The sequence below is a fragment of the Mirounga angustirostris genome, unplaced genomic scaffold, assembly GCF_029215605.1.
Source record: "Mirounga angustirostris isolate CCGP_5_RB_7025 unplaced genomic scaffold, mMirAng1.0.hap1 SCAF_2, whole genome shotgun sequence".
Classification (NCBI taxonomy): Eukaryota; Metazoa; Chordata; class Mammalia; order Carnivora; family Phocidae; genus Mirounga; species Mirounga angustirostris.
In genome coordinates, this window is record NW_026991710.1 from 176278882 (window position 1) to 176563045 (window position 284164).

General features: G+C 42.3%; 3 protein-coding genes, 1 long non-coding RNA gene and 1 pseudogene across 8 annotated transcripts; 3 read left to right on the plus strand and 2 right to left on the minus strand.

Annotated features, from left to right (window-relative positions):
• Positions 1-5038: 5038 nt before the first annotated feature.
• On the minus strand, positions 5039-39573 carry ERI1 (exoribonuclease 1). 3 transcript variants are annotated; one of them, XM_045879763.3, is made up of 8 exons: positions 39296-39573; positions 36234-36412; positions 32148-32358; positions 27961-28044; positions 26528-26637; positions 24444-24558; positions 18391-18515; positions 14636-14808 (listed from the first exon to the last, which is right to left on the minus strand). In XM_045879763.3, exons 1-8 carry the CDS (start codon positions 39401-39403, stop codon positions 14784-14786), a joined length of 957 nt encoding a protein of 318 aa, XP_045735719.1. In that variant the 5' UTR covers positions 39404-39573; the 3' UTR covers positions 14636-14783. The 3 variants fall into 3 exon arrangements, with proteins under 3 accessions (XP_045735718.1, XP_064441669.1, XP_045735719.1); XM_045879762.3 differs by lacking the exon at positions 18391-18515 and having other exon boundaries at positions 5039-14808; positions 39296-39572; XM_064585599.1 differs by lacking the exons at positions 18391-18515; positions 36234-36412 and having other exon boundaries at positions 5039-14808; positions 39296-39569.
• Positions 39574-78472: 38899 nt separating this feature from the next.
• On the plus strand, positions 78473-79013 carry LOC123847394 (small ribosomal subunit protein uS15-like). Its single transcript, XM_064583901.1, is given in 2 exon segments — positions 78473-78934; positions 78937-79013. Coding segments are annotated over 2 exon segments (456 nt in total). The 5' UTR covers positions 78473-78523; the 3' UTR covers positions 78982-79013.
• Positions 79014-96445: 17432 nt separating this feature from the next.
• LOC135363700 (uncharacterized) lies at positions 96446-118025 on the minus strand. Its single transcript, XR_010409709.1, has 3 exons — positions 117886-118025; positions 111980-112153; positions 96446-96818 (listed from the first exon to the last, which is right to left on the minus strand). It is a non-coding gene; the product is annotated as an uncharacterized LOC135363700 (long non-coding RNA).
• MFHAS1 (multifunctional ROCO family signaling regulator 1) lies at positions 116784-217992 on the plus strand. 3 transcript variants are annotated; one of them, XR_006791633.3, is made up of 4 exons: positions 116784-120406; positions 205351-205477; positions 210898-211007; positions 215238-217992. XR_006791633.3 is itself a non-coding variant. In XM_064585600.1 (3 exons), the coding sequence occupies exons 1-3, from the start codon at positions 117409-117411 to the stop codon at positions 208112-208114; spliced, it is 3150 nt and encodes a 1049-aa protein (XP_064441670.1). In that variant the 5' UTR covers positions 116784-117408; the 3' UTR covers positions 208115-208848. The 3 variants fall into 3 exon arrangements, 2 of the variants coding, with proteins under 2 accessions (XP_064441670.1, XP_045735717.1); XM_064585600.1 differs by lacking the exons at positions 210898-211007; positions 215238-217992 and adding an exon at positions 208090-208848; XM_045879761.3 differs by lacking the exon at positions 210898-211007 and having other exon boundaries at positions 116786-120406.
• A 47056-nt stretch (positions 217993-265048) lies between these two features.
• On the plus strand, positions 265049-265502 carry LOC123847393 (ubiquitin-conjugating enzyme E2 N-like; annotated as a pseudogene).
• Positions 265503-284164: the final 18662 nt, after the last annotated feature.

The following is a 284164-nucleotide window of genomic DNA, read 5'->3' on the forward strand; positions in this document are numbered from 1 at the left end:
CCTCTTCTACTGAACATGGTTGAGGAAAAGATTTCTTCACTGTTGTCCATGGAACAACTGAACTCCAAGGAAGCCCTACCTCCACGAGCTCTTTGTTCTTTAGGTGTGGCCCCTACATGGTAGGGTCTGAGGATGTGCAGGTGCTGTATGAGGACAGTATGACGGGGCCAGTCATAGCTCTCAGAATATTCATAACTGAGTCATCCGAGTCACACAAGCCAAGCCTGAAACTGGGCAGTTAGGGGAGAGCACTGTATACACAGGTCCCCCAGACACACCATCTACATATCTGACAGCCCACACAAGAACACATTCATCATTTGCCTTAAAGGAGGGATTTTTAAGAAGACACAAGAGTTCTAGGGGATATCAGAAATAGTTTGCATTGGGCGCCTGGGTGGCTCAGTTGGTTAAGCGACTGCCTTCGGCTCAGGTCATGATCCTGGAGTCCCGGGATCGAGTCCCACATCGGGCTCCCTGCTCGGCGGGGAGTCTGCTTCTCCCTCTGACCCTCCCCCCTCTCATGTGCTCTCTGTCTCTCTCATTCTCTCTGTCTCAGATAAATAAATAAAATCTTTAAAAAAAAAAAAAAAGAAAAAGAAATAGTTTGCATTAATTATACATGGGGAAGTAGAAAGAAAATTTAATCAGAATTATGTACCCCCTCCATGCTCAAGTATGGTTCAAAGGCTAGAAACCTAAAGAGATGCACTTAGACATAGAGCACACCTGAAACTAGTATTACACTGTATGTTAACCAACTGGAATTTTTTTTTAAAAAGATCTTATTTTAGAGAGAGAATGCACAAGCTGGGGGAGGGACAGAGGGAAAGGGAGAGGGAGAGAATCTCAAGCAGACTCCCCGCTAAGCACGAAGCCTGAGGCAGAGTTCTATCCTGCAACCAGCCCCCACCTCCCCGAGATCATGACCAGAGCCCAAATCAAGAGTCTGACACTCAACCAACTGAGCCACCCAGGCACCTCTAACTTAGAATTTAAACAAAAACTTAAAAAAAAAAGAGTAGAGGCAAAGCCCATCTATTCCAACAAATGAGATGAAACAGATGGCAAGGAGGCAGTAGCCAAACCTTTTCCCTCCAGAGGCTACAGCAAACTAGTCCAGAGCCTTGTAGAGGTGACAGATGCACCAGGCAGATATATGACCCTATACTTGGGAGCAAGAGAGGGAAGGGCTGATTCAAGCAGGCTCAGGTGTCACCTCCTGAAAGTGTAACATTTTCCTCCAGCTTCGTTAGCAAACTTTTCATTCCAGATGCAAAGGGTAATCACGTCTAGGCTTCCTCCAAGGGCAGAAAGCCAAAGCACACTGCAGTGTGACAAATGAAGCATCCCCACAAGCATAAAGAACAGGGAACCGGCAGCTTTGCCACAGATTTGGAATGTGAGTGATGAGCACGTGACAGAAGTAGAGGCTGGAGACCAGAGATGGGGGGATAACCACGTTTTATTTCTTAATGTATTAAATTTAAGATGCTGGTGACACTCATGAAATACCCAGCAAGCTGGTAAAGAACTTCTGGAACTCAAATTAGGGGTCAGGGCAATAGATTTTAGGAACTTTTTGCAGGGAGGTGATAAAATCTTGTGCATCTCAGGGAGACAGTAAAGCAAGATGAGGACCAAGGACACAAGCTTAGGGAAATATACACTGGCTGACGCATTCTGGTTATACAGTCCCCAAGTTTTTCCTCTTCTTTGCATAGAGATTCCTCTTAACCTTGACAAATTCCTAATGCTTATCTTATTCTCTTCCCTTCTACCTTGAGCAGTAGTAAATTTTCCCCCCAAACCTGACAGTCAAATAGAGACTTGGAATAAATGACTTTACTCAGCAAGGCCATAAAAAACGTTGTAGTAGGGCGCCTGAGTGGCTCAGTTGGTTAAGCGACTGCCTTCGGCTCAGGTCATGATCCTGGAGTCCCGGGATCGAGTCCCGCATCGGGCTCCCTGCTCGGCAGGGAGTCTGCTTCTCCCTCTGACCCTCCTCCCTCTCATGCTCTCTGTCTCTCTCTCATTGTCTCTCTCGCAAATAAATAAAATCTTAAAAAAAAAAAAGTTGTAGTAGAGTGCAGTGTTAGAATGGATTAATAACCCTTCACAAGAAAAGAACTATGGTATCTGAGATAACATAAGATTCTAATTGCATTGATCTGTATAATTTGAGCAAAAAAAATCACTTATGTTTTCAATTGCAAGCTGGAACTTTACATCTAATTTTCAAAAGCTCCCCTCCCATACTTCTCCCCCAACATTGACAGAACACACGGAAGTTGCCTGTATAAGGAATGCAGGATTTAACACAAATGTTAGGACTTAAGGTTTAATTTATTATATTTTACCTGTCTTTCCTGAATTTCTTGAACCATTAAGTGACTGTTTGTAGTTCCCATATTTTTCTCACTATATACACAGAATGAACAAAAGTCGTGGTCATTGTTCCCTGAGGGGCCCCTTACACGTTTTAAGCAAGCTAGCAGAAGTACAGTGTAATCGCTCCAACACTCAACAGAGAAAGTGACTGGGTTTCAGCTGTCTGCACTGAAAACTGTTTCATAACATTCAACCTAGTGTATGTGCAGTTTCAACACAGCTCAGCACTGAATAAGCACTAGACTGAGGTGGGAAGAACGCTAACCCAGGTGTTCTTGACATTATCTGATAAAGGGAACTCAAAAGGCTTGGTGTTGGCTGGTTGATGGATAAGCTTTATGACATTAATGAGGCAGGAGCAGGTTAGTTTGTTTTACACCCCCCTGCAAAAGATTAACCCAGTTTTCTCAGTGCTCACTAAGGAAGTCCTAAATAAGAACTTTTATCAAATGTGGACTCAAAAAAACCCACAGTATCATTGATGGAAACATTTTACAAACACACAGTAATAAGGGTAGAACTTTTCAACCCTCTGGACCAGAGGCCTTCGTATGGGATACGTTTAACCCTATGAGGGGTACCCTAAAACTTTTCAAGGGGTCCTTGAGCAAGAGTAATTTAAAGGATCTTCTTCCACATTCTCTCCTCTCATACATACCCTTCCCTCAAACTGAGCAGTCTGAAAAACAACAAAACACTGTATTCACAGTATTTCCTCCATTCAGAGGCACACCGCTCCCCTTCCCAACTTACACCAGGCTGTACGGCCCAGAGGCATTAAGGTCTAAGGTGCACAGAGTGTTAGTCCTTGGGGCTTCCTGAGTTTCCCTATTCTGTATTTCTGTTGAGGGAGATTTAGAGACAGAGCATTTGGGGAATTATTACAATGTGTTCAAAATTCAGATATGTGGTAACAAGCGGGGTACAGCGGAAGTAAGGAGGATTTTTATTTAACAAACTGGTCACTGTCTATCTTCAGATTCCTGCCAAGGAAGAAACAGATCCTTCTAGATGGAAGCCCCACCAGCAAAGCAGGAAGTACCTGTAAGAAATGCTGAATGCTACAGATTTTCACGTAAGTAATTTTTCCTGCTACTTAAAATACTCTTCTTTAGAACAATCACTGACTGGAAAGTAAAGTACCTTTGAGCAGTCAAAACAAGAACAGTTTGGTGATGCTGATCTTAAAACGATAACTTGAACTTGTAACATGAAATATTTTTAAGGACGACTAGAATTTTCAAGATGCACTGAATAAAAACTGCAAAGAAAACTTTTCATGATCATATCATGAAATATTTACTCCAAATACAGCCAAATCTCAATTTATTTAATCTCATGAGATGATTACCATTTCCTACCACCATTAACAGAAAATAAATTAGATTCTAGCTGCCACATCAGTTAGTTTTTAGCAGCCTATAACATTTTATAGGAAAAGTCTGATCATATCTAATAAATTTAATGTTATATTTTGATTCCTAATTCTACCAAAAGCCAAACACCTACCTTCGTTCAATATACACACAAAGGTTTATTGAAAGACTATCTTATCACCCTACTTGCTATAAGTTACTATGAATAACTTTTAATTTTAGCTTACAGATAACTCATTGTTACAAGTTAAATAATGAGAAATAGTGTATTTATCTTGTTTCTTAAAAAATTGTTAAATCTATGTGATTTTAAGTCTTGACTACTTTTAGTAATCTCTTACAAGAAGTGTTTGGTGATGTTCTTGATGATTTTTATATTCTTCAAAATTCATTAACACATTTGAGTTTTCAAGTCAGACTTTTCCTGACAGAAAGGAAGTCTGGTTTGGTTATTTGATTTAATGATGAGATGGTAGATCTTTCACTTTCATATATGGTGGACATTTACCATAAACCGATTAAATCTGCAGCCCCAAGGTTTTCATGAATTACATATTTATGAAACATTTATTATGATGAAAATATATTTAAAGCACTAATTCTATCAAAAGAATGTATCTGAAAGGTGTTTTGAAAGTAACAGACTGGATTTCCCAACTGGGTTAAATATATTGAATTAAATAAAGCTTTTCTAAATTAAAGAGTAACAATTACAATTAACAATCATTTGATAGTCTTGGTAAAGCCCTCGGGGTTTATATCCCCAAATTTGAGAATGAATAATTCTAAGTAACAAACTCTTCTAAATGTTAGGCAGCTACCAATTTTCTGTTCTCAACAAAAAATGAACAATAAACTAATCATGATGTCAGCTGAAGGATGATTAAAACCACAATGTGATTTTTAGCATGGAATTTTAAAAATTGAGTAACATTGTTTTAATAAAGCTACTTCCATTCCCATCTCTTTATTTAGGGGCTGTTTTCAGCATTTACATAGACAGAAATGAAAGACAGATACATAATTAATGGTGAACCTTCCTTCATTCGATCAATGCCATTTATCCAAGGATATATAAACTAATCAGAAAAATAATCTCATTAAAAGAGGACTTTCAAAAACTTCGCATTTAATAAGTATCAAATTTTTAAATATATTTATATTTTGATCAATTACATAAATTAATTTAATCTCAATACAGAAGAAATTTAGCACAGCTTTAAGATCACAAGAAAATAAAATTTTACATGTACTTATTTTTGTTGCAAAGATGTATATGACAGTGTGATTGATATGACTTTCAAGCATAAAAATATATAGAAAAATTCTAAGGCAACCAACTGCAGGAATATGAAAATTTGATCTAATGGAATTGACCCCTGTCCCTCAAACCAGCCTCCTATTCCCAAACATTCTAAGCTTCTCTGGGGAAGGCACTTGCTGCTGGTGGTGGTGGTGGTTAGAAAGTGATCGCCAGCTTGTCTAAGTTTCATTATTTTTACTTTTGTCCTGTGTGACAGTACAGACTAAAACATACACTCCCCCCGCTTTATTATTGCAATAATATGATTTCAGATTTTCACAATTCAATTTTTGGGGGTCCCATCTAGGTATTATGGTAGAGTTTTGCTGTGTTACATTAGGATAAAATCTTGTGAGGAAATTGCAATGAAAATACAACTTCAAGAAAAAAGAAAGATCTAAATTTTAAATATTTGTGTATTTTTCTTTGTGTATTATCTATACTGGTTGATGGTACTGAATTTCTACGATATCTCGACTCTACTGGGTATATCTGAAAGAGTAATGAACATTTTGTTTTAAAATATCAATATTTATACTATGCTGGAAATTATACCCCTTTGCCAATTTATTTAAACTTAGGGTCAGCTTTAAATATACAGTGTTAATATTTTCCTTTTAAAACTAGTTTTTAAAAAAGTATTAGGGAGTACTTGTGCATAAAAGTTTGAAAAATCACGGCTCCAAACAAAGGAAAAGTAAGCAATGACCTTTTCAAAGCCAAAGATAGTTGGAGCAGATTTTTTTTTTATCAGCAGTGCAGAGTCTGAACTAGGAAGGAGAGCTTAACATTTGTTTGCTTTTCCTGGCACCTAGAGGGAAAGCCAAGTATAGACGGGGATTAACCATCACTGCTACTGAGTCAAAGTCTCTAAAAATGTATTTATGGTGCATAGTAACAGAGAACAGCCCAGCCCGTATCTGTAAGTCTGCCCACGAGGCAACCCCTTTCTCAGAGAGTAGTCAACACTTAAGCTCTCCACCCTTTGCAATTTCAGAAAAAGGTACTGATCTTATGGAACACATTTTACCACCATTAATTATTTTTAACTGAGCATCCCTTATGTGTTAGGTTCTGGGGATACAATATGTAAGAACCTGCACTTGAAGAATTTACAATCTCGTTGGAGGAACAGAAAAAACATGGAGATAAATATGAATCTGTGCAATGAGGGAATAAATAGATGAACTTATTGCCAAAGGTCTGGGTAGTTGCGGAAGGAGAAGGCTGGAATCAAAGCAGGTCTTAAAAAAAACCAGAAGCGAGAGCACAAGATTGATAGGCTAATTTGCTGGGGCCTGAAGCAGGTATGATGGTGAGTAGAATAGCGATTCGACCACAGCAGATGGCTGCCATAAAGTTGGAAGGACCCCCAGCAAGCCTCACCGCTGTGGACGCCTTGGCTACTGAGGACCCCCCAGTCTTGAGGAACGCGGATTCCAGCTGCTGCCTCTCCTCTCCCTCGGGGCTGGTGGTGTGGCCCAGTGAGCCCGGTCCCCAGGACCCCAGCTGCGGCTACGCCCCACTCCGAGCTCGGGATGCCACAGCGCCCCGCCACATACAGGACCAGAGCTGCTACCGCTCTGTGCCCCCTCCCCCAGGGGGCAACTCTGTCCCACCATCATGGGACACCTGTTGCTGCTCGGAGCCCTGCCCTCAAGGTCGCGCGTCCTGCTTGCACGGCCATCCCTGGGGCCCTGCTGCCACTACTCTGAGACCTGCACCCACCGGTCCCAGCTCACGGCTCTGCTGTCACTGTAGTCACCGAGCTCGCACCCTTCCGCAACCCTCCCCCTGGGTCCCGACACGTGGCTTCAGCGGGCCTCCCCAGGAACATGCCGCTGCTGCTGCCATCCTGAGACTGCACCCGGACCCACTGTCCCCCGGCTGTGCCGCGACCGCACACTACCCCTTGGGCCCAAACCACCGCTGCACCCTGTCATCCCCGGGCCTGCGCTGCTGCAGCCCCCTCCCCGCCACCCCACCCGAGTCACTGGGAGGAGCCCGGGACCCAAACCCTCGTTTCACAGATCAGCCCGCGCCTGGACCCCCTGGACGCCAGACACCCGCGGCCACGGACCCCAGGCGCCGTGGTAGCTCCACGCGCACGTGATCCCAGGACCCCACCCCACCACCGCTCTGAGGGCCAGGACGCCAGGCCAAGTGCCAGGAGGCAGCCCTCGGCTAGAAACTTCTCCCAGGGGCAAAAAAGGAGAACTGAGGGACCCCAGCAGCCTCTGCCTCCGAGGATCCCACCAGCCCTCGCCACCACTGCCACGCACAGGACCTCTGCAGGACGACCAGCGGGAGCTCGGCCCCTCCAATGACGGGGGATCCCTTAAGGGACATGAAGCCATTTACTGCAGATAACGGATGATTATCACAGATTCAAGAAAAGGTTTAGATTAAAAAATACATAAATTACTGGAGAGGCTGTGACTACCAATGAAGAAGCTGCTGCTACAGTTTTGGCAGAGTTGAAGAAGCTGATTAAAGAGAAAGGATACTCGGGGCGCATGGATGGTTCAGTCAGTTAAGCATCCAACTCTTGATTTTGACTTAGGTCATGAGATTGAGCCCGCATCGGGTTCCATACTGGGTGTGGAACCTTCTTAAGATTCTCTCTCCCTCTCCCATCCCCCCCCCCAAAAAGAGAAAGGATGCCGCCCAAACCAAGTCTTTAACTGCAATGAAATCAGTCTTTTCTGGAAGAAGATGCCCTATAGAATGTACCCTCTTAAAAGCGCAAGAGGGGTCCCAGGGCATAAAACATAGAAGGACAGGCTAACTCTACTATGTGGCAACACTTATGCAAGGTATATGATACACCAGGCAGAGGGTACAGAGCAAAGAACCCATGCGCTGTCAAAAACGAAAACAAAAATTATCTGCCCATGTTCTGGCAACATAATCAGAAAGCATGGGTGAGAGCCATCTTTTTTCTGGAATGGTTCCACCAGTGCTTCATCCTGAAAGAGAAAAAATACTTGGAAGAGGAAGGGTTGGAATTTAAAGTCCTATTAATAACAGTGCCACTACCTGGCCATCCTGAATCTGTTTGCAATGAAAATGAAAATGCTGAAGTTTCATTTTAACCTCTAAATACCTCATGGCTTCAGCCCCGTGGCCAGGGCATCATTTGCTTTGTGAAAGCCACAAACACCTGCCTCGTATTTGATTGCATTCAACCATCAATTGGTGCAGACTCTAATCTGGACATAATGCAGGGCTGGAAATCATTCATTACTGCTCATGCAGTAACATTCATCAAAGCTGCAATGGATGAATTAAAACCAGAAACTGTATATGCCTCCTAAAACTTATCAAGTGAAGTCGTGGATAATTTTAAAGACTTCCCAAGGGATTGATGGAGAAGTTAGGAGAATCATTCACACAGCAAGATAAGCTATTGGAGAGGAATTGCCAACATTCTTGAGAAAGTGAAGAACATATTGAAGGCCATCAAGAAGTGTTAACAAATGAGGAATTAGAAGAACTTCTGGAATCATGTATAGAAGAGGAAGATGAAGAAGAAACTGAAGCACAACCAGCAATGTAGACATTCCCAAAATTTGCTGACATATATTGAATTGCACAAAGGACAAAATCATGGAATACAATCCTCAGATGGAACGCAGCATTAAAGTCACCCATATGATCACCAAAGGATTACAACCTCTACAACAATACTTTGATGAGTTACAAAGACAATCATTTCTGATTATAACGTTCTTCTATAAGATTTCAGCAAAAAAAAACCCTTCACCTATGGAGGATCCCCAACCATCAACACTGTCTGCTCCTGACATCCAACCACCGACACTGTCATGGCTCAATGATTCAGGATCACCCAAATCAGACGATCCTCCTTCTGACGTATTGTCAGAAAGCCAACAGTGGCTTAACACTACATCACAGTGCTTACGTCATTCACCTCACTTCAGCTCATCATGTAGGCATTGTATCATCTCACATCATCACAAGAAGAAACATGAGTACAGTACAATATTTTGAGAGAGACCACATTCACATAACTTTTATTATACTGTTGTACCTATTCTACTTCATTATAAGTGACTTGTTAATCTCTTACTGTGCCTAACTTACAAATTAAACTTCATCATAAGCAAGTGTGCATAAGAAAAAACATAGCATATATAGGGTTCAGGACTATCTGTGGTTTCAGGTATTCACTGGAGGTCTTAAAATGTATCCCCAATGGACAAAGGGAGCACTACTCCACAGATGAATAAAATGAAAAATGCAACAGAGAACTTCAACAGCAGGCTCAATAAGGCAGAAGAAAAAAATCTGAGAACTTAAAGGCAGATCTCTTGATATTATCCAGAGGATAAAAAAATTAGAGTAAAAAAGAGTGGAGAGAGGACAGCACAGCTCAGCCCAGTGGAGGGATGGTGACAGAACCTATGGGCTGGGTGGCAGGCTCAACCACAGGGAGGAAGATAGCAAGGACCACCACTGCTGGGGAGAGAGAAGATGCTTGGGGGTTTAGGCAACTTACACCTCCTCCTACAGTGGAGATGGCACTGCCCACGGGGGACCGGCTGTCTCAGCAATCCTGTACCCAGGTGGGCAGCCCAGAGCACAGTGCTCTGCCACTTCTCAGACCACCATTGGCCAGATGTCCACCCTTCTAGGCCCCTGAGCTCAGGACAAGGGCCTGCTGGGTTGGGCTGCGGGGGGGCGGGGGGGGTACAGAACCCTTTGGTGTGCAGACTGGTGTGCACACTGTGCTAGATAGGGACTAGGTGCAGAAAGCTGCCTCACTGGGGATTCTCTCATTGGGGTCTCACTATCCCACCCCCACCTCCTTTGCTAGAGCTGGGCACCAAGGGCTTCGGAGGACCGGTACCCTCTTCTCCACCCTCAATCTTGGTGTGTGCAGGTCACACTTCTCTTTGCAATCCACACCCAGCAACCACTGGATGCCCCTGCTCTGGGCCCACAGGACTGAAGGGCAGAACTTTTATGTTCTTATAAGCCCTAAGACCTGGAAAAGGGGACCTGGATTTTTTTTTTTTTTTTTTTTTTTTTTGAGACAGAGAGAATGAGACAGACAGAGAGCACATGAGAGGGGGGAGGGTCAGAGGGAGAAGCAGGCTCCCTGCCGAGCAGGGAGCCCGATGTGGGACTCGATCCCGGGACTCCAGGATCATGACCTGAGCCGAAGGCAGTCGCTTAACCAACTGAGCCACCCAGGCGCCCGGGGACCTGGATTTTATTCCTACCAAACAGTAGAATGTCTTTGTTTCAGCCACTGAATTTAGCTTCACAATTCAGCAAGTAGGATTGTTAATGCTTGCCTCACCAGGTTTAAATGGTGCCCCCCGCCACACCTTTAAAAAAAATATCATTCATAGGGGCGCCTGGGTGGCTCAGGAGGTTAGGTGGCTGACTCTTCATTTTGGCTTAGGTCATGATCCCAGGGTCCTAGCATTAGGCCCTGCACTGGGCTCCATGCTTGGTGGGGAGTCTGCTTGAGATTCTCTCCCCCTGTTCCTCCCCCTAATCGTACTCTCTCTCAAATAAATAAATCCTTAAAAACTATTATTCATGTAAATACATTAAAAAAAAAAAAGAGTAAAGAAAGCTTACTTGAACTATGGATCATCAAGTGAAACAATATTTGCTTTATGGGAGTCCCAGAGGGAGAGAAAAAGAGAAAGAGATAGAAAATTGACTTAAAGAAATAACGGCTGAAAATCTCCCAAATCTGGGGACATATAGTCATCCAACTCAAAGATCCCCAAATAGATTCAACCCAAAGAAATCTTTACTGAGACACATATAATAAAAAAAAAAAAAATCTCAAAAATCAGAGAAAAAGAGAATTTTGAACACAGCAAAAGAAAAAAGTTTGATTTCTCAGCAGAAACCTTGTAGGCCAGGAGAGTATAGGATGATATATTCTAAGTGCTCAAAGAAAAAACTGTCAACTGTCAACCAAGAATACTTTACCTAGCAAAGTTGTCCTTCAGAAATGAAGGAGAGATACAGACTTTCCCAGACTACCAAAAACTGAGGGAATTTGTCACTAGACCTGCCTTACAAGAAATGCTAAAGAAATGCTTAACTTTTGAGTTCAGCTGTTGTCAGCTTACTTACACAAGACTGTTGTTGTAACTATGAGATATACTATGAAAGCCTCATGGTAATCACAAAGCAAAAGCCTATAATAGATACACAAATGATAAAAAGAAAGCATACCACTACAAAAAACCATCAACGCACAAAGAAAGGAAGAAAGGAAAAAAGGAACTACAAAACAATCAAAAGTAATTAACAAAATGGAGATACTAAGTCCCTATCTATCAATAATTACTCTAAAGGTAAATGGTTTAAATTCTCCAATTAAAAGAAATAGAGTGGCTAAATGCATATAAAAACAAGACCTAACTATATGCTGCCATTAAGAGACTCACTTAAGCTTTCAGGGCACTCATAAGCTAAAAGTAAAGGCATAGGAAAAGATATTCTATGCAAATGGAAAACAAAAGAGAATAAAGTAGCTATACTTGCATTGGACAAAACAGACTTTACCTCAAAAACTGCAACAAATGAGGGCCACTTCATCAAGAGGATATAACAATTATTTATGTACCCAATACTGAGCACCTAAATATATTAAACAATTATTAACAGTTCTGAAGGCAAAAATAGAAAGCAATGCAATAATGGTAGAGGATTTCAATAGCCCACTTTTAACAATGGACAGATCATCCAGACAGAAAATCAATAAGGAAATAATAGACTTGAGTGATACTTTAGACCAAATGAACCTAACAGACATATATAGTATATTTCAACCAACAGCAGCAGAATACATGTTCTTCTCAAGCACACACGTAACACTCTCCAAGACAGATCATATCTTAGGTCACAAAATAAGTCTCAAAAAATTTAAGACGACTGAAATCATATCAACTATCTTTCTGACCACAATGGTATAAAACTACAAGTCAATGATAGGAAGAAAGCTGGAAAAGTTCACAAATATGTGGAAATTAAACAAAACACTTCTGAGAAACCAATGGATCAAAGAAGAAATCAAGAGAACTCAAAAAATATCTTGAAACAAATAGTACATAAACAATGGATTATTATTCAGCCATAAAGAAAAAGGAAATCCTGTCATTTGCAGCAGTGTGAATGAACCTGGAGAGCTAAGTGAAATAAGGCTGATGGGCAAAGACAAATACTGCATGGTGTCACTTATATGCAGAATCTTAAAAAAAAAAAAAAAAAAAAGCTAATATCATAGAAACATAACAGAATGGTGGTTGCCAAGGGCTGGGGATGGAAGAGATGGGCTAATATAGGTCAAAGGGTACAAATTTTCAGTCATAAGAAGAGTAAGTTCTTAGGCTCTAATGTACAGCAGTGCCGACTATGGTTTCGTATACTTGAAAGCTGCTGAGAGTAGACCTTAAGCATTCTCCTCACCACAAAAGAAAAAGTTAACTATATGAAGTGATGTGATCTTGGTAATCATTCCACAACATACACCAAATCATCACATTTACACTTTAAATATATACACCGACATTTGTCAATTATTCCTCAACAGTTTTTAAAAAAATGAGAACAGTAAAACATCACCAAATAAAATATCTGACTGAGCCAAAAGGATACTGACAACCTGTAATGCTGAAAGCCTTAAAAAGAAATACAAGAGGAGTTTGTCAGTACTTGGGCTATTTTGCAAAAAGGAAAAATCGGCCCAGAAATTAGAAGTCTGACTTAAAAACAAACAAAACAAGAGGGAATATTTCCTTGCCCAAATCAGATTTCCCCACTGCAATTTTAGCTACTGACAAGCAACTACAGAAGCTGGCAACAGACAATTACGATTTTGCTGTGGCATGAATTTGATTTCTAAGGTTAAGGTGGCTACGTGGAAAAAAATCACCTAAAAAGTGTGCCAGTGGACCTCCTGGCATCCACATCTCAACAGTGATGTGCTGTTCTCTACTACTCTGCCCTGGCCCAACTCAGTAAGGATTTGAAGGAAATTCTCTGAAATTTTCAGCAATACTTTATGGTATATTATATGGTGCTATTTAGGATTCACAAAAATTTCAACATATATCCATTTCACCCCCAAAGTTTACTACATAAATGTAAAACACCTAGATTTCCTTGTTTTACTATAATCCATATCGGTTTGTCTAAGGGCATCACATTCCCTTGTGCCTTCTGTTATCTACTTGTTAGTCTTTATTCTTATTCTACAACTACCGCTCAAAGGCAAAATTCATTCTTTCTACAGCACTGTGGAAAGAATTCTCAGACCAAGAAAAATGCCTCCTTTTTTCCTATGCATCAGGGCTGGAAGCTTCTATAAAATTCATTTAGTTAATATATAAATCATTAAAATAAAGTAGCAGCACAACTACTAATAGAAAGGAAAAGAGAAGAAGCAAATTGTTCATGAAAACTATAGGGAGAAATTCAGTATTTTTACCTTCTAGATAACAGTTTTGCTTTTTCAACGCCATAAACTCACTTATGTTTTTAGAATTAGTTAAGAATTAACTATTCAACATTTAGTGGTCACTATGTAAAATCAACTTGTAATAAAAACATAAGATATGTTAAAAAGCATTACTTGATTTTATTACCTACTCATAATGTTGAATACAAATGCAAAATTAAGTGGTGACCCTTATTTTTAGTCTATTTCAAAGCATGGTTTCTTAGATTTAAGAATTAGGGCAGATTTGTGTCACAAGAGGGAGGGGAACCAAAAAAATGAAGTCCAAAAAACCCCACGGATATGTTTATGTGTTATAAAGTTTGAGCTACAGCCCTTATATTCCTTCAAATGGAATTTTCTTCTGACTTTCTATTAACCTCACCAGTAACTGAATTCTTAACAAGACCCTATAATCCACCACAAGTCTTCCAACTACAAATTGAAAAGAAATGTAGGCAGATATGTGTACCAAGTACTTTATGAAATTCACCATGCACAGCTGAACTTCACATACAGAATTCAAAAACCAAAAGGACTGTGATATTCTTAAAACCCAAAGGCTAGACAAGGCCTTCCAATCTTTCCTGCACTGTAAGAAATGACTCGATCTAATGATGTTAATGTAGAAATACATTATGTATTTTAATATCAATAAGATATGACATTCAAGGGGAGTGCCAATAAGCCTTTGCATTTTAAAACCAAAAGGGACATATCTTGGACACCTTAAATTATAAAAGTCAATTCTAAGCAGGAACTGTTACTGTGTAACAAGTACTGCTCATATCAAAAGTGCTGGTGACAAAAAATTCAATATGCCCTCCCCACAGAATCTGTTCACACACATTTATATATAACTGTAACTGTAGTAAGATTGTAAATGTTTAAGGTGCTTAAATTTTGCACCGCAGGACTAATTCAATAAGTATTCATCTGCTAACTCTTTGTAGCAACTCCAGTTAGAGTGAATGATCCATGGGCAAAGGGCAAAAATGCTGTTATTTTCTAGAATGTGGCATTTGTGGAGCTGGAGTGCCCTCTATTGGTAATGAAGAAGATACACTCATCAGCTGTCCTGCATGCATTTTCTCATTAATTCGGAGTTCACATCCATCTTGAAGCATTCGAACTGCTATTCGGGCAATGTTCTTAGAGTCGTCAAGACCGCTGTGAGGCCGCCCATCATAATCCATTCCTAGCTTTTCAAGCATTATTGTCAATTTGGTTTGGCTTCTAGGAACCTGGAAAATAAACAGCTTAGTAAATAATTCTTTAGTATTCTGTAAGTCACTATGAAAAATAAAATGAAAATTAACAGTAATAGCTAAAGTTAGGCAAAAGACAAATACTCTTATAACTCAAACCTTCAGAGCTTTAAAAAAATTATCTTAAGTTAGAGATGAAAATACATACAAATAGGTAGAATCCTCAAGACATCTAAAGAGTCTGCAGTTTTGTAATTTGACAAATCATTTATGAAAGGAAATGTATTGCTCTGGACATCTAAGTTGAAGATCTACTATTTTTTTTTTTTAAGTAGGCTTCCTTCCCAGCATGGAGCCTAACACAGGACTTGAACTCACAACCCTGAGATCAAGACCTGAGCCAAGATCAAGAGTCAGACACTTAGCCAACTGAGCCACCCAGGCACCCCAAAGCTCTACCATTTTAACCCGAACATTCTTTTCCATGGTATTTTACTATGATGTATTATTTTATTTGACAGACTCCTTAGACAGATACACCAAAAAAAAAAAAAAAAAAAAAAAAGATCTAGCCTTTCTATGACTAAAGATAATTAAGATCCAGCATGAAAGAAATTATCATGTGGTATTTTTCAACCTATTTATATTTAAATACCTGCTCCAATTTAATAAATGTAAAAATCTCACTCCCCAGATTCCAATATGCCCCTCCACTTTTGAGAACCACTATTCTATCTTCTGCGTATATGTTAAGTTTTATATTCTGTAGTTTGTATAGCTATGTCACCTATACATCTTGGGGCCTCAAGTTCTTCGTCTGTAAAATAAGACTAATAGTTACACTCCTTACTCACTGGGTTATCGAGAGAATCACAAAGCAAATGATATAAAAGCACCATGATAAACATCAATAATTATCCTATTGTAATACCGCAATGCATTCTGGTCCTTTTGCTAAGTATCACCTAGAAAAATGTGCTTGCAAAAATAACTTTTCCAACACATTGAACAACTTAGGTGAAATGGACTATTCCTAGACCCACACAACCTACCAAGGCTGAATCATGAAGAAAACAGAAAATATGAACAGACCTACAATAAGTAAGGAGGACTGAACTGGTAATCAAAAACCACCCAACAAAGAGAAGCCCAGGACAGGAATTCTACAAAACATTTAAATAAGTCTTAACACCAACCCTTCTCAAACTCTTGCAAAAAACTGAAGAGGAAGGAACACTTCCTAAATCATTTGATGAGCTTAGCATTATCCTGATAGCAAGGCCAAAGACACTATAAGAAAACTACAGACCATTATCCCTTATAAATACTGATGCAAAAATCCTCAACAATACTAGCAAACCAAATTCAGTGGCATACTAAATGTATTATATGCCACAACCAAGTGAAATTTATTCTTGGAAAGCAAGGATGGTTCAACATACAAAAAATAATATAACAAACCACATTAACAGAATGAAGGGAAAAAACACATCACCTCAATTGATGCAAAAAAGTCATCTGACAATAAACACCCTTTCATGATAAAAATACTCAACAAATTAGGAACAGAAGAAAACTACCTCAAAATAATAAAGTCTATATAAAAAAATTTAGAGTGAACATCATATTCAATGGTGAGAAGGCTGAAAGCTTTTCCTCTAGGATCAGGAACAAGATAGGGATGCTCACTTTCACCACCTCCATTCAAAATAGTATCAGAAATTCTAACCAGAACAAGTAGGCATGAAAAAGAAATAAAAGGGATCTGAACTGGAAAGGAAGAAGTAAAGTGATCTTTGTTTGCAGGTGTCATGATCTTATACGCAGAAAGTCCTGAAGATTCCACCAAAAAACTGCCAGAACTAATAAGCAAAGATAGCAAAATCACAGGATACAAAATCAACACACAAAAATCAGGTGCATTTCTATACACTAACAATGAAGAATCCAAAAAGGAAATTAAGAAAACAATTCCTTTTCAGTAGCAAAAAAAAAAAAATTTTTTTTTTTTTAAAGATTTTATTTATTTGAGAGAGAGAGAATGAGAGAGAGCACATGACAGGGGGGAGGGTCAGAGGGAGAAGCAGACTCCCTGCCGAGCAGGGAGCCCAATGCGGGACTCGATCCAGGGACTCCAGGATCATGACCTGAGCCGAAGGCAGTCGCTTAACCAACTGAGCCACCCAGGCGCCCAAAAAAAAAAAAAATTTAACCAAAGAGGTGAAGGACTTGTACATCAAAAACTACAAAATGTTGCTGAAAGAAATTAAAGATAACATAAATGGGAAGATACCTGTGTTCATAAATTGAAAGATTTAATATTGTTCAGCTATCAATAATTATCCAACATGATCTATAAATTCAAAGCAATCACTAATAAAACATTAGCTCAAGGGCGCCTAGGTGGCTCAGTTGGTTAAGCGACTGCCTTCGGCTCAGGTCATGATCCCAGGGTCCTGGGATCGAGTCCCGCATCAGGCTCCCTGCTCGGTGGGGGGCCTGCTTCTCCCTCTCCCACTCCCCCTGCTTGTATTTCTGCTCTCGCTGTCTCTGTCTCTGTCAAATAAATAAATAAAATCTTTAAAAAAAAATAAAATAAAACATTAGCTCAAAATGGATCAAAGACCTAAACCTAACAGTCAAAACTATAAAATTCTTAGAAGAAAACTTAAGGGAGAAGTTTCATGACACTGGATTTGGCAACGGTTTCTTGGATACAACACCAAAAGAGACAACAAAAGAAAAACTAGATAAACTGGACTTCCTAAAAATTTAAAACTTTTGTATATCAAAGGGCACACTATCAACAGAGAAAAGCAGCCCAAAGAATGGAAGAAAATATTTGGAAATCATAGATCTGAAAAAGGATTAACATCCAGAATATATAAAGAACTCCTGGGCACCTGAATAGCTCAGTCGGTTAAGCTTAAGCGTCTGTCTGCAGCTCAGGTCATGATCCCCTGCTCAGTGGGGAGTCTGCTTCTCCCTCTCCCTCTACACCTCCCTCCTGCTCTTGCTCTCTCTCTCTCAAATAAATAAATAAAATCTTAAAAAAAAAAAAAAAAGAGGGGGCGCCTGGGTGGCTCAGTCGGTTAAGCGACTGCCTTCGGCTCAGGTCATGATCCTGGAGTCCCGGGATCGAGTCCCGCATCGGGCTCCCTGCTCAGCGGGGAGTCTGCTTCTCCCTCTGACCCTCCCCCATCTCATGCTCTCCGTCTTTCATTCTCTCTCTCTCAAATAAATAAATAAAATCTTTAAAAAAAAAAAAAAATTCCTAAAACTCAACAGTAATTAAAAAAAAAAAAAAAACAGACTTGATTTCAAAATGGTCAAAGGACTTGAACAGACATATCTCCAAACACATACAACTGGCCAATAAGCACACAACAAGCTGCTCAACATTACTAATCATTCTGGAAGTACAAATCAGTAACACAATGAGATGCCACTCCATACCCATTAGATGGTCATTATTTTTTAAAAAAGGGCAAGAAAATGGAAAATAAGTGTTGGCAAGGATGCAGAGAAACTGGAACCCTTGTGCATTGCTGGTGAGAATGTAAAATGGTGCCGCTGCTGTGACATGGAAGTTTCTCAAAAAATGAAACACAGAATTACCGTATGATCCAATTCCACTTCTGGGTATATACCCACAGAACTGAAAGCAGGGACTCAGTTATTTGCACATCCACATTCACTGGAGCAGTATTTACAACCGCCAAAAGGTGGAAGAACCCAAGTATCTACCAACAGATGAATGGATAAACAAAATGTGATATAAATATAATGAAATATTATTCCACCTTCAAAAGGAAGGAACTTCTCAAGCAATGGAATTATTATTTAGCTTTACAAAGGAAGGAAATTCTGACACATGCTACCACACGTATGAATCTTGAAGACATTATGCTAAGTGAAATATGCCAGTAACAAAAGGACCAATACTGTATAATTCCAGTTATATGAAATACCTAGAGTGGTACAATTCACAGACAGAAAGCAGAATGGTGGTTACCAGGGGCCAAAGGAAGGGGGAATAGAGTCACTCTTTAAAAGGTATATTTTCAGTTTTGGAAGATGAAAAAGGTCTGGAAATGAATGGTGGTGATGGTTCCACGACAGTATGAACGTTCCTATTGACACTAAACTGTGTACTTAATGGTTAAAATGGTAAAATTTGTTATGCATATTTTGCAAATGAATCAGAGATAACATGAAAAGTCCTGGATAGTGCCAGAAAAATGATTAACTCTGTTAAACAAAGGCCAATTCACTCAATCATGTCTAAAACTTAATAGCTGTGTGAAAACCTGGATAAAGAACACATAAACCTCACACTTCCTCTGGCCTGGCGAGGAAAAGTTCTCAGCAAGATGACTGACTTGAAAAGTGAATGGTAGGAAAACAGTAGGCCAAAATTTGCTGAGTGGTTTGAAGAAAAGCTACAAAAATTAGCCTAGACATTTCATTACATAAACCGATTGAAGAAATCTCTGTAAGACCCTGTAAAAAACATTTAATTTCCAGTGACAAGATTCTTGGATTTTGAAGAAAACTGAATCTTCGGAAAAATCATATTGCAAAAAAAATCTTAGAAGTTCACACTTTTGCTTGGGCTTGACAGTGAGAAAAGTTATTTGCAAGTCTCCAGACCTACTGAAAGCCATCTGGAAAAAAATGTAGAAAATTAGACAGTATTTTTCTTCCCTTTGAACACAGAGTACGACCAGGTTAAAAAAAACAAAAAAACCCAAAAACCCTGTTTCTCAGAATCTTCTGCTCAGCCACAGAACCTGACTCTGAAAAGAGCTTTGTAATGTACAGTCTGATCATACTCTAGGGATGAGATTTACTGATCTGCCTTTAGAATAGCTGCAGATTTCTGCAAAAGAAGACAGTCCAGTCATTCACAGAAAAGCAATGAACATTTTGCCACGGATTTCAACCTTTTATATGCGTAAGTAAGCCTCTTCTTATTTAACAAGATGAAGAGCAAGGGTAGAAGGTGTCCATTTTCAGTGGAAAACGAAATCCATGAGAACTTATCTCAAATCCAACCCAGAACTGAGTATTTGTACAGGAAAAAAAAAAGACAAAAAAGACAAAAACAAACATAGCTTTTGCCTTCCCAAAGTATATTTCATTCTTCACTTTTACTTCAAAAATGACATTTTAATGCATATACAGAACTACTAAAGAACTAAACATGTTTGTATAATTTTATAAATGCTGAACCTACACTGGAGTATGATACCATACATAAGTTTATTTTCTAAAATCTAGTATAAAATTGTGTCTATAGCCTGTATTTTTATTCATATTGTTTCAGCCTACTTACAGAAAAATCAAACCCACTTTAAGTTTAAGCCAGCTATTAAACAGAAAAGTATTATGCTTGCCCTATAAGTTTCTTAAACGTATGAAAAGGAAAGAGGTAATTTCAAATTTAATGATCTCCACTCCCAAGAAAGGTTGGTTAAAAAGTCATTTTTAGTTTTAAAAAGGAGAAAAGAATACTTTGTACATGCCAAAGACTATACATTGTTAGCATCCTATATAGTAAAAATTTGTGTCAAGACTTTTAGGCCTACTTGAGTAAGGAAAACAAAACAAAAGAAGAAAACATTTTAAAAAGAAAAAATGTTACATTTACTCAACTTCCACTAATTGGCATTAGAGTTGATTAACTATTAGGAGCAGGGGAAAACCACATAGAAAAGAGCAGCCTATCCTTTCTGAACAGGGAATCTGCTTCTCCCTCTGCCTGCCGCTCCCCTGCTTGGGCGCGCGCTCTCTCTCTGGCGAATAAATAAATATAATCTCTAAAAAAGAAAAAAGAAAAGAGCAGCCTAACAAATTGGTCAACATAAACAGATCCACAAAAAAAATACTATTCTCAAAAAAAAATAAAAAATACTACTCTCTACTTAAAAGAGCACTGGCAATGTTATTGCCTTACTGTATCTACAACTTTCTGAACACTCTAATGTATTGTGAGCTGTGCATGTTTTTATGCAGACTTGAAAATTATTTTATGGCTTTATTAATTATTAATAATTATCCTTAGAATAAATAGAGTTAAAGGTTTGAGAAAGACACCCTAATGTAAGAATGCATTGTCACCTGGGAGGTATAGGAAAAAAAAAAGCAAACCTAAAGATGACTGAGCCCCTACAAATTTACATGAAACACAGAGGATAGAGGCACATTTGAATTAATATCACAGGACACAATTAGCAAAAGCCAGACAGTGGGAAAATGGAAAAATGGCTCCATTTCTTTCTTTCCTTTTTTTTTTTTTAAAGATTTTATTTATTTAGGGCGCCTGGGTGGCTCAGTCGTTGGGCGTCTGCCTTCGGCTCAGGTCATGATCCTGGAGTCCCGGGATCGAGTCCCACATCAAGCTCCCTGCTCAGCAGGGGGTCTGCTTCTCCCTCTGCCCTCTTCCCTCTCGTGCTCTCTGTCTCTCATTCTCTCTCTCTCAAATAAATAAATAAAAAATCTTTAAAAAAAAAAAAGATTTTATTTATTTGTCAGAGAGAAAGAGCACAAGCAGGGGGTGTGGCAGGCAGAGGGAGAAGCAGGCGCCCCCTGAGCAAGGACCCCTTTGCGGGACTCGATCCCAGGACCTTGGGATCATGACCCAAGCTGAAGGCAGACGCCTAACCGACTGAGCTACCCAGGCGTCCCAAAATGGTTCCATTTCTTAAAATAATAACAATAAATCACTAGAGAAAAAAAAGGAGGTGGAAAAGGAATTTAGAGATTAAAAAACTTAAAAGAGACATGTCAACCAACTTTAAATGTATGGACCTTATTCTGATCCTGATTCAAATCACAAAAGGTAAAAGGAAAAAAAAGAGGTGAAGGGGATTAAGAGGTATAAACTCCCAGTGATAAAAAAAAGTCACAGGGATGAAAAGTACAGCACAGGGATATAGTCAATAATACTGTAATAACGCTGCATGCCAGCAGATGGTAACACATATCGTGGTGAGCATGGCATAATGTACAGAACTGTCCAATCACTATGTTGTACGCCTGAAACTAGTAAACGTCAACTACACTTCAATTTTAAAAATTACCTAATTAAATTAAATTTAAAAAGAAAACTACGACCATTTGATAATATTAAGGGATTACTATTGATTTTTTTCTAAGTGTGATGATGGTATGATAGTTATGTTTTTTAAAACAGTTCCTTATTTTTTGGAGCTATATAATGACATGTTTACAGATCAAATGAAATAACATTTGAGATCTGCTTCAAAAGAGTAAGGAAAGGGGAAAATGGGTAGAGATACAGATGAAACAAGGTTGGCTATGAGCTTATACCTATTAAAACTGGGTCATGAAGGTTCATCTTACCTGTCAACTTTTGTATATGTTTGTAATCTTCTGTAACAGAAATTGTTTTGAAAAATCACAAAATGAGTGAAAAGATAAATTCACAAAAAAGGAAAAAAAATTTACTAAATATAATCAAAGGACTAGTATCCAAGATAAATATCTATAAACAATCACAAATTATAATCTACAATTACAAAAGGACAGACCACCCAATTTTTACAAATGGGATGATTTAAACAGGGACTTCACAAAATAAATTCGAATGGAAAACAAGCTCAAGCTCCACCTCATGAGTAATTAGGCAAATACAAATTAGAACCTTAATGAGAAGGCATCCCACATCCACCAGATTTATAAACATTTAAAATGTCTGGCAATACCTGATGCTGGCAAAGACGTGGAGCAATTATAAATTCACCCACTCTTCTGGGGAGAGTGCAAATTGGTATACCCCCCTCAGAAAACTACTTTTGCATTACCTAACGTCAATGATGCACGTACCCTATGAACCAGCAATTCTACTCGTAGGTTTATACCCTGGAGCAATGCGTGCACAAAGGCACCAGAAGACATGTGCAAGAATGTTTATAGCACCACTGCTCCTAAAAGCTCCCAAAATGGCCAGGACAGATACACTCTTACATATTCACACAATGAAATTCTCCACAGCAATAAAATAAACTAACTACAGCTATATACACAACCTCAATAAATCTCAAACACAATCTTGAGGAAAAAAGCAAAATGAACAATACAGCCAGTACGATGCTAATTATACCATGTTCAAAAAGAGGCAAAAGTAAACTATATGGTATAAGGATACACACACAAATATTAAAACTATAAGGAAAAACAAGAAAATGATTTCCATGAAAGTATGAACTATGGGGGGGGGGCCTCTGGGAGAAAGGAAAGGAGCTAAGTGAGTGGAAGTTACAAGGGATTTCACTTTAAAACAATCAAACTCCACTTTTCTGTATGTACATTTCTCAGCTTTAAAAAATGTTAAAACTAGGGGCGCCTGGGTGGCTCAGTTGTTAAGCATCTGCCTTCGGCTCAGGTCATGATCCCAGGGTCCTGGGGTCGAGCCCCACATCGGGCTCCCTGCTCAGCAGAAGGCCTGCTTCTCCCTCTCCCATTCCCCCTGCTTGTGTTCCCTCTCTCTCTGTGTCCCTCTCTGTCAAATAAATAAATAAAATCTTTAAAAAAATAAAAAATAAAAAAATAAAATAAATAAAAAATGTTAAAACTACAAAAAATGTTTTTAAAGGAAAGCACCTTTTCTCACAAAACTACTTTAGGATTTGCTTCACCAAAATGAGGTTGTAAAGGAAAGAAGATGGCACAAAGTCTAACACATGATAGAGAAGCAAGATAAGAATCTCCTGGGATGATTTTAGAAGAAGCCTGATGAACAAATAGTTCAGATTAGAACAGGATTAAAGGCTATAGGAAGGTAGTCTCCAAGGAAAAAGGAAAAGAAAGAAAAGAAACGGAAAGAAAGAAAGAAAACGGACCACTGAGTGTTTTGAATACAGAGAATGATTTACGGAATACAGAGTTTGAACGGAAAGTGACAGGATAAGAAAACAACTGAAGGCACTTGTAAAAATCTGGGGAGAAGTTGTGAACACTCTCCACTGCTACAAGAACGGAAGCACTGAATAATGATTTGATTATAAAGATAATGTAACTAATTAAGAAGACATGCAGAGGGGAAGGACATGCAGGTATGGGGGCTTTCTCATAGAGCTAAATCTTCATCTTCCACTGCAGGAACTCCATACATATCTCATACTGAAAATTTAAGAAATAGGATAAACATATCATTTAGAAGTATAATGGTAAATACTGGAAGAAACAGCTACAAAAAGTTGAAAGTGTTTGCCTCAGGAGAGTAAGGACAGTAAGAACCAGTGCTGGTGAGGGCCACCGTGGATGAATGCCATTTTTCATAAGCCTTGTAGTACTACTCAAATTTACACTACACGTATGTATTAACTTTGATAAAATTAAAATTCAGTGGGGAACATTTGTTCCACAAACAATTCACATATTGAATACCTCCCCCAGTTTCAAACCCCTCCTGAAGATCATGTATTTACAGTTAACCTATTCAAATAATGGTAACAGATTGAAAGAAAAATAGCTCAACTTCCTAAACTCGTATGATCATCCTCATGTTTGGATTATAAAAACTTACAACTAAAGTATATGGCCTTTTCCTGTGAAAAGCACCTATAGTAAATCACAACATACATGCAAAATGTAATAAATTTATCATTAAGAGCAGTATAATCAATAAAATGGAGAAATTTTACCTTGTAAAAGTTTCCATATGACTTTCGAATATTGATCCACTTTTTAGCAAAAGGAGGATATTTGAGCCTGCTCAGCCGGCACTGAATGTTCAGGAACTTACTCATATCCCACGAACTTGTAAAATCAAAAACAGGGGTAGAAAAATGATAAAATAAATGCTCTACTGTTCTTACTAGTATTTTAAGTCATTCTAATTTGTTTATTTACATGTCACCTTTCTTTCTGATATTCACACATATCATCAAGGTTAGAAAATTAACCTACTTCCAAAATACTAATCCAAAAATAAACAACAAAGAAAAGTATAAGTCAGGTATATCGAATTTTTTTCATAAACAAATCTTACTAGGCTAATCATGATCACTTTCATGGTTCTGATTACTTGGGGCAGACCTCTATCTTGTTAATTATTTTTTCATAATCCTAAAATAACTCTGCTAAGCTTACTTTTAATGCCAGGTTTATTTTATTAGGAAGTTCTTTGAGGGTATGCTTAGAAACAAAATAAAAAACAAATGAACAAAATATTTGAAAGATGAAAGTAGTTGGTAGTAGGTGGTGAATTTGAATACAATTTGTTCTGTTACAGCATATGTTTCTACAACACTGATCAACTTATGTAATTAAGTAGGAAAATACTGATTGTATAGTATGGAAATCATGTTGGTTCATACACGGTTTTCCCCAGGGAAGGGAGTGATACAACAGTCACACAAATTATGACCTTCAGCAGGAAAGGAAAAAAGCTCTCAATTCAGCTGTAGTGCCAGTGGGAGTACTTTCAGGTGTATTTTTAAAAAAAATTAAAAACGAGTGCCTGTCCCCAGGATCCTACTGCCTCTGAGGCAACTTCCACTAACTCTGAGCTGCCTGCGTGAGCTGTCCAAACTTTCTGGAGGTATGAGCTATGTCCCAGAACGTGAGGTTTTTACAGAATCACACATACTGTGTTAGGACAGAAACACCTATATACTTGAGCAAGAACATTGCTCATTCATGTTTAAAATCAACAGATTTCTAAAGAGGTCCACCAACATTTTCCCAAATTTCTATTTTTAAATTATAACGTGACTACACTCAATGCTTTTTTCCTATGTAAGGGTCACTAAACCCTTTATGTAAGTGACATCTCAGTTTTAGCGTACAATCTGTTCCTAGTTTGAAAGAGAAGTTGATTAGGAGACTTCCTTCTTCAATCTTAATAGCATTAGGGTATAGGAGCTGCCTTGGCACAAGGCCTATAATCCTTGTTTCAATCCTTCTGATCTTCCCTCTAACCTTTCCATCTAACGAATGCTTTTGAGCACACATTCTGAGTTCAGACTACAGGAAGCATTAGGGAAAATGATCAAGTAGCAGAAGTCCTTACTTTGAAAGGACTTTTAATCTCCCTGCAAACAAATCTTACATAAATAAAGTTTAGATATCAGAATAGTCAGATGGCAGCACAAATGGTACATATATAAAGACTATGAGACGTCAAAAAAAAAAAAAAAAAGATCAGTGTGAGTTGTAGTATGTGGAGTAAAACAAAAGAAGGCTTTGAATAATAATAATAAAGCAGTAAAGGAAGAGAGCCTTCCAGTAGAGAGGAGAGCATGACTATGTGCACAGAGAAAGAACACACCAGGTGATTCATGGCCAACATGCACAGAGTGGACAAGAATGGCAGGTGGATCAGGCTACACAGGTGCGGTGGGTTAGATAAGAGAACCTTGAAAGCCAGACTGAAGAGTTTGGATTTCTCTGAGCAAGGAAGTATCACGATAAAAACTGACTTTAGTAAAGTCATTTTAGTTTTACATGTTAATATTTATCTTTCCCTAGTTCTCTAATTCTGGATTAAAGCATTATCATTCTTTCCCTCCTTATTTTTTGATCCTTAAGATGCAAAGCTTAAGTAGAACAAAACAAAACAAGTTTAAATAGAAATAAGAATGTGAAAGGAAAAATATGATCTCTTATAGGAGACCCCAGAACTATCAGAAAATACTTTTTTGTGGTTATTCTAAAAGTTAAATGGATATGAACATCTTTCATCTTAAAAAAGTAGATAAAAAAGATAATTTTCCTAAATACTCACCCATCTGTCAATATGCAATATTTATACTTTGTTCCTAATTCCTTCAATTTCATCCAGTCAATTACTTTTTTTAGTACCTGAGGGAAGGTATCAGCTCTGTCTACCTGATCCTGAGGATATAAAAGTAAAATTTATAAAAATAAGAGTAGCTACATGTAGTCCTGCAAATACCCAGACACAAAAGTCAAAACGAAACGAACAGTAAGAGAAAGTCTCATCTATGATATTTTAAACTCTACATGATTTCCTTAGCTGAGATCCACCTAACATTTCATTTTTAAGATAATTAAAAATTGTTCATAACCAGGCATTACGGACGCTTTCAACTGAAGTATATAATCCTCTCAAAATTAAGATTTATGATCATCCCCACTGTTTTTGTTTTTTTTTTTTAAGACCTCAACCCAGTGGCTTACTATTTATCCAGAGTGGAGAAGAGCGAACTCTCCTCCCAGCTGAAAGCCATGGCCCTCTAATGTGGTCTCCCTATCTCAAAGCTCAGATCTTTCCACAACAGACGACACACCACTGCCAGACTGATCTTCCTAAATTGATCCATCACATCACTTCCACACTTAAAATCCTCCAAACATTCCCCAAGGCTTTCAGGATAAGACACACAGGCTCTTCATGATGTGGCCTCCCTCCGCCTACCACTTTAGCTTTATTTTCAACCACTTTCTTACCAGCCCATACACACTTGAACTGTCCCAAACTACTCACAGTTCTGCTGTGCACACCTGAAATGCCCATTCTTTCCTTCCTATTGACCTATCATGATTCAGCCCAAGGTCACTAACTTGAAGAAGTCTGACACTGGCCAGCTCTCCATTCTCTCGTCGTAAGATGCCCATAATACCCAGATAAAACACTGACTTGTCAGTCTTCCTAACCATACTGTCACTACCGGTTTAGTCTGTCTGTCCTCCTGATTATAAGTTGTTGAGTGAGCTGAGGAGATTGACTTGACCATCTCTGTATCCCCAGTACCCTGGCAAATACTGTAGTAGGCACTCAAATACTCGTTGAGTGAATGAGTAAATGAATAAAGGAACCAAATTAATGAACAAAGAGCAATTAGAATACAATAAAAAATCAGAGATCTAAAAAAACATTAAGCTATGTTCAAGTCAGGTTATAAACAGATACATTTCAATCTTCCTCTAAGTCCACCATGGTAACACTTACTTTACTAATGATCTAAACAAATTAAACCTTTGGTTTCATCATTACAAGTCCTTAAGAGGAAAGGCTGAGAAAAATTTTACCAGGTATAAAATTTGCTTTTCTACTTTTTTAATATTATAATATGAAAAATCTTTACCAAGTAAAGTACATTAACTTGTTTACAATAATAATTTTTTAAACTATAAAATAAAACCTAATTTCAGAACCTCTTTCAAACTCCAGAAAAAGGAATATAGATTTAGAACCTGAGTAATTCCAGTTAGGTTGATGCAGAAATCAGAAAGTTGTGTGTTAATCTCTGGTCTCACATACTGCTGGAATGTATCTTCCTACAAGTGAAAGAGAGCAAGTTAAAGTATTTTCTATGACTTCAGATATTAGGACACAAAATACATAAAACATTAAGCCACAGGAGACTTTAATTTTATAGGTGCTCATGGTATAGCCCTTTCTAGAATTTTAACAATTTAAAGATAATTCTCCACTCCCAAAGCACTCTAATTTTAATTATGTTTCATAGTTTAAAAAATTTTAAAGAGTGGCACCTGGCTGGCTCAGTCAGTCAAGCGTCCAACTCTTGGTTTCAGCTCAGGCTGTGATCTCATGGGTCATGAGATCCAGCCCCAAGTGGGCTCCCCACTCAGTGGGGAGTTGGCTTGAGATTCTCTCCCTCTGTCCTTCCCCTGACTCATGCTCTCTAATAAATAAATATATCTTCAAAAAAAAAAAATTTTAAGATGGGGTGCCTGGGTGGCTCAGTTGTTAAGCAACTGACTCGTGATTTTGACTCAGGTCATGATTTCATGGGTCATGGGACTGAGCCCCCGTCGGGCTCCGCGTTGAACATGGAGCCTGTTGGAGAATTCTCTCCCTTTGCCCCACCACCCCCCCGCCACTTGCGTGTACACACAGGAGTGCACTCTCTCTCTCTAAAATAAGTAAATAAATCTCAAAAAAAATTTTTTTAAGATAAAGCAAGTATCTGAAAGCAAGCCTTCAAACCAAAGGTTATTTTCTTGAGGAGCAAAATGTTGATAATTTTGTTTGTAATATTTGAAACGTAAAGCTTAATAATGCAACCTCAACTTCAAGTTACTAACAGTTTTTTAAATAATAATAAATTCTTTGAAGAAATGCCAATCTTTGGTTATAATAAACTAGCTCTAGATTACTACTCTCTCATTTACTCTTAACTAGTCCTTATTTTTATACTGATTCCAGTAAACTGAATTCTGAACAGTCAAAACTGAACTACATGAACTACATGCAGTAGTTTAAAGGGAGATAATACTATATTTTGGTAGCAATTTTAACCTCTTCAAGAAGCTTTCACACTTGCCTTCTCATAATCACGACAACTGTTATCATCAAACCTCAGATCTCAAAGTGCTTTTTCCTCTATCCTAATAATGCCTCCCTAAACTAGAACATGCTAAGTCACTTGTTAAAACTTAAGGACAATTTCAAAGCCTAAAGTCAGCAATCATTAATACCAGGTAGATACAGAGAAAAAGACAAAGAATATTTTTTGTGACAGAAGATTCAAAAATTAAGAAAGGTAAATGTTTCATTTCCTAAGAATAAATTCTTTCTTCACACTAGTGTATGAAGCCAATGAGTTATAAAGGTTACTATTATAAAAGAGCAAAATTAAAAGAACAGCAAAGAATGTTTGAACTTCAAAAGTTAGATGCTCTTTATACCAGACACACTGAAGAAGGAAAAATTCCACTAAATTGAATTTCACAGATAAATGAAGGCTTTATCTTTTTAAGTATCAATATTTTTATAATTTTCAATGAAAATCTTTCTCTTTTTTTTTTAAGATTTTATTTATTTGACAGAGAGAGAGAGACAGCGAGAGCAGGAACAGAAGCAGGGTGAGTGGGAGAGGGAGAAGCAGGTTTCCCGGCGAGAAGGGAGCCCGATGCAGGGCTCGATCCCAGGACCCTGAGATCATGACCTGAGCCGAAGGCAGATGCTTAACGACTGAGACACCCAGGCACCCCGAAAATCTTTCAAAAATAAGCTGCAACTTCCCTTACCAATACAGGCAGGTAATATCAAACATACTATTAATAAAACTTTATTCACTATTTAACACGTTTATCAGAATGATGCTATAGAGAATAACTATGCACTTGTTGACCAAATATTTAGTAATCACTTAAGTAAATTACATAGTAAGCTAACAGGTGATAAGGGTTAGTAAACATTTAAGTAGACCAGGTAAGTGGGATCAGAAAAATGGGGGGGGACTCAGCTACCATAGTAAATAGGTCATCACCTTTATGCAGAAGATGAGAACTAAGGAAGGCCTGGAAGGAAGAGAGGCAGGGAGGAATTAGCAGCAAGACCTCTGAAGGAAAGGAATTAGAACTAAAGCCCTGGAAGGTGAGGGGGTAGAACATGCCTGGCGTTTCTAAGAAACAGCAAGCAGGTCAATAAGGCATAATCAGAGGTAATAAGAGGCTAGCTCATGTTAAGGAATTTTACTGAGTTAAATGGGGAACCACTAAAGGGTTTTAAGCAGAGAAGGAAAATGATTTGACTTATATTTTATAAGGCTCACTCTGACCACTATGTTGAGAATTGGCTGTAGGAGACAAGGAAGGAAACAGAGACCGGTTAATGGTGAATGCAGTAAATCCAGACAAGAAATTATGGGGCTCAGACTAGAGTCGTAGCACTGCAAGTAAGTGGCTGGGTTCTGGATGTATTCTGAAGGCAGAGCAAACAGGAGTTGCTGTTGGTCTGGATATATGATAGGAGAGAAACAGGAGTCAAGGATGACTCCAAGGTTTTGAACTGAGTAATTAGAAAGACAGAGTTGCCATCACTCAAGCTAGGGAAGACTGAACATACAATGGGTTGAGGATAAATTCAGTTTGGGACATGTTAAGAGGTCTGTTTAAATATCCAAGTAGAGACGTTAAATAAGCAGACTGGATTTGGTATAGAGGTCCAGGTTGGAAATATAGATTTGGAAGTCATTAGCATACAGTTTCTAAAAGCTTGGAAGTAGATGAGATTAAGAGATCTATATAGAGAAGAGGACCTAGGAATGAACCCTGGGGCATCCAGTATTAAGAGTTGTGAAGAAAAGGAACCAGCAAAGGAAATTATAAAGGGGAACCCAATGACGATGGAGACAAATCGAGAGAATGAGGTGTACTGATAGTCACTTGCAAAAAATGTTTCAAGGAGAGAGTGGTCTTTTATACCAGGATTTAGGTAAAGGTCCAAGATGACACTAATGAGTGATTTTAGTGGAGTGATGGGATTGCAGACAGTGTGAATTTAAGAGAGAATTCGAGGAAACAGCAGTATGTACCTTTTTCAAAGAACAAACAAATAGGGTAGTTGGCGGGGAAGTGGGACAGAGTGAAAGCTTTATATGTATGAAAAGTAACATGTCTGTATGTGATGGGAACAACACAGTGAAAGCAGTAAATCATTACTGTCTCAACAAGGGAAAAGAATTGCTAGAGCAATGTCCTTGAATAAGAAAGAGAAAGTAGAATCTAGTGAGTTATGCAAGATTATTACCTTCATAGCTGTCATTTTTCCTTTTAATTTACTGACTATAATCTTCTTTGGACAAAGAAATTATATAAATAGTGTGATTATAACTAAGAGGCTCTGAACAACACTAAGAAAAAAATCTATGCATTTTAATACACAAGGCTTTTTATACTTGCTCCCAATGTGTTGGCAGCAACTGAGGATAGCACAGAAGTAACTTCTGGATAGATGAGATGTTGATATACCCTTGCTCAGATTTTACAAGGCAAACAGTACTATTTGGAGAATTCCTGCTAAGTTCCTGAACTAATGATGCAGTGACAGCAAGTATCTAAAGCATATACATTATAGGTCTCGAAGCCAAGGTTAGGAGTGTCATTTCCGCACTAAACTTTTCACCAGAAAGATGGCCAGTTCTAAGCTGAAAGGCGATTTCTGTAATTTGCCATTTTTAGAGATCACAACATATAGTAGTCTACAGCAGTGGTTCTCAACCCCCAACTGCATGTCAACTGAGAAGCTTTAAAAACATGCTGATGTCAGGGGCTCCACCACAGAACAACTAAATCAGAATCTCTGGGATGTGGGCCAGGCATTTTTCCACCCTCCCTAGGAGATTCTGATGTCCAGCCAGATATGTGTTCCAAGCAAACAGAAAAAAAAAAAAAAAAAACACCAAAAAACAAAACCCTCTAATTTTAGCTGTTGGAAAAGGAGAGAAGTAGCCTCTGAAATTATTTCATTACAGCTTTTCTATTAATCAAGCTGATACAAAGTACACAAGAGAAAACAGCCCACTTCAGAGTTCTCATTCTAGCTTTAAAACAGCAAATGAGATCCCTGGTCTACTGAGAACACCAGAATAGTTGCTGCTAAAAATAAAATTGAAATACAACAACTTACTTACTATTTCTAAGGTATGGGTATTCAGTAAAACCACAGGAAATTCAATTATCTCATGTATAAATTCAGGTGGGTTACCCTCTTCACAAGTGGCTTCGAAATCAATGACACAAATGTAGTCGTAGTAACTGTCAGCAAAACTGCCCTCTTTCAACATGAGCTTCTGCTTCTTGTAATAGTTTTTCAGCCTTTTCTTTAGCACATCCTTTACTCCTCTAAGGAAAGAAGAAGAAAATGAACTCTGAGGTGAATTCTACAACCAAGAATCTGAAGTCTTACCTGCTGGCACTGGGTTGAACACTGGCAGTCGCAGTATAATTTAGCAAATATTAGCTAAAATAAATGTAAAGAAAACAAGACTTAAAGCTAAGTTAGCAAAGAATTAAAATCAAATGTCACACAGCATCAATATTTTCCTTCCCAAGCACATAAGGGCGTTTCTCCTATACTAGTATTTCAAACCATAAGCCTTGTTAGCATGTACCACCTACAAAGCCATACTGCCTTATATACCAAGGTGATATATGTATTACAAAAACTGAAATTAATGTTGAACTCTTCTACAGGCCAAACACAAATTTCAGAGTATGAAAATTTAGATAAATGGCACATTTATGCTGTCTCTTTCCTTTCTTTTGGTTTTTATAGGTTAAACAACTACAATATCCATATGAGTACGAAAGTGCTATGAGCCTAGCATGTAAAGTTGAATGTCTATTAGCTACTTAACTAGGAAAACTCATTTAGAAGATATCCTAGTGTAAACCATGTCCAGAAGAACACTGTCATACTCAGTAGGTTCTTAATTGGAAGTAGGTTTCTTCATTTACCATGGGTAGAATCTAATTAAGGAGATTATAGGTATTTTCAAAATATATGTTCCACAAATGGTGGGTGGAAAAAGGGTTGTTCTAAAATAGATAACAATGGGGGTGCCTGGGTGGCTCAGTCGTTAAGCGTCTGCCTTCGGCTCAGGTCATGATCCCAGGGTCCTGGGATCGAGCCCCGCATCGGGCTCCCTGCTCTGCAGGGAGCCTTCTTCTCTCTCTCCCACTCCCCCTTCTGTGTTCCCTCTCTCACTGTGTCTCTCTTTGTCAAATAAATAAATAAAAATCTTTAAAAAATAAAAATAAAATAAAATAGATAACAACGGTTGGTAATGGTGGTCACATTCTTCAAACTGTAAATACTTCTAAAAATTTTTTAAAAGTCCTGACCAGCGCTGACTTCCTTCAGGTTACTTGTATGAGTCCTATTAACAGTTTATAAATACAAAATGGCAGTAAAAATAAGAGGATCTAAATTGTAATTAGTGTGTAGTAACAACTCAGGTATTTTGGTCAGTGACTATTAAAAAAAATTTTTAACCTTTTATTTTCCTTTCTAAACTACCAATGAAAAGAAATCCTATTCATGAGAATATTAAAATGAGTGGTTTTAAGACAAAATGTTTTAATATGTTTATTTGCTTGAGATTTTCTAAGTTACCAAAATCTAAGAAGGAAATCCCTTATCCCCTTCATATTAAGGTACTGTGAGTGACCTCTGTGTCATGGGACAGCTCTGATTCCTTTGTCTTAATTTCTCTTTCTTTCTTGGAGAAACTATGCTTACTTAAAGGGGTGCCTGCAAACCTAGTGGCAACAGGAACAATAACCAGGTGCTCCAGAGAGAGACCTGTCATCTTTAACGTCTTCTTTGCCATCCACATCCAAATCACCACCACATTTGCCAATTCTAACTCAGAAACAGATTCAGAATCTGGTTCTCCTGAACTGTCTCTGGTATGGCTCCCATGAGCTCCTCGGACTCTCGCAAATGCCTCTAATGCCACAACCCTCCTTTTCATCCTTTACCCCACTTGAGAACTACCCACCAATGCCAACTTCCTGCTAAAATACCTGCAGTGACTCCCTTATGCTTATACGTTAAACAGACTTCAGCATACAGTTCCTTCACAACTTGGCTACGACCTATCATTTCAGTATCATCTTCAGATGCTCCCACTGCCCATGGTACATCGAACACTGCAGGGAAAACACTATATGAGCCACTGCCTAATATGTGATACGCTTTCTTGTTTTGTAACTTTGGTTGTACAACAGCTGATGAGAAAGCAAGATTATTTAAGAGAAAACATACCTACAGAAATTAGTTTTGAGTTCTTTCTGTCTCAATTACTCTCCGTCCCTTTTCTCTTTGGCTTGTCAATTCAATCATCACTCCTGAACTCCTAAGCCAGACTCTCTTCTTTATTTGCATGCTGTGCTTGGCCAGACCTCCAACACATCACTGGTCACACTGTATTGTGATTGTCCGTATATATTCCCAAAATACTGGCTGCTTTCCAAAGTGGGGAATATACATGTCTATCTTACTTGTGTAACTTTAATGCCCAGTGTAGTGCTTAGAAATCAGTAAGTGCTTACTGAATAAATGTGCAAGCATATAATTAGATCTCTAACTGCCATGCAAGTCTCCAGTAAGCAACTGATCTTCACTCCTGGGAAGGACAAAAATTTTGCTCAGAAAATCTTCACAGGGGGCGCCTGGGTGGCTCAGTCGTTAAGCGTCTGCCTTTGGCTCAGGTCATGATCCCAGGGTCCTGGGATCGAGTCCTGCATCGGGCTCCCTGCTCAGTGGGGAGCCTGCTTCTCCCTCTCCCACTCCCCCTGCTTGTGTTCCTGCTCTTGCTATCTCTCTCTGTGAAATAAATAAAATAAAATCTTTAAAAAAAAAAGAAAAGAAAAGAAAAGAAAATCTTCACAGGTTGTATCTTCATAATAGAGTCAGGAGGGGGCGCCTGAGTGGCTCAGTCGGTTAAGCGTCTGCCTTGGGCTCAGGTCATGATCCCAGGGTCCTGGGATCGAGTCCCACATTGGGCTCCCTGCTCAGCGGGAAGCCTGCTTCTCTCTCTCTCCCACTCCCCCTGCTTGTGTTCCCTCTCTCACTGTGTCTCTGTCAAAAAAATAAATAAAATCTTTAAAAAAAAAAAAAAACAGAGTCAGGAGGAAATGAGGTAAAATTTTTTGTCACAAGTTATCATGCAGACAATCTAAAAGGGAAAAAAGTACATGTATGCTCTTTTGAAAGCAGTGAAACTCTATTTTAAAGCAAAGAGAAGGAATTTTGCCTAAAGAGAAAAAGGATACAGGGGGACCCAGAAACAATAACAGTTTTCATCTATTGCATGCAGTCAATTTTTTTCTTAATGCCTGGCAATTGAACTGTCCATCAAAAATATGCATGCTTGGGGCGCCTGGGTGGCTCAGTTGGTTAAGCCACTGCCTTTGGCTCAGGTCATGATCCTGGAGTCCTGGGATCGAGTCGGGCTCCCTGCTCAGCGGGGGTTCTGCTTCTCCCTCTGACCCTCCCCCTTCTCATGCTCTCTCTCTCTCTCTCTCTCATTCTCTCTCTCAAATAAATAAATAAAATCTTTGAAAAAAAAATATGCATGCTTTTCTGGATTGAAAGGTCATTCTTACCCCATGCCCCAAGTCGAAATAAAGTGATTTGTTTTGCAAAAAATTACTAAAAACTGAGTATGTATACATCTCATTGAAGACAGACACACACACACACAGAGTTGCCTAAGCTGCATTGTTTTCTCATTCAATATACAGTTAAACATCACACATACTATCATTCTGCATACCTTTAGAAACTAAAACCGAAAAAAATATTTCCTGGTAGGTGATTTTTTTAAATTACCTGGTTTCAAAGAAACCCTCTTTATAAAAATAACACAGAATAATATATATCTCCAATCTCATTAATAAGATATAATTAAGCATCAACTAAATGATCAACTAAAAAAATTTAAAACATATTTAGTATAAGATAGCTGCTCCTATACATTGTTGGTAGCTTGTCAAAACATTCAGACTTCAACTCAGCAATCTTAGTTTATCATCTAAGAGACTCTCAGAAATAATCAGAGTTGCACATATTCACTTTAAGAATGTAAATTATAGCTTTTATCTGAGTATATGGTAGGATTACAGACGACTGTTAATTTTTCAGTGTTTTCAAGACTTTCTGGGATGAACGTGTACTACTTTTAAATTTTTAAAAAGTTATTTTTATTTACCTGGTTTCAAGCTTGAATTCTGAAAGTTTAGCTCTGAGTTCTTCCTTACTCATTCTATTAATGCATCCGTTTGTAATAGCAATCTCTTTGTAAACTGGGTCACTGAAATCACTTGCACTGGAGGTAATGAACTTAGATCCTTTTGTTTCTTGGCCATCGAATCTACATCGTTGCTTTTTCTACCAAAAAAAGATATAGCTTATAATTAATACAAACATCTTAAAGATTCAAACTCCTGAGGCCTACTCATGCTACATGTTCAGTGAAAAGTACATAGAAAGAAGAAAGACGTGTTTCCAATATAATTTACCCTGCTGTTCTGAGTCATGAAATTTCTTAAAGGAAATGAAGCTAAGTAAAAATTGTACTGGTGTTGGGAGCACTTCAAAACAGAGCCCCTGCTGACCATTTACTAGCAGCATGACCTTGGATAGTTACTTATTAATGCCTCTGATCTTCAGTTTCCTTATCTATAAAATAAAGAATAATAACTGTTCCAAGTGGCATTTAGTATTTGGTAATGGTAAATAGTATTTAAACAAGGTTATTATAGGGGTGCCTGCGTGGCTCAGTTGGCTAAGCATCTGGCTTCAGCTCAGGTCATGATCTCAGGGTCCTGGGATGCAGCCCTGTGTCCTGCTCCCTGCTCAGTGGGGAGTCTGCTTGTCCCTCTCACTCTGCCCCACCCCTGCACACTCAAGCTCTCTTTCTCTATAATAAATAAAATCTTAAAAAAAGTTTTTTTAAATAAACAGGTTATTTTAAGGATTAAATGAGATTATGTGTATCCGCTCCCAACACCATACCCCACTGTGGCAATTAATGGGATCTTTATTACCATCATAGACTATAGAACCAACCTTTTCACAAATGACATTCTGAAATTTACAAACTCATTTTTAAATGACCTTTTACAACATTATGCATGTAAAAGTCAGTGACTTCCTGAGAATTTTTTTTTTTAAGATTTTATTTATTTGAGAGAGAGAGAGAAATCGCAAGCATGTGTGAGAAGGGTAGGGGTAGAAAGAGAGAGAATCTCAGGCAAAGTCCCCGCAGAGCACAGAGCCTGACTTGGGGCTTGATCCCATGACCATGAGATCACGACCTGAGCCAAAATCAAGAGTCGGACACTTGACCGACTGAGCCACATAGGTGTCCCCTGAGAATTTTTTAACCTGACTTCATTTCACTAAGTTAACAGAAACTGCCCAATATAAAAACAAAATGGACTACTAGATAGAAATCTAGTTCAAAACTTCCTAGAACCCAAAGCAAAGGAAATGTATTCAGTTTTAAAACACACAATTTCTAAAACTCACATTTGTAACAATTATTCAGAAGAACTACAGTTACTGTATTATAAATCTTTATTCTTTCCTTAAAATCTATGTTGAGAAAAAACATGACTCAACTGTAATCAGTCCACAGGTAGTCCAAAATTATTAATATGCTAAATATCAGAGTTCCATTTATAAGTTAATTATTTTCCAAATGCAATGTCACAAACATTAGGTATGTTCCAGAATTTTCTTTTCTTTTTAAGATTTATTTATTTATTTATTTATTTATTTGACAGAGAGAGAGAGACAGCGAGAGAGGGAATACAAGCCTGGGGAGTGGGAGAGGGAGAAGCAGGTTTCCCACCGAGCAGGGAGCCTGATGCAGGGCCCAATCCCAGGACCCTGCAATCATGACCTGAGCCGAAGTGCAGGCGCTTAACGACTGAGCCACCCAGGCGCCCCATTCCAGAATTTTCAAAAAGACTTTGGAACTTACCATCAATCCACATTAAAATTTGTTAACTTAAGTCATAATTTACCACACTGTCCCCATGTGAACTTTAATGACAGATTAAGAAGGAATAACCATGGACAGGCCAAAGTCCCTGACTTTACACTAATCCTAATGGTTCAGCAACTGTTTCTCATTCAAAGCTCAATTTAATACAACACACATTTACTAGAAATGCAATGCTAGGTATTGTGCTAGAGTACTCAAGAATTACTCCTATCTCCTCAGAGGAAGAGATCAGCAATCCCAATGTGTGAACTGTCCATAAACTGAAGAGTAACTGTATTATAAAGATCCTTGCTGACAAATGTTTTAAAAAGTTTATTACGCTGATCTTTGACTAAAGCTAAGGAAATAACTACCTTTCAATAATACTTTCAATTTATAATGCCTTAAAAAGAAAAACCATCCACCATAAAAAATAATGAAGCCAGGGGCTCTGAGAGCAAAAGGGAAGAATAGTGTAAGGTGAATTCAGCAATGGAGGCAGGAGCCAGGTCCTGCAGGACGGCAAACTGAAGACTAGGAAGGGGAGAAACCCAGTCAGGTTTATGTTATTAAGATTATTCTAGCTGCTATGTGGAGCCCTAACTGTAGATGCAAGAACAAGAGCAAGGTACCCATTCTATGAAGTGCTCAGAATACGTTACTGAAATGAAATGATCAATTTTTACAATCTGCAGCGCTAGGCAACAATAATTTGTATCTGCCAAATAAAATGAATAAATAAGTTTTAAGACCGTCTTCACAATTTTGCTCTGTGACTCGGATCTACCAATAGGTGTCAAAATCATTACGGAAAATAAGTCATACGATAGGTCTGTATGAAATAGTAGCAAATGGGCAAAAAGCTCCAACTAACAGGCACAACCACCTTCTGTTAAGGCTGGGAGGTAATGGGCTTCGGGTCTTAAGAAATGACATACCTAGAGCATAATGGTGCGCTTTTTAAAACATAACCTACCAATCACCTATAAGGGCTAGACAGAATGACTAGAGCAACAGTGTGCACAGAATATTTGGAGCAGAATTCCCACCAGAACTTGTAAAACCACAGTTCACACACTTCTCTTCTTGACTATTTCCTCACATCCAGAGGGTAATTAGGGCGAGAGGGGGCTGCGTGACAACCAAGGCACCGGAGCTGGGGACAGGGGAAGCGGCCGGGGCTGGGGTCCAGGGGCACGCAGGCTGAGGTTTGTGCGGAACACCCTAAGAGACAGGTCTGGAAGGGCTGGGCACCGACGGCCGGGCGCGGGCGGACTCACCTCGGGATTCGGATGCTGCGGCTCCTCCCCACACTCCGACCCGGGAGACTCCAGCCGCGCGGCAGCCACGGCCTCGCTGCCAGGCTGTTCGCTCCGCTCGTGCTCCATGCCGGCTGCCACGTAAGAAGACAGTTGCTGGAGCCCGACCCTCGCTCACTCTCACTCGGCCAAGACCGAAAGCCTCGCCTTTCTCCGTTGAAAAATTACCGGGCTCGCGTTCCCGCGGCGGCGGCCACACAAACTCGAGCGGACACCTCCCACTTCCGGGAGCGTGTGGCGTCCACACGCCGCGCAGGCGCAGTGAGCGGGCGCGGGCGGAACGCTATCGCGTCTGGCGACCCCGGAGGGAGGAAGGAGGTGAGGAAGGCGCGCGCGGGAGAAGATGGGTGTTGGCGTCTCCGCGCGGTGAGCGCGCGAGCGTCCTGTTGCCCTTACGCAAGGGTCTAGCCTCGTCCCTGGAAGATACCACCAGAGCACACGATCTCATCACCATATTTTCTAAGGAGAAAAACGAGGCGTACCGTGGAGAGAGGTGAACTTCAACCGTGACGAATAACATCTGTAAAACAGTCTGCATTTTCCATGAGGAGTTTAACGTCTGCTTCTGGAGGAAAGAAAATGGGACTGGACTTACTAAAAACTAAGCAAAATACATGAAGACAGCTGTTTTCAGACATTGGGCTACAGGCAGTTCTGGACTGTTGGGCCTGAAAGAGAACAAGCAAACAAGATGAGCCTTACATGGCTTTCTGCCCAAAGTCACTTTCCAGTTTGAGGTGCAGGGAAGGGGAACTCCGAAAGAGACCTAGAGTTTCACTAGGAAGACAGAGGTCTTACTGAGTTGAAAAGACATGGCGTGGAGTTTAGGGAATTTGGGGAGGCCAAGCTGGTCGGAATTTATGAGTTGGAGTTCATGGAGAAAGAGCTTCAGGATCTACGTAGGAATACCCTTGAATCTTTAGCTGAATGAAAATCCGTGGACAGGTCACGTGAAATTCCACAAGGCCCAGAAGGAGCAATTATGAGGAGCAGTGAGCCAAGCAATTCTCAAAGCTCACACAGGACTAGGACTCGTTCGAGTTCCCCACAGCCAGGGTGGAGAAACTGGAATATGCGGAATATGCTATAGAGACCCCAGAAGTGTCATGCCTTAGTTGTGAGGTAAACTAGCCTTAGACTCTGGAGTCTAGAGTAAAAGCTGTTGTAGACCCTTCAAGACCTTAAAGCCCCCAAAGGATCGAACTGGTCAGTAACTCACCTGACTGCCTACCAGAACAAGAGACTACAACAAAACTCAGGACTCAACAACATCAAGTTGAAAATACCAGGCATCCACCAGTTAAAAATGAATAGACATGCCAAGTAAGTAGGAAAATATATCAAAATAGATCAGACAGGCAACAGAGACATATTCAGAGATGACACAAATGGTGGCATTAACAGGCAAAGACTTTAAGCATCTACTCTAAATGTACTCAATATGCTCAATGATTTAAAGGGGGAAAATGATGGGCGAGGAAAGAGATTTTTTCTTTAAAGCAAATAGAATTTCTGGAGATGAAAATTATATTATCTGAAATTTTAAGCTTCTGTGACCTTTGGGACAATATAAAAAAAATTTTTTTTTGTAAGAGGACTTCAGCTGCCTCCATTTTGACCTCAAACTTTCTAATTAAGTTCTTCTTTCCTGCTTATCTCTTAACTTTGGCAGAAAACCCTGAGGGCAAATTATTCCCTGGTGGGAACTGAAACTACCCCCTCAAGCAATAAGGACTGCCTTGAGCCAGCAAGACCCCACCCATGATTGACCCGAGACTACGGTTGACTTGACTTTCGTTGCCCACCTGTGTATACTCACCCACCTTTGTCCCACATTTTCCCTACATAAACCTAGAAGTATTTTCAGCACTTTGAAGCATCTTTGAGATGCTAGTCCACTATCTTCCCAGTGTTGGCCTCACTGAAATAAATTTCCTTCTTGTTTTACCACCACTAGTTTCTCTGCCTTTGGATTTTGTCAGTGGTGAGTGGCCTGACCTGGTCTCTTTGGGACTACCCCTTAGAGCCAGGTGCTGATAAATATAAAGAATACACCAGGCCACATCATAATCACACTGGTAAAAACAGTAATAAAGAGAAAATACTTAAAAGCAGCTAGAGGGAAAAAGGCATAGAGCATAATAAGAATTTTTATAAACTTCTCATTAGAAACTGCAAACCAAAAGTAATGAAATGGTAACTTTAAAGTGCAAAAACAAAACCAACCAAACTTTTTCTGACAAGCCAGGAAAGCCACATCCTGAAGTAGTCATCCCAGCTGACTTGCAGACCTGTGAGGAAGAAAAACAAATGCTTTTTGTAAGCCACTGGGGTGGTTTGTTATTAAGCATTATTATAAAAATAGTTAAAGTACAGGATCATTTCAAGTCACATGGCCTTGGGTGAAGACAAAATTCCCTAACAGAGAAAGGGACACAATTGGAAGTCTACCAGAAATGTTTTACTTCTGATATCACTGGCTTCCTCCATAGTGGACTGTATGTTTTCCCTCATAACTATAGATTTACCTTTGTGTTTACAAGCTGAGGTTTATAGACTCAGAAACTATAAAGATTTCTAAGATACAACTGAACCAATACTCTCTTTTTGCCAGATTTAGTCATTTTCTCTTTAGATTATGACTTTGAGTCCTGACACACAACTGCAGAAATTGATGAAAATTACTAATCCCATCTCTCTGTCACCTAGAAAATGCTTTTTCTCTCAAAGGAGAAGAAAATGATCTAGTAAACACATGTCAGGATCCACATTACATTAACATTAATAAGCACTAGTTAACTGTTCCACTTGAACTTTTTGGTATATCACTGTCAACTGTTAAGTAAAGAAGATTCACCATCAAGGAGTAATAATTTATCTACATTGCAAATTAGGTGCTTATACCTTAAAAAAATTGCCTGTATGTATGGGAAGAGGATACAATAACCATTCATTTATTCAACAAATATTTATTGAGAACCTTTTATATGCTAGGAATGAGCATTGAACAAAATAACAAAAACTCTTTGCCCTAGTGGAGTTTACATTCAAGAAGTGGAATTAGACAATAAACAAAAGAAATGAGTACAATGTTTACACTATGGAGAAAAATTAAGCAGGTAAGTGGAATGGGGGGTGTCCTTGGGGTGGGGGGCAGGAGGTGGTTGCAATTTTAAATAGAGTGGTTATGGGAGGTTTCTCTGATGATGTACTATTTGAGCAAAGACCTGAAGAAGGTGAGGAGTGACGGAGTGAACTGTGAGGATATCGAGTAAGAGAATTTCAGGCAGAACAAGTAACAAGAGGCCTGAGCTGAGAATGTGCCTGGAATGATCAAGAAATATCACAGTGTCCCATACTTTTCTTTGATTGTATGATATCCACATGTAGGAGACACAGATGTTTTATTTTTTTTTTTAAAGATTTTATTTATTCATGAGAGACAGAGAGAGAGGTAGAGGGAGAAGCAGGCTCTCCACAGAGCAGGGAGCCCGATGCGGGACTCAATCCCAGGACCCTGGGATCATGACCTGAGCCGAAGGCAGATGCTTAACCAACTGAGCCACCCAGGCATCCCACACCGATGTTTTTAAATGTTGACTTTGCTGTTACTTTCCACATGACACTGAGGGAGAAATGTCAATGACCCTAGTGCCTTCTGCCTAAGAAGATATGTGCCCTAGTTAGCTAAGGAAGAAAGCCTCCCTGAATGTTTGAGGTATGGCACAAGCCTGAAAGAGAGGTTTAGAGTTGCTTATTCTCTTATTAACCCCAGGAAAAAAATGTACCTGCTCCTGGATTAACCCACTGTCAGTGATAGATAGGTATTGATAGATAGTGGAGTTTGTAAATTGTTCTAGGCTGAACTAAATATGTGAGCTTTGCAGAATTAAATCTGTTTCTAAGTCATTTACCCACTGCTGCTACAAGTTGTTTCTTGTTCTGTGTTTAGGTTTGTATCTGAGCACACTTCTGTTCTATTGGTCTGTGGTGTCTGTTCTTGTATCTTTCCCATGTTGTTTTTATTGCTTGGCTCTGCAATGTCTTAATATCTTCTTAAAAAATTCCTCCTTTTTACTCTTCTTTTTCAACACGGACAGCTATTTATAGATTTTTGATGTTTCACATACATCTTAGGACAAGTTTACTGCTCCTTAAAAATTCATCAAAAATTTTTATTAAAATTGAATTCACTAGATTAATTTGAGGAGAACTGACATATTAAGTCACCCTATTCAGGAGTATAACTATTTATTCAGGTAATTTTATATGTCTTTAAAATTTTATGATTTTGTCCATAAAAGTCTTGTACATTCTTGGTTAAATTAATTCCTAGATACGTTATGATTTTTGTTGCTATTATGAATGGTGTTTTCTTTTTACTTTAGGTTGGTTACTTGTGGTGAAAGAAATACTACTGATTTTTTATAATTCCTAAACTTTTCTTATGAATATTAATAGTTTTTTAAAATTCTGTCGGTTTTTTCTAAGTTGGATGACTATTTCTGCAAATAATGTTTTACCTTTATTTGTCCTACACTTGGACCGCTTTTCTCTTTTTCTTTCTTATCCATTGGCCAGGAGCCTTGATAATTTGTTAACGGTAATAGTGCTATTGCTGGTCTCATGGGAATTGCATATAAATAAATCTTCTCTATTTAGTATAATGTTTTCTGCAGGTTCAAAGGTCTTTTCCTTCACTATTTTAAATATAATACTTTATTTTCTTCTTGCATCTAATGTTGCCTTGAAAATCTGATATCAACATGATTCTTGCTCTTTTTTAAATGATCTGTTCTTTCTCTCTGGAAACTTCCATATTTTATTTTTGTCATCAATGTTCTTAAATTTCTCCACAATGGGGGCACTTGGGTGGCTCAGTTGGTTAAGTTTCCAATTCTTGATTTTGGCTCAGGTCATGAGATCGAACCCCCCCCTCCTCGGGTTGGGGTCCATGCTGGGTATAGAGCCTGCTTAAGTTTCTCTCTCTCCAGATGGTGGACTCTGAAAAACAAACGGGGTTCTAGAGGGGAGGGGGGTGGGAGGATGGGTTAGCCTGGTGGTGGGTATTGAGGAGGGCACGTTCTGCATGGAGCACTGGGTGTTGTGCACAAACAATGAATCATGGAACACTTCATCTAAAACTAATGATGTAATGTATGGGGATTAACATAAGAATAAAAAAATGTATTTAAAAAAAAAAAAAAGTTTCTCTCTCTCCAGCTTCCCCTACCCCTTGCCACCCACCACTCACTGGAGCTCTCTTTAAAAAAAAAAAAAAAAAAATCCCCACAATGAATCTAGGTAAGGATTTTCTTTTTTTGTCTGTTTCATTTTCTGGAGGCCTTTCATTTTTCTTTAATTTAGAAAAACTAGCCTCCATTATTTCTTTAAATGTATCTTCTTATCCAATTTTTTTCTCCTTTCTGGGACTCATAATATCTGGATATTGGCATTCTGCTTCTACCTTCCATGCCCTCCATATTTCTTATCTTTCTTTTTACATTTTCCATATCTATATTTTTGCTCTGCCTTCTGGAAAAGCTCCTCAATCTGATTTTACAAATCTCCAACTTATTTTCCAGCGGCATCCACCCTGCCATTTTTCTTGTTTTTGTTTTTTCCCTCCTACTATTTTATTTAGTCAAAGATTAACGCAGGGACCTTCAGTTAATTTGCTTCAGGAATTTAGTTATATGAGGAAGGCAGTCATTAGACTATTATTAAGAAACAAAGACAAAAACTGAACTTAAAAGACTGCAGAGAGGGAAACGGCCACAGACATTCTGGAAACAGTGATTGGTATACACATTTCAGGTATATGGTTAGCCAGGAGGTTGAATAAGACAATAGAGGAGGATCAAAGAGAACAATTTTAGTGGCTTGTGGAGTTTTAGAAAACCTTGAGAATTTTAGTTGGGAGCCTGTGTACCAAGCTGTCATGCCTGCCAGCGTCTTTCCAGCAGCACCCCCACCTTGTCAAGGCTAGATCTGTACCATCGCCCTCTTCAGAATGTCTCCTTTTTCATAACTCGTATTTCCACTTTTAAATGATTTCTTATTCTTATTCCTATTGCTAATATCTTCCGTCACCTCCTTAAGTATATTCATCGTGCATGTTTTAAATTTTTGGTTCGTCTGTTCTAGTAATTCTGATTCAGTTGGTATGTGTGATTCAATTTGTTATCTTCATTTTATGGTCTCTTTGCTCCTCCACAGGTGCCAAGTTATTTTGGCTTGTGAGCTCATGTGCCCATGGAAACTTCTGGTAATGTGAAATTGGGGAATAGGCATGTGTGACCCTCCAGGTGAATTTAAGAAGTCACTGAGCTCCAATCACCATAAAATTAGTGCTAATCACTTCCACTTATTGCCATCCACCAGGCAACTACTCTTTGAGAGTTTCACCTTTAATCCATTGGGAAGAAATATCTTTGAGAGACTAACTCCCCAGTTCATAATCCATCAACTCTGGAACTTGGGGTGCCAGAAAAGGGTGAAGAAGTCAATGTCTCAAGTGAGCTGGACAACATGTTTTATTTTCATCAAGTCTTCTCCCCTGCCAGGTGCCCTAATGCTTCTACCCTGATGTAAGACATGGGCAGGATTAGGATGTTGCTGCTGGTGTCCTCCAAGCCTTCCATGGCTGCTCCCAGTTGCCTGCTACCCCAGGCTGAGCCCACCCCACTCCCCAAATAAACACACGTACCTCCCACACTATTTCAAAACTACCTTCAGACTCCCAAGGAGTTTCTCCTTTTGTTGTGGTTGTGATTGTTCATTTCTCAGATCCATGCATTTTTCTTAATTCTAGAATTTTTCTAGGGTTCATGGGAAAAGAAGGAAGCTAATGAGTTATGAAACTACTTCCTTATTTCTATAATATTAAGATGTACAGTGTATTAGTTTCCTAGGGCTACCATAGTAAAGTATCCCAGATTGGGTGTCTTAAACAACAGCAATTTATCTTCTTATTATTCTGAAGGCTAGAAGTCCAAGATCAAGGTATGTGCCAAGTTTGGTTTCTTCTGAGGCCTCTCTTCTTGCTTGTAGATGCCATCTTCTCTTCTCTCTATGTTTTCACATGGTCTTTCCTCTGTAACTGTCTATGTCCACGTTTCCTCTTCTTCTAAGGACATCAGACATACTGGATTAGGGCCCACCTTAATGACCTTCTTTTAACTTAATTACCTCTTTAAAGACCCCTGTCTTCTAAAACAGTTACATTTTGAAATACAGCAGTTAGGACTTCAGTATATGAATTTTGGGGATACACAATTCAGCCCGTATGGCATTTACATTCTATTTTGGAGCTATAATTTCACATTTGATTTAGCTTATTTCTCATGTTTTGACTTTCTCCCTCACCACCTAAGATTTTATGGTCCATTATTGTAACTAAATCTCTTTGCAACATCTTAAATTCATTTCCCTAAAAAAAAAAAAACCCATGATGATAAATCTGTCTACCTTCTGCATACTTGCTCTGAGTTCTGAGAGATACCTTAGAGATCACACAACAGGTCACCATATCATCTGGGTGTTAATACTCCCTGGCAACCCTAGCATGTTTCTCTCTCATTTTGCCTTTCCTCTTCACAACTCCTACTGTAAACCTCTGCTCTCACCTCCAACCTCCAATCTACGTCCTGCTTATGCTTACCTCCTGCTTCACAAAGTAAGGCAGAAAGAAACTATTTTAGCTTTCCACCTCCAAATCTTCACCTACCCATATCTGATCCTATCTTTATTTAAAACTTTGATATTTTGTTCATCATAGATTTTTTTGCATTAATTTTTATATATTACACTGGAATAATGTTTATCTTAATTACTGAGTTTTTGGTGCTTAAATTTTGCAAGTGAGTGTCTCATTTGCTTTACCCTAGTCCCAGCCCTGATCCATCCATCCATTCTTCCCTTCTTCAATTTCTGAGTGAATACCACTATATGTTCTCTGAATTCCCATCCACTCCTACATTCTTAGGAAGTTTGAATTTTGTGTAATCCATTCTCTCTTCTGTATTTTCCATCTTTTCCTTGCAAGTGGACCTTTCCCTTCTGTATTTAAATGGGCTCAACTCAAAATTTTCCAACTTAAAAAGACAAACCAAACAAACACTTTCCTCAACCTCAGAAGCCCTACAGCTGCTGCCCTTTCTCTCTCTTTTCCTCTTTGGAGCTAAACCTCTTGAAAGAAGTGTCTCTCTTTCCATACCATCCACTCACTATATAATATTCCAGAGTTTGGATTCCACCCTTATAGTCCAGGGCCTTTACTTCTCCATTGAGGTCACCAGTCACCTCCCTGTGGTTAAATTAAACCCAGTAGGCTCTTCTCAGAGCTCATCCTACATGAGCTTTCAACAGCATCCAACATTGTTGGCCACTATTTATTTACTGAAACACTTTCTTACTTTGTTTCTCTGACAACACACTTGCCTGGCTTCCTTCCTTTCTCTCCGTCCATTCCTTCTCAATCTCCCTGGTCAGTCTCCTCTCTTGTATTCAGTTGTTTAAAGCAGAAATCCTGGGGCGCCTGGGTGGCTCAGTTGGTTAAGCGACTGCCTTCGGCTCAGGTCATGATCCCAGGGTCCTGGGATCGAGCCCCGCAGCGGAATCCCTGCTCCGTGGGAAGCCTGCTTCTCCCTCTCCCACTCCCCCTGCTTGTGTTCCCTCTCTCGCTGTGTCTCTCTCTGTCAAATAAATAAATAAAATCTTTTAAAAAATAATAATAAAATAAAATAAAGCAGAAATCCTGGGGTGCTTGGGTGGCTCAGTTGGGTAAGTGCCTTCAGCTCAGGTTTTGATCCCAGAGTCCTGGGATCAAGCCCCATGTAGGGCTCCCTGCTCAGCAGGAAGTCTACTTCTCTCTCTCCCTCTGCCTCTCCCCCTGTTCCTTCTCTCTCTCTCTCTCTCAAATAAATAAATAAAATCTTTAAAAAATAAAGCAGGAATTCTGTCAGGGCTGGATCTTAGGCCCTCTTCTTTTCTCTTACATTCCTTTCTCAGTACAGATTCTCACCCTAAGTGTTCTTAGCATTCCTCTAGCTTTATTTACTATCCACTTGCCAATGATTCTCAAACTTACACTTCTACACAGTTCTTACTTCTGAGCTCCAGATCCACATAACTAATTACCTACTCACAAACACCTCAAACTCAACATTTCAAAAAGTGAATTCATCATCTTCCAACCAAAACCTGCCACTTCTCTGTCATTTCTTTTTTCAATAAATGGTTCAACAATGCACAAAGTTATTCAGACCAGAAATATAGGATTTACTTTTGACTTTTCATCTTCTTCACCTTCCTTAATCAAGATGGCTACAAAGCTCAGAATGACCTGGTTATCTCTCCAGGTTTAGCATGAAATATCTTCTCTGTCCCATAATTAATTTCTTTCAGTACCTCAGCATTCTATGCTAGTTCCCATCGCAGGGATTTTCCAGCCAATTTCTCTTATTCTTTAGGTTAGAGATTAAATTTCACTTCTCCAGAATGTTTCTCACAAGTTCCCAGTTTTAAGATTCTACCCTTGATGAGCTCTGCTTCCTTCCTTGGCATGTTTGTTAGAATAAAGATTTGACTGTGTAAGGAAAAGACCTTAAATAGCAGTAGCTAAAATGACATAGAATTTCATTTCTCTCAGAAGTTCAAAGGGGTGCCTGGGTGGCTCAGTCAGAGGAGCGCCTGCCTTTGGCCCAGATCATGATCCTGGGGTCCTGGGATTGAGCCCCACGGCAGGCTCCCTGCTCACAGGGAGTCTGCTTCTCCCTCTGCCACTGCCCCTCGCCCCCCCACTCATGCTCTCTTGCTTTCTCGCTCTCTCAAATAAATAAATAAAATCTTAAAAAAAAAAAAAAAAAAAGAAGATGATGTCCAAGCTTGGCTCTGTAATGCAAAGATGTCAAGGGCCCAGAGTCCCTCTATCTTGTTACTCCATCATTCATAGTATGTTGACCTCATCCTCATGTTCCAGGCAGCTTAGCATTCTGTATGCATTCCAGCCAGGGGAAAAGGAGAAATTGAAAGGGAGAATGTGCATTTCCTTTTAAAGTCACACCCAAAAGTTATGCATATTGTTTATGCTTAGATCCCATCTGTTGAAACTTAGTCACATAACCACACACTAGTCACAGAAGAGGCTAGCAAAAATATTGTCTTGGTTCTATGGACAGTTAAGTATGAAAGTCTATTGTTGAAAAAGGAGAGATCAAATATTTGGTCAGTTGATAGTTTCTGCCACAATCCTGGTGAACACACATATCCATGTACACCCTTCTTTGCACATAAAGCACACTCATCTTTTTTTCAGTGGAGACAACCCCCAGATCCTATTCAGCTAATGCATCTGGCTCAAAGGTTACAATCTCTGGGTGATGTGCAGTCTTTTCCATCAGGCTCAGATGGGGCACTTCTTGGTTCAACCACTTAAAAACCAAAAGAAAAGTTATCTGCCCTGACCATTCCCAATATAAAACAGTAGGAGCAAGACCAGGATAACTGGAATAAGAATGCTTCTTTGGAAAAATAAGAAGAATAGAAAACATACAAAGTCACTGGGCTATAAAAATACCAATTCTTGGGGCACCTCGGTGGCTCAGTCGTTAAGCGTCTGCCTTCGGCTCAGGTCCTGATCCCAGTGTCCTGGGATTGAGCCCCACATCGGGCTCTCTGCTCAGCGGGAAGCCTACTTCTCCTTCTCCCCCTCCCTCTGCTTGTGTTCCTTCTCTCGCTGTGTCTCTCTCTGTCAAATAAATAAAATCTTAAAAAAAAAAAAAAAAGACCAATTCTAACTGAGCAGGAACTGAAAAGACTGGGCCCAGATTGATTAAACTCGTGGCAAATGTTTCTGCTCTTAGGGGGACTGGGGATGGGGGAGTTGTCTCTCTCATCTTTATCTTCTGTGACTCCCATCTGATAATATCCATTTTCCTTATATTTGCTTGACAGAACTCCTTTGCTATGTAAAACATTGAAAAGTTTAAATAATTTTATTCAGCTTCAATATATATGTATGCATATATATTATATATAAATTATATTTTACCTATAAATTATTTATATGCAATATATAATTGCATATAGTTATATAATTTATTAGACAAATAATTATTATTTTTTTAAGATTTTCTTTTTAAGTAATCTCTACACCCAACATGGGACTTGAACTGACAAACCTTAGATCAAGAGTTGCATGCTCTACCAACTCAGCCAGCTAGGTGCCCCAAATTATAATTACTTTATATATTATGTAAACAACATATAATTTTATACATACATATATTTTATATTTATATATGAATGCACATATATAATTTATAGTTTAATTCCTTGTTCTAATTCCTTGTTCCTTTTTCTTCTTGCACAGTCTCATGTAATTGCTTAGAAATATTTGTGTGACCTGGTATAAATCATGTCCTGTCTCATCTTGAGGACAAAACAATTAGGGTCTTCTGCTCTACCCACAGAATGGGGATGTGTAGCCTTGCCGACAAGCACTCACCTGCATGGCAACTCAGTGACAGGGGAGGTATGTACATATTTTGCCACCTTTGTTAAACAGATCCAAGAAAGTTTATTATGCACATTTTATATGTCTCTGTTTATTTTTTAAAGATTTTATTTATTTATTTGTTTATTTGAGAGAGAGAGAGCATGGAGAGGGGAAGAGGGAGAGGGGGAAGGAGTCTCCAGCAGACTCTGTGCAGAGCCCAACGTGGGGCTAGATCTCAAGACCCTAAGACTACAGCCTGACCCGAAATCAAGAGTTGGACACTCAACTGACTGAGCCACCCAGGTGCTCCTATATGTCTTTGTTTAAATAAATAAATAAACATGCCTAAACATACATATTAAAGATTTCAGATTTATTTTGAAATTGAGCAGAAGGAAATCAATTTGGGTGTTTGGTATATAAAATAAAATAGATTTCCTATTACAAAGTACTTCACATATTTATTTACCGTTTGAATTATAAATAATTCATTTGAGGGTTATCAAAATTCAACAGAGTCAGATTGAGAAATAAGAAAAATATAGTAAACATTAGAGATTATATTCTAAAAACACATATAATTTATATTTATACTTTTGTTAACTTCCTAATAACCTTATATTGTATCAGAAACTCATCATATTATTTTGAAACTTATAGCTTTTCTCTGATTACAAAAGTCATGTATGTTCAGTTGGGAAAATTAAGAATATAGAGTCATGCATCCCTTTGAGATGTTAATAGCAATAGCACCAAACATCCTCCCTCTTTCTTTTTCTTTTTTTTCTTTTTTTTTAAATTTTATTTTCTTTCTTGATGATGACCCACAGGCTGTACAGTAAGTTAGTTTCTTGAAATGCCACCAGAGGGCGATCAATCCAAAAATTACTCTATCCTGTATAAACAGGCTTCTATGCTGTGGAGATGCTAATGGATGTTCAGTTTTAGTTTGGGAAGACATCAAAAAAAGAGGAATTGGAATAGGTTTGGTAGAAAATGTATCTGAATAAGTGTTTAATTTTTTAAGAAGTTTCATCACTACCCTTTCTGAAATCTAATTATACATTCCTGAATATAGCAAACATGTATTGAGTGCTTACTGTTGTGATAGGTGCAGTTAAAAAACAGGGTCCTAACATTTTACAATTTATACTTTCTCTGGGGAAAGAGGCATACATAAACAAATGGATTAGGATCCAATTTGTTTTGTACCACACTAATTATTTGAATGCAGTGAAGGACAGGATTAATTCTGCTAAAGACAAATAAGTGAGAAGAATATTTCACAGAAGAACTGAACCTTAGAAAATGAGTAGGCACATTGAATTTCCAGGTTAAAGTGGTGGATTGAACATGTGAATTTAATTTTCTTCCCTCTTGAGCAAACATTAAAAATAGGAAGTATTTTGTTTTAAGACCTAACCCACAAGGATTAAGCAAATAGGAGAGGAAACAATAGCAACAAATTTTGGAAGCTGAAGAACTGACGGATTACTGGTAAGTGACTTAACAGACCTGAGAAAACAAAATCCCAAGCTGTCAATGGGAAAGCTGAGAAACCAACTATATTTACACAGTAAAATCTGCAAAGAGCACAATTCCTAGGCCCGTTAAGTTACAACCACAAATCTAGGACTGGAGGTAAAAGGGAGAGAAGACCTAATATCAGGAGGGCCAAGATGAAAGCTGTTTGAGAAGAAATTAGAGCGCTAGACCCTCCTTCACCCTGGCAAATGTCTGGATGTTTATTTTCATTGATGGGGATTAAGAGATCTCTTCTCCAACTTCGTCCCCAGAAGGCAGCAATTAGACCTTTATCCTGTAGGTGGGAGATTAGTAGACTCTTTCCTGGAGGAATCTGACCATCCAAAAAGAAAATATTTAAAGATACTGACATCAATATTTCCCCAGTAGCCTCCCCACCAACATCTCCCTATAGTGAAACTCATAAGCTCACTTTACTTTTGACTAGACCATCAAAGATTATCAGACATCTGACGAAAGTCTGTTATATAAAAGATAGAGATCAAAACAAATAAGCTCAAGCAGAAGAAACATCTTGGAGGAAACAAATTATTCAAGACTTAAAAGCAACAGTTATAATCAAATCCTCAGAGAGATAAGAAGGGATATTGCATCCATTGAACAAGAATCAAGGCTATGGAAATGGACAATTTAGGAAAATAAAAAACTAAAAAGAGCTCTTGGAAATTAAAAACACAATAGCAGAAGACAAATACTTGTGCTGTCCAGTGTGGTAACTACTGGCCACTAGATTAAAATTCAAATTACTTTAATAAAATTAAAAATTCAACTCCTCATTTGTAATAGTTGCATTTCAGATGCTCGAAAGCCATATGTGGCTAGTTGCTAAATATTGGACATTTCCCATCAGGGCAGAAAGTTCTGTTGATACCACTCGAGAAAGTAAGTTTGAGGACTTCTCTCAAAAAGTGGAAGAAGATGACAAAGAAAAGATGAAAAAAATCACAGGACCATCCAGGAGATCAAAAAAATTGAATAATAGAAGTACCAGAAGGAAAGAAGAAAGAAACTCAAGGGAAGAAAATAATCAAAGAGAAATTTCAAGAAAATTTCTTGGGACTGAATGATATAAGTCGCCAGATTAAAAGAGCCCAATAAGTGTTTAGCTCAACAGATATACTCTGAGGCATATTCTTGTGAAATATTAGAATATTGGGCATTAAAAAGAAGATATTACACATTTCCAGACAGGAAAAGTTAGTATCATTTCTAGTATTAGGAAGCAGAAGGGCTTCTGACTTCCTAAGACCAACAGTGGAAGCAAGAAAACAATGTAATATATCTCAGACTCTGAAAGAAAATTATTTGCAATTTAGAATTCTATACCTAATCAACTATTTATAGAGCATGAGAGTAGGACATAGCTGTATTCAGACATATAAGGTCTCAAAATCTTATCTTCTGTGCATCCTTTCTCTACTGAGGATATGCTCCACAAAATGTGAGCATAAGCAAAGAAAGAAGGCAGAGGATTCAGAAAACCGAAGATCTAACAGGACTAGGCAAAGGGAATCCCCAGGAGGATGGAGAAAGAAGATCCGAGGATAGCAGTGTGAGTAAAGATGAAGAAGACTGAAGGTATCTGGTATGTACGCACCAGACTTATAGTCAGAGATGCAGTGGAAGGAAATTATCCTATACTGAAAAATTCTTAGTATTATAGTATATTAGCATTATATATTCTTAATAGTACAACAGGCAAGACCAATGGCACATCATTTTAAATTAAAATAATAAAAGATTATGGAAACATCCAGGCAGAAAAATACTAGCGCTCTAAAAACAGAACAAAAATTAGGCCATCCTCAGTTTTCTCTGAAATATTAAATTCCATCAGTCAGTTGACAATATCTATAGCATTTTGAAGGGAAAGGTTTATGCCCCAAGAATTTTTCACTCAGGGGCGCCTGGGTGGCTCAGTCGTTAGGCGTCTGCCTTCGGCTCAGGTCATGATCCCAGGGTCCTGGGATCGAGCCCCGCATCGGGCTCTCTGCTTGGCCAGGAGTCTGCTTCTCCCTCTCCCACTCCCCCTGCTTGTGTTCCCTCTCTAGCTGTCTCTCTCTCTCTCTGTCAAATAAATAAAATAAAATCTTTAAAAAAAAAAAGAATTTTTCACTCAATCAAGTTTCCTGTCATGTGTGATGTAAGGTATGCAAGGGCCCATAAAAAAATACTTGAATAAGTATTCCAAACAAATGAAAAATAATTAGATTTAAAATGAGCATTTCATGATATAATTTTGTCTGTCTTGAAGGCATTTCTCTAGTCATCATTAAAATTACTAAACTCAACACCATGGAAATCATGTAACAGAGCTCTTAAATCTTAGTGTGCATAAGATAACCCAAGGAGCCTGGGAATAATGTAGATTTCTGGTCCTTATTTCAGTTTTTTTACTTCAACAATCTGGGCAGCCTCAGAGTCTTCATTTTTACCTAACATTTCAAAGATCCTGAGTAGGTATTAACACTGACCATACGTTGTAATGGAAATAAGACAAGATAAACTACTCATTTTCAGACTTGGTTACAAAACAACTAGTATTAAGATAAGGAATAGAAATTTAAATTATATTTAAACTCTGTAATCAGAGGAGTACTGTGGTTCTAGAACACTGTTAAGAGATTAGATAGATGCTAAAATTAATTTTTAAATAATTCCAAATGTATAGAAAAGTTGCAAAAACAGTTTAAAGAATTCCCATATCCACTTCACCTAGATTCCCCAGTTTCACCTCCTTTGCTCTCACTTTCTTCATCCCCCCCCTTTATTTTTTTAAAGATTTATATTTATTTATAAGAGAGAGAGCACACGAGCACATAAGCAGGGAGAGGGGCAGAAGGAGAGAGAGAAGTAGACGGCCTGCTGAGCAGAGAGTCCAACTTGGGGCTCAATCCAGGACCCCTGGATCATGACCTGAGCTGAAGGCAGACACTTAACCGACTGAGCCACCGAGGCACCCCCAGCACCCCCTTTAATCTTTAGTCTGTGTTTGAACCAGCGAGTACAAGCTTCAGATGAGCTGCTCCAGCACTTCTACATGAATAAATGTGTACCCAAACAAGGACACTCTCAGAACTCGCCTTAAAATAGTGATTTCTTTTCTTTTGGATATATACCCAGGAATGGGATTGCTTGGTGATATGGTAATCCTATTTTTAATTTCTTGAGGAACACCCATACCCTGTTACTATTTTCCATGACTGTACCAAACCAATGTATCTGTTTGTTTACATCAGGCTTCCTATTTTATTTAAGGAGTTGTAATCCATTCCTATCAATTTTTTAATGTCCAAATCAACCCACATTTGCCCAAAGGATTCTCTTTAAGCCAGTTCTGTGTCCTTTTTGGCATGTTTCCATTGTTTTTCCCAACTTTCTGTGCAACAAAATGTTTCAAGTGTTCCATGTATTTCCCTGCCCTGGCCCTGGAATCAGCCATTTCTCTAAGGGGTCCTGGTTCATTTTAATGAAGAATAATATTTGGAAACCATGTACTCATTTCTACTGGGATTCCATTGCATATGAGTCCTGTCATGAACAGAGCTAGAAGATATATACATAACTATATAACTATTTCTGTATTTACCTATCTCTATTTATATAAACTATGAGTTCACATCAATACCACCAGTTTTACCCAGCACTTCAGATTTCACCTTCCCCTCTCATATATGTTATTTCTTACTCCCACAGTAAAAATTCGGTTCCCATTATTCTCAGTATAGTTGTTTGCTTATTCCTGTATCCCTACCATGCTGTCTCAATTTCCATGAGCCCTACTGTCTCCTCACTCAGCTATCTTATTTAAGTTTATATCTATGCAGGATCTATCACTTGTATTTATTGAGAAGAAACAAGCTTCTCAAAATAATCCATGGGATACTTAACTTTTAAAACCTTAGTTCTCATTCAATCTCCTAGAAATGTGATTTTCAGTCACAAAATAAGTGATGACCACACTGTTACAAAAACATTGAATTAATTTTTGTCCTGTAGATTATATTGATTGAAGAAACTGGAATTTGCTTACTAAGGCAAATGAACTCACCAGGCACATGGTAACTGATTATATTCTTATGTAGGTTCTTTTATTAGTTAGAAAACTCCAGGCTCTCTGGGGCTTTGCTTTCTATTTCAGCATATTCAATATAAAATGTATCTTTAGCAGATCTCAATCCAAACACAAGAGGAAAACTGGTTCCTTTGATGTACTTATGAAATACTTTCATTAATGATGAAATAGTACTGTTAGTATTTTTATACATATGCCAATCAAATCCTTTAAAACAGCTCTGTGAGTTAGGGCAGGTCTGTGGTCCCACTTGATGGAGAAGGAAAGTAAGTGCCAAGAGATTCAGAGAGCATTCATTCAGGCTCTTATAGCTAGGAGTTGACTGGTGCAATTAGAACTACATTTCCTACTCCAAATCCAGTAAACTTTTCATTATTCTTTGGGAAAGAAAATATAAAAAAGAAACTGCACTTATATAACACACACAAAAGATCATGTCTTTCCTAATCTATGAAAATATTTCCATTTTAAAAAGCAGTAAGCCTTGGGCGCCTGGGTGGCTCAGTTGGTTAAGCAACTGCCTTCAGCTCAGGTCATGATCCTGGAGTCCCGGGATCGAGTCCCGCATCAGGCTCCCTGCTCAGCGAGGAGCCTGCTTCTCCCTCTGACCCTCCCCCCTCTCAAGTACTCTCTCTCTCATTCTCGCTCTCTCAAATAAATAAATAAATCTTAAAAAAAAAAAAAAAAAGCAGTAAGCCTTTTTCCCTAGAAAAGTCAACCATGAGGGAATCATTCCAAGAGTGTGGACAGCATCATCCAATTTCCTTCCTATACTGGCTGAAGTAATAATCACTGTATTGCCAAAGGAGATCGACGCCAATCTTTCCACCGTCTTCATTGCATGACATACCATAGCCCTATACACTTGCTTATCCCATACTGGCCACAGTTTCTGCCACACACACCTTTGCTTAGTGTGGTTCAGTTTCAAAGCATCACTGACTAGAAGTAAAAGGTCACAAGTCCATTGTTCTGCTTAAGTTAAACTGTAGTTAATTCATTCCAGATAGAGAAAATTTTCTTCTACTCTGAAAATAAACTGGAAAAGATACTCCACAACATCAAATTGATTATGCAAGGCTATTTGTTAGAGAAAGATAATATGATTAATTATTTTATTTTGGTTCTACTTACTTATTTTAAACTACCCACATGTCTTGTTTTTCATCCAGGAGAGTAGTAATAGCTAATATTTATTAAGCATGGTTATAAATGCTCATCATGTACACATAAAGGATATAAAAATCGGTTTCTTCCTTTCCTGGTTTTGGCTAAGGCATGAAGACCATAGATATTAAATATCAAAGTGAGTTGTAAGGCAGACCACCCCAGAAGGCTTTCAAAACAGGATTCAGTTGAAAATTAGTTATACAACTCTTGACTACTTCAGCCAAGTCAAATATATAAAAAAGTTGAGATTGAGAGAAAAATTTTGAAGAAAATATATTTGGAGAGAGGTACTTTCTGGATCCTTTCCCATATGCACCAAAGGAGTGTGGTGAGGATGCTTCCTTCTTCATCTCAAGTCAAGAAGGGTTTTCCCTGGGAACATCCAAAGCTTCATATGTGTTTCATACAATGAGGAAGCACAGTGGATGGTTGTCTGACTGGTATCTGGAGCATCTAGAAGGTAAGAGAGAAGGGTGGATTAGAAGCATGATTAACAGAACAGAGTTGCTGCTGTATTAAAATCAGCTTGCCCTCCCAGAATGTCAGGACAAAGAGTCCATGAGTGGACCAGGAGGGATGGAAGGCTGGCCTAGAGTCTTCTTGAATTCTGGCTAAGGGAGTGCCTGCAGGAATAATTGGTCTCCAGCAGAGATTCTGTGTGGAGTGAGCAACTGAAAACACACACACACACACACACACACACACACACGTGCGTGGCCGAGCGGGGAGCAACCAGGAGAAGATACATTTCCTTCAACGTGGGAAGTGCAGTTGAATTGTCATGGTGGGGCACTCTGAAACACCAGGAAAAAAAATTACCTTTAACATTTCCCAAGCCAGAAAGTGGAAAATCATCTTCCAAAAATACCAGTTAAATAAGAACTTTTCTGTCCACCCCCTGGTTATCAAACTGGGAGAGCAGGATTGGAGGGGTAAGGTGAAGAAGTAGAGGAGACTTGTGCCCCGTATCTGGTTTCTCAGTAGAGGACCCCAGCTAGGGGGAACTTGGAGGAAACCGGAACCATGTTAGTATATGGAGCATGACTTCCTAAGCATCAAAACAAGATTGTGTTTTGCAACTTAATGGGGGTATAAAACTTTTTATTATCCAAGGATAGTTAGAAACATTAGGGAGGGGGCACCTGGGTGGCTCAGTTGGTAAAGCGACTGCCTTCGGCTCAGGTCATGATCCTGGAGTCCCTGGATCGAGTCCCTCATCAGGTTCCCTGCTGGGCGGGGAGTCTGCTTCTCCCTCTCCCACTCCCTGTTTGTGTTCCCTCTCTCGCTGTGTCTTTCTCTGTCAAATAAATAAATAAAATCTTTAAAAAAAAAAAAAAAAGAAAGAAACATTAGGGAACTACCTGATTTTTCATTCAAGAAAGACCTCCCACCGAATAAATTTTAAATAGACACTGAGAAACAAAATAAAGGTTCTTTCTGATTACATCACATGAATCTTAATCACCCAACATCTTTTTTTTTTTTTAAGATTTTATTTATTTATTTGACAGAGAGAGACACAGCGAGAGCGGGAACACAAGCAGGGGGAGTGGGAGAGGGAGAAGCAGGCTTCTCGCAGAGCAGGGAGCCCAATGCAGGGCTCGATCCCAGAACCCTGGGATCATGACCTGAGCCGAAGGCAGACACTTAACGACTAAGCCACCCAGGCGCCCCTTAATTATCCAACATCTTGGTCACACATGAATCATTACATTGAGTTCTCACAGCAACCCAGTGAGATAAATCTGTTGTTCTCATTTTACAGATGTGGAAATAAGGCACAGAGAAGTAACTTGCCTAAGGCAATACAGCAATATAGGGTGGAGCTGGGATTTGACTATAAAGATTAACCCCCCCTTTTCTTTTGAAGATTTATTTATTTATTGGAGAGAGAGCATGAGCCAGAGGGCAAACAGAGATGGAGAGAGAATTTCAAGCAGACTCCGAGCCAAGCAGAGCCTGACACGGGGCTCAGTTCACCACTCTGAGATCATGACCTGAACCGAAACCAGGAGTCAGACACCTAACCATCTGCGCCACCCAGGCTTCCATCTGGGGGGCCCTTCAAGAAGCAGGGTGGTGGTGAAACCATCTCTAGGTGGATGGTGGCAGCTGAGGGAGCAAGGTCAGGTTCCCGGTGGTAGTAATGCCTTAGCAGTGTGCACCGTCTTGTGCCTGCATCAGACTGGGCGATGGGCGACAGTAGCAGCCGTGTCCTCATTCTACTGGCTTTCCCAGATAGCCCTCCAGTAATGTGCCTCCTTCCTAAATTACTGAGGTTCCCTTCTGTTGCTTGCAAACAAGATCCTTGCTGATGCAAGTGAGGGAAGTGAAGGGGATTAGAGGCACTCTGAGCTAGTTCTCATGAGGGAAGACATTCCTCTTTTTTACCCCTTAGATTTGCCTCATCACATCAGGCTGCTCAGGAGGCTGCAACTTGGACTGGGCTTAGAGAAAAGGGGGTCCAAGAGGCTGCTCATCCCACTCTTAGGGGCAGCCCCTGGAACTTGTCTCTGGCGCAGGCCAAAGGAATCCTTCACATCATTTAGCCTAGCTCACAGCTTGAGAGGCTTAGAGTAAAAGCCTCTCCCCATCACCTTCCCTCTCCCTCCCTCCTTCTCCCTTTCTTCTCCGCTGCCCACCAACCCCTCTATCTGTCTGTCTATCATCCATCTATATATCTCCTTCTCTCTCTCTCTCTCTCTTTTCCTGGTAGTAAGAAAGGACAGAAGTGATTAGGAGCCTGACTCTCCCACGCTGTTCTTTCCATCTCAATACCACAGATCATCTTAACCCCTTACACCAACCCAGTAAGCTATGCATTATACAGGAAGGTCCTAGTCTATGTTGTAGAACCCTTAGGGCCAGAAAAGTGCTGGCTATGCACATCTGGGATTGGCATTTACAGAGCATAAATGGACAGAAATGAGAGGTTCAAGGCTGAGAAAGCCAAAGAAGACAGGAACAGATTCATTTATGGACACTGAAAATCTATTAAATCCCCCTCCATCTATATTCAAAGGAAATGATTTAAAGATTTTTTTTTTTTTTTTTTTTTTGCTTACATCTTGGAATGTCCACTTCCTCACGGAGGCAAATATGTTGTATATGAATCTTCAATCTAATATATTTTATTCCATTAAATAATAAGATGATGATATAGCAGTTATTTATTGAGCACTCTCTATCAATCATGGTACTGTATTATTTACACATCTTTTTTTTTTTTAAAGATTTATTTATTTGAGAGAGCGAGAATGAGAGGGGGAGAGAGAGAGAGTGTACATGACGGGGGGAGGGTTAGAGGGAGAAGCAGGCTCCTTGCTGAGCAGGGAGCCCGATGCGGGACTTGATCCAGGGACTCCAGGATCATGACCCGAGCCGAAGGCAGTCGCTTAACCAACTGAGCCACCCAGGCGCCCCTACACATATCTTATTTAAGCCTCATACTTGCATCAGGCAGGTGCTATAACCTTCTTTGACAGAGGACATTGAGTCTTAGAGAAATTAACCCACCCAAGGTCATACCACTAGATGATATTTCAGGATGCATACTACATGGCCCAAATCTCCTTTGTAGAAGCATCCATATGTATTTAATTACTAGGTAAAAACTCCAGACTGGCAAAAGAGATAAATGTTCACTCTTTTGTTTCCAATTGCCAGATTTGTATTCTCCACATGACTGCACATTAGAATTACCTGATGAGTTTGTGAATTGACCTGTGGTCCTTCCTCCAGCCATTGAAGTCAGAATGCTGTGGGTAGATATTCATGGTAGAACAAGTTAAGCTAACCACATGGATTCAGATGGAAAAAACAAAGGAGACCACCACTGCATTGAAAATATGATGGTAAATTTAAATTCATGGTTAGAAGAATGTGAACTAGAGAGGGGGTGCCTGGGTGGCTCAGTTGGCTGAGCATCTGCCTTCGACTCGGGTCATGATCCCAGGGTCCTGGGATTAAGCCCCGTACTGGGCTCCCTGCTCAGTGGGGAGTGTGCTTCTCCCTCTCACTCTCCTTCTGTGTGCTCTCTCTCTCTCAAATAAATAAAATCTTAAGAAAAAAAAAGAAGAATGTAAAATAGAGAAAGGGATAGGACTACACAGTTTTTAGCTTCAGTGAGTGGGAGGTTAAGTTGATGGGGTAGCAGATAATGAAACAAATGTAGAGTCACTGGTTTTCATTTTTTTTTTAATTTTTAAATTTAGATTTTATTAAGTAATCTCTACACCCAACATTGGGTTCAAACTTACAACCCCAAGATCAACAGTTGCATGCTCCACCAACTGAGCCAGCCAGGCACCCCTGATTTTTGATTTTATAACAAAATGTGTTACAAGTATTCTAAGCCATGAATTCAGAAGGAGAAAACTGTTGCAATGATAGTAATTCTCAGAAATAATCTCATTGGGGATAAACAGTATACAAAATAAAGACATAAGACCAATACCATTTGCTAGCATTTACTGAAAAAGAGGCCCACAATGACGAATGCCCAAATCTCTTCCGAGGGGATCCCAATGGGCAGCCAGAATTGAAAATGACTGCCTTGCCTCCTTCCTCTCAATCACTCTTCCTACCCTGCACATCCTCACTTGCTATATGGTATATGGCATATAGGACCTGCCTGTGATTTATGTTATTTCCAGATAAGCAAAAGGGACTTCGCCCTGTAGAAGGGATGCTGTGCTCAAGGCAGCTTGACCTGGTTTCTACAGAAGGCAGCTGTTTGGAGATGGAAAGACTGAGAATAGTGCATCTCATTCCCATTTCATTCAGCTCATCCCTGGTCACGTACTTGCTACAGCGTTATTCCCCATGACTGAGCCTCAAAGGCATCACCTGGCCTTGGGGCCAGCTGCATTTATAAAATGCTTAGAAAAGCTTTTGGAGAGACCTAGCTTTTTTTGTTTATGAATAAGCTAGTCATTTCAGTCCCCACCAGAAGTGGCAAGCATCTTCCATTGTGATCAATTTACCACGTGTGATTTTAAAACAGTCTGGTTTTCGGCAACTTTGCCTTCCATTCTTTGACTCACATCTCAAGTCAATGAAGAAAATACACTGTGTTCCTGTTGGAGTCAGAGGCCTGTCTTTTAGAACAGTAGTTTAAAAGGTAGAGTGTTTTCAAGTTACCCTAGGGGATGTTTTGGAAATCCATGTGGGAGGGAGGATTACTTACCACATTATTTGGGTAGCATTGCTGGCATGGGACAATTCTGTCAATTTCTGAATATCCCATCAGATATTTGTCTAAGAAAATCCAACAACCCAACACCCTATATTTATAATTATCTGAGCCCAGAACCCAACTCCATTTTACATATAAATACAACATATCTTTCGTGTGGTTTTATTTATTTATTTATTTATTATTTATTTATTTATTTATTCATTAAGATTTTGTTTATTTAAGAGAGAGAATGAGAGAGAGCACATGAGAGGGGGGGAGGGTCAGAGGGAGAAGCAGACTCCCCGCCGAGCAGGGAGCCCGATGCGGGACTCGATCCGGGGACTCAAGGATCATGACCTGAGCCGAAGGCAGTCGCTTTAACCAACTGAGCCACCCAGGCGCCCTTTTGTGTGGTTTTAATACACACCGAATTCCATGAATGCAACTACAGTGTAAAAAGAGGGAAGATCATACTCACTTTGTTTGCTTTACTAAGAGTTGCTTGCCATTTCGGAAAATCCTGTCACTGATTTGGGATCTTTTCCTTGCCAATATGAAACACCTGCATTAGCCTTCATTTGAATAGCTGTCACTTTCATGTGGGACTTTATGTCTACTTCATTATGTCTTCCCCTTTTGTGCCTTTGTATTATATTATTATTACTTTCTTTTTATTTCTCCTTTATATTTTAGAGTATTGTGTTTTTTTTAAAAAAATATGTGATAGGTAATTGATATTAACTATGAATGCATTTTAGAATACTTAAGAAGGTGTCACAAAATATTTGTTGTAAAAAGTGAGTATGGGGTCTAATAGGGTTGAGAACTCTTCCTTTAGAAAACAATGAAGCCTTGCTTTTTAGGGGCTGGATTCAGAGGAATCTTGAACCTCAATATAAGAACTTAAGATAAACTTCAAGGTATAAAATGTGCAAGTTGTTTTCCAAACACTATCTGCTGGGAAGTACCAAGTTTCAGAAAGTTTCAAAAATAAATATAATTACATCATATACTGCATGTTAAATATAACCATATATGTAATATATAGTATGCATTGGATGTGCATAATATGTATGTATGTTTGTATATAAAATATCAAGAATAGGGGCGCCTGGGTGGCTCAGTCGTTAAGCGTCTGCCTTCGGCTCAGGTCATGATCCCAGGGTCCTGGGATCGAGCCCTGCATTGGGCTCCCTGCTCTGTGGGAGGCCTATTTCTCCCTCTCCCACTCCCCCTGCTTGTGTTCCCTCTCTCGCTGTGTCTCTCTCTGTCAAATAAATAAATAAAATCTTTAAAAAAAATAAAAATAAAATAATAAAATAAAGTATCAAGAATAATGCAGGCAATTGTATGAATATGAGCTAAGGTGTAACACTTTCCCTTCGTGTAACTGTTTGAAATAAGCATTAACTCTGAATTCCAATAGTTCTAACTCAAAAGCATAGGACATAATTTAAAAATTTTTCAGCTGAATTAATACAGTACAGGACTTCATCATGAAAACATCTTTGCATACTGGCTTTTCTTCAATGCCTGCTCACCAGGACTTAAAAGAGAGATCCACACCCATGACAGCAGCGCCTGGCTTTCTTGGGAGGTTTCCTTTCCCGATTCTGGTGGAAGCCTGATCTTGTTTTGTTGCAGTTGCTATAGGAGCAAGCCCTGTTGCAGGGGTGACTCCATACTAAAACAAATACATGCAAAAAGCTGAAAAGCAGATTTCAGCCTTCAAGACTTCAAACACGGAGGAATGAAAACAATCTGTGCAATTTAAATAGAATAAATCCCAATGCCCCCAGGGGAAGTGGGTGTTTATTTTTAGGCTGTAAGCACCACCAGCCAGGCTTTACTAATGACAGACTGAACGTCCAGAACGGTGTCTAAGTGCGTGTGTTGTACTGCAGGTTTATGGCCCCGAGCTGGATGGGAGGAGGGGGAAAAACAAACCAGCACCGTGTAGGGCTTCCTTCCCAGCTGTCCAACCCACCATGGTCGCCGAGCATCCGTGCTGCCTGCTCTCTTGTTAGTCACGACAGCCCTTGGCAGAGAGGGACTGATTGCAGAGAGGCTAGCTCAGCGTCCTGGCCATCGTGGGTGCGGGGGCGTAGCTCCTGGCTCGTAGGCGACTCGCAGGGCTGGGCGGGCAGGTTGCACCCAGAGGGATTCTGGCGGTTAGGACGCACAAGGCGAGCACCTGCCAAGGCCGTGCAGGCAGAGGAGGGCGCACTATGCCCGCGCCAGCACAGCGCGAGGGAGAACCCGTCCCAAGACGGCTGTGCAAAGTAGACGGGGAAGAAAAGCATTCCCGCGCCTTCCCTTGTAAAACGTGGCTCAGAGCATCATAGTCCTGCCTTGGTTTCGAAATGCTACTTTTTAATTGTGTTATTACTGGCCTTTTATTATTATATATTGGAAGACAGAATTAAGTTATTAAAATTAAGTTCTTAAAAATTGTAGCTATGGTTTTACAAAAAAAAATGAGCAGAAAGTACAAAGAATTCCAATGTGCTCCTTCTTCCCTCCCAACAGTTTCCCGATTATGAACATCTTGCATTAGGGTAGTACATTTGTTACAATTGACCAATCAGTATAGATACATTATTATTAACTGGAGTTCAGAGTTTACATTAGGGTTCACTCTTTGTACTGCACTATTCTATGGGTTTTGACAACTGCGTATCGTATATGGATTATAGTATCATACAGAATAGTTCCACTGCCCTAAAAATCCCCTGTGCTCCACCTACATCACTCCCTCTTTCTCCTCTCCCCCATTGATCTTTTTACTGTGGGCCTATTTTTGCCTTTTCTGGAATGTCACATAGTTGGAATTACATAGTATGTAGCCTTTTCAGATGGGCTTCTTTCATTTAGCAATATGCAAAGTCTCCTCCATGCCTTTTTATGGCTCGATAGATTGTTTTTTAATCACTGAATAATATTGGGGCCCCTGGGTGTCTCAGTTGGTTAAGCATCTGCTTTTGGCTCAGGTCATGATCCCAGGGTCCTGGGATAGAGCCCCCGAGTTTGGCTTTCTGCTCAGGGGAGAGAGTCTGCTTCTCCCTCTCCCTCTGCCTTTCCTCCCCCACCCCCACCCTGCCCCACCCCCACTCTCTCCATCTCTCAAACAAATAAATAAAATCTTAAAAAAAAAAAAAAGATTTGGGGCGCCTCAGCAGCTCAGTCGGTTAAGCGTCTGCCTTCAGCTCAGGTCATGATCCCAGGGTCCTGGGATAGAATCGAGCTCTGTGTCAGGCTCCCTGCTCAGCAGGGAATCTGCTTCTCCCTCTCCCTCTGCCCCTCCACCCCACTCATTCTCTCTCTCTCTCTCTCTCTCTCTCTCTCTCAAATAAATAAATAAATAAAAAGATTTATCAATGAATAATATTCTTTTGTATGGATGTTGTGCAGTTTATTTATCCATTCATCTATTGAAGGACATCATGGTTGCTTCCAATTTTTGACAGTTACTGGCTTTTTTAATGTAACTGTAATTAAGAGATTACAAATCAAAAGTAATCTTGATACCAGTATTTATTAACTGAACATGATTTTTCATGACTGTCTGTATCCAAACACATTTGGGCACTCTGATGTTGTTCACACATTGGTCTAATGCCTCTTTGGCACACTCTCCTTGTGCAGATCAGGTACACAGTGATATATTTTAAGTTTAATTATTATAAAAATGATACCCACTTCAGGTGAACATTTTCCAAACATGAAATATAGAAAGTGAGAAGTAAAACCCCACTTTCACACCAGTCCCCAGTCCCCAGTCCCATTCCCACTGCTCAGAGGCAACCACTCTTTTTATTTTTTTATTAACATATAATGTATTATTTGTTTCAGAGTTACAGGTCTGTGATTCATCAGTCTTACACAAGTCACAGCGCTCACCATAGCACATACCCTCCCCAGTGTCTATCACCCAGCCACCCCATCCCTCCCACCCCCCTCCACTCCAGCAAGCCTCAGTTTGTTTCCTGAGATTAAGAGGCTCTCCTATGGTTTGTCTCCCTCTCTGGTTTCATCTCGTTTCATTTTTCCCTCCCTTGCCCTATGATCCTCTGCCTTGTTTGTCAAATTCCACATATCAGTGAAGAGGCAACCACTCTTAACATTTTTATAGGTATCCTACTAGCCATTTACTCTTCATATACAAGCATATGTATATATTATCTTCTTTTGGGGGATAACAAAATATGCCTTTTGGAATATATGTGTGAAAATAATTTCTAAAGAAGGTGTCCTGCTTTTGCTTTAACAAAGTGCATTTGAAAATGAAGTCAAATGGAGCACTTATTTTAAATCCACTTTTTGGCATCTTCAACGAGAGAGACTGTTGGTTCCTTTTCTCCAATATGTTACCCAGTTCCCTGGTCCCTAGAGCTACACCAAATGTGCAAGACATTGTATCACTCCTGAGCAGTACAAGAGTTTGGAAAGTGCCTTCCTCTGTCTAATCTCCACATGAAAATTCTTAGATCAGCCATTACTTTATCCTCTTATTCTCATGAGATTCTTGGTGATGACACTGCTACCCCAGGAAATGGCTTGTCTCTTCCCTGCTAACCGAAGTTCCACTCAGCAGTTCTCATATAGTTCTAGCAGAATAAACTCCTGAGGTGCGGGAGCGTTCCCCTTTAATTTTCCCAAGTATTCATACACAAAGGTGTTTTGTAAAAAGCATAACTCTTCCCTCAGATATCTGCCAAGCTCTTCCCTCAGTGTTCTGCCAAGCACATCTGAAATTCTTTGGAAAGTGAAAATAGGAAATAATACAAGTTCCTAAAACTCTATTAGGGGAAATAATAACCACAGTAGAGGTTCAAAAGTTAACCAAATATTCATCATTTCCATATAAAAGTCCCGGTCACAAAAACCACTCCCTCTTGCCCTTGCCTTCGCAATTGGAAAATCTTTTTATAGAATAAAATATTAGTGATTTTACATCGGATCTTTTAACCTCTAGGAGGATTTTTTTTTTTCTTTCTTTTAGAAGTGTCTCGAGCAGTGCTTGGGTGGATCAGTCGGTTAAGTGGATGCCTTCAGTTCAGGTCATGATCCCAAGGTCCTGGGATCCAGCCCCATGTTGGGCTTCCTGCTCAGCAGGGGGTCTGATTTTCCTTCTCCTTCTGCTCCCTGCCCCCCACACCCTCTCTCTCATTCTCTCTCTCAAATAAGTGTCTGATTACTCAGGTTTGAATATCACTGTATTATTAAACTATGTTGAGAAAGGTATCTCATCTCAATATGTGCTGTAACTGAATGAATGAGGACACTCATTGGCACTTGGGTTGGTTCCATTGACAGACCCCTTTCACAGAGAGGGTTTTGCTCTTTTTAAGTTCGGTATATGAGCAAAACCATAGGTCAGTGAGAGAGTGCTATAACTGAAATTTTATTCAGTTCTTGTTAGTCTATTTCAGTAGGCTCTTGAGCATCAACCAAATAGAAAAGTAGAAATGAGTTGAAAGAAGCCAAACAATGGGCATCAAGAAATACAAACTATCCAGGGATTTAATAGTAAGAGACGAATAATGGGTTTCATCTGATGCATATGGAATATTAATATTTCATTTATCTAAATTGTACAGATAAATGTGTGTAGATAGGAGAGATTGGGGTAATCCATTTTTCCAGTTACGTGGCACTGTTATGAGCAAGTGGTCACATCTGTTCTATTTCTGACCAGTAAATGTGTAATATAAGGAAACTAGAGTGGGAGAAAATGGCTCATCTTCTCTCTGTAAAATCCCTAAATCTACATGTGCCACAAAGATTAGGGTGTATGGAAGTGGTGGGGTGAGAGAGGAATAAAGCCAACCCAATACATTATCACATGGTCTTCTTGGGGTCCTAAATTCCTAAAATTGGGTAGGTTAGAGGGTACCATTTCCTGGGGAGAGGTTTTCCTTAGGGAAGTTGCTGAACACAATGAATCACTTAGCTGAATGTTGTATCACTGCTTAGATTATGCTTTGAAACAATAACTAAACAACTTGGTCACTGAACAGCTTATTTATAAGTACATGCAGGCTATTCATTGGCATAGAAGGCATTCTCCAGCCATGAGAATCAATGATACTCTTGAGTTTTCCCATGATTCCCCCTACTTGGTACAGGCTGTCTGAGGAGAACAACTAGCCAACTGGTCTGCCAGTGAGCTCAGAGTATCACAGCAATTCAGTCTAACAAGCATGAGTGACCTGAAGATTTGCAGCTACTTCTTACTTTGAAGTATCTTCAAGTTCAAGAACTCTAGCACTCCTGCATTCGCACAAGGTCATAGAAACAAAATCAAAACTCCTCCCCGTAGTTAAACAGGTCCATGGGCTGCTACAACCAACTGCATGTTAAATTTTTTTGTGCCCATCAGAAGGACACAGACTAGTAGGTAGAGAAAATTTCTTTTTTTTTTTTTAAAGATTTTTATTTATTTATTTGACACAGAGTGAGCACAAGCAGGGGGAGTGGCAGGCAGAGGGAGAGGGAGAAGCAGGCTCCCCAAAGAGCAGGGGGAGCCTGATGTGGGGCTTGATCCCAGCACCCCAGGATCATGACCTGAGCCGAAGTCAGTCACTTAACCAACTGAGGCACCCAGGCGCCTGAAAATTTCTAATTTTGTTTTATTTTTAAATTTTATTTTTCCTAGGCTTTTTTTTTTTTTTTTTTTCCGGTCAGGAGAGAAAATTGGTAAAAAGGAGTTTTGCTTTGAGGTTTTTCTTTTGCTGTTTGTATCTGTCAAGTCCACTTTGCATACCTTGTTATGACAATCAGCTGTTATTCATAAAAAGTCATTTGTATTTTCTATGTGGTTCTTTCTTTATTTATTTTGGTATTTGACATTCCACTGGGCATCAGAGATGTGACACATACCATCCTAATTGAATTCAGATATCATTTCTGATGATCCTATTTCAACCACTTAATTGTTTTATTGAGCAATTTTAAAGACCCATTTGTTCACTTTAAGATTCTATACACTAATCTGATAATTTTCCTTTCAATTTGACTAATAATGCAGGGAGGGGTTAGATATTTACAGAAAATATTTCAAGTAATTGGGAACAATTGGTGCTTTAACATTTGCACACTTTCCATTTGCAGAGAGGGTAATAAAACCCTAAGTAATTACAGTCAAAGAGACCTCCAGCTGTGCCATTCTGAGCACATAAATCACATCTTGTCAATATCCCATCAGTCAGATGGGCCAAATAGCAGTAATATATTTATGAATTCTGTATAACTATTAATAGAATATGAACAAGCAAATCTGAAAGGGTTCTATCTAGAATAGGACCTATTTTCATAAAAGGAAGGGAGAATTCCTATTTGAGATAAAATGAGTTTATTTCTTGCCATCCACCCTGTAGATAGTAGAGAGGAGAGATTCATTTCTGTTTCTTTCTGACTGGGTAGGAAGACACTCCCCCACCCACCCTACCCCCATGCCGCTGGTACTATATTTCCTTCTGTGGCTTAAGGAAGAGGGTTCATGGTTCGTTCTTGGCAGAATCTGAGCCTGTATCCAGTCATCAGGGCACAGGCAAAGCAAGAGAACAGACCACCCACTACCAGTCTGGGGGGCTTTAGTCAGGTTGGCTTTCATTGCCTCAGCTGTAAATTAAGATATATGCCAAAAGAAAAAAGTTATACATTTCAGTAACCTGAATGTCCACAGGTATGATAGGTCTATGGGAGCAAGCAAGTTCCTGTTGGAATTAGTGTCTGAACTCTGTTAACTTGTTAGTTCCAACCTACATGGCTGTGAGCCTCAGTCTCCACAATTATAATTCTCCTATTTGTCAACAGATGAATGGATAAACAAAATGTGGCTTACACATACAGATGGAGTTTTATTCAGCTTTAAAACGGAAGGCAGGGGCGCCTGGGTGGCTCAGTTGGTTAAGCGACTGCCTTCGGCTCAGGTCATGATCCTGGAGTCACAGGATCGAGTCCCGCATCGGGCTCCCTGCTCGGCAGGGAGTCTGCTTCTCCCTCTGACCCTCCCCCCTCTCGTGCTCTCTCTCTCTCTCATTCTCTCTCTCAAATAAATAAATACTATCTTTAAAAAAAAAATGTAAAACGGAAGGCAATTCTGATGCTTGCTACATGGATGAACCTTCAAGATATATGCTAAGTGAGATAAGCCAAACATAGAAGGACAAATACTGTGTAATTCCACTTATATGAGGTACCTAAAGTAGTCAAATCCATAGAGACAGAAAGTAGGGTTGAGGTTACCAGGGGCTGGGGGACGGGAGGAACGGGGAGGTAGTGTTTAATGGTTTTAGTGGGTACAGAGTTTCAATTTAGGATAATGAACAAGTTCTGGAGATAGATGGTAGTGATGGTTCCTCCATAGTGTAAACATACTTAGTGCCACTGAACTGTATACTTAAAAATGATAAAAATGTTAAGTTTTATATTATGTATGTTTTACATAGTAAAAAACAGATGGCATTGAAAAAAAATTTTAAAATAGATAGTTCTGGGGGCGCCTGGGCGGCTCAGTCGGTTAAGCTCTGCCTTCGCGGCTCAGGTCATGATCCCTGCGTCCTGGGATCGAGTCCTGCATCGGGCTCCCTGCTCAGCGGGGAGCCTGCTTCTCCATCTCCCTCTGCTGCTCCCCCTGCTTGCGCGCACTCTCTCTGTGTCAAATAAATAAATAAAATCTTAAAAAAAAAATAGTTCTGTTACTTGTTCCTGAGACACCCCAGAATTGTCTCACATTTACTCAGAAGCAAACTGGGTCTCGTTCATCATTTTGGTTTCCTTATATAAGTCCTCTGCTCAGATGTTTTTGAGGAAGGGATCACTTATTCACTGCCACCACTACCAGTGTCTCCCACAAAAGGGGGGGGAAAAAGGCTACTTCCCTTCTGGCTAAATTGCCTACGCTACATAGCCTCTCACACCCTGAGTGGCACACGTTCACCTTTCAGTCCTCCCTGAGGGCTGAACACCGCTGAGCTGTGTTCCACAGAGAAATGGAGAAAGCACCCCTCTCCCTGGTGCTCTGAGCCACATCCCGGGCCTCAGAGCAAAATGCGTGTGCCTTGAGGTTCCCCAGATCATTCTAGAACAGCTTCTGTCTCTAACCCATTTAACCACAGGGGCTCAAAACTGGCCCAAGACCTGTGAAGAGAAGCATACCAGGCCAGCCCCTCTGTCGTCCTAACTTCTTCCCCAGGCTTCTGCACAAAAACACTGCCTAACTACTTACTTTAGCTAAAACTGAGAAGCAAACGTGGCTATTTACTTGAATAGTAACCCAAAGTGAGGAAGGAGATGGCTAGGTCCTTCCCCCAAATCCTGCTTAGACTCAGCCAGAATGATCTGGTCACAATTCTGAAAACCAGGTAGTCTTCCAGGGAGCTGCGGCTCTCACTAAGCATTCATCGTATTTTTTCTATCTCTTGTACAAAGAACTGGTTGATCCAATGACTATTATTGGTTAATACTCCTCTAAGTAGTCCAGAACAATTGGTCAGAATGTGACAGACATCCCAGCAGTCAGGGAGTCAGCATGGGCCAGTGGGCTACAGAGGAGTGGGACGTGGGAGGGACTGGGTGTTCAAAGCAGAGCACCTGCAGGAGGGACAAATGCTTCCTCTACATCGTCAAGGTTTGAGAGACAGAGAGGGAGACACAGAGAGAGAGTGTGAGAGACCTATACTGAGTTGAGGTGTGTTCTCCAAAAGGATATGCTCAAGATATAAGGCCTGGTACCTGTGAATGTGACCTTATTTGAAAATAGGGTCTTTGCAGATGGAATCAAGTTAAGATGAGGTCATATTGGATCAGGGTGGGCCCTGAATCCAGTAACTGGTATCTTTATAAAAGAAAGGAGAAGGCAATTTGGATACAGAGACACACACACACACAGAGGAGAAGGCCATGTGATGACAGGCAGAGACTTTGGAGTGGTAACAGCTACAAGGCAAGGAACAGCAAGGACTGCCAGCAGCTACCAAAGGCTAGGAGAGAGGCAGGCAACTGATTCTCTTCAGAGTCCCCAGAAAGAACCATCTCGGCCAAGACCTTGATTTCATACTTCCATCCTCTTGAATTGTGGAAGAACACATCTGTATTGTTCTAAACCCCCCAGTTTGTAGTAATCTTATTATGGAAGCCCTAGGAAACGAATATGAGACCCATGGGAGAAGGTTTTCTCAGAGAAAGTTTGTAGAGAAGGCTTTACTTCGGTTTGCTATTGTCTTAGGAGCAATGTGAGTTTAGTAACTAATGAAGTTTTCCTTTCTGCTTGGGCCACCAGAAAGTTCTGCATAGACTTCGTGATCCAACTATAGGACGTTATGGGATAAATTCGTGTGTGTTCATCTCTTTTCTCTTCCTCTGATTCCGAAATCTCAGTGTATGTTCTGTTATTGATTTATTTAGTACAAACTCTTTTTTATTTTTTGGATGAAGGGGAGAAAAAAGGTAGTAACTGGATAAACCTGTCTTTCTCCTCCTTCCCCAGGGAAAAGAGCTATTATTAGCCCAGATTATTAGCTCTGAAAGAAGCTTAGACTACTTTTTAACTGAAATGACCTTCTCATTTCAGAGTTCAGAGTTCAACCTTCTCATTTCAGACCTGAGAAAATGGAAGCCGAGGGTTATATGAGTACACACACGAGTAGACGTTACCATCTGTGTCTCTGATTATTCAAAACACTTTGCCAATTGGGTATCGGGTGTCTGATAGGGAGACAGCAGTAACTGGAATTGCATACAGTGTTACAGACTAATGATGCCAACTGAAATTATTATTATTATTATTTTTTAAAGATTTTATTTATTTATTTGAGAGAGAGAGAGCACATGAGAGGGAGGAGGGTCAGAGGGAGAAGCAGACTCCCCGCTGAGCAGGGAGCCCGATGTGGGACTCGATCCCGGGACTCCAGGATCATGACCTGAGCCGAAGGCAGTCGCTTAACCAACTGAGCCACCCAGGCGCCCCCAACTGAAATGATTTATGTTGTTGACTATTAATAGGAAACATTTTATCCTTTAGTAAAATCAAGTGGCTACTCACCTACATCTTTACTGTCAGATTCTCAAAGCAAAAAACAAAAACAAAAACAAAAAAACCTCTTGAGTTATTCAACTTTTTGTTAATTACAAAATTAAAAACTTCTAGCAGAAGACATGTTCCTAGAAACAGAGGGCTGGATTATTTGGATCACCTTAAAACAATTGGAAAGTTGAAAAGTATTGACGAGTGGTGACTGGCTAGTTTTTTAAAAGGCTGTTTTCAAAAAAAATAAATAAAAGGCTGTTTTCAGAATAATATATAAAATGGGGGAGGGGAGGGAAAGGAGGGGCTATCAAAGCTGCGTATGCCCTGAGGGTACTGAAGGCAACACCCAGTCGGCTAAATTGGTTTGCCCTGTGGGGTAAGGGGGACAGAAGTCCAAGTCCATCATAGTTCTAGAAGACTGTCCCTCTAACACTTAACTACGAAGTACAACACCCTCAGTGTTAAGAGTTAAACAGAATTAGGGGTACCTGGCTGGCTCAGTCAGAAGAGCATGCGACTCTTGATCTCGGGGTTGTGAGTTCGAGCCCCACATTGGGTGTAGAGATTACTTAATCTTAAATTAAAAAAAAAAAAGGAGGCGCCTGGCTGGCTCATTCGGTTAAGCATCTGCCTTCCTCTCAGGTCATGATCCCAGGGTCCTGGGATCCAGCCCCACGTCAGGCTCGCTGCTCAGCGGGGAGCCTGCTTCTCCCTCTTCTCCCCACCTGTGCTCTCTCTCTCACTATCTCTGTCTCTCTCTCTCTCAAATAAATAAAATCTTTTTTAAAAAAGAGTTAAACAGAATGAAACAGGCCCTTCTGCCTCACAACCACAAGAGACTAAAAAATGTTACCTTGGAGCTGAACAGACAGGAGAAAACAAGGAAAAGAAAAAACAGATCCCATGGAAAATTGGCCACAGATCAGTCCTCACATGCATTTTCATTCTGGGTTCATATAGTCTGAGGGACCCGCACACCTTAAGTGTGATTTAAGGTTGTTCCCAAGTAGTAGTTGGTGAAGAGAACAAAGGCAAAAGAAATGTAAATAAAACTAAATTTCCTTACAACTTGCAGCCCAATGACTAGTACTTGAAACAGGCAGAGTGACCTTCCTCAAGGAACTCAACGGCCTTAATGTTAATGCTTTGCTAGAGGCAAAGAGCAACCTTAGCTTAACATTAGCCTGACAACTAGGATCTGTAAATCTTCTTTAACACATGAAAATCCCTTTGGAAATCCTTTATCCCACCCCCCCACCCCAAGATGTGTGTTAGCAATCATCCTTCAAACATATGGCCCACTGATACACGTCTGAAGGGTCTCATGACTAAGGTTTTACTAGACAGTAGTAAATAAGCTTATCTTAGCAGCAGCTAGCCCCTCAAGGTTCTGGAAGGCTTGCTTCCAAATTCCTAATTTGGCTTGCTTCCAAATTTATGCTATCTCTAACCCCCACCAGCTAAAAAGTGTATAATCAGCCGCTCCTCACAATCCTAGTGCAACTCTTTGTGCCCAGGGGTCCTGCCCCATGCTTTACTAAAACCACCCTTTTGGCACCAAAGAAACCTCAAGAATTCTTTCTCGTGGTTTGCACCCGGGCCTCACGTCACCCCAACATCACACCAGAAGTGTTCTTTTCTGGGACTCTGATGGCAGTAAATGCAAAGCCTCGCAGGAGGAGACACACTCAGCCTTGGCGTTAGGAACACCTCACAAGCAGTTGTCAAGGGCGATGGCAAACACGCAGTTACAGGTAACCAGTTGCACAAGACAGCGAGACTACATGAGGGAGAACCAGCAGAAATAGCAGCAGAAACGGGCTGCAAAGACTTAAGGCATCAGAATTCTCAGACTCATTATAAAACTACTTCACTTACCCAGTTTAAATAAATAAATGATAAAATTGAAAATATTTGCAGGAGACTATAAAAATAACATGGATCGGTTAAGGAAACAAACAATGTATATACATTATAAAATCTCTATATATTATAAATCATATTCATAAATGTCTAGATGAGCATCTTTGACAGTAGGTTGGATACAACAGAAAATTAGTGAACGGAAAGTAGCTCAGGATATATTATCAAGAATTTAGAACAGAGAGTCAAAAATATGGACAACACAAAGCAGAGCAAAGAGACCTGGAAGAGACAGAGAGAAGAACTAACACACATTTGAAAATTGTATGTCTTGGGGGCGCCTGGGTGGCTCAGTCAGTTAAGCAGCTGCCTTTGGCCCAGGTCATGATTCCAGGGTCCTGGGATCGAGTCCCTTCTCAGGCTTCCTGCTGAGCGGGGAGTCTGCTTCTCCCTCTCCCTCTACCTGCTGCTCCCCCTGCTTGTACTCTTCTCTCTCTCATATAAAAAATAAAAAATCTTAAATAAAAAAAAAAAAAGAAAAAGAAAATTGTATGTCTTGGGGCACCTGGGTGGTTCAATCGATTAAGCCTCTGGCTCTTGATCTCAGCTCTGGTCTTGATCTCAGGGTTGTGAGTTCAAGCCCCACCACTGAACTCCACACTAGCCGTGGAAACTACTTAAAAAAAAAAAAAATTGTATGTCTTCCCTTTCCTGAAGATGGCGCCGAAAGCAAAGAAAGCCCCTGCCCCTCCCAAAACCAAAGCAAAAGCAAAAGCCTTGAAGACAAGAAAGGCGTGCTGAACGATGTCCATAGTCACAAAAAGAAAAAAAAAATAGGAAAAAGTTCAGCACATCACTTACCTTCCAAAAGCCCAAGACACTGTGTCTCCAAAGGCAGCCCAAAAATCCTTGAAAGAGCACCCCCAGGAGAAACAAGTTGATTTCTATGCCATCATCAAATTCCCCCTGACTATTGAGTCAGCCATGAAGAAAATAGAAGACAACACACTTGTGTTCATTGTGGGCCTCAAGGCTAACAAGCCTGTGAAGAAGCTCAATGACGTTGATGTGGCCAAGGTCAACACCCTGATCAAGCCCGATGGAGAGAAGTCATATGTTGGACTGCCTCCTGACGATGATGCTTTGGATGTTGCCAACAAAGTTGGGATCATCTAAATTGAGTTCAGCTGGCTATATCTAAATATAAATTTTTTCACCAAAAAAATAATTATGTCTTTTAACCATAAGGACTCTTAAAATAACCACAACGTCATTATTAGACCTAAAAACGTATACCTTAATATTATCAAACATCTAGCGACCATACATTCGATCAAAATCCTAGAAGGAGAGCAAAGAGAGAATAGGGAAGATGCAATACTTAAAGAAATAATGATTTACTTTTCCAGAGTTAATAAAAGACGCTGTTTCCAGACTCACTAGTCCCGTTAATACCAAGAAGGATAATTTAAAAATCCATACCTAGATACGGCAGAGTGAAACTGAAGAAAACTAAAGACATAGTGGTGATTGGAGAAAAGGAGAACAGCCAGAGGAAAAGTCAGATTACCTTTGTAGAAAGTGCAGTTGGACTTTGAGTTGATTTCTGAGCAGCCAGAGAGGTAGCCAGAAACCAGTGGTATATTTTCAATATGCTAACCAAAAACAGCTGCCAACTGACGATCTTACATCCATGACCTCCGAGATGCAGTCTGCACGTGCATTTTGTGATTCTAAAGTTTTGTATTTTATAAAATCACACACAAAATTATGCACAAATGCATGTGACCTGTTGGTTTATATTACCATCAACAGGACTAAGAATCAATTTAAAAGAATCATGTGGCTAAAATGGTCCCATTCATACTTTCTCATCTATGTGCTTTGAAAAACAAAAAAATAACTAGATCTGTGTTTACAAGCGTGTTGTGAAGGGGTGCTCTCAGAATTACTAATTGCTAGAACCTTTTGGGAAAGCAATTGGCCTATGTATTGAGAACCTCACAGTGCTCACTTCCTTTGGTCTGGTGACTCCACTTTCGGGGCACACATCTGAGAGAAGATAGAGCGCACGGTATACATACAGTACATAGCAGCACAATACGAAAATGTCTTTATGCAAAAGATGTGCATCAGAGTATGTCTATAATAATGAAAAACTGGAAGTAACTTACAAGTCCAACAGTTTAAGGGATAGTTTAGGAGACAGTTTAAAAATTTATGATTCAGGGGGGCGCCTGGGTGGCTCAGTCATTATGCGTCTGCTTTTGGCTCAGGTCATGATCCCGGGGTCCTGGGATCGAGCCCTGCATCGGGCTCCCTGCTCTGCAGGAAGCCTGCTTCTCCTTCTCCCACTCCCCCTGCTTGTGTTCCCTCTCTCGCTGTGTCTCTCTCTGTCAAATAAATAAAATATTAAAAAAAAATTTATCATTCAGGGGCGCCTGGGTGGCTCAGTCCATTCAGCGTCTGCCTTCAGCTCAGGTCATGATCCCAGGGTCCTGGGATCGAGCCTTGTGTTGGGCTCTCTGCTCAGTGGGGATCCTGCTTCTCCCTCCCTGTCTGCCCCTCCCCCGTGCTTGTGCTCTCTCTCTCTCTCCTGCTCTCTCAAATAAATAAATAAAATCTTTTAAAAAACTAGAAAATTCATGAAAAAAATAAAAATAAAAGTTATGACTCAGTCATACAGTGGGATATTTTGCAGCTATTAAAATAGATGTCTACAATAGAAGTAATAGAAGAAAATACCTGTGATCCAATATTAAGAAGAAAAAGCAAGATACAGGTTCCTACCCTCGCTCTCTTTTTCGCGCCTGACCGCCGCCATCATGGGTCGCATGCACACTCCCGGGAAGGGCCTGTCCCGGTGGGCTCGGCCTTCCCGCCGCAGAGTCCCCACCTGGCTGAAACTGACGTCTGACGTCGTGAAGGAGCAGATCCACAAACTGGCCAAGAAGGGCCTGTCTCCCTCACAAACCGGTGTGATCTTGAGAGACTCCCATGGTGTTGCACAAGTACGTTTTGTGACAGGCAATAAAATCTTGAGAATTCTTAAGTCCAAAGGACTTGCTCCTGATCTTCCTGAGGATCTTTACCATTTGATTAAGAAAGCTGTTGCTGTTCGAAAGCATCTTGAGGGGAAAAGAAACAACAAGGATGCTAAATTTCGACTGATTCTGATCGAGAGCTGTATTCACCAGTTGGCTCGATATTGTAAGACTAAACGAGTCCTCCCCCCACCAATTGGAAATAAGAGTCATCCACAGCCTCTGCGCTGGTCGCATAAATTTGACTATGTACTCAAGCAATAAAATCATTGTCTAACTAGAAAAAAAAAGAAAAAGAAAAAGAAAAGGCAAGATACAAAGTTGTTTCTATAATATGATTTCCTGCATAAAAATATTTGATGGAAGCATATAAAAATGCTATATTGGTTGCTGTAGGGTAATAATATCATAGATGATTTTTCTTCCTCTTCCTCATTCTTTCCTGTACTTTCTGAAATATCTGCCACAAATATGTATTATATGATATTCAAAAATTACTTTTGAATCTAATTGGCATTTCTTAAGTTGGATGGGGAGAATCAGATAGTCATTTTATCATTTATTTTTATTCCTACATTTGTCTATCATATTTATGTGATATAACAATTAATAAAAATATAAATAGATGACTAGTGGAGTTAGGTTTTAACCATATATAATGCTACTTAGAAGTCAAGAATCAAAAGATGCGAGGCGCCTGGGTGCTCAGTCGGTTAAGTGGCTGCCTTCAGCTCAGGTCATGATCCTGGAGTCCTGGAATCAAGCCCCTTGTGTCCTGTCGTGTTCCCTGCTCAGCAGGGAGTCTGCTTCTCCCTCCCCTTCCTCCTCCCCCCCGCACTCCCTGTCATGTTTTCGTGTTCTCTTGCACACACTCTCCCTCTCTCTCAAATAAATAAATAAAATCTTAAAAAAAAAAAGAATCAAAAGAAGCTGTGTCTCTAATTTTGATCATTCACAGAGGCTATAACTCAATACTAAAAACTAAAGAAAGTAAAATGGAGGAGAAAGAAATGTGTCATTTGTAAATTAAATATTAATTTAATAAATAAAAACTCATATGTCAGATTAAGAATACATCTAAATTATCTATTTAAATAAAAATAATCTCATGCTACATTCTAATGATAAACAATAGACTTAATAAAAGAAAAAGTTTATCTCCTTTCGTGGTTAGGGAAATAGTATCTTCTCTGAAATAAAATCACTTTCATAGATTATAATTTCAATATTATTGCAATTATACACACACACAAACACACATATATACATACATATATTTATCAAGAATTTCAGGGAGCCAAAAATATAAAAAATATAAAGCAGAGAGAAAAAACTTGGAAGATACAGTAAGAAGGTCTAACATACATTTTTAAATAACATATTACTTAAAATATATACATGTATTCTAACTTAGAATCTTATATATTATATAATTTCAAAATTATGCAAATGTGCCTTGAATGAATATGACAGTATGGATGTGACTTGAACCTGTCTGGGTGGTCCCAAAGAGGGTCAAGTGTGATTAATGAGATGGCAGTGGGAGAAAGATTTTATTAAAAGCCAATTCCTAGCCACGTGGGTGTCTTCTGTTTTATCCTCTCCATCAAACCTGCTTCTGCTCTGTATTCTTTATCACTAAGAGTAACCCTAGTCTCTGTTTCATCTCCTCCATCCAATTACCAAGTCCTGCTGATTTTACCTTATAAACATTTCTCAAATATGTCCCCTCTGCCTTATCCTGCTCTCATTTGTCATATTGAGGTCTCATTCCCTACCTGGAATATTGCATGAGCCTCCTGACTGGTTTCCCCTACCAGGTCCCACACAGCTGCCAAAGTGATTTATATGACATCCATTTCTGATGACATTATTGCCAAGCATTCCTTCTGTTCCACAAATATTTATTTAGCATCGCTTAGGTACCAGATACTATATTAGGTACTGAAGATATATCAGTGAAAAAGACAGATTAGGTTCCTACACTCTAGGAACTTATATCCTAATAAGAATAAATAATTCAAGGGTGCCTCGGTGGCTCAGTTGGTTGAGCGACTGCCTTCGGCTCAGGTCATGATCCTGGAGTCCCTGGATCGAGTCCCGCATCGGGCTCCCTGCTCGGCGAGGAGCCTGCTTCTCCCTCTAACCCTCCACCCTCTCATGTACTCTCTCTCTCTCATTCTCGCTCTCTCAAATAAATAAATAAATCTTTAAAAAAAAAAAAAAAGGGGGCGCCTGGGTGGCTCAGTTGATTAAGCGACTGCCTTCGGCTCAGGTCATGATCTTGGAGTCCCTGGATCGAGTCCCGCATCGGGCTCCCTGCTCAGCAGGGAGTCTGCTTCTCCCTCTGACCCTTCTCCCTCTCATGCTCTCTGTCTCATTCTCTCTCAAATAAATAAAAATAAAATCTTTAAAAAAAATAAAAATAAAAATAAAAAATAAAAAATTAAAAAAAAGAATAAATAATTCAAAGACATGCTTGGATGCCCCTTCTAGGCCCTGATTGCCCATACCTTCCACCATCCTACTTGCATATGGCTGACCCTTAAACATCACAGGTTTGAACTGTGTGTGTCTGCTTACATCAGATTTTTTTCAATAAATACAGTATATACTATAAATGTATGTTCTCTTCCTTATTGATTTTCTTAATAACATTTCCTTTTGTGTAGCTCACTTTTTTTTTCTTTCTTTATTGTAAGAATACAGTATATCATACATCACATACTCTTGGTCCCTGTGAAAATTGTGGGAACAGGGAATGTGGATGCTTTGATCTGGTCATAGAGAAATATAAGCCCTATGCAAGCATGGATGAGGTGCTCCTGTCCAAATTTTCATTTTTTTCTTACCTTGTGCTATTCTTTAAACTATCTGGCTGCTAAGTTCTTCAGTAAGTGATTAGGAAGCATTAAGTAATTAACCAGGAGCAGCAGAGAACCTGTGGTGATTACCCCCAATCCCTAAATGGAGAGAAAATTGCAGTAAAAAAAATAAATAAATAAAAAGACCTATTTTAGTCACAAATGAACAAAGAAAATAGGCAGAGCACCTAACCATAATTGCTAGTTAAGCTATTAACCAAACAAGATCCACTCTCCTTAGGCTGGGTAACATTGAACACCAGGAATAAATAAGCAACAACAGCAAAACAAAAAGCCACGGAGCCATCATAAGATGGGGTGCAAGGCAGGATCAGTATCAGCGACCATGTTTAAGCAGTAATAGAAAAACCCAACCTAAACATGTTTAATCAACAACAAGGATTCATGGGATAATAAAACGGAAGATGTAGAGGTAAGGAAGAGAACCAATCGGGGAAGGTCAACACCGTCTTTGATAACTTCAAAATTCTGGTGACTTAACTCAGTATAAATTTGTTTCTCCATGCAAGTGTTCAGTCCAGTGTTCCTCAGCAAACAATCGTCCTGGGAAGCTATCCTCCAAGTGCTTACTCAGGCTGCTTCCATTGTGGTTCTCCACTCAGTGAGAACACTGGAAAAGAAAATGGAAGATCACTTATGAGGAGTCAGGCTTGAAAGGTGAGATGTCAATCTGCCACATTCCATTGGCTAGAACTCAGTCACATGGCCACACGTGACTGTTAAGGGAGCCAGGAAATGTCGTTGAGCTGTATGTCCAGAAAAAGTGGTGAATGTTTAACTAGTTTTTGCCAGCTGCAGTGGGAGCTAAATGTTCTCTAGCTTGGATCCAGTAAGAAGCAGAGCACCTCAGCCTCTGCCTTACAAGCATGAGACTGAGATTCCCCTTGAATGGATTGCTGAGTCCACAGGCACATCCCTGAACAGATGAACTGACCGAAGAATTGCCATGGGCTGGTGGCCTTCAGCCCACCTCTTGAGCTGAAGGTCGGGTCCGCTTTCCTGAAATGTCAGGACTCCATAGGAAAGAGGTAAATATCAGAAAAACAATGTAAGTACTATTAGGAAATGAGAGTAAGTCCTGCATTGGGCTCCCTGCTCAGGGATCCTCCTGAGCCTGGGGATATGACTGAATCCATAGAGAAGAGTGATCCCAGTTTATATTAGAAGACCACATGGCTTGGGCGCCTGGGTGGCTCAGTCGTTAAGCGTCTGCCTTCGGCTCAGGTCAGGATCCCAGGGTCCTGGGATCGAGTCCCACATCGGGCTCCCTGCTCCGCGGGAGACCTGCTTCTCCCTCTCCCACTCCCCCTGCTTGTGTTCCCTCTCTCGCTATCTCTCTCTCTGTCAAATAAATAAATAAAATCTTTAAAAAAAAAGAAGACCACATGGCTGGATATAAGAGAAATTAATAGTGGAAAATATTCCACTATCTTCCATAAATCACATAGGGATTTATTCAAGGAAATGGGCATATAATTTTTTTTGTATTAACAACATCAAAACTCTATGCATTATTTGGGGATGATAGATTTTAAACCTATTGTTTCTTCTGCTGGTACTTTCAGTCTGCTTATTATTTCTAGAGAATGTCTCTAAAAATAAATGAACTGATTATGCCCTTTGACCCAGCTAAAGGCAACATATTCATTACCCATTCTATCACATAAGAATAGAAACAGAACCTTATTTCTAGAGTTCCATGCTCCTTGATCTTGTGAAATTTTTATTCACTTTTAATATTCTTTGTTTTTCAAATTCACAACAGCTTTAATGTACGCAAGACCCTCAGATTGCCACTGTCTTTCAGGTTTTAGGTTTGGGACTTCGCTGCCCTTGATTCAGAGGATGAATGTCCAGGAAACTTCCCCCTATAAAGTTAAAAGTGCTTTGAAACATAGAGCATATTCCTGAAAGACCAACTTACATTCTGGCCAAACCTGTTCAGTGAGGTTTGCCATCCTTCACTAAGAGCTAGGCTGGGTGTTGACAGCCAGGGGAAGTGGGAGGAAGGAAGGCTACACAGAAGAAGGACAGGGGAGGAACTGAAGAGTGGGGCTTTGTTCTCTCTGTCACAACTCCAGCCAGGGTAGAGATCACCATCTTTTAACTCTGTCACACCCGGAGACTACATACCTCAGGACAGTGCACCAATTTGACAAACATTTCTTTAGGGATTATCATACTCTAGGCTCTGCTATATAACGCAACCCCCAGTGAGAGGATCAAAGTGTGGAAATAATTTAAATATCATTCAGTGAGTATATAATGAATATTGGGACAACCACAAAATTACAAGATGAACTAGAATCATATGTATTGATAGGGAAGGGTACCCAAGATACATAGCTGAGTGGAAACAAGTTTACAGAAGAGTATGTATATTATGGTCCCTGTTTTTATTGTTTTTAAGAATATAAATAATGACCAGAGTTGTATTTACAGTGAAGCTAACCAAGTTTATGGCTCAGGAGCTCTTGCTTACATGACTCTCTTTCAAGACCCTGAAATTAATTTTGTATTTTTTGTAAAGAGGTTCTCCAAAACAGCATTAAGTGTGAGGTACAAAACCTGGATCATTCCCTGATATTTATATATGACAAACATTATGGCCAATCATGGTTATCTTGGACTGTTTGAGTGTGGAGACTTTATATTGTTCTATTACCCAAAAGAACTGCCTCCTACTTTATAGTCATCCCTTCCCTCACCCATAACCAGGGCAACCCTCCCTGTGTTTCTACACCTATTCTCTGACTGAGGTCATTCGTGGCCTTGGTAAACAGAAATCCATTATTCAAGTAGAGATTTTATGCCAGCCAGCCAATAGGACACACTCTCTCATTATCTTCCTCCAAGTTCTACTTTTCCCACTTTTCCTACTGACTGGCCTCATGATCTTCCACTTCTTTCTCTTTAGGTTATATTCCCTTAGTCTCCATGCTCTGTTTCTCTCCTACTCTGCTCATTTTCCAACAACAAGCAAAGACAAAAAATGTGTGTTTCTAGGATGAGACTTTATTTCTTACTAGTGATGAAAATTGTCTAGCACAATAAATGTGTCTAAAATCTGTTTAAAACTTAAGAGAAATAAAAATAGCTCCTAAAATCTACAAAACCAATAGTGATGCTTTTATCTTAAATAGATTATGGTGCTTTTTTGTCTATCTTTTCCTTAAGGAGTAATCTTCGGTGCCCAGAGAAGCTTAGGGCTATTGACTGCTATCTAAAATTGACTTTGGGTCAGCTACTCTCTCTTTTTTTTTTTTAAGATTTTATTTATTTATTCATGAGAGACAGAGAGAGAGAGAGAGAGGCAGAGGGAGAAGCAGGCTCCCCAAGGAGCAGGGAGCCTGATGCAGGACTCGATCCCAGGACCTCGGGATCATGACCTGAGCCGAAGGCAGATGCTTAACCATCTGAGCCACCCAGGCAACCTTAGCTACTCTTTCTTAAGCATCTTAACCTTTCTTTTTATTTTTCACTATAAATCAAAAGACAACACTCAGTCAGCAGTTCAGTATAATTAGTAGACAATAAATTATTTGATCATAATGGAATCAGTGCATTAATTATCTGTGATTAAATCTCATGCGTGTGAACTGAATATGAAAGAAGCATAATTTGGGACACCTGGGTGGCATAATCGGTTAAGCATCCAACTCCTGGTTTCAGTGTCCTGAGATAGAGCCTGCATTGACCTCCGTGCTCGGCATGGAGTCTGCTTGAGATTCTCTCTCCCTCTCCCTCTGCCCCACCCGCTCATGCTCACGCTCTCTCTCTCTCTCTTTAATATAAATAAATCTTAAAAAAAAAAAAAACAGAAAGAAGCATGATTTAACAATATCTTGTATCAGTTCAAATTAGGTTCAGCTAGGGGGTGCCTGGGTAGCATAGTTGGTTAAGCATCCGTCTCTTGATTTTGGCTCAGGTCATGACCTCAGGTTTGTGAGATCAAGCCCCACACTGGGCTCATGTGCTGAGCGTGGAGCCTGCTTAAGATTCTCTCTCTCGGGCGCCTGGGTGGCTCAGTCGGTTAAGCGACTGCCTTCGGCTCAGGTCATGATCCTGGAGTCCCGGGATCGAGTCCCGCATCGGGCTCCCTGCTCAGCAGGGAGTCTGCTTCTCCCTCTGACCCTCCTCCCTCTCATGCTGTCTCTCATTCTCTCTCGCAAATAAATAAAATCTTAAAAAAAAAAAAGTTAAATCAAAAGCTAGGAAGAAAATATTATGGACTGTAAAAAAAATGATGTTAATGGGCGCCTGGGTGGCTCAGTCGGTTAAGCGACTGACTTCGGCTCAGGTCATGATCCTGGAGTCCCGGGATCGAGTCCCGCATCAGGCTCCCTGCTCGGCGGGGGGTCTGCTTCTCCCTCTGACCCTCCCCACTCTCATGTTCTCTCTGTCTCATTCTCTCTCTCTCTCTCCCTACCTCTCCTCTGCCCCTCCCCCTAAAAATGTTTTAAAAAATTAGGTTCAGCTAATATAACAGTTTATACTTTGCATATAACAGTTGGCCACTTTCTCTTGCAAAGGGATCTTACAAGTAGGCCGTTTGGGGTTGGCGAAGTGCTCCAAATTCGCGAAGGACTCGGTCTCCTTCTGGCCGTCAGGTCTACTATCTCTAAGGTGTGGCGTCTGCATAATGGTCTAAGGAAGTAGCTGCTGCTCCAGCCTTCTCATCCACATTCCAGGCTGGCAACCGATGAGGACAAATAAGCCCATAACACTTTATTTATTTATTTATTTATTTATTTATTTATTTATTTATTTATTTATTTTTTAAAGATTTTATTTATTTATTCATGAGAGACAGAGAGAGAGAGAGGCAGAGGGAGAAGCAGACCCCCCGCTGAGCAGGGAGCCCGATGTGGGACTCGATCCCGGGACTCTGGGATCATGACCTGAGCCGAAGGCAGTCGCTTAACCAACTGAGCCACCCAGGTGCCCCATAACACTTTATTTATAAGGAGATTCCCTCAGAAGTACTACATAGTACTCTTACTTGCATCTCTATGGCAACCACCTAGTCTTCTGACCCAGTCAACTGCAAATGGGACTGGAAAATCTCATTTTTTAACTGGACTTCAATGCATCAACTGAAAACTTGGGATCTGTTAGTAAAAGAAAAGGGGAGATTCAACGGGGCGGGGGATTTATATTCTCTGCCATTTGTTAATATAAATAACATCATGATGATGTAAAGATGCTCCATCTCTTTTCATAATACTTTGAATTCTTTTTTTTTTTTAAAGATTTATTTATTTATTTATTTGAGAGAGAGAATGAGAGAGAGAGAGCAGGAGACGGGGGAGGGTCAGAGGGAGAAGCAGACTCCCTGCTGAGCAGGGAGCCCGATGTGGGACTCGATCCCGGGACTCCAGGATCACGACCTGAGCCGAAGGCAGTCGCTTAACCAACTGAGCCACCCAGGCGCCCATAATACTTTGAATTCTATTAAGAGTTAAAGCACATAAAAATCTGATGAACAAAAGAGTAAAACCTGTTTCAGGGGCGCCTGGGTGGCTCAGTTGGTTAAGCGACTGCCTTCGGCTCAGGTCATGATCCTGGAGTCCCGGGATCGAGTCCCACATCGGGCTCCCTGCTCAGCAGGGAGCCTGCTTCTCCCTCTAACCCTCCCCCCTCTCATGTACTCTCTCTCTCTCTCATTCTCGCTCTCTCAAATAAATAAATAAATCTTAAAAAAAAAAAAAGAGTAAAACCTGTTTCAATCAGTACGGTATATCATAAGAGCTTAAATGGATTTGCAGTGTCAGCAGTACACGAATGGGCCATATTTGTGGAGAGGTTGATTGGAAGGATGCAGAAGCTTCAAGGAGCAACCACTGTTCCCTGTCTGAACCATTTTGTTTACTGAGAACTCAAAAGTGCGTATCAGCTCTGTGTCTGACTGCAGAATTCAGTGCCGGAGGACAGAAAGAACAGAAGGTTCTCGTCCCAAAAGTCATTTCCATTTGGCCTTAGAAATAAGTTAAATAGATCCTTCAACTTTCCATGTATTCACTATATACAAAAACTCTCAACATAATGCTAGAACACCATCGACAAGTCAGTGTGTGATTTTTTTTTCCCAACCACTGGCACGGAACGGAAGTGCCGTAAGTGATTGCCTGTGGTTCTAGTAATGGGCAGTAAGAGTGTAACTAAAGGAAGAAAGGGTTTAAAAAAGAATGGGTAAGGAAATCCGGGTCACAGATTGGGGAGTTAACATTTATTGAGTGCTGCTATGTGTCAGGCACTTTACGGAGTGCTTCCCATAAACTATAGGGTAAATATTGCTATTCCCATTTTCAGATGAGGAAGCTAAAGTTCAGATAAGTACTTTCCCATGGTTGAACAGGCAGCCCTGAGAGGGAGCAGAATTTGAATGCAGGTCTGTTCCAAAATCTATGCCCATTTCAGTACAGAATTCTCCAAGAAGGGTGGCATCACTGTATTGTAATCCAAGCCTCCCCAGCTGGGAGGTTCTGGGTGAGGTCACATTGATACGTTGAGGTTTCACTAGCTCTAAGTCCCTACTGCCCACCTAAGAATTCTACCCGGTGAATCAGTCTGTACTGCTCCCTTCACTGGCCTCTTCCACCTGGGAAAACTCACCACCACTGACCTTGACAGCTTTATGCAGAACCCCCTTGCCCCCCCCACCGTGATCCTCTCGGTCCTGACAGTTCAGTAGTCTCTTTCACTGTCCGAAGACTGCTCCGCTCTTTCTATATCGTGCTCTGTTGCTCTAGGGCCACAGATTTGGGAAGCGATTTGGTGGCATGGCAGGATTGATTGGTATTTGTGTTTCATTAGCTCAAGCATTTCTCGAAGGCCTCTGTAAGAGGGAGAGGTAGGTGAGCAGGAGCTCATGAACCTGGCTCTTCCCGAGATGAAGCTATCGCTTTAGTGAGAGGAGGCAGACAATAAGCATGATAATTGCTAATTGTAGCAAATGCTATTAAGAAAATAAACAGAGCAAAATAATAACAAGTAATGGGAGAGGAGGTGGCAGGGATTTTTGCATTAAAGTGTTAGAGCTTCTAATAAGATAGCTATTTTTTTTTTTTTTTCACAAACACAGCTTTTTTTTTTTTTTTAAGCTCCCCAGAGCAATCACTCCTATCAGGGTAGCTGGGCAGCTATAAAATGGAAAAGCAGTCATGATGCCTTCCCTGATACCATCATTCCCCTCTAATGGCCACACACTGTTGTGGAGTCCACTTTATCCTATTCGCCTCTTTCATCCCTCCAGATTGGTGGCTCTGAAACCGATGTTACCAGAATCACCGGCAGAGTTTAAGAATGCGGATGCCTGGGCCCTGCCTCTAGAGTGAGTTGATTTGGGCTGGGTCTCAGTCATGGGTTTTTAAAGTTCTCAGATGATTCCAGTATGTGGGCAGGGCTGCATCTCAGTGCTCTACGGCAGTGGGTCTCAAACGTGAGCGCGCACCAGAACTGTCTAGAGGAACTGATCATTGCTCCGCAGGCTGCTCTCCATTGCCTCACCCAAGTAGGGGGCCTGGTTGCTTCAGTAAACTCACGGTGGCTCCTGATTTTATTGCCTCTGGTTCTCATATGTAGGGCCACGCTGCCCGAACTTTAATGGGCATATGAATCACATGGGGATCCCGTGGAAATGCAGGTTCGGGGTGACTGCCAGAGGGAAATAGGGAGATGTTGTTTTAATAGGTGTAGAGTTTTAGTTTTGCAAGAGGAAGAGAGTTCTGGAGATGGGTTGCGTAACAACCTGAAGGCACTTAACACTACTGGAAGGCACACTTAAAAATAGTGAAGACAGTAAAAAAAAAAAAAAATAGCAAAGATGGTAAATTTTGTGCTGTGAATATTTTAGCACCCTTTTTAAAAAAATGCGGATTCAGTAGATCTGGGGCAGGGCCTGAAGTTCTGCATTTCTTTTTTTTTTTTTTTTAAGATTTTATTTATTTATTTGAGAGAGAGAATGAGAGGGGGGAGGGTCAGAGGGAGAAGCAGACTCCCTGCTGAGCAGGGAGCCCGATGTGGGACTCGATCCCGGGACTGCAGGATCATGACCTGAGCCGAAGGCAGTCGCTTAACCAACTGAGCCACCCAGGTGCCCTGAAGTTCTGCATTTCTTATACGCTCCCGAGTAATGTGGACACTGCTGCCCAGGGACTGCACCAGAAGAAGCAAGGGTTCAAGGTGCATCGGGGTTACCTGGATGACTTGATTTAAGGTCAGTTCTCCACGCCCATTTCAGAGATCTTGATTCAACATGTCTGAGATGGGGCTCAAGGGTAGCTGCTCAGAATTCCCCACGTTAAGAGATAATGTGAGGGGCGCCTGGGTGGCTCAGTTGGTTAAGCGACTGCCTTCGGCTCAGGTCATGATCCTGGAGTCCCGGGATCGAGTCCCACATCGGGCTCCCTGCTCAGCGGGGGGTCTGCTTCTCCCTCGACCCTCTTCCCTCTCGTGCTCTCTGTCTCTCATTCTCTCTCTCAAATAAATAAATAAAATCTTTAAAAAAAAAAGATAATATGAGAGATAACCCTCCATGGGCTTCACTTCTGAAAAGGAGAAAGATTATTTGCAGGTACAAAACTGATTCTGGTATTTTATTTCATGTCCAAATAAAAGTTTCTGTGTGTTTTACAGCTCTATAAAATTCAGTGTCCTTCCTAGTTCAGAGAGTTGGGAATGGAAAAGATTTTCCTCTTCCACTGGAAGAGGGAGTAGAGCCCCCCCGAATCTAATCAGCCAGCACCCACTTTGGCCGACTGTGGGTCATGGTTGTTCTGGAGCTCTTGGAAAATGGCAGCCCTAGCAGATCACAGCTCAGGATCCCATGTTGGGCCATACCTGACCGAGTATACTCCCCAGACCTCCTGTCCCATGCCCAGAACCACCCCCCAGTCCACACCATCTCCGGTTCAGAGCCAGACCCAGTAACCCACCAATCCACACCCACTCCCGGGAAGTCTAAGGACCCTGGAGGCAGGCACACATATAATAGTTACTACTTCTGTGCACCTGCTATATGACAACCTTTGCCCCATCATTTCATTTAATCCTCTTACCAATTTATGAGGACTCTATTGCTGTTATCACCATTTTATGGGTGAGAAAATAGAAGCTCGAGTAGTTAAACAACTTACCCAAAATCATAGAGCCAGGATGTGACAGAGCCAAGATTTAAAACTAGCTTTGTCTGGCAAGGATGCCCCGGCTCTTTACACTATGGAGACTGGCTTTGCCTGGGCCAGGAATTTGGGCCAAGAGTGGCTTGAAGTTCAGGAGCACTAATTAGCACTGGAGCTGTGACTCAGATGCCAGGAAAGAGCCTTCGCATCCAAAGTGTGCTTCACCACTGCTCACCCTCCCCACTTCATAGCTCTCTCTAGGAGGATTCTTATTTACAGTAAATTGCACTTAGCCTTCCTAGCAAGTAATAAAGATTTTAAAGAGTAACTGGTTAATCTAAATGAGTCCATGGTTGATAGAAAGTATAAGAGAAATTCGTGGGGCAGGGTGTCGGGTGAGGTGTTGAGGGAATTTTCTCTTAGATAAGATTTTTGCAACTAAAAGGGCTTCTGGGTCATCTGGTCCCATTTTACAAACATGGCTTACTATAAATTCCCCCCCCAACTTTTTTTGTCATTTAAACCCCTCCCCCCCCACCTTGTTCTAAACAGGAATTGAAGATGAGGTTATTGAAACACAGGTCTAAATATGTATTCGGCATTTTATTGAGTACCCCTTTCCCTGATTCTGCGCTCAAAATATAAAACCCAAAATAAAATGCATGACCCTGAGACACTCAGTGTCCTGTGTGTATATTATTTTCTTGGGTGCTGAGGCAGCTCCGCGGAAGGAGAAAGCAGTACAGTGCCTAGAAGAGACATTGTAGTTGAGTCTTGAAGGATGGCAGGTGTACGCATTTACTATGCCAACGAACAGGGCAAGAACCTTCTAGGCAGAGAGAGCCAGGGAAGGTCAACCGGCAGCCCATGGCAAATCATCTTCCAGGAGCCAAGGGCTTGCGGGGAGAAGAAGCAGGGTATACACCAAGGGTCAGAGAGGTTTTAGGCATGGATGAAAGAGTGAGGGCCTTTAGCAGAGGTGTGCAGGCCAGGCTAGCCAAGCTGCTAGGAGGGCCGGCACCAACGCCCCGGGGCTGGGCAGAGGAAGTGGGACTGGAAGGGAAGGAGACCTGGTGCTTGCTTTCACTCAGCTCTCACAACGGTACTTTGTAGGAGTTGGTCCAACCAGCCTGGGTCCGAGATTCAACAGCAAGGCCGGAGAAACATGGAAGGAAGACCTAAAGAAGCCACTGCCAGAATTTGAATCTGAAAGGAATCTTAATGCCTTAACAACAAGTAGAAGTATTGCAGTTAACTTTTTTCAAGTATGAATGAACCTGAAGTGAAGTTCGCTTAAGTTAAAGGGATTTTTTCCCCTCCCTAGGTAATTCTATTGGCTCATCCAGGGATTTCTTTTTTTTAACTTTATTATGTTATGTTAATCACCATACATGACATCATTAGTTTTTGATGTAGTGTTCCATGATTCATTGTTTGCGTATAACACCCAGTGCTCCATGCAGAGCATGCCCTCTTTAATACTCATCACCAGGCCAACCCATCCCCCCACCCCCTCCCCTCTAGAACCCTCAGTTTGTTTTTCAGAGTCCATCATCTCTCATATCGTCTCCGCCTCGGATTTCCCCCCCCCTTCATTTTTCTCTTCCTGCTATCTTCTTTTTTTTTTAAACATATAATGTATTATTTGTTTCGAGCGCTGTGAATTGTGTCATCAAGAGATTTCTGAAAGCGCTAATAATGACCAGTGAGGCAGGTGTTATTTCGGTACTTAGTCCGCGCCCCACACTCGCCCCTTTACAGCATTACCTTGCTGCCCTGCTCCTTCCAGCTTCCTCTCGGCCCTGCCAAACCTGCTGTCTCAGCAGCACTGGACGGACTTTGCAGGCTTCCTGGCAGTGTCTGTGGGACCATGAGGTCAGGGTGACCTGATTCCTGTTGGCCCAAACACAGGAGAGCGCAGTGTTTTTTTCAATCTGTTTTTCAACTGCTGATACGTAGCAAAGTGGAAATCTCTCTTCTCACCCACCCCGTCACCCACACCTGCACAAATGAAACGCGCTAGCAGTAACACAACAGTGAGAAGACTTTTCTTGGTTATTTGGCCCCCGAAAGATGACTTCGTTGGGAGGTGGCGGGGGAGGACTCTGCTCCATACGGAGCCACAGAATGTTTGTTAGATTCAACTTTGTAGTTGAAGAAACTAAAGCTCAAACAGGTACGTAACTTAGATCTGGTCATAGAGCTAGTTAGTGGCAAAGCTGAAACCATAAATCAATTCTACCTCTTAGCCAGTACTTGTCTACTATACCTTTTCTTAACTCCCTCTCAAGTCATTTAAAAAAAGAAGTATCTAGAGAAACAAAATGAGCCCTGGAGAGCTAATCATTTAATGATCAATCACATTGGCCCCTTAATTAACGATGTTAAGTATTCCCCTGCAACATCTCATAGGGAACGTTTTTACTGAACCATATTAGTTTCTCAGATATTTCTCCTTTGACTCCTGCAGCCATCCCTAAAGAAATGGCCCAGAGGAAAGCAGAATTTCAATTCAAAAAAGAATCTTTTGGGCAGAGAGAACTCTTGCCAATTTGAGCATTTAAGCCTCCAAAAATGTATTAGATAATAGGGAGTAAAAGCATTTATATTCAGGAGTCTAGGAATCTGCATATACTTTATAAATATTAAGATCGTATTTCCAGAAAATTGGAACAGAACATGAAGAATATATTTTCATATTTTATATATGTGCAGCACAGAATTCATCTCCCCAACTTTAACCTAAAATCTATGTAGCAAATCATCCTTTACCAAAATTACTTTGCTCTGAATCTAAATCAACTGAAAAAAAAAAAAAGTGCCTGAAACCTTGATGGGAAGAAATTTATCCTCTAAAAACGAGGTCTCTTGTAAACAGAGGCTGCTAAAACTGGACAAGAAGGTTACCAGGTCACGGTCTTGGCATTTCATGCTCTATCCTGCCACATTCCAAAAAGGATTTTTAGCCATTGGAAGACATGTTCCAGGATCGAAGGAAATGTAATTATTTGAAAATTATGCTGATGTGGTTTTATATGTGCTGAGTTGTTATCACCGCCAGGATTAGATTTAGTTTTTCAATTCATCTGAATTGCAGTGCATCATAATTAACTTGTTTTTTTGGTTTTGAAGTTTTTGGTTTTTTTTTTCTGGACTAAGAAGATGTACATCATTTAAAGAAGAATGTTCCAACTACTTGGACCCACTTATTCCACTTCTAGGAATTCATCCTAAGGAATTATTTCAGTAGGGAAAAATGCTAATCATGCAGAGATGTTTATAATCAACTTTATTTATGATGGCCAAGAAGCAAGAATGAGTAACAACTGGACAACGGTTAAATAAACTATGGCAGTAATTCAGTTAGAATAATATGTGACCATTAAAACTGATATATAGGAAAGCATATAAGAAACTATCACACGTATTATACCTCGTAATTTTATACTTCTGAGTTCACAAATTGTGTTTATGTTACATTACCTCATTTATTCTTCACAACAACCTTGTGAAATAGAAGCAATTCTCTCCATTTGCTGATAAGAAAACAGACGAGTGAAACTGAAGTGGTTTGTCTGAGGTCACTCATGAAATATTCAACACATTGACCACAAAGGTTTAAAAACTATACATACATAGAGCAAGATTGGAAAGACCGTAACAAGTTGCAAAGAGTTGCTCTCTTCAAAGTGTTCTATTTTTTACATACACTACATTTGTTTATCCATCATCTGCTAATGGACACTTGGGTTGTCCCACTTTTTGGTTATTGTGAATAATGCTGCAATGAACATTAGTATACAAATAACTATTTGAATCCCTGTGAATTATTTTAATTTTTTAAAAAAGATTTTATTTATTTATTTATTTATTTATTTATTTATTTGGGTGGGGGAGTGAGCACGTATGAGCAGGGGGAGTAGTGGAGGGAGAGGGAGGGGAAAGAATCTTAGACAGACTTCCCTGCTGAGCAGGGAGACTGAGTAGGGGGGCTCGATCCCACGACCCTGAGATCATGACCTGAGCCAAAACCAAGAGTCAGACGCTCAACCGACTGAGCCACCCAGGCGCCCCCAATTTTATTTTATTTTATTTTATTTTATTTTATTTTATTTTATTTTATTTTTTATTTTTTAAAGATTTTATTTATTTATTTGAGAGAGAGAATGAGAGAGAGAGAGAGCACATGAGAGGGGGGAGGATCAGAGGGAGAAGCAGACCCCCTGCCGAGCAGGGAGCCCGATGCGGGACTCGATCCCGGGACTCCAGGATCATGACCTGAGCCGAAGGCAGTCGCTTAACCAACTGAGCCACCCAGGCGCCCCCCCAATTTTATTTTTAATAGTAATTTCATTTCTTGCCTATATAGCATGTGTGATGTGTATTTAAACTCTATTGAGAGGCTTTCTCTTTGAGAGGTTAGAGCCCCAACGACTTCACAAAGTAATCATACAGATGAAATATTTTTACGATTTTGAAATACAGATAGAAAATAGGTATAAACAAGGAGAGAGGCTTAACACAAAGGAAATAGAGGTGCAGCTTAATGATAGAATCTAAATATGAAATACCACAACTCCTGCAATACAGCCTGCATTTCTCTCTTTACAGGTATTTGTCTTAGTTTCCTGGAAGTGAACACAAATAGATGAAAACTTGAGAGGCTAGGTTAGAGTATTCTTAGAATACTTAAAAAATTTTTAAATTTAATACTGTTTTAAACTCTTCAACCTTATTCTGTGAGTTTAAGGAAAATTAATTTTGTTAAAAGCAGACTTTTTTTTTTTTTTAAATCTGTGTCTTGACAGAGGGGCCATCCCCGGCATCTAGGAACTTTAAAAGAGATTTTGTTTTGGCTTCAAATGCTGTCAGATGTTATTCACACCGTGAGTGGGTTTTCTACAAACACAGCGAGCACGCTGACCTTGTCAGAAGGTGAGATAGGACAAACAAAACAGATGGTCAGTTGCGCATCAGCCCACATAACCCCAAAAGCTGATTCTTATTTTGAAAACCACGCAGGGGTGCCTGGGTGGCTCAGTCGTTAAACGTCTGCCTTCAGCTCAGGTCATGGTCCCAGGGTCCTGGGATCGAGCCCCGCATCGGGCTCCCTGCTTAGCGGGAAGCCTGCTTCTCCCTCTCCCTCTCCCCCTGCTTGTGTTCCCTCTCTCGCTGTGTCTCTCTCTGTCGTAAATAAATAAAATCTTAAAAAAAAGAAAGAAAGAAAGAAAACCACACAGACACAGTGTTTAATGGAGTCAGTTTGTAGCTCAGGTGAGCTTTTCCATCCTAAGCCCCTGGCACTGCTCCTTGTAACCTCCAAATCCAGCGGTCGCTGGGTAACCAATTTGAAATGGACACTTAGTAACTCTTAACTGCCGTCTTCCTTTTCTGCTCCATGATTTTTTGAACAGACTTATAAATCCCAAGTCCAGTGGAACGTCAAAGTCCAGGAGGGAGGGGAGAGAGAGATCTTCGACTCTTACTACCTAAGCTTTACATTTTTAAAGGCTACACTTCTTGGCATTTCTCCCCAAATTCATTAAGTATGTACTTTTGATATAAAGGAGACAAAAGCTAAAGGTATACTGTTTGGCCATTTAAGTAACTCTTTTGTGAGGATGATGAGTTAATACAAATTATGCTCCTGACAATTGTTATTATCCCATGCAAGGGCACATCTTTTTGTGAGCAAGAGTCCACTTTACGCATCCCTTTCGTTGGTCGGAATAGGTGCTTAAGGATACCACAGAACGACTTACGAGGGAGTTATATCATGAAAAGTTGTGCACCCTCATTTTGTTTGAGGGATCCAGGAATTGAAGGGTTAAAAGGTAGGGCGGAAAGGGTACAAGTAAAATCTGTATTAGTTGGGATTAGATTCATCTGTGACAGGAAATTCAAATTAAGAGTGAGTTAAACAAGGCGGAAGTTTCTTTTTCATTCTATGTCAATTCAGCTGGCTTGGTGGCTCCGTAATCATGAAAAAAAGATAAGCTTCTTCTATCTTCTTGTCCCCAGCCTCCTCAACCCTTGTCTTCCACCTCACGTCCAAGATGGTTGTTCCACCTGGGCAACAAGGAAAGAAAAAAAGTGAGGAGAAGGGCAGCCCCTCTCATTTTTAGGATGGTTACAGGAAGCTTCATATTCCACTTCCAACTAAAGCACAGTGTGAACGTACACTTTCTTTTTTTTTTAAAGCAGCTTTTTTTTTTTTTAAGATTTTATTTATTTATTTGACAGAGAGAGACACAGCAGAGAGAGGGAACACAAGCAGGGGGAGTGGGAGAGGAGAAGCAGGCTTCCCGCGGAGGAGGGAGCCCGACGCGGGGCTCGATCCCAGAACTCTGGGATCATGACCTGAGCCGAAGGCAGACACCTAACGACTGAGCCACCCAGGCGCCCCGAACGTACACTTTCTTTTGCCTGTAGTCTGCCACACTCCACACATTTCCAAAGTTACTTCCTTTGACACCTTTTCCCCTCACCTCCCACCCCGGGCGTGAGGTTGTTTCATACAAGTGTGATTCAGACAGTTTTGTCACATTCTGCATTCCATCCTGGGATCCCTCGACTTCCTAAAGGATTTGTAAATTTGCATGCATTAAGGTTCTCTCTTTGTGCCATAAGATTCTACAGGTTTTGTCAGGTATAATTTTAAATATTAATAAAATATACCATTTTGATATTATTTTAAGGAATTACATTTAATATTTTATTATCAATTTAATATATATGGCAGCAAATGATTTATTTAGGGTTGCACAGCTATTCAGCAGCAGAGCTAGGATTCAAACCCAGATGAGTGAATCTCCAAAGCCCCCTTTCCTACCGTGTCATTTTCTTTTTTCAAGAATCTTAGTCTCGAATCTTCTCATGTGGTAGGGAAAACTTTAGATTTCCCTGTGCAGAGTTGCTTGTTCTTTCCCAAATATTGGCATAACAGTCCCTAGGTATCAGGTCAGGTCTGGAGAGTGGGTATGGAAGGGTTTGTTTTTAGAATTGCCAACTGCCACTGGATGAAAAATAGCACAGTGACAACTGATTTGATAATAGATCAATGAAGGGGCACAGATTAGTCGAAGTTGTGGAAGGAGCCTCACTAACGGTCATTTGGAAAAGCCATCCCCTCATCTATGTTTCTTGTCCTTGTCATATTAGTATCTTAGGTCAGTCAGCGCCCAGGTGCAATCTCTGCTACCTTCGCCGCCCAACAACCAGTGGATACTTCCATTTATCCATCCCTCGCCATCTCATTGCTCCGCTGTGCCCTCTCATGTCTCAGTTTGTAATGTGCTCAATAGGGTTGCTCCCCTTACTGCTATTAGTGATGGCTGATGGCTGTGGAAGCCGAAAGAAGATGAAACTGGTGTTGTGGCCAAGGGAGGAAATGAGCATTGTGTCAAAAGGTTGTAGTCTGAGGAAGAAAACTGCTAACTTTCTCATAGAAACTCAGCTAAAATTCAAAATAAGGCCACTGGATTTTTCTCTTTTGTGACCTGTCACTTCAATGCAGTCTGTGGTGGAGACCATTAACTGTGTTCCCTTATTGATTCTCCCATTCTTCCTTAGTAACAGAATTGTTGTATGATACCAGGTCCATGGCCATCCAGAAAAATGTCTTCCAGACTCTCTGGAAAAGTAGTTGATACAGTTGCCTCCACAGGGGTACATGTTACCAACAATTTGGGCACTGTTATACATGTATACTGAAATTGAACAATTAAATACAGGGATGGGGGATGGTAGGAGCCCAGGATCTCACTGTTGGAGCAAAGGGAGGAGACTAGAATGATCCACGTGGTAATGGACTGAAGTTGGAGACATCTCTATGAACTCATGTTTGGCTTAATATAGATACAAATAGTTACATATAGAAATATTCATGCATATGTGCAAATATCTGGTTTAGTATATGCACATATAGTCCCTTTCCCTTTCAGCTGAGAAGCAAAGACACTCCAGTAACAATGATCATATCCATCATCCAGAACCTGATTCCTAATACCATTCTCCAATAAAAGGAACCAGGTTCCTTAGAGAAATAGGAGGTTCTAGGACTGGGACATGAAATATACAAGATGAACCTGGAACATCTTGTAGACCCAGAAATTAAGGAGGTGTTTCAAAAGACACACACACACACACACACACACAATGAAGGAGCATGTTAAAGGGACAAGGAGCGAAATAAAAGAGCTCTCCATGGCCAAAGCTGGAAAAATTTGAGCAAGAAAATAAATAAAGAAGGATTTGGGGGATTATAACTCAAAGTATTATTTTAAAAATCCTTGAATCCCTTCTGATATAAATAAATGACTGAATTAATAGGAAGTTCAAATAATTTATGCAGATACTCTGCCCTCAAAGAGGTGGACCATAACTTTCTACTCTTTATGTATAAGCTGTGCATATTTTGACTTCCTTCCGAAGAATATAGAATAAAAAGGGGGAAAAAGAGGACAAAGTTACTTGAAAGGTATGGTAGAGAAATCTGACAAATACTACCTCAGCCACTTGATCAAAGTTAGCATCAACAATATAAGTCATGTTGATAGTATACACCCTTGACATTATGTTTTGCAAATGTCATTCTACCTCTGTGGTCTTCCTCTCAAAAACATTTAACCCCATTCTGATGAGAAAAAGATGAGACAAATCACAATTATGGGGTGTTCAGCAAAATACCTGACCAGTACTCCTCAAAAGTTGAGAATCTCTCATAGTCAAGAAGAGCCTGAGAAGATATGATCATTAAATGTAATGTTGCATTTGGGTTGGGATCTTGGAACAGAAAAAGGGCAATAGGTAAAAACGAAGGAAATATGGATAAAGCATGAATATTAGTTATTAATAATGCATCAGTTTATGAAACATTAATACACTATCATCATATATTATTATATAAATTGTAACAAATATATCATACCTATGTAAGATGCTAATAATAGGGAAGACTAGGTATGGGATATATGGAAATTTACTGTCCGTAATTTTTCTGCAAACTGCTGTTTTTCTAGAACTGCTCTAAAAGAAACCTTATTTTATTTTATTTTATTTTAAAGATTTTATTTATTTATTTGACAGAGAGAGAGATAGTGAGAGAGGGAACACAAGCAGGGGGAGTGGGAGAGGGAGAAGCAGGCTCCCAAGGAGCAGGGAGCCCGATGTGGGGCTCGATCCCAGGACCCTGGGATCATGACCTGAGCCGAAGGCAGTCGCTTAACCAACTGAGCCACCCAGGCGCCCTAAAAGAAACCTTATTTTAAAACAATGATATGTGAAAAGTGCTTTGCACATGGTAAACATTCATTATGTGTGTGTTGACTTGCACTAGTTGTATTAATCAGTAGAATTTCCCCAAATGAGGGAACAAACAGCTTCCCTGCCCTGGAAATTCTCTGTCGTGAGCTAGCACTCTGGGAATTTCTCCAAATTCCTGTGGGGTTAGTTCCACTCCCGAGAGGGAGTATAGAACATGTTTTAAGAATGAAAACAAACAGCCTCCTTTTTTTTTTTTTTTTTAAACATCTAGAGTCTGGAACAAATATAGACTTGAACATTAGAGAGTAGGGAGTGCCATGAGAGCACAAAGCTAATGTTGAAACTGACTCACTTCACAGAAGATAGAGATGCAGCGAACAGACTGATTAGTCACATCACCCTGCTCTAATTGTGATTATAGAAGCCAAACTTTTTATGGGCAACACCCAATGAGCCAGACTAAACAGGAGGAATTAAGAGAGTATTTAAATCAGAGTGCTGAATGATAACACCAGCCTCATTGCTTCAGAGAACCTACACCAAATGCAAGCCCAACAGCCTGGAGCAAAGTAGGGAAAAACAACTCTTTCAAAGAGCTTAAGTAATCCAGTGACAGAAAACCGAGCCCCACAGCCTGTGAAGGGAGGGGGGTACTCAGGGGAACCGCGTTCTAGGAGCACCCAACAAGATGAGCCACTGATCAAGACAGGGTTTCTACTTCTTGCTCTTACAGAGCTGAGTTCATGAGCTTTTTCCTGCTGATTTTTTTGCACCCCTCCCCCCCCCCCCCGCCTTTTTTAAGTAGGCTCCACACCCAGCATTGGAGCCCAACGTGGGGCTTGAACTCACAACCCTAAGATCAAGACCTGAGCTGAGACCAAGAGTCAGATGCTTAACCTGCTGACCTGCCCAGGCACCCCTCTTGCTGATTTTTGTGATCATGGTATCTCCCCTGCCAGGTAAGTATCCTCTTGCTGATTTTTAAAAAAGCATTTCTTTTTCAGTAATTCTTTCCTCATTTGTTGCTATTTTTCTATGGCACCTTTGTTACCATTCACAATTAAGCAAGCAAGCAAACCAAAGAATTTCCAAGTATGAGAACTTGATAGAAAACAAATAAACACCGTCTGTGGGTCTGACTCTTCATAATGGTTCTGTCATGGAGGCATCTGAATTGGTTACTGTAAACTAGTGGGTTACAATAGGGTTCTATATTCCTTTAAGCTGTAGGTATTAGAATTGGTAAAACTTTAAGGCAGGCATGAAAAACTAAATTCACTGTCTTGCAAGTGAGAGTAATTGATGATGAATGTACAAAGTCTCCCAAATAAATGTGGACATATTTTGAGTGAATTTTGTTTATTACTAAGAATTATTTTGAAGGCACTTCATAATATACACATTTATAACATACAAATGGCCTTTGGTTCTATATAGCTCATGTAATGTGTCAGCATTTGGAAGAACATTAATTGTTTCTTACATTTGTATAGCTTGCTACATTTTAAGGAGTGTTTTTGATACACTTTATCCCAGTTGTTGTCATCTTGTTGACATCCTTTTCATCTTAGCCCAATTTAACTTAAGTCTTAGATAGTTGGGGCGCCGGGGTGGCGCGGTCAGTTAAGCAACCAACTCTTGATTTCGGCTCAGGTCATGATCTCAGTGTTGTGTGACTGAGGCCCATGTGCGTCTCTGTGCTCAGGGTGGAGTCTGCTTGAAATTCTCTCTCCTTCTCCCTCAGCCCCTCCCACACATGCGCTCGCTCTCTAAAATACATAAATCTTAAAAAAATTATATCTTAGATAGTAAAACCAGATCCTTCCAAGAAATAACCCCAGAGTGAAAAACGCAGTAAGATACTAAAGATACTGAAATAGTTTAAAATATCTGGCGTTACAGAGAAATCTAGAAACCATTATATCCACGGTCCTCTAGCTTTGCTTCTTTCCTGGATTTCATTCTTGGGTCATGTCAGGAAATCCACAGAAGTTTCCATCTTGGCTACACTTCAGAAGCTTTTAAGAATCGTAATGCCCAGACCACACCCCAGATCGAATAAATCAGTATCTCTGGGGGTGGGATTCAGGAATCAGTATTTGTAAATTTTTCAGGTGATTTCAAAATGCAGTCAAATTTGGGAGCCACTGTCCCTACTTAAAAAGGGACTTCTCAATAAAAAACAAAGTGTGTGATCCACCTGGCACACTGAATTTTGGGGTCAAATCATCTGTAGTAATGTTTGAGGAATCAAAAGTAAAATTAGACTTGAGAAAATCTCTTACTGATACCACATAAAGGATTTCCCTCATGTTTGCAATAGATTTAGGGTGGTAGAATTCATTTTAAATTAAATGGGAGACAAGCATGATGAAACTAATTGGTAAATTACTTACAAACCATGTATTTCTGCTAAGACAGCAACTTACTTTGTGAATTACTGGATATGGATTAAAGAACAAGTTCTTGAAAGAACATTTACAGTAACTGAGTCACCTGCTGTCACAACAAATCAGTTTCTTACTTGAGAGACTTTCAAATTCAGGAATAGTAAATGCTTTTAAATGAATTATAATAAGCACAAGCTAAAATTAAATGATGTCGGGAGTCAGTTGTTCAAGACGAAATATCCAAAATTCTCTAAATCTAGCTCTAAGATTGACTCATGCATTGATCTTTAGGGATTTAGTTTTTCCATGCTTTAGTCTTCCCATCTGTAAAATGGAGTATATTCTCATCTATTTCATGGAGGAATTAAAAGAATTAATTCTTTACAAGGCACATGGAAGGTGAAAAATACATTTAATTAAATTCCATGAGAGTTCCTGTGGAGGTTGCTGAAGATATGACTGAAGTTCATTGTTCTACCTAGACGTTAGTCTCCTTAACCATATGTTCATTTTCAACCCTTTCTTTGTCCATTCATTGATTCAACAAATAGTCAATTGTGACTTACTATGTGTCACCACCTAGGTGGTAAAAAAAAATTCCCTGTCCTCATGAAATTATATTCTTGCATGGGAAAGAGACAACAAACACACACACAAACAAACATATACCAGGTAGTGATAAGTGCTTAGGGAACAGATAGGAGGGGATATGTAGAGGGATAGAGAATTAAGCAGAGTCGTAGAGGGGAACCAATTTAATGGGGGTGGTTATAGATGGTCTCTAGGAAAGACTATAAGAAAAAGGGGAGAAGTTGTTCATGCAAACATCTTAAGAGAGAGATTTTCTTTTTCTTCTTTTTCTTTCTTTTTTTTTTAAAGATTTTATTTATTCATTTGAGACACAGAGAGAGAGAGAGAGAGAGAGAAAGCATGAGCAGGGAGAGAGGCAGAGGGAGAGGGAGAAGCAGGCTCCTCGCTGAGCCGGAGCCTGATGTGGGGCTTGATCCCAGGACCCTGGGATCATGACCTGAGCCGAAGGCAGACGCTTAACCATCTGAGCCACCTAGGCGCCCCTCTTCCTTCCTTCCTTCCTTCCTTCCTTCCTTCCTTCCTTCCTTCCTTCCTTCCTTCCTTCCTTCCTTTCTTCCTTTCATTCTAGGAGATTTCTAAACAGAGGGAACCATAAGTGGAATGTGCTCAGGATCTTCAAGAATAATACAAAGGCTATTGTATCTAGGTCAGAGTGAGTGAGGAGGGTTATTTTAAATTAATATATTAATATTAACCCATGCATCATAAGACCAAAGTACCTAGATAAGATCAAAGTGACTACTGTTCCAAGTAGATGGTGATGGCTTATAGGTCAGCATAGGAATTCCAAAAAGGGAGCCTTGGGCATTCTTAGTTAAATATTTATTAGTACCCATTATATTCTAGATTTTAAAAACCTGCAAATGTTGTTCTTTGGAAGTATATATTTTTGAGAATATATACGTAGGTTCACCCTCAGTTTGGATGAGCAAACTCAACTACATTAATATTAAGTTTGCGTTAGGGGTTAGGCAGATTCTATGGTGATGCTACATCAATTATTTTTAGCCTAGTAAAGTTGCAAAGAAAAAAGTGACTCCTAAAAAGTAATGACACTGAAATGAGACTCCAAAGGAATAATTTGTATTTTCTCTATGCTCTCAAACACATCACTAGATTTATTGATTAAGTTGAAAGATCATTCAAAATAACACAGTGAATTCTTTCTAGTTTATATCTTACAGACTATAGTACTGAAAAAGGAAAACGTATTAAGATATTCACAATCAAAATAGGAAGGAAAGTTTTTAAAAATAGTAAATATGGACAGCAAACCAAAAAGTAAAGAAAATAATATAGTGGATAATGCACTTTGGTAAAAAATATAATCTATATTTTTATTTCATTTAGCAGGTTAACAGCAATACCTGCTTATAGTTTTGCTCTTTTCTCTCTCTTTTTAAATTTAATCAGTGCATGGCCAAAATTGTTTCATCTATGCCCAAATGACAGGTGTCATACCATTTTATCTATAAATATTTTATTATATATCTTTAAAAGGTTGTCTTTAGGGGTGCTTGGGTGGCTCAGTTGTTAAGCGTCTGCCTTCAGCTCAGGTCATGATCCCAGGGTCCTAGGATCCAGCCCCGCATCTGGCTCCCTGTTCAGTGGGAAGCCTGCTTCTCCCTCTCCCACTCCCCACTGCTTGTGTTCTTTCTCTCATTTAGTCTCTCTCTGTCAAATAAATAAATAAAATCTTAAAAAAAAAAAAGGTTGTCTTTAAAAAAAAGAACAATACTTCCTTTATGCAGTCAGGGTTCAAATATACAAAACATAAAATTTACCATTTTTTTTATTTTTATTTTTTTTAAGATTTTATTCATTTATATGAGACAGAGAGAATGAGAGACAGAGAGCATGAGAGGGAGGAGGGTCAGAAGGAGAAGCAGACTCCCTGCTGAGCAGGGAGCCCTATGCGGGACTCGATCCAGGGACTCCAGGATCATGACCTGAGCCAAAGGCAGTTGCTTAACCAACTGAGCCACCCAGGCGCCCTAAAATTTACCATTTTAATTATTTTCAAGTGGACAGCTCAGTGGCACATTCACATTGTAGTGCAACCATCTCCAGAACTTTCTCATTTTCCCAAAAGGAAATTTCACACTCATTAAACAATAACTCCCAATTCCTCTCCCTGTTCTTCCCCAGGAGTATGACAACCCCCATTCTACTTCCTGTCTCTATGAACGTAACTACTCTAGACACCTCCTAGAAGTAGAACCAGGCAATATCTGTCTTTTGTGACTGGCTTGTTTCACTTAGCATATCTTCAAGCTTCATCCATGTTGTAGCATGTGTCAGAATCTCCTTTCTTTTTAAAGGCTGGAGAATATTTCATTGTATGTATATGCCACATTTTGTGTATTCAGTTGTCTCATAATTCTTAACTGTTTTATTCCGGTCTTTATTTGCAAATTCACTAAATTCTTTAGGGACAGCGCTGCACAAAAAACATGTGGTAGTGATATTTTTTGAAATCCAAAGAGACAAGGAATCTAAGAATCAAATGACAGAATTTAAACCTTTATAAGACTTTCATAGGAGGGGCACCTGGGTGGCTCAGTGGGTTGGGCATCTGCCTTCGGCTCAGGTCATGATCCCAGGGTCCTGGGATGGAGCCCCACATCAGGCTCCCTGCTCGGTGGGAAGCCTGCTTCTCCCTCTCCCTCTGCCTGCCACTCCCCCTGCTTGTGCTGTCTTTCTCTCTTTGTCAAATAAATAAATAAAATCGGGCACCTGGGTGGCTCAGTTGGTTAAGCAACTGCCTTCGGCTCAGGTCATGATTCTGGAGTCCCGGGATCGAGTCCCGCATCGGGCTCCCTGCTTGGCAGGGAGTCTGCTTCTCCCTCTGACCCTCCCCACCTCATGCTCTCTCTATCTCATTCTCTCTCTCAAATAAATAAATAAATAAATCTTTAAAATAAATAAATAAAATCTTTTTTTTTAAGACCTTCATAGGAGTTCAGACAATCTGAATTTAACTACTTCGAAAATAAAAACAAACCGCTCTCCACAGTTTGTGAAGCCAGCTGCTTTTTTGTTTGGTGGGTGTGATATCTGTCACATGATGAGACAGCATTGCAGAGAGTCCAGAACCAGCAAGGCTGGCTCTGTCTGCCCAGTTTGGTGGGTCGGGAAAGAGAACTGTGCCCTGGCGTGTTGATTCAACACCCCTGGCAAAGACACGGCCCGTGTTCAATCCCAGACAGAATTTCCCAATACATCTGCAAGTTGGCTTGCGGAGCAACAAGATGCCATGTACCTGCATCATCATCAAGTCACTTCCAGTGTGGGCTCTTGAAAGAATAGGGAACGTCAGGGAGACCGATGTGAATAGGTATTTTGCATTATTGATGTCAAGCAGGAAATGAAAATCTAAAGATCGGAATTCATTAAGGTTAACTATATATTGGTGGGCTTAGGGTCTTAGAAATACAGTTCTATGACTTCTCCCAACTTTTTTCCAACCTATTGTTTAAAAATATTATATTAAGTTTAGCATCAGGATTATATAGAGATAATACGATGTAAAATTGCTCTTAATATATATTAATTTTAAAATATTTTAATTGGTCAAACTAAATTAGCAAATTGTGTCCAATTTCACATAATTGTAAAGTTTCCATCATTTATGTGAAATATAATTGGTTAACTATTTTAATAAGTTTTTAGCATTTTGAAGCTCTGTGTACATAAACAAACCTCTCCTGTAGCAAAACTCCATGTACATGAGAGAGGAAATAATAAAAAATAAAACTTCACATTCCAATATGATAGTTGGAAGACATAATAATATTCACCAACTTTAAGTGTGAGTAAACTGAACATATTATAAAATACAGTTCTCTAATCACTAGTTAGTTCTTTAATACCACTAAGTAAAAGTGCTATCCAAAATATGCATAAATGGAGTATCATAGAATATTAATATTAAATGGAATTTAAAGGTTATATAACTCAGGGGGCCATAATCGCTTTGGATTCATGAATTGAGAATCTGAAAAAAATATGCATCTTCTCTCTCAAAAAAAAAATGCATATAGTTTGGCTTATAATTTCATATGTTCCTAGACTGTCTGATACCTTAATTAAGCATCTTAGTAATTCAACTCCTTCTTTTTACGGTTAATGGAGTTGAGAGTAATTTTGGCTATGTGGCCCACCCACAGCTACAGAGTGAGGTAGGGTAGAGAGTTCACTCTAGTTACAAAGCGATTTTTGCTATCACTTGGTTATGAAATGTCTAAGCAAGAGTTCATCTAAACTTATGCAATTGATAGGAGAAGCCCCATTGGCCTAAATGTCCCAAGCTAGCCTCTGACAGTGCCTCAGATTCTCACATGTGGGGTCTTCAGGTAGTATATTTGCATTACCTTGGACATTAGGCACTGTCCTCTGTTGAAATGCTGGCCGAAGGCAAATCTGATACGGGTCACTAGCCCAGACTCTCTTTCTCTCATGCTGAATTCATGCTTTGAGACTCTTGGCTTCCTTACCTGCTGTTGACCTTGCACCTTTACATATTTGCCCACTTGTCTGTAGAACAAGGAGGAGGGGCTAGAGAATGTGGTGTCAGAGGAGGGGGGTGAGGCAGAAAACTCTCTTTACCAGGATTAAAGCTAAGCAAAGGCAGCATTTTCAGAGCTTCATGTGCTTCAGATATTTTTCTGTAGCTGGAAGTGAGAGTTCTGGACATGTATTGTATTATAATACTAGGCAACCCTATTCCTGATACTGCTGAAAAGTATTTAAAAATGCCCAGTTCTAAGAGTCTCATGCAATTAACTTGGAGAAACTGCACATGTTGGATCATGGTTGTGTTAAGGCCAAGAAGGAAGCTTGGATTGACATTCCAGATCAGAGAGGGATTTCTTTATGAACATCTTTGCTCTCAAACAAATCATAAATTGAAATGTGGAAATATAACATAAATCCAACAAGTGCTTTTTCTGATCGCTTGAACAAAATATATGTACTTTTTTGCATGACTTTTTTATTTTTATTTTTTATTTTATTTTTTTCAAAGATTTTATTTATTTATTTGAGAGACAGCATGGGGTGGGGGGTAGGGAGGAGCAGAGTCTGAACCGGGAGTCTGCTGGGCTGATCCCAGGACCCTGAGATCATGACCTGATCCAAAGTCAGATGCCTAATGGACTGAGCCACCCAGGCGCCTCTGCATGACTTTCTTTTAAAATATAACTTAAGGGCGCCTGGGTGGCTCAGTTGGTTAAGCGACTGCCTTCGGCTCAGGTCACGATCCTGGAGTCCCGGGATCGAGTCCCGCATCGGGGTCCCTGCTCAGCAGGGAGTCTGCTTCTCCCTCTGACCCTCCTCCCTCTCATGCTCTCTGTCTCTCATTCGCTCTCTCAAATAAATAAATAAAATCTTTTATATATATATATATATATATATATATATATATATATATAACTTACTCGTTATATGTATTGGAAATATTTCCTGTATTTCACTTTCTTTAGCTTATGATGGCACTTTTTTCCTCTAATGTGTCATGAAATGGCACCCATATCTGCAGATTTATTTGAGCTGAACTACTTTACAGTGGGGACAGCCCTCATTGTATTTATCTGAGAGGATGAATGGAGGGGACACACGGAGCGTTTGGGGAGTTACAGCTAAAGTTTTGGAAGTCTTCAGCACCTCTGGTTTCTCATGGATATTTCCATTCTAATTGCTGGTACATTTTCTCGATCAACCCACCAATTTTATTTTATTATTTTTTTTATTTTTTTAAAGATTTTATTTATTTATTTGACAGAGAGAGACACAGCGAGAGAGGGAACACAAGCAGGGGGAGTGGGAGAGGGAGAGAAGCAGGCTTCCCACTGAGCAGGGAGCCCGATGCGGGGCTCAACCCCAGGACCCTGGGACCATGACCCGAGCCGAAGGCAGACGCTTAATGACTGAGCCACCCAGGCGCCCCCCAATTTTAGTTTCAAAAGCAGTCTTAACCCAGAATCCGGTTGTACTGATCCATACGTTGTCTTTGTAAATGCTGTTCAGACTGACTGAACAGTCTGAGATGGCTGGCTACAGTCAGAAGGCCTTCTGGTTCACAACTGTATTCTTACTCTGCTTTTCTCCAGCAGCCCTGGCCCAAAGCCTATCTCCTTCTTGCTCTCATTGCACTTCCTTGAAAGGCTGCAAGAACTGAACACACTTTAACATATACTCCTTTGTTTCCAGGACTATTCACTTCTCACCCCTTCTGCTTTGACGTGACTATTTCCTTCAGTGGTCTGTAACTTGCCAACTCACTTCCAGATACAAATTTCTAGGCTAAGATTCTGTTGGTTTCAAAGAGAAACCAATTGAAGGTGCTCTAGCAAAAGCAGGGGATTTATTATAAGCCTTTAGGGCAGGGAATGTAGCTAAGACTCATGAATACCAGGCAAGAAACCAAAATGTTGGAAATTCAAGAAATTTTATGTTCTCTCTTATATCTGCTATCGTTTCACATCAGCCTTTTTCTTTCTTGGTGGACTGGCTTTCTTCTCCTCCCAAGTCCCTCCGATAGTCTAGGGATAGCTGCTCATGGTTTCCAGTTTAACATCTGGGCCCATAAAAAGACTGACTTTCTTACTCTCAGTCCTGAAGGGGAGCAGAATATGCCACTTCAGCACAAGAATTATTTTGAGCTGAAGGCAACTGAGAAGCAGATACAAGAAAAGCTTGTATCTTCCCCCATTTGCCTAAAAAGCAAGACATATATTTACAAAGGTATCCCTCTCTACCAGGCAGGATAAAGGTTAATCCCTGAGGACAACTTTAGACCCTCATCAATAGAGAAAGCGCTGATTTAAATGTGCATTATCAATCCCGCTGCCCCTCACTGGCCTTCCCCCACCTCTTTCTTTGTCTTCAGCTGAAGATGCTATATAAGCCATAGTTCTAAGCCACCCTTTTGAGTTACTCGTTTTCCCCTGGGTATCTCCCATTTATATATATACATTAATAAACTTCTGTTAGTTTTTCTCCTGTCAGTCTGTCTTTTATTAGAGACCTCAGCCAAAAACTCAAAATATTATAGGGAAAATTATTTTTCCTCCCTTACAAACTTAAACTCCTATGATAAAGCTCCTCTAATTTTTCTAGTTAATCTTGAAGCATATTTTTATTTAATTTGTACATCACGTTAAACTTGTTTTTAAAAGGCTTATTTTAGAAAGCCAATGTAAAAAAAAGAATAATAAATTTAATATTCTGTACTAGAACAAAACCCAAACTTCTGACACATGAACTTCATACTCTTAGTTTTGAAAATGTAAATTAAATGTCAATATAATTGTACTCAAGAACCACAAAGACCATGGAACAGTATTATCTTACAGAGGAAGGGAAAAGCTTCCTCAAATTGTTCTTTAACATCTGAAGAGCCACTGCAGTTTGGGAACAAAGGAACAAAACTTAGGAGTCCTCTAGACTTCCCTCAAATATGCTCTGAGAGTTTTGAAAAGGACACTAGCTTTTTAACTTCTCAGAGGACCACACTTTTGAAGACTGTCTTAATCAACAGTAGACAATACTTTATTTGTCCACCTTGATGAAGACAAGAGAGACAGAAGTCTTCTTAGGTTATCTTGTATTCAGGCACCCTGCACAGAGCCTTATGGAAATATTTGTTGGGTGAATAACGAAGCCACGACCAACTGCTTATATTTCAACACACCATAGTTCCTTATATTTACATAGCATTATTCCAAGACATTTCACCATTTCATAGGATGAGGTAGGGTAGGTAGGGAATCGGGTTTTATTGTTCTGTATTTTGGAAGAGGAAACAGAAACTCCTTTTTGCTACAGGAGTAATAAAATTTCAGGAAGAACATAAATGATAACTTTGGCTTCCCTGTTTTTTAATAAACACATGGCTTTATTATAATAATAATCAGAACTATAGTTCTTTGGGAAGACTTCCCATTTTTGATGGTATGCTGTACTTTATGATACGTATTCTACTGTGTCATTGTAGATGTCACCGTGGACTGTATTTATTTTAGAAATAGAATGTTTCACAAGGAGGATGCAATATTTCCATGTCATTTATTGAAAAGCTAGCAGTTAACTAAATTTGCTTTTATTTATTTTAATTATTTATTTATTTATTTATTTGAGAAAGAGAGAGACAGAGATAGCAACAGAGATAGCAAGAAGAGAGCATGATTGGGGAGAGAGGGAGAAGCAGGCTCTTGCCAAGCAGGGGCTCAATCCCAGGACCCTGGGATCATGACCTGAGCTGAAGGCAGATGCTTAACCGACTGAGCCACCCAGATGCCCCAATTAAATTTGCTTTTAAAAATGAAAAATATTCGAAAATAATGGATCGTGGATCACCACATCAAAAATCGATGATGTATTGTATGGTGACTAACATAACATAATAAAATTTAAAAAAAAATGAAAAATGTTTTTCAAAACTATGCAGACAGAGGCAAAGTCTCAAACCATTTGTCTCACTGTTGCCAAATCCCGTGAGGAAACTTCTTGCATTTCAGCCTAGTAACTGAAACTCCACTGCCAAGGCTGCACGCACCACCCTTGGAGGGAGGGCCCAGAAGCTGAAACCATCTGTCACTCAGCACGCCAGGGAGCTGCTAGGTCTGCGGGAGTGCTGCCTTGTTCTACCATTCACAAAGGCACCCAGAGGCACCTTTCACAAAGATGCACCATATAGCAGCTCCCCGTTCATGGCTAAACTTCAGCATTAGGCACAAAAGGGGTGGGGGACATCCTCTCTGCTCCACATGCTCCCTATTCCCTCCTCCTGGACATGCTTCATCTCAAAGGGCCAAGTGTGCTATAGTTAAGCACCATTTGTCATGACTATTTCACAGATGTTTTCCATTTATCTTTTTCTGGAATGATTTTCCTTCTTTTTCTCTGAAAGAGGATGTTTGCAACAGGATTGGCATTGAGAATGATGGGGGGTGGGGTGAGGGGTTCAGGGGCACTGCTACTTACAGACCCCCAGGGCAAGTTCTAGAATTCTAGGTGACATTGTGGCCAATCCTTTGGCCTTCAGTGAAATTGTCTGGATCCTGCAGAATCTCTTCAGCTGAAAGTACTTCCAACGGATGCTAAAAATACATTGCAGTTTATTTTCCTCAGTAGGGAGCATATGTGTTCCCGCTTGACCTGGAAACACAAAGAGAGCCAATGTTAAATTGAATGCTGCCCATTCCAAGATAAATTTGTTTTCTGTAGTGCAGGGGAAAGAAAAAACAACAGACATATTGGTACAATTTTGCCTTTGCTCTCTGGGGGAGTCAGGGTCTTGAACACATTTTTTATGCTCTGTTGGTAGTTAAGTGACCACTCAGCCTTCTTAGCCAATGCTGATATAAACTGGCTTGCATTCAGATCAGATGGTGAATCTAAAGTGGATAAGGAAAACTTCAATTTTGGGTTTTTTTTTTCCCCTAAACAAAAGACAAAGGATGTCAGATTCTTTGTACCTAATCTTAGCTTGACAATTTCATTTTTTTACTTTTTTTTTTTTTTGCTTAATGTTCTTCCCAAAAGACAGACTCTGAAATGCCTTCTATTTGAAGTATAGGTTTTTATGGACACTTGTATTAAATCCTTTCTCTCCAAATAGACAAACAAATCAAACACAACTTATCTACAAATGGCAGAGAAATTCTGTTTCCTGCTGTAACATTTAACAACAGATGTTAAACCCATTTCTTGTAGTTTGGAGATACTGTTTGTTTCAAGCATTCGGTATTCCAATATGACATTCTTCAATATTGTAAGAGCAAAGTTCAATTTCTCCAGCTGGTACCACTTCTCTATAGCTTAAAATACACAGTCTGCTGACAGTGAACAAGACCCATTCCCCTCCCAAGAAATAGCACAGTGATTAAAACATGAGTTTTGGACTCTGCCTTCCTTGGAGTCTGGATTGCACCACTCAATAGTTCTGTCTTCATTTTTCTCCATCTGTAAAACGAGGAGAAAAATGGAACCCACCGTTCAAGGCTATTGTGAAGATCAAATGAGAGCCTGCATGAAAAGCTTATGGCACAGTGCCTGAGCACATAGACAACCTTTAATACACATTAGCTACTGATACGGGTGATTATTCTTTGATATCTTGGTTAGTCATGCCCCGTAGCAAAGAGATGGCATGACTTCCAAGATCCTTTGTGGCTAAACTCTCCTATGTCAATTCTCAAGGTTTCTTTCTTTCTTTCTTTCTTTCTTTCTTTCTTTCTTTCTTTCTTTCTTTCTTTCTTTCTTTCTTTTTTTATTTATTCATTTGAGACACAGAGATACAGAGAGAGAGAGAACATGAGCAGGGGGAGAAGTAGAAGGAGGGGGAGAAGCAGGCTCCCCGCTGAGCAGGGAGCCCGATGTGGGGCTTGATCCCAGGATCCTGGGATCATGACCTGAGCCGAAGGCAGACGCTTAACCATCTGAGCCACCCAGGCGCCCCTCAAGGTTTATTTCTAATCCTCTTCTTCAGGACAAGCCTAAAACCTACTTTGCCTCTTTCTGTTCTTCTCTTGATTTCCTCCACTTCTATCTCCAACAAAATCAAGCGAAGAATATGGCTTGATTAAAATCGTGGAGGTGAGATTTTTCTCTTACTTACCTTTATCCAGGCACAAAGGAGCATTTTTGCTGTTATTGGTTTTTTAAAGCCAAACATTAGCTGGATCTAAAATTATAAGAAAGGAGAATGTGGGAAGCCCTTCCCTCTTTTCATGATAAAGGCAGCATATACAGGCCTCTCCAGACTTCAGGGAGAGAACTAAGTAAATGCTGTAACCCACTTCTCTAGGTCTCATTTGCGCTGAAGGCTTAAGGGATAGCCAAATTAACTTTCAAGACTAGACAGGTAGTTTCCAAAGTTAGTTAGAACCTCAAGCTCATGACTGTCCTCGCTGATAAGTCAATAAGCATTTATTTACTAAGTAAATCAGAACTATTTTGAAAATCTAAAGTGGCTGAAGCAAGGAAAATGCTGCATTTCTGGGAAGCTGTACTTTTTGAACTCCTGAAAGGTAAAAAGAAAGCAAGAAAAAGGGCTCTTTTGAAAGACCAAGTAAGTTAACTAATTGTGCTGGCTTCTTAGGATTGCCTTGGATTTAGGTGTAGAATGTCTCCTACCCTGGGAAACCCCCTCAGGCTTGGGCACACTGGGACATTTGGTTATCCTAAAATACTTGATTAAGCTGTGGTCGATAAAACTAAAATTCAGTGGAAAAGGGTACTTAGATGATTTTCCAAATTAAGCATTTTTAATATAAATAGAATCATATAAATACAAACAGGAAGAGCATAATGACTAAATATTTTCATAAAAAGCTATCCGTATCTCAGCAAGTCCTAGCAGGTTTGTCCAAGTACTTGTCATAGTGGGTCATTTCATAGCACTTACTCTAATTGCAAACTTGATTCCTACTAGGAAATAATTAGCCTTTATAAGGCTCTTTTTGAAAACCCCAAACTTAACGTGACACCAAATATCCTATGGGCCAAGAAGGGAGAAAGTTTCCTAAGGGAGTTGCTTACCGTTTTTCACAATGGGAGGTCAAGGAAGGAGAAAGGGTAAGTTCCCCTTTAGGGAGCAATGCTGTTGGCACGGTGGGGATGCAAGCCAGATTATGGGGCCCAAGGAGGGAACCAGTGGAGAGGAGCCTGACCACTGGCCCCAGACCACTTATGTAAGATATTTGACAGGGCAAAGAAGCAGTGAGACAATAGCTAGGGGGTTAGCAAGGTCAAGAGAAAAATCCGTCAAGCTGGAGGAGGGGCGCCTGGGTGGCTCAGTCGTTAAGCGTCCGCCTTTGGCTCAGGTCATGGTCCCAGGGTCCTGGGATTGAGCCCCCCCCCCCCCGCCCCGCCCCGCATGGGGCTCCCTGCTCCGCGGGAAGCCTGCTTCTCCCTCTCCCACTCCCCTTGCTTGTGTTCCCTCTCTCACTGTGTCTCTGTCAAATAAATAAATAAAATCTTAAAAAAAAAAAAAAAAGATGGAGGAAAATTGAGTTTGTTGAAGACACAGTGAAAGAAACCAGAGCTTACTTGGAGCTTAGCTAGTTGATAGGCTTAGCAGGGGGGAAGAGAGGGGTACCACTGCCCCCAGGGCCATTTAGACTGTTACTGACAGACATTTAAGTAGAAGACTCTTGCCTGAGTGCTCAGGATCCTCTCCTCTAGCAAGCCACCTCTTTAACGCCTTGCTTAAGACCCAGCCTCCTCAAGTGTGCTCTCCCATTCCCCAAAATGACTGAAAAGACTGGTGCCCAAGCAGAGTCTGCACTCTGGGAGGAAGCCCATCTGCATGGAATGTTATTATAATCATGGCAGCCCCCCAAATGAAAACAACCTCAGAGTAAGAAAAATAGGGTCAATGAAAAGATTTGCAAAGTTTATAGATTAGGTCCATGACATTAAACATCGAAGGCAAGAAAATTTTGAATAATCAGAATCCCTCTACTCCAGACTGAGATGATTTGCCCTTTGCTTTTAGGAAAACCCTGACGTGAGGGGCCATCCCTAACTTCTGCAGGGCCTGGTGTGAATGGGGGTGGGAGGCTGGGGGAATCCTTGAGCAATTTGATCTCCCAAGAAGTTCCTTCAGGACCCAGCTCAGCTCTCCTCGTTCACTACCCACATTTCACCTGTGGTGTGGGAGCTTCTGGGACCAGCCTGGCCCCAGGAGCATCCTCCAGTTACAAGGTGTGGGACCAAGGCTGGATAACCATCCCTGGGGCAGATTTCCAGACGGAGATGTCCGGCAGCTCTCTTTGAAGAGACGAACTACTACTACTGAAATAACCGCACCAAATATGGGTCCCCGAATGACAACAAGCTCACGTGAAGGGAAAGCAACAGTGTGCTCGGTGGTGCAGTTAACCAATCACATTTAGTCTTGCGTCTCTGAAAACTGTTTGCTTCAGCATTAACCAGTTTAGAAGCAGTGATGGAGACGACATCCAGACACCTAATAGGTTTCCGGGTTCTGGTAAATTCTGAAGAAATTATGTATTTAGCGTAGATGTGATCTGAAGGAAACGTCCTCACGGAGGAAAAATAAACCTTAAAATTGAGCATCATTTTCTTGAACTAACAGCAAAAGAACTGTACAATGGGGATATGGGATTCGTTTCACGGCGTTGCTGTGAGGATAAATGGGCTACCCCACATCAAAAGCCCTGGCGCTGCGAGCCCCCCGGCCCCAACCCCCACAGCGAAGCCGGCCAGAAGCCTGCTCAAAGCCTTCCCAGCGGAGCTGAGGACGACCGTCGGTCTCGGTCGGTCTGGCACAAAATAGAGCCTCAGTAAAGATTTGCCAAATGAATGAATGGTTGCCTGCTCTAGTCCTTCTTTTGTTTGGTCACACTCTCGTTCTAAGCTCCTACAGCGAAACCCAGGCCCCCGAATTCTGCCCGTTCCATTACGGCGTGGACGCAGGGCCAGTGGAACGAGAAGGGCTGTAAAGAATGAGTAAGGGAAGCCAGCGGCTCGGACACAGGAGGCAAGAGAAAGAAACCCTCAGGGGCGGACGGCCAACAAAGAGCCAGAAGCAGGCGCACCCCGGCGGGACAACGCCGAAGCTCCGCGGCGTAGCCGGCGCCGGGCTCCCCGCGCGCGTCCCGCCAAGCGCACGGCACGGTCCGGGCCCGCACCCGCCCGGGGCGCCCTCAGCCCCGCGGCCGGCGCTCGCCAGCGGCTCCCGCCCCTGGGGCGGTGCCGGGAACACGCGGCGCCTCCGCCGGTCACGTGGGGGCCGCTTCGCCGGGCGGCGCTGCCGCTTCCCGATCGCGCCCTCCCAGTGCCGGGGACGCGGCGCTCGCGCTCCCGCCCGAGCCCGGGGAAGCGGAGACAAGGAGGCGCCGCCGCCGCCGCCCCCCACCCCCCCTCCCGGCTGCGCCCCCGGCCCTGCGCCCACAGCATGCCGGCCGCCGAGCCGCGCGCCGCCCTCGTCCAGGGGCTCACGGAGGCGACGACGGTGCCGGCCGCGCGGCCGCGGCGGCGGGGGTAGCGGGGCCGGAGGGGGCACCGAGGCGCCGCCGCGAGGCGGGCAGAGCGGGAGGAGGAGCAGCAGGCATCCTCCGCGGCGCGGCGGGCGGCGGCCCTGCCGCCCCGGCGCGCCCATGGCCGGGGAGCAAGGAGAATGCGAGCTGCACTGCCCGCCGGCCGCCGCCGCCGCCGCCTCCCCCCGCGCCGCGCGCCCGGCGCCCCCCGGAGCTGCTCGCGTCGCCGCCGCCCCCCAGCTGCGGGCGCCCGGCCGCTGGCTGCGCTAGGAGCCTCGGCCGCCGCTCGCCGAGGGCTGGTGGGAAGGCAGGAGCGAGAGGGCCCGGGAGGCTGGCGCCCGCGCGGGCGCAGCGCGGCATGTAGCTGCGGGCGCCCGCGTGTGGGTGTCGGCCCGGGGCCCCGCCATGGCTGGGAAGGACAGTGGGCACCTGAAGACGGTGAGGCTGTGGCGGGACGCCGCCCTGCGCGCCCGGAAGCTGCGGACCAACCTGCGCCAGCTCACGCTCAGCGCGGCCGGGGGCTGCCCGGGGGCGGGCGCCGCGCAGCGCGACTGCCCCGAAGCCCCCCAGCTCGTGCTGCCGGCCAACATCGGGGACATTGAGGTGCTGAACCTGGGGAACAACGGCCTGGAGGAGGTGCCCGACGGGCTGGGCTCGGCGCTGGGCAGCCTGCGCGTCCTGGTCCTGCGCAGGAACCGCTTCGCCCGGCTGCCCCCGGCCGTGGCCGAGTTGGGCCAGCACCTCACCGAGCTGGACGTGAGCCACAACCGGCTGACCGCCCTGGGCGCGGAGGTGGTGAGTGCCCTGCGGGAGCTGCGCAAGCTCAACCTCAGCCACAACCAGCTGCCCGCCCTGCCCGCCCAGCTGGGTGCCCTGGCCCACCTGGAGGAGCTGGATGTCAGCTTTAACCGGCTGGCCCACCTGCCCGACTCCCTCTCCTGCCTCTTCCGCCTGCGCACGCTCGACGTGGACCACAACCGGCTCACGGCTTTTCCCCGGCAGCTGCTGCAGCTGGCGGCCCTGGAGGAGCTGGACGTGTCCGGCAACCGGCTGCGGGGCCTGCCTGAGGATATCAGTGCCCTGCGCGCCGTCAAGATCCTCTGGCTGAGTGGCGCCGAGCTTGGCACCCTGCCCAGTGGCTTCTGCGAGCTGGCCAGCCTCGAGAGCCTCATGCTAGACAACAACGGGCTGCAGGCGCTGCCCGCCCAGTTCAGCCGCCTGCAGCGACTGAAAATGCTCAACCTCTCCTCCAACCTGTTTGAGGAGTTCCCTGCCGCGCTGCTGCCCCTGGCTGGTCTGGAGGAGCTCTACCTTAGTCGCAACCAGCTCACCTCGGTGCCATCTCTGATCTCGGGCCTGGGCCGGCTGCTCACCCTCTGGCTGGATAACAACCGGATCCGCTACCTGCCCGACTCCATCGTGGAGCTGACCGGCCTGGAGGAGCTGGTGCTGCAAGGGAACCAGATCGCCGTGCTGCCCGACAACTTTGGCCAGCTCTCCAGGGTGGGCCTGTGGAAGATCAAGGACAACCCGCTGATCCAGCCCCCCTACGAGGTCTGCATGAAGGGGATCCCCTACATCGCTGCCTACCAGAAGGAGTTGGCCCATTCCCAGCCTGCCGTGCAGCCCCGCCTCAAGCTGCTCCTGATGGGCCACAAGGCTGCTGGGAAGACCTTGCTCCGTCACTGCCTCACTGAGGAGAGAGTGGAGGGACACCAAGGAGGAGGGGACAAGGAAAAGAGCTACCCCCCTTCCGCTCCTCCCGTGAGCAAAGGCATCGAGGTGACCAGCTGGACGGCTGATGCTTCCCGGGGACTGCGGTTCATCGTGTATGATTTAGCTGGTGATGAGAGTTACGAGGTGATCCAGCCCTTCTTCCTCTCCCCAGGAGCCCTCTACGTGCTGGTGGTGAACCTGGCCACCTATGAGCCAGCCCGCTTTCCCACCACCGTGGGCTCCTTCTTGCATCGGGTGGGGGCCCGCGTGCCCCATGCCGTGGTGTGCATCGTGGGCACGCACGCAGACCTGTGTGGGGAGCGGGAGCTGGAGGAGAAGTGCCTGGACATCCACCGCCAGATCGCCCTGCAGGAGAAGCATGACGCAGAGGGGCTGAGCCGGTTGGCCCGGGTGGTGGACGAGGCACTGGCCCGGGACTTTGAGCTGCGCTCCGCCAGCCCCCATGCAGCCTACTATGGGGTTTCAGACAAGAACCTTCGGCGGCGCAAGGCCCATTTTCAGTACCTGCTCAACCACCGGCTGCAGATCCTCTCCCCGGTGTTGCCTGTTAGCTGTAGGGACCCTCGCCAGTTACAGCGGCTTCGGGACAAACTGCTCTCGGTAGCGGAGCACAGGGAGATCTTCCCCAATTTACACAGAGTACTGCCTCGATCCTGGCAGGTGCTGGAGGAACTGCACTTCCAGCCGCCTCAGGCACAGCGACTGTGGCTCAGCTGGTGGGACTCGGCCCGCCTGGGCCTGCAGGCGGGTCTGACCGAGGACCGGCTGCAGAGTGCCCTTTCTTACCTGCACGAGAGCGGCAAGCTGCTCTACTTTGAGGACAGCCCCGCCCTCAAGGAGCACGTCTTCCACAACCTCACCCGCCTCATCGACATCCTCAATGTCTTTTTCCAGAGGGATCCTTCCTTGCTGCTGCACAAGCTGCTGCTAGGGACCAGCGGCGAGGGCGAGGGCGAGGGCGAAAGCGCCCCAGCGATGGCGACGCCCACCCCGGGCCAGGAACTGCTCCGGGCCACCCAGCTCCATCATTACGTGGAGGGCTTTCTGCTTCACGGGCTCTTGCCAGCCCACGTCATTCGGTTGCTGCTGAAGCCTCACGTCCAGGCCCCGCAGGACTTGCAGCTGTTGCTGGAGCTGCTGGAGAAGATGGGACTCTGTTACTGCCTCAATAAACCCAAGGGCAAGCCCTTGAATGGGTCCACGGCTTGGTACAAGTTCCCGTGCTACGTGCAGAACGAGGTGCCCCATGCAGAGGCCTGGATTAATGGGACCAACCTGGCCGGGCAGTCTTTCGTGGCTGAGCAGTTGCAGATCGAATATAGTTTCCCCTTTACCTTTCCACCCGGCCTGTTCGCACGCTACAGCGTCCAGATCAACAGCCATGTGGTGCACAGGTCGGATGGGAAACTTCAGATCTTTGCATATCGAGGGAAGGTTCCCGTGGTGGTCAGTTACAGACCTGCCAAGGGGGTCCTGCAGCCAGACACTCTGTCCATTGCCAGCCACGCATCCTTACCAAATATTTGGACGGCATGGCAAGCCATAACCCCCTTGGTAGAGGAACTGAATGTCCTACTTCAGGAATGGCCTGGACTGCACTACACCGTGCACATTCTCTGTTCTAAGTGCCTTAAGAGAGGGTCGCCCAATCCACACGCTTTCCCAGGTAAGTGGGGAGAGGGATGTGGTTCTTCTGTGGCAATGGTTTAAGATGCATTCTTTGAAGATACTTGTTTTTCATTTATTTGATTATGTGCTTAACCTCGCAGGTTCCCCAGGAAAGTTTTCCAGGGTAAATACAAGGCAGGTGGGGGGATAAGCAAAAGACAGTAAATACATGAGCAAAATGAAATGGTCCCCAGTATCGTACTCTCCTAATAAAAAGACCTAGACTTCAAACGTGGTTTCCAGTCCCACTTTTGGATTTTGGATCTCCTTTCCCTCTTCCAGCTGAGCCTACCTTTCATGGAAGGAATTTCAGCCGGTTGAACAGAAGATGGGTCGCATCTGACGCGAGCCTCACGCTGAGCACTGGGTTATTGCACATCTTAGACACATCTCTGGGGGGTGCTCTCAGCTTGGGATGTCATTGTCACCATCTTTTGTTTGAATTCAGTGTAATCATGATGTAAACATTATTGCTCAATTTTCTTAGGAAATTCTAGAGAAGAATGTTTTGCAACCAGGATGAATGATGGATTAGTAAAGACAAAAATTTCAGTCTGAAATGCATGACTGAGTGCTGGGATCAGGGTTACCCAGCACACTGGAAGGCAGGGAGGATGGATTACTGAAATCTCTCCGGGGAGTTTCCTGGGTATTTCCTGCCAATTTCGTGCTTTATAGAGGTCTAAAGGTTTGATTTTTGCTAAGTGTTAGAGAGTGGAGCTTTTTGGTAATATTTTTCAAGAGATGGAAGGGACAAGAAGCTGACGAGAGTTTTGTGTGTGTGTGTGTGTGTGTGTTTTCCTTTTTCTCTTTTGGGGAATGTTTTGCAACAGACTTTTTTCTGTTTCACTTTTTTAAACCATTATAGGTGAGTGGGTGAATTCCAGGACTAGTAGTCTGGGATTTTCTGAGCTAGGTTAATTGATATCCTAAGTCTTTAGTTGGGAATGTGTCCATTTCTCACACTGGAGCATTCTTTAAAGAACTCTGATTTTGGGGGTGCAGGCATGGTTAACAACATTCCAAGTGACCTGAGGACAAGCCCCAGTGATAGCATCATGGCCAGTTTTTCCCCTTGGTCCCCACCCCCAGGGTGCATTGAGCAGTGCTGAAATGAAAGACTGCAGGGCACTCTGATCTTTGTCCTAGTCTGAATGCAGCTCGTAATAGTATCAGGAAGCAACTGGACACCAGTATTTCCAAGGGTAACATCTCCCTGTTGCCCTAGATCTAGACTGAGTTTAATTCTCCAGCTTGAAAAAAGCCGCCATATTCAGTTACCAGCCAATTGAGCTGTCCGTTGTGAGTGATTATCCGGTGTCGTGTCATTGTCTGTGACTTGGTAGACTCTTTAGTTTGTTTTATATTTGCCTTTGTACCTTATTCACGAAAGCAAATACTTCTTTATTATGTTACTAGATTGAATAAAGTGGTTAAGAGTTACATAGTCACAGAGTCACTTAGTGAAGGAGCTACCTACAGCTGATTCATAATCTAAAGATGGAGCATTAATACATCTGTTATTATTGACAAAGGGAAAGACCCAGATTATTGCACAAGTAGAGATCTGTGTAGGGGAATTCCAAGAACTTTGAGGAGTAAACATAAGGCCAGAATTTTTTTTCCTAACCTCAGCTCTTTATTTTTTATTTTTAACAGTCATGAATTCCACCAACAAGCATGTGCCACGCTATATGAGAGCCCATTCTCTTGCTTTTGTTTTGTCTGTTTGTCTTTCAAAGGAGGCACACCTGGTTTGCAATCTAGGCTGTAAGGAAAAGATGATTTTCTGAGTGTAAAAAACAGATAAATGGTGAAAACGTCAAATTATCTTATATATCGAGTAGGAATAAGTCATTAGTTGTTCTTGTAACAGAGATTGTGCATTTTTGTCTTATTTATGGTCAGAGTACTAATTTATCTTTTTTGCTTCATTTAGGATTATATTTCTTTGACAAGTACCAAAGGGCACAGGGTAGTGGAAAAAAGATGATTGAGGTACACTCATGACATTAAGAAGACAGGGAAGTAACTGGATGGTGACAGATGTTAACTAAATTTAGCATCACAATCATTTTGCAGTGTCCACAGATATTGAATCCTTATGTTATTTATCTGAAACTGATATTATATGTTAAATACATCTCAGTAAAAAAAATAAGTAACAGAAGATGGGAAAAAACACATTTTCCTCTTTCAGATGTTTCTGTAACAACCATCATTTGATAGTATTTATCACAATTCTGAAAGATTTGGAAGAGCTAAAATAGTAAATAACTAGAAGGCAGTGTAGGAACAGAATTACAATGTTGAGTGTTCCGTTAGTTAGGGCATACATTTAAAAATATGTTTGAGTCCCTAGGTTATTATTTTTTTAGTATTTTATTTATTTATTTGACAGAGAGAGAGAGCGCACAAGCAAGGGGAACAGCAGAGGGAGAGGGAGAAGCAGGCTTCATGCTGAGCAGGGAGCCCGATGTGGGGCTCGATCCCAGGACCCTGGGATCATGACCTGAGCCAAAGGCAGGCACTTAACGGACTGAGCCACCCAGGCGTCCCTGAGTACCTAGGTTATTAAAATGTATTTTCAGCCAGCAGAAACCTTTGAGTCTATTGGTAGCCTTTTTGTCTTTTTAAGAGGTCATTTTGTATTTTAGAGACATTGAAACAATTTGTTACTTACTTTTACATGCAATTAAAGTATCAAGTTCCCTCGCAAACTATTTTTTTTTTAAAGATTTTATTTATTTATTTGAGAGAGTGTGCACCAGTGGGGGAGGGGCAGAGGGAGAGGTAGATTCCCCCCTGAGCAAGGATCCGATGTGGGGCTCTATCCCAGGATCCTGAGATTATGACCTGAGCCGAAGGCAGATGCTTAGCTGACTGAGCCACCCAGGTGCCCCCAAATTGGTACTTTTTAATAGAAATGACTTGAGCAAAAAACTCAGAGAAATTTGACACCCATTAAAATAAAGTTTACTGGGGGAAAAAAAGTTCATTTATTTTTTTCAGTGGTAAAAAAGTGGATTTTTAATTTTTTCAACTTTAGGACATTAAAATAAGAATAATTATCAAATTCCTATCTCCCTTGATTTTATACAGAAGAAATGTAAAGTTGCATTACTATCTTTAAAGGTGTTTTGGGGGGTGGGAGGGTGAGGAGCCTGATTGGTCCTGTTCAATGTCAAAAGGACACTGCGTTTTCTGGCCTGAGTTGCACTCATGCAGTTGGCCTAGAGAGATATAATGCTGGATTTCTCTTCTGACTTTGTTTACAAGAGGAATGTGATGTTTTGGAAACCCCTCAGCTAACGACCACTTGGTTTTCAAAGTTCTAGTGAGGGGCGCCTGGGTGGCTCAGTCGGTTAAGCGGCTGCCTTCGGCTCACGTCATGATCCCGGGGTCCTGGGATCAAGCCCCGCATTGGGCTCCCTGCTCAGCAGGGAGTCTGCTTCTCCCTCTCCCTCTGCCCCTCCCCCCTGCTCCTGCTCCCTCTCTCAAATAAATAAAAATCTTAAAAAAAAATTCTAGTAAAAAAAGATCTTCTCATGTTGTTAGATTATCTATTTATCTGATTTAAGCCGAAAAGGTTGTGTGACAAAGAGATGCTTTTGGAAACTCAGAAGAGGTTAGACAGAGCCTGAGTGCCACGTGTGTTTGCCTGCTTTCTCCAGGTACTGACCTCCTGCCAGTTTCTGCCAGCCAGGCATCCTCCTCCTTACTTGGTGGGATGTCCTTGTCCTAGAGTAAGTTTCTTCCGGTGGAATATTTATTTATGCTTTTGTTCTTTTCTACCAATAGGGCATCTAGACCAGAGGAGCTGAACACTCCTGAGGTTGGATGATGTGGCATATTGAGTCAGATGTGGAAGCTTGGATATAGGTCCGAGCAAGACACCGGTCCATTCAAGGGATGGAATGAGGGAGGTGGGTTTTTAAATTGGAAGAGTGGGTCTTAGTGAGTTGAACTTGGCTTGCATGTGATTTTTCACTAAATGTCCTACTCTCCAAATCATTAAAGGTTGTTTTTTTGGGGGGGGGGGAATAATTAGGAAGCAATCCAAAGCAGTAGACAGAATTAGCATATGGTCGCCGTCATATTTGGTCTCTTTCCTTCACTCGGTGACTCGATGCCTTTCTCTGTCTCCCGGGTGCCTTTTGCCCTTGTTCCATTTCTTGTACACTGTGTACTTCTGAGGCAGTCAGCATATTCTGCCTCGCTCTGTTGGTGTTTCTGGATGTCATACTATCTCTTTGATTAGGTTGTTCACTCGCTTCGTCTGAGCAGGAGACCTGCCTGAGGCTTTGTGGCTTTTGTAAGAGCTCAGATGTTTGCTGAATGATTGTTTGGTCTTTTGTGAGAAATACCTTTTTTTTTTCTTTGTTATTCACATACTCTGTCAAAATCCCAGGTGGCCCAGTAGTGATCATCTTGCTTTGTCCTGTGTCCCAACTTCTCTCTTCCACCCCACAAATGTCCCTCTGGTGTTGCCATTGTGTTTGTATTACTGGTCTTTCCCTTGAATGGGCCCTTCATTTTGACCACTGAAGCAAAGGAGAATTCTTGCCTTATTATAGCTCAGTTTTAGAGTTACTGGAATTTGAACATGACCTAGTTGTTTGGATTGAATTAGTCATTGTTTTTAATTTCACAAAGGCTATTAAATGTCTTTTTTAGTTTAGCTTTATTAACATTGATGCCTCTTGGCTTTTATTTTGTGAACAGCCCTCTTTGAACTCTCGTGGGCTTTGTTTCATATAAAAATCAAAACCTTAATCATGCCGTGGGAGAAAGAAATACCATGCATAATAGAATTCAAAGACTTGAAAGGCCTTTGGAGTATTTAAATTATTTTAAGTATTAGGTGCCTCTTCTTTAAACTCTAGACTAGAATCTCAAGCCCATCTCTGCACAAGTAGTTTAGCATTATCCTCGGAGAAAGTATTTATTTGTTAGCAGATGTTTTATGTCATGCTCTGCCGCCTGCTCATCTACTCCCCAGTAAACCTCACTTGTTTTTGTTCTTAATCATTTACTTCATTTTACCACCTAAAATGTCGTTTGGGGGATTAGGTGAGAAGATGTGTTGAGGAAAAGTTGTTTTCTGTGTCTCTGAAGAGGTGAGGGGGTGGGGCTTCTGGTCTGTAATACAGGAGAGGGGTGCAGGCTGGTATTGTTGTGAACATTTCTGGTTGCTTTCTCCATTCACCCATTAACTTGCTTCTCTCCGTGGGAGCCTGTTTTGATTAAGGACCTGGCCATCCAACTATTAGGGTGCTTTTTACAAAAAAAAAAAAAAAAAAACAAACCCAGGGCAGGTGCTGACCTCTCTTGCCCTCCGTTGGCTCCTGCATCTTTACACTCCTGTGCCCTGGGGTGGAGAGTTGCTTCGTGGTTCCAGGCTCTGTGGAGAGGACACCAGGTAGGGTCTGCTGGTGGCGGGCCCAGCTAGCTTTCTGCTGTCCCTGGTTCAGCCGCTCGGATGGCAAAACCAGTGGCTGGGTGGCTGTCAGGCTGACATTCCTCTGGGGGCTGGCTACCTTTGCTTTAGTAGCTTGGGAGGATGAGGCCCCATTTGGGCCTGCATTCCCCAGTTCTGCTCTAGCATTAAAGAAGCTGCCCTCTGATCCCCGATTGGCTTCTCAGGTCTGCACAGCCTGTAGAACCCAGAGTGATCGGCAGGCATGCCAGACAGCCCCAGAACACGTATGATGACATTTTCCGCAGACTCTCTCCCATGTAAGGTATGGCCGTATGACTCTGTGGTTACATCCTTTCCTCCGAGTTCTGATGTTCCCTGTGATGGCCCAGCACTTCTGGACAGTGCCTGGCGCAGGGCTGAGAAGATTGAAGCGGGGGGGATGTTTCCGTAGAGCTTGGTTATTTTTAAAGAACTCAAGAAATTCTAGTGTTTCTTAATTGATTCCTTGGCAAAGTGCTTTGTTTGGGTTGTTTATGATGTTCTTTACCTTCAAGCGTAAACGTATATGATTTGCCCATGCGATTTTTCTGGTGCTTTTATTCCTGTCTCCTATATACAGACATCTCCGAGCTCGGACAGAAATGGTGGAGGGGTGGGCAAAGGAGGGGCTCCCTGGGAAGTCAAGGTGAATGAAGTGCAGGAGCTGGGTTCAGAAAACCCTCTTCCCCCTGATCTCGCATTTGCTTTCCTTGAGTCAGTCAGTGAGCTCTGCCACCGCCCCCTGGGCCCCCCTACTGTTCCATAGCCTGCTCCTTTTAGCTCATCCCCAACCCTCCCTTGACTTTGTCCCCTAGACGGGCAGAGTGTAGGTGAGGAGAGGGCAGGTGTGGTGGTGGGGGTCCAGGGAAGAGGTTTTCCGTGGTTTGTACCAGCTGTTTGCCTTCTTCCCCATGCTGTTGCTTCCCGGAAGCTCTGCACAGAGTTGGGGTTGCGGGATGGAGTTCCCGGGAGCCTGGAAGAGTTGCGGGCTGTCCCGGATGCGGACGTGCTCCCGTGTGCACGCTGGGCTACGGATGGATGACAGCTCGCAAGCACCAGGGCCAGCAGGCCCGACTTCTTTGTAGAGAGGGAGGAGGAACACTTCGTAGTTATTTTTATTTTTGGCACTGGAAGCTTGAAAACATTTTCTCCCTTTTCCTTTCTCAACATAATCGCTTAGCTGACAGTTCTGGTGCTTGGTTTCTTAAAGAGTAAATGAGTGAAAAACCGGCAGCAGACCTTTGTTCCTCTTTAGCCTTGTCATTTACAGAAGGCAAAGAACACGAAAGGAGAAGGAAAGTGGGAGTGGCGGGAGAACAAGCAGGACGGAGGTCGTGGGGCACTGCTGGGCACTGGCCGTGGCTTCCAGAGGGCATTGGGAGCCCGGAGGCTGTCTCACTCCCTTCAGGGAGGAACTTCTTGCCCCAGACAGCAGCCCCGGGCACCCGGGCTGTTCTGCCTCTTTCCGTAACTCTTGCAACTCTGTGCACAAGGACACTTGGGAGAAGCGCAAGGAGGAGAAAGCTGGGGTTGTTCAGACTGCTCTTCGGAGGTTCCTGTTTCGTGGGGATCTTTCTGTCTTTTGAGTGGAGTGGCTTACTGCTCCTTCGTTCTCCTCCTCTACGCCTCCTCCTTTTTTTTCCTTAATCAAAATCCATATAACATGAAATTAATTCTTTTTATCATCTGTTTATTTATTATTGTTTTAAAAAATATTTATTTATTTATTTGCCAGAGAGAGAGAGGTAGACCAAGCATAAGCAGGGGGAACAGCAGAGGGAGAGGGAGAAGCAGACTCCCCGCTGAGCAGGGAGCCCGATGTGGGACTCGATCCCAGGACTCTGGGATCATGACCTGAGCCGAAGGCAGATGCTTAACTGACTGAGCCACCCAGCGCCTCTAAGTAAACAATTCCATGGAATTTAGTGCATTCACGTTGTCGTGGCCCTCACACCTTAAGTCAAGTGCTTCTGGAGGCAAGGAGCAGAGGAGGCTGGTGGCTTCCTTTCTGGGGCAAATGGACTGGAAAATTCTCTCACCAGGCTCTTTGTGGCAAACTTTCCTTCTGAGGCATGACTTGAGAAGAGTAGGGCTTCTTTTTACGGTGGGCCTTGAGATGCTGTGTTGATGAACATCTCTTATTTTATTTATTTATTTATTTTTAAAGATTTTCTTTATTTATTGACAGAGACACAGCGAGAGAGGGAACACAAGCAGGGGTAGTGGGAGAGGGAGAAGCAGGCTTCCTGCGGAGCAGGGAGCCTGAGGCAGGGCTCAATCCCAGGACCCTGAGATCATGACCTAAGCCGAAGCCATACGCCTAACGACTGAGCCACCCAGGCACCCCGATGAGCATCTTTTAATATGGCTGCAGAGAGAATCCTCTTACTTGGTGTTGATGAGAGGATAGAAAGTAGCTCATGGGCCTTCTGGTCTTTTCTGTGGCATTTGTGATTTAATGGAGGGCTGACCGTAAAGAATACAAAGAAGAGAAGCACATATAAGTACTGTGTAATCACTTGTCGTCTTCCGTGCAGTGCTGGTTTTTTTTTTTTTAAGATTTTATTTATTTATTTGTGAGACAGCGTGAGTGCGGAGGAGGGGCAGAGGGAGAGGGGGAAGCAGACTCCCTGCTGAGCAGGGAGCCTGATGCAGGGCTCCATCCCAGGACCCTGGGAACATGACTGAGCCGAAGGCAGGTGCTTAACCGACTGAGCCACCCAGGCGCCCCGCAGTGCTGTTTTTCTACAGAAATTTTGAGTAGAGCTCTGAAATGATTGGCAAGACCATAGGCAGGAGAGTTAAGGGGATGGACTTGCATTGAAGCAAAATTAGGTTATTACCAGATTAGACAGACAAGTGTACCATAAGTTTATTAGCCGGATTCTGTCATTAATCACTTGAATGCCTGCTGTATACAGAAGTCTGTACTGAACTAGGAGTTGGAGGAGAATAAAATAAAATATATGGCCTGGGGAGCTGAGTTGGGATTTTGGTTGATTTAATTTTTGATTCTTGTATATATGGAATCTGACTACATACGGAGAAATTCATTTGCAGGTTTGACTAATTACTGAAAAAGAAAACCTGGCTTTTGATTTTTCCTGAAAAAAAAAAATGTGATTGTACTGAGAAAAGTCAGCTACCACTTTGAATTTGCTTGACATGGAGAAGTAGGTGGAAAGTGGTGCCCAAGCCATTCTCTTCCGTTGATTTTCAGTTTGGATCATTTGCAAGAAATCTCAGGCAGATCTTGGAGAGAGATATTGAAGAAAATGCATTGTAGGTGAGGCTTTCTAAACACTTTGAAAACAAATCCGCTTTCCTGAGCGCGTTCTGTTCAGGAGCCTTCACGTTTCTCAGAACCATTTATGGATTTGCTTCCTTTTGAGAGGGATTGAAGTGATCAGTCATTTCTGACAGCAAAGATTTACGAACACTGCCTCCAAAGATGGTACAAATTAAATTGGATACTGTTATAATAAAAATACATGGCTGCTACTTACAGGTTTCTTTGTTGAAGGCAGCTTTGGGGAGGTGGCTTTCTGTTCTCAGCATGTTAAAGGTTGAGAGAATTAAAGAATTAATTTTCTTAGATCCTCCCACCCTGAAAATGAAGTGTTTGTATTAGTATTGCGTTACAGTAGTCATGAAATTGGGCGGAGCAGAACAAGCCTCTTTTTTTACTTACTTTCTTTTTTTTTCCTTCCTTTTTTTTGAAAAGAAAGTTTTTTTAAAAAAAAAGTATTGGAGAAAATAATAAAATCAGAAAAAAATGATATTTTCCCAGGGACTCTTGTTTGACTTAGCAACTTTTTTGTTGTTTCAGTAAGATTTTTATTTTTCATGCCATAAAGGCTGTTACTGTACTAATCATCACGCCAGGCTTTCTGAGGGTGTCGGCTTGGGAAGACTGTGGGAGTCAGGGATACTGTTGTGTTCCCACCATGGTGGAGAGACAGTGCTAAGTGCTTCTTATGGATGATCTCGTTTAATCCTGCCAGCAACGCTGGGAGGTAGGTATTATCATTGTCCTCATGTGCAGGTGGAGAAATTGAGCTTTAGAAAGTTAAGGGACTGCCCCCAGAGTGACAGTGCTCTGGGATATCAGCCCTGCCCCTCTGCTCCTACCCACTGTCCTGCTCTGCCCCTCAGGGTTAGGCTGCCCACTGCTTCCTACATGCACCACCTCCCCTCTTCGCTCCTCCTCTTTCCTCCATGTCCAGTCTGTAGCACTGAGTGCTGGGCCTGTGGGGTCTGCTAATGCATGGGACCCGCCCATGTGGAGATCAGCGGGGTCACAGTTAGGTGCTGGGGAGAAATGGGATCTCAGAGAGGTTCCTGGAAGGACCACAGTGCAGCTGAGCATTAAAGGGTGATTTCCAGTTAACCGCATGAAGGAGGTGGGGAGGGTATTTCAAATTAGAATGGGATTTAAAAAGTCTGGGGTTGGAGGCTGATACAGATGGTTCAGCGAGCCGTGCCTGGGGGTGGGCGTGTGCATGAAAGCATTTAGCAATCGTATGATGGAAGAGGCTTCTTCATTCAAGTTACACTTAGGAACTGATACAAGTTTGCCAGGGACCGCCGCCGGCCCATACCCTAGAGTTGGAAGCATCATCCTAGCCCGTTCCTCTTCCATCAGACAATGCTGTCTTGAGACCATGGAAGAGATTTATGGCTGGGAGAATGGGAGGGCAGTTTCCAATGATTTGCTCAGACTTACAATAAAGTTGTTGCCGGGCCGACAGAACACCTGTCCGGTAGATCCTCATCTGAGCCTGCCGCTGGCCACTTTTCTCCAGTTCTGAGAACGGGGAGAAAAGGAGAGTTGGTTATTCTAACAGCCAGATGGCCACATGCCTCCGTAATCCCTGGGAATGTGTCCGAGAACATCGATTTTCCTTCCTCTAAATCTTACCATAACAGATCTTGCACTGGAGGCCAGTTTGGCCCTCACACAATTAGCATTTGATTGTGGACTAAATTTCAGTGTCTTATCTTTGTGCTTTTTTGTGACACCACTGACTGAATATACTGTGTTTTTTGTTTTTTGTTTTTAATTTTGCAGTAATGGAATACCATATTTCATGCATCTCATTTGTTTGGACATCACTTCCCACACTCGGACAGAGTTTCTCAGATTGTTAGTTGTAGCATTCTACTTTGTCTTTCCTTGCCTCTTACTTGATCAAAATATACCTCAGTTACATTTTCCTTGAAATCCTAGGACACGCAAGATATTTTAAATGTTTACTTTGTATTTTGTTTGTATTTACTTTCTATTTTGAGTTGAAACACTTGGAATTTCGTGTGGCATTTTAAAAGCATTATAATAGGGTGGTTAGATGCGAGGGCTCTTGAGTGGAGGGCTGGGTTGGATTCCCCGTTCCCCCCGCTTGTTAGGGGTTTGACTTGGGACATCATAATAGTTTCCATGTCATAGGGTGGTCCCGAGGCTCGGGTTCATACGTATAAACTGCTTAGGACAATGCTTGAGGTATTGCAGGAGCTCAGTAGATGTTAGCTGCCGTAACTCTTACTATAGTTATTCCAGAAAGCACAAGTCTAAACGTATATTTGAAAATTTGATAAGCTTATGGATAAAACCCCTCTTATTTTTGTGGAAGGAGTGTAAGTACAGTGTGATTCCTAGTCATAAATACCTGATGCTCTTTTGAAAGTGCTTTTTTCCCCCTTTATTAAAACATACACAAATTTGAAGGGTGAAAGGAAAAGAATTACTCATGACTGATGTCTAATGTCATTACTTAATACAAATTACTCTTTTTTTTTTTTTCAGTTTTTTTCCCCCTTAATCTTAAATTTATTAAAACAGGTAGGTAGGGACAATCCCATTGAATAAATATTTGAAATAGTTTTTTTTTTTTTTTTAAGATTTATTTATTAGAGAGAGAGAACGCAAGCAGGGAAGCGGCAGGCAGAGGGGAGAGGGAGAAGTAGGCTCCCCATGGAGCAGGGAGCCCGATGCGGGGCCGATCCCAGGGCCCTGGGATCATGACCTGAGCTGAAGGCAGATGCTTAACTGACTGAGCCACCTAGGCGCCCCTAAATAGTTTTTTTTTTAACCTAAGTAAGCTATCATGAATATGGTTTCATGTTATTGGTATCTACACAGCAATTATAAATGCTTGCACAACAATACATCAAAGGGATTTTTACCTTTATTTATTTAACCACTGGACTCTTAAGTTGTTTCAAGTTTTTTGTTGTTATGTATAATTCTCTGACGGTGGTATTTCTTCACAAAAGCTCTTTCTTATTTGGGCAGTAATCCCCAAAGTGGAATCATTCAGTCAAAGGCAAGGAATGTCTAAGGTCCAGTACATGTCTCCACTGCTTTCCATGAAGGGTCACAATTCATATTCGTACCTGCTGAGGACACCAGATTGATTTCACTGTACTTCCTCACTATTGGGTATCATCTCAAAAATGCACTAATATTTGGGGCACCTGGGTGGCTCAGTCGTTAAGCGTCTGCCTTCGGCTTGGGTCATGATCCCAGGGTCCTGGGATCGAGCCCCGCATCAGGCTCCCTGCTCGGCGGGAAGCCTGCATCTCCCTCTCCCACTCCCCCTGTTTGTGTTCCTGCTCTCGCTGTGTCTCTCTCTGTCAAATAAATAAATAAAATCTTTTTAAAAAAATGCACTAACATTTGATGGAAAACAGTGTATCACTGATGGTTAAAACTTTTAATTAATGAAACGTGAGTGTTTTCCTCTATGAATGTTGCCTACTTTGTTGTTTCTTTTGTGAATTGCTTAATAACATCTTTTGGCATCATCTTTGTGGTACTTTTCTTTTTCTGTTTTTAATCACAGTGATTTCTTATTTCTTACAACCACAGACTTCAATTTATATTAACTCTTTGCCAATATTCAAGATAATAACCTTTTGTCTCTTGCACATAAGGTATTTATTTTCTAGTGTACTTCCCCTTTCAGGGTTAAAAAACTTTTGATGTTTTAAATTTTATCCAATACAGTATGTTGATCATTTCCTCAAGATCAAATGAAATACCATTATTATTTTTCTAAATACAGAGAAGTAACAGAAGGACTCACAGGGAACCATCATCTCTCCACCCATACAACCTCTGCCGATAACAAAAAACTAGTATCTGTATGTGGATGGTATGTTCAAAAGCAAAATCCCATCTCTCATAACCTCTCACCCTGAGTTTTCGTTCTCCTCTGTAAAATGTTTCTTGTGATTTCTTCCAAGGAAGAGAAAGCATATATTTGCATATATTTTAAACTGAAAGAGATAATGCTACACTCATTGTTTTGCACTTTGCATTTGGCCACTTAAAAATATACTTTGGAGATGCTCTCATATGAGTCGTTACAGACGTATGTCTGTATATCAATTCTATTCTACCAATGGCTGTCCTGTTTGGTTGGGTCGTATACTGAAAAACCTTTGATTCTCTCAAGGTTGTTTTATAAATTTTACACTAAGTAAATTCTCCAGTTTCCAGAATTTTGAGAAATATTCAATTTTTTAAAAAAGATTTATTTATTTATTTGAGAGAGAGCAGGGGAGGGGCATAAGGAGGAGAGAGAATCCTCAAGCAGACTCCCTGCTGAGCTCAGAGCCCGATGCAGGGCTCTATCCCAGGACTTTGAGATCATGACCTGAGCTGAAACCAGGAGTCCAACGCTCAACTGACTGAGCCACCCGGTGTCCCAAGAGATACTCAACTTTATTTCCTTCAGGGTTAGTAATCCAGGTTTGTGCTTAGAACACTGTTGAGATGCAATTAGAAAAAGACAAATATGTGAGTCAAAATGTTAGGACTTGAAAAGGAGCCTGGGAGTTATAAAAATTTAACTCTGTGATTTAAAATAAGGATAATCTTTTAAATTGGCTTTTGTGATGCCTACTGGAATAGGCAGTCAGCATGATTATGCATTTCACAGCCTAATTCATCCATTTTATTATTTTTTTTTAAGATTTTATTTTTGGGGCGCCTGGGTGGCTCAGTCGTTAAGCGTCTGCCTTCGGCTCAGGTCATGATCCCAGGGTCCTGGGATCGAGCCCCACATCGGGCTCCCTGCGCTGCGGGGGAGCCTGCTTCTCCCTCTCCTGCTCCCCCTGCTTGTGTTCCTTCTCTCGCTATCTCTCTGTCAAATAAATAAATCTTTAAAAAAAAAAAAAAGATTTTATTTTTTAAATAATCTCTCCATGTAACACGGGGCTCGAACTTACAACTGCAAGATCAAGAGTCACGTGCTCTACCAACTGGGCCAGCCAGGTGCCCCTAATTCATCCATTTTAATGTGATGTCATGTTTAGACATAGCAATACTGACAAACCTTGCATGTCCACAAATAAATGTGCCACGGATCAAAGTAAGATATTGGCAGCAAGAATAATGCTGTGTCCTGGAGCACTGGGTGTTATGCACAATGAGTCATGGAACACTACATCTAAAACTAATGATGCAATGTATGGGGATAATATAAGAATAAAAAAATTAAAAAAAAAATAAAAAGAATAATGCTGTGTCCATGTGGGGAATTAAAAAAAAGTGGATTATGAACTGTATCTCATTAATCCAAAACATTGCTTCTCTTTTTACCCCAATTGTCACCTAAAGAAAAGTCTGCCCATGCTAGCGGGACGGTTTTCATTTCTGTCCTGTCCCCTTGTCCTAGAGTTCTGTAACATATTTTTTTTTTTAAAGATTTTATTTATTTATTTGAGAGAGAGAATGAGAGACAGCACGAGAGGGAAGAGGGTCAGAGGGAGAAGCAGACCCCCCGCTGAGCAGGGAGCCCGATGTGGGACTCGATCCCGGGACTCCAGGATCATGACCTGAGCCGAAGGCAGTCGCTTAACCAACTGAGCCACCCAGGTGCCCCTGTAACGTATTTTCTAGACCTCAGCTTGGTTGTTACGCACAGGAGATGTGCCTGGATGTTTTATCCTGAGACCAGTAGGGGTTCAGAATTTAAGAGACAATATGAACTGTTTGCTCTTCTGTGTGTGTAATGAATAAAGAATGGGTCTAGCCCAGCATACGTAAATGTTTGACCTGTAAAAACAGTAAAGAATTCAATCCTGTTAGAGTTGCTTTTGTGTTTATTATTATTTTTTAAAGATTTATTTATTTATTTTAGGGGGGAGGGGCCGAGGGAGAGGGAGAGAGAATCTCCAGCAGGTGCCCCACTGAGCACAGAACTGGATGAGGGGCTTGATCTCAGGACCCTGAGATCATGATCTGAGCTGAAGTCAAGAGTCAGAGGCTTCCACCAACCGAGCCATCCAGGCACCTGGTGTGTTTAAGAGATACTTAATTGTATATTTTGTTTAATGCTAACAAAATCTCCATTTTCTTAGAGAAAGATTTTTTAACACGGCTCCTTGAAAGGTTTGGTCTTTAAAATTTTCCATCTCACATTAAATGTCCAAATCAATGCAGGCAGTATGAGGGAAAGCGTATGCCACGTTTTCTGAACATGTTATTAAATATATATATTCATTGGGATGCTCCTGATATACCTTTGCTGCACATTGGCCTGGCATTGCTCTGGTACTTTTCATTAGCGGGGCTTGCTGCTCATGAATTGCATAGGGAAGAACTGAAAAGAGAGATACGAATTATCCAGAAGATCACTCCAATGCTTAAACAGCTCACTGGTCTGCTGAGAGCTGGGCTATTTTGTGCCCAGGCCACAGTAACAGCAAATGGGATGCAGAGCCTTTCTAGGAAGCGTCTGTCCCTGTTGCTGATATTGCTCACCCCCAGCTGGCTGGTGAGTGGCCCAACCCTCTCCAGATTAGGGCAGGTGTTCTTTTGAGTTTATTTCTTTTATTAAGCCTCTTGGACTATGTATGCCTTTTCCCTTCCTCAAGAAAAACATAGGCATGTCCTCTGGTTACTATGTAACATAATGTGCATTCTCTCTGATTACTACATTGTTTCCATCTCTTTCCTTGGCATAGAGAAAAGGAAAATTCACTTGTTTTCTGTTTGGTCATTTCAGGAATTTGCCTTGGAGGCTGTGGGGCCAGGCTTTACTGCAGGCAGACAGAGCTTATCAGATCTGTTAGCCTCTCAGCTACTTCTTGAAAACTTTTCTTTCCTCTGAGCCTTGTCTGTGTGACTTAGTGCAGCATTACAAGCTTACCCAAATAGCAGGGATGACGATAGCTTGTTGATGACCAGAGCTATGCAAATTCTCTCACCGAGCCAAATGAACAAACAAAACAACAACCAGGTGACTGTCGCCAATCCAGATACACTGCTGGATACCTGGCCCCAGGTAGTCCATGTGCAGATTGGAATACTCAGGCCATCCCTATTCACGGTCTGTAAATCTTCTGATTTATTGTGCCCTTTGTGATTCGAGCCACGTTTATTCATGGGGGGATTTCCATTGAAATCAGAGCCCACTGTAAACTAGGGGCAAGAATCAGGAATTAGAATGGCGCACATTGTTCTTTGTTAGAAAAGAATCCTGGTTCTGCGATTGTAGACAAATATTTGCTTTTGAAGAATCTGGTGGTGTGTTGATGGCTTTGTTCACATCCAGAGAACACATGCTCTCTGGCCTTGCAAGGAGGCAGGCACATGCATCACGCAGATGATATTATAATGCTTGGAATCTCGGTGCTTGCTACTTAAAGTATGAATAGCTCCTCACCTCTTGCTCCCCCCCGCCCAACATAGCTTGTTTCCGTAATGGGACAGGTCTTTACCCCAAGGAGTCTACAGTGTCCTGTGGGGGGTGACACAGGACAAGGGTCCCATTAACTCTAGCTAGAGATGAATACTGCCATGCAGCTTTCTTGCATTATGCTAAGGCAGCATCAGAGAGAGAGAGAGAGGCCTCATATCTTTTATCTTTCAAAGCCAGCGGATTAAGGAGTAAAGAAGCCTGCACCTCTGGGGCGCTGCCCTGAGCCTCAGTTTCTTCCTGGGTCTAGGAGGAGAAATCATTCTAACCTTTCCTTAGCACTTGTTCCTGCTCTCACAGCCTCCTTAGATGTCATGAGGATTAAATGAATTAATGGATGCCAACTATCCAGAGAAGTTTTTTATCATACAGTAAGTGCTTAATACATGTTGGCTCATGATCCCCGTTTCTGGGTGAGGAACACTGAGGTGTAGGTTGGCTGAGTAACTTAGCCAGGTGTACGCAGTAGGTGCCAGGGCCCAGGCTCCCCTCCGCCATAGCATATGGCCTCTGTCACCACCCTGAACTGCCTTTCAGGAAGATGCTAGCTTTCCACCTGTCAAACGTGGGTGGTTGGTTGAATGGAACATGGAATAACGTGTGGGAAAAGCATGAGCGTTCAACCCTATGGTGCTGGCCCAGAAACATGAGCTGGCCGTCTGCAATGATGAGGCATCGGGCAGGTGATGGGGAGTCCGAGGTGAAGAAGGCCCCGATCCCAGGCAGCTGCAGTCCAGGCGGGCAAAGCAAGTACGAACGTACAATGTAGGTTCTGTGTGGTAAGGGCCAAGATGAACACATCTCCTGGGGCCAGGAGGGGGCTGAGGAGGCGACCCGTCAGGAGCCAGGTGGGTGGGGTTGGATGCCTGAGGACTGGTCTCCGGCTGAGCAGAGGTGGTGCTAGGGCACTTTCTGCCAACCACCAGGGCCACGGAAGTGTCCTAGAGTCGGGGTGGGGGGAAGAAGGTGGGACAGATTATTGGGGGTCAGTTCTTTCACTGCATAGTGCACATGCCTGTCTACCTGATTAGCTAAGATTCTTGGCAGCTCAATATAAAGCTAAAATTTTTTTTTTAATATTTTATTTATTTGACAGAGAGGGAGAGAGAGAGCACAAGCAGGGGGAGTGGGAGAGGGAGAAGCAGGCTTCCCACTGAGCAGGGAGCCCGATGTGGGGCTCGATCCCAGGACCCCGGGATCATGACCTGAGCCGAAGGCAGACGCTTAACCGACTGAGCCACCCAGGCGCCCCTAAAGCTAAAATATTTTGATTTATTTGATTATTCCCCTCTCCTCCCCCCAGGGTGAGAGGGAAATATTGAAGGGCCAAATGGGGAAGGGTCACGGTCACCTTTTGTAAGACTGCTCCAGGCTACATGGAAGATGGGCTTGAATGGAGTAAGAACGCAGTCAGTGGAGGGGGTGGGCTCTGAGGTAAATCCCACAGTAAGTGATGCAGGTCTTGGGGAGCCTCGGGAACTGTCCAGGCTGTTAATGAGGTTGAGTTCTAGGCCTCTCTGCCTGGCCCTGAGGGCTCAGGTGTGTCAGGTAACCTTCCTGGGCTTGTGTTTCCTGTCTGTGAGGTATACAGCATTTCCCTTCGACTTGGGTGAATGGGATGGGATGAACTGGAACCACACTGAGGTGTTTGTGAAACAGAGAGCTGAAGTGATTTGAGAAGATGAATTTCAACAGGACTGATATATGTTGCTTGCTGACTTAATTGGCTTATTAGGGTTGTTTACCCACCCTCTTGTGATGGATACCAAGTGAACCCTAGAAGAATTTATAGTCTTTGGTTCTTAAGTAATGGCATTTGCAGAAAAAATAAAGTTCCCCATTTGTTCATGAATTTGGAAGGGTCTTGCAGAAATAAGAGACTTTATAAATATCTAGTAACCTCTCACCACTTTAAAATATTGAGAGGACAAATGATGCTGATGGCAGCTTGCTTTGCATCATGAATTATGTATGCAGCATGCCCTGGAGTTCCTTATGGCCACGCATAACGAATCATCTTTTGTTCTAGCTTATTTTCGGTGGTGGTGCTTGCAAAAGAAGAGGTCAAAGCAAATGCATTACGGAGATCTGTTTGGTGCAGGCTGATTGCCTTTTGCCATCCTCTTCTCTTAGTTGCTTTTGTTTGTGCTTTGTTTATTCTTTATCGACTGGGTCTGCAGTAGGGTGGGATGTGGGGCGAGTGGGAGGAGAAACCCCCGGTGTTGACAGCTGTAGGTCGGGCTAAAGGCAGAACATGGTGCAGGCACACCTCTCCCTGCGCTTCTAAAGCGGTTATCCTCTTGCCCCCTTCTTCCTCCTCGCTGTGCCCTCTTTAAATTCATCAGGGCAGTGAGTCCCACCAAGGTCTTTATGCTCTGTGTAAGAGCAGGTTGGGCCCTAACTGCTTTTGAACCTAATAATAAATAAATAAAATGGAATAAATTATTAAGAACACGCCCGTGATCTGTTCCCCCACTAATTTTCTCCAGACTCTTGCAATTAGAGAGGATTAAACACCATGAAACACAGCAGAGAGTTAGATTGTGCTTTTTCTCCCCCCTACCCCTCCCCTAGCAAAGATTTCTTCAGGATCGGAGAAGGATATCAAAGGTACTGTTTAAATCTCACACATGAAGTACTGATGACTGAAAGCAGAAGCCAGTTGTAACATTGCTTGTTTTCGTCATCCGTACCTGCTTTCTGTAGGGAAAGCGGCTCTCTACCTTATGAGGGTGGAGCCTCTCGGACACAGGTGTCACAGCTGGCTCACCTGGAATTCATTAGAAAGGGCCTACCCTGGTATTTCATTGTGGGTTGGTGAGCTGTCTCCTCTTCCCTAAGATGATCACTCGCGGGGATGATCCGAGGCGAAGTTCTGAATCATTTCAAGTGGCTCCACATCAAGGCAAGCCTGAGGCCTGTGGTCACCCCGTGAAGTTCACGTCTACTGAAGGCTGGTTCCGATGTATTAGTCAGTTCCAATTTACTGTCAGTTGAAGAAGGTTGAGGCTGGTCATCTCCATGGTTAATTATGGTTTTAGCTCATACTAAATTAAAAGAAAATCTTTCCAAGAAAAGTCATTTTTTGAAAAGGATTTTATTTATTTATTTGACAGAGAGAGAGAGAGTGTGTGTGTGCACACGAGTCGGGGGGGCAGCAGGCAGAGGGAGAGGGAGAAGCAGGCTCCCCTCTGAGCAGGGAGCCCAATGTGGGGCTTGATCCCAGGAACCCAGGATCATGACCCAAGCCGAAGGCAGACACTTAACTGACTGAGCCACCCAGGCGCCCCTCCAAGAAAAATCATTTAACTCTTCATCAACATTAACCAAAAGCGACAACACCGTGCTCATGCAATACAGAGAAATGAGATAACATCTAGAGTTAACATGTAGGTCGGCATTTGTCAGGATATTCGTTCACTTCACCCCACATTCACTCAGCAGAAATTCACTGTGGCCTTCCAACAACATAGGGGCGCTGGGAAGATCTGGCAGGAATCCCACTAAGAGACGTCCTTCAGGACCTTGGGCTGGAAAGGGAGATGAGGTTCGTGTACAACTGCAGTAGATCAGGGAGTGAATCTAGACAAAGTACCATGGGAATCCAGAGGAGGAAGAGACTCCTTCCAGCTGAGTGGGGTCATGGAGAAACTAGAATTCCACTTAGTAGTGAGAAAGGTGTGCTGTGAATAAGGAAGTTGTAAATGGTCTTTTTCTTCTAGAGAGAGCATCCAATCCCTGGGCTTCACCTCATAATTTTTGAATGACTATTAGCTCATTCTCATGTAATCATAGTTTGCATTGCTTGTAAAATCCTGGGGTTAAACTAATAATAAAAGAGGAGAAACACTGGTTTTCTAAAATTTTTTTCTATGTGATGCATGTAAGGTACATATGTACCTCCTTTTATTTTTATGCCATTTTAGGAACCTCTGGGGTTTTGTTTGTTTGTTTTTTGCTATCTTAGGAACAGCTAAAGGCATACTTTCAGTAGTGTGAGATTAATTTTTAATTTGTGCCATAAAAATGTAACAAAGCTTACATGGTGAAGAATTCAGTGGGTCTATCTACATTATTAACCATTGTGATTTTAATAAAAGCATAGCCTTTGTTTAATTGCATTTTCTGCTAGTACAGGCTTGAAGAGCTCCATCCATCTGCTTTATTATCTTGTTTTCTTCAATCTGAAGTCCTGTTTTGTTTCCCCTTCTCTATTATACTAATGCATCTTAGCAATATAGAACATAGTGTGACTGTATGATGTGTAGCTTAACTGTATGCTAAGAAGAGTCCTCTCTCTCCTTTGGCTCGGTGTCACCTTCAAAATTTTTAGTTATTTGCAAATGATGGGATTATAGTTTTAAAATTGTCTGGTGTCAGATAAATACCTTCCCATTCTCTACAGAATGCTAATTACGCAAGTAAATTCTTATCGAATTTCATGTCATGATTTTATTTTAGGCTTCCCCGAGGTAGTTGCTTAGTAGGGTAGTTCACAAGACCAGAGAGATCCAACTAGTAACATGAACATTTTCCATCACATTCAGGCAGTTCTGTTTTCTGCAGAAAACAAATGAAGCAGTTATTATGTGTGAGACCATGTAGGGGATTGGAGAAGAGAATCAGTGGCCTCTTTTATCACCGATCCTTCTTACCAGCTCTGAGAATGATCTCTACTAGGTAACCATACATAGATTCCTCTTCTAAATCCCCATTTAAACATCGGAGTTTTATCTTCTGCAAAAACAGTGTTCAGTTAGGGAGAGCACTTGGGGCAGGTAAAGTGGCTAGGTAAGCGCAGTTTGTAAATGCAGGTAAAGAGGCTGGTACTCAGTGGGTAAGCTTTCCCAAAATTGTCCAGCCAAGTCCCAAGAGACCCAGCCTTGGAGCCTCTTTGTCATCACCTCCTTTTGAGATTGGTTTGGTGCTTTTGTGTGCCTGCATTATCAGGAGGGCAGCCCGAGCAAAGGCTCGGAAAAAGTGAGGAACGGTGTAGACGGAGGGCCTCTAGTCTGTCATAGGAAGAACTCCTGTCCTTGTTCTGTCTTCCCAAGTGAAATAATAGGACACCCAACTGTTTTTTTTTTTTTTTTTTAAGATTTTATTTATTTATTTGAGAGAGAGAGAATGAGAGACAGAGAGCATGAGAAGGAGGAAGGTCAGAGGGAGACGCAGACTCCCTGCTGAGCAGGGAGCCCGATGCGGGACTCGATCCCGGGACTCCAGGATCATGACCTGAGCCGAAGGCAGTCGCTTAACCAACTGAGCCACCCCGGCACCCACCCAACTGTTTTATACACACCAGGCTTCTGGCCTTTTTGGACTCTGGAAATTAAATCCTTTGAGGTACTGAATGTCCAGTTTGGGAACAAAAAGTAATGGGGCAAAGGGGCTGTATGGTTTAATATTGGCAAGTCGATTTTTATAACAATTACTGGCAATTCCAGAGAAGTCCTAGGCCGCTTACCCCGAGTAGCCTAAGATTTGACAGTTGAATGCTACAAACTTGTATTCATCAGCCACGTTCTGAAATGAAGAGACGTCATCCAGTGAGGAATGAATGTCATGTGTCATGTGCTGTTTTTCAGCCTGACCCACCCCAGGGTTTTCCTGGGCTGGGTCTGGTGAGTTAGTATGCCACCTGAGTTTGGATAACTCGTAATCTCCCTGTCTCCCTACCCGTCGTTAACCACTGTACCCAGGAGCTTTCCAGGTTTTGCCTTTTGAGTTTTGTTAAACAAATGGTGCTAGGTCTTTATGAGGAAACAGTGTCTAATCTTCTAATTTTGAGGGTGAAACTTTTTTTTTTTTTTTTAACCTTAGGTGGAACCCTCATTGATTAGTTTGGAAACTAGATATCCTTTTTTAGTAGCTAATCTGCGATTCATACGTAAGCCAAAAGAAATCTCAAGTAATCTTTAGGATGAGAAAACTTCAGTGCTATGTTATATAACTTTATAACTCACTTCCTACTTTTCTTTCTTTTCCTTCTTTCCTTCATTGTGTCTGTCTGTCTGCCTGTCTTTCTTCTTTTAAGCAGTACCTAGAGCACATAGGTGAATTTAAAGGTAAAATGACTGCCAAGTGACTCCAGATCCTATGGGTTTTATCCTGCGATGCAGCTGGGAAAATTCATTTTACATGATAAAGAAAATAAATTTCAAAACCATCTGGTAGAGAGCTGGTATAAATCACAGGAAGGGAATAGCTAATTTCATGCTTATTGTGGTTCTTATGAGATAATGTAAATATATATTTGAGTATTTTAGGAAGAAGAGATTTGAAAGTGATTTACCAAACCAGTTATTTGAATGGTTCTGCATTTTGACCTGCCCGAAACACATCAAAGTTAACATGAGGGTAACTTTTCATATTTACGGTATGAATTTGGCCCAAGGAACATTAAATATATTTTCACTTGGCAGTTTTTAATATGAAGACATTGTATCTACCAATGTGTGAGTGGGGGAGGGGAGCAGAGGTGGCGGAGTGGGGTCAGGGCCGTTTTGTTGCACAATTCCATTGCGTCAGTGGAAACCGTGCACCTGGAGTTGGGCAGTGAATACCCCTCAGGACCATTAGGAGCAGGCCTATTGGGAATACAAATGGAAGGACTTTATTCATTGATTTATTCATCTGTAGTTATGGCTGGTTAAAAGTAAAGTCCAAATTCACAGTGAACCAGGTCACAGTCCAGATTTAGGACCAGCACCCAGGGAAATGAGTCTCTGAGACGGGCCAAAGGTGTAGGAATCAGATGATCAAGATAGAGGTCAGGAACTTTTTGGTAATGTGGTCTGGAAAAATCTAAGGAGTAGAAACCAAGAGTCCAGGAGGTCATGGTTGGTGGAACAAGAAAAGAGCTTTAGCCCATTCTTGGTAAGGTCAACTGGGTAGGAATTCATTATGCCCCATCTATGTAGGAAGTAGATGAAGGGCTTTGAAGTCCCACTGATATGAATGGAGGGAGCTACCTGATTTAAATACTTCCTTTGAAGCTAGTAATCAAGATAGCGTGGTATTTGTGTAAGGATAGGCAAATCTATGCAACACGGTAGACCGACATATATGGTTAATTGATTTTTGATTGACAAAAGTACAAAGAGAGGGAAGGGTAATATTTTCGAAAAATGGTGCTGAACAATTAGACATCTGTATTCATAAAAATGAACCTTGACCCATACCTCACACCATACACACAGATTACCTTGAAATAAATCATGGATCTAAACGTAAGGGCCAAAACTATAAAATCTTACAAGGAAAACATAGGAGAAACTCTTTTTTTTTTTTTTTTAAAGATTTTATTTATTTATTTGACAGAGAGAGACACAGCGAGACAGGGAACACAAGCAGGGGGAGTGGGAGAGGGAGAAGCAGGCTTCCCACAGAACAGGGAGCCCGATGCGGGGCTCGATCCCAGGACCCTGGGATCCTGACCTGAGCTGAAGGCAGTCGCTTAACCAACTGAGCCACCCAGGTGCCCCATAGGAGAAACTCTTTGTAAACTTTGGATAGGCTAAGATTTTTTTTTTTTTAGCACAAAAACTATATAAGAAAAATTTTGATGTATCAGACTTAAAATGAAAAACTTTTGGTCTTCAGAAGAACTGTTAAGAAAATGAAGAGGCAATCCATAGTTCAGGAGAAAATATTTGCAAAACATATATCTGATTCAAAACAAAACTCTTACAACTCACTAACAGTAATAAAATCCAATTGAGAACTGGGCAAAATATTTGAATAGACACTCTCCAAAATAGGATATATGAATGGCAAATAAGCAGATTAAAAGGTAGCAATATTATTAGTCATTAGGGAAATAAACTTGAAACCACTAGGAGATACCACTACATACCCCTAGAATGGCTAAGATTAAAAAGACGGACTATACCAAGTGTTGGTGAGGATGTGTAATAGGTCAGGCTCTCCTGTATTGCTGTTGGGAAGGCAAAATGGTATAATCACTTTGTGAAACTGTGGTTGTTTCTTTTTTTTTATTGCCATGAATTTTTGTTTCATTTTTTTTTATTATTATGTTATGTTAATCACCATACATTACATCATTAGTTTTTGATGTAGTGTTCCATGATTCATTGTTTGCGTATAACACCCAATGCTCTGTTCAATATGTGCCCTATTTAATACCCATCACCAGGCTAACCCATCCCCCCATCCCCTCCCTTCTAGAACCCTCAGTCTGTTTTTCAGGGTCCATAGTCTCTCATGGTTCGTCTCCCCCTCTGATTTCCCCCCCCTTCATTCTTCCCCTCCTGCTATCTTCTTCTTCTTCTTTTTTTTTAACATATAATGTATTATTTGTTTCAGAGGTACAGGTCTGTGATTCAACGGTCTTACACAATTCACAGCGCTCACCATAGCACATACCCTCCCCAGTGTCTATCACCCAGCCAGCCCATCCCTCCCACCCCCCACCACTCCAGCAACCCTCAGTTTGTTTCCTGAGATTAAGAATTCCTCATATCAGTGAGATCATATGATACATGTCTTTCTCTGATTGACTTATTTCGCTCAGCATACTACCCTGCAGTTCCATCCACATTGTTGCAAATGGGAAGATTTCATTCCTTTTGATGGCTGCATAATATTCCATTGTATATATATAGAAACTGTGTTTGTTTCTTAAAAAAACTATTTACCCATACAATACAGCAATTACATTCCTGTGTATTCACTCTAAGGGAAATGAAAATCTATGTTTAAAAAAAGATTTATATGCAAATGTTCATAACCTTTTTTTCATTAGGGCCCAATACTGGAAACAGCTTGTTTGGTGAATGAATAAACAAATTGTGGGGTATTACTTAGCAATAAAAAGAAATGAACTACTAGTAAAACAACGTAGATGAATCTCAAAAGCTTTGTGCTAAGTGAAGGGAGCCAAACACAAAAGATCACATACTGGGGGCACGTGGGTGGCTCAGTTGGTTATGCGTCTGACTCGGCTGGGGTCATGATCTCAGGGTCATGGGGTAGGGCTCCACGCTCAGCAGGGAGTTTGCTTGAGATTCTCTCTCTCCCTCCGCCCACCCCCCATCATGTGTGCACTCTCTCTCAAATAAATAAAATCTTAAAAAAAAAGCACATATGGTATGAGTCCATTTATAGGAAATTGTAGAAAAGGCAGAATGCTACATTGACAGGAAGCTAGTGGTGTGGGGAGGGGATGTGCTACAAGGGAACCTTTGTTGGGTGATAGAAATATTCCACACCATGATTGTGGTGATCACAAAAGTGGATACATTTGTCAAAACACATCAAATCCTACACTCAAAATCAACGAATTTTATTTTATGGAAATTAGACCTCATTAAAGCTTTAACTTACAAAAGTAAGTTCTTTTTTTTTTTTTTAAAGATTATTTATTTATTTGACAGAGAGAGACACAGCGAGAGAGGGAACACAAGCAGGGGGAGTGGGAGAGGGAGAAGCAGGCTCCCCGCAGAGCAGGGAGCCCGATGTGGGACTCGATCCCAGGACCCTGGGATCATGACCTGAGCCGAAGGCAGACGCTTAACGGACTGAGCCACCCAGGCGCCCAAAAGTAAGTTCTGATTAAAATGATTTCCTTAGGTCTCCAGAAACAACACTGTTTTTTCACATGAACGCAGTTATATGCCTTGTGATCATATCCTTTATATGTGAATATTTTGGTCAGGGAAACATGTTACTGAAGATATATCCAGGTTTTCTACCTTAACTTGTGTGGTTGATTATACTTTATTAGGTTGAACCGCAGGAAACTGTTGATATCTAGTGTTTTTGACCTGCAAAAAAGCAGCAATTTCATACAGTTCAACTAATAGGAGACATTTTGTTTGCTTTCTGATTCATTAGAAAGACTTTTGGCAATGGCTACAGCTTAAGACTATGTTGCAGTGGTTAAATTCCAAGGGTTTTGTAAGACAAGCCTCAGTTTTTCGTTCTAAGTTATGCGTTTTTATTTTACCTCATTGTGCTTTAATTCAGTTCAGTAGATACTTTATATATCTCTGCCACTTTGAGGGCTTTGACCTTGGACTTACAGTGGATGGATATACAGATGAATTTGTTGCTCCTGCCCAAAGGAATTTAGGTGACGAAATTAAGTCAGGTGTAGACTTTGTCATAGTCACAGACGAGACTAAAATACAGCTCTTGGTTGTCATTGTCTCCGTTGTAGCAATTATAAAAAGGTATTTGGGCTTTCTTACTGAAGAAATAAGGGGCTGTGGACTTGTATACATAAACATATATACATATGAACCTGAAGAAAAAAATGGAAACAAGACCAGCAGTTCGGTTTGCCTGAAAACTAGAGCATTCTGTCAAGAGCAAGCTTCCCTTAACAGTTTTCAAGAGGAATCAGTACAGTTTGCCCTTACTTAGTGCATGACCTCCTACTGACTCATTAGTTATTGGTTGAATGTATTGAGCCATTGTCTTAAGTGAGATGATGAGTGCTTAAGGAGATTTGCTTCTGGGTGTCTTCCTAGTCTTTCATTTGGAGTGCAGAAGACGTTGGACAAGTGGCTGTCATTTCATTCTATGACTAAACTTCATTGTTTGCTAAGATGGTGACAGGGGCCACACTCAGCATCCATGAAGAACCCTGGGAAACTCCAAAAGACATATTTTAGAGGACTCAATACAACAGTGACCAGTGTCTGGTCACCTCGATGCCCTGTTTTCTTAGGTTTCTAAGAGGAGACCCATTCAAGCAAAATGGAAGAGAAGAGCGGAATGTATGCTTTATGTTTCCTAACTGGGATGTTTTCTCCTCTTTCTAATAATTGAGTGCAGAGGACGGGGAGGGCAGGTGGTTCTTCCTATGTGGAATGGTTATCCTAGCAACTGAGGTGAGATTGTTGACACCTAGCACCTAGGCTGTTGTTTTTGGACATCTGCCACAGAAGAGAGTGTACCCAAGAAACGATGTTATGGAAGTAGGATGGGTTTCCATGTTTTGTTCTGTGCTCTCTTTATGGAATCTCAGGTCTGTGTGTGTGTGTGTGTGTGTGTGTTCGTTCCCTCTGACAATAGCCTTTTGATCAAGGATTTGCAGCTACGAGAAGGGGCAGGCATATCCAAATGAAGTCCTTCAGTGGTTTTTTTGGTGGTATTTTGGAACAGTAGAAGAGAGTAGAAGCTTTGGAGCCAGACAAATATGGTTTCAGATCCTGCATCCTGGGACGCCTGGGTGGCTCAGTCGGTTAAGCGCCTGCCTTCGGCTCAGGTCATGATCCCAGGGTCCTGGGATCGAGTCCCGCATCGGGCTCCCTGCTCCGTGGGGAGCCTGCTTCTCCCTCTGCCTCTGCCTCTCTCTCTCTCTCTCATGAATAAATAAATTAAAAAAAAAATCTTAAAAAAAAAAAAATCCTGCATCCTCCATGTAAGGTGTTTTAATTCTGAGCAAGTTATTTAACTTCAAGCTGCCATTTTCCTTATCTGAAAAAATGGGCTTAATATCAGATGTCACTTAAAATTGTTGAAAAATAGACACCAGGTTCTAATATTCCTTTTATTTTTTTTAAGATTTATTTATCTGAGAGAGAGAGGGGGAAAGAGAGTGCTTGAGCAGGGGGAGGGACAGAGGGAGAGGCAGAGAGAGAGTCCTAAGCAGACTCCATGCTGAACACGGAGCTGCACCCTGGGCTCGATCTCAAAACCCTGAGATCATGACCTGAGCCGAAACCAAGAGTTGTCCACACAACCAACTGTACCGCCCAAGCACCTCATTAAATATTCTTTTTAAAATTATCATACAGTAAAATTAACTCTTCTGGGTATACAGTTCTGTGAATTATAACTCATGTATAGATTCATATGATCACCACCACTAGCAAGATACAGAAAAATTCCATTACTCCCCAGAAAACTTCTCCCGCTGCCCCTTTATAATCATGCCCTCCCTCTGTCCCAAAGGCTTCTTCTTGAAAAGGGCCTTGGGGTACAAATTATGCTTAATTTATATTTTGTATCGCCCCAAATTTAGGAAAATCTTCAGCTTATGATAAAAAAAGACATCTATATGTTAGGAATTACTTTTCTAGGTTGTGGCAGGAGCGTGGGGGGTGCAATATGGAATTTTTTCTTTTTTCTTCTTCTCCCCTTCCTCCTTTCTCAGGATACTATCACTTACATATTCTTGCGCATTGGAAACGCCAGAATGCAGAAAGTCTAATTCCAAAACTACTTCCTTTGCTTTGAGAGATTCTTTCTTTTTTTTTTTTTTAAGATTTTATTTATTTATTTGACAGAGAGAGAGACAGCGAGAGCAGGAACACAAGCAGGGGGAGTGGGAGAGGGAGAAGCAGGCTTCCTGCTGAGCAGTGAGCCCAATGTGGGGCTCGATTCCGGGGGCCGAAGGCAGACGCTTAACGACTCAGCCACCCAGGGGCCCCTATTTCTAAAAATTTTAATCCAGCCTTTTTATTACTTAATGATAGAGTTCATCAGTTTAATTTTTTTTTAATATTTTTTTTATTTATTTGACAGAGATGACAGCAAGGACAGGAACACAAGCAGGGGGAGTGGGAGAGGGAGAAGCAGGCTTCCCACTGAGCAGGAAGCCCGATGTGGGACTCGATCCCAGGACCCTGGGATCATGACCTGAGCCGAAGGCAGACGCTTAACGACTGAGCCACCCAGGCACCCCGAGATTCTTTCTAATGTAATCATACATTGACATAAAATTTAACAAAACTGTGTTTTGTTCCACATTTAACATTAGTCCCTACCAAATTTGTAAAATATGTACTTTGTGTATAAAATCCCTCCATCTTTGGAGGCAATTCTTTGAAAACGGATATCTGCCCTTAGGTTATCGGCATTCTAACTAGCCTTGCTGTCTGTTATGGCTTAAATTGTGCCCCCCCCCAAGATAAGTTGGCATTAACCCCCAGTACCTCAGAATGTGGAGGTCCTGGAGATAGGGTCATTACAGAGGGACATCAGTCAAAATGAGAACGTTATGGTGGGTCCTAATCCACTGTGACTCGTGTCCTTAGAAACAGGGGCAATGTCGACTCAGACATGCGCACAGGGAGAACGCTGTGTGGATACGAAGTTGGGTATCAGTCAGGGTGGGGCAGCAGAAGCCAGGGCACACCCGGGATTGCCAGCAACCACCAGAAGCTTGAGGGGACCTGGGTCGGCCCTCAGAGTCGGGACCATCCTGCCAGCACCTAGGTCTCAGCCTTCCAGCCCCCAGAAATGAGACAGTTCATTTGTGTTGTGAAAGCCACCCAGTTTGTGGTATTTTGTGTGGCCACCTTGGGAAACTAACACACTGTCTTTAATAAAAATGATGTTTAAAAATGACAGTTAGTGTGTTGGAAGAAGGGGCAGCTGGTGTTTGATGAGTTTGGAGCCCGAGTGCTGATGACTTCTCTGTCATACGGAGGATGAACAGTGTTGGATACCACCGTGTGTAGAACTCATCACTTCTTTTATTCCCCTCCGCTTTTTTTAAGTGGTTTTAATCGTTACTGTCACCATCTCCTCCCTTCCTTCTTTCTCACCTCATCTCCCTCCCTTTCTCCTCCGGATTCTCCCTTCTCTCCCACTTGGGCTGAGCCCCTCTAATGAATTCATTTGAACTGGATTACCTCTTTTCAAGAGTGTTTCCTTCCTCCCCAGAGCCTGCTCCCTTCCTCCCACTTTGCTTTGCTCACGTGTCTCATCACTCATGGCTTCACAGAGAAGATGCGAAGTGAATGATATTGGACCTTCGCAGAGTCCTTTCCCCTGACCGGAGAAAATGATTGATTGGTAGGTGCTTAGGGGTGACCGCTTCTTTGAGATATCATATTTTTGTTCGAGAAAACTCCCACCAGATCCCAGTTTGCATTCTAGACGAGACTCTGCTGTGGGCTTTTGAAAAATGTAATATTTGAAGACCTACATGTATAGGGCATATTGAGTTAATTATTTGCATAATCTACTTAAACATTCTTTGATCCCCCTGGGACTTGCAGTGTGTGTGGATCTGACCGCCTTGACACTCTCTTCCACTTCCTCACCCCACCTGTTCACCTCAGTTCCCTCAGCCCCGCTTCCTTGTTGCACGATCTTTTTGCTGTTCAGTATTGGAACGTAGCTGAAGGCCAGCAACCACGCTGCACCGTTTCCCCTTAAATGTATGACATCACCTCTCTCAAGTGTCCCCTGAGAATGTGAGACAGTCCTGCTACCCAACCCTCGTCGGTTTACCTTCTCCCTCTCAGGGGTGACAGTTTCTTATTTCTCTTCTCTGTGAGTGTCCAGCAGCCTTTGTCCCCCTGTCCGCTAATGTCTTTGTTTCTTATTTTACTGGGAAAAAAGGAGTAGGATGAGAACTTCCTCATCTTCCTGGCACTGTATCTGCCAGCTTAGTGTATCTGTCCCCATATCCTGTCTTGGCCTTGCCTGTCCCATAGACGAGCCACCCGTGTCCCAGCCACTTACTCAGGGACGCCTTCTACGCTTGTCTCCTCTGAAGCCTTCGGTTCTTACAGTGAGTGCTCCCCGCTCTCCTGAGCTTCACTTTCCCCTCCACCTGATCATTCCTGTGCGCCTGTAATACCTCCTTTCTTTCTTTTTTTTTTTTTTTAAGATTTTATTTATTTATTTGAGAGAGAGAGAATGAGAGACAGAGAGCACGAGAGGGAAGAGGGCGGAGGGAGAAGCAGACCCCCTGCTGAGCAGGGAGCCTGATGTGGGACTCGATCCCGGGACTCCAGGATCATGACCTGAGCCGAAGGCAGTCGCTTAACCAACTGAGCCACCCAGGCGCCCTGTAATACCTCCTTTCTTGAACAACCAAAGCATGTTTTTTACCTGATGGTCCTCTCTTGCTGTCTCCACCCTGTTTATAGTAAAGTTCCTCAGAAACATTGTTCATCCTCCGTATTTACTTCCTCGCTTCCCATTCTTTCTCTGAAGCCCCCCCTTTCCTTCTTTTAACAAAAAAAGGATTTTATTTATTTATTTGAGAGGGAGAGTGCACACGCAAGTGATAGAGCACAAGCAAGGGGAGCGGCAGAGGGAGAGGGAGAAGCAGGCTTCCCGCTGAGTGGGGAGCCCGACGCGGGGCTCGATCCCAGGACCCTTGGTTGATGACCTGAGCCGAAGGCAGACGCTTAACCGACTGAGCCACCCAGGTGCCCCCCTCTGAAGCTCTTTCAGTCAGACTTTGTCCCCACCATTTCTCCAGAGCTGCTCTTGTCTTGGTCTTCAGTGATGCCCATGTGATAGTGGCCTTGTCCTCTTCCCACTGGACCCCACTGTCATTCCCTCCATCCTTCTGGAGACACTGCCTTGCCCTGGCTTCCTGTTTCTTTGCTGCTTTGGGGATCATCCTACGCGCGGTGGTCTTCTCGCCTCACTATCTGCTTTGCCCAGTCGCCTTTGCTGGGCGTGCTTCCTCGCCCCAGTGTCCTCGTGTTGCAGGCCACCAGGGATATGTCTTGCCTTAGGCTTCTCTTCTCTCTCTGGGGAAATCAAACTTTGCTGTGAAGGGCCCCATAATAAGTCTTGTGGGCTTTGCGGACCATCTCGTGTGGTCGCAGCTACTCAGTTCGGACGCTGTGGCACAAAAGCAGTTGTTGGTGTCCCATAAATTTGAGGGAGTGTAGCTGTGTTCCAGGGAGACTATTATGGACTCTGATATTTTAATTTCAGACAGTTTTTACGTGTTGAAATATTTTTCATTTTTCGAAACATTTCAAAAATGTGCAAACGTCTCTGAGCTCACAGATCATACAAAAGAAGAGGTGGCTTGTTTGCACGTAGTTTGCGGACAAGTGCCCAGTATCAGGAAGCGATGTCATCCACTCCTTGGTCTTCATGTACCATACATATGCAGATGAATGAGAAACTTGGATCTCCAGCTCCAACTACCCCTTGAATTTCAGGCAAGCATATTTAGCTTCCTATTTTGTACCTCCATTTGAATATCTAATAGGCATCTCGTGTCTGAAATAGAGCTCTTGATTTCCCCCTCCTCTCAAGACTACTTCTTTCCCTGCTGAGTGAATTAAACCTCAGTAAAAGTGTGGAGGTAATGCAGCCATCCCGGATTTAGAACTGGAGTGTGGTGGGGAGGAAAGGGGGGAACTCCGGAGCCAGACTTGGATGCACATCCCAACATTTGGCTTCTTGCTAGTGGTGTGACTTCGGGTAAGTTACCCGACCCACCCCCCTTCTCTTTAAATATGAAAAAATACTGACTTTAATGGGATGTGAGGTTGATGAATAATGTGCCCGACATAGGGTGGGCTCAGTAGATCATTAACAGAAACAGGGTAAAAGTTACCCATATGCAGATATCAGATGAAGGAAACATTTTTTATAATCTATTTCTATAACAGAATAAAGATAGCTTACCAAACCATAGTATCAATGAAAGCGTCAGAGAATACAGAAGGATATTCAGATAGATAACAAAATCTGGCAGGTTACAACTTCCATAGGTAGGGTATATCTGTAAACTGAAAGTCTCACAAATCTCTTGCCAGTTGGGCACTATATTGAAGGGTGGTATGGTTTGCATTGTGTCCCCTTAGATTCCTATGTTGAGGTCCTAAGTCCTGGTACCTCAGAATATGACCTTGTTTGGAGACACTCTTGAAAAGAGGTAATCCAGTTCAAATGAATTCATTAGAGGGGCTCAGCCCACCATGGCTGGTGTCCTCATAAAGAGTGGGAACTTGGAGACAGACAAGCACACAGGGAGAACACAGCCATCTACAAGCCAAGGAGAGAGAGGCTTGGGGCAGGGTTTGCCCTGCCAGCCCTCAGAGGGAACCAGCTTTGTACACACTTGGATTGGGGGCTTCTGGCTTCCAGAAGGGTCAGACGGTACATTCCTGTTCACATGTGTGGTACTTTGTTACAGCAGCCCTAGTACACGAATTTAGAAGGGATCAGGAGGACTTCTGCAGCAGGACCTGACTTAGGGATCTCTGCTCACACCCTCCTTGTTCTCTATTGCCTAAGTTGTGCTCACTGTCCCCCGTTGTTGTGAAGGAGGAGGGGACTCGTGAGCGAGCGACAGCTGCAGTTACGCTTGGGGCTGAGATCAGAGAAGCCCAGCCTCACTGCTCTCAAAACTCTCAGCCAGTCCAGATCCCACGAGCCTGTGAATTCGAGCAGCATTTCCCAAAGTGCACTGTGTGGATTAGCAATCCCAGGAGATCTTCTGGAAAAAAAAAAAAAGTTTTCTGGTCAAATTAGTTTCAGAAAAGCTATATTTTTATAGAGCTGTTTTTGAAAAGCACCAAGTATCTCAGCATAGGAGAAAGCCTCTGAGAAGTTCCACAGTTAAGAAACATGGTGAGCATTTCTCAAACTTAGGTGACCCCAGAACCTCTGTGTGTGTGTGTGTGCGTGTAACACTTGTTAACATCCCTTAGAGCTGGTGTTATATAGGATATACTTTGAGAAATGCTGATAGAGAATCTTGCTTGTATTCATTGTATAGCTTTTTTGACTCAAAATACCTTACCAGTTATGGATATTTTCACTTTCCTTATATCTATTTAGCTCTTATGCATGGCATAAACTTTCTTTTTATAGTTTTATTGAAGTGCAGTTGACCTACGATAAACTGCACATATTTCAAGTGTACAATTTGATAAGTTTTTTTCAAGTAATCTCTATACTCAACGTGGGGCTCGAACTTAACATCGCCAAGATCAACAGTTGCATGCTCTACCAACTGAGCCAGCCAGGTGCCCCAATATAAGTTTTGATGTATGTATATACCCATGAAACCATCACCACAATCAAGATAATGAACATATTTATCACCCCAAAAGGCATAATCATTTTAATATAGTAATCGTGGTATCACATAATCATTTTTTTTTAAAGATTTTATTTATTTATTTATTTGACAGAGAGAGACACAGTGAGAGAGGGAACACAAGCAGGGAGGGTGGGAGAGGGAGAAGCAGGCTTCCCGCGGAGCAGGGAGCCCGATGCGGGGCTCGATCCCAGGACCCTGGGATCATGACCTGAGCCGAAGGCAGACGCTTAACGACTGAGCCACCCAGGCGCCCCCATAATCATTTTAAGTAGTATAGACCTAGTTTGTAGCTCTAGGTCCCAATAAACAGTTCAATATTGAATCTGTAAATGGATGGGCCATTTAGAATTTTCTTACGTATCAAAGGGTAATAAAAAGAGGGTGAACAAAAGCACTTTGACTTATTTATGTTAAAATGACGTGGAGACATCTGAGTCTGTTTCCTTCAGTATATACAAGCTACATCTCTTTCATAGAGCTGTTGTAAAGAGTAAGTAAGAGAATGTGTGTAAAAGTGCGTAACAATGCCTGGCGCATTGTAAGCACTTACTAGACCATTTCCTTCTTTTCCTTCCTGGTTCCTTAGTCACCCCCCGACCCCCTTCCAGTTTGTGTCCAGGTATTAGACAGATGGCTATCGCTCTGGGTCGGATCAAAGGTGGTCGGACTTGGAGGGAGGGATTGACCCAGAGTAGTATACACTGGTCATAGTATTAGAGCATTTTGCTTGGTGCCGCTCAGGTATTTGAATCATCTTAGTTTTTCTCAGTTTGTTTAAAGAATGTTTTACCAAAAGTTGGTGTTGATAGATTATTGGTAACTTTGTGTACATATCAGTAAGTGGGGCAGATGAGCAGATGGTACCAGCTAACTAGAGAGGAAAAGTGGCTTTAGGTTTTAGGCAACTTTTAAAATTAGTTTGTAAATGTCACCTTTTGTTAGGTTAACAGAGAGTTAAAAGTCATATAGTTTTATTGAAGTGCAGTTGACCTACGATAAACTGCACATATTTCAAGTGTACAATTTGATAAGTTTTTTTAAAATAATCTCTATACTCAACGTGGGGCTCGAACAGAAGCTCACAAAACAGAAGACTGATTAATTTTGAACTCATTTTTTTAAAAGATTTTATTTTTAAATAATCTCTACAACTCGTGTGGGACTCGAACCCACAACCCCGAGATCCAGAGTCACATGCTCCACCAACTGAGCCAGCCAGGTGCCCCTGAACTCATTTTTTAAAGTTTTATTTATTTATTTGACAGAGACAGCAAGAGAGGGAACACAAGCAGGGGGAGTGGGAGAGGGAGAAGCAGGCTTCCCGCCGAGCAGGGACCCGATGCGGGGCTCAATTCCAGGACCCTGGGATCACGACCTGCGCCGAAGGCAGACAGACGCTTAACGACTGAGCACCCAAGCGCCCCCTGAACTCATTTTTAATTAAAATTATTCTTAAAATTAATTTCATTATTTTAATTAATTTCACTTGTCAGTTATTTGTACTCACTTTTGTTTTTAATTTATATGCATATTATGTTATATATATACTACTTATGTGTATATATTATATACAAATATGTGTATGTTTTTATTTGTACATTGCTTATTGAATGTGGCTGAGATGACTAGATTATTTGTAGCTAAATAAGAGGAAAAAGAAAGTACCTAAGTCCAGAAAGTTCACATGTTTATTTCAAGTCAGAAAAAGTTGGCATATTTTGGCTTGCACAGAATCTCATTATGGAGTCAGAGATCTGAAAGGGATATTAAATTAGAAGCAAACCTATCCCAACCAATGAAAGTTAAGTTGACTGTTTAATAGTTAACTAGTGGGGCCACATCTGGAATTAAATCTTTCACAAACTTTATGTTTAAATCTTTATTGCCTTGAATTAATGCAGTCCCCGCCCCCCTTTTTGTTTAATGGCCTGAATTTGTTTTTGGCTTTTTTACAATTTTTTTTTTCTTTTTAGATTTTGGCAGTGCTTTCCAAAATGTTTCCTTCTGTACTGCCTCCAAAACAAAATTATAAACAGGTTGACTTTCTTTTTTTTTTTGATGCATTATGAAATCGCGTTTTTGCTTTTCTGACTTGTAAATGTGTCTGGTTTTGAGTAAGTTCTAATTTCGGGCCTTGAAAGATGAGAACTTGAATATACTTATTTCTCTTCATCACCTAAAGAATGATGTTGGCTGTTAGGAAAGCGTATCAACAGAACCCTGGAGCTGCAGAGTTTCCTGTGTGCAGTACCCAGTGGGTGCCCGTGATGGGGACCCTGGCTGCTAGGGCTGAAACCTCACGGGTACCATCCCTGAGCTCATCGGTTTATCAGACATCATGGCTCATGTGCTGTCTGCCGTGACACTGTTAAGTGCTGGGGATGCACAGATGAATGGGCTGGGAATAAAAGGGAATTTTATTTTTTAAAGTGTTAGTATTTTTAACACCGAGACGTGAAACCTTGTAAGTAAAATAATGTTAAGCTAATTACCCAATTTTAAGTCTTTGAACTATTGTCTTTGATATGTTCTGGGTTTTCTACCAGTGGACCCCAAAGCCTTACCTAATGCACCTGACAGCCCTCATGTCCTCTTTACCATAGTCTAAGGCAATTCCAGCAGGAAATAGGTACATACCACCTATTTCTTTTTTTTGCTTCTTTTTCTTTTTACCTTCCTTTCTGCTTTTACTCCTGTGATCTGGATATCAAGGGGGAAATGAAGTAGCCCTTCATAAGGGAGTTCAGGTGACTTGTAGGCTGGAGGCATATCTGTGCCAGGCTGGGCAGATGACACCTGCCAGAGCGCCTAGCACCATCAAGAGAGAATCACGTGGGACTGGGGCAGGTCACTCCAGCACTGTCCTTGCTTGGCCCCACCTGACCCGTCCACTCTGTGCCTTGCCCAACTCCCTTGGTTGCTGGCACAAAAAAAAAAAAAAAAAAAAAGACCTCAGGATATAAAAGGGAGAGTTAGTTTTCCAAATATGGGCCCAAAATCTTACTTTCAGAGCTGTGTACATGAGTAGTATGTGGGGAATCCCTCATTTCAACAGAGATGGTGAAGACCGTCCTCTAAGTTGTATCTGAAAGAGGCAAACTCTCTCTTTTTTTAAAGATTTTATTTATTTATTTGACAGAGAGAGACACAGCGAGAGAGGGAACACAAGCAGGGGGAGCGGGAAAGGGAGAAGCAGGCTTCCTGCCGAGCAGGGAGCCCAATGCGGGGCTTGATCCCAGGACCCTGGGATCATGACCTGAGCTGAAGGCAGACACTTAACGACTGAGCCACCCAGGTGCCCCTGAAAGAGGCAAACTCTCAAACCATGCTAACTCTCAAAGCACACAAGTCATCAAGATTATTTGGCATTGTAAATAACTCGGTTTATTTGCTCATCTGTCTTTTTAAAATCTGTTTTATAGCCAGTATTCTCGAACTCCTTTTAGATTAGCTCAACACTAACCTGCTTCAGACGCAAGGAATGGCAGAAAGCATAATGAATGTTCTTCACAATGGTTGAAATTTTTGGTTTACACGTCAAGATGGTGTGGCATTGGTAGAGTTCAGTTTCCTTATCCAGATGACCCTTACTGAGCACCTGCTACATGCAAGCCACATTGCCCTGTGCTTTCATGTGGCTTCCTTTGAAGTTACTGACACAGCTCTCTGAGTTAAGCAATCCCTGGAAGTGTCTGAAACTTCAACCAGCTTGGGGATTACTTCTTAACGCTGTAGATAATACTCCTGAAGGAGGAATGATGGGTGACGTCCCACTGGTGGGGAAGAACACTTGGAACACTTAAGCAAGTTCATGAATCAGGATTATAGAAGCTGTAGGATAGAGAATTCTAGAATAAAAAATTCCATAGTATTTCTTTTTACTACAAAAGGTAGAGAATTTATTGGTGTGCTAAATTAGGATTTAGTGGCTCCTTTGCCTGTGTTTTTCAAAGTACCTGGTAAGTGCCTCTAATCCTCTATTGTAACCTGTATTGTTCTTGTTCAGGTCTGGTTCTCACCAGACAGTGAGCTCCTGGGGGTGAGATACCATATCTTACTCTCCAGGGCCTAGTGCAATGTTAGGGCTGCCAGATAGAATACAGGATGCTCAGTTAAATTTGAATTTCAGATAAGCAACAACTAGTTTTATTCTAAGTAAGTCCAATATATACATATATTGATAAACTTGAGTTTTATATAAACAACAAATAATTTTTTCAGGTAAGTATGTCCCATGCCATATTCAGATTTAATTGGTAATCCTGTGTTTTTATTTGCTACATCTGGCAACCCTCTATAATGTCCATTACTTAGAAACTATTTTTTTGAACCGAAATGGTATAATTCTACGATGACCACAACTAAGGCAAATCAAGGTGTTTAGGGGGCTTGGTCACGTCCATGAACTGTAGGATGGAAATTGCAAATAAGAGTAATTACCCTCCTTCACAAGTAGTATTAGTGAAGATGGACCATTTCACCTGCAACAACTAGATAGCCTTGATTATAGAAATAATGTAGCGAGGACCTGAATTATTGGGTTTGCTGGTGTTCCTTGTCTTCCGTGAGCCAGGCACTCCTAATCCAAGTTTTTTATGTTCCTGAGCCACCATCTTGGAAGATCATGCATATTGCCAAATGAAATAGTTGTCTGGGATTATGGAACTGTGGTTGAGTCAGGTACTGGCCCCCTTCACCCTTTTTCCTTTTCTGTTCCTCTCATTGCAGCTCTCCAGCACCCTGCTTCCTTCCTGAGAGGTGAGCAGGGACAGGCAGGAACGGAGATTGTCATCTGTTGAGCTAGAGGGGATCAGAGCAGGATATGACAATGCTAGGTATTTTAAATCTCCAGATTTTTGCGGGGTGTGTGAGTATGTATATGTGGGTCAGTGTATATACAGAGTATAACTACATAAGCATGAGTGATCTCCCCGTTTTCCTGGTAGGAGAAAGTGGAGCATGTAGGGATAAAATCAGGGGCTTCAGAGCAGAGACACAGGCTGATTCAGGCAGTGGTTGCTGCTGAGAATAGAATCAGGAGCTCCTGCCTCCTTTGGGTAATATCGGTTTTTTAGGCCATCTTCCCATCCACAAAGTAAGACTCTGAAATAGGTCTGGGTATAAATGTTTTTGTGGAAACATAAACAGTCCTGACCTTAAGTATTTGGAAGTGAGGACTCATGCCCTTCTCCCAGAATATAAATTTGACTCAGTAGGGCTAAAAACAATTACAGCCTAATATAAGAAGCCATTTAGCGGACTTTGTTCGGCTGTCAGCCAAATTAGAGCTTTGCATGGTGGGGTGTGTTCTGTTGGCTGTACTCTATTAGGGAAAGCAAAAATAGAAAGCTTTTTTCTCTAGACTTGAGAACCAAATCAATGTATGGTCATTAAGAGCATCAGTGGCAAATGGCCACAGAAGTGGCAATCTCAGCCTTAATGAGGGTATGCTGGTGTTCTGAAAACACAGAATTTGCAAGGAAACAAAATGCTCCCATTGGTTCTGAAGCCACTGAAAGCAGCAGACACTAGATAGAAAACCTCGCGTAGCATGTTTTCGGTAGTCATGCTAATCACATGTGTGCGGGCCAGGCACTCCGGCCGCCTCAACTCTCTGGAAGAGAATCTCTGGTAGGGGGGTGGCTTGCATGATGCTGGAGCTGGCTCCCTTGAGAGGAAGCCGGCGTCCCACCCCCACTTTCTGGGCCCCTCAGGAGGGTTTCTGAGGAGCAGTCAGGCCTTTGTAGGGATGCACTTGGTGGCCGGGCATTTACATTGCAGCTTCAGCTGTGCCCAGAGAAAATATTTATTCTCCGCCTCCGTGGTCTTACTGAGAATGGAGGACACGGTGATTGTTCTTGAAGTCACCAGTGCCAGAAAACCTTGTTCACGGGAGGCATCGAAACTTCCTATTTTCCATGCACCTTAGTTTAACATTATTGCGAGTGTTTTGCTCAAATTAACTTCCCGTGTTTGTTTTTATTTTAAGTCCATTCTTTAGTTGGAGTGTTACTTGGCGAATGGAAGGAGAAAAATAAAGCAAGGGGAAGGGGTATAATATGGAAGAATAGAGTTTTGTTTCTAGTCCCGTTTTGCAACAGTAGATAAGTACTTTAAACTTGTTATTCCCTGGTTGTTGAACAACACACTGAAATTCCATTTTATAGTACTACGTGGTGTATTGAATTTGGTTAAACGGCCAAGCAAATCCATCACCTTGTCTAGACTGCAACTCCACATGCAGAGTTTGAGAGGCTGTTTTGTGGCATCCAGACCTTACTTCTAAGAGCAGTCTGCACTGATCTGTGAATTCACGGAGCAGGAGTTTTGCTAACTGCTCATCGTGTGTCTGTCTGAGGCCCAGTGTCCTCCTCACTTGCCAGTGTACTTCTCATTCAAATGACAGAAACTTTGCAAATATTAAGGACCAGAAATATTAAGGATACTAAGCATCAGTATTTGGGATCCGACAGTAAATCCAGTGCCTAGGAATCAGACACCCAAATCTAAATCATAGCACAAATGCAAAGGGCAGCTTCTTTTTGAGAGAGTGGGGAATCCTGAAAACAAGCAAAGCTTAATAAAAAGGGAAAACAAACTTTGAACTGGTAATTTTTGTAATTCACCAGGCTCTGGAATTTTCTCCTAAGTCCTTGAGGCAAATTTCCATTCATAGCCCGAGGCAACATTCTGGATTATGAAGCAGAGGAGGTTTACTTTAAGGAGAAGCCAATGGGCTGTAGGCGATGAGTTCCCAGAGCAGTAAAACCATCCACGGAGCTGTTGGAGTGTATCCGGGACTTGCTAGAAGAGGGAGTGGCTGCGTGGGAGATGGGGGCAAAGAAAAGTTCTGCTGAGGGGTGCCTGGGTGGTGCAGTCAGTTAATCACCTGACTCTTGATTTCAGCTCAGGTCATGATTGCAGGGTCATGAGATCGAGCCCTGCGCTGTGTTGGGCTCCTCACTCAGTGGGGAGTCTGCTTGTGATTCTGTCTCCCTCTGCCCTTCCCGCTCATGCTTGCTCTCTCTCGCTCTCAAATGAATAAATAAATCTTTAAAAAATAATAATAAAAAAAAGTTCTGTTGAGATTACACTAGTGGTAAAAGGTTAGGTGGGTTGATGGATAGTGTGGTGGTCTGGGAATTCAGGGTCCTCGGATATTATTTCTACATATTAACTCTGTGACTTTGGACACTTCAACGCTCTGGTCCTATCAGCTAATCTTTAATATGAGGTGCTGGATTAAGTAACCCCTGAAGTCTCTTCCGGTTTAAAATTCTGCTATCATTTGGAAATACACTGTCAGGAAAATATCAGTGCCAAAGTCTCCAATACGGCAAGTATTTTCACATTACTCAGTGAGAATTACTTTTCCTATTAACATTTTATAAAAAGTGGGAAATTATTAGTGTGTGTTGTCATACCCATGTTAAAGTTGTTTGTGTTTCAGTTAATGAAAGAGAACTTTAGGTGACTATTAACATTTAACAAGGGGTGTAGCTGAGAGTTGATAGTTTATAAGGGCAAACTAGTTTAATAGCAAGCAGTTGCCACTGGATTGAAAAGTTTACAATTTGATTTTTCATTTTTATAGCCTCAAATCTGGTCAAAGTGGATGATTCATATAAAATTATCTTCATTAGAACAGGCATAGTATTAGCCTTCAGTGTTGCTCAGGGTAAAGATTTCAAAGTGTTGGCTTTACGTATTTTAATTTTCCTTGATTTTCTAAAAGTTTCTACCTAATCCTGAGAAAGTCTAGTTGCTTCATCAGAGACCTGACTGCTTTCTGTCTCAGAGTATTTAAGGAAAGTACATTTTCTCAAAATGGAATTTTCCCTGGGTCATACCAGTCAACTAGGGCTCTGAGCCATAAATTATCTCCCAGGGTTTGGTTTCCTTTGAGAGAAAGGGAAAGGAGATAACTTTTGCTCTTGCTAGAAAGTAAAGCTTATCTACCCCTACCTATTTGCAGTTTAAAGAAAGGATGAGTGTATATTTATACAAATCCCTTGACCGCAGTAAAGCAGCTACTTAGGCTGCTCGTTTTGCGTCCAGGAGACGCAATGTATTTTCAGGCCACAGGAGGCTCTTTTGGTGCCAGACACCGGGCTGAGTTCTGAGGGAAGGTACAAATGTGCAACTGAGTAAATACCTTTATGATAACCCCATGTTCTTCTCGCTGACATAGTGTGTGTGTGTGTATAATATATACATATATATGTATACATAATATACATATTAACATACATATATACACAGAATGCATACTGCTAATATATAATAATATATACAATATATATGATGTTACTATGTAGTTATATATGTTACTATATATTATATTGCTATTTAGTAACGTATCTTACTATTTTTATATTACTTTGTCATTTATTTTTTTTAAGATTTTTTATTTATTCGAGAGAGAGAGACAGAGAGAGCACAAGCAGGGGGAGAGGCAGAGGGAGAGGGAGCCTGATGTGGGGCTCCATCCAGGACCTGGAGATCATGACCTGAGCCGAAGGCAGATGCTTTACCATCCGAGCCACCTGGGCGCCCCTATATTACTTCGTCATTATAGTAGTATATATTACCAACATAGAATATATCTACATATCTGTATGTATAGATACATGCCTACACACATACATACATGTCTGGGTAGGTGAAGGAATGAAAGTCTGTGACCTGTTCACTTTCAGAATTGCTTCAGATTGTTCTACTTTGCTATGTACTCTTACCCATGATGCGTGGGGCGAAATGGTAAGTGTAAAAAGCAATTTAAGAGGAAAGTAGGTTTAATGGATGTTTGGAATCAGAAGTAAACCTCCTTCCCACCTTCAGGGAAAAAAAAGAAGTTGTTTGATTTAACCACTTTTTTCCAAACCAGTCTTGTGTGTGGAAGCCGATATCGCACTGAGTTTGATAAAAGGAGCTGTGTGGACATTTAATTCTTTGTGTTAAGTAGCCTGTGGGCTAGTGGCTTGCCATATAGTAGTCTGTGTTTTTCAGTTGTTTGGGGTTTTGTTGTTGGTGGTGGTGGGTTTTTTTTTTTTTAACCTAAAAAAAAGGTCCTCATATAAGGACAGAGAAAGCCTTTTCAGTTTTCTCCTGAATGTTTTACTTACTGTTTAAAAATGATTATCCAGCTCTGCTGCTAACCAGACGGCTGGCCTTGATCTCATGAAGTATTCTAATATTTCAGTTTCAAGTTCAATGATGAGGGGATCTTGAGTTCCCCATGAGTTCTGTTTGCTGATACATTTGTGTCTCTTTATATTAACAGTGTTCCCTTTTATCTTTTGCTCGAAATGGAGAAGCAAGGGAAATTGGATGACTCTTATTTTTAAGCCTGACTGGCTCTTCAGAAAATGACAGGAGAGTCACTCCCTCAAAATGGCTAACATGTTCAGCTGTGTGTAAATTGGGGTTATAATCCTTTCTTTGAAGACTAGGAGGAATGCTATTATGATAAATGGGCTGGAAATCATTAAAGACGAGAGTACAGTGGGACACAAGTGGCCATCCCAAGCCGTTTGCTGTCAGCGGGACACCCTCTGCGTCCCGTGCAAAGACTGAGAAGCGCGAACGGATTAGCCATCGCCGCGCGGGGCGGCCCGTGTGCGGCCCGGCAGACCCGGGTGAGTTTCCGAGCAGTGCAGTTCTGCCGGCGTCTAGGTGGTGCTTTGGCTTTTCTCACCTCTTATCCCAGCAGGGAGGAAGACAGGCCAAAATCGGAGGGGGTATTTGTGTACCTGTTTGTGCCTACTTATGAGATACCAAATATGCTCCCCCTCACATTGTCTGCAGATTTTTTTTTTTCTTAAGCATGAATGTGGTGGGAAATGGAGGTTGTTCAGCCATATGGGCAGTACCGAGTATCGGTTATACTAAGCAGAACAATCTGACTTTAGATGACTGCTATTTGAAGTAGTTGAGAATGGAAATATTCCTTTCACCACTATGATAAAGGCAGAATTTTAGTCAATTTTTATGTTTTCTGAAGGTCTGGGATGTGCAGGGAATTTACTGCAACATTGTCTTCATTTAGGTAGTTAATACGTGACGATTTTAAATATGGGTTGTTTTTGGGCGCCTGGGTGGCTCAGTCGTTAAGCGTCTGCCTTCAGCTCAGGTCATGGTCCCAGGGTCCTGGGATCGAGCCCCACATCGGGCTCCCCGCTCCGCAGGAAGCCTGCTTCTCCCTCTCCCACTCCCCCTGCTTGTGTTCCCTCTCTCGCTGTATCTCTCTCTGTCAAATAAATAAAATCTTTAAATAAATAAATAAATAAATAAATAAATAAATATGGGTTGTTTTTATTTCTTAGTATATAACTGCTTGCTTTCTTAACAATGAATTTATATTCTATTTCATATTTCTACATTTTAAGTAAATCTTTCTACTTCGGAGAATCTTCATCTCTCAAGACTTTTCTAACTAGTTTACTGGAAGCAGAAACTAAAAATCCTGTGGCTGTACCTTCTAGGGACAATAAAATATGTTTATTGTCCATGCATTAAAGCAGGAAGGAGAAAATAAAAGATGCTTGTAATCTCACCAACTCCATGAGAGTTGAGGGGTGGGTTTTGAGCTGAGGAAATTTTAAATTAAATGTTTTTTAAAAACCCCAGAGGTTTTATGGGGATAGGCAAGGGTAAATGCAAGGAGGTGAGGTAGGACTCTTGCAGTAGTCCAGGCAAGAAATGTGGTGCCTTGGTCTATATACTAGCTGAGGAGCTGGTAAAATGTAGTCATATTCTAGCTCTGTTTGGAAGGTAGAGCAAAAGGGTTTGTTGATGGTTTGGCTTGGGCTTATGAGAGAAAGCAGTCAAGAGAGACAAAGGTTTTTGGCCTGAGAAACCAGAATGATGGAGTTGCCGTTTATCAAGTGGGAAAGACAGGGAGAAGAGGAATTTCTGAGGGGAAAAAATAAAAAGTTGGGTGTGGAACCTATTTAGTTTTTTTATTATGATAGTTATTAAAAGCTATTATTGGCTCATTTAATCTTCCCAATGCTTTTCCATAGACATAAGTGTGCTTTTATTAATAAATCTCAGGGCAACGCTAAGCTTAAGCTATGTAAACACAGGATCAAGGAGAGAAAAATTTAGGATAAAGATCAGAAAAGGCCAGTTAGGAGAAAGCACCCCCAGGAGCATGATACAAGCCCCAGCAAGAGAGTCTTATAAAAAGCAATTTAATTAAACTGTAGGCTTCTAATTGAGAACCTTTTTCCAGAAGGAAAAGTGTTCCTTTGTCTGGCTCTAAGTGGGTGTGCACCAGGTTTAGACTTTGCTACCCAATGTGCTGTGTGATGGGGCTAATACTACTAAAAAGGAATATGGATTTTCTGATACATCATAGATGGATCAGTTGCAATCTTGCCAGTATTGGTTTTCACTGTGAAAATAGCTCTGCCCTTCCCCCCACTTCCTCCCTCCCTTTCTTCCTTCCTTTCAGAACTATTTCTGATTTTTATGCGAACTAACCTAGAAAAGTCCATTATTTGTTTAGCTGATTATACCTGACAAAGAATCACAATATTGAGTAGAGTGTTAAAAAAAAAACAAAAAACAACTACTTTATTGTCTTTGTACATGGATGAGAGCAGGCCAGTTTAAATCTCTGTCCCTAGCTTTAAGGGAAAAAGAACATAACTGCATTTACTTATTTATTTTTTTTAAAGATTTTACTTATTTATTTGACAGAGAGAGAGAGAGAGAGAACACAAGCAGGGAGAATGGGAGAGGGAGAAGGAGACTCCCTGCTGAGCAGGGAGCCCGATGCGGGGCTCAATCCCAGGACCCCAGGATCATGACCTGAGCCAAAGGCAGTTGCTCAACCAACTAAGCCACGCAGGCGCCCCAGCTTAGTCCATTTTGAATGTCCTCTTATTCCTCCTCTTATTGCAACTGAAATCAGTTCTCATTTTCTTCCTTTTTCATCTTTTGTTGTTGTTCATAACTTCATTCAAGAGTCGCTTTGTGATGCTGACAATATTTGGGCCTTCTTTAAAAAATAAAGCAACAGCCTAAGTGCCCAGTATTAGAACCTTATTTTGCTGATTTAGCAGTGTTCATGGAGCACCCCTATGTGCTAGGCACTGTTTGATGCCTGGGGATGCATCAGTGACAACCAGTACCCCTGCACCCAGGAGTTGAAAATCTAATTGGGGGTGGGGGAACAGTAGTCCAGTATGCAAATATGTGACTTTGTTTGGAGTATATAAACAGAGAGCCCGGGCATAGAGAGGGACGGCAGTGCATGGGATGATCTGAGAAGGGAGCATCTGAAATCAAGATCTAACCTTGCATGGCCTCCTGGCTTATGGTCAGCTGGGGGATGGAAGCCAGCTTGCCTCTGCAAAACTCAAGCATCTCAGGGCACCCAGGTGGCTCAGTCAGTTAAGCATCTGCCTTCAGCTCAGGTCATGATCCCAGGGTCCTGGGATTGAGCCCCGTGTCAGGCTCCCTGCTCGGGGGAGCCTGCTTCTCCCTCTCCCTCTGCCCTTCCCCCTGCTTGTGTTCTCTCTCTGTCAAATAAAGAAATAAAATCTTTAAAAAAAACCCAAAAAACAAAAAACCTCAAGCATCTTAACTGTGTAGTTTGAGATCTTCTCAGATAAGAAATTAATGCAAGAGTCATGCTAATTTTTTTTTTTAAGATTTTATTTATTTATTTGAGACAGAGAGAATGAGAGAGAGCAAGCACAAGAGAGGGGGGAGGGTCAGAGGGAGAAGCAGACTCCCCGCCGAGCAGGGAGCCCGATACGGGGCTCGATCCCAGGACCCCGGGATCATGACCTGAGCCAAAGGCAGGCGCTCAACCATCTGAGCCACCCAGGGGCCCCAAGAGTCATGCTAATTTTAAACAATGACAGGATTGATGTATTGGCCCATGCATATTTTATTTGTATTTTTGTAAAGAAACCTGCGTAAGTGTGAATAGAGTCGTATTTTGAAGAAGGCTTTGCTGTTTTCCAAAGTGAACAAATAACGCATTTGAAGCCTGCATCTGGTGAGAACAACTGTGGGTTGTTTGTCCTAGTTTTACGAGACGTAGAAATGTTGGGACCATGATTATATAAGTTAGAATCTTAACGGTTTTTGGGCTGAAAGGGAAGAACTTTTGGGGACTGTCTACTTTGATTTCTCCCATTTCTTGGAATGACTAAGCTGATGGCAGCTGGACCCTCTGCCCGAGGCTCTCCCCCCTCGTGAGTGAAAGGGCTAGACTGGAGGGAGGGCTCTCCTCTCCATCTGTCACACTCTTCTAAGTGATTAGAATTTGTGTCCCCATGTCTTTCAGCATGACATCCATACAGTCAGAGTCCCAGAGAAGAGCAGATTTTTAATCCTATTAAATTGATCCTACAATCATACATAAAATAGGCTTCTGCTATTTATAGTTTGTCCATTTAGGCGGGTAATTCTGCCCTAGATAATGATAAAAAGAGAGATAATTCCTCAGTTTCTAACTTTCCATTTTTTTTTATTTTTTTTTAAAGATTTTATTTATTTATTTGAGACAGAGCGAATGAGAGACAGAGAGCATGAGAGGGAGGAGGGTCAGAGGGAGAAGCAGACTCCCTGCTGAGCAGGGAGCCCGATGCGGGACTCGATTCAGGGACTCCAGGATCATGACCTGAGCCGAAGGCAGTCGCTTAACCAACTGAGCCACTCAGGCACCCCTAACTTTCCATTTTTGATTCATTATCACTGACATTAGGGTAAAAGCTAAATTTAAGATTAATGCCAGTCTTCTGTTTCTAGCCTGTAAGATGTGGCTGAATTTCCTAGTGCTTGTGGGGAGGGGGCCCAAGGTGAAGTGCAGGGCAGAAATAATCACATTTGTGCCCTCCCTTCTCTCCTCTTCCTGTTCCTGGCCTCGGCACCCACCCTGAACCTGTCCGCCTTTCGCTCTCTTTCTTTCTCTCTCTCACACAGATCCCTCTCTTTCTCTCTCATTTTCTTGCATGCAAACCAGGTGCCTACTTTCTTGTTTTCGTATTGGCTAAAGCCAGACCAGTGTGCAAATCAAAATTGCCAGAACATAAGATAGAAAACTAAGAGATAATATGGAATGCCGTGAACATTCTTAGGTCTTTTTTTTTTTTTTTTTTTAAGATTTTTATTTATTTATTCATGAGAGACAGAGAGAGAGAGGCAGAGGGAGAAGCAGGCTCCCCAATGAGCAGGGAGCCCGATGCAGGACTCGATCCCAGGACCCTGGGATCATGACCTGAGCCGAAGGCAGACGCTTAACCATCTGAGCCACCCAGGCGCCCCATCCTTAGGTCTTAAAGTGCCAGTTGGGAAGAAATTCGAGGTAGCATCCCGGGATTTCCTTGGGACAGTGCAGGTGGTTGCCAGGATTAAGGCAGTGCTTCTCAAGCTTGAACATGCACACAAGTCACCTGGGCATCTCTTTCGAATGGATGCTAGTGATCCAGAGGGCCTGGGGCAAGGCTGGAGGTCCTGCATTCCTAACCAGCCCCCAGGTGCTGCTGGTGCTGCTGGGCCAGACCACACTTGTCAGCCTGCTGTCAGGGATGGACTTCTTAGCAGGGTTTGTACGTTCCTTGCAGATCATTTAAAAGTGGAGTGATAGACTGTGTACTGAGGTAGTGTTAGTGTGTAAATTAGTCATCTGAAATTACAGTCTCTCAAAAACGTGTGGAGGAGTGGCTGTGCTCCTTCCTGGGCTTCCCTTTCAGATCTACATCAGGAAGTGGATGACTTAGATCAGGTTATTAAAAAGGAAAAGCCTGTTTACTCTCCACCTCTCACATTGCTTTCTTTCCCTGTGGAATCAGACCCTGGTTATTTTTAACTGCATGCCTTGCCGAGACTGAGGAGGCATTTTTGTTTCTAGTACCAAGACAGAACACAGACCCCTCTTTCTTTAAATTCAGAACATCTTACATCAAGTTGCCAAAATAGGATGGCGTATTTCCCAAAATTATGCAGCAACATAAGGGGTGACATATTCTGGGGTTGGAGTAGTAAGATCAAGGCTTTTGTATGATCAACACATAACAAATACAGGGTGGTGTTGTGTCACTGGGGTGGGGGAGACTTTGTGGAGCAGTGAAGAACAGGGAATAGTGGGCTTCTTATTCCTGATCCATCTCTGTAACCTAGAGTGAGCTCCGTAAGACTCGATGGGCCTTCGTGTTGTCATTTCTGAAATAAGGATCCTCTACTTGACTATTGAAAAGGCTTTGGCGAACTCATATTGCCTCTTGCATTAAGTGTGCATGCTTACAGGGAGCTAGTGTTTTGTGTGTGCTGGTTTCATTCCCATAAGACAACAAAAAGAAATATCTTTGTATAGTCTGCCATCAGTATTTTTAGCAAGTATCCTTTAAAAAAAAAAAAAAGATTTTATTTATTGAGAGAGAGAGAGGGGTGTGCGCATGTGCACACAGCTGGGGGGAGGGAAGGGGCAGAGGGAAAGAGAATCTCAAGCGGACTCTGCTCTGAGCACGGAGCCTGCCATGGGACTCGATCCCACGACCCTGAAATTGTGACCTGAGCTGAAATCAAGAGTCGGCCACTTAACTGACTGAGCCACCCAGGTGCCCCTTTGCAAGTATCCTTAAGCAGATGTTGCATATGTAGGTTGATGATTTTTATTAGGGAGCTGTGCTTTGTAATTGCCCTCCATTCTATTATTTTCTTTAGTTATTTAGGGTTAAAGGAAGATATTTAAAATATTACATACAAGTAAGCTTTTAATGCCTAGGTTTACACACAATGTTACCTTGCTTAAAACCAACCCAATGGGAGAATATACTTTTGTATAAGAAGTGGATTAGTTAAAAAAGGATTTATAATAGATAACAGTATGTATTATTGGTAAGTTCCTTTAAGAATTTTTTAAGTGTTCCCGGGGCGCCTGGGTGGCTCAGTCGGTTAAGCCACTGCCTTCGGCTCAGGTCATGATCCTGGAGTCCCGGGATCGAGTCCTGCATCGGGCTCCCTGCTCGGCAGGGAGCCTGCTTCTCCCTCTGACCCTCCCCACTCTCATGTGCTCTCTCTCTCTCTCTCATTCTCTCTGTCTCAAATAAATAAATAAAATCTTAAAAAAAATAAAATAAAATAAAATAAGAAGTGGGTGCCTGGGTGGCTCAGTTGGTTAAGCGACTGCCTTCAGCTCAGGTCATGATCCTGGAGTCCCGGGATCCAGTCCCGCATCGGGCTCCCTGCTCGGCGGGGAGCCTGCTTCTCCCTCTGACCCTCCTCCTTCTCATGCTCTCTATCTCATTCTCTCTCTCAAATAAACAAAAAATCTTAAAAAAAAAAAAAAAAGAATTTTTTAAGTGTTCCCTTCCACACCATCATTTTGGGAGCACATTTACAACACAAAGCAAAGTAAATCACTAAATTAGACTTTGAGGCAGATAGAATTACAGTAGATGCGCAGTGATGTGGGACTTGGGGAGCAGGGACTCTAAGTATCCGTAGCATCCAACTATAATGGACTCGGCCCTACGGGAAAGTTTAAGAAATGATCATCCATACAAAAAGATTGTGCCTTAAAACAAGTGGAGGACCCTTTGCTCTCGTGTTGTGTGATATGTTCGCTGGTGGTCTTGTGACCAGTGATTTCATGGCTGCCCATCCCTGGAGATTTGGGCAGGGCAGTGCAGATGGTAATGAGCCATCTTGTTACATCCTTGGGGGCTCCCCGATAACAGGGGACTGGGGACAGTTGGGGCTTGGATGTATGTTTTGATGAGTAACAGTCCTTTAAAAACATTCAGTTACAGTGCACAAATATGCAAATCCTTTTTTCCATATACTAGAACTAATCATATGCTAGAATGCATCCAGACGCTAATGGGGCTTTTCCCTTCAATTATTGTGCTCATTTTGAGTTGATATCAAAACTCTGGAAATACTCATCTGGGACAGATCAGGTCCAGACATTGAAGGTACTGGATCTTCTACCATCATTTTAAATGAATTTAGATGATTTTTATTTCTTAGAAACAGTTGGCTTCAACCAGGTGATTGTTACTCCTTGGGCTCATGTTCCAAGTGTATCATGAGAATATTCCATTGATATGTGTAATCAGTAATGTGTTAAATTGGGACGCCTGGGTGGCTCAGTCAGTTAAGCTTCTGCCTTCGGCTCAGGTCATGATCCCAGGGTCCTGGGCTCCAGCCCTGCATCAGCCTCCTTGCTCGGTGGGGAGCTTGCTTCTCCCTCTGCTACCGCGCCCCCTGCTTGAGGGGGAGAGAGGGAACACAAGCAGGGGGAGTGGGAGAGGGAGAAGCAGGCTTCCCGCTGAGCAGGGAGCCCGGTGTGGTGCTCGATCCCAGGACCCTGGGATCATGACCTGAGCCGAAGGCAGACGCTTAACCTACCGAGCCACCCAGGCACCCCATTAAATACAATCTTTAAAAAAAATGTGTTAAATTGTCTGAACCAAACTGATAAGAATAAATAATATTGCCTTTGATTGAGAGTCTTGATGGTCTTAAGAGTTTGTTCATATGTAGTCATCAGGTTTGCAGAGCAATCTTGTTACATGAGGAGGTTATAGATTGGGTCTGCATAAGAAAACTGTGGCTAAAGGCAAGTAGTTACTTGCCCAAGGTCACTTAGCTCATAATCTGTAGAGTTGGGACCAGAACTAGGATATCTAATTTTTAGTTTGGTGTTCTCTCTGATACCATGTGTGATGGTTAATTTTATATGTCCACTTGACCAGGCCAGGGGATGCCCAGATAACCAGATTCAACATAGCTTCTGGGTGTGTTCATGAGGGTGTTTCTTAAAGAGATTAGCATTTGAATTGGTGAACGGAGTAAAGCAAATGGCCCTCCCTAATGTGGATGGGCATATAATCCCTTCCATTTACCTTGAAAATAAAACAAAGAGGTGGAGGAAGGGGCAGTTTGCTCTCTGTCTGACTGTTGATCTGGGACATCAGTCTTCTCCTGCCCTGGGTACTCCTCATTCTCAGGCCTTCAGACGGGGACTAGAGTCTACACCATTGGCTCTGGGCTTTCAGGCCTTTGAACTGCACCACCGGCTTTCCAGGGTCCCCATCTTGCAGACAGCATGAGAATTCCCATGCTGTCTGCAAGATGGGGACCCTATGTATATATATGTATATACATATACACACACACACATATTTTTGATTTTTATTTTTTTTAATATATAATCTTCCTCCCCTCTCATTATTGGTCCTCTTTCTCTGGAGAACCTACTACACCATATTAAAGGGGACAGTCTGGCTCATTTATGATGGTAACTTTCAAAGGTTTACAAAGCTTCACAGTTTGACAAGGCTTTTACATAGATACCACCTTTTCTTCACAAGTTGAACAATAAAGTTATCTTTAAATTACTTAATGTCCGTTGAGGCTTGAGAAGAACCAGTTTTACTTCATTTTCTCTTTCTCAGTTAATTTTTGCGTAAAATCTTCTAAATTTAAAATCCTTATTTCTTTTTATTCTCTCTTTCCCCAGGCATGATTCTCTTGAAAAGAGAAGTTGTAACAGTAATTACTATCCAGAACAAATAGTTCCTGTAGGAAATGTGCTTATTAATCTCATAAAATTTAGTGCTCTAGTTTGTCAATATTATTCTCATTTCTTAATAGCATTTATCTTTTAAAGTAGCAACTTGTGACTGAAGTTAAAGTCTCTCTTTAACATGCATAGAGTTAAGTATCAGACAAGTCCTGTGTGTATCATCATGTATTCCTTTGCTTAATTTTCATTCTGTTAGACAAAGAAAGAGAAAGTCCTCTAAAATAACAACATGATAGATACTCAGGAGGGGAAAGAGAAAGTTGAGGATATTGTGTGGATTTTGTGTATGAGGTTTATTAGAAAAACTAGGGTATGGAGGGAAGAAGGACAGGCCTTTTGCTTTGCTTTAAAACTTTTTTTTGATTTGAAAGCCCAACAGAATAACTTAAAAAAAATTATTGATGTATAATTTACATAAAATAAAATGCACCATTTTAAATTTACTGTTCGATGAGTTGTGGCAAATTTATACACGTGTATCATCACTGCTACACTCAAGATTATATAGACTCGTAAACATTCCCCCTTTCCAGTCAATTCTTTCTTGTTCCAGTCTCACTGACCACCAGTGTGCTTTTTGTTACTATAAATTAGGTTTGCATTTTCTAGAGTTTCATATAAATGGAATCATAAAGGATTATCTTTTGTCTGGCTTTTTTACTTAGTGTAATGTTTGTGAGATTCATCCGTGTTGTTGCATATATCAGTAGTTGGTCCTTTTTCTTGCTGAGTGCATTTCATTTAGAACTATACCACAGTGTGTTTATTATTCATCTGCTGATAGACATTTAGGTTTTTCTCAGGTTTGGGTTATTATAAATAAAGTTGTTATGAGCATTCATGTACAAATCTGTGTGTGTCAGACATATGTTTTCACTTCTCTTGGGTAAACATCTAGGAGTGGAATCTCTAGGTCACACTGTAAGTATATATTTAACTTATTATAAGAAACTGTCAAACTTTTTTCCAAAAGGATTACATAATTTTATTTTCCCACTAGTACTGTATGAGTGTGCTAGGTACATTGGGGTATATTATCTTTATTTTAAGCCATTCCAGTGGATATGTGATTTTAATTTGCATTTTCTTAACTAATGATGTTGAGCATCTTTTCATGTGTATTGACTATTCATATGTCTTCTTATGTGAAGTGTCCATTAAAACCTTATGCATAATTTCTATTGGGTAGTTTGTGTTCTTATTGAATTCTAAGGGTTCTTTATATATTATGGATGCAAGTCCTTTCTTGCATTACTTTCCCACCCCCTTTTTTTATTGTGGTAAAATAACATAATATTTATAAATTTAGCCATTTTTAAGTATTCAGTGGTATTAAGGACATTTATATTACTGTGCAACCATCACCACCATCCATCTCTAGAACTTCATCTTGCAAAACTGAAATGCTGTACACATTAAATAACTCCCCATTCTTCCTGCTCCCCAGCCCCTGGCAACCACCATTCTACTTTCTGTCTCTATGTATTTGACTTTTCTAGGTCCCTCATATAAAGGGAATCATATAGTATTTACCTGGTTTATTTCACTTAGTATAATGTCCTCAAGGTTCATGCATGATGTAGCATGTGTCAGATTTTCCTTTCTTTTTAAGACTGAATACTGTTCCATTGTGTGTGTACACCACATTTTATTTATCCATTAGCTGTTAGTGGACACTGGGGTTGCTTCCATGTTTTAGCCAATGTGAATAATGCTGCTATGAATGTGGGTATAGCAGTATCATTTTGAGGCCCTGCTTTTGATTCTTTTTTTTTTTTTTTTTTTTAAGATTTTATTTTTGCAGGGCTCCTGGGTGGCTCAGTCGGTTAAGTGTGTCTGCTTTCGGCTCAGGTCATGATCCCAGGGTGTTGGGATCGAGCCCTGAATCAGGCTCCCTGCTCCGCGGGGAGCCTGCTTCTCCCTCCCACTCCCCTGCTTGTGTTCCCTCTCTCGCTGTCTCTCTCTCTCTGTCAAATAAATAAATAAAATCTTAAAAAAAAAAAAAAAAAGATTTTATTTTTGCTAGAGAGAGAGAGTGTGCGAGTGTGTGCACAAGGGGCAGAGGGAGAAGTAGACTCCCCACCGAGCAGGGAGCCCAATGCAGGACTTGATCCCAGCACCCTGGGATCATGACCTGAGTCGAAGGCAGATGCTTAACCGACTGAGCCACCCAGGTGCCCTACCCTGCTTTCAATTCTTTTGGGCATTTTGGGTATATTGCTGGATTATATAGTAATTCTGTTTTTAATTTTTTAAGGAACAGCTATACTATTTTTCACAGCACCTGCCCTATCACACATTCCCACCAACAGTATTGGCTATTCACAAGGCTTCCGGTTTCTCTGCGTCCTCCTCACTTTATTTTCTGGGTTTGGTTTGGTTTATAGTAGCCATCCCAGTGGGTATGAAGTGGTATCTCATTGTGGTTTTGATTTGCATATCTTTTCATGTGCTTATTGGCTATTTATATATCTTTGCAGAAAATCAAGCATTGCCTCATTGCTTTTAAAAATCTTTTGTCCTCAAAGCCTAGCAGGATAACTTACTTGGCCATCTGTTTTAAGAAGAGCTTGTCCACCTTAGCAGAACATTTGTATCATCATTTAAAAACTACAGTGATATAAACATCTAGTTGCTGATTACATATGATAATAGTTCATATTTCAAATGCTAAATGAATATTTTTAGACATGGCACATAGTTATGTTTTGTGAAAGTCACAGGGTCACTATTTCCCCATTGCTTTCCCTAACACAGTTCAACTTTTATAAAATACCTAAAGTTTTTTTTTGTTTGATTGTTTTTGTTTTTTTACCTAAAATGTTTTTACATGGAACTATGTTTTAGTCCCTACATTAAGAGATAAAATGAGATTCATACACATGTAAAGAGCCAGTTTAAATGAACAACAAGATAACTTACTGTGGACAGAAAAGAGGAAAGAAGAAAGGTTTGTTCACTTACAGAAAAATGATGAAATTCAAAGAGGAAAAAAAGAATCAGATTTTTCAGACCCATGTAAGTTGAAGGGGGACAAAAGAAAGCCATCTCCACTTCATTGTTCTCTCCTGAAATAATATTGCGCATAAGACCTTGAGTTCATGGACATATGGATCCATCGCCCAGGAAGTGTTTAAAATGGAACACTGGGTACTTTTTCTAAAAAGTTTAGAGCCTGAAATTTGCATTTGAAATAACAAACTTCTCAATCACAGCCTGCATGTCATCTTTCATTTCGGTGTTTAGTTTTCTCCTGTCTTGCATATAATGTTTTAAGTCAGATATATCCCAGATCAGGGCTCAGCAAACTTTTATGTAAAGGGTAGATAGAATATTTTTAATTTTGTAGGCCATAGAGTCTCTGGCAACTACCCACCTCTGCTGTTGTAGCAGAGTTGAAAGCAGGGTTTTACCGTCTTGGAAAGAAGCCATGGATAATATGTAAAGGACTGGCAATAAAACTTTATTTATAAGAGCAGACAGCAGGCCTTACTTTGCTGATACCTGTTCTCTCAGGGGCCCGTGCAAAGTTTAATCTCAACACATGGTTAATGAGAGCTGTCTGTAAATGTTGACCCTTCCACATGGTATTATTGGGGTCCCAGAAGTTCTCAGAGGGTTAAGTGATTTTTTTAAAATTTTAAAGGTTTTATTTATTTATTTGACAGAGAGAGACACAGAGAGAGAGGGAACACAGCAGGAGGAGTGGGTAAGGGAGAAGCAGGCTCTCTGTGGAGCAGGGAGCCCGATGCGGGGCTCGATCCCAGGACTCTGGGATCATGACCTGAGCCCAAGGCAGACGCTTACCGACTGAGCCACCCAGGTGCCCCGATTTTTTAAAATTTTAATTTGAACTTTTATTCAGTGACTCAAATCCAGAGGGAGTAAGAGAGAAAAGCTTTATAAATATTTATAAATGCTAAAACTTAAGTTGCTGAAATAAAAATTGGTTCTCATAAAAAGATAATTATATAGCAAGCTTGGAATTCAGTTTTGGTTTCATTTCCTTGTGGAAACATCTTCATTGTGAGGAAAATTAGGAAATTAATGAACAGATGTTTTCCCGAGTGGGAAGTGATGCTTGACCAGGCTCTGAGGACTACCAGGATGGCTTTCACATACAGTTCCTGCTCTGAGGCACTTACCATCTTGGAAAAATAATTAAGGCCCATGAGAGAGAATATTTCTGTAATTGTGTGTTTTTAACTTTTGGAGGGCATTTTCCTTGAAAATGAACTTTCTTGAGGTATAATTTGCATACAGTCCAACTGTAACTTTTTTTTTTTTTAAAGATTTTATTTATTTATTTGAGACAAAGAGAATGAGAGACAGAGAGCATGAGAGGGAGGAGGGTCAGAGGGAGAAGCAGACCCCCAGCTGAGCAGGGAGCCCGATGTGGGACTCGATCCCAGGACTCCAGGATCATGACCTGAGCCGAAGGCAGTCGCTTAACCAACTGAGCCACCCAGGCGCCCTCAACTGTAACTTTTTTAAGTGTATGACAAATTCCATGAGTTTTGACATGCCACCATCATCTCCATCAAGATAGCGAACATTTCCATCTTCCTAAAGGTGCATCAACCTTCTCCCTCACCAAACCCCAGACAACCATTGATCTGATCTGCTTTCTGTCACTGTAGATTAGGGTTGCCTGTTCTAGAATTCATATGAATGGAATCAGATAGTATATACTCTCTTGTATCTGGCTCAGGGATTACTAAACTTTTTTGGTTCATAATACCCTTAGAGAATCAGTAATTTTTTTTCATGGTAAGCCAGAAGCACTACCTAACAGTTCCATTAGGTCCAGAGAACTCAGTTGAAGTACTTTGCATGGTACTTGGCATTGCTATGTTTCCCTCATAAATTTGAAATATTCTGTGGTACACCTGTGTGAGTCCACTATGGTGCCCTGGGTTGACTTTAGTGCACAGTTTGGGAACCACAGATCTAGCTTCTTTTACTTGGCATCATGTTTCTGGGATTCACTCATGTTGTTAGATGTGTTAGTAGTTCATTCCTTTTTTTTTTTTTTTCCTCTGAATACTATTCCATTTCCAGAAATATCACAGTATATCCATTCACTCGATGAGGGGCATTTGGGTTCCCATTTTTTGGCTATTATGAAAAGGCCACATAAGCATTCATGTGAAAGCCCTTGTGTAGGCCAGATATTCTCCTTTCTCTAGATTAGAATTATTAGCTCATATAATAACCCATGTCTGACTTTATAAGAAACTGCCAAACTTTTCTGAAGTGATCATACCATTATACTTCTACCAACAACGTACGAAAATTCTCGTTGCTTCAATTCTCTCCAATACTTGGTATAGTCAGCTTTTAAAACTGTAGCCGTTCTACTAGTGGGTATGTTGTAGATCTTAGGATGGTTTCACTTTGTGATTCCCTGATGAATAATGTTGAGCATCTTTGCATATGCTTATTTGCCTGTGTGTGTGTGTGTGTGTGTGTGTGTGAAGTGTCTGTTCAAATCTTTTGTCCATTTTTTAATTGGGTTGCTTATCTTACTATTGAGCTATAAGAGTTTGTATATACTCTGAATGCAAGCCTTTTGCCAGATGTATGTATAAAAAAGATTTTTCCGCAGTTGGTGGCTTGCTTTTTCATTTCCTTAACCTAGTGTCCTTTGAAGAGTAATAGTTTAAAATTTCACCTTATCAGGTTTTTTTCTGGTTAGTACTTCTTATTTGTTTGTTTTTGCTCTCTCAAGATTAAGAAAATTTTCCCCTAGATTTTCCTCTAGAAGGAAATATCATGCTTTAATGTTATAGTGTTGACTTTTACATTTAGGTATAGGTTCCATTTCAAGTTATTTTTTGTGTATGTCATGAGATCAGGGTTGAGGTTTTTTCCCATCCAGATATCCAGTTGTTTTGGTACCATTTGTTGAAAAACCTGCTTTCCCTTCTGAATTAACTAGACCTTTTGTCAAAAATTGATTGACCGTGGATATGTTTGTCTATTTCTGAACTCTGTTCTGTCCCATTGGTCTGTCCGTCTGTTCACGTTACCTTGACCATTGTAGCTTTGTGATCAATTTTGAAATCAGGCAGTATGATGGGGAAGGATGTATTTTTACATTTGATTTCTTTTATACAACTATTTTTTTCCAAATGTACTATTCAGTAACTGTACCTCTGAAAACTGAAATAAGTATATTTCTTTTCAAACTTGGACATTAAACTGCCTTTAAAGGCAGAGAAAGTATACTGAGCATAAAGGACAAGTGATATTGCTTCAGTGTCAGCCTAGATGACCTTGGGCCTCCGTTTCCTTGCCCGTGAAATGAGAAGATGGGTCTAAGGGACTCTAGAATAGTGCTCACCGATGTCCCATTTGAGTCTAACTAACTTGTAATTTTATATGGCTCATCAACAATTTTCTCTTTAATTTGTACACTATGCTGTGATTCAAGTTTTAAGCTAGCCAAGCAAAAACAGTACTGAAAACCAAAGAGTTTAATGAAAACAATGACTGACACTTAATAATAACTTTGTACCCTTTTAGTGGAAATGCTTCAGGAAATCTTGATGCACAACTGGACTCTTTCTTTTAGGAGCTTTTATAGTTTTTCCTTACTTTGGCCTAAATTCTAGCTTGGTGTTTCAACACAGAACTCTTAAGTTATTAACTTAGTTAATGGCCCCACGGGCCAGAGGCTGTGGGGCCGGCTATCTCTCATATCAGGGTCCGTGGATAAATCTCCGAACTGGAGAAAAGCAGAGGTCATCTAGCCCCCCGGTCTTCAAAGAGTTCCTTGGACCAGCGGCTTTGGCATCACCTGGGAACTCGTTAGAAATGTAGGATTTCAGGCCACACCCCAAACCTACCGAATCAGGCATTCACAGGTCTGTGTATTAAAGGTTGAGAAGCACTGTTCAAGTTGGACAGTAAGTATCTTCTCCTTGGCCTTCCCACCAGACCATCTGGCCCCTAGACATCTCTGAGGGTAACCCCACAGGTACAGTCTGTTCATCTGTGGATAGTTCTGTTTATGTTCCTTTTTTTTTTAATTGATTTGAAATCCATGTTCCTATACCTTGTAGTGTAACTCGCAGGCATCCTTCAGTGCTGCCAATGTGCCAGGCACGGAGAACACAGAGATAAATAAGACAGTCTGAGTTCTCGAAGAACGCCATCTAGTTTAGACACAGGAATGTCCATGAATGGCCTGTAGTACCATGTGATAATGTCCGTGAAGATCATGGCTAGGGTGCTGAGGAAGCACGAAGGAGGGAGTGGCTGATTCTGTCAGAGTCATGGTGTTGGGCAAGGCCTCCAGGTGAAGGGTGGAGTGGGAGTGTGCTAGACATGGGGAAGGGCTTCGGAGAGGGACAGAGGTGGGATATTTCAGACAGAGAGCGGAGCTTTGCAGAGGCCACGGAGAGATGTCAGGTGCTGGGGGACCCGGAGAAGTTTGATATTGCTTACGCAGGGGATGTGACGGTGGTCCGTCACAAAGGGCCGATCCATGCAGTGCCGAAGGCGTTAACTTTATTTAATCTAGGACACTGGGGGAGATAGATTTGTATTTTAGGAAGGTCAGTGCTAGCTGTACAATGCCAAAGGAATCTGAGGGCGGTGAGGTGGAGGCAGGGAGCACTCCCAGCCTGTCATCGACAGTCCAAAGGAAAGATGATGAAGGATGGAACTGGGGGTGAGCAGCTAGGGCTTGGCCTCTGGGGGCCATGATGGGTCTGCCTCAGAAAACCAGGAACAAATTCTTTCCCCTACATTCTTCATGTTTGTTCAATACCTAGTTATTACAGACCAATTCTTTCTAGAGACTTTGCTCAGGTTGGGGGATGTATAAATAAAGAAGGCCTGGGCCTTGCCCCCACCCCAGAATTTCACTGTTTAGTGGGGCAGGGGACATCTCAAGTTGTTCCTTCTTCATGTGATACTGTTTTATTTTTATTTTTATTTTTTGTCATTTTATTTTTTAAATATTTTCATGTGATATTGTTTTAACTCCTTCATCGTTGGCTTTCTTCCCCATGGAAATGATCTAATCAATATTCTCCTTAAAGGGTGGTGTCCAGAACAGAATTAAGTGCTTCAGATAATGTAGAATACCTGAGCAGTGTAGTACCTCCTTTCTATTAAAATGGCCTAAGATACGGACCTGCTTCGTTGAAGGTCATGTATCATCACTTTAACCTTTTAGCAACCGTACATCAAAGCTACTCACAGAATTCCAAAGAACACCTGACATGTCTTTGTTTCGATGTTACGTCCCATTCTGTATTTGATGCTGTTAATTTCACTGCATCTAACTGTAGGCTCTAACTATATTCCTTTTAGACATTATCTTATATACGTTTCCTGTTGCTCCAGGCTTTTGAGTTTTATTTTTTTTTTATTATTATTATTTTTAATCTCTGGTTTCAGCCTGTTAATTCGTTCTCTTGGTTATAAGCTAACTGAATGATTTATGAGCTCCCTTGTATATTTTCACCAGCATCGTTGAGATGCCCGTGAGGATAGGACCTGAATCTGAGTCCTGCCAGATGTTGCCTGCTTTGCACTGTGCCTTTTGGTGTGAACAACGTGGCATTTCTAATCAGTGGGGAAAGCAAATTCATCACTGCATGGTGTTTAGGAGCTGGATACCTGTTGGAAAAAGAGAAAACTGGAGTCTGTTCTCATTCTTTAGATAAAATATGTAAAAATAAATTACAGATGGCTCTAAGATTTAAACTTTAATAACGAAGTCATAAAGACTATTAGAAGAAACATGAGTAAATTTTAAATATATCTTGGAATGGAGACAGAAGACTTTTCCTCCCCCCTAACCATGTCCCAGAACGTGGACGCTATAAAGGAAAAGACGAACTTTCCAAAAAGGGACATTTCATATGAAAATTAAAAGGTTCTGTTTGGCAAAAATTCCATAAATGAAGTCAAATGACAAAGAATGTACTTGGAAAAATGATTGCGGTATGTATGTCAGAGGGCCAATTCTTTTCATATGGAAAGAATTCTTAAAAATCAATAAGAAAAAAGATGGACAATGAGGAGGTTGAACTGATATTAACAGAAATAAGCATATTAGAACATCCTAATCTTTACTCTGTTTAGAAGTTCAATTGAAAACAATGAGATCTCACTTCTCTACCTATGAGAGGACCATGATAAAGTTTGGTAATACCCACTATTATAGATGATACAAGGAAATAGGCAGACATATATAGTTGATGAGTGTTTTTGAAGGTCATTTGTACAATATCTATTAGAATTTAAAAGGTCATTATCCTCAGACTCAGGAATTCTACTAACCCTGTAAATATTTTCCAGCAAGTATGCAAAAATAGTTACATAGATATTTGTTGTAACAGTGTTTATAATGGGGAAAAAATGAAAGCAAATCATGTCAGTAATACACAGTGGAACGCTGTGATGATTTAAAATGTTGCAATTCTCTGGGGCGCCTGGCTGACTCAGTCGGTGGAGCATGCAACTCTTCATCTCAGGGTTGTAGGTTTGAGCCCCATGTTGGGTGTAGAGATTACTTAAAAATATAAAAAAAAATTTTTTTAATAAAAAAAGTTGCAATTCTCAATTTCCTGATTGAGTGAAGATATTAAATGAAAAAGCAAATCCGTGTGTATAGTCTCATATCATGTGTTTTATAAAAATGATGTATATTGGTCAGGAAGGTATTAGCTACAAATAATAAAAAGCCCGAGTGGGTGTATTTATCTTATGCCACAGGAAATCTTCATATGTTGGCAGTGCAGGGTTGGTACAGGGACCCAAGTATGCCATCTGTGCCTCACGCACGCTCTGTCTTTCATTTCTACGTCCCTAATTGTGTGGGCCTCTGCCCTCATATTTTTTTCCCTTCATCCCAGCAAGACGGCTGTGCTCTACCAAGCCCCATGTCTGGATTTGCAGGTGGGAAAAAGATATAAAGAAAAAAGTAGGAGAAAGGGAAGACGTCTGTATCATAAAAGCCAGAATGTTTCCAGAAATCCTCAGCAGACTTCTGCTTACTTTTTGTTGGTTAGAACTATTCCACGGCTCTCTAGATCTTTAAGGGAATCTGCAAAGGTAAGAATTTTAATTAGGCACATGTTTTTCCCTCACATGTAATGAAGGGTTCTGTGATTATGGACGAAGAGGAGAAGGAATATTAGGTAGGCAGCTAGAAGTGTGGCACTCTCTCTCTCTCTCTCTCTTGCTTTCTTTCTCTCTCACACACACATACACACACACACAATCTGTGTTTGCATACAATACTTCTGGAAGATACTTGAGAATTGGATAACAGTACAGTCTTCCTCGACTTACAGTGGGGTTATGTCCTCATAAATCTGTCATATGTCCTGATAAACCTTACCTTAAGTTGAAAATGCATTCAATACACCTAACCTCCCGAACATCATAGCTTAGCCTAGCCAACCTGAAATGTGCTCCGAACTCTCACATTAGCCTACAGTTGGGCAGAATCATCTAACACAATGCCTATTTTATAAGACGGTTAGATACCTCATGTAACTGTGATTGACTACTAAAGGTGGAAAGCAGATTGCATGTGTGGGTACGGAGTGGTTGTTCGGGTGCGTGGGTCGTTTACCCTCGTGATCATGTGGCTGACTGGGAGCTACAGCTCTCTGCCAGGGCCTAGCCTCCTGAGAACAGATCACACCGCAGGTCGCCAGCCTGGGGAAAGATCCAGATTCAAAATTCGAAGTGTGGTTTCCACCAGATGCATATGGCTTTCACACCATTGTAAGTCCTGGATCATCTGTAGTTACCTCTGTAGAACTGACCAGCAGTCAGGAGAAAGAGGGACATTTATTTTTCACTTTATATTGTTAATTCCCACTGAGATTTGTTTTGGGGGTTGGGGGGGCGATTTCCTTGAGTTTATTCTGTACCTGACATTAGTATGAAATGGTTCCCATAAAGAAGGGAGCTAAGCCCTTCCTCATGAGCATGGTCTGATGGAGGGGCAAGGCAGAGGGGGCCCGGGTGGGCGTCCTTTTGAGAGACCCCCGGCAGGGGACTTGGATGCACAAGCAGCAGAGAGTGAGTAGGAGGCTGCCCAGGCTGGCGGCTGACAGTGCCGAGCCAGGCAGGCTGGGAGGGGGCAGGAGCTGCCCCGGATCCTCTCCTCAGGGTCCTCCAGCCCTGTGTCCTCCTCGTCTGCCACTGGGATGGACTGCATGGCAGGGGCTCCCACGGGCTCCTCAGACAGCTGGGCTGGGGGCTGGCTGGCACCAGGGTCACAAACCCTGCACACTTCCGCTGCTTCTGGCTTCCTTCTGGGCCAGGGTGCTCGAGCTGCAGGTGCCCCCAGCAGGTGCCTGGACCAGGGGCAAGGCCCGGAATTTTTTTTTTTTTTTTAAACAATGAATATGTGTTAAATGTAAAGGAAGGAAGTTGATAGGAAGTTGACATCAGTGCATTATCAGATCCCCTTGGGTACAGCTGTCCAGCCAGTTGGTATCTTGGACTCCTTCTAGGTCTGAGCCTCCTCAAATGTATAAATTATAATTTATACATTTTCCAGAAACCAAAGAAGAGGATTAAGAGTCAGCCTCTTTGGTCACAAAAGAAACCTAGCATTTTGAAGATGTTCTTATTTAGTCTTCGTTATGGGCTGAATGTGACCCCCCCCCAAAAAAATTCATATGTTGAAGTCCTAGCCTCCAGCACCCTAGAATGTGACTCTATATGGAGATAGGATCTTTTTCAAGATTTTTCTTTTATTTATTTATTTATTTTAATTTAGACTGAACGTGGAGCCCAGTGCGGGGCTCGATCTCACCACCTTGAGATCACGACCTGAGCAGAAATCAGGAGTTGGTCGCTTAATTGACTGAGCCACCCAGGCATCCCGGAGATAGGGTCTTTAAAAAGGAGATTAAAATTAAATGAGGTCATGAGGGAAGGCCCTAACCCAATATGACTGGTGTCCTCATAAGATGAGATTAGGGGCGTCTGGGTGGCTCAGTCAGTTAAGCGTCTACCTTCGGCTTAGGTCATGATCCCGGAGTCCTGGGATCGAGCCCCCCACCAGGTTCCCCACTCAGCAGGGAGTCTGCTTCTCCCCCTCCCTTTGCCCCCCCCACCCCCCTGCTCATGCATGCTCTCTCTCTCAAATAAATAAACAAAATCTTAAAAAAAAAAAAAAGATGAGACTAGGACCCAGACACAAACAGAGGGAAGACCACATGAGGGCACAGGGAGAGCAGGGAGAGAACAAGATGGCCATCTATGAGCCCAGGACAGAAGCTTTATTTTTTTAAAGATTTTATTTATTTATTTGAGAGAGAGAGAATGAGAGAGAGCACATGAGAGTGGGGAGGGTCAGAGGGAGAAGCAGACCTCCCGCCGAGCAGGGAGCCCGATGCGGGACTCGATCCCGGGACTCCAGGATCATGACCTGAGCCGAAGGCAGTCGCTTAACCAACTGAGCCATCCAGGCGCCCCAGGACAGAAGCTCTAGAAGAAACCATCCCTGTTGACACTTCATCTCAGACTTCTAGCCTCCAGCATTGTGAGAAAACCACTTTCTGTTCTTTAAGCCGCCCAGTCTGTGACATTATATTTTGGCAGCCCTAGCAAACAAATACATTCTTCTATCCCTTTAAACTTTGGTGGGGATAGTTGCGTGTTTTGCAGAATCTCAGGATAGTCGAGATTGCCCTAGGCTTGGCTACTCCCGTCTTCTTTTCCCAGGTGAAAGCTGGTCTCCAGGGTGACTAGGCTGGGAACCTGGAAATACTGAATGTGGGCTGGGACAGATCTCTGACAGGGCTTTCTAAAGGGCCTCCTTGCTCTGAATGCCTCATTCCCGGGTTCCTTGCAGCCCTGCCTCCAGCTTTCTTGCCTGGTCTCTGATCCATTTTCTTTCCTTGAACTCTAGGACCAATGGATGCTCTCCCTCACTCTGGCCTCTGATGGCTAAATCCATCTTGATCACAGACAATTTTATCTCTTACAGATGATCTGCACCTGAGTGGTTGGGATCCTGTATTATATGAGTTGCCTTAAAATACATACTGGCAAGAATTATATTCCACTTCTGATGGAGCAGGAAAGGGTGTGTGTGTGTGTGTGTGAGTGAGTGAGAGAGAGAGAGAGAGAGAGAAAATGCTTGCCCTTGAAGTTTCAGCTTTTGGGGTCTGCACACCTCCAGCTTAACACTCTGCCTGAGCCAGGGCCTTGGCCTCCGCCAGGACCAAAGGACTCTGAAATGGCCTGCAGTGGTCCTTCTTTAAGGGAGACTTGAACTTTTGGGGGGCCATTTTCCCTGTCCCAATGGATAATGACTGCAGGGTCACCCATGTGCTGGGTTAGGAGGGAACCAGGCCTGCATTTCTAATAGCTGTCAGTTGACTGAAGGTGAGCAGAGGTTGGCTTCACGGCATTCCCATCCCTGCTGAGCCCCTGGAGAGGGAAGCCTTATCTGTGAGGTTTGCCTGTCTGCTCACCAGTCTCTTCTCAGGAAGTGTGTAGCCTGGGTGGGATGGGGTCGCCTCATTGGTCAGCAGGTCTACCTTGTGGACAGGCCGGTGAGCACAGAGCTGCACAGATGGAAATATTTAGGTCTGGCTAAATGCACGCAACTGTGAGCTCCTGGAAGCTCCTGGTTTTTACTAAGTGGGGAATGAAAAGCACTTTTATTTATATAGAAAATTAAATCTTGCTCTTTTTGTATGGTTTATGATTTTTTTTTTTTTCACTCTAGGGAACTTTGCCATGATAGCGAAGAGTAACAGACCTTTTCTGTGAGCACTCAAACTGCTATATATACAGGGTGGCTGAGTTCTTTGAAGCCTAGGGAGACAGATGAATATCTGAGAAGAAGGCTTTACGGGCCATATCATATCTTTTCTTGGGGCCCTGACTGTTGTCTGTGCTGGGTGTGAGACAGAGCCACACATACCATCCTCTGGGTACCAGTGGGATGCGGTCCCTTGCATCGAAGCATGAGGGGGGTAAAGTAGGGAATCGATGAGAGGGTGGCTGGGGAGAGCCCAGGCCATGTTTGTTTGGCCTGTTAAAGAGATTGTTCTACTTCATGCCAAATTTGCGAGGAGTCTAACTTGAGAAACCTAGAAAATTTAGTAGAAAATACATTTTCACAGTATTTTAAGCTGGAACAGACTATTTTAAGCTGAACAGACCCTGAAGATAAACCAGTTCAGCTTCTTCCTTTTGCAGCTGAAGGACTGGGGCCCAGAAGAGTCAGGGTTTGTCAGGAACGTGCAGGAGTCAGTGCAGCCCTGGGAGTAGAACCCAGGTCTCAGTGTCATGCTTGCGTCTCCTTTCCAGTAGCGATGCTTACTGGGCTTTCGCAAAGCGTCTTCCTAGATATAGAGAAATACCTCGTTACTCATAAAGCCAAGTCTTCAAAAGTTGTTTTTATAATAACTATGAGAGCTTGAAATAATACCTTGTAGTTAATGAAAGAAATGGTTATGCTCGGTAAAAGCTGTTTATTAATTATTATGTTCCAGTCAGTGCTTGCAAATTAATTTAAGGGACGAAAAGCAGGATTATGTCAAGAGTTAGAGTGATCCTCAGAATCTAAGGAAAGGAAACAAGTCCAAGCTTTCCTTATGTGACTTGGAACTTGGGACTGGTGTGTGTTGCTCTGTCCCTCTGTCCCAGTCTCTCTCTGAGTCCCCCGTCCCCCATCCCCTGTCTGATGAGCCCTCAGGTCCTGTCATTCAACTTGTCGGTCACCTTGACTCCCATCTCCAGTCCCCTGTCCCCCAGCTTGGTTTCCCTCCCAACTTCTGTCCCTCTGTCTGTCCCTAAGGACTTGCCCCCATTTTTTTCTCCCCTCAGACCAGCTTCCTCTGCAGCTGACATGTGATGCAGGTGACCGCCCCAGCCTCTCTCTGCTTCACTCACTAATTCTGTCTCTCACCCCAATTCCCAGTTCCCCACGGAGCCATCTGATCTGCCTACTTCACCTTTTCTCACCAGGCTGCGAGTTGCTGCCACTCTTCAGAACGGGCTGCCTGTGGCCGGGTGGCCAGCCCTGGGCAGAGGCCAGGGACCCTGGGAGCCTCAGGAACCCTGGGAAAGGCAGCCGGCCTCCAGCTAGACCCCGTGTGTATGACCTCGTTCAGTCCTCACGGCGGGCCTACAAGGCATGCAGTATCGTCTCTCAGGAGGGCGTGGACACCTGGGCTTAGTGTCCTTAAAGCCGTTTGCTCAGGGACCCACTGCCGGGAGGTGGTGCAGCTGGGAGCCAGCCCCTGAGGTCAGCACTGCACCCTCCTCCTCCTCGTGCTGGGCTCTTCTGAAGCGAGTCCGTGCATTCCCAGGAAGTCACTGTGCTCTGATGCTAGGTAGACCCAACTGTCTTTTGCATGCGTTTTGAAGTTACTGTTAAGGCCCTTGGGCTGTCTGTAGACTTGGGATCAGTAGGATTTTATGAAAACCTGGCTTGAGACCCTGCGTGATATCTACTAACATCTTCACACGCTTGGGGCCCGACAAGGATTTCTTTGATCTAGGTCAAGTCCTCGCAGAAATGCCATAGTGAGATTTCAACATCATGAGCTGGTTGTCAGGATTTTAAAAAGCCCCCCCCCCCCCACCTCTTTTAAAGAAAATGCAAAGCTCTGGCATAAATCAAATTTTTAATCAGTGGAGATTGGTTTATATTTTTGTAGCCCCTGGCACCAGTAAAGATCTTACATGGACAGAAGACCTGTAAGTGTATTTGGGAGGGTGATCATTTGCACACCATCCTCCTTGCTGAGCAAAGATGGTTAAGTACTTCCTTGCATTCCGTGAAATTTGCTGCGATGCAATCTAAGAACCGAGAAATGGAGGGTGGAAATGGGCTTAGTAGTAAGTGACCTTCTGTTTCCACTCCCTCCTCCTTGTTCTTTGACCTGCTGCAGGGGCCTTGGGGGCACAGTAAACCCAGCACAGAAGCCGCTAATCCCCCAGCCTTTCATTCTGGCTCCATCCGGCAGCTGCCCCCTCTCACCCCAAGGCCAGGCAGGGAGCCGCTCAGACCGACTGTGTAACCTAGACCCAGATACCTTCCCCTTCCGACTCAGGTGCTCTCTCACCTCTGTTGGCTTGTAAAGGAAGAGGGGTAGGAAAGGGTGCGGAAACTAGAAGCCTCTGCTTGCTGGAGGAGCTTTTCTCTGTCACTTGTGCTATTTTTTCTTAGATGTGTGATCTGGGTTTGTGAAAAGCTTCCAGTGGCTTCTCCTTTTAGATCATTTCATTCCACGATGCAAATGGCATCTCCACTGAGTCTGGAATCACGCTTAGTACTTGGCCAGAGCCCCTTGCTTCACCACCTGGCCAGCTGACTGCAGTTTGCCCCGGGGCACTCCTGATTCTGAGATGCCATCAGCTCAAGAGTCCGCCTGCCCCGAGAGAGGGTTGGGGGCATGGGGAGGGGGCGGGGAGGGCTCCCTGGGGAGGACCTCAGGGCGGCGCTGTGGGCGGCAAATTCACCCTCCGGGGCACATGAGACTGTTCAGGAAATGGGGGGGGTGGCAAAAAGCAACCAAACAAAAGGGCCCCATTAAAAAATGGTTGTGTGACATGAGTCTATTTATGTAAAATTGTGTGAGTGTGGGCAGGGGAATGAGGGCCAGGGAAGAGAAAGATACTGATATCAGATGAATGAAGAAATGGCGAACAAATGTAGTTGTCACTCTGACACCTCTGTCAGGTAATATGCAGTCGGAGGAAAGGAAAGAATGTTGCACTTATGCTTCTGCCTGATGGAAAAGAAATCAACCAAAAAAATCCCTGGTGTGTAAGATAAGCTTTCAGTATGTCTGAGCTGAGCAAGGAGAGAGGCAAGGAAGGGGACCTGGGGGGCACCTGGGTGGCTCAGTCGGTTAAGTGACTGCCTTCAGCTCAGGTCATGATCCCGGATTCCTGGGGTTGAGTCCCGCATCGGGCTCCCGGCTCGGTGGGGATCCTGCTTCTCCCTCTGACCCTCTCCCCTCTCCCCTCTCATGCTGTTTCTCTCTCTTAAATAAATAAATAAATAAAATCTAAAAAAAGGAAGGGGACCTGGATACTTGGGAAGGGGGAAAGGGAGGAAAGGGATTCTCACCTTTCCTTTACACGTTTTTTTTTTTTTTTAAAGATTTTATTTATTTATTTGACAGAGAAAGACACAGCGAGAGAGGGAACACAAGCAGGGGGAGTGGGAGAGGGAGAAGCAGACTCCCTGCCGAGCAGGGAGCCCGATGCAGGACTCGATCCAGGGACTCCAGGATCATGACCTGAGCCGAAGGCAGTCGCTTAACCAACTGAGCCACCCAGGCGCCCTCCTTTACACGTTTTATGTTAATTACTTGTTAAAACCAGCACGAGTTAACTTTTTTATAATTAATAAATATAAAGAAATCCTTAAACAAGAAATCTATTCTAAAGAGAAAAAAGGAAAAAAATTAAACTTACACTGGGGTAGATTATTTTAAGTTTTATCTTTATTTTTTGGTTTTAAATATTCTTTTCTTTTCTTTTTTTTAAGTAATCTCTATGCCTGACATGGGGCCCAAACTCACAACCCCGAGATCAAGAGTCACACGCTCTACTGACTGAGCCAGCCAAGGCTCGACTTAAGTTTTATGTTTAATAGGTAGTCTCTGTAAGTGGTGGGTATCTTTCAAAAGGCACAGAAGGCTCAATGGGGAAAAGAAAGTCTTCTCTCTTGTCCATGGCCATCCATCCCCCCCACACCTCCCGCTGGAGACAGCCAGGATTCCCAGGTATCCTTGCAGAGATGCTCTGTGTTTTTACAAATATATATTTGCATGTATAAATAGGGGAAGAGAGAGGTTTCCACCCCCCAGCCTCCAAAATAGTAGCAGAATAGAAACACTGCTTTGGGCCTTTTTTTTTTTTTTAAGTTAAAAATACACTCTGGACGTACTGATACATATAGAGCTGTCTGGTTCTTTTTTTTATTGATTGTATGATATTCCATTATCTAAGCTGTTTTTATTTAACCAGGCTTCTATCAATGAGCATTTGAGTTGTTTTCAGTCTTTCACTTTAGAAACCATACCGAAGACATACTTGGGACTATATCCTTTGACATTTGTGGGTATAGCTGTAGAAGAAATACGTCAAAGTGGAATGCCAAATTCCTTTCCAAAGAAGGGGTACACATTGACTCTTCCTCCAGAAATGTACAAAAGTGCTAGATGTTCTTTAAAGTGCCCGTGCTGCCTTGGAGGTGGGATATACTATAATGGTAGCAACAGGGATTTGGGGGAAGGTGATAGGAGAGTCAGGCCTTTTCAGTTGCTCCTCTGATAGGCCTGTCTCTTTCCAGAAGTTACTTTTGCATAAACTTTGGTTTCAGGTGAACAAGGATATGAGGAAGAAATGAACATTTAGTGAGCTGCTACCATGTGCCAGGCAGAGGGTTAGGTCGGTTTCATTCTTCTAGCACTCTTATGAGGTATATGTTTGGCGTTTCTTATCCACACTTCACAGATGAGAGCAGGGAGGCTCAGAGAGGCTCGATAACTTCCCCAAGGCCACACAGTGGGTAAGTGGCAAAGCCGCTTCTCAGACTTTCTCAGTGCACTCATGCTCATGTTGATCCTCCTCCCCTGTCTCTTAGAAATTTAGAAATCTCTGTAGCTCTTGTGTTGCAGAAAATCTGGGGATGCACTGGAGCCATGAGCTAGTCATAGAAGACCGACGTCACCTACGTCTGACCTACAGATGTGTGATCTTGCTTGTGCCTCAGAAATCCCTTTCCATGGGTCTGTGGGGTGGACGGACAGAGTTTGTTGTGGGGTTATGTGGATTGTCCGTAACCTGCAAAGGGCTGTGTTCCAAAAATTCCTTTTCGTCTACTGACTCTAAAGGGGAAGACATAGTCCTGAAGGGACAGTGCTCTAAGTGCTGGTTTGGCTTCCGGGCTGAACCACAAAACCCATATAACCTACAAAATTCTGGAAGAGTATTCGTGGCCATATGTCTTGGCACTGTCCATAGGGGAATGTGTGGGTGAGGACATAGGGATAGATAAGGGCTAAGAGGCCACAGTGAGGGTGAAGATACGAAAGGCCAGAGCTCCCACATCTGAGGCCTGGGCTGGCTACAGTGAGGCTGGGGCTGGGACCAAGGAGACCTTGCTTTTTGGAATCATTAAAAGCATCACTGCTAAGAGGAGTGAGGCCACTTATTATTTTCGAAAGTCAAATGTTTATAGGTTGGCAATTGCCTATACTTTTTTGTTTCAAATGGCTTTATTAGACTGGTAACCTCTGATGCAAACTTGGCTTCAGTTAAAGAGTTTGGATATAATTTGGCATACTTTCTCAGCTCACGAAATAAAGGAGCTTTTTCCTTCCATAAAAAGCAGGACAAATTTTCTCATAGATGCTGGAGAGCATTATGCACACATTTTCTGGTATAATTTCCAGTCTAAGTGGAGAGACAGCGGTGCTCTTTTGAGCTGCTTTTGTGAGCCAGCCACTGGGTTCCCCTGGGCTTCCAGACTGAATGGGAGCCAGTGTCTTTATCCTTAGCCTTGTCTCCTAGAAGTTTGGTGGAATGGCGTTGGATGAAGGAAAGCGTAAGTCTCACTTCTGTGTGATAATACTCTTAACTTTGTAATAGGCAGAGAGCAATTTCCTGAAGTGGAAGAGCAAGAGAGGAGAAAGAAGCCAAGCTTCCATGTCTCTAGGGGATTAGAGGCACATGGGCGTCTGACCACTTGACTTCCCTTATATGTCAGTTCTTGCATGTTTGTCCTGTAGAAGCTGTCGTTGGTTGTCCCATATTATTGGTCCTCCTCAGAAGTTTACAACCATCAATTATCTCTAACTACTTCGACCTACTAATTTTATAGCCATTGGTGGTTGGCGTCACCTACCAATTATTACTAGGTATTAGATGCTGTGTTGTTGTTGTTTTAAAATACTTTATTTATTTGAGAGTGAAAGAGCAAGAGAAAACAAGCAGAGGGGAGGGGCAGGCAGAGGGAGAGGGAGAAGCAGATTCCCTGCTGAGCAGGGAGCCTGACGCGGGACTCGATCCCAGGACTCCGGGATCATGACCTGAGCCAAAGGCAAATGCTTAACCAACTGAGCCACCCAGGTGCCCCTATTTAATTTAATTAATTTATTGCCCATTTTAAAAACTGGGTTTCTTTGTTTTCTTATTGAGTTTTGACTTTTGTTCTTTATATATTCTAGATACAAGTCCTTTAAATCAGATACATCCTTTGCAAATACTTTCTCCCCATCTGTGACTTGTCTTTTGATTCAGTGTCTTTAGAAGCATTGAAGTTTTTAACCTTGATGACAAGCTAACCATTTAGAAAGGAACGATTTCACTCATAGTATAGGAAGTACTTCAGATCCAGTAGCCACACTTCACTTTTAGCTAGGATAGAGTAACAGAGACTATATTTACCGTCACACCTGAAAAAAAACAAAACAAACCAGCAACATATATAGAATGATGATTTTCAAGACCCCGAGCATCAGGCAACAAAGGACAGTGATCCTGAGAGATGGGGAACAAAGGAAGTGGGCCTCATAACTGCCCCAGCTTAGCACCCTCGGCTGCCGGGTGGGGAGGACACCAAGGCATCCTGGCCCGCTCCCTGAGTGAAGGAGCCCAAGGGAACTAGAGCTTTAGAGTTAGCAGGACAGAGGTCTGGGGAAGAGAAGGAACTCCAGAGATCTGCGGAGCAGCGTCCCCTGGAAAACCCAGCAGGGTGCTGCTCAGAGCCTGTATGAGAGGAAACCATACGACTGGGAAAAGAAGCGGGGCGCTAAGAACTTATTTCAGCTGGAGTCTCCCCTACCCCACATCCAGAGCCCTAAATAATTCGTGGTACCTCGGCTCCCTCCTGTCTCCCCCGCTCATCCCTACTACTCTCAAAATAACCCATTTTCAGCGGCAGTTCAGAAGAGGGCGTTTTTAGCTACACTTACAGGTTTCCCTAAAGTGTCTCTGAACTGTGTCATCCTTAACATTTAGAAAATATTTTAAGATTTTGGCGTTAGAATCTCCCCAAGGGGTTTTTGACTCTGTAATGGCTTTTCAGTTTGAAAAAGATAGCAGAATCAAGTAAGACAGAAAAGCAGGGTGATTTCCCGGGGCCCTTCTCGTTGTTGCCCCCGGCCGTGGTGCGTGGAGGAGGCAGTGTGTGCGGGAATGTTTGGCAACCGGCCCTGGCTGGGCATTTGTATACCCTTTGGAAGGAAAGGCTCTAGACTTCAGCCCTAAGGGCTTGACTGTGCACTGACCAGTGTCAGATTTGGAACCAGAGACCTGAGGGAACTTGAGAGGCTGCCTTGTATGTGCCCTCAATCTGTGGATTCCCCCATTGATTGATTCAGGTTTTCACCATGTCCTGAGGGCCTCCTGTGCACCAGGCACTGTTCTGGATGCTGGGGATCCAACAGTGAGTAAGGAAAATCTCCACACTTGTGGAGCTTATATGGTCTAACAAGAGACTCACCATCTGTGTCAGGTAGACAGAAATCTTATGAAGAAAAATAAATCAGGCAATGGAATGTGCAGGGACGGGGAGGTGGGGATGCCATTTCATACAAGGTGGTCAGGGAGATTTTTTTTTTTTTTTTTGAGTTGGTGATAGTTGAGCAGAGACCTGAATGAAGCATGTATGGGGAATGAGGGGAGGGTGGGGAGCAAAGTGGTCAGGACAGGGAGCAGGAAGAAAGCACAAGGGCAGGAAGTAGACAGGAGCAGATCACATGGGACCTTGTAGAACTTTGTGACGACTTGGGCTTTGTTCCCAGCGAGGGTTCTGAGTACAGTGACATGACCTGATCTGCATTCTAAAAGAACCCATCTGGCTTTAGTGGGGAAATGGACCATGGAGGCCAGAGGTGGGCTAGGAGGGCACCACAGTAGTCCAGGTTGATGGTGGTGTGGGCAAGGGAGCTGATCAAGTGGTCAGATAGGTTGGGTGGGATTGAAATAGAGCAGCAGGATGTGCTGATGCTGTGGGATGTGGGTGTGGGATGTGAGGGAAAAGGAGGGTCAGGGTGGCTCTACATTTTTTGTCCAGAGTAGCTGGAAGAATGGAGTGGACACTTATGGACATGGGAGGACTTGGAAAGGAGTAACTTCGGGGAGGTAGGGCCAATGGAATCAAGAGTTTGATTTTGGACATGTCAGTATCCAAGTGACCATGTTTAATAGGTAGTTGGATCTTGGTCCGATACTCAGTAAAAAGCTCGAGACAAGGTGAATGGAGACCCAGGCAAGGCAAATGGCCTAGTTGAGTGGTGGGTTCTACATAGACCAAACTGCTCAGAGAACTGGCTCCTCCTCGGTACTACCCTTTCCCCACGTGAAGCTAAGCCTGTTTGGGTGATCCCATACTTTCTAATTGGCTTTAATGCTTTCACGATTATGTTCTTTTCTTTCTCTATCTGTATTTAGCTTTCAGTCTGGAAGCCAGCTGTATCTGCTTCAAGATGAGGTGCCACTGAAATATAAAGAATTCTTTCTTGTTTGTAATTGCAACTTGTAAGAGGTTAGAGAGGCCAAGGAGTTCTGGGTTTCCACCGTTCATGCAATTTAATACTTTTCAGATCATCATGGTTGCTTGTTGGTTGTTTATAATGGCCCCAAGTCCAGTCTGGATCTTCCAGGAATGAGACTCGGGCGAGGGGGGCAGTAAGTAAAGGGAAGCTCATGTTGGGGGAGGACCTCGCCCCCCCCACCCCGCTGTAGGTTCTCCTGTAGGGTTTGTTTATGCGTGTGGGAGAGATCAGCCATGTGCAAAATAAGCAAGCTGGACCATCTCAGGGCTCCTTCCAGACTTAAGTTTGTGGATTTCTCTGGTCTCCCAGGCCATTCCTTGGTTTGCCCGACCCAGGCTGACATTCACTTCTTTTTCCTCCCAAGAAAAATGAACTTGTAGAAATCTTGTCATCTTCCCTGTTAGGAGACAAGCAAATCTATGGCTTCTGATCATCCTAGCACTTCCAAATCAGGTCGATTTTGATAAGGCTGTTGGGCCAGTGTTTCAAATTTCAGTTCAAATCATAAAAGTTCCTCCCATTTACAGTTGAAAGGAAAGCTACGGATGGAGAGAGACAGTTTTAGTCGGAATGCTTTCATGCTGTCTGCGTTCACTTCTCTGAGCCTGGAACCATTTCCACTAAGAAGTAGGTGACAGGCTATCCAAATAAAGAGTAACCTTTTGAAAGCACTTCAGGCCAGCAGTGTGGGCTTTTTATAATCCTCACTTGCCTTTTGAGAGAGGCAGGGCCAAGTTGGGTTTGGGCTCTGCTTCCCCCCCCACCTTCCCCCATACACACTTTGATCTGTGAAGCATGTCTAATCCTTAGCCAAGTCTGTTGGAACTTTATCCAGAGCAGGAAAAAGGGAAATATTTTTCCTTTCTTGGGTGGATTTGTATTTATATAAACCCTTAGCAATGAAAATGGAGCCAAGTGGCAGGCACATGCGTCTGAGGAGAGGCAAGTTGAGTCAGTGGTAGAAGAGGCCCGGACCAGCTTTGATTTGGGTCAGACCCTGGCAGACCTTCTAAGGGTCAGTGAGGACAGGGCGGTGTAAGTCCTCATGGGCATTTTCTGAGGGACGAATGTATACGTGGGGCCATCACCGACAGCCTGGCTGAGCCAGCGGCCGACCGACGGGTTACCTTCAGATCACAGCTCTGGTGGGATTTGTGTGTGTATGGAGTGGATTCATTCACTTCATGTTTGTTGTTGCTACTGAGAGAATAGTGTTGTAGAGGGCCTTAGCTGTCCTCTATAACTTCAACTCTGGAAGCTTTACTTTCTCACAGTGTGTCCATTATTGATTTATCTGCATGAATTTGTCAACACTTTCTGGACTAGCCGTTGGCACTTCCTGTGGGTAGTGAGTTTTAAAATGTGCTTGCCATGGTCCGAATGCTTTCCTGTCAGAAAACTACCTCATCTAAGTTTCCAGTGGTGCCTCATGGTTCTGCCTTTCTGGGATGCATCGGGCTTTATTTTTAGATGTTCTAGAGAAATCTTGTATATAATCTAAAGATAGGATACCTTGTTATTGTGTTATTGCACTTTGTATATTATTTGGGCTAATCTGGGACTGATAAAGACTCCGAGACCAGAAAGTGTAAAGAACTTTGATATAATCTTTTATTTTGCTGGGTTCACTCTTTTAGATCCAAAGGCAAAGCCCTTCCTAGTAGGCTCCTGAACTTCCTGCAACTTCCCTGGAGTCATTTCTCCTCCGTGTAATAAATACCACCACGGCCAGGTTCACCTGCTGTCCTAGATGTTTATTCTGGCCCCCAGGAATATTTATCTTGTGTCTGCTGGAACCTCACACTTGAAAGTGGAATCCTCATGAAGCTTCTACCTGGTATCTCGTCCCAGTGCAGTGATGAACACTGGGGGAAGGAGACTCTGTAGATCAGAGACCCTGAGGCTTTTCAGCAGGTGCAGAGTCTAGGCACAACAGCAGCCTGGAGGAGGGGGGTATGGAGCTCTAAATCCGCTCTAGGTGACAGAAATAGGGGGCTGTAGGCAAGGCGATTGCAGCAAGCCAAGCATGAGGAAGTGGTAGGAAAGAAGGCTACAGAGGATTGGATGTATGTGAATAAAAAAACAAAAAAGGAAAACAGACTTGAGGACAAGGAAGTGTGAGCTTGTAATGTGAAGGAAGTGACAAAATTCAGGCGGAGATTTGAAAAGAAATCATGTTAGCAGGTTTTTTTTCCTTCTGGTTGAACTCTGATCAAATGCTTTGGAAGGGGTGCTGTGACCTTAGGTCTCAACTCTTGATCCAGAAGAGAGCAGAGTACTTCTCCATCAGGGAGGGGCTGAATGCAGCCCTTCTTGGCGAAGCATGCCCAAGATACTAGTCACTCCTTCTGTCCCTCAAACAAACAAACAAACAAACAAACAAGCTTTATGTAATTAGTAAGCAGACATTACTATTAGGACACTCCTCTCTTGGGAATTGGGCCAAACAAGGAAAAGCTGAGTTTGCCCACTCCGGACGGAGCACCTTCCATAAAAGGAAAAATTAAAGGTATCAGTCGTTTGTGCCCAGTGTGGGGTTCCTGCTCGGCTTGGCTTCTGTTATTCATTAGGAGAGTCTGAGGACTTCACAGGTTAGAATCACTGTGTGAGTCACAGAAGTAATCAAGATTGTGATCTCTGTTTCTCCTTCTGCCTGTAACTCACCACCACCACCACCTTGGAGGATGTTGGGGAGAAGTTGAAGCAACGTGTTGAAATTTAGTTTGTTTAGTGCAGTCTGACGAGCAGGCCCTGAAAATTTGCTGAATTTAGGAACTGAGTTGCACCTTTAGTTCAAGGGCATGTCCAAGAACCCCAGTTGACCTGCTTCTGTTTGGCTTGTAGATTGTACTCTTACTGATAAGACTTCACAAATTGTCCCCAAAGCATCAGAGCATAGAAGGCCATTTGAATATTTAAAAAAAAAAAAGAAATCCCAGCTTTCAAAATCAAAACTGGTCTTGAGAATTCAACAAATGGCTGGAGACAGAAATGTCTTCACATTGTTAAATTGCCCAGAACTCAGTAGATTCCTACATTTTGAAGAATCGCAGGGCTGTATGTTGAAAATGAAAACACAATTTTACGAGAAGTTCATAATTTCTGATGGTGTGAGTTTTTGCGGTTGCCTTTAGAATTCATACCTTGGGATGTATCCAGTTATTAAGTGGTCCTCTCATTGACTCATTTCCAAGAGGAACTAACTGAGCCAAAAGCAGACTCTGCTCACAGGAAGAATGCAGCATCTCTGTGGCTTTGGGGAGCCTTTTTGGAGTCCCAGAACTCTCTAGAAGTACATGTAGCCAAGTGCTGGACAATGTCTGCAGGTATCGTAGTTGACTTCCAATGACCCAGCAGGAAGATTCCTGCTGAACCTCTGGGTACCCCCGCCGGTTTCCTGGCAAGCTCAGTGGGCACCTTCTGGGGAGTTTTGGGGGTGTCCCAGCTGGCTTTCCCATGAATTCAGCAGCACCCACGGAGGGAATTTTCCAAAGACTCCAGCCAGTGCCCCCTCCAGCCTCTGAGTGAGCTTGACAGCATGCTCTCCCCACCCGCAGACAGCTTCCCAGGGAATTTTGTCAGCACCCAGAGGATAGGTGCCGGCCTGCCGGCTTTGTCTGGCCTGCGGTTCCAGGGGCCGGCATCATACCCTGTCCTGAAGAAGAGGACCATGAGAAGGACGACTGCCAGAGATGGACACAGTTCCGGGCTCCGAAACAGAAGACCCGCATCTGTTTCTGCTCTTTACAGACTCGCTACACTCCTTCCCGCATGTCACTTTCTCGCCCCCCCTGCCCCCGCCAAAAGAATTAATAATCAAAGGGCTGAGACCAAAGCTGCTTAACAAAATGGAATTTCTTTTAAAGACTACCAAAACACACAACCTGGTCTATTTATTTTATTTCTTCTGAGCCGCGGCCAATCAGGAGGCGCCCAGCCGTGGTCCTGAGGAAGGCACCGTGGTGGGAGCGGGTGCAGGCATAGGGGGACCCTCCTCTGAAATGGCAGCCAAGTCTACAAATGGTTGGTTATGTGGAACCAGCAGGTATTGGGGGATCTCGTCTGCCTCTTCTCACACTCGTAAGTGTGCATGATGGCATGTTTTTAAATTGAACGTTTTGATGTTGAATGTTTACTTCTCCTGTGTATATACTCTCTGGGCTTTATTTCTTCTTAAGACAAGGTGTCCTGTTCCCTCCTTCTGGCTCTCCTCTTCCATATAAAGTGACCGTGGAGTTCTCCGGTTTCTGCTGTCTCTGATAACTTGGTGGGCTTGCCAAGTGGGGGGACCTTCATGCTCATGGTTTCGGACGATGCTGCCTTTACCCTGAGGAGACGTGGAAACCATGCATTCGTGCACCTCATGGCTGCTACTCGAGAGTCACACTTCATTAAAATACAGCAGTGGGGCGCCTGGGTGGCTCAGTTGGTTGAGCGACTGCCTTCGGCTCAGGTCATGATCCTGGAGTCCCGGGATCGAGTCCCGCATCGGGCTCCCTGCTTGGCAGGGAGTCTGCTTCTCCCTCTGACCCTCCCCCCTCTCATGTGCTCTCTCTCATTCTCTCTCAAATAAATAAATAAAATCTTTAAAAAAATAAAATAAAATACAGCAGTGGACTTGGAGGGGCGAGGGGTGTGACTTTTAGAATAGTAGAGCTGAAGGTACCCCGAAAGACATCCAGATAATTTACTTAATAGGACCTATATCATTGTTTGTTTTAATACCTAAGACCACTCTGCTTGTTTTGAGGGATGTTCATAACTGAGATCTTTATCCCGGATCAGGAAGTGGGTTTCATTTACGCTGAAAAGAAGTGTTTGGCGCGTTTAATATTGTGATTTGAGTCATTACTATGATCAGTTTGTAGTATTTTGAGTAATGTGCCCAATATTTGAGAATTCTGATACTTAGTAGAAAAAGGTGAGAAAGTTCGTTCCACTTATCTTCTGTTGATTTTTTTTTTTTTTTTAAATCATAATAAGACTTAGCATTCTGTTCTTCCATGGAGGGGGGGAAACAGTTGATGTGGTAGCTTTTTAATGCCAGAAATCTTAAGCCGGAGTAATTAAGAACAGTTTTTCATAATTTTCAATAATTTTTCATGATAAAGCCTAATACAGCCTTAGTGATTGCAGTGTTCTGTGCATGAGGCCAAATTTCTGCTTCTTCAGGAAGACAGATGGCATTGTATACTTACTGCACATGAATAGAAAATCTCCGACAGGAGAGAACGTATTAGCATTTACAGCTGGCCTTTCCCTTCAGTTGTGAAACATGCTTTCGTCTTGTTTTACTATTGACTCAAACATAAAAATAAATAAATAACCTCAGGACCATTTCATCTTGAATGGCCCATTTCACTCTAAACTCATTTGTGTTCTTTGTCAGTTGCTCTTTCTAATTAGAATGTACTTTTAAGTTGACTCTGCCACCCAGAAATGTCAGTCTCATAATTTTTAATGACTGCAGAGGATCCCGCCTTATTAGTGTGTAGTAGTTTTTCATCATCTCCCCGTTGTCGGACATTTGAGAGGGTTACCAAATTTTCACTGTTTTGTAAATAGCGTGGCTATGAGCAATCATTGTATAATTTTTGTCAGAGAGAAAGGCCTTGAAGCAAGTTCCTGAAAATGGAAATATACCAGGTCACATGTATATCTGTCCTCACTTTACTGCTAACATGTTTTCTGTAAATGTAGCTTTTTTTTTTTTTTTTTTTACAACTCCCACCAACTTTGGGATTTATTTCTTAATTGCTTTTGCTAGTGATGACAGATGTGTAATAAATCTAATCTTTTTTTTCATTTGAAGTTTTCAAATCTCTGGCGACGTGGTGTTTTGCTGGCAGATGCTTTATGGTCTAATCCTTGCGTATTGCTTTGCTATAGAGAACCTGGTTACTGATCATATATTTGTAAATGAATTTTTTATATAGTTGGAAAAGTAAGCTTTTCAAAAAAAAAAAATTCCATCATTATAGTAATAGTGTCAGGAATTTACTAGATGCCAGATACAACATTCAGTACTTCTTATGTTATCTACTTTAATCATCACGATATCCCTGCCCAGGACAGTATAGTAGTGTGTCCTGTCAGTTAAGAGTGGAGTCAGATAAATAGACTATTATGCAGCCATCAAAAAAAAGAAATCTTGCCATTTGCAATGACGTGGATGGAACTAGAGAGTATTATGCTAAGCGAAATAAGTCAATCAGAGAAAGACAATTGTCATATGATCTCACTGATGTGAGGAATTTGAGAAACGAGACAGAGGATCATAGGGGAAGGGAGGGAAAAATGAAACAAGATGAAACCAGAGAGGGAGACACACCATAAGAGACTCTTAATCTCAGGAAAGAAACTGAGGGTTGCTGGAGTGGAGGGGGGTGGGAGGGATGGGGTGGCTGGGTGATAGACATTGGGGAGGGTATGGGCCATGGTGAGGGTATGTGTATTGTGTAAGACTTGATGAATCACAGACCTCCACTCAAATAATAGATTATACGTTAATTAAAAAAAAAAAGTGGAGTCACATAGTCCTGGGTCCAAATTTTGGCCCTGCCACTCCTTCCTTATGAATGTTGGTGAGTACTTAACCCTGAGCCTAACTCTCCTGAGGATAAAAGCTGTACCTACTTCATAGGGTTGTTGTGAGAACTAAGTGACATAATAACATTTATAGCATAAGCACATAATAAATGCTTGATAAATGTTAGCTGCTACTGTGATCGTTTTTTCTTCTGGGGTTAATGTGTGTCCTTCACCTTGATGTATATAACAGCATGATGATAAGGTAGAGCACATGGTAACGAATATTATTGGGTCTTCTGAGATCGTGTCCTCCACTCTTTGAGGTCTTTTCCAGTCCTGCAAATCAGCAGTAGTCTGTCCTTCTCATTGCTCCTTTAACATTACGTAACTTTGCTTGGGGGCCCCTATCACACAGGACTGTAGTTCTTTTTATGGACATTTGACTTTCTCTGATGCTGGGACCCTTCGTATCAGAGGCCTTGCCTTAGACTCTTGTATCCCCTGTATCCCCTCACACACACAGTAGGATCTCCCTATTTAGATACTCGGTGAATGGCTCTATTTTAGTTTAGCTTTTTTTTTTTTTTTAAAGATTTTGTTTATTAACCTGAGACAGAAAAAGCATGAGCAGGGAGGAGCGGCCAAGGGAGAGGGAGAAGCACACTCCTGGCTGAGCCAGGAGCCCGATGTGGGGCTCGATCCCAGGCCCCGGAGATCGTGACCTGAGCCGAAGGTGTGGCGCCCTTTAGTTTGAAAATCAAGTTTGTGTTAAAGAAATTTGAGACAATGAGCTTCTATTTTAGTAGACAACACTAGTTATGAACCACTTTTTGTATTTGTGGTACGTTTTTTGAGAAGAAGAACCTACTTTCCTTATTTTCTCAGAAATCTTAGCCAAATCTCCCATCCTAGGAATCCCGGCAGCACATGGTAGCCTGTGGGAGTTCATGGACGTGCTGCAGATTGTGAACCGTGCAGCCCGGTGCTCCGTTTTGTGGAGCATCAAGTGAATTTTTCGGATGCGTGAGCCCTCTTGGTACCTCCAGCTTTCATGCTGCCTGTGTGTCTGGCCCCGCTGCTGGGAGGAGGACCCAAACAAGCCAGTTACCTGGTTCTCGAGGATACTGGGAATCGGGGTAGGGGGTGGTTGCACTAAAGCTGTTGGTTTAATAAAAATTGATAACGGATGCTTTCTAGTCTACTACAGATTATTTCACCTCTGGCTGCTTCCAGAAACCAGCAGCCAGCAAGAGAGCCCCTGTGCTGGGGGTGGGCGCCCGAGTCGGGCCTTGGCATCTGCAGCTGGATCCCGGGCACTCGGGCAGCTGAGAGAGGCCCGGGTGAACTTCCAACCAGGAGAGCGTTCTCAGGGGAAACCAGAGAAGCTGAGTCTGTGTTCAGGCCTTGGGGGTAATCTTGGGACAGAAAGTGCAAATTGAAAATATCCCATAAGGAACCAGGGGAGAGCGGTCCAGGGCCAGGGTGTTACCAGGCCTGGGGTGTTCAGAGCACCCCCTTGCAGTCCTAGTCACGTGGTGGCTGGGTTGGGTCAAAGATGCGCAGCTCTGTGGGACCTGGAGCAAATCCGTTAAACTCAGAGTTTCTGACTTAGAACGTGGTGTTTGGGCCAGATGACTTCCAACTATTCATCCAGCTCTAATGTGCTATTATTACTTTGGTTTGTTTTATTGCTTTGATAGCATTTAGTGTTTACATTTTTAACTTGCATTTTTGTATTTTGGAATATTTTCCTAGCTGGTGTCAAAGTGTAGTTCTGATACCCATGTATCCGTGATATAAGTTAGTCATGCTAAATTAACTTTGCAGTAATTGGGTGTTGACAGTAATTTGGTTAAGGAACTTCAAATTATCTTCAGTTCATATTGTCCAAAGCCATATAAAAATGCTCAAAGCAGGAAACAAATGCCTTATCATAAAAGTACAAATATGTCAATGCTTAGTTCATTATTTAAAAATAGTGTTTTAAAATTGCTCTTCTAGGAGATGTGTCCTGGCATAAAGAAGCAGTTCCCACTCTGGGAGGTCTCGGAGGGTGGTGGCAAAGAGTAAGCTCCCCAAAGATGACTTCCCAAGGTCACATGCCGAGTCTGCCACTTGCTAGCCCTTGACTCAGGGTACGCTACATAACGTCCCTGACCATTAGCCTCTTCATTTGTAAAATGAGGGTAACCCTCACAGAGACATCGCACAGATGAAATGAGATGTACATTTAAAGCTCTCAGTACAAGGACCGGCATGTGGCCATGCTTTATCACTGTGAGTTCTGCTGAAGGTGGGGCCTTTAGAAATAGGGTATTTTGAGGCAAAGGATTTTTTTTATTATCTTTGTTGGCTTAACTTCAGGATCGCTAGAATCTCAGATCCATTATACAAGCGATGGCTGTCAAAGAGTTGACGGTTTTTTTTCAGTAGCAGCTCTCTGTAGTTGGTATCCATTTTGTGTCCTTGGTTTGGTCTATTTAACTTCTAGGTTTAAGTAGGGGGATTTAGGCAATAACAGGTACCATCCTCAGCTAGCAGCTGGCTATTGCATTTTCTCTGAGCGAGAGCACCATGCTAGCCATGAGAAGAGAGAGAGGGCAGGCCACTGCCCATAAGTAGACGAGGTGGAGGGGAGACGAAGGAATGGAAGTCATCACTGCTCTTAGGGATTTAATGATCTAGTTGGAGAGCGATTGTATCCGGGGTGTGCAGAGCACACAGATGTCCCTTGGGTATTGTGGTAATCCGTTAAGTTAATTGTCTGTTTTTACTAGACCCCATTACTCATAACATTATGCTGGTGCTTTCAAATCCTCACACATACCTACCTAGGAAATCCTCTTGCCAGGGTGAAGCTGGGCTGTTTACCTTGATAATACCTTCAGTCGGCTGCATTTCGAGATCATTTCTGCAGGGCTTTGTTGAAATGCTGCTACAGTCTGCCCGAATCCCATCTGCCCCCGAATGCTAATTACGGACACCTTGGCAGCCCTTGCTTCTCCGGGCTCTAGGGATCCTTGCTCAATTCGCCGCGACGTCTAGATAAAGATCTCCAGAGTCAGTCTGTGAAAAGGAAGGTGAGGAAAATGCTAGCGGAGGCTGTCTTTGTCTGGAACGATGGCCTTTTCGCCATAACCATGAGAATGTTCTCCATGGTGACGCAGATGAGAATTAAGGCAGTGGAGTGGGAGCAGGGCCAGTCTCGTGATTCCGGGTGCATATGTGTTCTCTGACTCCATTGTCTGGAGACCCTTTACTTGCTCACTACCTGCCCTCCTCCCTGCTTCTCCCGTCCCCGAGCACTGTATAACTCTGTGACATGGTCCCATTCGTAAGATACATCTCATGAATGCATTTTCTCTCTCTTCCTGCAGGGGAGTTGCTGAGTCAGCCCAGACCAGAAGGAGTGGCAGAGATCATTTGCCCTAAGAACGGCAGCGAGCGAGTGAATGTTGCCTTGGTTTACCCACCTACACCGACTGTGATCAGCCCCTGTTCTAAGTGAGTTCCAGACGTGGTCCCCTGTCCCTCACTCCTCATCCTGCCTCAGTAGTTGTGACAACAAAAACCAGGTTAAAGTACCTTTTGGCAAACCTTGAAGACTCTCCCAGGGCAGACCTAGATATCTAGGTGACATAGACATCAGGGCTTATGTAGCAAACTAGGAATTTTTTTTCTTGTTTGTGATTTATTTATTTATTTATTTTTTGCTTTGCTGATAAAGGAGTGTTTAACAGCTTTATTGAGCTATCATTCACATACAATACAGTTCACTCATTTAAAGTATGTAATTGACTTTTAGTATATTTGCAGGTATATGCATCCAAAAAGAGCATTTTTTTTTTTTTATGGATAGTGAGAACAGTGAGGGCCCATTAAATAAGAAAAGCCTACAGAAAATCTGTAGATTATTTTTCTCTGTAGGTGTCTTATTCTCAGTCCTTAGTAATCAGCAGCTGTGCAGAAGGAAGCTCCCACCTTCCCCCAAAGAATGTACATGCATGAGCTAACTTGGCTACAGTTAGTATTATACATCAGACTCATCCTGGGTTGGGTTTTTGTTTGTCTCTTTTTGTAGTATTAGGAACCAAACAGGCCACTCCTAAACTGAGGTGAAATACCTTTTCACCGCAAATCTTGAAAAGTGGCGGCCGCAGTCTTCTGGGAGCCGATCTCGTTATCTGGGGGATGGTGGCGACGTGATTTGTACAGCAAAGTATTCAGACAGCAGACTTTCATTTTTCTTTCTAGTTGACCACATAGAATTTTTTTTCCATATATATAAGCTTTTTATAGGGCGCTTCTGAAGTTTGCATTTGAAAATGGTGACCCGTCCTCCTCATCTTGAGAAACTTGCCGTGAGGCTGCATTCCAGAGAGCCCTGTGCCGAATGGGGCTTGTGCCTCTGCCCTGAAGTGTCCCTTTTCCTGACTTTGGTGTGTTGTCTGCAGAGCGAGGGGTTCAGGGGGCGCTCATTCCTTAGCAGCTGCCGAAGAGGGCCGCCCCTTTCTCCAAAGCGGATGACTCATTAGAACAGTCTTAATTCATCATCTTTGCTGGAAAATATCACTGAATGCCCAAGGGAAACTCTTAGCTCAGGCTGTATAAGCAGAATGCTATTTTAGCGAACCTGCTGCGCATGGTCTAATTCATCACTAATGTGCCCCTAAGACATTGTGAAATCGCGAAGCTCTTCTTAGGATTACATAGTAACTTCCTATTAACCAGAGCATCCCCTGTCCCGAACATATCAAACGACAGCAGTGTGATTGTCCTTTGGCATACATGGGTCCCTTTCTTTCAGACATACGTAGGGAAAGCCTAAGGGGATTTACAGAAGTCGCAGGCTGTGACATGGAGGGCAACAGTTTGCAATACGCTTTGCACTTGTGTAGATTTTCCTGAGCCAGCAGAGACGTTAACCTCTTGTTTTGCCTTAGCCACGTGGCATTTCAGAGGCGAGCTAGAGGTAGAAGTTAACATACTCATTTGTACGAGAAACCACCGTGGCACTGAGCCAGCTTTATCCGTGTTTTCCTATGGGCTTCTCGCCGTACGGCCACAGAAGGACATTTACACCAGCCTGGAGAAAATACTATCAGCCCCTCTGTCTCTCACACTTTATTCTACCTACCTGAATAAGCAGCTTTAAGGGCTTGGGTAATCAGAGCCGCAAAGCCTCCCAACGTCTAGATGCTGGAGAGAATACCTTTAAGGGATCGAACTATGTTTGACCTAGTTATATGAGTAGTTTTATTTCAAAATGGATTTTTTTTTTTTTTAAGTCTCTTACAATGGGCAGCAGGTTTGGAGTGAAGTCTCAGTTCTAAATGAAGGAATATCCATAAAAGCAAACATATACATGCAGGCCTGGCCTTGCCCAGCGGAGGGCTGATTCACACGCCGATGACAGGGTATTGCAAGTAGGAGATTCCGGGGACTGAGGAGGAAAACTGTCATGGGAAGTGGTTGTCATGGGGTCACAACTTGGGTCAGACCCTGACAGTTAGACTTCGGGCTGCCAGCAGGCAGGTGGACTTGGGAGTCTTGGGCTATCACCGCACTGGCTTTGCAACTCCAGCCAAGTTAACTTCAGTAAGTCATGGCAAATGATTTCTTACTTCTCGGTCAGCCCCTAAAATGCAGGTGGATGGTGGAGATCCGTCTTTCTGAATCAGGCATATATATCAGAATTTTGAGGGGGAAGGGCCAGGTGCTAGTCTGCAAAACAGTCGTCCCCCTGCTGATTCTAATGTGTGCGTGCTGGCCTTTCTGATCGCTGGGGTCCCGTCCCTGACTCGAAGGGTGGGCTCCCTTGCCAGTGGGCTTTATCCTTGGCTACAGAGCCTCTCTCGGGTCAGTAACCAGTCGTCAGCACCAAGGCAACGCTGATCCGTGCTACGTGGATCAGGATTTTATTGCTCAAATCAGGAAAGGGTTGAGGGTGACAGGAGCACTCTTAACTACGCCAGGACAACAGGCCTCAGCCAGAAACTCTTCCCAGACCTATCAGAATCATCACCCTCCACTCCTATGTCATTGATCTAGATCTCATGGTGGTTTTTGAAAAGACAATCCAAGCTCTTTAACCAGCTTACTCCTCTCCTTTACAGGTCAAATCAGAGACTTGTCATTTAACTTGAAGCCTGCCTCTGACCATGTATAAAATAATGGTGCTGCCATGTGCTTTATAAAGAAAAACCATCGACGACTGTTATTTGATTGGATCTTCCGTATCAATTCCAAGCTTTTCTGTTTCTCATTTAAAAAATTTTCTATGTTTTATTTCCCTATGGGGAGAGACAGAGAATAAAGAGTAGGTAGTGATTTTTTTTAAAAAGACGACTTCCTTTCATCATTTGTTTTGGCGATTGGCGATTCGGGTCGCCACCAACTTTCCACTGGGAAGGAGTCATATGAATGAGATGCCACCCCTCTGCCTCACCCTCCAAGGGGATAACTGAGGAGCTGAGGGGCTTCTTGTCCTCTTTGTTGATTACCAGATAGAAATGTGAGTCATCTTCAGACTTCGGCTCTCCTGGGCTGATTTTCAAGGATATTTGCTTTTGAGATGAGGTGAAACTTCACCTCGTAGCACATTTGCTAGGTTGCTCTGAAAAACTCTGACCTCCTTAAGGATATGTGGGTTCTGTCTGGTAGGTTTTTTAAATAATGCGGTGATTATTGACATATTACTGTGTGGTACAGAGCCATCACCGCGGTCTAATTGTAGAACGTTTTCATCACTCCTAAAGGAAATGTGTGCCCATTTGCAGCTGCTTCTGTCTAATGCAACACCTCGTTCTGTGCAGTCAAGAAATTTTTTCGTGTCACTTTCAGGAATGGTTTTGCCGCCTGGTGTGTTGGTATTACGCAGATTTGTGAGTTTCAAAGCAATTCTTATAAAGTGTTCTTGTTTGCTAATTCAGTCCAAAGGCAGTGAATCGCGTGCCCCCACCCTGCTGTCAGCCCACCATTGGACAGCGGGGGTGAAGTAGAGCTGCTTGCAGGGAGAGTAGCCTCCTTCAGACCGTTTTCTTTTTTTAGTATAGGTAGATTTTTTAAAAACATAAACTTTATTTTGTAGAGCAGTTTGAGGTTCACAAGAAAACTGAGCAGAAGGTACAGGGAGATCCCGTGTCCCCCGCGCCCCCACACACCACGACTTGCCCCACATCGACGTCCCCCCAGCAGAGTGGCACATTTGTCACAGTGGATGAGCCCACACTGACACGTGTTCATCACCCAAAGTCCACAGTTTACATCGGGGTCCACGCTTGGTGCTGTCCATTCCATGGGTTTGTGTATCCACCATTATCGTATCAAAACCAATATTTCCGATGCCCTAAAAGTCCTCTGCGCTCCATCTGTGTCATTCTTCCCTCCCTCCTCAACCCCTGGCAACCACTGATCTTTTTTTTTTTTTCAGCTTTAGTGAAGTTTAATTGACAAATAAAATTGTAAGATATTTGAAATGTTCATCGTGATGATTTGATATATGGTACATTGTGAACGGGTTCTCGCCATCTAGTTAATCACCCCGTCCAACACCTTACATACTCATCTTTCAGAAATTCTGAATGGTCAGCCTACCTGATGCCTAGACATGAAAGGGATACTGAGTCTTGGACATTACAAGTCACAAGAGGCAAAAATATCCTTTCGGTGGGGAAAGGAAGGAGAAAGTAGATTCATTTTTTAAGTTTATTTTTAAAAAAATTTGTTTGTGAATTCCTGCCTCTATCCTGCCTGCCCCGCACGTCGAGACACTTAAAATTCCAGTTCAGAAGGGAAGTGTGAACTTCTTTAGGCAAGGGGCAGCTCACTGTTTGCTTTTTATTTTTAGGTACCTGTAGAACATTCCTATCTCTTGTTTCCAGAGAGGTTTAGACCAACCCTGCCTCTGCCAAGTAACGTATAGGCTCCGATAAGCTGCCAGATGACCCAGGTTATCTCCTGATTTTCATCTAGGAGACAGAATCCAATAGGTTAGCATCTAAAAATGTTTTACCTTAAGGCACACTGAAATGCAATCCACATTCTTCCGTGCAGTTTCTTAATGGACTTACCCTTGAACGTACAGGAAATGGGACTGTATCATTTTTATCTCTTACCAGCTGCCCATTTTTCTGGCGGTGGCCCCACGTCTGTGTGCGCTGCACGTGGAGTGTTGGACACGACCATGGAAGTCAGTCCGGATTGGGGCAGTTCGTGTGTCACCAAATTGGAAAACATGGGCTGGTTTGAAAATTGTTGAGCTAATAAGCTTTCTCCTTTTCCAGAAAGTACAACTGAGGATGAAAGGCAGGGCCGAGACACTGCCTTTCAGAACTACCTTTTAAACTTGGGTCATTGCGTACATACTGTAGCATTTCCATTCAAGCAAGACCCCGGTAAATTCCAGCTTCTTACTGTTTATAAGTAGTCCCAAAGATATAGTGATGACCACGCATAGGAATTTTGGCAGTTCCATTGTTATGACATAAGGATATTTTAAGACCCATGGAAACAGCCCTTTTATAAAAAGTAGGTTGGAGACTCTGTGGCCTTTATCTCATCAGATAAACAAGCAAAATACGTTAGACTGCACTCAGATTAGTTAGTATGGACTTGATCATTTTCTTTCTTTCTTTTTTTTATGAAATCAGCGGAGCAACATGAATTTGGCTTTATAACGATGGGAGAATCTTCTACTGACCACAGAGTTATAAAGCACGATGGGTGGGGATGGTATTTCGGAAGAAAGGGAGCTCAATGTGGAGGTGTCCTAGGAAGTGTATCACGTTGATTTGCTCTGTTTTTTTGTAAGGAGTGAGACAGCTCATTGCCTCGCTGCATTCTAGGGCCAGGAGAAACAGTGTCTGTTGGATTTAGTGCCCCGTCAGCCACACTGATACTAGAATTTGTTCCTCTTTGCTTAGGTATCTCCATACTTTCTTGGAAAATTAAGTGGAAAAGATAGTGCTTCTTTCCCCTATGTCATCATTTTTCTGTACCCAATCTGTGACTTTAGGAGCACCAATTTTTAAGGGTAAGTCTCTGGGAAGCAGAGAGGGTTTCTTAAATAGATAAGGGCTTCCTAAGGCCTCGAGAGTTTAGGGGGAAAACGGGTTGGGGTGGGGTTTGGGATGAAGAGATCCTATACGGCAGTGCATTTCAAAATTACAAATCCTTTGCTTATCCCGAATCAAGAAGCCTTTGGGGATTAAGAATAAGGAAACTGCCTGATTCTTTTGCCTAAAACTATGATATTGCATGCATTAGTCATCTTTAGTTCCTTGCTGGAAAAAAAGAAGTCATTTAAAAAAATTTATTATGCACGGATGTCATATCGGGAAAATCTCAAGTGGATCAACACAGCAAATAGCTTCTTAAAAGTAGTGTTTGCATTTATTTTCTCAAGGCAGTTTGGGCTCCGGAGTTACGCTGCCTGAGTTCGAATCTTTGCGACTTGTTGGTGCTGTGACTATAGACCTCTGGCAGATGCAGGTTCCAGAAGCGGTTGTCTTGTGGGGTTGTTGTGAGCATTTAGAGAGACCGTTGTGAGGGGAATGGTTGGCACGATGCCTTACAGAGTGCACAGCACTCAACAAACAGATGCACCTGTCCCTACCAAGCTTTCTCTACCAGGAATGTTAGTGGTGTGCACTGTGGGTGGCCTAGCAAGGTAATCCTAAAAAATAAAATTTCAAAATGCATATCTAGATAATCTAGATCCTAGAATGAAATGTGCTCACTGACTTGCCTAGCAACGTTGAGTTTCTTAACTGAGGTGCCTGCCCAAGGAAGGTAAACGTGTGTGCCGGGTAGGTAGGGAAGAATGTTGGCTTCCCTTCCCCTTCACCCCAGTGGATCTGTGTCTAAGGCCCCCTGCAGTGTCCTAACTCCATCTTCATGGGAGAAAGAGGAGATGAGTGGTATCATTTCTTTCATATCATGATCACAAATGCCTGTGGTACCTGCTGAGCCCGTCAGAGCAAAGCCCCCTAACTCATGTCCTCCACCAACCCTGTAGGTCACACAGGGCAGGGAGCTCCGCGCTCCCGACCCAGCCACGTTCTGACAGCCGCAGGTACCGAGCGGCGCAGCTGGGCCTCAAACCCACGTCGTAGCTCCCAGGCTCAGCGCCGTTTTCACACCAAGTTCTTACTTACACGTTTGTTTCAGAATGTAGTGTAATAACAGAACGTTGGAGGTATGTAGAGTAAGGCCAGCAGGTCAGGGCTCGGGCAAGAGGCAGAGAGGGAGGAACCGGGCAGGAAAACACTGTACTGTGTTTTCCAGGGGAAGGTGCTGGCCGGGCATGGCCAGTCTGAGTAGCTTCAGCGGGCTGTGGGGCGTGGGGGCAGTCGCTGGGTATCTCTGGTACATGGCCCTGGAGTGAGGAGGGCAAATAGAGAGCGGCCTGAGCTGTTGGAGCCTGATAAAGGAGGTGGCCCGCAGGGTGTGGGCTCTGCAGAGTTGGTCTGTATTGAGAGGCGCACTCATACTGGAGTTGTGTGCTATCTCTGGGAACTGCCTAACGCTGGGAGGGCAGTCCCGCCAGGGGCAGCCAGGGCCCAGATGTCAAAGCATCAGAAAACAGAAAATAAAAGACCTGGTTAGTACGACATGGGATAGCTTCAGTTTCAGCCCAAGCTTCTGAGTACCTTGAAGAACTGTGCTGTGTTCCGGGAAGAGCAGGTTCAATAACCCAAGGAGATTGTGGGTCTGAGCCTCCGTGCTGACCTCTCTTGCCGGCGTCCCACTGCAGCTCCCCGGGAGGTCCCGTAGGCTTTGTAGGTATGAATTAGGGTCTTCCCCCTCCGTGTTCTCCATCAGTCTGTGCTTCCCGCCACTGCTTTGCACCCACTGCCAAACTAGGAGTCTGTCAGCTGCAAGGCCGCCCTTTCCCTTGTCCCCCCACGCAGCCTTCCGCTGAGGCCTCTTCTCCGGTCTTTTCAGGGTGCCTCAACATGAGTACCTTGGGCCAGACAACTTTCTCTTCGGCCCGTGCTTTCCCCTAGATGCACCTGTCCCTACCAAGCTACCTGTGTTTGAGTCTCAACTGGCCTCCGTCTCTCTAATCGTTTTTTCCTTCAAACCAATATTATCTTTCAACGTCAGACCCTGCCACTGCTCTATTTAAAAGCCTCAAATGGCTTCCTAATGATTATAGACTCGAGTTTAAACCCCTGGGCATGACTCACAGCCCCCATCCACCCTGCTGACACGTGCAACACTCCCTTACTGTGGGAGGGAGGGGTCCACCATACAGCACGCCCAGCTGGCTCTCAGCCCACAGAGAGCTGCCACCCCTCCTCTCCTACCTGGTGAAGAAGGCCCGTTGTCCCTAAGGTCACGTGTCAGCTCCCCTGAGACGCCATCTTCAGCCCTTCTACTGTAATCACCCTTTGCCTCGCTTCTTACACATCGCCATGACAGTAATGGTCTCATAGTATCTTGGCTGTTTTTCACCTGTGACTTTCTCATCGCATCTTATTCATTATTCATTCAGCAGGGCTTTGTTGAGGATTTACCCTCCAGGCATCATGCCAGGTGCTGAGGCTGCAGAAATAGGCAGACAGACCCTGCCCTCATGAATCTAAGAGTCTCTTTGGGGAGAATGGGAATCAGAGACTTAACCAAACAAACTTGTGAGTGTCTAATTACAATTAAAATGTGATCCCTGCCGCAGTGGGTGTATCAACAAAGTCCTGGGGGCCACCGAGAGGAAAGAACTCTACCAGGAAGGATCGAGAAAAGTTGTAGGAAGTGGCATTCAAGGTGGATCTTTTGGGATGGAGAAGCAGTGTGAGGTGGGGAAGGTTGGTGATGTGATGGCTCTTTCCTTTCCTGAAGAGCCTAAACACGAAAAGTGGTATCAATGTGGAAATATAGTCAAACTGGTTTTCCTTTTTTCTCTCTTGAACAGTGGACGATTCCCTCTGGGTGCCCTGGCTTAGACATTCTTGTGTTTCTGTCGTACGTTGTGGCTCAGGGGAACAGACAGCCAGACACAGCTGTCTGTGTTTCCAAAGGCTCCTTAGAGTCAGTGAGAAAGACATTTGCCCAGCACCCCCCCCCCCCCCCAAACCCAGAGCTCAAACCGCCAAAGGTAACTGCTTGGTGGAGACATGAGTTGTCACACTGCCATCCTCTTTACCGTTAGATTTATTATATTAGTACTTGAATTTGAGGCAGTTTTCAAAACTTTCTCTACTGGGAAGTTTACTATAATAATAGGCCTTCAAAAAGTCCTGAGTCCTCTGAGTGCCAGAGAAACACGAAACCATCCCTAGGGCCCTGAACGTCCCAACCTTGCTTTTAGCTGTGCAGCGTGCTTGGGAGTCAAATAACCCTCATTAAAGGCTGGCCCTGCTGCGTACTGGTGTGTCCCCCCAGGCAAGTTCTTTACCCTCTTGGAACCTTAATTTCCTTCTTGGTGAATGCAGAGTAGGATGGGCTTACTTCATGGGCGCATGACGAATTGAGGATTAATCAAATAATGCACTGCAGTGAGTGGTGTGATTCCTGGCTTGTAGTGGGTAGCTAGTAAATGGAAGGTGCAGATTTTTGGTAAAGTAGCTAATATTATACTCAGTCTCCTTAAAATCAAGCAGCACTGATAGAAATGGAGGGTGGAGGGTCTGCGTGTCATTATAGGAGAGCCGATATAAGGGATGGGGACCTCTGACATTTTTCCCTCTAATCACTCTGTCTGAATCGAATGCCACTCTGTTTAATTAGGTGGCGATGCAGGAGTTTCTTCATTTTCTATTCATCTGACTCTGGCTTTTAGTTTGACAGCCTTGCCTCTAACGCGTTAGGCCAGGTAGACATCCTAAACTAAGAGTTCTCACTTTTCAGCATGGATTCCTACTTGTAGAGGATTATTTAGTGTGTGTGTGTGTGTCCGTGGATGTTTCTTGAGAGGACCCAGGGCTATGGTTAGAGTTTGGGGTTCTTGATTAGAAATCTGGTTCAGCTGTGAAATTACAATGGATTAGGTGGTTATTACTAATAAGTATAGTTCCTTTTTATGTCTGAACTTCGTGTCACGAACAGAAGCGTTTGCCCAGCTTTCTAGTGAAAAGACACTTTCCTTTGAAGGATCATGAGTTGCCTGACATTTACATTTTTATAAGGAATTCCAGAAGTAGAAATTAAAATCTGCAAAGAAACACTGATTCCTATGATTGCTTCTGGTTCTTATCATTGAGAATCTCATCCTCTGTCACCTTTTGTCATTGCTCTGCTTTCTTCTCATCTGCCCATATAGGAAGAACGTTGGTGAAAAGCACAGAAACCAATGACTTCTATGGCTATGGAATTTCCGTGGAGAAAAGAGAGCATCCGAACTCACCTGGACCATCTTTCATACCTGGCAAACCCTCTCCATGCTCCCGCGCATGTTCCATGAACTTGAGCGAATAGACGTTCGGGGTGCTCGCAGAGCAGGGCGTACAGCTGGCCTGTAGAGGAAGTGGGGAGGGGCAGGGGGAGGCTGGGGGAGAACATGGAGCAAATGTTTTACAACCCGAACCTCAGAACTGTGATCCTCCGAGGAGAGCGCTACTTGAAGAAAAGAAAAAAAAAAAAGTCGAATGGCTTCTCAGGGATTTTGTTTTCTGTGCACATAAAAGCCATAGTTCCAGTATAGGTGGCCGTGTTTTGAGCACTCAGATTTCAGTTCTGTTAAATGTGAAAGAGGGATCGACTGACCGTTCATTGCTGTTCCGTAACTAGTGTAAAATATGTATATGTTTATCTTTATTTTTATAATATGCAAATACATTTAAATTTATACAGTTTGATGCTTCTAGCGTTAGTTCACACTGGGTGCAATATTCTGCATGAGAACTGTGCCGAGATGGGGCTAATTTCTTATTTTAGCGTAAGACCTTTTTGTTCAGTCTTTATTCTTCAATCCATCTGAGATTTAAAAAAAAATCTCTCTGCCCACGGATTAAGTGCTGGGGTCATAGAGGCTGCCGATAATCAGCAAGAACCTTAAACGTGTACGGCAGGCAGTCTCCTCCCCTTCTTTTAAATAAAGGTCCCCCGCCTGTCAGCCTGTTTGTTGGGCGGGCTGGTGGGATTCCTCTGTCCCCCTGCCCGCCTGTCCACTAGCACTGGGCCGAGTGGGCCTTGCTCCAGGCTGGGTTTCGTGTCGACAGTGAGTTGTCACTGGCTGATGTGCTGATGGAGGCCTGGTGTTGGGATTCTTCAGGGAACAGGGACAGAGAGGGGTCAATGAGTCCGTGGGACACCCGAGTCTTTCAATAGCTCAAGATAATCAGGAGTCAGTTGTGAATGGTGCAAAGAGCTTTGCTAACGATTCCTTTTTTTCTCTCCCTCTACAACAGAGTCTGTGAAATTTAGCAGAGCACTCTGCCAGCCCTCCACATCTGGCTGTCAGACCTTAAGATAGTGAGTTGCCTCACTGGAGAGCATAATCCCACATTGGTTATTTACAAATGCAGAGCCTTGATAGGATGGTCACCTGCCAAGAACTAGTAAAACCATTGTTGTTCAGTCTCCACAGAGTGGAACATGAAAAGCAAAGCAGATTGCTCTCTCATCCACTCCGAATCGGGGCCAAACGTATCTGCCGCAGTAGTAACACATTCTTTGAAGAATGGAAAGGACTCTGTTTACAGCTGCCTCCTCTGCGTGTTGATGGAAAAATGTGTAAAACAAACTGTTTCTCACCAGGGTAAGGCATGAAAAGTGAGTCAGCTAGTATTATTCTCTTCCTTCTTTTATAAAGTATTGACTCTTGCAATGCCAGTATACAAAGTCTCGACGTATTTTTAAAAGGAATAACAAACTAGCAAGCGGTTGAATTGTGAACAATCCCGAGTTGATTTTCTTAGATTTTGTGCCCCAGGAGTTGAGACTCCAGAACCTCAGTTAAACGAGTATGATTTCTCACGGCCATAAAATCAAATGGGATCAGACTATTTCTGCATTTTTGGATACTTGAATATGACACCTCAATTTTGAGATTTCATTTCCTTTTAGAACACAGTTACAAGATCACCTGCTTAATCCTTTGGTCACAGTTCTTGTGTGAGCGTGTGCGTGCGTGCATCTGTGTGCGTGTGAGCCGAGTGGTAACATTTAATTGCTTTATGGACCATTGAATTGTTGGGCATAGGAGTTTTGTAATTAGCACGAGACAGTTCCTAAACTGTCAGATTAACTAACTTTGACCAGTCTTTTGCAAGGACTCTGAAGGATGTGACTTTGGGCTAACTCCCCAGGGGACCATATTAAATGGAAAAAAAAAAAAAAGGCTCCTTTGGGTGACATACCCTGCAAAATGGTTGTTATTCTTATGAACATAAATGCCCACATTCTTAATATCTGCTATTTTTTGACAAATGATGTTTTGTGCTGTCATCTGAACCCTAGAGAAGCAGTATAAGAAGAAATCTTGGTGTCACGTGTGTTTTAGCAAAATGGTCATTGTGACTGAGGGTCAGGTGACCAGAAGAAGCTCCAGAAAAGCTCGAGACCTTGCTTCAGGGTCGGGGGAGGGTTGGAGATACAGAAAACACTCTGCTCTACCGGAATGTTCAGTGTCAAAGCAGGCCGTTGCATACCTGGGAAGACTCAGCCAGCCGAGGCTGACGGGCGGGTCACTAAAGCACAAGGGGAGTCTTCTGAGACCCAGTGATCCCTTGCCTCGCAAACAAACGCCCTTCGAGTTTGTTATGGTTTCTATTCCTGCAACCTGTGGTATCAAAACCACTTCCTGGAATTGTAACAGTGCTGCCAGGATAAATGTTTTTCCCCCTTCTGAGAAAAAAAAAAAAATGACAGTGCTCATATTTGACATTTGTGCATTGGACTCTTTTGAATGAATAAAAAGGAAAGGGTTTGGTATAATTCCTGATGGGGTGTGTGTGTTCTTTTTCATGCCACAGTTTGTAAATTGTAATTGTGGTTTCCCCTTGAATTGTCTTGACTGGGCAGAAATTAAAAAAAAAAAAAAGTCAAAAAAGTTCAATAAAAATACAAAGACATGATGAAGCAATTGTATTTGCAGAGTTTAGTTATTTTTGTTTTTTCGTTTCTTTCAGTTCAGTTCTAGGAATAACTTTTATATATTTGAGTCGCTTTTGAGCTAATGGGAGATGGATGGTGGCCACGCTATTGGGGGGTTGAGTCCCCAGAAGGAAAACTGAAGGGTCCCTGTTTAAAACCATGCCTCTTTTCAGACAGCAGATTCAGTGCTTGAATATGGGTTCTTTCTGCAATCAGACCCTTTATCAGCGCTGCTCCATTATACTCTTCTGTCAAATTTAGGCATCGACCACACTTTGCAAGTTCCCTTTTTTTTTTTATGTTATGTTAATCCCCATACATTACATCATTTGTTTTTGATGTAGCGTTCCATGATTCATTGTTTGCGTATAACACCCAGTGCTCCATGCAGAACATGCCCTCTTTAATACCCATCACCAGGCTAACCCATCCCCCCACGCCCCTCCCCTCTGAAACCCTCAGTTTGTTTCTCAGAGTCCGTAGTCTGTCATGGTTCATCTCCCCCTCAGATTTCCCCCCCTTCATTTTTCCCTTCCTACTCGTAATGTCCTTTCTTAGCAGAAGGCCGCGTCTCCGCCCGTGCATATTACCCCAGGCATGGGGAGGGGTCTGTATTCACCGGACCTGCAGGTACTGGGTCAGAGACGAGGGAAAGAAAATGTCAGCTTCTACAGGAGCTGCGGCCTCCAGGGAGGGACTGAGAGCAGAAAAGCCCACCCTGGGCCCCTCAACCTAACCCCTTCAGCGTGGGCCTGCCGAGAAGGCAGGTGAAGCCTCTGGGGGCCTCCGATCCAGACGCACCTCTACCGGCCCGGAAAGCTGACACCTGGGTGTGGCCATCAGAATTTTCAAAGGGGGGCACCTGGGTGGCTCCATAGGTTGGGCGTCTGCCTTCGGCTCAGGTCCTGGTCCCTCCTGGTCCCGGGGTCCTGGGATCCAGTCCGATTGGGCTCTCTGCTGAGCAGGGGGCCTGCTTCTCCCTCTCCCTCTCCCTCTGCCTGCCTATCTGCCTGCTTGTGCTCTCTCTCTCTCTGTCAAATAAATAAAAAATCTTGGCCGGGGGGCCCCCCCATAGCCCATACAGGGAACATAACTGGTCATTTGGGGCCTCGTTTTGGTTTCGTTGTTTTTAAACCGAGAAACTCGGAGTTCTTCGAACTTGCTGAGCACGCCCCGGATTCGCAGGTACTGGTGGTGACAAGCTACGGTGAATGATTTAGCACCTGTCATTCCCTCTCCAATCTGCTCCTACCTCACTGTGAACTTTTGAAGTTGATTCCGGGTTTGCTTTGAATACACAGTGCTCCAGAGGTGGGGGCCGCTCAGGCATTGAGTTCAAAAGCCCAGGGGTTCCCGCGTCCGGGCCCCCGGCACCCAGTGGTGGTGGGAATGAGGAACAGCCCTTGCCCACTAGAACTAAGACGCTCTTGCACTGACTCCTGGAGCCGGGACGCAGAGTTGCTGGGAGAGGTTTTATTAAGCAGCTGATCCTTGGACGTTGCCTGGGTTTGAAGGCGTGAGGAAATCCACCTGGCAGCAGAAACCCCATGTGAAGACTTAAGCTCAAGTAAGAAGCGTCGTTTTCATCTTGACATGCAAGAAATGTCTTTGGATGAAATGATTTCGTTCTAAACACTGAGACTAATTTAGGTTTCCCAAACTGCTCCATGAGACGTTCGTTATCTCCTGAGATACTAATGCATATTCTTCTGCAGAGGAATGTGAGATCAAATAGGTTTGGGAAATGCTGCGTTAAATAACCAGTTGTTGCCGCAGGCCTCTGAGAAGTGCTTAGAAGCAGATATAGATTGCGAGCATGGAGAGGGCAGAGGGGAAGGGCCCTCCGTGCAGCATTTCCGCGTGTATGAGTGTGGAAGGAAGCCTTTCCCTAGTCGGCTGCGGATCCCCTCCGAGAGCAGGTTTTCCAGGATCTGGGGCTGCCCCTTGTGGGCCAGGTGGTCATAGCATCAGGTGATGATCACTGCTCTGGGGGCCTTTTATGTTAGCAGGAGTGATGAAGAGCGCTCACTCCAGACCACCTCCGCTTGAATCCTGGCCCTGCTATCTATGCTCCTCATGTGCAGAGTGGGGGAGACCAGCCTACCTCATACAGTTGTTATAAATGTCAAATGAGGTTCTGCGCGTAAAGGGCTTATGACAGCGCCCAGCACTGGTGAGCACTGATCAAATGCAGCTAAGCTCATTCTCTTTGTTTGCATGGTGCCCCTTTTTACAAAGAAAGCAGGCCTCAAGCCTGAGTCTGGAAGGAAGGAAGGAAGGAAGGAAAGGAAGGAAGGAAGGAGGAAGGAGGAAGGAGGGAAAGAAGGAAGAAGGGAAGGAGGAAGGAAGGAAGGGAGAGAAGGAGGGAGGGAGGAATTTTTAGTAATTTTTGGTTTTATCATATTTACTAATTGGTTATTTGCCCTAGTGATAAAATGTTTGCTTTAAAAATGAATGCATTTTGGGGAGTCTGGGTGGCTCAGTCGTTAAGTGTCTGCCTTCGGCTCAGGTCATGATCCCAGGGTCCTGGGATCGAGCCCCACATCAGGCTCCCTGTTCAGTGGGAAGCCTGCTTCTCCCTCTCCCACTCCCCCTGCTTGTGTTCCCTCTCTTGTTGTGTCTCTCTCTGTCAAATAAATCAATAAAATCTTTAAAAAAATAAATAAATAAAAATAAAAATGAATGCATTTAGAAAGAAATACTTCAAAATATATTAGAAAGAAAAATATTAAGTGAGTAAATGCAGGTGGCACACAGACAAAGAGTGAAAATATGGCAAACAACTATGAAAATGGTATGTGAATGTCTGGGTACTGTAATGGAGGGACACAATCTAATATAACCCATGGAAGGACCAGGAAATTGCCCTGTGAGTCTGGAAGACCCCAAAGCTTTTTATTTATTTATTATTATTATTATTTATTTTAGAGAGAGAGAGAAAGCGCATGAGCAGGGGAAAGGGCAGAGGGAGAGGGAGAGAAAGAATCTCAAGCAGACTCCTCGCTGAGCATGGAGCCCATTGCAGAGCTTGATCTCAGAGATCACACCTGAGTCGAAACCAAGAGTCGATGCTTAACCGACTGAGTCACCCAGGCACCCCAGAAGACCCCAAAGCTCTTAAGGGCACTCCCACAGTTTTAAATTTTCCACCAGAAAAATTTACTGAAAGATTAACAAAGAATTATTATTAGAAAATTAGTATTTTTTAAATTTGAAATTTAAAAGAAATTTCACTACATCTTAAATGGTTCAGTGCAGCCAAAAACTTTTCATATAAACGCAACTGAAATTTGAATGGGAAAATTGATTTTGTGCAAACTTTAATGTTTTCCTAGAAGACGCTTATAGACAAAAAAGTTTTTCTCTGAATATTTTACTGAAGCCAGACTGAAAAAGTAACTCCTGTTCTCACTCATCAGAAATAAAAGCAGAATCTCACTAACCGATTTGTCTCCTGGCTTTATAGTCACTCAGTAATAGAGGAATCATGGCATGAAATGAAGCTGGGTACAGGCCACAGGCCCGGTGTGTGTCAAGGGGTGGATGAAATGCCCGGCAAACCAGCGATACGTTCATTCTTTTTTTTCCTACTCCAGATAGTATGCCAAGGTGGCAGATGAGCGGGCTTCCAGAGCGACAGAGTAAGGAGCTCAGGGTAAATTCTCTCTCAAATAGGAGAAAGTGTTTTTAAAAACACACAGAGGTGCGCCTGGGTGGCTCAGTTGGTTAAGCATCTGCCTTTGGCTCAGGTCATGATCTCGCGGTCCTGGGATGGAGCCCTGAGCCCTGCTCATTGGGGAGTCTGCTCTTCCTCTCCCTCTCCTTCTGTGGTCTCTCTCGCTCTCACTGTCTCTCAAATAAATAAATAAATAAAATCTTTAGAAAACACACACACACACAGGCATGGTCATTTCAAATCTCCAGAAATTGTCCTAAGGACATAGAGCAAATGGATAAATATTCATTCAAGGAAACCTACTAAATACAAAATCGACCAGCGTCTGTGACTTTTGAGATAGGGCCTTCCTGACCCCTCCTCCCCCATAGCTCCATGTTCCAGAAGTGGTACCCTGGGCCCTCGACTTTCGATAGATGTGGCCAAGAAGATGGAGATTCTCTCTCCCCCTGACTCCCTGTCAGGGGCTGCAGTTACATTTTGAGAGAGGCAGGCTGCTTGCATTTCTCATCCTCCCCAGCCCTTTGTGGCAGAAGCTCTGTTCCAGGCAAGAGTAGCTGAGAGGACCCGGGCCTCCTGCTTGCAGGCGGAGCTCTAGGGCAGTCAGGGTGGGACAGAACCATCCCTGCCCCTCCCCAGCCCGGGAGAGGCGAGCCAGGAGGACCACTTCCTCCTTCTGCTGTGCCCACTTGTGGAGCAGGGGTGTCACTGTCAGAAAAAGCGGATCCCCACCCTCGGTTCCAGTGCAGAGGCACAGGGGTCTGTTCCAGAGGAAAGGCAGGCCATAAGGATGAATATCACCACAGCTCTGCCCGAGAAGACTGACTTTATTTGGAACAGAGCCTGGAGAACAGCATGCCTAAGGATGTTGTCAAAACCAGTTCACAGCTTGGTGGAGAGTAAAGGAGGCTGGGGGGCTCCATGATACACATAAAGCAGCAGAGCAGCCGGATGTTTAATAGAACCAGGGAAAGAGCCAAGAAGAGAACTCCTGGGATCACAGTCAATTCTGGGGGTGCTCTAGGCTGCACCCACTCAGGAGTAATCAGAGCAGGACATGGGGCAGACTTCAAAGCATCCCCAAGCCACACCCAGGCCCACCATCACAGGGCAGAAGCCTCCCTGACACAAGGGGCTCAAACATAACCTCTGAGCAAACACCGACTGAACAGTAAGCTACTCCCACTAAGGGGCTACTCCTAGGAAGGCAGGCTTGCAACAAAAATCACACTCATTCCTGGGAGCCTAGAAGATTGTGCATGTCCAAGACTGAGCTCTCTCAGGAGTAATCAGAGAGGAACTCCATGCTACTAGTCTCTGGCTGAATGTGAACCAAAAAAATGTAAATTCCCTGAAACGTGATAGCAACCTACAAGCTACACAGGCATCCAACAAGTAGAGGGCAAAGATCTAACTGCTGGCTTACGCACAACTTTTGACCAGTAAGTGACTTATGCAGAACCAGGGGCAACCCCTAGTTTGTGGGGCTAAAAGATAAAAATCAGGAGGGAAATCTGAGCAGGGACATCAAAGAGCCCCAATAAAGGAGACTACGGAGGAGATGAAAAAAATTGTATGATTGCACGTGTCTTCTTTCTTTTCTTAACTGATTTAAAACAATCAGACAAAATAATCCAATATAACAGAATATACACAAACATAATATATATTTGACAACATGAGCACAAAGGAAGCAATGGAGTAAGGAAATGACATCAGATGGTAATTGAAATCCAAAGGAGGAAATGAATGAGCCAAAGGGTAAATAATAAAGCTATTATAACAAATGTTACAGTATATACTTCCTCTTCTCCTTCCCTCAGCATCTTTAAAAGATGTTATATAAAACAATAATTACAACAATGTATTGTTTTTTGTAAGATGTGGATGTAATGTAAATTAACAATAACAGCACAAAAAAGCATGGGAGAAATGGAGTTATGTAGGAATAAAGTTTCTGTATTTCCTTGGAACTAAGCTAGTATGAATCTGAAGTGGATTCTGGTAAGTGAAGATGTATGTTGTAAGATTTAGAACACCCCTTAAGAAAATAATTCAAAAATACATTTAAGAAGTTAATGGAATTAAAATGTTACACTAGAAAATATCCACTTAATGCAAAAGTAGACAGTAAAGGAGGAATAGAGGAACAAAGAAATGAGATATACAGAGGACAAAAATCAATATGGCAGATGTGAATCTAACCATATCATTAATAACCATATCATTCATATCAGGAGATTATTTTTTAAAGATTTATTTATTTATGAGAGAGAGAGATTGAGTGAGCAGGGTGGAGGGGCAGAGGGAGAGGGAGAGAATCCTCGAGCAGACTCCCTGCAGAGCACAGAGCCTGATGCAGGGCTTGATCCCAGGACCCTGAGATCATGACCTGAGTCAAAATCAAGAGTCGGCTACTTAACCAACTGAGCTACCCAGGCGCCCCAATGAGATTAAGCAACTTAATCAAAAGACAAAGATTGCCTCTTTGGATTAAAAAATTATGTTCTGCATAGGAGGCAGATTTTTTTTTTTTATATTTTATTTATTTATTTGAGAGAAAGAGAATGAGAGAGAGCACATGAGAGCGGGGAGGGTCAGAGGGAGAAGCAGACTCCCCACCGAGCAGGGAGCCCGATGCGGGACTCGATCCAGGGACTCCAGGATCATGACCTGAGCCAAAGGCAGTCGCTTAACCAACTGAGCCACCCAGGCACCCAGGAGGCAGATTTTAATATAAGGATACAAATAGGTGGAAAAGAACAGGATGGAAAAAAATAAGCCAGGCGAAAAACAACCACGGTAAAGCTGAAGCAGCTATGCCAATATCAGACAAAATAGACATTAAAGCACACCCACATACAAAAATGTTACTAGAGACCAAAAGGGACATTTCATGGTGAAAAAGAGTCAATCCATCAGGAAGGGAAGGAAATTTGGGACATGAACAAAAATATAACAGCACAGGAGTCAGTAACCAATGAGTCAAAGAAGAAAACACAAGGGAAATTAGAAAATGCTTTGAGATGAATAAAAATGAAAACACAACATACCAAAACTTGCAGGACATAGCTAAGGCAATCTGCATAAAGGCATGCCTCTAAAAAGAAAATCTCTAATCAATAACTCTGTTAACCTAGGGGTACCTGGGTGGCTCAGTCGGTTGAGTGTCTTGACTCTTGATTTCAGCTCAGGTCATGACCTCAGGGTTGTGAGATAGTGCCCCGGGTCAAGCTCAGCGCTGGGCAGAGGAGCCTTCTCTCTCTCCCCCTCTCCTTCTGCCCCTCCCCTCCTTTAAAAAAAGGAAACAACTCTGATAACTTAGGCACAATGGACAAATTCCTATAGATAAAAAGTAGCAAAACTGACTCGAGAAGAAGTAGAAAATCTGACCAGACCTATACCAAGAAAAGAGATTGAATTGGTAATTTTAAAACTTCTCACAAAGACTAGGATCAAATGGTTTCCATGGTAAAGTATACCAAATCTTAAAAGTACTGATAATAATCTTTGTCAAATTCTTCCCAAAAATAGAAGAGCACTCTTCTTCAGAACATTTATGAGCTATTAAAACTCAATAAGAAAAAGATAACACAATTTAAAAATGGGCAGAGGGGGCGCCTGGGTGGCTCAGTTGGTTAAGCGACTGCCTTTGGCTCAGGTCATGATCCTGGAGTCCCGGGATCGAGTCCCGCATGGGGCTCCCTGCTCGGCAGGGAGTCTGCTTCTCCCTCTGACCCTCCTCCCTCTCATGCTCTCTGTATCTCATTCTCTCTGTCTCAAATAAATAAATAAAATCTTTAAAAAAAAAAAAATGGGCAGAGGATTTGAATAGACATTTCTCCAAAGAATATATACAAGTGGTCAATAAGCACATAAAAAGATACTCAAAACCATTAGCTCTGAGAGAAATGAAAAGCAAAACCTTGGTGAGATACCACTTCACACCCACTATGATGGCTACCAAAAGAAGATAGACAATAAGTGTTGACAAGGATGTGGAGAAATTGGGACTATACATCATTGGTAAAATGGTAAAGACACTTTGGTAAATGGTTTGGCACTTCTTCAAAATGTCAACCATAGTTACCTATGACTGGGCAATTCCATTCCCCCCACTCCAAATTTATACCCAAGAGAAATAGAAGCACACATCTATCCAAAAACTTGTCAGCAAGTGTTTATGGCTACAATTCATTATAGCCAAAAAGCAGAAACCATCCAAATAGACACCTACCGATGAATGGAAAACTAAAATGTGGTATATCCATACAATTGAAACATTATCTAGCAATAAAAGGAAACTAAGTACCGATACATGCTATCACTTGGAGGAACCTTAAAAATATAATGCTGGGTAAAAGAAGCTAGTTCCAGAAGACCACACATTGTATGATTCCATTTATATGAAATAAGCCAGTATAGGCCTATGGAGTGGTTGGTTGGGACTGGAGGGAGGAGAGGTAGGGAATGACGACTAATGGGGTAATGGGTTTCTTTTAGGGCAGTGTGGTAGTCAGGGTACACCAGAGAAACAGAATCAATAACATATATTGGAAATGAAATTAATGAAAGCATTGGCCTACACAATTATGGAGGCTGGCAAGTCCAAAATCTGTAGAGCTGATCTCAGTTTGAAGGCCATCTGGCCGGAGAATTCTCTTACTCAGGGGAGGGTCAGGCTTTTGTCCTGTTCAGGCCTTCAACTGGTTAGACGAGGCCCACTCATGGGGGGCCATCTGCCAAGGGCACAGGCTTCTGCGAGAAAGACTCAGAGAACAAAGGGAGTGATGGAGCCAAATTGGGAATGGAGTGATAAGGTTTGCAAGTGAAGACACAATACTGAAATAAAGGAAAATATTATAGGGCAATGAGTTGTTAGACTGCTGGCGTGCAGCATGATAGAATCTGAGGATTCAAAAGGATATGGAGCCAGCTCATAAAAGCCTTCGACAACACTGTGCCTACCGAACACAGTTCAGATTCCTTGGTCAACCGGCATAAACCTAACTCAACTCTATTTCCTCTGCAGGTGTACTTGAGACTCTCAGGGCAACTGAACCCCAATTCTAAGGGAGACACCTTTGCCCGCAGGTCTTGCTGGCCCTCTGCCAGCCTGGCATTGCTGGTTGAAGTAGGCAGGGGCATCTTGTGGCCTGGTATGCAAAAATCATCCAGGCCAGCAAGTGTCCTGCTCCTAGCATTAGACATGGAAGAGCCTGAGCCAAACAACAGTAGGAGCAGGGGGACTGCTATGACATGGAGAGAGGAGTTAGAGTGGCCATTGGAACCACTTCCATACCGAGACCTGGCTGAAGCAGAGGAAGCTGGCTGTAAGAGAGGAGAGCTGACCAATGCCAAAAAGCATTCCAGAGACCACACCTGCTGTGGTCCCTAGAGTTGGGGGTCCTTAGAGTTGCCTCCATTATTCCAGTCCAAATATATTATTAAAAGGAACCACCCATTGCTAGAAGTAACTTGAATGGATCTCTGCATATGCACCAAAAATACCTGGCTGGAGCAGGACCTCTTTCCCAGGAATTCCTTCCCTCCGTTACCAGGCACTCATGACATGCTAAGTGCTGTTTGGCCCTGCTGGAGATGAGGACACCACTGGGCCTCTGCATACACCTGATCTTCTTGTGGTCAGAGATGATGTTCACTACTCACACTGAATTCCTTAGCCCCACTTGCACTCCCCTGGCCATGTGCCTTTGACTCATACTGTTCACAGTGGTTCCTCTTCAGAGAATTCCCTTCACCTGCTAAATGCTACACTTTTCCATGTAGCCTTCCAGAATCTCTCAAGCAAAATTAATTTCCCTCTTTGTTGTGCTACATCGCGCTTCCATAGCCATCACGACACTCCTGCTGTTCCGCCTTGAGTTAGAGTTGTTTATATGCCTATCTCATCTTCAGGAACTTGAAGTCCTTGAGAATAGGAAATGGGCCTGATTCCTCCTCCCCCCATGGCCTATCGCTGAACCTTCCACCTGGGATCCCTTCAATGCATGTTGGTTCAACTGAATTAAATTCAGCCTATGAGGAACAAGGGAGGGAGAAACCAAGGAGGACATTCACCCTTTTATTTTATTCCCAACTTCCACACCCAAGCAGATGGCCACAGAATGGTGGCATATATCTGAAGACTTGTCCAGCTGCCTTTCTACAAATCCAAATCATCACTAGCTGGGATGAGCTAGTTATTTTTTTTAGCCTCAGCATGTGGTCAGTAATGCCTAGCTATGAAGAAGGCAAATGAAATACTTCCAAGTGCTTTGAACAGGCAAACCTGTGTTTATACAATTACATGACAACAAGCTAATGGGATGGCCTTGCTGAGGTTTAATGATGTTGAGGGCAGGAAATTACAGTCCCCTGACTACATGTTTCACTGCAGATCGGGTTGCATCTCATCGGAAAGGAATCTTGATTTGGAGCTATCCTTTCATGTAGAGGGGGTTTGCTATAAATAAGGGGCGAGAGAACTGAATTCTTAAGTGCATTTTATTTCTTCCTGATAGATGCATACGAGGATAAGTGGATGACTGTCAGCTTCAGGGCTGCACTAGAAAATTCCACTATTTGCAGGTGACAGCAACATAAATAATAAGGGAGGTCCTCTCACGAGTCCAGGCTTCTTTCTCAACCCGTTCTGCCAAGCTCAGCTGACATTGCCACGACTCTGTGGACATGGGCCAGAGAGGCACCGAATGTAATACTAGAAAGTGCACTTAGCTTATGATCAGAAGACCTAGTTAAAGACCCAGAGAGCCACTAACAAGCCATGGGATCTTGGGTATGTCTCTGACTTCTTAATTGCTTATCTGCGTACTCGATAATTGCTCAGGGTCCTTTCCACAATTTGCATCACATCTATGAGAGTTCATTAGACTGTTGTCCCACATCTACAAAATTACTAGAGCTGACTCACCAACATTAGGGTCATTTTTCTAATTGACCTGAACCACACACATATTCTGGCCTGCTTCTCCTTGTGACTAACTGCATCGGTCACACGGTGGCCTAAGGTAATGGGATTTGGTTGGGCCGTGACACTTTTCCTCTTACCCATACATAGTATGAAGGAACCAGCCTCTCAGACTCATGTCTCCTCAGTAGCAGAGTCTAATAGCTAATGAACCAATGCATGTGGTCACTGGCCTTCAAGGATTTTATCATGGTGTTATTTTTAAACTCAAGTGAAAAGAACTAAATGTTCAAGTTCTTAAGTAGAGAGGTTGGATGAGTGATATATTTTCTGTGCAAGGGTGATGTCTTACAAAAATTCAACATAGTTAAAGGAAAACAGTAAATCTAGCTTCATCAGAAATATTTAAACCGGGGGACACCTCTAGAATGCCTTGCTTGAAACCCATGTTTTCAAAACATGGGCTGACCAGGCTATAATAGGAGCCATTTCTGAGGCCAAACTCCCCAGATGGAATCTAAAAGAGACTTGTGCTGCATTTTTAGGATTGTAGAATGTAGATGCTAAGAGGGATCATGTCAGTAAACCCACCTGAGTTTTGACATCTTGGGCCATCTAGTGCTGTGAAGATTCCTGAACAGTGCACCTTTCATGTTTGCTTCTTTTGCACTCATACACTGAGGTCATGGCAGTGGAAGTTGGACCATTCTGGAAAGTGATTAGGAATAGCTATCAAAGACATCAATGCATCCAAATTTTATTCCACTCTGAGGAGTCTACCCCAGCTTTACAGAAATATGGTCAAAGCTACGTAGGTAAGAATATTTAGCAAAAACTTAAAGCAACAGGCATCCACATTGGTAAGGAAGAAGTAAAACTTTCACTATTTGCATACTACATGATACTATATCCAGAAAACCCAAGACTCCACCAAAAAACTTCTGGAACTGATAAACAAATTCAGTAAAATTGCAAGATACAAAATCAATCTACAGGAAATCTGTTGCATTTCTATACACCAATAATGAAGCAGCAAGAAGAGAAATTAAGAAAACAATCCCATTTACAATTGCCCCCAAATAATGAGATATCTAGGAAAAAATCTAACCAAAGAGGTGAAAGACCTGTACTCTGAAAACTGTAAAACACTAATGGAAGAAATTGAAGATGACACAATGAAATGGAAAGACATTCCATGTTCATGGATTGAAAGAAAAAATGTTGTTGAGATGTCTATATTATCCAAAGCAATTTACAGATTTAATGCAATCCCTATCAAAATACCAACAGCATTTTTCACAGAACTAGAACAATTCTAAAATTTGTATGGAACCATAAAAGACCCTGAATAGCCAAAGCAATCTTGAAAAAGAAAGCAAAGCTGGAGGCATCACAATTCCAGACTTCAAGTTACATTACAAAGCTATAGTGATCAACGCAGTATGGTACTGGCACAAAAATAGACACATAGATCAATAGAACAGAATAGAAAATCCATAAACAAACCCACAATTATATGGTCAATTAATCTTTGACAAAGCAGGAAAGAATATCCAACGGGGAAAAAGACAGTCCCTTCAACAAATGGCGTTGGGAAAACTGGACAGCAACATGCAGAAGAATGAAACTGGACCACTTTCTTACACCATATACAAAAATAAATTCAAAATGGAACAAAGACCTAAATGTGAGACCTGAAACCATCAAAATCCTAGAAGAGAGCACAGGCAGTAACTTCTCTGATATTGGCCATAGTAACTTCTTTCTAGATATATCTCCTGAGGCAAGGGAAACAAAAGCAAAAATAAACTGTTGAGACTCCATCAAAATAAAAAACTTCTGCACAGAAAATGAACAATCAACAAAACTAATAGGCAACCTACTGAATGAGAGAAGATACTTGCAAATGACATATCAGATAAAGGGTTAGTATCCAAATACATAAAGAACTTACAAAACTCAACAGTCAAAAACCAAATAATCCAATTTAAAAATGCGCAGAAGACATGAACAGATATTTCCCCAAAGGAGATTTGCAGATGGCCAACAGACACATGAAAAGATGCTCAGCATCACTGATCATCAGGGAAATGCAAATCAGGGAAATGCAAATGATTACCTACAATGAGGTATTACCTCACACATGTCGGAATGGCTAAAATCAAAAACACAAGAAACAACAGATGTTGGTGAAGATGTGGAGAAAAAGGAACACCCACGCACTGTTGGTGGGAATGCAAACTGGCGTAATCACTGTGGAAAATAATATGGAGGTTCCTCAAAAAGTTAAAATATTACTACCCTATGGGGCACCTGGGTGGCTCAGTTGGTTTAGTGTCCAACTCTTGGTTTTGGCTCAGGTCATGATCTCAGGGTCGTGGGATCAAGTCCCATTGAGGCTCTGCGCTCAGCACAGAGTCTGCTTGAGAATCTCTCCCTCTCCTTCTCCCTCCCCTTTTGCCCTCCCCACCCCTGACCCACTCATACATATGTGCCTTCTCCCTCTCTCTAAAATAAATAAAAAATAAAATTAAAAAAAAAAATTACTACCCTGTGATCCAACAATCACACTACTGGGTATTTACCCAAAGAATACAAAAACATTAATTCAAAGGGATATATGCACCCCTATATTTATAGCAGCATTAATTACAATAGCCAAGACATGGAATCAGCCCAAGTGTCCATTAACTGATGAATGGATAAAGAAGATATGCTACATATTATACAATGGAATATTATTCAGCCATAAAAAAGAATGAAATCTTGTCATTTGCAATGATATGGATAGAGTTAGAGTATAATGCTTAGTGAAATAAGTCAGAGAAAGACAAATACCAAATGATTTCACTCATATGTGGAAATCAAAAAACAAAACAAATGAGCAAAGGGAAAAATAGAGGGACAAATAAAGAAAGAGACTTTCAACTATAGAGAACAAACTGATGGCTACTGGAGGTGGGTAAGGAGATGGATGAAATGGGGATTAAGGAGTGCACTTGTGTGATGAGCACCAGGGAATTAAAATAAAAACTTAAAAAAAAATTAAAGCAGGGCGCCTGGGTGGCTCAGTCAGTTGAGGGTCTGACTTCAGCTCAGGTCATCATCTCAGGGTCCTGGGATTGAGCCCTACGTCAGGCTTCTCACTCAGCGGGGAATCTGGTTGTCTCTCTTCCCCTGCTCCCTCTCATGCTTTCTCTCTCTTTCAAGTGAATAAATAAAAATCTTTATAAAAAAATTTAAAGCAACAATAGGGAAAGGATTCAGGAAAGTATATGATGGGAAATGACATTTAAATTATGCTTCTGAATGTTTTATAATAATATACAAAAATTTTGCTATAATTTGCCATGAAAAAATGAGGTTGCAAGTTTTATATACAATATTTTTTTCAATGCTTATGAAGATAAATGCACAGACAAAAAACTGAAAGACAAAATGCTCATGGGGCTTACTTTAGATTTGGGAGGACAGGTGATTATTTCCCCTCCTTCTTTACACTTTACTCTGCTTTCCAAATTACCCACAATAAGCTTTACCTTGAAATTACAATATCATTACAAAAAGCTGATGAGTGTCCCACCCTTATCTGAGATTGCCTTGTCTCCCCATTCATCACCACCATCCCTTTCTCCCCACAGATACACTGAAAACGAGAAAATCAAAGCCAGAGAATTCAGTTCTGCTGGTGAGGATTACAAACGTCATAGTCCATGTAGACAGGTTTAGCGGAGAGTTCCAGGATGGGTGGGTGGGGGCAATATCCTATCTATTTTCAAATGATTACTTTGAAGACAATAGGAAGAAACACAGCAAGATGAGCATCTATGGATGACTGCTTGTTCTTGAAATCCTACGCATCAGCCAAGGGCCAGAAGAGTGGGCTGATGTCAGCCCAGCTCATCCTCCAAGGAAAGCCCGGTGATCTTCATACTTTTTCTTGGAATAGAACAGCCTTCTTATTCAGTGAAAGCCTGAGACTTAAGAAGTTCCCAGCATTTTGCCCATTAAATTAACTCATCCTTGAAGAAGTCAGGGTGGTGCTAAGGAAAATCAGAGAGCAGATTCAAGCTTTGGGCCTTTGGGCCATATCCAGCATACAGGCTTTCCTGCAAGTTCATTGTGAGTGTGCCTTGTACATTACACAGCGCAGGAAGAAATCACGTATGAAATGCTGGAGCTGGGGGCTAGAATCACAGAGGAGGAAGTTAAGAGCATATCCAGGTTTTAAAAAACATACAGATACACACAGAGTCTGGAGGGAGATTCCCCAGGGCATTAACCTTTCTGAGTGATGAAATTATTGGTGATGTTATTTTCCCTGTGATGCTGTCCTGTATTTTCCAAACTTCTGAGCATGTGTTGCATTTCAGTATAAAGAAAAGATTTATTTTTTATTTTTAACATCACAATGGAGGGATATGTATAAAAGTACATAGACAAGACTCAGAAGGTGGTAGAGTGAGAGATACATTTTAATTTTCATTTTTATACTTTCTTTGCATTTTCTAATTGTTTTACAATGAAACTGGTTCCATTTCCCATTAGGAAAAAAAAAACAAAACTTTTACTTAAATGAGTCCTAAATGGATTCTGGAGAAATGTTTGTTTTCACAGCTAGATGTCTTTTATTTCCAGGGTAGGGGAGGGATTTTTCTCAGCAACTCATTGGCTCTGGTTCCTTAGAGATCCGCCTTGAGTCTGATGCTGTCGAAAGTATTTACCGAGCATTTATTAAACAGTTAAGACTGGGCAGGAATTCATGGGCTTCATTTATTCATTCACCAAACAGTTTTGCTATTCTGTACTTTGAAGGCGTTGAGAAAAACACTGGTCTCTGCCCTGAAGACACGGTCTTGAGAGGAGAGACAAGTTAACATACAATTACCTAACAGCAACGATTCTTAAAATTCAGCATGCTCAGAATCACCTGATGGCCTTCTTATACCCTAGACGGTTGGGCTCCACCCCAAGACTTTCTGACTCAGTCTGGGTATCCCACGTGCTGCTGGTGCTGCTGGCCCGGGTCGGACCTTCAGAGAACCCTTGTATTATAAATGCCAGAGAGAGAGAGGGGTCTAGGGGCCCTGGGCTGTCTCTATCAGACCGTGTACTCTTGCTGAAAGGTAGGGAAGTGGGGAAGGGAGGAGGGGAGGATAGGCCCACAAGGCAGGATTTGCAATCAGTCCCTAGAATCCCTGAAGCCTTACTAGGTAGATGTCCGGGTCACCACACCTCCTCTTTCAGGATCTGGCAAAAGCCATGAACTCTTTCCCTGCCACTCTCTGAGACAGAATTCTCCCAACACCACTTCTCTTCTACCTCCTCCCCAAACTTTCTCCACGTACTAAAAAAGCTGAGGTTCCACCTTCTCCAAAGAGAGGCCCCACCCCGGAGGTGGCTAAGAATTGGCCTCAAACTAAAAAGGAATCCATAGCATTAAAACTGTTCTGAGGCCCCGCTACAGACTGAATGTCTGTGGCCCCCCAAAATTCATATGTTGAAACCTAACCCCCACTGTGATGGTGTTAGGTGGTGGGGTCTTCAGGAGGTGATTAGGTCATGAGGGTAGAGCCTCCTGTCTGGGATTGTGCCCTTATAAAAGAGACCTCAGAGAGCTCCCTTGCCCCTTGGCCATGGGAAGGCTCAGCAAGATGGCCATCTATGGACCAGGAAGCAGGCCTTCACCAGACAAGGAATCTACCAGCACCTTGATCTTGGACTCCCAAGCTTCCAGTCTATGGTGTTTCGGTATAGCAAATCCAACAGAGTTATGTATACCAGTAGACAGACAAGGAGCATGACCCCACCCCCGGGAGACAGACCACCAAATACAAGCCCTTCAAGAAGAAGGCTTCACCAATCATATTAGCACCGTTAGGCTCTGCAGAGATTCTTCCAAATGTCTGTGTAGGTTTTCCTGGGAGAGAAAAAAAGAACCAATGTCCACAAGGCTGGAAATGCTAATAAAGCTGACCATGTTTGGCAGAATCTTTGCTAAGGATGCAATGTTCCTATTTAGTGACTGTTTCATAAGTGCATAATATAACCAATGGTTTATCCAAGCCTGTGATGATAAAATGTTATAAAGGGTTCCTATATTATTAAAATAGTGAGGCCACTTACAAAATACTTTCTAGATAAAGGTCAAAAAGATGATTCCAGTGTTTCCCGGGTAGAAGTTCAGCTATATAGAGACTAAAAGCCAAACAGAAATGGCATGAGCTTAATTTTCTTCGCCCACGAACATTGTATTTTGTCAGTTCGGTCAGAGTTTAAGTGTACTGGGACAGCTAACTCTTTAAAAGGATTTATAAAGTTGATAATTTTGTAGTAGCAAACAGACCCTCTAATTTGTATTTTATATAAATTTGAAGTTTCACATATTCGGTGCTAGGAGTTATATCTGCAATCCTTAAAGAGTCTGTAAAGGTGAGAGTCAGTACATCACATTTTTTTCTTAAACAAACATTTGTGTTTAAGGAATAAATATAGGAATAGCATATAGAGGGAAAACTCTGGAGTCAAATTCATGCAGGTGAAATTAATTGTAGATTCTCTTTTAAGCTGGTGAATTTTGCTACCCACTCTTCTTTCCCTCTCCTTGTCTTTTTTTTTTTTTCCCTCTCCTTGTCTTGCAGTTGATCTGATTTACCTCCCTTATGTCTGATGAATGGTCCATAGAGGGTTTGGAAAAAGAGAAAAACAAGAGGCTTAGGGATAACATTGAGAATGTCATCAGTGAGCACATTTCTGCCAAAATGCTTCATTTTAGCTCTGGATGGGTTAGAGATGTAATTGATTCAAGCCCTTGTTGGTGCATTAATTCAGGGCATCAGGGGATCATATCCTCTTCTCAAAATGCTTATCATGAGTGTAAGCAGTAACCAGCCCAGTTTGGTGTAAGCTAATGTTTCCTATGTGTGATACAGTGATGGGGTGGAAATTACTATACTTTACACATAGGACAACTAGGACAATAGAACTACAAATCTCTGGGTTTTGTTTTTTTTTTTTTTAATGGCCATTTATTCTTTAGAAATATCACCAAAATGATCCTCAGAAATAGGTTTTACTACGTGTGGGGAAAAAAAGTTAGATTTTTTTTTCTTAGCATACACCTGAGTAAATTCCAGAGGGGAATAAGGAGATTAAGTATAAAAATTGAAATTAAACAAACGTTAGGAAAATAAAATGAATTGATTTCCGAATGTGGTTGAATTTTCCAACAAGAGCCATGAAGGAAATCACCACATTTGATTGTATGCATCTTTTGAAAATTCTATCCATCTGGGATGCCTGGGTGGCTCAGTCGTTAAGCGTCTGCCTTCGGCTCAGGTCATGATCCCAGGGTCCTGGGATCGAGCCCCGCACTGGGCTCTCTGCTCAGCAGGGAGCCTGCCTCTCCCTCTCCCTCTGCCTGCCGCACTGCCTACTTGTGATTCCCCCTTGTCAAATAAATAAATAAAATCTTTTAAAAAAAAGTTCTGTCCATCTAAAAATGTCATAGACAACATAAGAAAGCAAAGACAAATTTATTATTTTATTATTATTTTTTTTTTGCAAAAGACAAATTTAAAGAAATATTTGCAACATACAGGAATGAAGGTATGGTATACTATAAAAAGAAATCTTAAAAATCAATGAAAATTTAGCAAAATGGTCAATCTATATAATTCATAGAAGAAGAAATATAAGTCACACACATATATAAAAATATTGGACTGCATTATTAATGAAATTCCCCCTTAGAACAATCTTAGATTGTTTTGATATTTGTTTGTAAAAACAAAGATTTTTAAAGATGCCAAATTGCTGCTAATAACTGTGGAGAAGTGGTTATACACATCTACTCTATAAAGTGTAAGATGGCCAGGAATTGGCAGTAAGTATTAAGGGCTTTTGAAATGCCTGTTATCTGTTTTCTCCTGGTCCACTTGGCCTGATATCTTTTTTGTTTACAATTTTAATGAAGTATAATGGGCATGCAATAAACTGCATATATTTAAAGGGCACAATTTGATAAGCTTGACATACACCCATGACACTGTCATCAATCAAGAAAATGTCCCCCAAATGTTTCTATATAATATCCATTCCCTTTATAATCTATTATAATCTATTCCTTTATAAGCTAGTGCTCTTTTCACCTCCATCCGCAAGAAACCACCACTGTACTTGCTGTCGCTATAGATTAATTTACATCTTTAAGAATTTTATATAAATTACATAATACATTTCATCCTCCTTTTTTTTTTTCTGTTGGTCTCTATTTTTTTCACCTAACATAATGATTGTGGGATTTATCCATGTTGTTGCATGCATCTGATTTTTCCTTTTCATTGCTGAGTAGTATTCCATGGTATGGGTGTACAATCACTAATGGATGGATTCACCTGCCTATTGGCATAAAATTGTCCATTTTATTTTTCTAGACATTTATTCTAAGGAAACAATCATGGACTTGTTCAAAGATTTATGTATAAGTATATGTATATATATACCCTTATATATCCATATATATCTCCTAATACATATATATTACAGTGTTACTTAGATTATCAAAAAAGTAGAAGCTACCAATATGTCCAACAATAACAGATAAATCAAGCAATTATAATCAATCCCACTCAAAGAAATGGAGCATTTAAAAACCGAATCTTCAGATAAATTTTTTTTTTTTTTAAGATTTTATTTATTTGACAGAGAGAGACACAGTGAGAGAGGGAGCACAAGCAGGGGGAGTGGGAGAGGGAGAAGCAGGCTTCCTGCCGAGCAGGGAGCCTGATGCAGGGCTCGATCCCAGGACCCTGGGATCATGACCTGAGCTGAAGGCAGACGCTTAACGACTAAGCCACCCAGGCACGCCTCTTCAGATAATTTTTATCAAGACAAGAAATTTTTATCAAGAAAGACAAGAAAGTCTTCATATATAATATAAACTTTGTAAAAAGGGGTACAAAACCCATTATCTGAATTTTTAAAGAATAAAATCATAAGAAGTACTAGAAGAAAGCAGGAGGTAAATCTATTATTACATGTATGTGAGGAAAGGTTTTCTAAGACTCAAAGGCCAGAAGCAAAAAAAAAAAAACAAAACAAAAAAAGTAAAAAGATGGTAAAAATCTTTTGATTAAAATAAAATCTTTTGCCAAAAAAATGACCAAAATCAAAATATACCTGATAAACTGCGAGGAGATATTTGCAACATTTATCACAGATTAAGGGATAATGTCCCCAATGTATTAAGAACTGTTTAAAATTAAGGGAAAGAAGACCAAAACTAGACAGAAAAAAAAAAAGATAAAAAGATCATTCACACACAAAGAAGATCCAAAAATAGCCTAAATATGTGAAAAATATTCACTCCCCCCAAAAGAAAAAGTTCAACCCAACCCATAATTAGGGAAATACAAGTAGCAACTTCACTGAAATGCCAATTCTCACCTATCGTATTGGTGAAAATTAAAAAGTATGACAATATACTCAATTTGAGCATTGTTGGTGAGAATGGAAACTAGTATAGTGCCTTGAAGGGGATTCTGGCAATATCTAGTAACCCCATTATCTAATTAAAACTACCTTTTGGGGGCACCTGGGTGGCTCAGTCGGTTAAGCACCTGACTCTTGGTCTCAGCTCAGGTCGTGATCTTGGGGTTGTGATCAAGCCCCGGGCCGGCTCCCCATTCAGCGGAGAGTCTGCTTGAGTTTCTCTCCCTTTGCTCCTCCCCCTGCTTGTGCGCTCACAAGCGCTCTCTCTCTCTCAAATACCTAAATCTTTAAAAAACTAACAACCAAAAAAACACTACATTTTGACCCAGCAATTACACTCTTAAGAATTTATCCTGCAGGTAAACTCCAGCAAAATGAAAATACATATGCACGAGGTTATGCCCTGCAGCATTGCTTAAAATATTGGAAACAGCCCAAGGGCTGTATACAAGAGGGGTTGAATAAACCATGATCCACACAATGGAGTACTCTGCAGCTATAAAAGAAGAATGAAGATCTCCCAATGGACTGATATAGAATAATTTTCAAGACGCACTGTTACGTGAAAAAGCTGTGTGCAAAGGAGTCTCTATGTTTTACTACCTTTTGTGTAACAAAGAAATGGGAAATAAGAAAATATTTACATGTCTGTTTATTTGTGTCAAAAGAATGATAGGAAGGATAGACCAGAAATAAATGAGATTGGTCACATTCAGGGAGGTAGAATGGGTGAGGGGAGTCACGCTGTTTTTTTTGGGGGGGGTAGAAGTACATTTTATTCATTCATTCATTCATTCATTCATTCATTCAACAAATAGGAATTAATCATTATAAACTAAGGTTATATAGGGAAAATGGCATATTTCTAGGCAACATGGAGCACGCTAAGAAATATAAAGACGTGTCCTTGGAGAGGTCCCAGACATACACAAACATAGGACAATGCAAGTTCTATTTATTAAATGCCTAAAATGAACTTAGCCCTGTACTACATGACTTATCTTAGATTACTTCATTTCTTTTTTTTTCTAGTTTATGTTATGTTTTTTAATGTTTCAAATATGGAAACCTGAGAATGTCACTGCCATGTTTAAAATTTGCAATGTCTTTCAAGTAAATGAAGCTCTAAGCCACAAGGATGGCATGGAGTCACGCTTTTTTGAGTAAGCTTTTTGTATAGTTTCGATTTTTAGAAACGTGTGTATTCCTCACACACTGAAAGAATAAATAAATAAACACATTAGTAAATAGAATCCATTGGGATGTGGGATAAAAGCTGCAAATAGAACATGAGCAGAAACAAGTAATCCTAATGGTATTTAACACAAACGACAACCATACAGAAAGGGAGCATAGGGAACCAATTAAGGAATTTTTGAACACAGTAACTTGATTTTATGACCTCAGGCTAAAGACAAAAACTATTGAAATTATTGTAGTTAGTGGGGGTTTGGGGTCCCCCCCCCTCCAACAGTGGTATATGTTAGCAATTCTGAAACTATGTCATGGAGACTCTTAGATTGAGCAAATAATGGGATCCAGGTTCTTCACCATCAGAGAATAAAATTACAAATACACGAAAGGAGAAGTCTAGAATATACACTGTGGGGTTGCACTGGAATTGGAGGTGTTAGTGTAAATACAGTTATGAAATATATAGATTCAGAAATGAACATGAATCTCAGGACACAAACATATTCTTGGTTCTGTTTGCTGAGACCGTCTATACCAATGGCCACCCCAGGAGCGATGAACACGTTTAGTGCCCACATCTGGTTTTTAAATGTCATTCTCCAAGAAAAGGACCTAGAGTACTTGGAGGACTGGCTGATTCCAGGGTGAGAACTTCTTACTGTGCAGATAAGTAAGGACGTTAACAAAGGATGTTGGGCACATCTCAAAAAGACATTGGAGCCAGATCAAAGGGGTGCCCACTGACCAAGTCTGAACTAATGTGAGCATCAGAATAAGTAGAGACTAAAATGAGAATCTGTGGGTACTGATATTGAATAAATAAGTGAATAAATAAATGAGGAGGTGGGAAAGCATTTCCTTGCTGGGTAATGTAAGCTAGTAAATGAGGAATGATGGAATTAGAGAATTATCAACATTTATAGTCACCATAATGTTGATTGATTCAGGCCAAAATCAGCCAGGATGGTAAAAATAGTAGGTAAAAGCAATGCAAGAGTCATAGGATATTTACATAGTATTAAAGTTCTCCCCACAAGATAGTTTTTTATTACAAAGGGTAAAATAGTATCATTTACAGTAGAACATGTTGGCAGACCCCACCTTAATGGACCGATCAAACTTGACGTCACCAGTTAACACATCAACACCCCAGCATGTGGCCCGATCTGATGCCCCGAGAACAAAACAGCCTTGCTTCTATGCCGTTCCTGCTGAAGATGTATATACGTGGATCTAATTAGGAGGAAACAGCAACAAACTCCAAATTCTCTTACAAGATAACTGGTTTGTACTCTTCAAAAATGTTCAGCAAGAAAATCTTCAAGAGCCAGAAAGAAAGGCTAAAGAACCGCCCACATTAGACCCCAAAAGAGACTAAATTCTGTTAAGTGATGTTGGACTGGCCCTGGGGCCGGACTTTTTTTTTCCTTCTGCTAAAAGAACAATGAACAATTGGTGAAATTCCGTGGTGAAATTCTGTAGATTATATAATATGATGGTATCGCTGTTAATTTTCCAATTTTGTTGAGTCTGTGTGGGTATGTAGAAGACTGGTCTTGTTTTTAGGAAATACACGCAGAATTATTTAGAAGCCAGGGAACAGTTTGCAATTTTTTATCAGATGGCTCAGAAAAATATAACACATGTGGGGGGGAGGGAGATAAAAGACAAATATGATTAAATGTTAATATTTAGGGAATCTGGGTGAAGAGTATCCTGGAATTCTTGATACGACTTTTGCAAATTTTCTGTAAGCCTGAAACTATTTCAAAATAAATGGGAGAGCTAGTGAGGGGAAAAAAGAAAAAACATCTTTCTCCTTCCCTCCCTCCCGGCCTCCCTCCCTTCTTGTCTTTCTCCCTCTCTCTCTCCCTACCCCCTCTCTCTTCACACAAACACACAGGAACATGTCTGAAAAAAATGTTGCAAAAGTGTGGGTAGTGTTTATATCTAGACATTCCATTCAAAATTAATTTTCTTGCGAAGGAAGCAAAGGTGAAAATAAACAAATGGGACTACATCAATCTAAAAAGCTTCTGCATAGGAAAAGAAACTCAACAAAATGAAAAGGCAACCAACAGAATGGGAGAAAATATTTGCAAATTATATATCTGATGGGGAGTTAATATCCAAATAATGAAGAACTTCTGCAATTCAATAGGGAAAAAACAAGCAGTCTGATTTAGAAATGGGCAGAAGATCTGAATAGACATTTTCCCAAAGAAGACAGACAGATGGCCAAGAGGTACCCAAAAAGATAACCAATGTCATTCGTCATCAGGGAAATGCAAATCCAAATCACAATGAGAGATCACCTACCACCTGTTAGAATGGTTAGCACCTAAAAAAAAAAAAAAAGACAAATAACAAGTGCTGGCAAGGATGTGGAGAAAAGGCAAGCCTTGTGCACTGCTGGTAGGAATGGGAATTGATGCAGTCAGTATAAAAAAACAATATGGAGGTTCCTCAAAACTTCAAAAATAGAACTGCCATGTGATCTAGCAATTCCACTTCTGGGTATTTATTCAAGGGGAATGAAAACACCAACTCCAAATGATATCTGCCCAGGTTCATTGCAGTATTTTTTACAATAACCAAGACACAGAAGCTATCTAAGTGTCCACTGATAGATGAATGGATAAAGAAAATATGGCATACATACACAAGAGAATATTATTTCACCTTAAAGAGGAAGGATATCCTGCCCTTCATGACAACATGGATGGACCTAGAGGGGATTATGCTAAGTGAAATAAGTCAGACAGAGAAAGACAAATACTGTATGTTCTCACTTAGATGTGGAATCTGAAAAAAACGGAACTTATAGAAACAGAGGGCAGAATCGTGGTTGCCAGGGGGTGGGGGAAATGGGGCCCTGTTGGTCAACGGGTACAAACTTTTGGTTATAAGGTAAGTTCTGGCTCTAACGTACAGCGTGGTAACTACAATTAGCAACACTCTATTATATACTTGGAAGTTGCTGAGAGTAGAACTTACATGTTCTCACCATAACAACAACCACAAAAAAGGTAATTGCATGAGATGAAGGACGTGCTAACAAACCTAACTGTGGCAAACATTTCACAATCTGTACTTGCATCAGATCATCATGTTGTATACCTTACACTTACACTATGTTGTCTCTCAACTCGATCTCCATAAAGCTGGGGGGAAAGAAAAGAAAAGTCATCTTCTTTATGCTTTTATATTTTATACAGATGCAACCATGGGCATGTATCTGTTTTTCTAACATATACATATATTTAAAATTTTCAAAAGCACTCCCGAGGGCTGTCGTTCTTGATGTCATGATGGCATCTTGTCCGTTCAGCTGTCTTGCCCATATCGCTACTCTCCTCGTGTGTGGTTACACCCATCTGGGCCCTCCCAGCAGCTGAGGCAGGGCCAAAATAGTTCTGAATGGGATTGTGACAGTAAGACTGCTGTAGTCTCTTAGAGTGTCCCATGTTTGTCCCCTGAGGCCATGAGTATATCCTATAACAGAAGGAATCCTAAGAATGTGCATGCTCTGGGGCAGAAACACCCTGTGATTTTCTGGGGGGCATAAGAGTTCCAGAGTGATGAACTTGGACTTGTGTACATTGTTAAAGTGTCATTGATTTTTTTTAAATTTTATTTATTTATTTATTTATTTAAAGATTTTATTTATTTATTTGAGAGAGAGAGAATGAGAGACAGAGAGCAGGAGAGGGAGGAGGGTCAGAGGGAGAAGCAGACTCCCTGCCGAGCAGGGAGCCCGATGCGGGACTCGATCCCGGGACTCCAGGATCATGACCTGAGCCGAAGGCAGTTGCTTAACCAACTGAGCCACCCAGGCGCCCGAGATTTTTTTTTTTTTTTAGAGTGAATTGTTATTTATTACAGATTTATAAAACCTGCCCTCTTAATCTTTGTGTATCTTGGAAAAGTGTTCTTTTTCCTTTATAGTTTTTTTTTTTTTAAAGATTTTATTTATTTATTTAACAGAGAGAGACATAGTGAGAGAGGGAACACAAGCAGGGGGAGTGGGAGAGGGAGAAGCAGGCTTCCCTGCGGAGCAGGGAGCCTGACATGGGGCTCGATCCCAGGACCCTGGGATCAGGACCTGAGCCAAAGGCAGACGCCTAATGACTGAGCCACCCAGCCGCCCCTTTCCTTTATAGTTTTAAAAATAAATTTTAAAACAGCATTTCTCACAATATGGGGCATAGATCACAGAGAGACATTAAATACTAGTTTGATTAGCTAACGGAAAAGTAATCAAAAAAGGGTGAGGGACGGGCGTGAGTAGGACACCCTGCAGTCCGAGCTTTAAAGTCTGGATGAATGCGATGGATTTGACCGTCTCTGACCCATGTAGTTAACAGCTTTCCAGTGTCGGCCAGTTGGAGGTGACTTTGGCGGGTCACTGAGTTTTCCTCTGGCTTCAAGCAGCAAAACATTACGACTTGGGGATCTCACAGGGTAGGCAGCGCTCCGACATTCTCCAAGACTTCCAGAAAGGGCTTTCACAACTCTGTGTAAGCCGATATCCTAAATTTTATATCACGAAAAATCCAGTCCTAACTGATCAAGCTCCTCACATCACGAAGCTGGGTCTTTCGTTTAATTTGTGATTTTGGAAAGAGAATCACATGTCTAATCATTCTAAATTCTTCTCATTCCTTTCTGTCACTATGAGAGATCATTCCCTGAATTTATTCTCAAAGGCTGCCACCTTTCAGATACGGAGAAGAATTCCTAACCCCCCATTAGAGGCATTTGACATGGAGTTTCTATTACCCCAATTTCTGAGCAACCCTCTGTTTGACTCTGACGATTTGACACCCTTGGGTTAAATGGCATGCTCTTTGGGAAAACCCAACCGATTTTCTGATGTTTACGAAATAGTTAAGAAATCAGGATAAAAGCCTTTAGTACTGAACCCTGGACATTTAAAATTTACTTCCCAAATATTAAAACAGGAATGTGTGACAGTAAACATGTATTATTCTGTACTGAAATTTGACATTGTGTTTAGTCTCTTTCCAGAAAATAAACTTAAATCATGATGAATTAAATGTAAAAATGTAACAAGATGGATAAATGGCCTTAGGGTTTTAGAATTCAAGTGTGTTTCTACTCTTTGCATCATCATTACTTTTGTCGTGGGGGTTAATAGACAACACATGCAGCTATTTCAGGTGACTTATATATGTAGGAATTCATTGAATCCTTACAATGACCTTACGACCGGGTAGGGGGACTATTCTATCCTTTTTACAGATTAATAGGCACAGGGAGTCAGTAGCTGAAGGTACAGAGCTAACAGATGGCAGAGCCCAATCCTGACTCCAGAGTACAAGTTTTTAGCTGCTGCATTTTGCTGTGTCTGAGTTATTATCGGAGGCTCATCATAATGTCCCCCCCGCTTTCCTTCTGCCTCCCGGCACTGTTTATGTCTAGTTTCCCCTCTTCCTTGCCCACTGGTGTTTGGTGAACGTTTAGCAACCAGCCCTCTGAAGAGCTGATCTGGAGTCTTTGCCAATTTCCGGGGCCAAATTCCAAGTGGCCAATTTCAAATCACCAACTCGATGTCACCGAACGTGGAGTTGGGAAAAGACGGGCAGTAGCACTCTCCATTATATGGTATTTATATCATGTAGACGTGTACCCCATTTTATAGTGTTTGTATCCTCTCACTACAATAGATGTATATAACCTCAAGAGCACAGAAAAATGGTAACATGTAGTAAAAGAATTAGGACACAATACACTTGGAGTGTTTATTGCCTTTGTTTTAAATATAATCTAGTTAATTATAAATTTTATAATCTAATTCTAATTTTAAAATTTAGCGACTGGCGCTCACGAGTCAGTTCTATCAGATAATGTATTTTCTGGAAGTACTTTTTAGTGCAAAATTGGGAGAAGGATGAAATTAAGGTATTGGGTTACAGTCTCAATGGTGTCTGACTCTGAGCCCTCCTCCAGACAAATTTCCGTTTCCAAACCTTCTTTTCTTTGGGGGGGCGGGGGGAGAACAGCCGAAAGACGAGTTTGCCCTGGACTGCTGAGAGTTTGGAGTTCTGCTGCGCCACCTGGTGGTTACAATAAGCAATTGCTACCTTGCTGTCTTGCACTCATCCTTCAGGGCTTTTCCTAGTGAAGTTCCTCACCCACTGGGATTTTCAGCCATTAATTAGGCTTCTGGTGGGTAACTTGACTCTTTTAGTTTGCAATCTCCTATATGAAGGTCTTGAAGATAAATTCGCAGACGTTGGGCCGAAAAGGACTTGACTAACAAATTAGCAAGGTTTTTTGTCCTCTGGGATTACCACCCCCACTCCAGAGTAGTAGAGAGCATCTCCAGGCTTGGCTTATACATATTAATCTGGATAGTGAATGTCCTGAGAAGTATCCCAAAGTTCTTGTCACTATCTTCTAAGAGGATTACAGGGTCCTCAGCAGATAGGTGTTCACACATTCCATTTTTTTTTTTTTAAAGATTTTATTTATTTATTTGAGACAGAGAGAATGAGAGAGAGAGCACATGAGAGGGGGGAGGGTCAGAGGCAGAAGCAGGCTCCCTGCTCGGAACTCGATCCCGGGACTCCAGGATCATGACCTGAGCCGAAGGCAGTCACTTAACCAACTGAGCCACCCAGGCGCCCCACACATTCCATTTTGATAGCCCATGTTTCCCAAAACTAAAGCCATGACCCTATCCTCCATCCCATTATCCTGCCCTTTCCACCACGGACCCTATCTCGGTACATAATTTTAAGATAATAGAAAACATATGTCCTCAGATAGAGATATGATACGGAGGCTGCCTTTTGATTGTGAAATCCCATCATGATTCTCTTTAGTGTATGCATTTAAGCACTAACCTTATGTAGCGGGCAAGGGGGTCCTCACCTATTCCTTCCATCTTCTTCGTTTTTGTATTTCCCACTTAGTATTAATTCATTAATACAACAAATATCTCTTGAGCATAGATATGTGCTGGCCCCTTGGCTAGGAGATGCGGATATGAAGAAGAAGGCATAGATCCTGCCCTGAAGGCTCCCCAGGGTTGTGGTAGAGGCAAAGGAATGCATTTAGAAGCATTAGGCAAAGCAGGATTCTGTGGGTTCTAATGCCAAGAGTAACTGACTCCAAGCAGAAGGGACTCTCGTAGGAGCATGAAAACTGATGTTGAAGTCTGTGTAGAATTTGGACAGAGGAAGACTATAGGGCCAGGCAAATCAAGGGGTGAGATGCCAGACTGGGAGAATTTTCAGCAGAACCAGTCATGCACTTTGGCTGGAATCAGAACAGCAAGTTCACAAGGCACAGGTAATGAGTGATAACACTAGAAACCAGGCTGGGAACAGATCTTGATGGTCTTGATTACAGTGCAGGAAATGTGGACTTCATCCAGGTAGTAATAAAACATTAACCTTTCAGTGATTTTAAGCAAAGAAGTAAGAGAGTCAGATCCATGATTAAAGAAGCTATCTGTCTAATCTTTTTTGGACACATATGCCAAATGCGGGCTTCTGTTCCTCTTAGGGAAACAGGGCATTCAAGCTCCTCGCCTGATAAAGATAAGGCCTTGGATTTTTAACAAGAGGTAAAGAATGTTGCTCACTACTCTAGCCACTTCTGGAAAGCTCTGTGTCATGGAATGACACTCATTAAAAGAGGAAGAGGGAGTGCCTAGGTGGCTCAGTCGGTTAAGTCACTGCCTTCAGCCTAGGTCATGATCCCAGGGTCCTGGGATCAAGCCCCGCATCGGGCTCCTTGCTCGGCGGGGACCCTGCTTCTCCCTCTCATGCTCTCTCATGCTCTCTCTTGCTATCTCTCTCTCTCTCAAATAAATAAATAAAATCTTTTAAAAAATAAAAAATAAAAAAAAAAAAGAGGAAGAAAAGCTAATTTGAGCAAAGGGAAAACAAAATACGCAAAAGAAAGCATCCCAATTAAAAAAGAGAAGGAGGAGGTGATAGGACAGAGGAAGACGGGCAGGAGGAGAGGGGAGGAGGGACAGGAAGAGAAGAATCAGAGATGGACCCATGGGTGGGGAGGGCTCCCGACAGCCCAGGTAAGATATGGCAGGACTTAAACAAGGGCCGCAGGAATGGATAAAAGAAATTCTGCGGAAGGAGAACTGATGGGTTTTATTGTAATGGAGTTTGGGGAACTAGAGAATTAAACAAGTTTCAGAGAGCATTTCTAGAAGTGAATTGGCACAGAATCACAAAAGACTTACATGTTCCTACCCATTGATCTAGTGATTTTACTTCTAGAAGTCTATCTCAAGATGATCACAGGTGAACAGAAAATGTGTGTATCATATGCTTATCACAGTATTGGTATAGCAGAAGATAACTAGAAGCAACCAGAGGAGATCTATATATTTTGATATATCCAGAAGAAGGGATAAATAGGTTAGGTTTCTCAAGAATATTTAATGACATGGTTAAATGCTTTTGTAGATATAATCATGTTAAATTAAAAAAAAGTCAGGATTCTACTTTTGTAAAAACAACAACCCCCCCAAACCCTAAAAACTCTGCATATATACAGAAAAGGAAGAAAAGGAAAACAAGAAAATACTGTGACTATCTCCGAATGATAAGATTGTGGATCGATTCTTCTTTATACTTTTATCAGGGTTTCTAAAATTGTGTGTAATTAACCTATATTATTCTAATAAACAAAAAATAATAACTGTAACAAAATATGAAAAAGAAATAACTAAACCTTCTGGATTAAGTTATGTGCAGCAAGTCTTGTCAAGTATTTAGATTTGAGAGGCACCTGGCTGGCTCAGTCAGAAGAGCTAGCGACTCTTGATCTCAGGGTTGTGAGTTCGAGCCACATGCAGGGTGTAGAGATGGCTTAAATAACAAAACTTTTAAAAATTTATATTTGAATATAGTTTATTGCAAAAGCACAGACAATGACTTTTTAAAAAATGATGTTAAAATTCTAGATCAATAAAAAAGAATATTCCTTTTTTAATTTTGAAGTTCAACATAGTTGGTGTGATTAAACTTTAAATTAACTTATGAGCTTCAGGGCAAAATAGGAAAAAACAGGGTCAGCACATTTTCATTATAGTGTGTTGCATCTCATGCCAGACCAGCAAGGGAAATACTGTATTTCTAGTTGGTTAAGCGACTGCCTTCGGCTCAGGTCATGATCCTGGAGTCCCGGGATCGAGTCCCACATCGGGCTCCCTGCCCGGCGGGGAGTCTGTTTCTCCCTCTGACCCTCTTCCCTCTCGTGCTCTCTGTCTCTCATTCTCTCTCTCTCAAATAAATAAATAAAATCTTTTAAAAAAAATAAGCACTGCTTTCTAAATTAAATTCCTTAATGAGGCTTACAATGCAGGAGACCGAGTGATAGAGACATCAATATGCTCTGTAACAATGTAATAAACTGACGTGACAGCACCATACATATATGTGTTTGTAACTTTTACAAAATCTTCAGACATAAGATGAAATTCAGTAAAGACAGCTGAGGGCAAAAGATACACTCTCTGGTGCTTCAGCTAGATCCAGAAAAATAGAAACTAGCTGGCTAAGAGAATATTCTCCAACTTTACTCTGCCTAAGAAACACAGCCTTGCTTGTTAAAGAGAAACAGTTTCCTAGGTCTCTCTTCCTAGATTCCAGGTCAGTTGGCCTGGGGTGGAGTCTAGAAATCCTTATTTTAAACATATTAAATAAACACCCAGGTCATATTGGATGCAGGTGATCCGGAAGCCCATTCAGAGAAACATAGACCCTACGGAAGTGGATCGTTGCCAAGTCCCTTCTGCATCTTGCCTCACCAGCGCTTCTCTTAGCAGGCTGTACTTTTAGCAAGATCTTGTAGTCCTGGAGTTCCGAATCAGTAGCCTTCGAACCGGGGTATGCATAGCCCTGATCTTGCACAGAAACTTTACAAGGGTTTCTTGCAAGGTGGTTTTTGGACATTTGTTTACAGGTAGATCACAATCCTTCTGCATTGAAGGTGCGGCGCCACCAGGGGCGTCTCTTCCCAAAACGCCCTTTTCGTCCCCACCCCCTCAATCCCCACTCCCCACCCGCCCCCAAGCCTGTTCATTGCCCAGGAGTGCAAAAATCTCTGTGGTACCTGGCAGAAGAACAGGTTTGTATATCGGTATCTGATGGACTCTAATGTCCGGGTAACAAATGCTCTTGCAAGTCAGGAGCAAAATGAAAAGAGAGATTTGTCAGCTGACAGATGATTGGCAATGAGGACATGACAGATCATGGTGTAGCTCTCCGTGTATCATTGCAGAGGAATTCAAAGACGTGGATAACACTGTGGTAACAACATACCTGTCATTTCCACTTATTTATTTATGTGAACGACCTCTTTGCTTAAGTCTTTTTTGTTTTTCAAGATTTTATTTTTGAGTAATCTTTACACCCAACGTGGGGCTCCGACTCACCACCCCGAGATCAAGAGTCTATCCCTCCACGGACTGAGCCAGCCGGGTGCCCCTCGATTAAGTCTTTAATAAAGGAAAATAGGAAGAGACTGGATGCTGAACCTTATTTTGTTCGAACTAATTTTGATCTATGGATTCGCGAAGTTAGCAATAAAAGAGCCACATTTGTTTGATTAAATGATGTACTTCCAATGCATTTACACTTCTTATGTTGAATATTTATCACAATTTGAAAGATACCGATGTTGCTTTGATTAAAATTATTGTAATACTAGTTGTAAAGATAGTCCAAAGGAAAAAAAAATGTAGCGCTTAGAGTTCTATGATAGGCAACAACAACTACAAAAGATGCAAATTTCTACTTCGATACATATATTTTGGTGGCCAAGAAATATGAAGCATGGTTGAAAAAAGACTTGCAAGCTTAAAAAAGTGCTGCCAAAGGATACAATTCTGGAAGAAATGAAATGGAGTCGAGGAGGAGGAGAAATAATGTCAAATGTCTTACTATGAAAGGAGCTCATGCGTATTTAAAATGAACCGTGGTGGTTATTAAATCTCTAGAGTGCTTGGATTCTATTAAATATATTAGAAGACTACAAGTTTTATTTCTAAATGTCAGCATTTACAAATACATCAGGAATGACATCTTTTGTAGCGATTTAACTGGGATGAGGAAATATCTTTGTCAGCTTAACCACGTGCAAGGAAGTGTGTAGTTTTTACCAAATTCTGTTTCAGGAGTGAAAAAGTGTGAGGTCATTCTTTGAATGATGTGCTGCCCTAGAGTCTCTCTCTGGGAGGGCTTGGCTACCGCCTGAGCCCAGGAGGTGGGAGGGTAGGGGATGTGCTAGAAAGCTGCATGTAAGGAAACAAACTGAGGGTTGCTGGAGTGGGGAGTGGGGTGGGAGGGATGGGGTGACTGGGTGATAGACATTGGGGAGGGTATGTGCTCTGGTAAGCGCTGTGAATTGTGCAAGACTGTTGAATCTCAGATCTGTACCTCTGAAACAAATAATGCAATGTATGTTAAGAAAAAAAAAAAAGAAGATAGCAGGAGGGGAAGAATGAAGTGGGGGAAATCAGAGGGGTGGACGAACCATGAGAGACGATGGACTCTGAAAAACAAACAGGGTTCTAGAGGGGAGGGGAGTGGGAGGATGGGTTAGCCTGGTGGTGGGTATTGAGGAGGGCACATTCTGCATGGAGCACTGGGTGTTATGCACAAACAATGAATCATGGAACACTACATCTAAAACTAATGATGTAATGTATGGGGATTAACATAAGAATAAAAAAAAAGAAAAAAAAAGAAAAAAAAAAGAAAGCTGCATGTATTTGCATAAGAATTTTGTTTTTATGTTGCATGTACAGATCACCCAAAAAAGCATCACTTGTCCATATCCTAAGAATAGCATTAATAATTTTATGGTAGAATTAGGTGGGGACTGGAAATTGACTAAGGAGAGGCACTATGGGAATTTTTCTCCAACAAATGAACATATGCTTGTTGGGGCTCGCGGCCTTCTCTCTATAACGTGAGAGACATAGTTTTTGCTGAAACTTTTCTCACGTGTCCATCCTAGTCGCTCACCTCCTGGAATGACGTCAGTACCGCCCCGTAGACCAGCTGGTTTGGAGCATGAGGGAGGAGCTACAAAAGAGGCCTCTGAAATCACCAAACAAGTTAATGCCCCCTAAGGTTATTTGATGGACACCGATTGGTTATGGAGAATTCTGCAGGGTGTTGGAACTGTGTGGTTGGAATTTAAGAAAGTTGTGGCTGGGGATTGCGAACTCTGTCCACAGAAACGTGATAGTTGGTGCCATGGGATGTCTTACGTTCTCCAAATCATTTGTCCAGGCTTCCGGCTCTTCCCAAAATAGGAAATAGAAATTCATTTAAAAGTCTGATCTTAAATAGTTGGTTGGGATTTCGATTCTTTTCACACTCTCTCCTTCCTCTGCTTTTTGAAGACCATGTCTTTATTTTTTCGATTTCTGAATTCTTTTGGTTTTCATACATGTACCCAAGAGGGCAGTGCCTGGCAGCAGGAGGGATGTCCTGCCCCCCCTCTCCCCCCACCAATTCTCAGAACTATGCCTCACCATCAGCTGAAAAGATGTAAGGCACATTGGATTTTACTGGAAAATGGTATGAACTGAATGGTACTAGAAGCTGACTATTAGGAAAACCTCTATTTCCCCCTTTCTGCGTGCTTCCTTCACTACTCACATGGAGTACTTCACTTCTGACATTCCTGGTCAGTGAATGCGTGGGTTCCTTCCCCCTACCACACAATTTTCTGTGACACCAGCTCGGCATCCTCCGATTTAACTCAATTCTGCCACTCTCTACCCGGAAAGAGGGGCAGATCCCGCAGGCTCATGCTGACTGCCCCCTCCCTTGGATGCCAATCACAAATAGTAGGTTCCCAGGTTACCCACGACTTCTTTGTGATTTGGCTACAAACTGGAGGGTCCCACGACCCCCTTCTCAGGTTCGAGTCATTTGCCAAGGCGGCTCACAGAGCCCAGGGAAACGCCTACTTCTGCTGACCAGTTTGTTAAAGGATTTGATACAGGATGTAGAGGGGCACCCAGCTGAGGAGATGCATAGGGTGGGTCCTGGGCATAGGAGCCCCTGCCTCCGTGCAGTTGGGGTTCCCCTCCTGGTATCTGGATGTGTTTACCAGCCTGGAAGTTCCTTGCAACTCATGTTTTTGAGATTTCTATGGAAGCTTTATCACAAAAGCATGATTAATCATTAACTCCATTTTCAGTCCCCCTCCTTTCTCAGGAGAATGGAGGCGGGGCCGAAAATTCCAAGCCTCTAAACCTGGTGGGAGCTTTCTGGGGACCGGCCTCCATCCAGGAGCCATTCAGTCTCCTCATCAGAACCAAGACACTCTTGTCCCCCAGGAAATCATAAGGGTTATAGCACCTTTGTGCCAGAAACCAGGGGCGGAGACCAATATATATTTTTTTATTATCTCACAGGGACTTACAGTCCTAATGGACCAAAACTTTACAGAAACAAGTATGCCCATGATATTTGGCAAGATACTCAACATCTCTGCATAGCACATTTTAAAAATAGCGTACATCTTTGACAGTAAAAGTAATGATACAGGGCAAATGATTTCTTTTTTTTCTTTTAAGATTATTTATTTATTTATTTGAGAGAGAGAGAGAGAGAGAGCACAAGTAGGGGGAGGAGCAGAGGGAGAGGGAGAAGCAGGCTTCCCGCTGAGCAGGGAGCCCGACGCGGGACTTGATCCCAGGACCCTGGGATCATGACCTGAGCCGAAGACAGACGCTCAACCGACTGAGCCCCCCAGGTGGCCCAGGTGAACAATTTCTGGCTGTGCCCAGCCCCAGCGTGCACGGGCCACTGGGCGGAGGGCTTCCCCTGCCCTGGCCAATGCCTGCCCTTAGCAAGTGTTAAAAAAGCATTAGAGCCAAATCAAAGCAACACAAAATAAAGGAACAACAGCAAGAAAAACCTATTTGCAATCCCAGCAGCTACTAAGAATACTTTATCATATTTTCTTCTAACCCCATTCATCCATGGTTTTGACTGTTTGAGATCGTGGACTATAAGGATGTGTGGTGGTGGCCGCACGCCAACATAGTCTGAGAACCAGCCGGGGAGCAGGGGATGGAATCAGAGCAGGGGTGGCTGGTGGGGACAGGCTTCCTGGGACAGTGGAGAGAGCAGCGTGGAGAGATATGACTCCGGGCCCCCCAGGTACAGCCTTTACCGGCTACCTGGAAGAGGACACAGCCTTGGGGCTGTGGAGTCAGGTTCAAGGACAAGGAAAGATCAATGTTCAGAAGTATTTCTTCAAATGGAAGCACATAGATGATGGGTGCACACTATGGTGGGTTGCTGATGCTAACCTCAGCACGAGAGGGTAGTAACTCTGCAACGATTGAGCTATTTTCTCAACTCTGACAGGGTCACCTGGACAGGGAGTGACACCAGCTTCTTCAGCTGGAAGCCAAAGGCGGGGACACATCTCTCAAGTCTCTCACCTGCTCCCTCAGGGAGCAACTGCATTTCTGCTAATTTCTGTCTTTTGGGGTAACTAAATTGGGAAATATAGCAGGTGTATGGATGTGTGTGTGTGAGTGCATGTGTAGGATGTCACTTCCTACAGACCTGTAACTCTCTTTCAACACTGCAGTATTATGGCATGAACACTCTGCCAGGCCAAATAAATGCACAATATTCTTTTTTTTTTTTTAATGTTTTTTTTTTTTTTAAGATTTTTTTTTATTTATTTGCGAGAGAGAGAATGAGAGACAGAGAGCATCAGAGGGAGGAGGATCAGAGAGAAGCAGACTCCCCGCTGAGCGGGGAGCCCGATGTGGGACTCGATCCTGGGACTCCAGGATCATGATCTGAGCTGAAGGCAGTTGCTTAACCAACTAAGCCACCCAGGCGCCCTAAATGCACAATATTCTATTTCATGGCTATGCCATCCTTTATTTTTCTGTAATGCAGTATTGTATATATTAAGCTTCTAAGTTGTTATTATTATATATAAAGTGCCCCATGTTTCAACATTTAGAAAGTCGTTCTACAAATCTTATTTATTTGTTCTTTATCAATGCCTACTATGTGTAAGTCACTGGCCTGGGCAACTTAGAGGATCCAAAGATGATTAGACATTGCCCCAGAATTTATGACTTACAGGGGAATTAGTATTCCGTGGACGGAAGCCATGTTTGGTTTCATGGCTCAGCAAAGACCCTGTGAGATGCGCAAGGCAGGTGATACTTCTTCATTTGATAGGGGAGAACACTAGAAGCGCAGAGAGGTTAGGACACCTGCCTGAGGTAACGCAGAACATGTCCTTGGCCTCACACTTGATTGTTGGCTGGGTCTGGATTTCTGGGTTGGAAGAATCACTTTCATTCAGAATTTTATTTTTTCTTTTTAAAAAGATTTTATTTATTTATTTAAGAGAGAGAGAGTGCCCATGAGTGGGTGGGGGGGCGGGGAGGGGAAGAGCAGAGGCAGAGGGAGAAGCAGGCTCTCTGCTGAGCAGGGAGCCCGACGCGGGGCTCGATTCCAGGACCCTGGTACCATGACCTGAGCCGAAGACAGACGCTTGACCGACTGAGCCACCCAGGCACCCTGCGTTCAGAATTTTAAAGGCATTGTTCCATTATTTTCTTACTGCCAGAGTTGCCATTCAGAAGTCTGACACCACTTGGATTCCTGTTTTTTATTGTCCATGTCCTGATTCTTCTAGAAATGTTTAGATTTTTCTTCTCATCTCCAGTTCTGAAGTTTATGGGTGATGTATCTTGTTGTGAGTCTTTATTTATGGTCATAGGCACTCCATGGGTCTACAGTCTGGAGAACTGTGTCTTTAGCTTGGGGAAGTTTTCTTCTATTTGTCTTTGATAATTTTCTTTGCACTATTTTCTCCGTTCCCTCCTCTTGGAATTCTGATTATTTTGCTGTGTGCCTCCTGCAATGATCCTCTGATTCGTTTACCTTTCGCCTCCTCTTATTTTTTTTAAAAAAACTGAGAGATTGATTTTCAACACTTTTACTGATTTTTAAAAAATACAGGCTATCAGATTTTTAATTTCCAAGGCTTTCCTTGTTCTTCGTTCTTTTTAAAGATTTATATTCATCTTGTTTCATAGATGCCACACTGGCTTATTTCTCTGAGCATATTCATCATTTCCATGGAATTTTCTTTTGCTCCCTGCATTGTCTCTGTTTCTTCTGAATTCTGGCTTCCACTTGCTTATTTTTGTCTCTTTTACTTTATTTTTGCTTTTGTTTTAGGTCTTCTCCTTAAATACTTGGCAAGTTGTGCCAGGCCATTTATGGGAGAGACTTATTTCCGAGCTGATTGTAAGTTGTGTGTCATCTGAGGTTAGTGTCTGGTGGGTGGGTTTCTTTGTAGCACGGCTGGGAAGGAACCTCGATGCTTTATTATTGCTTCACTGGGTGACGTCTCAATGTTAGTAGCTCCCTGAGGAGGATGCATGTCCCCCCATTACCTGCCAGGAGCTTGTAAGTCTGGCTCCAGAGGTTAGGGAGCGGGGGTGGGAGGGGGCAGAGGGAGGGACCGGGTGGGGTGTTTCTTGGCACAATATGTAGACTTTCACTTCCATTTTCTGATCTGGCGCCTCATTCTATCCACCGGAGGGATCTTGATAATCATCTCTAAAGAAACTTGTGGCTGTTCTTAAGGTTTCTTGATAACTTACTCAGACACCAATCTAAGCCTGCCTGCATTCTGGTCTTTGTTCCGGAAATCTTGTTACTTCTAATATACATGAGCATCAGAGGGGAAGCCTCGGATTCTATGGCCGTGTGTCAGGGAGCTCTTACTGCTCATTAATATTTATACTCTGAGCTGCAGAGATTTTAGTCATTATATACAAGTAAGAAAAAAGAATCAATAAAATGAACATCTTACCAACAACTGCTCAAACACTTGTCAGTACAAACTGTCAACAACGATTATTCGTGTAACGGATGAAATTGAAAGTCTCACGTCACAAGAAAGACACATTTGTTTAGAAATCTTTTTCGGCGACACAGTGTTAAGCGTTGGCAGATACAACCTGCTTAGCCTCTTCCGGCTATTGAAACGAAATTTGAAACGATGCCCCCGCTCATGGCTGGGTGACTCTGAAAAGCGCAGGTGAGCAGAGCAGCAATGGATTTTTATAGAGGCAATAAAACCAGTTTCGTTTCATTTTGTTTAGCTTCCTGAAACTAAGGCTCAAAAGGGGAAAATAATTTGATGATTCCTCCCCAGTTAAACCTTGCATACTTTTTATAATAAAGATTCTTTTTTTAAGTTGGGTATTTCTGCAGCAATTATACCAAGTCTTCTGTGTTTCTAGGATCAGCCTTCACTTGTGTGGTACATTGAGATACCTTTCCTCAAATACTAGCTAAAGCATAGAATTCATTTGACGAAAGATAAGGGTTTGCATTCCACAGTAAAAGATAAAGCTTGACGCCTGCCTTCGGCTCAGGTCATGATTCCAGGGTCCTGGGATCGAGCCCCGCATCGGGCTCCCTGCTCCGCGGGAAGCCTGCTTCTCCCTCTCCCACTCCCCCTGCTTGTGTTCCCTCTCTAGCTGTCTCTCTCTGTCAAATAAATAAATAAAATCTTAAAAAAAAAAAAAGATAAAGCTTGAAGAGCAGAGTCCCCCAGCTGCTGTCAGCTCCTTCTTCCTCTGTCCTTGTGACCAAAGCCCTTCAACAAGGTCCCGACTGACTGCTCCATAAAGCCCAGCCTCTGAAACCAGGTCTGCAGTGGACGAGCCTCGAGCAGAACCGTCCAGAGCCCAGCCCCACACTTGCTCCGAAGGTCACGTGGGTCTGAGTGCTCATTCTCTGAATTTAAGCCGGGCCATGTCTATTTCCTATTGGTCCCCCAGTCTGACTTCTTCATGAAGCCACCTAGGTCCTTTTTGGCCCTGGTGACTGTGGGATCGGGACCCTTATTTAGTAGACACAGAGATCGGATTCCATGTGCAAGGGGTTTCCTGGGGGTCGGCTATGAAGGATGAAGCGGGAGCCACAGAAGAGGATGAAGCCAGGACGGGCCAGGCGCCTGCGGACCAGAGGCCCTGACTCTGGGGAGAGAGGGGGCAGGAGGGAGGGCTGGGAGGAAGGTACAGCTCCAAGGACTCTTGGGCCAGGCTGGAGCGGGGTTCCAGGGCCGAAGCAGGCTCAGAGGAGCCCCAGTCCTCGGCCTTGGCCTTGGCCTTGGCCCGGGAGCAGTCGGAGAGGAGATGCAAGGGTGGCCAGTCTGCTGGCCCCCTGCTGGAGGAGGTCTGGGCTGTGCACCTCCAGGGCCCCCACACTTGGGCACCTTTGTGGTTCGGAACTTTCTCGTCCTGCCTCACTGCATTGTTATTTTAGCCTGCGTTGTAATTAACGATCATCCTCGTTAACACTGAGGGAGCATTTATGACAGCCAGTTGCTCGGCTAAGTGCTTTGTTTGCAAAAGGGAAACAGATTGCTCGGGTCTCAGACACAAGCTCTTCCCCTGAACTTTATCAGTTACTTTTTATTTCTGAATTCATATTTGGGGCCCACATTCCACTGAGAGTAGGAATGCCATCTTAACCAATTCAGGCTTTCTGCTGTGAATTCCGGGGTTCTCACCCCACCCCTCCCTCCTCAGCACTGCATCTCAGTTCCACGGGGGTTCAGAGTCAAGGTGCGTGTGGGGGCGTCCGGTTCTTCATCTGTGTGTGTCCACACCGGCATCTTCTGCTGAATCCCACTACCACTGGCCACCTGGAAGATGTCCACATTCGGGTTTCCCACGGAAAGAGCCACAGATAAGGCTACTTCTGCGTTTTGACACCTCAAGTCCTCTCTGGGCCACTGTGACGCCCACCAGTGTCACTGGGACTTCCAGGGGAGCTGTCTCAGCTGCCTCAGAGTGACGCCCGCTGCGGCCTCTCCTCCGTTCAGGGGACGGGATGCCTGGGTCCTGCTGTCTCCCAGGATCCACCCAGGAGGTAAGATACGGGCCACTTCCATCTTCAGATCCTCAGCTCCTCTGGGGGTTTTGAAATCCCAAGCCCTACGGTTAATGTGGGGACGTGGGATGTGGACTCAGAACCCCATTCTCCGGGTCACCCTGCTGCATTTTCATGTTTGCGTCCCTTCTCCTTCTCTCTGCCAAGCCAAGGGGAGCATCTCTTCTCGGGTAGAAAACTGGGTCAGCAGTATTTTTCTAAAATCTATCATTAATGCCCGAGTCTTGGCTTTGGCTAAGTGCTTTGCATGTATTATCTCAATTGTGACGGCAAAGAGTTTATAATGTCTACGCAGAGGCTCAGAGAGGTGAACTGGCTTGGCCAAGGCCACACAGCCTGCAGGTGCGGGGCTGGGTCTGAGACTTCAGAGCTTGTGCTCTTTCCATTCCTTGAATTTCCCCTGGAATCATCGGTATTTTCTCCTTTAGGGCAGGTTTTGTTTTCTCAAATAACTTTTAAGGATTTTAGAAACAAAGGATCGGATAAATATTTACTCTGTAAAGTGGATTTAAATGAAGCTGGAGAGTTGTTACTTAGATGTAAGAAAACATTGTATCTGCCCTAAAAGATGAAACACAGACATGTTTGTTCACCTGCCTGGGGTCATCACTAAGCCTTTGATCAGGAAGATCTTTAAGAGGACAATAATCTGGGCGCCTGGGTGGCTCAGTTGGTTAAGCGACTGCCTTCGGCTCAGGTCATGATCCTGGAGTCCCAGGATCGAGTCCCGCATCGGGCTCCCTGCTCAGCAGGGGGTCTGCTTCTCCCTCTGACCCTCCCCCCCTCTCATGTGCTCTCTCTCATTCTCTCTCTCAAATAAATAAATAAAATCTTTAAAAAAAAAAAAGAGGACAATAATCTGAGGTGCAGGCTTTGACTATCACTTGCCACAGGCAGGGGTTGAAGCAGGTGGGTTCTGGAGCCTTCCAGCTGCAAGAGTGCATGGAAGCTGAGCAGGTGAAAGATAACAGCCAAACAATAGCTTTGCACACTTTATAGGTACACACAGAAAGAAGTGTTTTCTTGGCTTTTCTCCCCCCAGAGGTGTAAGGATTTATATGTCCACATGTGAATATATAAACATAGAGGAAAAAACGTAATATTTGCAATATGTGTTATCCTGCTACGTGGGGGCTATCCCGAGGAATGTGGGGGAGGGAGAAGATAGAGTGAAGCCAAGCCAAGCAAAAGGCGGAAAACTGCACCAAAGTGGAAAAAATTAAGAAAATGTAAACTTTGAAACCCATAGCAATAAAAAGAAAGGTTTGCATCACCTTTGTAGTTTGAGGAAGATACCAGACAGTTTTCGTGGAGAAGGTATCTGAAGACGGAAATGCGGTAATTGACTCGAGATGAATGCTGACAGATGATACTGTATCACATTGTGCCGCGTGGGCCCCCCACACCCCTGTTGGTGTAACTACTGCATTGTACCCCGGTTTGGTTTCTGTGGCCAGTGCAGCTCCAGACACCTGTTGACATGAATGAATGGGGGAGGGAAGGAAGGAAGAAGGGGAGGGAGGGAGGAGGAAGGAAGGAAGGAAGGAAGGAAGGAAGGAAGGAAGGGAGGGAGGGAGGGAGGGAGGGAGGGAGGGAGGGAGGGAGGGAGGGAGGAGGAAGGAAGGAAGGAAGGAAGGAAGGAAGGAAGGAAGAAAGGGAGGGAGGGAGGAAGGAAGAAAGGGAGGGAGGGAGGGAGGGAGGAAAGGAACGGCAACATTTTTACCAGATGAACAGCTCACTGAAGCTAGTGTGGTCACCTAATATGGCCATTTTACTAATTTGACTTCTTAAGAACTTAGCAATTTCATGCGCCCAGTTGCTCTAGTTTTTTGTTTTTTGTTTGTTTGTTTGTTTGTTTGTTTTGTTTTTTTTAAGATTTATTTATTTATTTGGGAGGGAGGGGCAGAGCGAGAGAATCTTCAAGCAGATTCCCCACGAGTGAGGAGCCCCTGGGGGGGATTGATCTCAGGACTCAGGAAACCAAGAGTCAGTCGCTTAACCAACTGAGCCACCCAGACGCTCCACTCTAGGTTTTTTGAATGGGACATTTCTCTCTAGATACCATCAGGAAAATAAAATATGGAAAAGCCTCATGGTGAACTAACATTTTATCTTTCTTGGCAGGGAGGGTTGTCCCAGTTGCTCAGCTGTGGTGGTGATCTTCCCACATACTTGAGCGAATCAAGCATGTCGTACCGTAAAGAGTTGTTGACTCTGAACCCCAAGATTTGGGTTTGAAACTGGGGCTTGTCATTTACTAGCTGTATTATTTTTCTGGACAAGGAACTTGATTTTTCTGAGCCTTGGTTTGTTTCCTTGTTTGTAAAGAAGGGGATAAGAGTAACTGTCTGATTGTACTGTGAAGAATAAATGGGATGATGCACAGACGAAGTGCCTGGCACAGAGGAAGAGTGAAATAAATGTGGGTGTTTCTTGTGAATATCGTTTCTTATTTGCACTGGAGTCCTGGGGTGGGTGGGCTGAGGCCTTGTCTCTACCTCTGGGTAACTCAGGAGGGGAGGAGCATGGATCAGTGTGGACTAAGTGGAACTTCCCTGCTGAGAATGTGTGACCCTGGGATTCTACACTCGGGTCATCTCAGGGCTGGCAAGGGAAGATGTTCCTAGTATGAATTAATTGTGTCATTTTCATTTTCTCCCTGACACATAGATGTGTGTCTGTACGTGCTGGATACACCCAGCACACCACACACGGATGTTTAAGGGACCTTCCGGCAACAGTGAGGAATCGCGCTAAGGGCAGAGCGCTGTGCTCAGACTAGACTGTAGGTGGCAGCAGAAACTCAGGCATGGAAAGAAGCCAGTCCATAAAGCCTTCCATGGAACTGCCCTGTAGGGGGTCTGCTACTTGCTTTTAGTAATTTATATAAAAGACCTGGAAGCTTGTAACATCCATAATTTGTAGATCTGACACACCATTTGAAGCTATCTTATCTGTTCTTCAGCATGAATGAAGATATCTGAGGTCATTTGTACAAACTCCCCCAAATCATGCATTTGTGGTTATTTTTTTTTTTAGGATTTTATTTATTTATTTGAGACAGAGAGAATGAGAGAGAGAGAGCACATGAGAGGGGGGAGGGTCAGAGGGAGAAGCAGACTCCCTGCTGAGCAGGGAGCCCGATGCGGGACTCGATCCCGGGACTCCAGGATCATGACCTGAGCCGAAGGCAGTCGCTTAACCAACTGAGCCACCCAGGCACCCCTGTGGTTCTTTATGTTAAAAAGAAAATCAGAATGTCTTCAGCAATAGGGCAGTATTAGGTGAAGTTCAACATTTAATGAGAGATAGCTTCCAAATTATGGCCCGTGACAGCCGTCATTCATGTTATTCATGGTGGGACAAGATCTCCCTTTTTTTTTAAGTTTTTTTTTTTTTTTTAATTCATTTGAGACACAGAGATACAGAAAGAGAGAGCATGAGCAGGGGGAGAGGCAGAGGGAGAGGAAGCAGTGGGCTCCTCGCTGAGCCAGGAGCCCGATGTGGAGCTCAATCCCGGGACCCTGGGATCATGACCTGAGCCGAAGGCAGGTGCTTAACCATCTGAGCCACCCAGGCGCCCCCAGTTCTCCCCTTTAAAAAAAAAAAAGATTTGTTTATTTATTTTAGGAGGAGGAGGGGCAGAGGGAGAAAGAGAGGAACTCAAGCTGACTCTGTGCTGAGCATGGAGCCTGATGCAGGGCTCGATCTCACGAACCTGAGATCAGACCTGAGCTGAAACCAAGAGTCAGCCATTTAACTGACTGAGCCCCCGAGGCACCCCACACGTTCTCCCTTGTGGAAATAATGCAGCCCCTCCAACGGGTAGAGAGAAGATGGCGAGGTCTAAAATGATTTCTTTTTTTAAAAAAATATTTTATTTATTTATTTGACAGAGAGAGAGAGAGACATCGAGAGAGGGAACACAAGCGGGGGGAGCGGGAGAGGGAGAAGCAGGCTTCCCTCCAAGCAGGGAGCCCGATGTAGGGCTCGATCCCAGGACCCTGGGATCATGACCTGAGCCAAAGGCAGACGCTTAATGACTGAGCTACCCAGGCGCCCCAGTCTAAAATGATTTCTCATTGCTTGTAAACCCATGTGGCTCTCCTATAGGTAATTCAAAATGATTGCCTTGGAATTTCCTTTCATCTGATATCTGGTTTGCATATGCCTGATTTATATTTACCTATCTCGTAATTTTCAAATTTTCTGTGAAAAAATGTACAGTATGTGTCTCGTAGAGAGCATAGAGCTCCATATTGTATCTTAACCCAGTCTGAGAGTCCCTATTATCTGATCCTGGACTTCACCCCATTCCTCTCTCTTATGGTAGTTTGATTTCCTGCCTTCCTTCTTACTTTATCTTTACCATTTGCTATATTTATTGTTGTTCATGCTTTTCCCCTTTTCACATTTCTTCCAGATTAATCAGGACATTCATTTTTCAAATTCTTTTCCCTGTCCTCTTTCGTCTCGGGCAACATACCTGTTACCCTATAGCTCTTATGTTTTACCTCATCCTTCAGGTTGGAAGTCCCCATCAGTGTGCTGAAACCACAGTGTCCCCTTGACCCTCTAAAGATTTAACATCATCCTTGTCCTCCCGCCAATCCTTCCTGACCTCTATATTTTGTTCATAAGATTAGAATTCATAGTTGCAGATCCTTTCTTCTAACTTTTTTTGAAAACAATTTTATGATTAGAAAAACAAAACTAGGGATGCCTGGGCTGGCTCAGTCAGTGGCACGTGTGACTCTCGATCTCAGGGTTCTGAGTTCAAGCCCCATGTTGGGTATAGAGATTACCTAAAAATAAAATCTTAAAAAAAAAAAAAAGAAAGAAAGAAAAAGAAAGCTGGTACAAAGAACATCTACACTGCCCTTTGGCAGACTTACCTATCAACATTTTTACCCCAATGTCCTCTATCATTTACTTTCCTGTACACACACACACAGATATAATTATTTTTTGAGGGTAGGTTACATATATACCCTAATATCTACTCTTATCTCTAAACACTTTGTGTGTATTTCCTAAGAAGAGTGATATTCTCTTACAATTTCCATTGTAAGAGAGTATCCATTTGTCTTCCTCTGTCTGATTTATATCACTGAACATTATATCATCTAGGTCCATCCACATTGTTGCAAATGGCAAGATTTCATTCTTTTTATGGCTGAGTGTACTCCATTGTGTGTGTGTGTGTGTGTGTGTGTATTTACCACCTCTTCTTTTCCATTTACTTATAGATGGATACTTTGGTTGCTTCTAAATCTTGGCTATTATGGATAATGCTGCAATAAACATAGGGGTGAATGTATCTTTTGGAATTAGTGTTTTCATTTTATTGGGTGAATACCCAGAAGTGGAATTACTGGATCATATGGTATTTCTCTTTTTAATTTTTTGAGGACCCTCTATACAGTCTTCCACAGTGGCTGCACCAGTTTGCATTCCCACTGACCGGGCTCAAGGGCTCCCTTTCTCCACATCCTTGCCAACGCTTGTTGTTTCTTGTGTTGTTGATTTTAGCCATTCTCACGGGTGTGAGGTGATATCTCTTTGTGGTTTTGATTTGCACTTCCCCTGATGAGTGATGTTGAGCATCTTTTCATGTGTCTGCTGGCCATCTGGATGTCTTCTTGGAAAATGTTCACATTTTATAAGAGCAGAGTTTCCCTTGACATTTAAAAAATATAAGGTTGTTTATTTTGTGCTTGTCTGATTCTTCCATCATGATTAATTCAGGTTATTCATCCTCATCTCATTCTCATCAAGTGAGCTTGGGTCTCCCTTAATTTATCTCATCTACCCTCACACATACCTACCTGCCCTCCACTGCTGATGTGAAGTTTGATCACCTGTGCAGACTGTTATCTTATTCTCTGTTCTGTCATTATGGTTTTCTTTTTCTCCCTTGCCACTAATAAGCAGTCCGGACTGATATACTTCATTTCCATGCAACTATCCTGCTCCTTATCAAAATTCCCCCTTGATTTATCATCCACTGATGGTTCTTGTCTGATCCAGTCATTACTTATGATGCTTGCAAAATAGTGATTTTCCAGCTTTGTCAATTCCTGCACATTTACCAATTAGCTTTGGGCATTTTGCTATAAATAAGGGCCCTTATTTTATCTATCTATCATCTATCTATCTATCTATCTATCTATCTATCTATCTATCATCTATCTATCATCTATCATCTATCTACCGACCTACCTACCTATCAATCTAATCTATTAACACGGACTGATTAATCCCAATATTTTCAATGGTTTGTAATTCAGTACTGTACTTCATTATTTTGGCACTCAAATTGTGTCATATTTGGCAGTGGGAGTCATATTTGTGTGTCCCTTCTTCCGCAGTGAGAACTTGGCTCCCAACAATCAGCACGTTTAGTCTGCTCAGTCCTTTAATTCAGCTAAAATAGTTTCAGAATTACTTTGTCCATGCTGCTAAAATAAGTCAATCACTAAAAAGAGTTCAAGATTCATTTTCAATTCTTCCTCCACCTCAATGGCCCAGAATGAGGCAATGTAGGCAAATACTGTATTCACAAGGTACTTGGATTCTTTGGTTCATTCTTTCTTTCTCTTCCTTCCTTCCTTCCTTCCTTCCTTCCTTCCTTCCTTCCTTCCTTCCTTCCTTCCTTCCTTCCTTCCTGTACACACATACACAATAACAATTTGAGCAAAGAGATGTTTAAAAAGTGGTATTGGGAGAATCAAGACCAGAGGCTGAACTCGGGATCTGACAAGATGGCCGGGCTGCCCCACAGGATTATCGAGGAAACCCAGCATTTGCTGGCAGAACCAGTTCCTGACATTAAAGCAGAACCAGTTGAGAGCAAGGCCTATTATTTTCATGTGGTCATTGCTGGCCCCCAGGATTTCACTTTGAGGGAGGGACTTTTAAGCTTGAACTATTCCTACCAGAAGAATACCCGATGGCAACCCCTAAAGTACGTTTCGTGACCAAAATTTATCATCCTAATGTAGACAAGTTGGGAAGAATATGTTTAGAAATTTTGAAAGATAAGTGGTCCCCAGCACTGCAGATCCACACAGTTCTGCTGTCGATCCAGGCTTTGTTAAGTGCTCCCAATCCAGATGATCCATTAGCAAATGATGGAGAGGAGCAGTGGAAGACCAATGAAGGCCAAGCCATAGAGCTAGAGCATGGACTAGGCTATATGCCATGAATAATATTTAAAATCGATCTGATCATCAAGTGTGCATCACTTCTCCTGGTTGGCCAAGAGTTCCTCCTTTTTTGTTTGCATTTAATGGACACAGTCTTAGAAACATTACAGAATAAAAGCCCAGATATCTTCAGTTCTTTGGTGATTAAATGCACATTAGCAAATCTATGTCTTGTCCTGATTCACTGTTGTAAAGCACGAGAGAAGCTAGAAGTACCATCTGGATTGTTGTGAAACCTTTAAAAGCAGTGGCCCTTCTCTGCTTTTATTCACTTCCCTCATTGTGGTTTAAGTATAAAGCACTGTGCATGAAGGTAGTTGTCAGGGTTAGATGCAGGGGTGCGGGCGTTTTTGTTTTTGTTTTTGTTTTGCAGCAGAGAGGTAGTTTTATTTTAATTTTATGGGCTCCTTTCCCCCCTTTTATGGTGATCTAATTGCATTGGTTAAAAGTAGTGAACCAGTTCTTTAGAATATGTTCTCTAGCCAAGTCTAACTTTATTTAGTTGCTGCACATGGACAAACTTGATTGTTTGAACCCAAATGGGAACGTTAAACAAACATCACAGCCCTCACTAATAATATTGTGACTGTGTAGAATCCTTCCTTCAAGAAAAAGCTTGTGACCATTTTGTACGGCTTATCTGGAAACTTCTATAAATCTTGTGTTTTAGTAAAATATTTTTTGTTATTCTAAAAAAAATAAAAATAAAAAGTAGTATTGGATTATGACAGAAAGCATAAAGTAAGAATCACTCAGGTCATGTTGATATAAATACAGGCTTAAAGAAAAAAGGAAGGAAGGAAGAGGGAGAGACGGCACAACTTTATATCGTTTGTGCTCATTTGCATTTGGCCTTATCAATTTAAATTTATACATTTTATAGGAATATATATGCTTGTTACAATTTTTTTTTGTATTCTCACTTTTTTTTTTTTTAAAGATTTTATTTATTTATTTGCCAGAGAGAGACACAGCGAGAGAGGGAACACAAGCAGGGGGAGGGGAGAGGGAGAAGCAGGCTCCCCGCAGAGCAGGGAGCCCGATGCGGGACTCGATCCCAGGACCCTGGGATCATGACCTGAGCTGAAGGCAGTCGCTTAACCAACTGAACCACCCAGGCGCCCTGTATTCTCACTTTTTTTGGTCATTAGGTTTTGGAATTGAATTAAATTTTCTTTCTTTTTTTTTTTTTTTTCTGGAGCATTGTGTGATCTCCTTGGTAATGGAACAAGGGTGATACATTTCTGAATTCTTGAACGTCTACAAATCTCCTTCTTCTGCCCTCGCATCTGAACGGCATGTTTCTGTCTACGGCTCCCAGATCACAGCCCTTGTCTACCAGAAGTCTGCACATGAGACGTTTGCTGTTAGCCTAGATTCTCTTATTTTGCAAGTACTGTTTTCTCTGTCTGAAACATTGTATTTTCTCCATTCTCGGGGTTCAGAAATTTCAGTGATGTATGGCCAGATAGAAGTCTGTTCTCATTAAGTTTGCCTGGGAATTGGCAAGCACCTTCTGACAGAAAACATTTTCTCTTCAGCTTAGGGAGATTTTCTTCTATATTTATACAAGCATGAATTTTTCCCCCTCTAGTGCTTTTTCTCCCTCAGAAACTCTATTATTCACATAATAAATCTCCAGGCAAGACCCATTCTTATCTCTTCCTTCATATTTTCTATTTCTTTGTGTTTTGTTCAATGGGCTCTGCTCTTTTTTTCCATTTCTTTTCCCAATCCCAGTTCGGCTCTCGGCAGTAACCACTGTACTTCTCATGTCTGCTGACTTTTTAAATCCATAAATCGTATTTTGAAGTTCCGAAAGTCTTCTTTTTGCTCCAATTAAATCCCCAGAGAGTTATTTTTATGTATTTATTAAAATGTCCTCCTGTCATGTGTGCTGATTCTACCTCAACCGAAGCCCCCTGTTCTCAACCAGCCTGCCCATTCTTCCTCACTCACCACCTGCTAATGGGCTGGGGGGGGTCCCTCAGCCCCCACCAAAGTGAGGCTGTGGAAAGCCATGGCAAGTGGTGAACCGGCAGGACATTGTGGCAAATTAGTTTGATAGTGGGTGGGAGAGCTTGTTGTTTTGGGAACGGGGAAGCCATGCACATTGGGCGGAAGTGTTATAGGGAAAGTCTCTTCTGGAGGTGGATGGGGAGCAGTTCGTTCCTTATGTGGCTCAGCTCAGGTTCTGCAGTCTTCCCCAGGACCACATGCAGCAAACACACAGAGTGCCAGAAAGATCCACTGGAGTCTCTCAGTTGGGCTTCCTCAGACCACCTCAGCATCTGCAGTCTGTGTCCTGAAGCCTCTCTGTGGGAGACGCAAAGCTTTCTGCTTTCCACCAAGCATGTCCAAAGTCAGTCTCTGCACCTGTCCAGCGCCTGGAGAATGTAATCCTCAGATGCACTCAAGAACCCCTTGAGGGACCTATGCATGTCCAGCAGCAGAAGCAGCCTTACTTGGGAGTTAGTTAGAAATGCAGACTCCCATGCCCTCCTCAGATCTACTGAAAAGGAATGCACATAGTAACAAGATCCCTAGATCATTTGTCCATATTTTAAAGTATAAAAGAATCATGCCCTGGGCCACTGCCCCCAGCCATGGACACCTGCTGGCGCATCATAGTCATCTTGGTTGTTGGGTGGCCTTGGAAAGGAGGTCGGAGTCTGGAGGGTCCAGAAATGTACACTTAACCTGACATTTTGTCAGAATTCCATCCACATAGGTTTTCAAGAGTGTTTTTAGATGTTTGTAACAATCTGGTTTTCAATTCATAGAATGTTGAAGTTTAGAAAGATCTGGAAGAGAATCGGTTTTCCATCATCTGATTTTATATGTGAAGTCCAAAGAGGCGCCAAAGTTTAATAAACGTCTTCGAGCAAATCAGCAGCAGGGCAAGGGGAAGAATTCAGGTCTCTTCATTTCTAGACCATGGCTTTCTTTCCCCACTTCACCACCCAGATCTTCCTGGGCAGTAATTTTTATCAATGTTCTATCAACGAATGAGTATGATCTTCAAATATTATCAGGACACACCTAAACTAGAACCAAATCAAGACCACAAAACCCATCACCACCACCACCACCACCACCACCACCACCACCACCACCACCACCACCACAAAAGATAAAAAAGAAAAGAAGGAAAGAAAGAAGGAGGAGGAGAAAGAAAAAAAAAAATCCGGTAAATGAAATAACAAGCCGCACTTCCAAAAGTCTAATACAATCAGACAGCTCTATCTTTCTCTTAGTCACGATCTTGCAGTATCTGGTAAAAAGAAACAGAGAAAGAAAATTTCTGATACAGTAGGATCTGTATTCCATGGAATATAAGACTGCTTGTGGCCACGTCGGAGAGCAGCCTGCTGCGGGGACATGAACAGCAACCAAGCATGCGGGTGCCGAGCACAGACACTGAATGCAAACCTCTGAGAAGGGCACCTGGGAGGTGCCCCCGGGGCCAGAGCTGGGGTGCGGCCAGGGGACTAAGGGGGGGGGGGTGACGTGAGAGGGAGAACCAGGTAGAATAGGTGGAATTATTTGACCTGATGAATACCTGATGGAACCAACAAGGCAACTGTTATTAGGGTATAGAGGAAATTCACTAACAAATGCTTTTCTTCTTCTTCTTTTTTAAGATTTTATTTATGTCAGAGATGGAGTGTGAGAGAGCATGGGGGGGGGCGAGGAGCAGAGGGAGAGGGAGAAGCAGGCTCCCCACTGAGCAAGGAACCCCATGAGGGTCTTGATCCCAGGACCCCAGGATCATGACCACAGCAGAAGGCAGATGCTTAGCCAACTGAGCCACCCAGGCGCCCACGAATGCTCTTCTTGTTAGAAACTTAATATGTAAATAGAACATGCTGGCATGGACACTGCCCCCAAACATTCGGCTGCAGCTCTGAAGTCTTGCTGTATCTGTACCTTTTGTGGTCCCTGCTTGTGATGATTCCATGCTGACATTTGCCAGTATTTTTAAGATAAAGACTAATAATGCTATAAAGGAAATGCCAGTACGGGACTTACTATTTCTTCCTGCTCTACAACTCCAAGATCTTTTACTCTCTGCGTTTTAGGTTGAGTGCCCCTGGGCATGCTCTTTGGAGAAACATGGCAAGAGTTAGGATGACTCATTTTTACTGGTGACAATAACATTGGAATGACTCTTTAGAAATGGAAAGTGCGGTGTTTTAAATGGAAATAATCCAACGACACAGATTTGGGCAAGGAGTGAAGTCAAATGCATCCATGGAATGGAGACTCCTCCAAGAAACATGGTTAAAGCCATTGGTGGAGAAGCAGGTGGCCGTTTTCAAAATGTCTCATGTCACACCAGATTATATTAGCAATCTGTTAATTGGATGGCCCAGATGGACACCTGCAAGGGAGGCTGGGAAAAGGTGATTCTCTGGTATTTATACTCCAACAGATGGGTGCTTCCAACATGCTTCAGCTTGCCATTGCTGCCAAATCAACGGGTAGGGAAATTAACACAGATCTGACTTGCTACATAAATGATCCTCTGTAGCATGTTTCTTTTTTCTTTCAAATGGCTGCTTAAATTTCACCTCTTTCATGAAATCTTTCCAGACTAATATCTCTTGGCACATCATCATTCAACATTTATTCCTTTTGGCTGTTTGAGACTTACATGGACACCCACACGGTTCTCTGCTACCCAGCTTGGCAGAGTATAAGGTATTGGTGAATCAGCTCACTGACGCAGATTCATGATGCTTAAACATATACAAATTAGCAAATCCCACAGTTAGAAGATAAAATGCTTGTAACATCAAATTAATAACTTTAGTATCAATCATTGGTATAAAGCTTTGTAGCAATATGCCCCATCATTTTATTATTAATTGTAATCATAATAAGAACCACAAGGGGCGATCCGGCCACAGTTTTGGTCGGGAAATGTCTGTGGGGGCTGCAGTGAGTAGTGGGGCCCAGGTGAGCGCCCCAGGCATTCCTATTTGACAGGCTGAGGCCAGACCAAAACATTGGTTTAACATCTGCAAGTAGATCAATATAATATATCGTATTAATAGAAAACAGGATAAAAACCACATGATCATCTCAATAGACTCAAAAAAAGCACTTGACAAAATCTAACTCCTTTCATGATAAAAATACTGAACAAACCAGGAATAGAAGGAACTTTCTCAACCTGTTAAAGGGCGTCTATAAAAAAACCCATAGTGAACATCTTATATAATGGAGAAAGTCTGAATGCTTTCCCTCAAGATTGGGAATGTTGCTGGCTCAAGATTGGGAATGTTGCTGGCTCAAAATTCAAAGTCCCAGGGGAGATGAATCAGCCATGTTTGGGTTACATGCCTGCTCCCTTACCCTACTGGAGAGGACAGAGAAAGAATCTGACCCTGGCCATTAGGGGGAGGCAGGGGCTAGGCTCCCACCAAGATGCCCCCACAGCAGGGAGGAGGTAATTCCACAAAGCAATTTAGGTGCTCTTAAGAAGGTGCCCAGATCCCAAGGGGCCAAAAAATCAGCAAAGTGTTGCTGTATGGTAATATTCAGGTCTACTCACTCCAAGTTCTTTGCCATGTCACTACATTTCAGTATATCTTTGATAGTTCAAAAGATTTTTTGAGATCTTAATTATGAACTTCAATGTTATTAAAGAATCTATGGCCAATGGATTTTGAAATAAAGGTTGTTGTCCATCCTTGCCTCCAGACCATTCCTCTCCTGGCAGATTCCATGTCTGGTGACTCTACCCTTCTCCAAGGGGCCAGGGAGAGGGAATCCAGCAGTATGGATATGGTTTCTTACTTCCAGTTGCTGGACCATGGCTCCATCCGGGTAGAACTTCTAGAATGGCTATACCTGCAACCTGTTCACCACCTCGTCCCCTCCCCACTGGATCTCCTCTTTACCTCTTGAAGGCTCAACCTGGGTCTAGTTTGAATCTTTGTACTCCTATGTGGATGTCCAAAGTTTTCTTCAGCTTAGCTCATCAGGCACCTCATGCTCTAGGATCCGCCTAGACAGTCCAGCTTCCTCGCCTGCTACCACCTCATGAGAACCCTTCACTCCAGCAATCCTCAATTAATGGGAATTTCTTAGAACATGCCTCCGTGTCTTCATATATTCTACCCTGTCTGCCTGGAATGTTCTTTACACAGATAACACGTCTTTCAAAAATTAGCTCAACATCATGACCTCTCTGAAGCCTGTCCTGATTGTGCATCTCCCAGGCCAACCCCTGTCTCCTCTTTGTCCATAACATACCTCTGTGCTCCTGCTGTTACATTTATCCTACTGTCCTGTCCTATTGCATCACTGGTGTGCTAGGCTGTTATCACTGCTGTAAATTGTAGGACACATATCTTAAATTATTTTGAATCTTCAGTGCTTGGTGCTCCATAAAATTCTGTAAGAGCCTACTGCATAGAGTGCAGAGTTTCACTTCCTGACATTTTTTTTTTCTTTAAATCAACCAGAGCTGAGAGGGAGGGCTGTTTTATTAATATTAATCAACTAAATTCATAAAGCACTTTAGTTTTCATAAAACAACCTGTATTTTCTAGATCGGATCAGAAGGCTGAGGCATTAAATTAAAAAATCAAAAATAAGAAAAAAACCCTTAACAGCAGAACAATCATTAAGAGCAGTTCAACTTGGTTCAACATTTATCATGTATATCGTGTAGGCAGGACAGTGGTTACTGAGATATCGCTTCATTTTCACTAGACATGGAACTTCAGAAAAAAAGTAAAAATATAAAATTTCAGAATACCTGCATGATAGATCCCAATTGTGAGAGTTCAGCATTGCAGATTATATTACATAATTTTTCTGTCTTGTTTTCCTCATATGGGTTGAAATTTTGGGGCATAACCATAAATGCAAATCTCCTGTTAAAATATGTATAAAAATAGGAGAACTAATATAAGATTTTTCTAGACAGAATCTTGAACATGCCAAAAAATTACCTAATAGAACTCTAGAGGCCCAGGGGTTGGAGTCTAGATTTTGGTTTTATATATGGTTCAAATTTAGGATGACATTCATTCAAATTTCATGACACTGATGGATTAGTCAGGGTTCTCCCAAGAAACAGAACCAATAGGATATATAAAGAGAGACATTGATATAGATATATAGATAAGAGATTTATTATGGGAATTGGCTCACATGATTATAGCGGTTTATATATACCACGATATGCCATCTGAAAGCGGGTGAATCGGGAAGCCAGGGGGACTGGTGGTAAGTCCTGGAGTCCAAAGGCTGGAAAACCAGGAGCTCTGATGTTGGAACACAGGAGAAGATGGATGTCCCAGGTCAAGACGAAAGAGAGAATTCACAACTTCCTCCATGTTTTTGTTCTTATTGGGGTCCTCAATGGATTGGATGATGCACACTGGCGAAGGTGGATCTTCTTTACTCAGTGTAGTGATTCAAATGCTAATCTCTTCCAGAAACATTCTCACAGACATGCCCCCAAAATAATGTTTTACCAGCTACCTGGGCATCGCTTAGCCTCTCAAGCTGACACATAAAATTAACTATCATGACCGGTTCAGTTAGCCCCTGTAGATGATTGCAGGATGTGTCTTGTTGGGCCACACCAAAAGCCAGTTAAGCATTTGACCACCAGGTTCTGGAGCATTGTTATAGAAGGACGCTGTCTTCAGCAGAGAACAGAACAGTTGGGTCCTCTCCTTTAGAAGTTATTCACCCACACAACTATCATAGATTTTTCACTTATACCAAAAATGTGCTAGATGTTGGAGCTCAAAGATGATTAAGAAACTTCTAGAATGGCTATACCTGCAACCTGTTCACCACCTTGTCCCCTCCCCACTGGATCTCCTCTTTACCTCATGAAGGCTCAACCTGGGTCTAGTTTGAATCTTTGTACTCCTATGTGGATGTCCAAAGTTTTCTTCAGCTTAGCTCATCAGGCACCTCATGCTCTAGGATCCGCCTAGACAGTCCAGCTTCCTCGCCTGCTACCACCTAATATTAATATTCTAATATTAATAGAAATTCTAATATTAATAAAATTCCAATATTAATAGAAATATTATAATATTATAATATGTGATATATTTAGCATATATTTAATATTAAAAAAATCTGGTAAGTTTTTATAGTTTCAATCTATGTCCTATATCTTTTTTTATTCTAAGTATTTTATAGATTTTGTTATTTTTAATTTTTTTTTTGCATTTCCATTTCCTCTGCTTTTTTGCTTTCAGAGAAGGTACTGTTATATTGTTTTCACCCATGTTAGCAAATTCTCTGACTAATTTTAGTTTAACTTAGGGTTTATTAAGTTTTCTGGATATAGCAGCATTGGTAAATAAAATATTTTCTTTCTTTTATAATACATTTTATTTATACTGTCTATTATGTTTCCCTGTCTTATAGGAATAGCTGCTGAATTTTATCAACGCTTTTGAGCATGTATTTACAAATCATATGGATAATATAACATTAACCCTTTAATTTTTGAGTTAATTAATTAAAGATTTCCTAATGATAAATGAACTTTGCCTTACCAAAATAAACCATACTTGTTATTCAGTATTGTTTTTTAAACTACTTGATACAATTTACTTTTACTGTGTTTAGACTTTTTGCCTCCATTTTCATATATAATATGTCTGTTATGAAGTATTAAAATTATATTAATTTCATAAGATAAAGTGGAGTTATTTGCAAAATTTTCTCTGATCAGTAATAGTTTTAATAGCTTCCAAATTATCTTTCCTTTAAAAGCGAACTAGATCTCAGGCAAAAAAAAAAATCTCACCTGAGCCTAACACTTAAAAAGAAAAAAAAGCATCTATTGAGCTATAGTTTACAATAAAATGCCCTCATTTTAAGAGGATAGTCTAGTGAGTTTTAGCAAATGAACACACCTGTGCAACCACCATCCCATGCGAGATCATCTCTGAAAGTTTCCTTTTATACCTTTTTAGTCCCTGTCACCCGCCCCAGACAAGCATGGTCTGAATTCCATTCTGTTGCTTAGTTTTGCCTGTTCTAGACTTCTATATAAATGGGTTCATATAATATGTACTCTTCTGTGTTTGTCCTTTTTACTTAACACGATGGTTTTGAGAATTATCCAATTTGTTGGACCTAGCAGTAGTTTGTTCTTTTTTATTGCTGAATAATATTCTATTGTATGGATATACCTCACACACTGTTGACCCACTGTCAATAAATATCTGCATTAGTACGATTAGGGGCTAGAGTGAATAAAGTTGCTATAAAATTCACGTAGGGGCGCCTGGGTGGCTCAGTCGTTAAGTGTCTGCCTTCGGCTCGGGTCATGATCCCAGGGTCCTGGGATCGAGCCCCGCATCGGGCTCCCTGCTCCGCGGGAAGCCTGCTTCTCCCTCTCCCACTCCCCCTGCTTGTGTTCCCTCTCTCGCTGTGTCTCTCTCTGTCAAGTGAATAAATAAAATCTTTAAAAAAAAAAAAAGTTGCTATAAAATTCACGTAAAAGTCTATTTTTGAACACATGCTTTCATTTCTCTTCATTAAACATCCAGGAGAGGAATCACTGGGTCATATATTAAGTAGATGTTTAATTTTATAAGAAACTGCCAAACTGTTTTTCTAAACTCGGTGTTGTATTTTACATCTTACCAGCGATGGATGAGAGTTCCAGTTGCTCCACATCCTGATTTGGTATTATCAAGTTACTGTGTTTTGTTTTTTTTAATTTTAGCTTATCTAGGTGCTTATAAAGCTGTGTCTACCTAATTTGTTCTGATTTGTATTTCTCTGACAATTACAAGTACAGAAATCTCTTTATGTATCACTGGCCATTCATATATCTACTTTTGTGAAGTGGCTGTTCCAATCTTTAACCAGCTAAAAATTTTGGTCATTTAGCTTTTTTAAAAAAAATAAGCTCTGGCCAGTTTTATTAAAGAAAACTTTTGCGTGATTTGCTTCTCATCTGTCTGTTCTGGCATGCTTCTAATGATATCAGAGTCACCTGGATCAATGAGAGATGGTGCTCATACCCTGTAGTATTTCCCACAGGTTGGGTCCAATTCAGTATTATTGTCACTGTTAGTGGTAGACACTGGTTCTCGCCAACATCATGTTTCCTCAAGGCTGGGCAGCTGTGGCAAGGATGACCGATTTTGCTTTGCCATGCCTGATCATTTCAGAGTCTGCTCGTACCCCAGCACATACTTTCCACTTCTCATAATGAGTTGGAGCCTAGAATTATTGAATCCAAAGGCTTTTGTTTTCTTTGTGGCCACCATCTTCCTGCCTTAGGTGAGGGACAGCCCCAACAAGAGCAACTGCCAAGGTGGCTGGGAGCAAGAAAGGGGTCAGCTGGCTTCTTATTGAGTTATAAGAGTTCTTTATATATGGTGGATATGAGACCTTTCTGAGATGGTCCATGGACATCTGTGGGTCTGCAAGGCCAAAACTATTTTCAAAATAATATTTGCCTTTTTTGTTATGTTGACATTTGTACTGATGGTAAACAAACAAACAAACAAACGAACACTAATGGTGGGTAGAACTGCTGCTTCCTTACCATGAATCAAGGCAGTGGTACCAAACTGTACTGTACTGTGGTCCGTATATTCTGCACTGCCACATCCTTGTAGTTTTAAAATATGCCTTTTTTTTTTTAAGATTTTATTTATTTGACAGAGAGAGACACGGCAAGATAGGGAACACAAGCAGGGGGAGTAGGAGAGGGAGAAGCAGACTCCCCGCTGAACAGGGAGCCCGATGTGGGGCTCAATACCAGGACCTGGGATCATGACCTGAGCCGAAGGCAGATGCTTAATGACTGAGCCACCCAGGCACCTGCCTTTTTAAAGAACAAAACAAAACAAAACAAACTTAAGAATGTACTTCATGCAGTAAAAATGATTGATTTTATTAAATTTTAGCCTGGTAGTACATAGCTTTTTTTTTTTTTTTTGGTAGTACACAGCTTTTTAATATTCTCTGTTACTAAATGGGGAGTTTGCATTAAGCCCATCTGCTGTGTACCAGAGAGGAGGAAACTACCTGTGCCGCCCTCTGAGTTGCAATCATAACGAGCCCCACTTCTCACAGAATACCGTTTTTATAGGAAAGAATGACTGATAGACATCTGGTTATTCAGACTCGGGTACTTGGCAGACATGACCCTCAAAAATGAATGGTGCATATGTGTCCCTTCAAGGAAAACAACTGGCAGTATCTATTACCAATGATATAATTTGAGCTTTCGAGGAAAATTATAGTTTTTGGAAACTGGAGTCCACCATCATGCGCTTACTAGCTTTCCACCAGTCAAAAACTTTTCTGATGAGAGCGCTAGGGATGTTCACAAAGGTGACTTTTAAAATATTGTAGGATAGAAGGTGTCAACATCTGGAATATCAGCGTAACTTAGCGAACCCCTATTTTCCAAATGATCAATGCATGATGTTACAAAGTCATGCATGGGTAAAAGATCCACTCAAAGTACAAAATAGGCTGATGGGTTTTATTTTATTTTATTTTATTTTTTTATTTTTTTTTAATTTTTTTTATTCTTATGTTAATCCCCATACATTACATCATTAGTTTTAGAGGGTTTTATTTTATTTTAAATATTTTATTTATTTATTTGTGAGAGAGAGAGTGAGAGTGTGTGTGTGTGTGAGCCAGGGGAGTGGCAGAGGGAGAAGGAGAAGCAGACTCCCTGCCAAGCGGGGAGCCTGATGAGGGTCTCGATCCCAGGACCCTGGGGATCACGACCCAAGCCAAAGGCACACGCTTAACTGACTGAGCCACCCACGTGCCCCTAGGCTGATGGATTTTAACAAGAATAGTATGAAATTGATGTGGTTTCGGATTCCACACTGCAGTTAACCTTTCAGAAATGACCACTTCTTAAATTTTTGTCTTCATATCTATACTAATTTCATAGGACTGACATAACAAACTACCAGCACTAGGTGGCTTAGAAGAACAGAAATGTATTGCCTCACAGTTCTGGAGGCCATAAGTCTGGAATCAAGGTGTCCATGTTCTCTCTGAAAGCTCTAACAGAAAAATCCTGGCCTCTTCCATCTTCTGAGAGCTTCAGATGCTCCTCAGTTTGTAGAAGCATAATTCCTATCTCTGTCCCCACCTTCACATGACCTTCTCCTTGTGTTTCTTCACACTGTCTTCCTTCTATATATATCTGCATCCATATTTCTCTTTTATAAGGACACCAGCCATATTGGATTAGGTCCCACTCTAATGCCCTCCTCTGAACTTGAATAAATCTGCATAGACCCTATTCCAAATAAGGTCACATTCTGAGGTACTGGGAGTTAGGACATCAACACATTTTTTGGGAGGCAGAAAAATCAAACCAATAACAGCATCAAAGATTAACTACACTTAACTGGAAAGGCTGTTACTTCTTCTGTAGCCAACACTTCTCTGTGTGAGGCCAGATTTTCTTCATATCCTGCAACCAAAACAACAATAAATCACAATTTACAGGCTCTGGGGATTAGAATGCTACCTTTTTTGGGTGGTAGTGGGACACTATTCTGCTCACCACAGGCTGACAGAGCCGATTGAAAAGGTGAAATCCTAGAGGAGAACATAGGCAGTAACCTCTTTAACATCGCCCACGGCAACTTCTTTCAAGATACATCTCCAAAAGCTAGTGAAACAAAAGCAAAAATGAACTTTTGGGACTTCATCAAGATAAAAAGCTTCTGCACAGCAAAGGAAACAGTCAACAAAACAAAGAGGCAACCCACAGAATGGGAGAAGATCTTTGCAAATGACACTACAGATAAAGGGCTGGTATCCAAGATCTATAAAGAACTTCTCAAACTCAACACCCAAAAAACAAATAATCAAGTCCAAAAGTGGGCAGAAGATATGAAAAGACACTTCTCTGAAGAAGACATACAAATGGCTAACAGACACATGAAAAAATGTTCATCATCATTAGCCATCAGGGAAATCCAAATCAAAACCACACTGAGATACCACCTTACTCCAGTTAGAATGGCAAAAATGGACAGGGAAAGAAACAACAAATGTTGGAGAGGTTGTGGAGAAAGGGGAACCCTCTTACACTGTTGGTGGGAATGCAAGTTGGTACAGCCACTTTGGAAAACAGTGTGGAGGTGCCTCAAAAATTTAAAAATAGAGTTACCCTATGACCCAGCAATTGCGCTCCTGGGTATTTACCCCAAAGACACAGATGTAGTGAAAAGAAGGGCCATATGCACCCCAATGTTCATAGCAGCAATGTCCGCAATAGCCAAACTGTGGAAAGAGCCGAGCTGCCCTTCAACAGATGAATGGATTAAGAAGATGTGGTCCACATATACAATCGACTATTACTCAGCCACCAGAAAGGATGAATACCCAGCTTTTACATCGACCTGGATGGGACTGGAGGAGATTATGCTAAGTGAAGTAAGTCAAGCAGAGAAAGTCAATTATCATATGGTTTCACTTATTTGTGGACCATAAGGAATAGCATGGAGGACATTAGGAGAAGGAAGGGAAAAATGGGGGGCAGGAATTGGAGGGAGAGATGAATCATGAGAGACTATGGACTCTGAGAAACAGGGTTCTAGAGGGGAAGGGGCAGGGGGGATGGGTTAACCCGGTGATGGCTATTAAGGAGGGCACGTACTGCATGGAGCACTGGGTGTTATATGAAAACAATGGATCGTGGATCACCGCATCAAAAACCAATGACGTATTGTATGGTGACTAACATAACATAATAAAATTGAAAAAAAAAAGAAAAGGTGAAATGTGGGGACAGACCTAGGAGAGGACAACACATGTCACTAAGAACGAGTCAGAATATAAGGATTTAAAGACAAATATAAATGTTACTGAAATTTTTACTTCTATCACTCATGTCTGTGGCTTTTTTCAGCTGGTGTGGGTTATTAAGAGCCGACACTGGCTGTTCATAACAATATAGCTACCATTTGTATCCACATACCACTTCATTTAGCTGAGGCTGAACCCAGGTCTCCCACACTTTAATTTCAGGTACTCACCCCTAGCTTCAATTCCTTTCTGGGAGGAAGACTAGTCTATATTCTTAAAACTCTGAGTTGCTCTACTGTGTCACTGAAGACCATTAAGCATCTGAGATAATCTGTTTCTAAAGCAACAATGTTTCAGCAGAAATCAATATGATATACTAGGAGATTTTTGTTAAAAGTGGAGGGGTCTTTTTAAGTGGCTTATGCAATCAGAGCCTACAATGAATTTAAAGAAAACTTCAGAGCATATGGCATTCTGATATCTTCAAAGGGTGGTTTGATGGGACCAGCAGTGAACATGAAGAGGAGGTATGATTTAAAAGAAAGCTGTTGGAGTACTGGGTTGCAAATAAAATCTAAGAAGGCACTTTGCAATTCAGTTTTCTGTTTCTTTTTTTTTTTTTTTCTCCTGGTGTTTTATTGCTGCCTTGCACTCCCAAACACTATAAATGTTCCTTGCCAGTTTTACATTCTAAAATTCTAACTTGGTCGTGTTCTCTGCAAGAATGTGACACTCACTTCTCCGGGCGTACTGGAAAGAAGGAATGCCACAGCTTAGCTAAAGAAGGGGATGGAAAGGTGGTCTATGTCTTTGGTAATGTGTCACCTACTCTCATTTTTATCCATAACCTCATCCCCGAATGGCAGCATTTGGATAAAATGACCTTCCGAATCCTTCCAGTCCTAGAAGTCTGCGACCCTCCAGGGATTTCCACCCACCAAATCCATGTCGGTGTCCCATGGTTGATGAGAGCATTCCACTCCTGCAGGGACACAGACTGAAAGAGGAACGGTGTTTTTCAGGGCTTTGGTGCTTTTCAGGGCTCACACCTCAGAGCCATCAGCACAGACCCAGGTCAGGAGGGCCTGCTTCTGCCAAGGTGCGCTGGGAAGGCAGGAGGCAGAGCGGGAGTCCTGGCAGAAAAGGGTTCTTGAGACCTGGGGTCACAGTGCCGCCCTAGTTTGGAAGCTATTAAGCCCTGGGGTTTCAGTGTGAGGTCTGAGGACCAGCAACAAAGGCATCACCTGATGACGATTTTGTTAGAGACTCTCAGGCCCCGCTCCAGACCTGCAAGATCAGAGTCTGCCTATTAAGGAGAGTGCCAGGTGATTCCTGTGCTCTTAGAAGTTTGGGAATCCTTTGGTTAAGCATGGCTGAGCGCTCCCACTTTGCCTCTCAGCGTGGCAATGGCCAGGCCCCGAGTTAGGCGAGTGTCTGCTGTCCCACGGCAGGAGGGGAGACCCGCGGAGAGGCGGGCGCGGTGCCCCCGGCAGCCTGGCTGGGGCCGGGGCAGCGAGGCCCCGGGAGCTGGCGGAGCCGATGCTCCCCACGCCCCGCCCACGGCCCCAGCCAGGCCCAATGAGCGGCGCGAGCCGAGGAAAGCCCGCCGCCGGCACCGCCCGCGCTCCCCTGCCGCCCGCGGTCTCCTGCCGCCCGCGGTCTCCTCCCGCGAGCGCGACGCCAGCCCCGAGGCGCCCAGTCCGCTCCCCGCCATGGGGCGCCGGGCGCTCCTTCTGCTCCTGCCGCGGGTGCTGGCCGCGCTCGGCGGCATCGCGGGCTCCGGGACCGGTGAGTGGGGCCGCGGGCGGGGCGCCCTGGAAGGGACTGCAGCCCGCTTCGCAGGGTACAGGGGTGGCGGGCTGGGGGGCGCTGCAAGGGGCGGGAGGAGAGCTTGGGGCACCCTGGCTGGCGTGCGCGACGCCCCCCACCCCCCGTTCTGCAGTGACTTTCCACAGAGGAGGGTGACGTCGGGCCTTCGGGGGGGGGGGGGCGCCAGATGAGTCGCGTGGTCCCCTGCTTCTCTGCCCTTGACTCCTTCCTATTCTGCCCAGTGGGTGGAAGGGAAGGTGGGCTCCGCGGACATCCTCGGTGTCTTTCCTTCATCCTTCCCCAAGCGTGTGGGAGAGAGCTCTGCACACCTGAGTGCAGGGCGCACCCTCTTCCTTCCCCCAACGTCCTGGTCTAGTGGGGTCCGCTTTCTAGCCCTAGTCTCCGAGGGGACCCGCAGCTCAGGGTTCACCAGGCAGCAGATTTAGCCTGGGTGGAGGCCCCGGCCTCGGGAAGACATAACCTCACTCCAGAAACAGCACGGGGAAATGGGGCTTGGGTCTGAGGTGCAGTTCTGTGGCACTTGTTGATATACCACTCAGGTTTAGGCAGACCCCAGGGCAGAGGAGAGCTGAGTCCATGCCCCAGGGTGACTGAGACACCCCCAGTTCCCAAGTGGTGGGTGGCCGGTTGGTGGCTTAGCCATGTCTAGGAGGTGCCTAGCATTTGTCAAAGCATCTGGCCTGCGGATCTCTCCCGACAGGTGCTCCTCAATGGCCCTCATAGATTGAGGGCTGGTTTTAAATCATTTTAGCTTATGCAGACTCTTGGTCAAGCGGATGTTAACTAATTTGGAAGAGGTGCCACTTAACTGAGTTGTGTGTCTTCCAGGAGGGGTTCTAACCCACAGGATTTTTTGCCTCACCTGGTGGGGCATCTCTGCAGTGCTGAGAAGCCCTTGCTCTGTGTGGTCTTTTTGCATCACTACTGACGCATTTTTTACTAAGCAGTGGTTACCGCAGCCTTATGGCATGCAGCCCTCTTTAGGATGTCTGTTCTAGAATATAGCATGTGATCACCCTACTTGGCATATTAACAGACTATGAGAAAGCTACCCTATACTTAACATATAAGTAAGTATGTTAAAATATATCTGATTTATTCACAGGAAGCATCTACATAAGTGAGAAGTAATGTTTTGAGACCCCTCTGCAGATGTGTAGAATCTATATGCACACTTGGTCTCCAGACTGAGAATCACCAGGGCAAAATGTTGTTCCAGGTGTGACTCACCTGCAAGTGTGAGTCTTTGAGGGCTGACTGGAGCCCTAATTGGGATCCTTCTGGAAGGACCTTCCAGAAGTGGTAGCAAAAGAGTTAACACTTTATGAAGATTTATATGGTGGGTATACTGCGCGCCAAGTGGCTTTGTGGCCATTTAATCTATGAATCTTTCTCTTCTGATCACTTATTTACTAGTCTCATTTTATAGACAAAAAACAGATCCAGAGAGAGGAAGTAACTCTCCCAAGGTCATATTGTTAGTAAGTGATCTCACTAAAATGCCAATATCACCTGCTCTCAATGGTTTTGGTCAAGCTAAGTGAGATTGCTTGCATGGCATCTGAGTAGATGGCAGAGTTGTTAGCTACCCATTAGTAACCAATACTTTCTGAATATTTTATTTAAAATGTTTTTTATAAGTCAGCCTTAAAACAAAATCAAACCTTGAGTAGCTAAGCTAAAAGTACTATCTTAGAGGGATACAAGTAAGACTAAGAAATGGTCGCTTACCAAAGAAGGTGTGGTCTACACAATGGCCTTCCATTGTCAATTTCCATTACACAACCTTGCGTACCACTTTCCATTCCATGTACAAATTGTTCCTGGGAGTAGGACCATGGAGGGGGGGTTCTTCACTGCATCTTGCAGAGACTTCTAGTACAGGCCATGTGGTTTATCTTTTCTAGGAACTAAAGATTGGCTTTTTCTCTTTGAAAGTTAGGACAGTGTAGTAAATTCAGTATAGTCAGCCCTTCCTGGTGTTTCCTTCTGAGGACCACATTCCATAACAGGCTTATTTTTGAGTATTAATCATTCAAGGTTGATAAACACAAGTTCATGACTTGAATAAAACAGATAGTGTAAATGAGTCTCATGCAAATAACTGAAACCTTAAATATTTATACCCAACTTATTAGAGTCATTCTTATGAAGATAGTATGTAGGACCCAAAATCCTAATCTAATTTTTAAATGTGTCTGCACATGCTTAAAAGTAAACTAGAGTCCGGGCGCCTGGGTGGCTCAGTCGTTAAGCGTCTGCCTTCAGCTCAGGTCATGATCCCAGGGTCCTGGGATCCAGCCCCGCATCGGGCTCCCTGCTCAGCGGGAAGCCTGCTTCTCCCTCTCCCACCCCCCCTGCTTGGGTTCCCTCTCTCTCTATGTCTCTATCTGTCAAAAAATAAATAAATAAAATCTTAAAAAAAAAAAAAAAAGTAAACTAGAGCCCAAACTTTGAGCTTAGACTTCTAAATGCGCAACTATTCATACAGTCTTTAAGATCAAACCAGATCTGGAGCAGTAGCTGGGTCTCTTTGAGAACAGTGCAAGTTGACCCCATTTGAATGGGAAAATGGAGGCGAATGGCAATTTCCCAACTCCACACCACCAGAAAGAACAGTTTCCAAGGATCATTACTGCGGAAGTCCTATGGATTTTTATGGTACTGAATCCCCCTAGTGTTCTGGGTATTAGTTGAAGGACCTTCCTCTGAATGACCTTTTCACTGCAGCTTCTCATGAAAAGGTGTTCTCTTATACCCAAGGAAGCCAGGAACTCGCATGGATTTGCTTTTTGTTCATCCAATGCAGATGAAGTAAGGTGTAACATGACGAGGCAAGCTGCGTGTGGGGAAAGGTGCATTCCTGTGACCTGGCTCTGCAATGGACGGCAAGAGTGCCCTGATGGGACTGATGAGCAGTGTGGTGAGCACTCCTCGCTCTATCGTGTTCTCATCATGGATGAGAATGACCCTTAGTGCTGTGTGCCTGGCTAACGGGGTCAGGTCTTAGGGTTTTCCCTCCTAGGGGGTATTCAGGAA

Excerpts from the sequence above, each read along its gene's own strand:
- MFHAS1 (XM_045879761.3), top strand. The coding sequence starts at position 117,409 with ATGGCTGGGAAGGACAGTGGGCACCTGAAGACGGTGAGGCTGTGGCGG. Across the intron at positions 120,407-205,350 it reads CAATCCACACGCTTTCCCAG|GGGAGTTGCTGAGTCAGCCC; the intron begins GTAAGTGGGGAG and ends CTCTTCCTGCAG. Across the intron at positions 205,478-215,237 it reads GTGATCAGCCCCTGTTCTAA|GAAGAACGTTGGTGAAAAGC; the intron begins GTGAGTTCCAGA and ends CTGCCCATATAG.
- ERI1 (XM_045879762.3), bottom strand. The coding sequence starts at position 39,403 with ATGGAGCACGAGCGGAGCGAACAGCCTGGCAGCGAGGCCGTGGCTGCC. Across the intron at positions 24,559-26,527 it reads TATTGCATATTGACAGATGG|TTCGTGGGATATGAGTAAGT; the intron begins GTGAGTATTTAG and ends TGATTTTACAAG. Across the intron at positions 14,809-24,443 it reads CATATGGAAACTTTTACAAG|GTTCCTAGAAGCCAAACCAA; the intron begins GTAAAATTTCTC and ends TTTATTTTCCAG.